Source organism: Hippocampus guttulatus, chromosome 3 (assembly GCF_054856545.1).
Source record: "Hippocampus guttulatus isolate MCC_2025c chromosome 3, RoL_Hgut_1.0, whole genome shotgun sequence".
NCBI lineage: Eukaryota > Metazoa > Chordata > Actinopteri > Syngnathiformes > Syngnathidae > Hippocampus > Hippocampus guttulatus.
The window spans coordinates 9,345,976-9,632,300 of NC_141263.1; the positions used below are offsets into that span (position 1 = coordinate 9,345,976).

General features: G+C 41.1%; 8 protein-coding genes across 35 annotated transcripts; 4 read left to right on the forward strand and 4 right to left on the reverse strand.

The window, feature by feature from the left end:
- Positions 1-13,163: 13,163 nt before the first annotated feature.
- On the reverse strand, positions 13,164-71,334 carry kcna4 (potassium voltage-gated channel, shaker-related subfamily, member 4). The gene is made up of 2 exons (XM_086106613.1): positions 68,001-71,334; positions 13,164-21,573 (listed from the first exon to the last, which is right to left on the reverse strand). Exon 1 carries the CDS (start codon positions 71,083-71,085, stop codon positions 69,019-69,021), a length of 2,067 nt encoding a protein of 688 aa, XP_085962739.1. The 5' UTR covers positions 71,086-71,334; the 3' UTR covers positions 13,164-21,573; positions 68,001-69,018.
- A 6,340-nt stretch (positions 71,335-77,674) lies between these two features.
- Positions 77,675-80,239, forward strand: fshb (follicle stimulating hormone subunit beta). The gene is made up of 3 exons (XM_086106503.1): positions 77,675-77,969; positions 78,577-78,760; positions 80,025-80,239. Exons 1-3 carry the CDS (start codon positions 77,860-77,862, stop codon positions 80,214-80,216), a joined length of 486 nt encoding a protein of 161 aa, XP_085962629.1. The 5' UTR covers positions 77,675-77,859; the 3' UTR covers positions 80,217-80,239.
- A 2,297-nt stretch (positions 80,240-82,536) lies between these two features.
- arl14ep (ADP-ribosylation factor-like 14 effector protein) lies at positions 82,537-88,015 on the reverse strand. 2 transcript variants are annotated; one of them, XM_086108165.1, is made up of 5 exons: positions 87,842-88,015; positions 86,010-86,205; positions 85,779-85,913; positions 85,115-85,152; positions 82,537-83,344 (listed from the first exon to the last, which is right to left on the reverse strand). In XM_086108165.1, the coding sequence occupies exons 1-5, from the start codon at positions 87,910-87,912 to the stop codon at positions 83,116-83,118; spliced, it is 669 nt and encodes a 222-aa protein (XP_085964291.1). In that variant the 5' UTR covers positions 87,913-88,015; the 3' UTR covers positions 82,537-83,115. The 2 variants fall into 2 exon arrangements, with proteins under 2 accessions (XP_085964291.1, XP_085964290.1); XM_086108164.1 differs by having other exon boundaries at positions 85,779-85,874; positions 87,842-88,013.
- A 917-nt stretch (positions 88,016-88,932) lies between these two features.
- nr1h3 (nuclear receptor subfamily 1, group H, member 3) lies at positions 88,933-104,050 on the forward strand. 4 transcript variants are annotated; one of them, XM_086106574.1, is made up of 12 exons: positions 88,933-89,079; positions 92,329-92,488; positions 93,515-93,588; positions 94,067-94,147; positions 94,352-94,588; positions 95,115-95,381; positions 95,510-95,715; positions 98,551-98,730; positions 99,014-99,113; positions 99,422-99,535; positions 99,699-99,793; positions 101,304-104,050. In XM_086106574.1, the coding sequence occupies exons 4-12, from the start codon at positions 94,105-94,107 to the stop codon at positions 101,448-101,450; spliced, it is 1,389 nt and encodes a 462-aa protein (XP_085962700.1). In that variant the 5' UTR covers positions 88,933-89,079; positions 92,329-92,488; positions 93,515-93,588; positions 94,067-94,104; the 3' UTR covers positions 101,451-104,050. The 4 variants fall into 4 exon arrangements, with proteins under 4 accessions (XP_085962700.1, XP_085962699.1, XP_085962701.1 ...); XM_086106573.1 differs by lacking the exon at positions 93,515-93,588; XM_086106575.1 differs by lacking the exons at positions 88,933-89,079; positions 93,515-93,588 and having other exon boundaries at positions 92,312-92,488.
- Positions 104,051-104,549: 499 nt separating this feature from the next.
- On the forward strand, positions 104,550-147,645 carry madd (MAP-kinase activating death domain). 22 transcript variants are annotated; one of them, XM_086106587.1, is made up of 39 exons: positions 104,550-104,866; positions 109,421-109,543; positions 110,340-110,546; positions 111,824-112,465; positions 115,035-115,338; positions 115,644-115,775; positions 115,906-116,019; positions 116,121-116,201; positions 118,409-118,465; positions 119,189-119,361; positions 119,505-119,740; positions 119,840-119,996; positions 120,128-120,231; positions 120,426-120,625; positions 120,819-121,072; positions 121,273-121,403; positions 121,695-121,796; positions 122,436-122,477; positions 123,160-123,177; positions 125,692-125,800; positions 125,921-126,107; positions 126,892-127,042; positions 127,295-127,498; positions 128,824-128,874; positions 130,479-130,582; positions 130,743-130,826; positions 132,476-132,634; positions 133,670-133,790; positions 133,970-134,032; positions 134,852-134,972; positions 135,326-135,431; positions 135,513-135,623; positions 135,693-135,800; positions 135,892-136,056; positions 136,147-136,219; positions 136,853-136,959; positions 140,719-140,788; positions 142,785-142,831; positions 146,243-147,645. In XM_086106587.1, exons 3-39 carry the CDS (start codon positions 110,488-110,490, stop codon positions 146,354-146,356), a joined length of 5,061 nt encoding a protein of 1,686 aa, XP_085962713.1. In that variant the 5' UTR covers positions 104,550-104,866; positions 109,421-109,543; positions 110,340-110,487; the 3' UTR covers positions 146,357-147,645. The 22 variants fall into 22 exon arrangements, with proteins under 22 accessions (XP_085962713.1, XP_085962710.1, XP_085962711.1 ...); XM_086106584.1 differs by lacking the exon at positions 123,160-123,177 and adding an exon at positions 124,205-124,264; XM_086106585.1 differs by lacking the exon at positions 123,160-123,177 and adding an exon at positions 124,205-124,264 and having other exon boundaries at positions 130,743-130,823.
- An 853-nt stretch (positions 147,646-148,498) lies between these two features.
- bbox1 (butyrobetaine (gamma), 2-oxoglutarate dioxygenase (gamma-butyrobetaine hydroxylase) 1) lies at positions 148,499-180,715 on the reverse strand. The gene is made up of 8 exons (XM_086106608.1): positions 180,623-180,715; positions 176,252-176,694; positions 171,834-171,948; positions 157,450-157,648; positions 153,823-153,928; positions 153,503-153,699; positions 152,104-152,270; positions 148,499-148,873 (listed from the first exon to the last, which is right to left on the reverse strand). The coding sequence occupies exons 2-8, from the start codon at positions 176,651-176,653 to the stop codon at positions 148,722-148,724; spliced, it is 1,338 nt and encodes a 445-aa protein (XP_085962734.1). The 5' UTR covers positions 176,654-176,694; positions 180,623-180,715; the 3' UTR covers positions 148,499-148,721.
- A 1,743-nt stretch (positions 180,716-182,458) lies between these two features.
- fibinb (fin bud initiation factor b) lies at positions 182,459-183,934 on the reverse strand. The gene has a single exon (XM_086108167.1). The coding sequence runs from the start codon at positions 183,765-183,767 to the stop codon at positions 183,132-183,134; it is 636 nt and encodes a 211-aa protein (XP_085964293.1). The 5' UTR covers positions 183,768-183,934; the 3' UTR covers positions 182,459-183,131.
- A 25,583-nt stretch (positions 183,935-209,517) lies between these two features.
- LOC147207394 (uncharacterized) lies at positions 209,518-222,044 on the forward strand. 3 transcript variants are annotated; one of them, XM_086107121.1, is made up of 5 exons: positions 209,518-209,589; positions 209,686-209,869; positions 213,631-214,451; positions 218,497-218,667; positions 219,100-222,044. In XM_086107121.1, the coding sequence occupies exons 3-5, from the start codon at positions 213,650-213,652 to the stop codon at positions 219,219-219,221; spliced, it is 1,095 nt and encodes a 364-aa protein (XP_085963247.1). In that variant the 5' UTR covers positions 209,518-209,589; positions 209,686-209,869; positions 213,631-213,649; the 3' UTR covers positions 219,222-222,044. The 3 variants fall into 3 exon arrangements, with proteins under 3 accessions (XP_085963247.1, XP_085963249.1, XP_085963248.1); XM_086107123.1 differs by having other exon boundaries at positions 209,686-209,819; XM_086107122.1 differs by lacking the exon at positions 209,518-209,589 and having other exon boundaries at positions 209,664-209,869.
- The last annotated feature ends 64,281 nt before the right edge of the window (positions 222,045-286,325 follow it).

Sequence of the window (286,325 nt, forward strand, 5' to 3'; positions counted from 1 at the left end):
GTGCATTTCTTCAGTCACTCGTGTACTCTTCTTGTGAATGAAGCCCGGTAGACTCAATGAGGGATTTGTTGGAAGAAATAACAGAAAGCAAAATCTCTGCGTTGCAAGCCCTTACGGGCACACATTTGTCTCGGTGCACTTTGGACAACCTCCACGAACCAAATCCATTCCTGAACACATCACCTACTGCTCCTGTCTATTCCTAATTCCCCATTTTAATCCTCACCCGAAACTTAATCCTAATTCTGTCAATTGGCTGGTTGTTTAACATCAACTCTAAACCTCGAGATTTAATATACTGTATATCACTTGTTAATGGATTCATTTTTGTGTTTCTGTTAAACCCGTTCAGGGTCATCGTTCTATGCTGCATCCAAATTTCTGTTCAAACGATGACCAACATGTCCTTTTGGCATATGAAACCATTACCGGTACATATTCCACCTTACTTTAAAAAAAGTTTCATACTGTATACAACATGATGCATGACACCCTCAACCACCCTAGAATTCGTGACACAAATGAGATCTAATACAATGGTTGTTTTAATCACTGAATTGAAGTTGATACTACTATGGCAAAATATGTGCATTGGCACTGCGTGACATACTTTGGAATAGTGGTGTGCGAGATTCCATATTTTGGTATGGAATATACCAAGTAAATACAGGGCCAGTGTCGCCAATAGCGATATCGATACTTTTTAATAATTAAGGTGAATGCATCATCGCATTGCGAAATTGCAATTAGTTTTCATGACCTTGAAGAATTTTTGTGATGTTTCCTTTTTTCTTATTTAAAAGTTAAAAGCCAGGACATAATTAGGACAAAGTTTATTGGTGAATTGAAAATAACACTTTTATACAATGCGTTATTGATGTCTGGATTTTTTATTCTTAAATTAACAAAGTGCACAAGGTGATCAAAGGAAAAAAACAAAACACAAAATGTATTCCTTTGTTGCATTTCTTTTATCTTTTTTTTAATTAATAAGCAAGTTGCCCAAGATGATCACTTCACAATCAATACAAAACGTCTAAGAAACCATTTTATTTATTTATTTTTAAAGTACATGTGTTTAAGGAACCCATTACAAAATCAAAAATTTCTCTCTTTTATACTTCACATCTTTTCTCTTTCCAGAGAAAACAAACAAAGTGCAAACAATTACAGTAAATGTTTTTTTGCGCTGCAAAGTCACAAGGCAGACGGGAGACTGCACAACACAAGAGTGGATGGGTGCTGGAGGGGAGAAGAGGGGAATCCTGAGGTGGAGGGGTGCAAACTGTACCCGCTCTGTGCTGCGACAGAAGCGGCGCATCCAGCAACCGGGATGTCGCTTGTTTGAGCGGAGCATATAAGTGCAAGAGAGAAACTGAAACTACTAGATAAGTCTCTTGGCGTCAATATCAAACCAATATTGATCCTGAGTTGGATCGATCCGCTCAACCCTACTTTGGAGTCCAATATGAGTTGCCCTTCCCTCAACATATAAGAACTTGTGTGGTTTTGTTGGCAGTTATCTAGCATAACTGCGACATGCGGCTATCGAACTATTTATGCCTACACTCTGAAAATGCATCTTGCCTTTGGAGCAGCTCTCTGGTTGTGCACATCATTGATAGTTGCCAGAGGAGCGTGGAGGAAAGAAAACCAGTCCAACTTCACAGCCAGCGTGTGGTCCATAGCCTCGGGCAGGGTTGGCCGCTTTAGAGTGCCTTGTTGGGAACCCTTAGGGGATGCACATCATGGAAAGAAGGTGGAAGAGCGAGTGGGGTAAAAGTGCCAGAAGTGACAGCAAGTATAGTATATGGACAGGGGCTTCACGCTGGGGTGTCACCTTGTTGTCGCTGTGTGTGGAAAAGCCCAGCAAAGCCCCGATGCAATATAGTCCAACAGCCAAAAGCATTCAAGATGATATATTTTCATTGCTCCAACATGTGTAATGTACAAAAAAGATGCTGGATGAAGTAGCATTCATTTTCTCGGCTCTTAGCAGGGGTATTTGATTAACAGTAGACAGACTGATAGTTGCTTGTTGATGGGGGTGTAATTTCAGCACATTCGGTGGAATTGTTTATGAGAAAAAAGAAGCGTCATTTTTTTTACGCCTTGCAAGTGTTTTCAAGAATTTAAAATTTGGCACGGTTATCTTGTCTGTGGTGTGTCGAATTGAGAAGACTCAATCTTTTCACTTTACAATGACTTTAAGTACGGAAATTTTACCTTTGGTATGCACGCTAAATACTGATTATGTGATAGACCAGGGGTGCCCATTAGGTCGATCCTGATCTACCGGTAGATCTAAGACAGGTCCCAAGTAGATCCGAGGAGTGCCGAGGAGAAAAAAAACAAACAACCCTTTGTGTGTCTTTGTACATGTTAGTAATATATTTTTTTGTGTTAATGTACACTGCACCCGAATCATCTTATCAGTCTCATTTTCACCCAAAAAATATTGAAAAAATAAAATAAAGCAGGTAAATCTTGAATTTACGGTGGCGCGTGATTACATCACCGGAAGTTGTTAGCTCTCAGCAGTCAGCAATTGCAGCTTGTGATCAGAACTGTTGCGCTCTATCTTTTATCGTCAATTCTCATTCAGAGTTTGCTTCGTGTACAATTTACCGAGGGCACGGGCAAAGAATAGGAATCTAGGAGGGCCCAGGGAAGCACTTTAAAACGGTACGTGTGAGCTACGATAGTTAACAGGCTGCAAAAGTGCGTTGCATGCCTCAGTTTCAGGCTGTTTTTCATTATGGCGTGCGTGTGCGTGTGTGTGTGTGCGCGCGCGCCGGTAAGGGTAGATCCCGGGAGGTTAGTTGATCGAAAAGTACCAAACTCAGGTCCTGGAGGGCCGCTGTCCTGCATGTTTTCCAAGTCTCCCTGTTGCAACACACCTGATTCAAATGAACAGGTTCAATGTCAGGCTTGCTGATAATCTGATCATTTCAATCAGGTGTGTTGAAACAGGAAGACTTGGAAAACATGCGGGACAGCGGCCCTCCAGGACCTGAGTTTGACACCCCTGTCATAGTGCAACATGGCTTCAAGCACATCTGACCATGAAGCTGGCAGAGCTGCTGCCTGCTGTTTTGGGTATGTATATGTCAAGTCAAGTCAAGCTTTATTGTCAAATATGCTCTATGTGCAACATACAGCACAGATGAAATGACCTTCCTCTCAACCACAGTGCGTGTGTGTGTGTTGTATTTCATATATATATCCATCCATCCATTTTCCGAACCGCTTGATCCTCACTAGGGTCGCGGGGGGTGCTGGAGCCTATCCCAGCCATCTCCGGGCAGTAGGCGGGGGACACCCTGAATCAGTTGCCAGCCAATCGCAGGGCACACAGAGACGAACAACCATCCACGCCCACACTCACACCTAGGGACAATTTAGAGCGTCCAATCAGCCTGACATGCATGTTTTTGGAATGTGGGAGGAAACCGGAGCACCCGGAGAAAACCCACGCAGGCCCGGGGAGAACATGCAAACTCCACACAGGGAGGCCGGAGCTGGAATCGAACCCGGTACCTCTGCACTGTGAAGCCGACGTGCTAACCACTGGACTACCGGGCCGCCCTTCATATATATATATATATATATATATATAATATGTACTGTATGTCTATTTGTTGGGGGTGGGGCGGTGGCTGAATAGAGGTAGGTTTGTTTCCATGTATTCACTACAAATGAAAACACTTTGTGCTTGTTGTACAGTAGGTGGCGGTATGCACCAAAGAGCTGTAATCCTCAGGAATCAGGAAGGAGGAGAAGAAGAAGAAGGCGAAGGAAAAAGAAGCAGACAATGAGCCTTTATTGACCGTCACAGGACTCATACATGGAGTATTGCTGTATATTTTACTGTAATAATAGAACCCATAAAGATACCAGGCCATGTGCAATATAGATTGAAATGTAACATAATGGTGTCATTTCATGCATTTGACAACATTTTTACCGTTTAATTTGGTCAGCCTTTTTACAACCTTATCTCAAAATCAACCTTATGAATAAACACACAATTTGCACAGATGGCATTCCTGTGTGTTTTCAGGCCATCATACTGATGTACGATAGAGAGGAGAAAACATTGAATGAAGCCCCATCGTACATAAGAAACCCGTTTGGGTTTTTTTACAGCCAATCTTGCTGCTGTTGACTCTTTATTCCTCTCTGAGCTTCACATTGAAATCCTAAAAGACAAAACAAAATCATCTTCCACACAATCACCACAATTTCAGCCGCGCTCCACACACTCCGTCCCTCTTCGGCTCCCTCGGCTGATCTGTGTGTGTTTTATGTAGTTGTGATCGTAACGCATCATTACACATTGGCACCACAACCAGTGTTCCCACGTTCGAAATGGAGGAGGGGAGCAATGGCGTGCCGATCAAGCCTCTTTGCAAGGGATGTGTTTTTGCCACAGCCCACACTGCCTGTTACCATGACAACAAACAGAAATTGCCCTTCTATACGATTTAGCCACGTGCTGTTCAACACCGAATCCATTCTCTCCCCTCCTCACTGTGTCAGGAGACTCCACGTCTTTGTGTTCCCAGCATCCTCGAGAGTTGGGGGAATACGCTCCAATTGATCTGCTGCAGACGAGTCGAGCGAGATGAATCACATGACTAATTTAGATGTCACTCCGATCACTGGCTTCTTTCGACTCGTCTTCGAGTGCTTTTCATTTGTGAAGAATGAACTGAGATGCTTTTCATACACGTGTCACCACCAAGGTTCTCATATCTGCATGGAATACATGACCCTCTGTCGCTCAAACGGACAGTCTGGCCCGCAGTGCGAGGAGGAGGAGTCTGGTGGAAAGGACACAGTCACCTGTTTGTTTGCAGCACATGATCAGAAAAGGCTTTTTTGTTTGGCCCCACCCACCCCCACAAACCAATATAGCCTGTTCTCCACTTGAGCGCGGAGACAGTGGTGTTGATTGACAGCAAGGATACACTTACAACGTGACAAGTGGCCATCAAAGTCCTCCTGAGTATACGCACACCAGGACAGACCGAAACTTGGTTGAGGACACCTCGACCCTTGACCTTTTATACCTATTCTTTGAAATGTCAAACACGTACAATGCGATGCTGATGACCATGTTGATAGAGTAAAATCTTTTTGTCGTGTGTGTAATGGTGTTGAATGGCATCTCCCTCATTGGAAAAAAAAATGAGGCTTGGAGGCAATCTCATTGTAGAGAGATATTGAGATGAGATTCTGCAAATAGATTTCTTCACATATCAACACAGTATGGGACCAAATGCTCTCCTCCCAGATCACAGCGGTGTTTAACATTGGTAGAGAAGATTTCGTAAATTCTGCTTGGACGCAACCCACATACTTGCTCTGCTTTTCATCCCACATATATCCTACACTTTGGTATAATGATGTCCCCATTTGTGAGGAAAGTGCAATTGTGTGAAGAGCAGGACAACTGACTGCAAGTGGTGCAAATAGTAGCCTAATAGTTTTGCATCACTAAAAGAAAAAGAATTTGTTCTGTCCATCCACTGTGAGATATACTGATTCTGAAGTAGAGGATCGGATACCCCCCCCCCCTCCCCCCAAAAAAAATCAGCAAACTGTGATTTCGTCTTGCTTTGTGTGCAGGATGATTTGGAAGCTAACGAGTTGCTTAAACCTCAGAAGTTGCCGCTATGGGGCTTTGAGATAAATCCGCTGGTTGTTTGATGTCATGTTGCTTTGATTGGTGATTCCTCCACTCTTCCTTGTGTCTCCCTTGCAGCTCAGAATTGATTGAACCCCGTCATGTGTGTCAAGAAGCTTTTACTGATTGCCCATTGCTGTAACACTCAGTACATTTTCGGGCTCTAAGAAAGCCAGACTATTGCATTAAATCGATTGAAGCCAGACTAAAATGCATGTTGACACTTTAATGTGACCTTGTTTGACTATTTAAAAGTTGGATTAGCACACCCAGGCAACGATATTTGATTGGAAAACAAATTCCTCTGCAATGTTTGCATATAAATCGACTGAACGTCAAAGCTGCCTTTCTTCACGTGCTCTATCCTGTCAACAACAATTAAGAGAAGAGGAGGAAACCAGGTGAACGGCACGTTTGTACACACAATTCGTGCTCAATCATCTTAAAGAAGTCAATATTTTAAAGCGCAGTATGTCGATGGAAGGAAATGTCTGTTTAAAAAGCGAGAGAACGTCAATAAAATGTTACTTTTGAAACTGACGTTGCCATCTCCATGACAGGCAGCAGCGCGGATCCCTCCGTTTTTTTATACTGCTTGTCCTCATCAGCATTGTGGGCAAGTTGGAGCAAGTCGCAGCACACTTTATTATGGTGACTGGTCAATTGCTGTCACGTAGCGAGGTGGTGGTGGACCCCAAAAAGCAGGCAGGAGGGAGGAGCAGGGTGAACTTGACGAACTATATTTAATAAAACAGAGAAAACTGAATCCAAAACAAAGTGCTAACAACCAAAACGAATCCAAAGTAGCCAAACAAAACCATGACTGTGGTAAAAAACTAACAGGAACAGAACCATGACCTCGCCGGGGAACAGTAACTAAAAGCGACGGCAATCCTTGCCTCGTCGCAAAACGGGAACAAACGCGACGGCGACCTTCGCCTCGCCGAAATACAGGAACTATAAGCGACGGTGACCTTCACCTCGCCAGGGAACAGGAGCAAAAGCGACGGCAATCCTTTTGGCTGGGCGTGGCCTGACGTGGACGGACCTCGACGTAACGGGGGACAAGGAACAGCCAGACGTGAACAGGGGCTCGGCCTGACGTGGGCGTGGACGTGGCACGGCTCGTCGTCGACGTGAATGTGACTCAACTCCAACAGACACGTGACGAGCCTCGGCTCAACGTAGACGCGGACAGGGCTCGGCCCACCGTAGACGCGGCTTGACGGGACGAAACAGGACAGCCGCATCACCAGCGCTGCCTGAAAGGGGAAAGGGTGTCGGCCGCAGACGCGCTCCGCCAGGCACATGGTGGAATAGGGAACAGTCCTTAGTACCTGCGGGGTCCAGGTGGTCGGGTCATTCTGTCACATTGCGAGGTGGTGGTGGACCCCAAAAAGCAGGCAGGAGGGAGGAGCAGGGTGTATTTGAGGAATTGTATTTAAAACGCAGAAAACTAAATCCAAAACAAACAAAGTCCAAAGTATCAAACAAAACCCATGACTAAAGCTAAAACATAATGAACTAAACATAACAGAAGCCAAGAGCAGACAGCAACACACATGACAGTAGCAAGAAGCAACAATGACCCGACACCGAGTGTTCGGGCAGGAGTCCTTTTATACAACTAATTACCAAATGACCAACAGGTGTGCAGCTGCCGGGGGAGCCCTACAGTGCCACCTGTTGGTCCCTAAACCGAATCATGACAATTGCAGGGCACAATCAAACCCTTCGTGCTCACACTCACACCTATGGACAATTTCAAAGTCTCCAGTTAAGCTAACATGCAAGTAGAACATCGAGCCAAGATTTGAACCTGTATCAGAATCACAAATTTGACTGTGAGGGCAATCGTAGCATAACCAGTGCTCCACATATTCAATTTCATTTAATAGAATTAGATGTTGACTTCTTTCCTTTAGGCTTCACCTTATTCAGGGGCCTCCACAGGGAATCATCGTCTTCCATCACTCCGTCCTCTACATCTTCTGTTGTAACTCTAGCTATCGGCAGGTCTTTCCTCACCACATCCACAAATATTTTTGGTCTCCCCCTCTTCTATTTGGCATGTCCATTTCCAGTATCCATCTACACATGTCCAAACAATCTCCATCTAGCCTTTCTAACTTGGTCGCCAAACCTTGCAGTCTTTGCTATTCCTCTGATGAGCTCATTAGGCTTCTCGTCCATCTTGGTCACTTCCAGAGAATCTTGGCCCCTTTAACACTGCACCACAAGTTCTGTCTGTTGTCAACATACAACACTGATGGTCACACAGATCTTTCTCTCCCCTTATAGGGGTGTTCACACGGCAAGATTTGGTCCGGTGCTACGCCGGGGCTGCCCCAGTAGAGCGTTCACACGTGCAAATTAGCTCCGGCGTAGCCCCGGAAAAAGGCTTACACCGGACCAAATTTGATCCACCTCAGGGAGGTGGTTTAAAAATTTGCTCCGGAGCAAATGCTCGTTTGCGAAGCAGCACCGATGTAAATTTGCACGTGTGTACGCAACTGGGTTAAATTTGCTCCAGAGCAAATGCTTGTGAAGCGTACGTACGGCGAAAATGTGTTGCCTTCGTGCTCTGTCGGACTTCCGTCATGTGTTTGTTTAATAATGACACAAGACTTGGCTGGTAACATCTTTCCTTTTGTAGGAGACTGGACTGTCTCGGAGTTGTTGGTGTAGTCTGTTCCTTTGTTGTGTGTTCACAACCCCCCGCCCCCCATATAATTTATTTAGTGATTTCCTCTCTTGATTTTCTGTTTGGCGCATGATGTGTTTGCTTTTCTGAGTGTCATTGAAGTCATCGTTGATTTACGTTTTTGGGGGCGGTCACTCTCGAGCAGAAGGCACGGAGACCGAGAAGGAGAAGGACGTGCCTGTCCAGTAGTCGCTTGAGTTGTGTATACGTTTTAAAAAGAACCAACACGACAGCTCATTTGTTTTCTGTCGTTTTGCTCCGCTGCAGAAACTGCCGTGTGAACGCAAGTGGGGCTGCACCGACGCTGTGCCGTTGCAGACACGCTCAGCGGCTTTGTACGTGTGAACGCTCCACACAATTTGCTGCGGTGCAAAATATATTGCAACAAAATACATCGGTGCAGCGCCGGAGCAAATGTGTGCCGTGTGAACACCCCTTATGTTTCATCCATGCAGCCATTTTCAACACCGCTTTGTCATGATTCTGTTTGTGACCAACAGGTGGCACTATAGGGTTCTCCCTGCAGCTGCACAACTGTTGGTCGTTACGTCGTTAGCCATTTAAAAGGACTCCCGGCACGACCATTCAGTGTCGGGTCATTGTGTTTGTTGCTATGTTTGTTCTGGTCGTGTTTCTGTTGTTGATAGTTTTTTGCTTCAGTCATGGTTTTGTTTGATACTTTGGATTTGTTTTGTTTTCAGGACTTTGTTTGTTTCAGATTTAGTTTTCTCTGTTTAAGTACAATTCATCAAGTACAACCTGTTCCTCTCTCGTGCCTGCTTTTTGGGGTCCACCACCACCGCCACGCAAACGTGACACGTTTGGAGCTTATCCAAGCTGACTTCAGGTGAAAGGCGAACTACACGCTGAACTGGTCGCCACTCAGTCACAGGGCACATGTCGAGACAAACGACCATTCACATCCACATCCGCACCTACTTATACTTCCTGGTTTTTAATGCATCATTACAAAAACTGGAATTTGCCTTCCAGGCCCACTACGCTATTTAAATGACAAACTAGCCGTGGAAAGGCTGTGCCCCCTGGTTAGTGGTCATGCAGTAACAGGAAGTCAGACACAGTTGAGAAACAAGTACTGGAACTGTAAATATTATCGAGATCACTGCTGTGTTAAATATAAAATAAGTAAAGTGATACCTTGACTTCTGAATGTATTTTGTCAAATGACAAAGCTCACAACTCAATTTATTCTGTTAAAATCAATATTCCCCCCCTTTAAAATGAATTGACAGCTTTCAATCATTTCCATCCCCCTCCCAACAACACAATTTTTGTTGTTTTTAATGAACACGTGCTTTTAAAAGGATGTGCTTTCATGAGTGACATCACAAACTTTGGCAATTAGCCTGCGTGTGGGCATTTGGGATTTGAGTTTTGGCCTAATGTAGCTCTTATCGAGTGTTATCATTTTATATTTGTGACCCAGGAGAGCAAATGAGTCACATAAGTGAGTAACCCATAGTTCAGAAATGAAGTTTTGGTATCATCACAAAGACAAGGATCTCAGCTTTCCAATGATATATCAACCATTGTGCTACGCTTCTCATAACATTATTACTCATGACATCATTAGCACAGATATGAAGACATAGACACTGTACGACATGCCACCTTGGAGCTACATGCCTACAACAGGCAAGGCTCCAGGATTCTTTTCTCTCCCAGAGCTACAGGGGGGATTGACTGATATATGGGTGCTGAACATTTTTTTTAGAACATCAAGTAAAATGCTGGAGGGACTTCATTGGATTTCCGATGGTAATTTAGCGATGACGGAAACGTGGTTAAAATAACAACCGCCGATTTGGTCGGCTTGAGATAATGACGGATGGGTGGCCGAGCTGCTGCCGGAATGACGAATGACAGACCGGCACAATTTACTGACGCACCCACATCTGATACTTACAGACTTCTTTGTTGAGTACCTTTTACAAAATGTGATTTTAAAAAACGTCACAATGTTTCTATCATGAAAATGAAACTTAATTGATGAAAGAGGTAAAAGTTTGACCCACTAAATTGGTCACAGTGAGTGTCTATTCCTGCCCCAATGCGCACCTCCACTGATATACACAGGCTGCAATCCGTCATTGTCGTTGTCGTGAACGTATTACATTGGAATTTATTCTGTATGGACCATGAGTCTCAGACAACAATAAATATTAGAGCAACGATAAGAGGTGATGAATTGTCTTGTGAAATCATCTATCCGGTGTCACTGATTATCCCGTCAGTTAATCGAGTGTAAACGGAGTCGTCCAATCCAAGGCCGTCCTGGCTCGTAAATGTCTCCCCTGGGGGAGATCATGGGCTGCATTTATATGACGGAAGGCCAACTGACGTTTCTCTGAATGTAAAAGAAGAGTTTACTGTATGTGGAGCAGCAGACACAGTTGATGAAGACGATGCGTGTATTCAGCATTTGTCTGCCGGGTTGAGCGGGTTTACCTTTTGGGGTTTGGCTGATCAGGTTTCAGTGGCTGGCATTGTGCTGTTACTTCGGTATTGGGTTTCCACAAAGGAAAATGGTGAACACCAAGTTCACTGGCATGGCTTAATCCATGTGACAAGATATTGTTCCATGTCAGGTGTCATTTTACACTTGTGAGTGATGTACTTCTTTTCTCGAAGGCCGAAGCAGATGCTGACTGCGGTAACTGGAGATGACAACTCACCATCTTGTTATCTCCTGTTTTAGTGTTTATTTTCAAGGCTGATATTGCTACCAGTTTTTCATTGTGAATCCAAATATATTTGAAATTAGAATTGCAATTACGACATGAACAGTTCAAATATAGCAGTGCAATGAATTTGATGTGTTCCCTTCTAATTCATGTGTCATTATTTCAGTGAAGGGGGTCACTCTCAATACTTATAAATATTGATAAATGATCAAAGGGTGTCCTTTGTTGGATTATTGCAAAAGCAAATTTAAACGCTCAGCAACTAAATAAAACTAATCATGTAGGAACACATGAAATGTTCATGAATCGGTCAAAGTGGTGCATGATGGGAGGTCTGTCTCACAAGTATAACATCATTTTTATCATAACCAGACCATCACAAGTTCTTTCACTTGAACCGGATGAAAAATAGGTGTCATATTCAACCAAGAATGAAATGATTTTAGAAATATTTTTCTCAAGCAAAAGAGATACTCACTGGTAGTTACTTTTATTATTCTCATGTCAAACATGATTGATGATTTATTTGTACTTCATATACGAACATGTCTTTCCCATGGCCTTTGGGTGAAGGTAAGAAGATGACACCCTCATGGGAACAGCTCCATGATGTCTGTCAACTGGCTTGATGAATGAACTGGTGTTTGTCCAAGAGTCAAGTAATTGTACCATGCAAGACCCATTTAAAATATTTAAATGGGATTCAGCATGTACACTCGGGCCTCGGGTTTCAGAAACAAGTGCCGTCAAAGGCCACGGTAGAGGAACACGTTTGCTAACTGAGGCAGACATACTCATAAACATGAATATGCAATTCAACCAGAGAAGACAAAACTGATTTGCGGGAGAAAGTTGGATTTCTCCTAATGATTTTTTTTTTCTCCCCAACTTGGAATATTTGTCATGGCTCATGATCTTTTCTGACCATATTGCCAACCGTATGGGGACTCTATTTGTGTGTGTTTGACCTGTGTGGGATGGTGCTTTGCCGAGAATGCCCAACTGGTCCTCCCTGATTGGTGGCACTCGTCCATGACTTGAAGCACCAATCTGTGCCAACGAAGGAGGCCCGATCATCAATTGGATCCCAGGAACACCGCCAGCTGCAGTAATTATCATCATTGTCTTTAATAGGGACTTTTTTTTCTTCTTTCTTGAGTTGGCTGGCTGTGATTTTATGGCAGCAGTCACACCTCTTGTATGAATAGTATTTTACCGCTGTCTTTTGGCCTTAAACCACTTGAGTATTTAATTTATTTGCCAACTAGCTTAAAGACAAACTTGAATTGTACTTATTTTGTTGTACAAATTATATGGGAGGATATTTTGGTCAAATATACAATTTTGTTTGTTTTCGGATGTGACTGTATTTTCCACACTAAAAGGCGCACCTAAAATCCTTCCATTTTCTTAAAAGCTCACAGCGCACCATAAAATCTGTGTGTATGGTCATTAGGGTAATATTTCAACCCCAAAATGGCTCCTTGCTTGAGACAAGCTGACAACGCAGAGTTTAAACTTAAGGCGATCGGTTACGCCGTTGAACGCAGAAATAGAGCAGCGACAAGGGAGTTCACCGGTAACGAGTCAATGTTATAACTTGCTGTTGGTTAAGTGAACGGTGTCGCTGCTTTATTATACGTTTTACTGACATCTGATCGTTCTGTGGGTGTTTCCTTGAGCGTACCTCCATCTAGTGGATGCATTGTAGATTGCGTCTTATTACGCGGTGCACCCAATGTATGAAAAAAATTACAAAATAGGCCACATTCATTTGAAGGTGCACCTCATAATCCAGTGCACATTTTAGTGTGGAAAATATGGTCCAATTGTTTTTATCAAAACAACTTTTCCTTCAACGTGCGAACCGCCGACATCTGCTGCAAACCGGACGTGCTAACCAGTCGAACACTAATGGTTATTTTTCATGATTGTTTTAATAAATGAGTGACAGTTATGTTGTTTCTTATTCGCCCCTTATACACCCCTAAATTTCTGCTCCTCGAACCGCCTCTAATTCACCAGTCAACCTTGGGAGAAAAAAAATGTACACACAAAAAAAAATGTTTTAAGAATTTTTATTGAATATATTATATTTTTCTTTATTCAACATTGCACATAGTCCATTTTCGATCACATCTCATATTGCTGCCTATAAAATGTTGTGAATGTAGAAAATTCAGAAGTCAGCGGTCTTAACCATAACAAAAAAAGGATAATTCAAGACACCAACTCCAAAGATACAGAGAGAGTGAGAGAGAGTGTGTGATAGAGAAGAAGAATAAAAAAATAAAAACATACTTGGTTTAAGGATGCATTATTCTTAAAACAAAGCTTCATGCAGTTTAAAAGCAAGGCTGGCCCAAACTCCCATGGATATTTCCTACACCTCAACTGTAGAAATATTTTACATGTTCATTAATAGCCAGTCGTTCCTTCTTGGAGAGTGACAAGACAATGGAATGGATGCGAGAGTATGTGAAGCGGTCACATCAGAGCAGCTACAGCTCCAAACGCCACCTTTTGACCTAAACAAAGCACCGTAATTGGACAACTTAACACTGCCGCTGCAAAGCCGCGGAATCTTTGTAGCAGCATGCACACAAAGAGCATCTTAGCTGACTGCGTCTGCAGATGGTTTGGCAGTGACGGATGGGGATGAAAACCAAGTCGTAACCTTAAAAAACATCAACAGCAGCCTTGGACGTCCAAACTGTACCAACTTGCGTTGACAAGCAAGAACTGTCGTTTAACTGTCTAACCTGTCAGATTTATATGTGAATTTATGTCCAATTTTCATCTTTGTATTCTATTTTGAACACAGTGAACATCTTTCTGATTGCTGACAAAGTACACCCAGGCAGAGGAGAGCAATTTTCACATGGTTAAAATGGTGTTGAGGTGGAAATTCTATTCCCGTCCCGTGTCTTTAATTTCTCCTTCAGCATCGAGTTGAATGTGTCACTGCTTGATGAGTGATGGCTGGTGCCAAGCGTGTTTGCACACAGCTTCAGTGAGCGACGCCCGCGTTGCTTTGCTCAGGGGCACTCTGACAGCCATGCATTCATTTGCTCCTCGCTCTTATCTAACACAGAACGATGCATGAATGAACATAATCACTCTGACAACCTGCCGGGTGATGCGTTTGTGTGTGTTTTCGAACTGCCACACATTATTCATGCTGAGTTATGTTTCCAACATCGCCTTCACCTTTTTGATTACCATAACAATGTCCTGAAACAAAAAGGCCAATGCGGTTACTTCCATCATCCACTCTTCCTCTTTGCAAGTAACTCTTGATGTGGTATGCATTTTGTCATCTACAATTTCCATACTAAATTTTACATGCAGTTCATCACCGGCCAGCAGCAAAAGTACTTTTTTGGGCAGAGACTACCTTTCAGATTGTATCCTACCTTTCACTTATTATTTATGGTTCTGAATGACACTTTTGTATCTATTGTGCTAAACAACCAGGAATGATTTGATCCCTTGTTTGCTCACAAAGAAATAAGCAGTCTCACATTTCTATATTTGTGTATTGATTATGCGAATAGATATGTGGCAATGCTTCATTTGAGACTACCGGGATGTTGGAAATTGTACTTTTAGTATAACCATTACAAATAGGGTTACGGTCAGCGTATTTTATGTCCTGGCATTTCTGCATGGTCGTGGGGTAAGAGTGCCCTACGGTGGAAGAGTGACTTCGTGTCATGGCCAAGTCTTAGGCCACCATTAGATGGGCACAAAATGTAACCGGTTCCTACTTGTCTCATGCTACATCCCTTTAAAAATTGTTGCTGAAATAGTTTTTTAGGGGTGGGAGGGTGTAATCCTGATGGGTATAAGTCCTAATATTTAATGTTTTAAACGTCAGCATGAGTCTTGTGATTAAGCATCATAAAAACAACACTAGTGGAAGACCAAGACTGCACTACATGCAGATGCATCTCAATAAATTAGAATATCAACATGTTGATGTTGTTCAATTCCAAAAGTGAATGCATGAAACAATACTTTTCAAAAGACCACTTCTGAGCTGTTTCCTGATTTTACCCTTTCAGGGACAGCAGTGACTACAGGGGACAGCTTACCATTTTATCAGTCTACAGCAGCGGTCGGGAACCTATGGCTCGCGAGCCAGGTGTGGCTCTTTTGATGATTGCATCTGGCTCGCAGATAAAACAAAATATTCTCTCTTGATTAATCCATCCATCGATTTTTCACTGCTCATGTCCTGTTCAGGGCTGCAGTTGGCGGCAGGAGCAATTTTAATTGGTACTGACTGATACTGGCTTACGTTATCCGTTGCTGGGTAAACAGGTAAACGCCCCCTTTTGAATCAGCCCCCTCGGTCATTAGCTCAAAGCTAATCCTTCGACGAATAAGATGGCGAAAAAACAAAAAAGATGTATGGTACACTTTTTTTTTTTGCTTTTTTTGCTTTCATAGCTCTCTTAGTCAAAAAGTTTCCCGACCCCTGGTCTACAGGGTGCATGAAAGGGTTAAAAAAAAAAACATTTTGAATTTTCTCTATTTAATTAAATTTTTACAGTGCTGAATTTTTTATTTTCATTTGCCACGAGTTACATAACGTATGAGTTTGACTTTTGGAATTGAACAACTGAAATAAATTACGTTTTCCACAGATCGGGTTATTCAAATTTAGTGACGTGCCCCTGTATAGACAGTATATATAATAGACTTGAACTTGATTCGTTCTGGGAAATAGACACCACAGAGAGTCAGAATAACTAAAATATCTGTTGGGGAATAATAATTTTTTTTTAATTGTTCATTGATAAATGTGGCGTCATCCTATGAAACATTGACCAGACCATTCATGGAAATGTGATAGCTTGTGACCTATTCTGCAGCCGGAGAAGTATGCCTGTGAAGCGATGGACTCAGATGGATTCATACACGGCAGCAGCCATAACAGGTCTTGCCACCGGGCTCACCCGTATAGTCATTGTAGAAGTCATGGCTCAGAATAACTGTAAACTGTGTGTGATGAGCATGGCCTGATTGTGCTCTGTGGGCCAATGGCTATGACACCTCTGTTCTATGTGAACATAGCCTCCGTGTGTTTTCTTGCTGGCGGCTGGCCTCATTAGAATTTCGCTTTTCTCCTCTCACCTTGTTGCGAGTGTTGTCTGATGGCCCCGCCAGCATTAGCGTTAACGTGAGAGCCAGCGGATACCATGGTCGCGCGTGAGGTAGTCATGCATCTGCAGGCGTCGCTAAAAATTCCCTGCTATTTCAGTAAGCGGTGCAATGAGGAATTTGCATTCATGAGATGAATCCACAATGAGAGGACAAGCTCCTGAAAACAACGCCTCATGGTGATTCAATGCAGGTACTGTTTTGGAATTTACCACTGTCTTGGCCACATCTCAGTAAAACTGCACTCTTAACGAATACAATCTACTAAAGCAATGGTCCCCAACATTTTTTCTGCTGTAGACCGGTTTATGCAAGTCCATTCCCTGTACCGATACCGCGTCCCAATCGTTGGGGACCATTGGACTAAGCCACTGAGACAATATTTCATCTTTGATCCATTTTCTGCACTGCTTATTGGGGTTGCAGGTGAGCTGGAACCTCTCCAAGGTGACTTTGGGTGAGAGGCGGGGTACACAATCATTCCAATGGACATATACACACTCAATGACAATATAGAGACTTCACTGAACCTGCCGCGCGTGCTTCTGGAAAGTTGGAGGAACCCAGGCTACCTGGAGAAAATCCACACAATCAATGGATTCAAAAGCATGGATTCAAACCCCCTAACCTCAGAACTGTGAGTCCGATATGCTAACCACCTCTTGCCCGTGACGCAGTTTTTTTTTTTTTTGGCTCACAGTGCAGAGGTGCAGGGTTCGATTCCGGTGTGGAGTCTGCATGTTCTCCCTGTGCTTGCGTGGGTTTTCTCTGGGTACTCCGGTTTCCTCCCACATCCCAAAACCATGCATGGCAGGTTAATGGAAGACTCTAAATTGTCCCGAGGTGTGAGTGTGAGCACGGATGGTTGTTCGTTTATGTGTGCCCTATGATTGGCTGACAACCGGTGCAGTAGGTGTAACCCGCCTACTGCCCGAAGACAAAACATGAAAACTCTCGTAATTTTGTGCAGCAATAGTATACCCTCTAGTATATGAACTCAGTGGTGCAGCCAGTTGTTAACCTGTGGGCTGTGTGAATTTATGGGCAAGGTCTTGCCACTTTTTTCCAGCAACCTCTGGACATCAGTGATGAAAGTCCTCCGGATTTTCCCTCAATTCCAGATTTTCGAATTTTCATTAAAATTCCTCTGGAAAATGGAGGAAAAATTGCCTAAAATTAATCCGGATAGTATTTGACAACATTGAACGAATACACATTTGAGTTTGTTGTTTTGCTTTCACGAGCGTAGCCACGTTGAGGCACGAACACTAGGAACAGTCACACCCCTCCCCTCGCATTCTCATGGCCTTGCCATATCTCAAAGATTTCGAAAATTTCGGCGAGACCGGAAGCCAAAAAGGGTGCATGTGTGCACACAAAAGGCAGATTACTCATTGAATGTCGAATATTTGAAGAGCGTTTTGTGTAACCTAATTCATGCGTTTTCGGCCAAGTACGGCCCCAGCGCAATGTTCAAACAGGTAGACAGGCAAGCTGACGTACGTGCAATCGACGGAACACGTTCAAGTGGTCATGGCTTCAGGAAAAGGACTTGAAGGGAGATTTTTTTGTCTGTCTATAATATAGACAGACAATATATATATATATATATATATATATATATATATATATATATATGTTTTTCAGGGCGGCCCGGTAGTCCAGTGGTTAGCACGTCGGCTTCACAGTGCAGAGGTACCGGGTTCGATTCCAGCTCCGGCCTCCCTGTGTGGAGTTTGCATGTTCTCCCCGGGCCTGCGTGGGTTTTCTCCGGGTGCTCCGGTTTCCTCCCACATTCCAAAAACATGCATGGCAGGTTGATTGGACGCTCTAAATTGTCCCTAGGTGTGAGTGTGGGCGTGGATGGTTGTTCGTCTCTGTGTGCCCTGCGATTGGCTGGCAACTGATTCAGGGTGTCCCCCGCCTACTGCCCGAAGACGGCTGGGATAGGCTCCAGCACCCCCCGCAACCCTAGTGAGGATCAAGCGGTTCGGAAAATGGATGGATGGATGGATATGTTTTTCAGGAATTTTCAGGAAAGTTCACTTTCATCTCTGGTACATGAGCGCAAAGCCCTGCAGTCAAATATGTATATATTCAGATATACAGTATATAAGACTGTACTGTACTATATTAGCCCTGAAAAATATGACTTTCAATATTTGGTTGAATATTCTACAGCTCAAAAGAACGATTTGAAGTTAAATTTGCCAGAGTAATTGTTAGAGGATAAATTATTCATTGTAATGTATTTAGTGTGCATGTTTGATGAAGTTGGAATATCCTTATGTGACAAAATCAAGGCAGGTATTGATCCTCGTGTGGAAAATATGACTCGACCTTGTGTTAATATGTCAGCATATCAACCGATCAACATATTGTCGCTGTGATCTTGCAGTGTGACGGGTGAAATTAGTCGTGTGTGGGTGCTTTTACTTGATTCAAGTCCTAACATGACCACATTTGCAATGTTTCCTGAAGCACTGCCTTTGAAACATCCACGGTTAGCACAAACTATGACCATTTTTCTCTGATCACTCTTTCACTCTTTTTCATTTTTTAATCTCAATGACATCTCAGCATGGATAATGTGCTGTAACTCTGGGTTAGGCCCTTTTCTAATTAGTTGCGTGAGTCTTTCAATCGGCTCTAAAATGTTGATTAATGTTGCACTACTCTGATGTGCCGACAAAAGCAGATTTCAGGGACCGTGTCACGGCTAGTTGACATAACTGCAGCCTCAAACCACGTTCATTATTTTAATTAATAGCCCGCTTGAGGAAGTGGGTCAGAGACGGTCCGGTTAAACGGTTTCCTTTCCTTCTCCTCTGATGCCGTTTGATGCGGGGTGACGGGAGGTGTTGACTTCAACGCCATCAAAGCTCCCTCTCATTTGCCAGAAAGACACAATCAAGTGGGTAAGAGTGAGTAAGATACAATGATGTCTCATCAGGAAACACTGTCCAGGTCAGGAAGACGTCACTATTTGATGCAAACGTTGGCCTTATGCTGACATGTTTCTAAATAAATATATAAAACGAAAACATTTTGTGCAAATGCTGTGTTCAAGACCGCTAGGATGTTGGAAATTTCTCCTCTTGGAAATGACAAGGTCCAACCTCAATTGTGGTGAATTCTTTCTGAGAGAATACGAAAGGATGATTGTAATTGGGCGTTCCTGCATTTCTTCCGATATAGGAACGACTTCAAGCAGTGTTCTAATTCACTTTGCATAATCGGAGGTCAGAAATGTCCAACTATGGGAAAGAAGCATATGCATATCAGTGTCCTAATAATTTACACAGTGCGTGATGCTCTTTTTTTTTTATCAGAGAGTAAATATTGTATGTACATATTTGCCAGAAATGTCACACTTTTTTCCTCACAATATGATCAAATAAAATGTCTGCTTAGTTGATTGATATTTTCAAATCATAAAGGGCTTACAGTGCACATGATTCAAGAGTTGATAAAGAAAAGACTGAATCTAATCTCATTGTCGTCGACGCTTCAGAGCTTCATCAACAGGATTTAAGTTCTTCTCACTTGTAGCATGACACCATTTGTTCACTTGATCGCTTAAATACTTTTCCTATGCTATTCTTGTTTTTGTTCCAAACAAGAAACGACTGTCAATTTTAATCCAGAGACTCTGCTGTTAAATCAACTGAAGTAACAAGATAAACAGTCACTCTATTTTCCAATAAAAAACATCCTCCTTGTAGGGTAATTTACAACAACAACCACTGACATCAATTTTAAAACTAGCGTGGCTATCCTGTATGGTTACAAGTTTTTATGACACTTTGGAAACACCAGGAACATTCAGTGAGTAGCCCCCCCAACTGAGATACAAGTACTGAGGTAATTACAGATAGAAATTGTTCAAATAAAGACCAGTAGTGTGTACTTTGGATTTTCCGTAAAGGTGAAAAGATATTGGGCTCCAAATCCAGTTTTTTTTAAGTGCCAGTATAATTAACACGGTATGTAAAAGAAAACCAAATAGAAGCAGTTCAGAATGCAAAACAGGCATGTGAGTGAATAACATCAGAGCGCTAAGAGGCAATTCAATTCCTCAGTGCCCAAACAACGTTAGTAATCTTGTGTTTTCAAATAATGACTTTTTGATGGGCGATGCTTAAAAAAAAAAAAAGACACAAACAAATTTTTAAAAAAGAAATTGGGCGTGTCAGAGCAGCATTCACAACAATATGAGCAACGTGATTGTATCATCGAGGGCAAAACAAACACAGATGATGATTGTGATCGATGGGTCGTATAACAGTCAAATAAAGTTTTGAAAGTCTCAAACGACTGCAACACTTCTCAGGGCGCACAAGTATAAACGTCGGCTATGTACATTGTCTCCTAGTCGGTGTGCATCTAGAACACAACATCTGAGCACAACATACAATAAATTCGGGGTTTCACCTTTGGTTATGTATTCAGCAAGGCTAGGTTTAAAAAAATAGAGAACACACGTTCATGTTACTTTGCATACACTTAAAAGTGGAAATAAGTCAACAAATCAGCTGGTCTGTTTGTTGTTTGCATCTGAGAGCAACCTAAGGTGTCGTGTCTTTTCAGAGAGGGAATCTTGGCTAGAGTACTGTCGAGTTCCATCCATCATCTGGGACGGCAGCTGTGCGACAGATATTTATGGTCGGGTTTATCTGCCTGACATCTTTGTTTTAGTGAAAGTGGATGTTAATGCGCTCGACGACGTGACGCCGATGTATCTTCCGGCCTTAGAAACAATTCATCAATGAGAGTTGGAACGTTAGGACACAACTTGGGCGAGGGGAAAACTTTGTTGCCAGCTTTTGAGCGACTCAAGTCAGCCTTGTTTGGATGACAGTACCAAAGAAGAGCAAGACAGTAAGTCGCACGGCCGGCTGCACGTAGGCAGAGCGAAGAACTGGCCATTTTCACATTGAAACCAAATACTATTCTCTCCCATGTTAAAATGTTCACACCTTTTGCTTACAAGACATTTTTTCCACGTGTTAAGAAAACATCGTAAACTAAGTCTCACATCGTCGCTTCGTACATCTGTAAATGTGTGGTAATTAAGGCAATCATTCTGGGCCACGGTTTATTCATTGACTCGACCCTGCAGGGGTTGTTTACCTATTTCAGAAAGTAGCGGTTCCACCCCCACATGCGCCCCTTGTTGTTGAGTCCCCTCCAGCTGTTGTTCTTCTTCAGTGTCCGCTCTTAGCCACCATCGCGGTCACAATGCTGTGTTGGTTCCCTGCCACTTCCAGAGATGCTGGGTTTACGCCCTGAAACTGGCAGAGCTGCAACACACACACACAAAGAGGAAATGACACAGACAAACAGGAAATGGGGTTTGAAATAGATTCAAAATACGAGCAGTCTTGCGACAATTATGCCGCAGGTTATGCCTTGGCTTTCAGCTTCACGTCACCATCGCTCTCATTCGCTGCCAGCTCTCACGTGAGCATTGAGGGAGCATGAAATTCAAATCATTGTTTGAGGGCTGAGAAAACGCGCCTTTAAAAACAGAGCGTATGACGCTTTCTAAAAGGGTGGGATAGTCTTGGTTTTTAATACACCCTAATACTTTTGAAATACCATTCATCCATCTATTTTCTAATCTGCTCATCCTCACAAGGGTCGCGGGTGTGCTGGAGCCTATCCCAGCTGTCTTTGGGCAGTAGGCGGGGGACACCCTGAAATGGTTGTCAGCCAATCGTGGGGCACACAGAGACTAACAACCATTCACACTCACAATCACATCTAAGGACAATTTAGGCTGCTCAGTTAACCTACAGTGCATGTTTTTGGAATGTGGGAGGAAACCGGATTACCCGGAGAAAACCCACGCAGGCACGGGGAGAACATGAAAACTCCACACAGGGAGGCCAGAGCCGGAATCAAACTCTGCACCTCAGCACTGCAAGTCTCACGTGCTAACGGTTAGCTGGTAGACTGGTTAGCAGCTAACCAGTCTACCAGCGTTCCGACCTTTTGTTTTATGTGGTGGATTAATAGGTGTTACTCCTACTTCCTCCATTCTTTGTCTTTTGTCAGAGTTCACAAATAATTTTTTGGGGCTGCACCAAAAGATGTCTGTCTCGCCTAATAGGATGTCTTAGTTTTGTTAGTTTGTTTGTTTGTTTTGTATTTTGTGTGTGTGTGTGTGTGTGTGTGTTTTAACAAAGGTACAAGTGATGACAGGCAAATAACAAAAAAGTAGTTGCAACCGTCAAAGGTAATTTTGTTCCACGTTAATGTTAATTGTCAGTATGTCCATTACCTATTATTAAACTTCTAAACGGTACACACTTCACACAGATGTGAACAAAAAAAAAAAAAAAAAAACCAAGAATACATCTTGACTTTGTATTTCAAAGTGAAGTGAATCGAATTGTTAGAGAGTTTCATTCAAGGAATGTTAACATTGACAGCTGCAGAAAATTAAACATTTGTTTGAATATACGTTTTATATCGAGTGACATCTCACTTTTGTCTGTGGAGAAGCTGCATGAACTTTATCACATCTTGCGCCAATGTAGAATGTGAAAGGTATAAGGAGTCAGGTAAGAGGCTGAAATAAAGTGCTGCAATTATTGACGCGGTCTACAGACATATAGTGATGTACAGGCAGGTCATTGTTTCACTCATTAACCTGCTGATGCCAAATTAAAGCCAAAAATACAGTAAATACTTGTATAAAAACCGTCCTATGCCATGGCTATAAAATAATCCAAAACAAAACGAGTGAAAAAATACAAGTTCTAGTGCCGTGTGCCGATTTTTTTTTTCTCGTGCCACTGCACAAACTAGTACGTCGCGCATGATGCGTAACACCCAAATCGAATGCCGGTACCATCACCTTGTACAGAAAAGTATCAGCTTGTAGTCCTGACATTTAATAAATGAGGACTTAAGCAGCAAATACAATCATAGCTATAAATAAAGATTTTGCGCTTTCTTGAGTTTTAGTAGAAACATAAAATATTGGACAGAGCTTAAAAAGCACAATGTTTGCTCCCAAAAATACTGAATCAGTTGGAAAAACAACAACAACAACAACAACAACAACAGAGACTTAATTGCCTCTCTGTAGTTGTCTTCATAAGATTGATTTTGCTCCAGTTATTTCCTTATCGAGCGTTTCTGTTCCTTGGACTTGCGTTTAGGATGACCGTATCGCAGAATCACTCCATTAAAGAGGTTTGTGCCTATTAAAATACAGACTATAAAGAGGATTATGCGGCCTCTAAATAGAGCAGCTGTACAATTCTCCACCTCAATAGTTTGAGGATTTCCACATAGTCTCAGAGGAGCTGGAAAACATTTTGGATGCAATCATAGCCGCAGTAGCAACAAGACAATTAGCACTACATAAGGAGCCTTTACCTAATTCCCCGAGTAGGATTTGACTGCAGAAGCAGTGTTTGTTCTGGTTGCTCTCTTTGTCCCTGCCACTTGGAAGATTTAACCGATGTTTTTATATTTGATCAATTCTAATCCAGTGCTATTACATGTCACACTGATTGCAAACAACATTCTTCACATTTTTTGGAAGAGATTCTTTCAGATTCTGATCGCAAACACCCCACAGATGTGAGTTTACAGTCTAATATCATGACGACACATTGTGCGTATTAGTTTTTCTAAAGCGTGCCCTTTAAAAATGAAAATGAGCTGTTTGTTGTTTCCTTTGGCGCACGGAAATGATTTGAAGGGGGCAGCATCTGGCACATTTCAAATGTCTACCAAATGTGACAGATTGCTAGCCAAAATGTTCTCATTAAAGATTTTGCACCTTATTTTAGTGTCATGTTCACAATCTGTTGGCGTTCTTTGTTGTGAAACACATCAGCTCTTCAGAAGCTTCATATTAGTTTGTTTCAGATCTCATTTCAATGTTCTCAATGCGTGGTGTGAATTTCGTCTGTGATTGCTTTCATTTACAGGGTGTGAAACAAATCCGATGTGTATCGTATACACGCCAATACGAGTGTAAACAGGCAGATTGTGTGTTATGTTTTATACATATGTATAAAAAGAAAATGTCTGCCCGAGTAACGAGCATAAACATATTAAAGAAAATACATAATATATAAATACAAACAATATCATGAGAAGACCATTAAATATGATGTAAAAATGGTACATCAGAAGAAAAGAAAATAAACAAAAATGCCAAAGAAATGCTAAAAGTGGCCACCGGATTAATGCCAAGGTAAAATTTCATAATGTCATTACTTGGTGATGCTTGTGGAGTTACTTACCCGCAATTCGGGCATCTGCACATGTAGGCTGCATTATGTAAATTTTACTTACCGGTAATTTAGACAGATATGTGTCACTTGAATTGTACATGGAACCAGATTGGGGGGGGATACGAGCATTCCATTTGAATTGGTTGTTTGGTTCTGCAGCTTAAAAGAAGTTATGTCACATTCCAAAAACCAGGGTGAGTGAAAACTCGAAATTGTCTCTATTTTCACTTCTAATTAAAATAAGAGTGTTAAGTCATAGTTTGACAAAGCCTTTAACATCTCCTCATGATGCTGGCCCCCTTTGTTGCAAATCAGCTACATTCTTAGTTAGATATATCATTCAATTCTACCCCTAATATGAAATTAATAATACAGTTAATAATAGTATTTGGTTCAGTTCTTTGTGGGGGGTTTTGGGGGGGCGTGAGGGGGGTGACTCCATGGAATGATTGTATTTGAAAGTTCAGTAAGTGTGTCTAGCTTTATAGTTGACCTGCAATTGACTAGCAAACCATCCAAGCTCTACCCTGCTTCTGGTCCAACTCAGCTGGGATTGTCTGCAGCTCATGCATTTGCATGTATTGTAGACTATACATACATGTTATTGCCTCCATACCGATAAAACGTTTTGGTGTAACCGATTCTGACACACAGCTTCAAGATTGTACCAGAGTGGGTTGTCTCATTAGTATTCTTTGCTGTTCATTTCTAGCTCCCTCCCGGAGGCTGTCAGGTTACCACGTTTCACTACACTTGCACTTGTTGCCATTCAGTAAGTTGTTGAACAGGGTTAGGGTCGGCCCACAGAATTGTAGCACCCAGTCTGCGAAGGTTAATTTTGGCTTGCCATGTGTGCGCTATGAGAGGCTTCTCCCCACAGACTCAGTCATCAAAAAGTAGTACACACAGAAGTCTAGCCCAATCTATTTTGAGTAAATTCTGCTGGCATATTATTAGTTTATTACTAAACAAGTCACTTATGGGTTGAGGTTCAAACCCACAACCTTCAACGTATGGCATGACAGAATTTTTGTTCGTCTTGCCACATATGTCCTACGTCGTCTTTTGATCTGTTCTTCGGTACTGACCAATAGGAAGACAGTGCCCTCCTACTCATGATGAGAGACAATATACACCACAATGTGGTGTAGAATATATAAAAAGCGACTTGACCAAAAGGGAAAATATTGGAAAGTATACCTTGCATTTCAATTTGCTAACTGCTATGTTTGGTAACTGCAAAGCTAGTAGCCGATTACCAAACGTGGTGTCCTTATACAAATGCGTTTCTTCAAGTTCTTGGAGATTACACAATCAGTCCATACAGCCCTGTGCCCACCATACAGGAACGGGTCCATAGTCGACCCCCCTTTTTTTCTTTATTAAACATCACATTTATTGTTCAAAATCCCTGACGGGACACACCGAAAATCACAAACACGGACCCATTCATCAAGACAGGAACAGCTGTGCTGGTAAGTCAGTTTTAGCAGTATCCCATATTGTTCCACATACCATGCTGATCCAACAGCATTCCATGCCGGTTCACCGACATTTCATGCTGGTCCACCAGCATCAAAACCAGCACAAACCAGCATGAACAGCAAAGCATCCATGCTGGTCAATGCTGGATTTTTTTTAGCAGGTGATCGAGTTGATTTAAAAACAAAAAAGGGATAAAGACCAATATGTTGAATTTCTTTCACGATGCACCCAATAAATGAAGGCCATGTTTCATCTCAGTGGGCAACTGACTGACATCGTGCAGCGAAGCAGTCATAATTCACCAGGTAATTGCCTGCTATTGCAGAACATTGACCTCTCTTTGAATTTCTCTGTGCTTGACTGTGTATTTTCTTTCCAAATGCGACTTTTATGTCATGCCGCAGAAATAGATGGATGAGATGAGTTAAGAGTAAACAAGATCCTTGTTGTTATAGAATTATGGGCTACATGTTCATTGACAGCACAAGTGCGCTCATGCATAAAAACTGGGGCATCTTGAGTTTCATTCCTCATCTAGCGTGTTTGGGAATTTGGTAGACTGGTGGGCATTGCCAGGCGTTCTGGCGTAACGAGGCTGTTTTCTTTTATACGCCCGTGGCGCACCTGACACTTTGGAGACGAGCTCAAAGGAGGTGTAAGTTGTGGAGCAGGTGGTGGAAGGCGATTTTGGTGAATTTGATCAAGGTACTGGATGTCATGATATTTCATTCATAAATATAACAACAGCGTGCAATGAACCTTCTGAATCAGTGTAGAAATCCATTCAGTGAATGCATTATTGTTATTAGAATCTTAATTCGATTTTTAAAATCACCCTCCTCGGGATGGTGGGACAAGGACACGGATTAGAAGAATCAGGTTGAAAGGCAGTCTCCAAGTGACCACTTCACAGGCAATCTGTGATCGCCCTGGCCAACTTTGCATCATCCGCCCGTGGAGGCCTGCTTGTAGGTCCTTATAAACGTACTTTGTATGCTTAGATGTTCTGCATGGACTCCAGCGAGTCAGTTTCTGCCCGTGCAACGTTTAAGATTGTGTGTGCCTCTTTTGCATTGAATTTAAAGTGGGTGGAGCTAATTCCGTTGGTCGGGAAGCAAGCTCACAACTGCGCAAATGGCCACTTCGAACTGTGCTCGTCTGCTCATAAGTTTACGGTATATAAACTTGTGAATACAAATGTACTTGGCAAATCTAGAAGTACAGTAATGAAGGATTTGTACTTTGTTACAACTTACCACCACTGATCATCAGTTATTAAACCCACACATAGGGCATTATTTTCGTGCCGAGCACAAGTCTTGCACCAACGCAGTTGTGGGCATGGGTTATTGGAGTGTTTCTAAATGGGTCTTCCAGTTGTTGGAATGATGTTAACATTTCAGGACTGGTTGTAGTTTCATGAGAAAGCAATCCTTTATTTTTTATTTTTTCCAATATAACCTTGAGTTTTCAATCTAAAACAGTCATTTGAGGCTGAGAGCCAGCAGATGCGAAGGACTTGATTCCGGTGCATGTTGCAAAATACTTTGTTCGTTCAATGATTATGTTCAATGAATTTTTCCAATTCAATGCTAAACATTTTCAGCGGCTGACTAAAATGTTCACTTTCCTGTAAATTTCCCCAGTGTGGGACAAATAAAGGATATCTTATCTTATCTTATCTTAAAAAAGGAGAACATATGTTGTAGCTCTGAGACAAAAAGAGCTGTAGTGTTGTTTTCTTTAAATCTACATTTTATTAGTCCACTCCCTGACCTCTGCAGCACATACAAAATACATGAAATACACAATATACCCATGAGACATTGCTCTTTTATCCGGTACACATTTTCTTTAAATATGATGTGAATACCAGATACTATTTCTTTTACATATAAATGACTACGTTATATACATGACACCTGTAAATGGTGTAAAATAAAATGGCGTTGGACTGGTTCAATCTGCTACAGGTAAACAGCGGTCACGTTAGTCTTTGAAAATATTATCTTAGAGCGGCCTGATTAAGACAGATTGCACTTGAGCTCACCTTCCCTGGAGAATCGCCTTTGAGACGCAAGCGCTCGTGTTAGTACTCCCCTCAACAATCATGTGATCTGGGGGCGCAGGAGCAGCTGAATCAACCTTCATCAAAGCTTTGAGAAGAGCTTCACAGTCATGTCACCTGTCGTAAAGCCTTAGTGCCAGTCTTAGGTGGTATTAGGACTGTGTATTAGAGGACTCAGATAGACCCGTGCTGGAACGGTGTTTGACAACTTAGCTAGTCAATTGTGGGAAGCAAATGTTGCTGTCTCGAAGTGTTTCAGGAAATTCAATAATCCCTTCAACCCACTTTACCACATGCGTTCATCATCAGGACATTCTAACCTTGAACAGGCATGTTATAAATCTTCCGCCGGAAGCAAATAACCGCACTTCACTTTAATCTACAGTACGTTTTAATCTGATCAAATGACTAACATCAACAGATGGACTTGTCAAAAAAATGAAAAAAGAATCTGTGGATTTCTGGGTAATCACCGGGGGGTTTTTTTTCCTAAAAATTTCCTACCAATGAAAGCTTTCCAAGACAGAAAAGCACACGACATAAATCAAATATTACAGCAGGGACCGACTGGAGCGTGCGCATGCACATGGTGCCTGGCTTCCCGCTCGCTGACACTAATCCAAAGGCGGTGGGGATTTTCTGCCTCTTGCTGCTTCTTGCCTCACACTCCTGCAGGGGTCTCAGATCCGCAGTGTGTTTCCCAGTCACTCACACATACGCCAAATTGGATGAACACACACTTCAGACTATAAATACTCTGACCCGCGTCTGCGTGGATGCAACGACACAAAAAAAATGTGCCACCAACTCGGTGTCAGCACTTTTAGCGACAAAACTTGCACATCTGCTGGACTGTTACTGTTGATTTAGGCAGAAGGGTGCATGACTGCGTGCCATACTCACATTAGCCCTGTTGCTGCGCTCATGTAGGCTGTCCTCATTAAGCATCGCATGTTGTGTGCATGAGTGGCTGTGTCAAAAGAAGGGAATGTTGTTTGGACGGCGCTGAATTTGGGAATGGTAAAAATAGTCCCATGAAATGCTGGTTTATAAGCAAAGTACCTGGGATACGGCAAAGGTACTGCTTGGCCTTACGTAAGCAGTGTACATTGCATGTTGCATGAAATCAGACAGCAGAAGCAGCTGAAAAGTAGGTTAGTACCAATTACTTCCATGCCATCAGCCAAATAATCTCAATATTTTTTGTTTTCACTATGACATTGATCAAATTGGTCAGCGGTTCTTCAATAATCTTTTGCGCTCATAACGTGCTGACAGAGCGAAGCGTTTTGAGAGGAAAATGTTAAACTGCTCTCTTGTTGATACATTTTGTCTACAAGGACGAACAAGAATATAAAATTGAATCATGTATACAGTAATCCCTCGTTTATCGCATTTAATGGGGACCAAAACCACCGGCGATAAACGAAAATCAGCAGGGTAGCGACCCCCCCCCCCCCCCCCCCGTATAGGTACATGTACATGTATATGAGTATAAAACATATTTATAAGGCCAAATTTAATGGTATACATGCATGTAGAAGTAAATTTTGTCATAATTAACATTACTTAATGCTATATACTAATAGATTTAAACATGTATAAGTTAGGTTAGGTTAGTGTATGAATAACAAAATACAGTAAACATACCTGTATACATGTAGTACTGTATACAGTATGTTGCTCTACTGTATGTGACTCGCTGTTGTTTTGCTGACTTTCACTGCTTCTCCCGGACCGTTTGCGGACTTTTTGCGGACTTAATTTATTATTATTATTATTTTTAATGAATATGTTTGGAAAAATCCGCAATGCACTGAAGCCGCGATAAACGAACCGCGAAATAGCGAGGGACCACTGTAGTATAATATAGCATAACAAAGGGACTGCAAAAACAAAATATTGTTTTGATGCAGAATCACTTAAAGGATACCGATTGTCGCTTTTGTATGTATTGACTTGCACTGATGGTACGTTCATGACATATTTTCAAAATTGAAAAGAAACAAGGCGGTAGAAAAAAGGTCCATGTCAAAAATCACAGATCTGAGATCAGCATAATAACTGTTTTATATTCATTCATTCAATTCTTTATTTATGTATTTATTTCAGATATTCTTGTTTTGGGGCAGCACGGAGGTCCACTTGTCAGCACGTCGGCCTCACAATGCAGAGCTACCTGGTTCGATTCTGGCTCTGGCCTCCCTGGAGTTTGCATGTTCTCGCCGTGCCTGAGTGTTTTTTCTCTGGGTACTCCGGTTTCTTCCCTCATTTCAAAAACATGCATGGCAGTTTAATGGAAATCTCTAAATTGTCCCCAGGTGTGAGTGTGAGCACGGATAGTTGCTCATCTCTATGTGCCCTGCGATCGGCTGGCAACCGGTTCAGGGTGTGCCCCCGCTTACTGCCCGAAGACAGCTCCAGCAACCCCCGCATCCCTTGTGAGGATAAAGCGGATCAGAAAACAGATGAATGGATGGACGAGACATTATTAAAAGAATGTCTCTGGATCCAGATGATTCCATGGCGTGCAGCCACTTAACCAAATGAGATTGAGTACATTCAACACTGTTTTTTCCTGTGTATATGATGAGGTATAAATTTGGATTAATCAGTATTATCAGCCAAGTGTATCACATTTACCCAAGCAAAGGGAGAAACACTATACACTATTGTCCACCGTAGCTAGTAAAAAAAAATCTATCTGTATTAGCCAAGTCACTGCACTGGCAGAATTGTTTGTAAATGTTATTTTTATGTACACCAAAATGCAGATTTTGCCCTAAAACATCCGACATTGGGAAGGGATGACCAATGTGCATTCACAATGCTCATTTTTAAGGTAAGCACTGCTTGACTTTGCCAAAACATGATTTCATTTGTTACCGAGGTCATATCCGACTGCACTGTTCCCTTTTCAGCAATGTGTTTTGGCATGTGTCAGGAATGTGACTTTACGAGACAGGACGTGCGGTTATTGGCCATTCAACCTCTTTTTTTTCAGAGTCATGCACCGGCGGATGGGGGGGGGGGGGGGGGTTCAACAACAACAAAAAAATAAAATCATGCCAAGGACTCCCATATATGCATATAACCAGGGACTCTTACCATGATCATTGCATACATCTTATTTTCGACAGATGACCTGCCCTCATTGCCCACGCCTAAATGTCAAAAGCATCATTTTAACAACAGCAGTAAGCTATATAAAGTTGGTCTCCCTGGTCAACACTAACTCATCTTCCACTAAATCAGGCCACTAAAGATGCAGTGGAGAAACAATAAAATGGTTGTAAAATGATGTGTTACTGTAATGTAAGGTGGATAAGGTGGCTTGAAACAAAGCCCAAGAAGGGTAAAAGCAAGGAATAAGGCACTGTCTCAAGGGTCTCAATCAGCATTTTTGTTGTTGTTGTTTCCACTATTGGTCCTTCCCAATGTATATTCTTTTTACCTCAGTTGTAAATATTTCCAAGCATAAAAACTCCTTCTTATTGTAAGCATGACACTGAGCAACAGGGTAATTCCGTGTTCACTTGTGGTCTTGTATTTCCCAATTTTGGAATAAAATAGATTTTCCGATCACAACAGCGTGTCATTGGACCACGGACAGGTAAGTGACAAGGAAATACCCTGACTTAGTTTTGCACTTCTATTGCACACTCCGGCATCACCCGATTGCTCAATGTTGAGATGTGTTAAACAGCAGAATTAATTTGTCCCCAAAAATCCCAGCAGCATCTCCTCCCTGTCCAATCACACCTTTATTTACATCCACTTACCAGGAATGGAAGAAAACATAATGAGTAAAAACACCCAAGGCTGTTAGTAAACACGTTTGCCTATTTATTCGCTGCTAATGGAAAATGCAGGCTGAGAATAACCACAAATCTAATTCTCAAAAGCAATCTGACTTGATGAAAGCTTTTTTTGAAAAAGCAACTACGTTCTTGTCCGGATCCCTTCTCTGGATCGAAGCTGTCTGGCCTATTTCAAATGACATCCTTGACCAGTTTTGTTGCAGCGCTTAACGCATAACAGTTAGTATTATGAAGTCAACAATAACAATAAAACATGATCAACACAATGGTCTCTGTCAGCTGTCAGAAAAGAAAGATTTGCAACAAGCACACACTTGTGATATTCAAATGACCGTTACGAGGATATGGAAAATCTTTATGGATCAAATGAATTGGGTTCCATCCATCCATTTTCACGTCCCCTTATCCTCACAAGGGTCACGGGTGTGCTGGAGCCTTTCCCAGCAGTCTTTAGGCAGCAGGCGGGGTACATCCTAAATTGGTTGCCAGCCAACGGAAGTAGCACATGCAAATTAACGGTGTTAATTGGTTCCCTGTGATTGGTTGGCGACCAGTCCAGGGTGTACCTCGCGTGTCTCGCCTGAAGTCAGATGGGATAGGCATCCAGGCGGCATCAATGAGGAAAATGGATGGCTGCATGTTAATGCTCTCATGTTAATTCCTCCTGTGCCTCGAGATCCCCGCTTGAGTTAGCCCAAGGACACAAAACTCATTGAGAGCTATTTTATTTTGTTTGTGTATATCACGCACACCTGTTGCAAATGGGCTGGAGAATGGCTTCCAAACAATTAAAGCCAGCAGGGTGACACAGGCAACTGAGCATAAAATAAATTCACTACGCTGTTTTGTTACGACCAACACGCTGACTCTGAAAATCATCATGCAGGAAACACGCACAGCATCCTCATTAGTGTCTTGTAATTGTATTTATGTATTTTCTCAATATACGACAACCATTATTATCGGTTTTGTAGTCGTAAATGAGCACAATCAGTGGATTAAATAATTACTCATTTAAAATTGGACTTTCCACTGAATTTTTGTAATTTAGTTTTTGTCATGATTCTGTTGGTGACCAACAGGTGGCACTGGAGGGCTCTCCCTGCAGCTGCACACCTGTTGGTTGTTATCTAATTATTGCTTTAAAAGGACTCAGCACAACCACTCAGTGTTGGGTCATTGTTTCTTTGTTGCTGTTGGCTACTGTCATGTTTGTGTTTGTTGCTGTTCCTTTGCTGCTATCATGTTTGTTCTGGTAGTGTTTTGGTTATTGATAGTTTTTGTTTCAATCATGGTTTTTGTTTGTTACTTTGGACGTTGTTTGTTTTGGATTTAGTTTTCTCTGTTTTAAATAAAACTCGTCAAGTTCACCCTGCTCCTCCCTTCTGCCTGCTTTTTGGGGTCCATCACCACCTCGCAACGTGACAGTTTTTGGTTAAAGCACCTATCAGTCATGTCAAACTTCAAACCAAGGCTGGTTGAAAAATGAATAGACCAATCATCCTCTGGGGACATTTTTTTTTCTAAAGCCTCTTTTCCAATGATCCTGCAAAATAGCCAACTTAGAACCATAACAGAAGACCCGGCAGTGATCCATCTTTGCTTTATACCACTGATGAGCATACAGCCGAACAACGTACCTCGGGGGACATAACGAATCTGTACTTTATAACGGTACTTCGTTTCCAATAAAATGGCTGCCAACTACAATGTATAATACAGTATGAACATTTATAGGTGTAAAACATGCCATCCCTTTCGAAAGTGAGAGACAATTTAAGCCTTCACAAACAGGGAGATTTGCTTCAGTTTATCACACAGCTTTTCAGACCACGCGCTCAGGAGCACGCCGTGCCTCCGAAAATAAAACAATGTACGAGTCGATCAGAAGCGCTGGGGAATCCTGCGCTGTACATTTTGTTCATAAGCAAGGTCACGGCGGCAGTTACCGTCCCACGGTTCGTTGTAACGAAGACCTTTTCACTATTTTGTGGGAAAAATCTGGTCCTTATAATGAAGTTTACATTATAAATGTGTTGGTTGTAAGCAAAATCGGCAAATGGAAAATGAATTACCGTATGTGAAATGGGGATTTATCTCGGTGAAAACGTAAAAGGGGTATGTTCAAACAAGGTTCGACTGTACAAAGTCTGGGCAAAGTCACTAACAAATCTACAAATTTTGTACTGTACCAATTTTACCTTTACAAGGCAACGTCATTTATACGTCATAATGAGAGAGAGAGAGAGAGAGAGAGAGAGAGAGGGACAGGAGCCAATTTTGCAGTGTCTGTGTCTGCCTCCTGGCACAACAATGAATCTAGAGTACAGGTGTCAAAGTCAAGGCCCGGGGGCCAGATCTGTCTCCCCCCCCAACATCATTTTATGTGGCCCGCGGGAGCAAATCATGTGTGTCGACTATCATGATTCTTGCTGAAATCTGTACTGAAATGTCAAATTGTCATGGGTAATAAATAACGTTGAGATTTTGCACGGGCCCTCCAAGGGAAGCCGTAACTCCGAAATGGCCTGCGACAAAAAATAAGTTTGACCCCCCTGATCTAAAGGATCACGCTATACAACTATCAAGCAGAGCTTTTATAATGCAAAATATTTTCATTTAACTGTTAGTCCTCAGGCAGCACTGTTATACTGTATATTGGTTAATGTTGCTGTCTCACAGCAAGAGTGTGTTGGGTTTGAATCTGGGCTGAAATTTTTCTGTGTTGGAGTTTTGCATGTTCTACAGTGTGCTTCTGTGGGCTCTCTTTGGGCACTCCAGTTTCCTCCCACACCCTGAATTCATGCACGTTAGGTTCAGTGAAGACCAAAAAATGTGGGAGCAATGGAAAGCTGTTGAAGATGTATTCAATACTCTTGCTGTGCAGCTGCAGGTCCACACTGGTGCAATCTTTGTTTTCACTTGTAAGACAAGTCAACGGACTAGTACAGTGACTCGGGCATACTAATAAAGTAACTATGTCTTACCCATATTGGTAAGACATAGAAGAACAATTTTGGCATTCTAGTACGACAAATACATGTTCACTATTTGACATTTGTTTGCTAATTGTGCTACTGGTGACCAATGTTCCCTCTAATTTTCCATGCATCCGAGCTTTTCTTGAACCACGGCGAGCAACATCATACATGCACATGGCAGCCAAACAGGTAACATATAACACCTGTCCAACGCCTGAGAACATAACAAGTTACATCACGGGTAACCAACATGGTGATTGCGGCACATAGACGAACAACCATTGGCGCTCACAATCACACCGAGGGACAATTTTGAGTGTTCCGTTAACCTGTCATGCATGTTTTATTTTTTGGAATAAGAGAGGAAATCGGAGTATATGGAGAAAACCTACGCGGGCCTGGGGAGAACATGCAAACTCCATATTGGAAGGCTGGACTTGTTTAAGACTTGAATGTTACGACTTGAGACTTGTGACACACATTTATGTGACATACTCCCACTGGTCTCTAACCTTAACTCAGCTGGGGTGACCAACAATATTGTAAGGGGTGAAAAAGATGGATGTTGCTACTCAGGAACTGTTTCTCTTTATTTCATTTTTCATGAAGCATTTCTTAGAAGAGTTTCCTTTCTCCAGCCGTATTGTGTTTGCTGTAAACAAAACACATACTCTATTTAGAGAGCGCACTTGATTTTCTACAACCACTTCTATTTTTTTTCTGCAGAAAAGGATTCTCTCTGAAATCACCCAGACAGATTTTAGTCTGACAAGAATTTAATGGGACTGATCCATTGCAGGAATAAACAGCGATGTTTCCAGTGCCCTGTTGAAATGAATTGGTCGTCTATATCCGAGTAGAGGTCGTTGAAATATGTCATGGAAAAAGCTTTGTATCTTTACACAAATATCCCCAAATTTTCTTTGTCTGAGCAGTTGGCGTGTCGGTGTCTAGTTTGATTGACAGTAGCTGGCAGGCGGCCAGATTGCTGCACAGCACTGAACAGAGATGAGGTGAAACGTGAGGCGACAGTATGTCACCAGAAGGCGTTGTGAAGGGCCGCCCCTTCTAACAGAACCAAAGTTGCTCTGGCAAGCACATTTGCGTGCTTTTATGGTGCGTTGCCTAATTGCCGAAAAAAGCGACCTTGTGTTAGCAGTTCACTTACCTAATGCATCTCTGTATGGTAGTGAATTGTAAATATGTGTATTACAAGGGGTAATGTAATTTTCACAAGACAGTTTTGGAAATAGGGACAGATCGAATTGGTAGATGTTCATCTTTATTACAACATTTAGGGGAGGAAAAAAATGCTAACTTTAATACAGGGGTCTGTAGGTGGTCCGACTTCTTTTCCCAATAGAAAAGAAGGGAGGATGTTTCATTCACTCAGAAGAGGGACTATACTGTACAAGGGATTGTTTGCTTAGGAGTGCATGGCTAAAGGTAATGAGCTTAGAACTGCTTCTGTAGTGAACTGTACTTTTACTGATGATTACTATGACTGGTCAAATACCCAACCCCCTCACGAATGACTGACCGTAAACATTGTGAGAGACTAAACACAGCATGGCTCATGAGACCCCTGTGATGAATAAGACAATTGAATTATGTTTTCCCTTGCACATGTATTGGTCATGGGTGCCCCCCTCTGGAGCCAGGCCTGGAGGTGGGGCTCAAAAGGCAAGCATCCATGGGGCCAAGCCTGAACCCATGGGGCCTGGCCGGGCTTAACCCAAAAGGACAAAATGAGTCCTCCTTCCCATGTGCTCACTACCTCTGAGAAGGTCCATCGAGGTGCAATGTGAGCTGGACAGTGGCCAGAGACAGGAACAACCTCCGACTACAGAAGCTGGCTTTTGGGACCTCAAATGTCACCTCTCTGGCAGCAAAGGAGCCGCCTGAGTTGGTGTGTGAGGTCCAGTAGTTTCGAATAGTCATAGTAAGGCTAGCCTCGACACATAGCTCGCGCCCTGGCACCGGTCCTCTTAAGAGGAGTTGGACTCTCGTCCACACCGGAGTTTCCCACAGAGAGAGGCGCCAGCAGGGACTCGATCATTTTGCTGGGGGGACTTCAATGCTCACGTGGGCAATGACAGTGAGACCTGGAAGTGCGTGGGAGGAACGGTCCACCATATCAGAACCCGCGCAGTGTTCTGTTAGTTCACTTCTGTGCTCATCACGGATTGTCCATATCGAACACCATGTTCAAACACAATGGGTGTCCATTTGTGTACAGTAATCCCTCGTTTATCGCGGTTAATGGGGACCAACACCCCCCGACTAAAAAAACATTTTTTTAAAGTCCGCAAACGGTCCGCGAGAAGCTGCAAAACAACAGCGAGTCACATAGAGTAACATATACAGTACTGTATTCCATGTATATGTAAAAAAAAAAAATTATATGTTTGAAAAAATCCGCGATGCACTGAACCCGCGATAAACGAACCACGAAGTAGCGAGGGATCACTGTACTTGGCACCAGGACACCTGAGCCTGCAGTTTGCCAGGGGTGCATGAGATCCGCCCAGAGTTCCCAAACGCTATAGATATGGTGGGGCTGTCCTGGCCATGCCTCTGCAACATCACGTGGACATCGGGTATGGTGCCTCTGGATTGGCAGACGAAATAAACATGTCAAATTTTTAACGAGAGTCAATGGCTGTTGTTTGCTGTGCCCAAAGCAGAAGTACATCATTGTTTAAGACGCCAGAGCTCAATTATTTTGACTTATCAATAACTATACTATTTGTTCTGCTCATCGAAAAACAACTTTTGAAGTATTTTTCTATTATAATCTTTCATTTTAATTTTTGTCCCTTTCAAAGTGTCCCAGCTGGGCGAAAGGAAGGCGACCTACCACCCTCTATTGACGAGTCGCCACAATTCCATTTGCCGGTGCCAGAAAACAAGTTGGGGTGGTGGTTGGCATGTCGATCGAAATATGGTGCCACCAACATACAGCATTTTGGTGAATGATGCTCATCCCTCCAACAAATGATTTAATCAATACCATTGAACAGTTACGTAGCTAAGGTTATTTACAGCTTTTATTTCTTTGCTTTCACATTCCCAAGGCACTGTTATGTCTGCGATTTTCAGGTAGAAGGCCCCCAAATGGCGGAACACTTTGAATGAACAGGAGGAATTTGCGTGGTGGACTAATGCGCCGTTTCCACTAAGCCGTCTGCAGCCACGTTGGCACGAAATGTAGTGCAGTGAGGCATTTTGGCCTTTTTTTTTCTCCATATTCAATTCTTGCTCGGTATTCTTGCAGTTCATCACAGTGTATATGACAGGGAAAATGCCTGCTGAGTCCTGGAAGCTCTAAGGTGCACAAAGGTTCTTTCTGCACGCAGTCTACCAAGGATGCAGCAGCGGTCCCTCCTGGCCCATCACCTTCCGATGGGTCCTTCACGTTTCTCACATTGAAATCGAGGTCTGACACGCATTTCCACATTTTGTCAAGGCTCTCTGCAGATGAAACATAAACGCAGGGCAGCTTTGGAGCTTTTTTGCGGCCATGACAGACTTGAATGTAGGAGTCTTACCGGGCCTTACTTTACACCCGCTCCCTGATTACACGTGGCATATCATACTGTAGCATAACGTATCGTGCCATGCTGCGTCATGATTGAAGCAGCTCCTATACACTCTAGGTTGCCGTGAGAACATACATCAAACCCTGCAGAATATGACAAAACTTGTGACACCTGAAAAATATACTTGCTTCACATCCCCCAATGGACCACTTCCAAGTTGTGCTTTATTATGTCGTGTCATGTTGTGCTGCATCGACTCCATTTTACTTCAGCCAATTAGGTTTCTCATTCCCACCGTGACTGCCGTGGCCATCTTAGAAAATCTGGCCTCCACGGGAATCTCGGCTGTCATGTTTGAGTGATTAATTGAACATTCAAGATAAAAATACAATTTGAAAGAAAGAAAGAAAATGTTGTCCTTCAGTTTACATGTTTTAAGGCAGTAAAAAGTACAAAACTCGTACTTTGTTCTCCACTCATTTCTTATATCAAATTATTACACTAGTAGGTAATGTACATGCAAAAACGGATTCAAAGTAGAACAAAAAACAAGCAAACACAAAATACGGTTCTTGTAACACAAGAATAAGCATGGCTTGTGAACTCTCAAGTATACATGCTATATACCATATATGAAAACAAACAAAAGCCTTTATATACTGTACATCTATTGATTATCTTATCAATGGACTACAATATAAACAAAATAAATGTGTGTGTATATATATATATATATATATATATATATATATATATATCCAACCATTTTCTACCGCTTATCCGGGGTCAGGTCGGAGGGGCACAAGCATTAGCAGGGAAGCCCAGACTTCCCTCTCCCAGCCGCTTGTTCCAGCTCTTTCCGGGGGATCCCGAGGCATTCCCTGGCCAACTGGAAGACAGTCTCTCCAGCGCAGTGATTCTTGACCTGGGTTCGATCGAACCCCAGGGGTTTGGTGAATCGGTCTCAGGGGTTCCATGGAGCCTCTGCCATGGAGGTTAAGACACACCCGACTCAACATGTCAATTAGTTATGACACGCCCGCTTGGCAATCACTGGCTGCAGATGATCACATTACATTGCTTGTCCAATCAGTGCTGCGGGAAATTTAGTTTAATTTAATGTGTGACTGTCGTGATAGTATGTCATGCACGGTTCATTTTGTGCACAATTTAAAAAAACGTATACTTATATGTCTTGACATTTTATTTACTTTTTTCTGGTTTTAATAAAAGTGGGGTTTTTTGTCTTGAATTTGTAAAAAATCCAATTTTTATTTTTTACTAATGAAGGGTTCGGTGAGGGCGGCCCGGTAGTCCAGTGGTTAGCACGTCGGCTTCACAGTGCAGAGGTACCGGGTTCGATTCCAGCTCCGGCCTCCCTGTGTGGAGTTTGCATGTTCTCCCCGGGCCTGCGTGGGTTTTCTCCGGGTGCTCCGGTTTCCTCCCACATTCCAAAAACATGCATGTCAGGCTGATTGGACGCTCTAAATTGTCCCTAGGTGTGAGTGTGGGCGTGGATGGTTGTTCGTCTCTGTGTGCCCTGCGATTGGCTGGCAACTGATTCAGGGTGTCCCCCGCCTACTGCCCGGAGATGGCTGGGATAGGCTCCAGCACCCCCCGCGACCCTAGTGAGGATCAAGCGGTTCGGAAAATGGATGGATGGATGGATGGAGGGTTCAGTGAATATGCATTTGAACTGTTTGGGTTCAGTACCTCTAACAAGGTTAAGAACCATTGCTCCAGTGTGTCCTGGGTCGTCCCCGGGGCCTCCTGCCTGTGGGACATGCCCGGAACATCTCACCAGGGAGGCGTCCAGGAGGCATCCTAATCAGATGCCCGAGCCACCTCATCTAGCTCCTCTCAACATGGAGGAGAAGCGGCTTGACTCTGAGCTTCTCACCTTATCTCGAAGGGAGATCCCAGACACCCTGCAGAGAAAACTCATTCCGTCCGCTTGTATCCGGAATCTCGTTCTTTCGGTCACGACCCATAGCTCGTGACCATAGGCGAGGGTTAGAACATAGATCGGCTGGTAAACTGAGAGCTTCGCCTTTTGGCTCAGCTCCTTCTTCACCACGACAGACCGATACAAAGTGTGTGTGTATTATACATTTATACACACACACACACACACACACACACACACACACACATTCCATAAATCAACACCTTCAACAGAGACACCCATTTGCTTCATAATAGTTCTTATCTGTAACTTTTTAAGTCACCTGTGCCCCTTAAGTGAAAACAGCAACCGTCTCTTTGCCCATCCCATCCATCTGTGTTCTATCATGCCAATACGTTTTGTCTACGTTGGCCTGAAACATGATTTGCCCCAGGCCACTGGGAATATAATCTAAATGAGGCAGGGAGATGATTCCTTTTTTTGAATACTGCTGAAATTGTATTTTGAACTTGGGGCTTGGACTTTTTACTGTTCGGATGTGACTGGAAACTCTCCTGAAGTAACTGTGACATTGCAACTTCTAAAGCTGGAGGGGACAGGTTTCAAACCCTTCAATGACCAAAGAATTGAACTGTACTTGAAATGAAGTCATCTTCGACATTTGATTAACGCAGTTGAGACTTTGAACACCGTTAACATTAGATAGCAGTCAGGAAAGCAGGTGAAGCAAAGGTCTTTTTCTTTGTCCTTGGCCATTGCTTGATTAGACAGCTGAGGTTAATCACAATGTAAAACGTCAGCAGGAGTACTGATAATGGGCCAGCTTTACAGATTGTCATTTCAGTTAATTCTCGGCTCAAAAGTGATTCTTTCAACTGAGATAAGATTTATTGTTCTCCATATATGTTGGACCAAGTTAAAAGGACAGTTGAAAGTTGGAAGAAAGACCAGGGCCAAGCTGAATACGAAACATTGCGTCACTGTGCCACCATCTTTTGTTACTTGATACTTGCTGTGATTTATCATGATATCCGTATATTGTAAATACACGTACCATATAGTCAATGGTTAAAATACCAAAATCAGGATAATGGTGAATGTGACGAGAGACTTTATAGAACAACATCATCTAATTCAGTGGTCTTGAACCACCGATATTTGCTACTTTTCTTTGCAATGGGGAAAAAGGCACCGTGATGAGCCAATGACCAAGAAGAAAAAGAAAGGTGCATTTGACAGACAGACGCCAGAGACCAACTTGAAATATTGATTTACAGCAACAGGTGATTCCCATGAATGAACGAAGCCCATGCAATATGCAGCGAGCGGCCCTTGATTGAGCGTTATGGTGAAATATTCGTGACATTGGGGCACTTGAAAGTACACGTCCAAAAAAATCGGTCACTGCCATAAAAACAGAGCATTAAGACTTGCTGTGTCAAGGTATCACATTCAGGTGCTTGCTTGTGTTGCAAACTTTCAGATCATGCTTGACGTTTGCTGTGAAGCACTCAGAAATAAACTCGACTGGCTAATAATAACTGACAGTGTATAAGCCGCTCAGAGCTACAGTATTATCAGAATGCAAAGTGTGGACTCAAATGCATGACTCAAATCACAAGAGTTGAGTTCAGGATCGGTTCAGGACAGAGGTAACACTTGCTCAACTATCACAAGTGTTAACAGCAAATACAAACTCCAAAACATCATTGTCTGTTTTTCAAGAATATGTACATCTTTGAAAGGATCTTGAGCAACAGCTAAACTTATTCTGGCAAGGAACCACATTTTGTAACTTAGGAGAGGGTTCAAGACCCCCCACCCTAAGGAGCTGAACAGCTACAGACCGGTGGCGCTGACGTCTCACCTGATGAAGACTCTGGAGAGACTCGTCCTCGCCCACCTTCGACCGCTGGTGAGCTCGGCACTGGACCCGCTGCAGTTTGCCTATCAGCCTGGCATCGGCGTGGAAGACGCCATTATCTACCTCCTCCACTCAGTGCTGTCACACTTGGAGAAGGCTGGGAGCACTGTGAGAATCATGTTCTTTGATTTCTCCAGTGCCTTCAACACCATCCAGCCCAACTTACTGGGAGGCAAACTGCAGAACGCCGGAGTGGACCACCATCTCACAGCATGGATCATTGACTACCTCACAAACCGGCCGCAGTACGTGAGGTTGCAGAGCTGTGAGTCAGACAGGCTTCTCTGCAGCACTGGAGCGCCGCAGGGGACTGTTCTGGCTCCATTCCTGTTCATCCTCTACACCTTGGACTTCAGACACGCCACTCCAAACTGCCACCTTCAGAGGTTCTCCGATGACTCTGCGATTGTTGGCCTCATTACAGAGGGGGACGATCGGGAGTACAAGGGACTGATGAAGGACTTTGTGGACTGGTGCCAGCAGAATCTCCTCCAGATCAACCCTAGGAAAACTAAGGAGTTGGTTGTGGATTTCTGCAGGAAACAGTCCTCACCAGCACGATGAACATCCAGGGTATGGACATAGAGAGGGTGACCTCCTACAAGTACCTAGGTGTTCTTCTGAACAACAAACTGGAATGGTCTACAAACACGGACACCCTGATTAGGAAAGGACAGAGCCGACTCTTCCTACTCAGGAAACTGAGGTCTTTTGGGGTTCAGGGGTCGCTCCTTAAGACTTTCTATAACTCGGTGGTGGCCTCGGCCATCCATTATGGCATTGTCTGCTGGTCAGGCAGCATCTCGGCCCGGGACAGAAAGAGACTGGAGCGACTGGTCAGGAAGGCCAGTTCTGTCCTGGGCTGCTCCCTTGACACTCTGGAGGAGGTGGGCAACAGAAGGATGCTAACTAAGCTAAAAGCCATGATGGACAGTCCCTCCCACATCCTCCAGCCCGCCCTGACAGCACTAGGTAGCTCCTTCAGCCAGAGACTGTTACACCCGCGCTGCAAGAAGGAGAGATACCGACGCTCGTTCCTACCGACTGCTGTCAGGCTGCTGAATAACAATAATAATAATAATAATAATTAAATGATGTGAAAAACAATTGTAAATAGCACTGCGATTTATCCATTTTGTATTTATATTGCACTTAATTGAACGGTGTTTGTTTGTTTTTTCTTCTTTCTTCTTTCTACCCACATTCTTGCTGCTGTAGGCTGTAAATTTCTCCAGTGTGGGACAAATAAAGGATATCTTAATTAACAAGTAACCACAGGTACCACCCTGCCCCCAACCAATCAGCATAACAATAATGATGATTACTAATAAAAATGAGACAATGATGAAAAGTCACAAAAGTTTGAAACATTTCACTGAATAGCACTAAAAATGGACTATGAATGGTTGCAATCCCAAGTATTTTGATGGCCCTGTAAAGTGATATGAGCCATGGTTATGGCTGTGTAACTCATTTAATAAGAAGTTCCAATATAAAACAGAACCAAATATCCGCTATGAATTAAGAGTGATAAACAGGATCTGGATAAAACAAAGTACTCATACTACAGCAACCTACAACACACTAAAGCACGTAAGTCAACCAAAATATGGCCTTTGTTGCATTTAATAACACATTAAAAGGATGACAGGTACTGGAAGGAATCAGCATATTGAACTGTATTTTCTTCTCTCATATGTTTTTGTTTTCCTGTTTTACAGCAGAGGAGCTGCACAGAGCTGCATTTAAATGAAACAGACATGGTGTAAGATTCACAGCATAATGCATAATTCAGACCACCACTGTGCCTTAAATGCTACTCCCCAGCTGTTACATAGTCACACTGTGTAGTACAATAGCCAAGCTCCTGCTCAGCTACTCAAAGCACAATGTTATGGTGCTGCATAGCTGAGTAGATTTAGCCACAGAGGGAAACACTGTTATTATTTATCATCTCTGTCACCCCATTTGCTAAATTAGGGGGAAGACTGTTCCTTCTCAGCTAAGAAAGTCCCAAAGATGTTTTAGTTTACATCTTTTTTAATTTCAAGAATCTATTCACTGAGTCACTACTCATGGCAGAATTTTCCATTGGAAAATAGCTCACATCATAGATTCCAGTTTCTGTTGCCATGGTGACTTTTATGTTTACCTCAAACGGGATGCCAAATGGCATGGCCTCTCTTCACTCTGATTTTGGGAACATGACAAAGGGCAGTAATGAAGTCCCCTTCAGAAATTTGCAGGAAAAAATGTAATAGCCAAGATAAAAATTGAAGGTGAATGTGATTTAAAATGTATCTATGGCAATGTGTATAAGTTTTCAATTTAAAACAATATTACACTGAAAACGTCAACATACTGTGTATACTGTATTTCCTTGGACGGATTTCTTACCCATATTGGTCCGTTGGGATACGAGTTTAATTTGTTCTACACTCCTCATGCAAAACACTTGTATCTTAAGTCGTTTTTCCTAGAGGAAATGAATGAAAAGACCATAGAACAATTCCAGCCCCCTAAAAACACATTTTGAGGAATGAGTGTTACAATTAAAAAAAAATAGATTGTACATAATGAAAACATATGCAGTCATGACATAATTAAATAGCATGTAAAGAATTAGAAAAACACTTTTTGCGGCCACATTTTATGCTTCAATTGAATGGTGATTGTGCTGCTCCTTCTGGTGTGATTGCCTTGGCCACCTGGGGGCAGCGTAATGAAGACTTAGAGAAACACACCAAGAAGAGCTTCATAACTGACTCCCTGAGCTGCAGTAAAATTTGCCATTTTTCGCAAAGGATGACGGACATATGCCTGTCATTTTTGTCTGTCTAGATGTGTTGCTCCACTGTTCAAATGCCCTTTGTTATAATACCATGAGGCAGATTCTATTTGTGAGCACGTGTATAGCTTTTGGCATGAAGCTAAATGGACTTTATTCAGGCAGAGCTATGGGGTTGTTTCAAAGACCCAACATGACTGTAAACTGCAAGTGGCAGTGCAATAAACAGCTGGAAACCACTTTTTGAAAGAAATGTTCACAGTGCGTTGAGCTCACTGCCACCATAGCGTTCGTATCATTAATTTTTCCTCACAAGTCGAAATAAAAATAAAAAAATCAGCCAAAAGACAGCTGCACCTGGAAAACCCCCAAAGTCCAGTCACTCGTACCAGGCACCACTGTACTTACTCTTGGAGGGAAAAGATATCTGCTGCAGTGCTCTTTATGCCGCATGCAAACACTGTCACTGGCTGAAAGCAGCTTTTTTTCAACTACAGCAAGCAGTGCAATCCATGTATATATTAAAAATAATAATAATAAAAAAATCACGGCGGTCACATTGCTACATACAGTAAATCAGAATTTGCTTGACTTCAACTCGCTTGAATATATAAAGCTAGGCTGTCAGTGTTTTGTGGAATAGAATAGACAAGGTCATTACATTCTGATGGCATGTCTCTATAAATTTAAAAAAAATCAGCATCTATGCTGCCGCCGAAGAAAGAAGCACTTATTTCTCTCTATTTCCATCAATAAATATCAGTGCAGGAAAAACAGTATGTCAATGTTATTCAAGCATTACATTTCAGTATGCTGTATGCAGCCAGTAAGTAAGCACTGTTTGAGATTGCCCTCCCCATAAAAGGAAATAAAATATTCATCTTTGCTTGAGGACAGTTTCCAACATAATAGATGGGAACGTAACCCCCAAACAACATTAAATGGAAGCAATTGATCATGTGTGACAGGCAAGATAGAGGCAGGGGTGCACATGGAGCATAGTTTGACAGCCATAAATTACAACCAAAAAAAAAGGGCAATCTTGAGCAAAATTCAATCTTGACGTACCGTGGCTGTCACTGATTTAGCATCTCACCAAACATATACCGGTACTTTGAATGACTTTGCATATATCACTCACACGAATTTGGATTATTTATTTATTTATTTATTTTTTAAATTATCCTAAAGTTATTTAACCTAAGCTTTAAACCTGCAACATATTATAATTAACCAACCAGGAAGGTGCATAAATACTTAATGATCATATTAGTTACACCAGCAAAAGTACTTTTCTTTTCTTCTCGCATCTTCGTACACAATCGAGATAAACTCGGCCGACTCAGCATTTTTGAACGCTTTTGGTCTGCGCAACAGGATTAGACGTTAATTGCTTCATGCAATGCTTCCGAATTCATTGCTACAGCGCGCATTTATTCAAGACTTTTCCTTTGGTTCATCATTTGTTCAAGGACAACGGTAAAGAGGAGAAACCACATACTTTGCCTTTTTCATTTCACCTCATATGAAGCTTACTGAACTGACTGCTAGCGTTCTTAGTCATCGCCACATGATGTCATTTGAAATTGCAATGAATCAAGGGTGAAAGAATTTTTTTAAAAAGCTATAAACACATGTTGACAAACTGTAAGTTTCCAGGAGCTTTAACGCTTGTCGTGCTTTTTGGGGGGATTTTAAAAGTACAAAATTGTTATGATCAAAATGTCAGTTCCATAAAAGATGCAGCTATGAAATGCAGTAACCAGCGAGACAGTGCAGGAAATGCTGTACCTATTTTTAACCACAAACATGCACTTTTTCAGCTGGGACACATGGGAAGGTTCCAATTAGCTCACAGGAAACCCACGCAGGCAAAAAAAAAAAAAAGAGAGAGACAGAGAGGGAGAGAGAGAGATGGCGCATAGTAAGTCTTTCCTAACATGCTGACACACTGCACCAGAAGGAAGAGGGGATAAACAGTTTTAAATTCTCTCGAAAGATTTGGGGTTTTAGAGTAAATTTTTTATCAGATGAGTAGATCTTGATCTTTCGAACGCTACATGCACAAACCTGGATATGTTCATGAGGTACTGACTGCAGAGCGTTTCATCAAGTATTGAAACAACATTTTGACAAACCTGCCCGTTTGGTTTCTTTGTGTTAGTAGAATGGTTCTTCATTTCAAAAAAGTCATTCCTTGGGTAAACCTGAGGCTCATGTCTCAAATCCCTTGTGGTGTCATAAAGAAACAATTATGAAAATTGGGTCACTTATCTAAATGACTGTTCGCCTTTAGCAGTTTTGTGCATACAGCTTTAAAAAAGAAGGGTTAAAAATCAAGTGTACGAAACCTTTCTTAAGTCACTGTGCATGTTGACACATTTGTCAGAATCTTCAATATGTTCTTGAACTTGTTCCTTCTTGAATGCCAATTCATAAATTGTTGCTTTTTATTCTTGGACATAAACCGACTCCTCCATTCACTTTTCCACTCTAACATTTTTTTCAGGCTCGTTGTAAATACACTTTGCGGAATGTGGTTTGATGAACTCATAGCCAACTCCCTACTGTTTTCATAAAACTATAAAAGATTTAACGTGAAGTCAAGCGTGACATTCTTTTTCATAATTGGAAGTCTTCAAACCACCTGAGTGCTACTCTCTGCACCTGCACAATGAAAAACAATCTACAAAAATGATAATACACAAAATCCTCTCGATGAGGCTATTTTGCAGCTTGAATGAAGTTGTTGTCCATTCTCTGAACCGCTTATCCTCACGAGAGTCGCGGGCCTGCTGGAACCTATCCCAGCTGTCTTCGATAGAAGCTGGAGTAAACCCCCCAAACTATTTGCCAGCCAATCGCAGGGCACGCACAGACCAACAATCATTCACACACACACAATTCCATGAATTTACCATGCATGTGTTTGGAATGTGGGAGGAAACCGGAGCACCCGTAGAAAACCCACACAGGCCTGAGGAGAACATTTAGACTCCACCACCCAGGAAGGCCATAATCCAACCCATGACCTCTGTAGTCTGAAGCGGACGTGCAAACCATTCGACCACCATGCATGCTGCCCGTTGTCAGGCAATATTAATCTCAGAAATACATGAATGAAATAACGGGAGTGTGTTTGATTTATTTATTTTTGGATAAAATTTCCATGTATTCCAGATGAGTACTCTTTAACCAAAATTTATCAAAACACTGTCAGTGGCTAACTGGATTTGGCGTCTGCATATATGCAATCCTGAATGAACAATTTCACCAGTTGTATGGTTTCATCAGAAAATGTGATGTCTTCACTCTTTGTTTGATGATGCAATCACAGATGTGTGAATGTGTCACGTTGCCAAACTAGACCAGAATAATAATTTCGCTAACTGGTTAATTACTGATGGTGTCAGGGTCTAGTGTGGGTTCAATTTCCACTCAGTGTGGTGTGAATGTGAGTGTCATTGGTAGTCTGTGTATGCGCCCTGGGATTGGCTGGCATCCAATCCAAAATGTCGTCGTTTTATCTTCCAAAATAGGCTTCAGCTAGCTGTGACCCTGTTGCTACCCGCTAATTACATAATCATTAGTTTGATTTGGTGGTTGCACATATAGAGGTCAGTTTATAATGTGAGTGATCCAAATTTTAATTTGAATGACAGCTAATCTGCTTTCTCCTCCACAGCCAAATCGGCACCATTCCTTTAAACAGTGATGTCATGCTTTCGGGAAGGGGAAATTCCATGATGGAATTGATGATGTCAAAAAAGGTTTTGACATTAGGCCTATCTCCATTATGTCAGAGTAATAATTTAATTAAGCTATCTTTGGTGGGAAATTTAGAAGTGGCGAGTCATACTTCCATCCGTCCATTTTTTTTGAGCATGGGGCCTATCTCAGCTGATACCAAAACTGGCCAGCAGCCACTCGTCGGACTTGTGTACTTAATGGTAAAAGTGAATTGGCTCATTCAAAAATGATGAATCAGAAGGAAGTGTTGACAAGCCTTATGTATCATTAAAATAACAATTTCAGTATTCTGGTCTTCCACTTATTCTCTATCAATCCCGTCCCATGTCTTTTTTTGTGAGTGTGGAAGATTTACAGGTATGTTTCACACAAAGAGATACTGAGGCTGAGGGAAAATTTGACAAATGAGCCATTTGTTAGCCGTGTAAAATTATATGGAACTTTCCATCAGAGCTGAGGCACCGTCTTCAACCTGCCAAGTTTGTCTAACAAAGAGGCAAAAGAAAACATGATTGCATAAAGCCAGGAGTTGGCTGGACGGAGAATGGATTTACTGTTAGTGGCCTGAGAAGTAAAACCAAAATCCTAAAAGAGGATGGTGTGGTTTTTCTTTCCATAATCCAACAGACGTCAGTGAAAGTTTTCCAAAATAGCAGCGTGGGTTGGACCGCAGAAAAGGAAACTACAAAGTCCCTCGGACATAAAGACGTTATTCAGCCTCAGAGGTACAGTGTGAGAAAAGCCAAAACTGGTTACGGGTTTCTCCGATTTATTTCCACCTGGTGTTTAAATAAGCTGTTACTGCACTTGTAAGGTCAACCACGGAACATGAAAATGGACTCTTATGACAAACATGCCAGGTTTCTATTGGCAATGTGGGATATTGACCAAACTAAACAACATCATTTCTCCATTGGTTACTATGTCAGTGGAAGTTGTATCATTAACCATTCGCTGACAATTACACACACACAAAAAAAAAAAGCCTCACGTTTTGATACTTGGAAGCATAAATCCTTTTTAAAAGATGACACGTTTAAATGACAGGCCCACACGTGATAAAACATGCCCCATGTAAGATGGTGTAGTCACATAAGGTTGTTGATTTACATGACCAAAAAGGGCACACGAATAGAAGTTTATAGGATGGAATTGAAGAATTGGCAGAGGGAGACAAGGGGCAGAAGGGCAAGATAACAAACAATCTGAATGAGAGCTACTGGAGCATGAATAATTAAAAGCTTCCCGCTGCAGTCAAAGAAATAAAGTCAATTGTGGGAGCCATTGGGAGGATGTGAGTACAACTGCGGAGCGAGTCAGCAGCACATAGGGACACAGTCAGCCATCCCATTTATTTGCTGAATATGAGGATGTGCAAGCAAAGTTGGCGAGCAGAAGTGAGTGTCTACTGAAGGCCGCCGTCGCTACTCTTCATCCTGATTTTGCTCTACGTTTTCTTTGGCAAAGTGTCAAACTTAACTCGGAATGGCATATTGAGGCTTTTCCCACAAGCAGCAGTTCACGTTTGAATGTACAGTTACTAAAAGAACCTTATTTGGCAACTGCAGCAAAGCTCACGTTGAGGCAAGACACCACTGTGTTAAAAAAAAAAAAGAAGTCATATTTCTACACGGATTGTGTTGAGGTTCTCAAAGACCCTGGAGCCAATCCCAACCTGATCGAGCAAAGCTGTTATCAAATCATGTTTTTGTAGATCAGGTACCAGACTCTACAACCAGAGACTACCAAATAGCATGTAAGGGTACAAACAAGTGGTAGGCCTTTGTGAATGCCTTTCGAAAGAGCCCACTGTTGTATGGAATACACCTTAACCATTTCATGCACCCTGCAACCTGATAACATGATAAGCTGTCCACTGTAGTAACTGCTGTAGTATAAAGGGGTGAACAGTGAGAGTAGTCATCAAGAGCAGGGTTGGAAAAACGTATCGAACTTCGTGCATTTTATCCCAAATGACAATGGTTCTTGTGAAGAGAAAAAAAACATGTAGTTTGTGTACTTTTCTGACACTCTTCAATTCCCAGGATGCATTGCGGCATGCTGTCCTAAGATTATTCATCATTATGGTTTGTGTTTATGTTACTCATAGTTGCTAGATGTGCGTCTTAATTAACTGTCATGTTATATTTAAGTTGCAAATTGTGAACATGAAACCGTCTGTGAAACATTAAAATCCCTGTTCGTTCCATTGATGCACGGAATAAGTGCTCACAATATCGTGTGGTGCCTGCACATCTTGGTACATAGGTAGACCTTCTTTTGTATATTGGCAGGGTCGTCATTAGCTCGATTGCCTCCTCTAATGGAGATGAACGGGTGCAAGTGCTCCTAATTGATACGAATGTTGTCATTACATCTGAGAAATGATCAGGTGTGGTCAGGGACCGCCGACCTCCTCTGTCCGGACCTCCTCTGTCCGGACCCTCGGCAAATTGTATAAAATAATAAATTATAAAGTGATTTTTACGTTATACATTTTATATTTTTGGACTATAATCTGCGCATTACCGCGATCGCTTGTTAAAATTATCAGTTTTATTATTTGCGTGCACGAACAAATGTATTGCAGAGGACGCAGCAGCGCGACTGTGTGTGTATAATGTTTGACGAACTAGAGACCCTGGCTGAGCAGGGCATGTCGGCGATAACGATGCACTGATTGGCTCCTCTGAACTTAAGGTGTGCCCATACATAAGCGTCACGCATTCAAAATGGATGATTGTGTCAGGAAACAGACGCATGCGCGACGCCACAGTGTGCTCACAGCTTCAGCCCAGGAGAGCCGCACACAGACAATTAGACAAGACGAATCGCGGGAGGTTTCGATTGTGTGCAGTTTTGCTCCCGTCTACCCGGGGATCTTTGCAGCTGTTTAACAGCAGAACACCGCAACATGTTAAATGAACATCACAATGGCGTCCTCAAATAATATTTGCATGCCTCAGACATTGCATTCACCTTCAGTGGAAGAACAGCACTGCACATTCCTGTGCTCCCTTGTGTCAGTATTTAAAATGGTTCTTAACTCCTCTTCTGATATATTTTTCAGTGATTTCAGAGGGGATGTGAAAAGGGGAATTGTACAAATGAAAATAATATTTTTGTTTTCATGTTTAGTATTTATTTTGGTAAAATGTGTATTTTGTTTTGCTTTTGTTAAATTAAGGGAAAAAAAGACAACTACTGTTTAACAAAGTTAAAGTAAAAATGTCTTATTTCCCTAAAAGGGCTATTTCTATTATTAAGCAGGCACAACTTAACAAAATAAAAGAGTTCCTCTGCCTCAACACAATACCTCTCATTATTTGCTGTGTACTGGCAAAGTGAATCATTGTTATTTTCATGAACCCCATTATTGGTTGGTTGTGAGGAGTGTTGATTTGTATAAGCTTGGCTTGACCATACTAAATGGGCATATAGCCCTGCTCCCCATGACCGCCGTGCATGGGACCGGACCTTGGTCTTATAAAAAAAAAAAAAAAGTGGACCTACAGCCTTTCTAGTTGAGGACCACTGGTCTAAACAGTACGACTTTGTAAGCAAAGGGGAAAATCTGTGCCCTGAAGGTACAATGAACATGTACCTCAGGGTAGATATTTCCAAATCAATACTGTAGCATTACAAACAGTACAAATCGTAAGTGTCCCAATGTGTATCCTGTTAGGGTACAATAGTTATACCGGGTATTGCCCCAGTGACAAGACATTAGACCCTTAAACGTACAAATTTAGCACTTGTTTTTCCTGACACTTGTAGAGAAAACCCATGTAAGCACAGGGAGGAAACGCAAACTCCACACAGGACGGTCCGACCCAAGATTCGAACCCATCGGCTGTGAGGCAAACATGGTAAATGCTCAAAAACGCCCGTTTCTTGAAAGTGAATTTTAACACGGTCCAAAATCTTAATCAAATGAAAGACAGGAGCTTTTTTGCCTGAATTAGCTGTTCGACTGTTCCAACAAGAACGGGTACATTTGGAATGTTCAAACAATTGGTACTTTCTTGCTACTGAGCCGAGCGTTACAACCAAAGAGTACAGCAACGGGACGGTTTGCTGACTCAATATGCGCTGCATCCTTCTCCACTGTGTAAACAGTGGCAAGCAAGCATACAAAGAAACACATGAGGAATCTCTTTTACTCTCAACATTTCACTTGCCTATTTGTTTTTGGCAAACATAGATTTCATGTTTCTATACGCATGCGAAAGGTTTAGATTTACCGACACACCACTGTTGATGAGAAATGCACTAGAGTTCAGCCAAGTAAACCATAACAATCTGTAAATCTGATCCATGAGTGGAACCAAAATGAGCACATATCAAAACCGCATCTGTCAATGTGTAGCGTTTTATAAACATTCCATTTCCCAACAGACAAAGTTAAGAATTCCTAGCACGTCCACTGTTCTTCCTCCTGCTCATCATCGTAAGTGGGCAAAGGCCCAGTAATATATCTTGACCGTTGGAGTGTAAACCAGTCACAACAAATGTTATTGTTTATGGCAATGCTTCAGCATTAGTCTGACCTTTGACCTCCTGTTCTGGCTATCAGGCTCATACAGCGTCCGGTCCACACATGCACAGGATTTGGCACCACAGTGCAAAGAATCATGGTGACTCCTGTGCACGATTACAAATCAAAGCATTTGAATGGATCGAGATGAAGTGTGTGTGGGGGATCTCGGTCTTGGCCGCCCATGAAAGTGACTCATCATCAAGCTAGTCAAGCCTCGGCAAGCTGATTGGTCGAATACAGTGTCCTCGTGCACAAATAAATGCGCACACATGCACACACAGCGAGATGCACCCGAGGCCCTTTAGAGCAAGCATTAGTCACTCCACATAAAGGCATCTAGTCACTCCAAAGTAGGGGAGCAGAGAACAAGTGGGAGACAAGGTCTGTGGAGGTCTGGCCATGTCGGCCATTTTCCAACATGTAAAGAAAAAAAACAAGGAAGTCTTCACGTTAGAGAGTCAAGCTCAAATTTGCGTAACAGTGATCGATACAGGAGGTGACGCCCCTGATCCAGGCTCATGTTGGATTTGTGTCTCCCATGTCTCCACCGGCCGAGTCTTGAACATGGCCTGAAACCTGAGGCCATACTGTATGACTATAATAGATGTTGACTGCACACGTGACACTTACATAACCACATATTACCGTACCTATCAGCATTTAGCAGCAATGGTTGTCAAACTGTCCAGAGAAATCCGCTATATACTTTAATTTGTGGGCGTTCTCCACCTCTAAGACGCGGTGGAAAATTAGGATTTGTGAAAGTGTTCTTCCGCCATGACATTATGGACACATGTCTTCATCATACGGCTGCAGCTGAGACGGAAAGTTTGGAGGTTAAAGAGAACTTTTTACTGGTAGTCTTCATCACCTACTTTGGGTGATGATCAAGTCTATGTTTTGTGATTTTCATTAAACATTAGACACCTGTAAAAAACACACACATATATATCTATCGATCTATCTACCTATCTATCTATCTATAGAGAGAGAGAGGGGGAGAGAGAGATGGCTCATAGTAAGTCTTTCCTAACATGCTGACATGAGATAGATAGAGATAGATAGACAGACAGACAGACAGACAGACAGACAGACAGACAGACAGGCAGACACACACACACACACACACACACACATTTCTGAATGAAGAAAGAGCAGTGTACCCTCACCTTGGCGGTAAGTGTCAAACAAGACTTCTGTTCTTAGTTGTAATCAAATTTGGTGAGCACATGACAGAAGAGTGCTATAAAATGCTGCACAAAGATTCCGGTGCTGGAGCAAATATATAAATGAACAAAAAAAAATACCAACCCCCCCCCCCCCGAATAACTGCTTATACAGCTAAATTATCGTTATTCAATTTAATTCAATTCAAATGTATTTATAGAGCACTTTCGAACAGCCATCGCTGCATACAAAGTGCTGTACATGGAGCAATTTAACATATATAATAAACAGTAAAACAAATTGGTAACAAAGACGGTAGAAAGCCCCAAACAGTAAAACCAAGAACAAATCTAAGTCATGCTGAGTCGAATGCCAAAGAATACAAGTGAGTTTTGAGGAGGGATTTGAAGATGGGCAGCGAGGAGGCTTGCCGAATGTTCAGTGGGAGGTCATTCCAGAGAGAGGGACCAGCAACAGAAAAGGCTCGATCCCCTCTGAGCCTCCGTTTAGTTCTTGGTACTTCTAATAATGTCTGGTCCGCAGACCTGAGGCGGCGGGCAGGTGTGTAGGGGCGGATGAGCTCAGAGAGGTAAGGTGGCGCGAGGTCATTTAGAGATTTGAAAACAAATAAGAGGATCTTGAAAATAACTCTAAAATGTATGGGGAGCCAGTGAATGGATGCCAGAGTAGGAGTTATGTGCTCCCTCTTATGAGTACCAGTCAAGAGGCGGGCAGCGGCATTCTGGACCAGCTGAAGGCGCTTAATGGAGGACTGGCTGACTCCAAAGTAAAGGGAATTGCAGTAATCGAGCCGGGATGTGACAAAGGCATTAATTACTGTCTCAAAGTGTTCATGAGAGAGGAGAGGTTTTACTTTGGCCAGCTGTCTAAGGTGAAAGAAGCTGGATTTAACAACGGCACCAATTTGCCGGTCAAGTTTGAAATCACTGTCCAGTTTAAGATAAGATAAGATAAGAAACCCTTTATTAGTCTCGCAATGGAGAAATTCCCAATTCACAGCAGCAAAGTTATGAAAGGAAGAAGTAGAACAAAAAAATATAGGAGCTGCTGGAAAGGCAGCCACTCACGCGGCGCCATTTTGAAGTCAAAATAACAAAAATAACACAACACAACACATAGGACACAGACAGTCGTGCAATCTTCACCACTTTTCTGCATACACTTTGTTGTCTGAAGCAGTTATAGAAGAAAGAGGAGAGGATCAAAGTGTCCTTTCACCAGTGGATCAGAGACGTCGTGCTGAAAATCTGCACACGTCTGCTACAAGCTAAGTTTTGAAAGCAAACACGAAGCTGTAGCGTCCATTGACGAAAAGAGATTAGTTCACTTCTCCTGTCCCATGTAATCCGCTTCAAACTCCAAGCCGCGACTCCCAGTTCCAAATCCGCATCGGCGCTGCGCGCTAACGCTCCTTTCTTCTCATCGTCGGCTCCTCAAGCCTTACATCCATCCAGCCGCAGACCGTTCAACAGCACCGATCTCTCCGTTGAACAAAGCGGGGCTGTGAAAAATGCTGCCCATGACAGGCGCAAGACACAAGCGCCCCGAGACTGTCCAGCAACGACATTCCTCCCGGTCAAAAACAGTGCTTGTATACCCATGCTGCCGAGAAGGCGCAACCACCGAGCACAGAGTCTCCTCCTAGATGAATGTCGTGGCCAGAAAATGCTGAAAAAAGTCCACATCAGGTCCACACGACGTAACAACAAACACAAAGTGACAAAACAAACACAAAAACAAACAAAAAAGCAAGGCTCATGAGAGCACTTACCGACGGCTGCCTACTTGGGCGCCATCTTGACTTAAGGCCCAAGTTTGAGACTGTTGATTTCAGATAAGGAGACAGGGGGCCCAAGTCTATAGGATGGAATGTACAAGGGCCACTGGGACCAAACAGTATCACCTCTGTCTTATTTTCATTGAAATTCAAGAAATGTTGTGCCATCCAGGTTTTGATTTCTTCCAGGCAGGATAAAAGTGGCCTCAATGAGAAAGCGTCTTTTTTGCTCAGTGGGACATAGATCTGCAGTTATGAACATTCATTTCCTGTAACTCAACTCAACTCAACTCAACTGTATTTATAGAGCACTTTCAAAACAATGAATGACTTGCTGTCTGTGTATCGTTGGCTTGGAGACAAGCGCCGGGTTACACACATGCTGATGCAAACAAAACACAAATGTCACTCATTCATAAGCCAGTAGTCACAGTTGTCCTGTGTACCTGTTGCAAAAGATGGTCACAGCCAAGTGTGACCCAATGTCATACTTTTCCAACAAAACATAATCGTTTCCATTTCTCTTCAAACTTGGAGCTCTTCAAGTGTTATTGGAGGACAGGCAGTTTTTCTCAGACTGAAATTAATAATTATCTTCTCAACCATTGACCTAAATAGAAAAAGAACAAGAAACAGAGAGACGTTATCCAGAACAATGTATTCGATAAAGTGGCTAATAATAAGTTCGATCAGATACAAACTCCTCCGAAAACTTTGGGTTACATTTTTCAGTCCAAAACTTCAGCACTGTTATACTTGCTTTGGCAACGATTGGGTGCAAAACTGCTTAGTTTGGTAGGACTTTGTGTTTGTTTATATTCATGCAGCCATAACAAAGCTGTAATATTGAATTGGTCCGCAGTGTCTGTGTGCGACAGTGTAACCAATCCAGCTTTTAACTATGCGTACTGACATAAATGTATTATTAATGCATTGCGGCATTTGTCTTGGATATTCTCTTGACATTGATGAAAACATCTCAACAACAATTTATAATTCGAACCATAGGTTTTGGAACCCCGTGCATTGCACCATCGAAGCATTGAAGCAGGTGATCTCTCTGTGGATAAGGATTGGGCAATACGACACCCAGGCATATGTTTTGTTCGCAGCGCAATGTACAGGTCTGGGATGAAGTAAGGTAATAAAGCCGAGGATATTGTCAGATTAAAGCAGCCAATTGGAAAGAGGGGACACGGAAGAGGAGAAGTGACTCAGGTTGCTCGCCTTCAATAGAGTAACATTGCATAACCACTACTCAGTAGCTGCAAGATGGGTTAAATTTACACGGGGCTTGTAATCCCCAGCGTGCTTTAATAACTGCTCTTGTCACAATGAGCTGTGAGCATTGTGTTCACGTTGGTAATGGGAGGTGACAATTAATGATTATTAAAAAGTTACGCCGGCGCAGTCAAGGGGCATTTTATGATATTTTTGCCATTTACACTGGGAATTGATTTTGAGAGTCCAAATAAAACAAAGATATATCACTGCTCTTTTATTTTCCCCTTGCCGTATATAAAATCATTTAAATTCCTTTTGTCATAGAAGCAATTTACTGAGACAGCAAGTGCATTTCAAGACCGCACTAACCAGTTCATTATCGGCACATATGACAAAGGAAGAGTATGAAATTGTCTGCAGTAAACTTTCTGTTAAAATATATTGTCTGTCCTCAGTGGTCCACTGTGTGGCCCCTCCCTCTGCTGTGTTTTTGGTACCATAATGCAGTGTGGGCTGGGCGTCTCCCCAATCATTGCACCTGTCTCACCTAAACACCTGCCAGTCTTCACCTCGTCACCCAGCCTCACTCCTTGCAGCATAAAGGCCAGTCTGAAGAACCACCTGTTGCCAGTTTGTCTGTCAGCTAGCTTACCAGCCGTATTCACTACTGCCTAGCTCTTATGTTCAAGCCTTCCTGTACACCTCAATTTGGTTCCTTTGACTGCTTTTGGTTCCTAACCACTCAAGCTGTCCCTCTTCCTGGCATGAATCCAATTCTGAGTTCATTGTGTCTGTCTGTCGGTCCTGTGCTCATTTTAAGGTGAGCCTAACACTTTCCCTTCATTGTCCGTTCAATGTTGCGTTTCAATCGAAGGTGTTTGCGAGTCACTGTGGTGTCTGCTACTGAACGGCACCGGGTTAAATCCACATATACAAGAAGTGCTATGACAAAAAAAGAAAAAAATTGGACATTGGTCGCTGTCTCTCTTCAGTGATCAATGTACAAGCTGAGGACTAGATTCACTATAAGATGATTAAAGACGTAATATGCTGTTTTGTGTATGCAAAACGACTCACACTCAAACGTATCCACTACAGTCCATCACACTGAGGGCTGTTTTTTAATTAAAATGACACTCAGTACGATGCAGCAATTGTACACCATCGCAAACTACACCCATGGCAATAAGTACACTGCGCAGTATTATTAAATTCATTCTGCAGGGTCATTCACACCTGAGCGATATTCTTTTGGAAAGGCATGTTTGATACACCAAGTTGACATTTTTCCAAACTGTTTCAATTGCAAATCTGTCATTATTGAGATTTTCTTCTAATCTGGTTTTTACTGGTATTTAGACGAGATATTCACTATGCAGCAGAATCTAACATGGGGTTAAATTGAGTTAATCACATCATGAAAAGAGAAAGCTTTGAACAAGACTTATCACAAATACTTCCATGAGGATAACAGCTGGGAATGTCCACTGGCAAAGCTTAATCAGACCTGATTAATGTAGCAAGACACTCCAATGAAACTTTCCAACTTTGTGACATTTCTCTCTGTTTTTAGCTGTTTTCTATTCGGGTTGCTTTGGTTACCTCCGAGCAAAAGATTTGATCAGTGATCCATGTCAGCTCATCCTTGAGTAATTATGAAAACAATTCTACCATCTTCCCAGGCAATTTGAGGTTGCCAGGACTGTGTCCGATTGTTTGATTAGACTTTTCCACAAAATGGGAATCATTCATTCTTTTATGGCTCTGCAGCAGTGAAAATAAGAATACTGATCTTAACTATTATGGTCAGCGGGCCTTTTTCACAACAGATCTGCTCACTTATGCACTCATGCTCCCAATCACGAGCAATCAAAACGCATTTTGAAAGCAATCATTTGCTGGGATGATTATTTGCTCGTGGTCGTATTGCATCAGCCTCAGTGGCTATTTAGGGCAAATGAGACACAGTGCCAAGCACATTCAGCAAATGAGATTGTGGAAAAAAAAATCTTCAATTGAGATGCAAAATTAGTATGCCTAAAAGATAGTCACCGTGTTTTCTTGTTTCGGGGTTCATTTTGGTGTGCGTGTGTCTGCCTGGCTTTGTCGTCCGACGGACAGATCTCCTTCTAAATGTTCTATTTCCAGTTGTGCATTTTACATTTTCATTATTCTAATCAGCATTGAGCATATGGACCTCCGTACAGTATACAGTGTGCATCTTTGATATCACCATGCAGTACAAAGCATTTCACAAGCATTCACAACATGAAAGCCAGTCAGTGTGAAGTGCAAATGCATTCTATTTGCTTGACGATGAACCACTTAATTAGCTGCAGGAAGTTTAGGTAGGTTTTTTTTTCCGTTGTGCCATGAAGACAGCGACAGCTGGATGGGTGTTTGCCAGAAAAGGTACTTGAGCATGGAAACATACTCAGCCACATCAGAATTAAATTCATCTTGATTGGTCAAGCATGTCCAAAATGAGTAAGTCTGAGACCCATTGCTTGAGGTCATGAACCTCTGCATGACATCAGTGCTCCAATACTTCAAAATATACTTCAGTATGGGATTTCTGTTGTTTTTTCTTTTTAGATGTGGGCTTCAGCCAACGATCTGCTCATCATCACAGTTTTACTTCACTCCGAAGAATGTTTGATTAAGTAGAGGTCAAGTTTGTGCTTTGCTTTGTCCACACGGGTATGTTGGAACAGAAACCGTTTGTCCCCAAACGGTTTCAACAAAGTTTTGGTCAGCTGAAGAATTGAGATTCAAGGTAAATACGACCTCTAGTCCAACTCCTGATTAATTAATTGATTAAGAACTGTGTAATTGCTTCATTCACATACTGATCCCCGAGCATCAGGCACAACTGAGGATTCAATATCTCGCTAATGGAGCTTTCACTTTGGGTGAATGTGGAGTCGCAATCGTTATATGACTAAACAACAGCACCCATATGCGAGCAACAACATCACCAATGAAAAACAAACCAGGATTTAAGTTCCAAAAGTGACTTCCATGATAACAAAAGAAAATTGTATTTGAACCACTGTTTCTCCACATACGTCCAGGATGGTTTATTTTCATCCACCTTCCCTCACAGCCAATAGTCTCCTCCTTTCTCTCGATCTGTCCATGTTATCTTATTAAAAATCACATTTGTGTCATTGAAGGATGTCATGACTGTCGCCTGCATGCTAATGTTGTAGACCCTACGTGCCGGCAATTCTGAGTACAGCTCACCCCACCTTCAACCATCAAAAATTTTGTGTTGGAATGCCTCTAAAAAAAATCTCAGTGCAAATCAGAATAGAGTATAGAGGTCAATTTCACTACAAGGCTCGAAATAAGTGAGTCAAAATTCGCATTTTGAATCTCATTTAGACACATTGAAAAGCATAACTGAAAGCGGGCATATCAGGGGCATAATTCACTTAGGTCACATTTGCACGTGGCGCAGGAAGATGCATACCTGTCAACTCGTACGGTTTAGCCATAGTTCATCCGGATTTTGTGGTGAATCTTACGTATATGGCCGTATCGCACAAATCATACGGATTCTGAAAATTTCCATTTTGATTTGGAGTTGGTGAAAAAAGTAACGCAGGAATACAACTCTGAACACAGTAATGCCACTAAGTAGAATGATGATTAGACATTAACCAGACATTGTATTATGGAGATCTACAATAAATATCATTGAAAATTTCGTGGGTTTTTTTCTGCCGTTATTAAATGCTTTGGTATGTTATAAGGATTTTTTGCTCTTTATAAGGATTTTTTTGGTAGTTTATACAGGTTGGCGCTCCAAAAAGGTTGACAGGTATGAAGATGGGGAAAAGTATTTTCAGCCGAGTGTAAACCGCTTAGGACCCAAAACAAGGTAAAATGAATGCAGCACAAATCAGTGGAATTCACGTTAACGTATCTTACCAATGTATCATTAGCCCTGCGGAGGGCTCGGTCTCTGTCGCGCATGCTTCGAATTTACGTTCGGTCCATGATAGGGTGTTGCAGACTAGATTCTCATCAGTCAAACAAGATTACACCATTTTTCCCTTATATTTGTAGTGTCTGAGTGATAGAGAAATTCGACAGTGGCATTTCTTCACACAAAAACAATTGATATGATGAAAGAAGCAATACACATAATCATTTAAAAAAGGGTGTTTATTAGTTTTTCGAGATTCGTCCCTCAAGTGGGGCTGCACAAGCGACTTGGTCGTCAGGCAGGTCAGGCATGCAGGTCGCCTATGATGACGAGTTTGCGTACAGGATGACGTTTTGCGCACTCTAGGCATGGCCAGTGTAGTACTCCGAGTGGCTATATTTTGTAGGGTGTTGGTGAAGTCAAATGATGAAAATAATTGTCTCATCTTGAGGTGTCTTCATTTTGGTTTGAACACTTCCAAAACGTCTTGTGGCATAAAGAACACCGTTTTTGTCTTTGTCAGCTAGTCGAAGCTCACAATCGCATGGTCATGAACCTACTGTAAAAGCCTTGCTTTTTTGTTCTTTTTTTGTTGTTTTTGTCTTTTTGTTTTGTCACATGTTGTTTGTTGTTTCATCATGTGGACCTGATATGGACTGTTTTCAGCGTGTTTTGGCCACGACATTCGTCAAAGGAGAAGTATCTGTGCTTGGTGGTTGCTCCTTCTCGGCAGCACGCCTGTACCAGCACAGATTTTGATTGGGAGGAATGTCGGCGCCATTGACTGTCGGTGCTGGACAGACCTGGGGCGCTTGTGTTTTTTGCGCCTGTCATGGGCAGCATTTTTCACAACCCCGTTTTGTTCAGTGGAGATGTCGGCGCTGTTGGACAGTCGGCGTTGGTGCGGCCGGATGGATGGCTGCTGAAGTTGAGGATAGGGAGAGAGGAGCGTTGGCGCAGAGCGCCGATGTGTATTTGGAACCGAGAGTCGCCGCTTGGAATTGAAATGGATTTCCATGGGACAGGAGAAGTGAACCAATCTCTTTTTTCGTCAATGGATGCTACAGCTTCTTGTTGACTTTGAAACTTAGCTTGTAGCCGACGTGTGCACATTTTGAGCATGACGTCTCTGATCCACTGGTTAAAGGACACTTTGATTCTCTCCTCTTTCATCTCAAACTGCTTCAAACAACAAAGCGTGTGACGGAAAAGTGGTTAGGACTGCACGACTGTCCATGTTTTATGTTATGTGTTGTGTTTATTATTTTACTTTATGTTAACTGTTTTGTTAAGCGCTTTGTTACAGCTGCCGCTGTTGTGAAAGCGCGATATAAATCAGCATGTATTGTATGTATTTTATTGTATATGTCACAGGCTAAAATGTTTGCTACTTAAGTGAAGTTGTAGAAAGGCTGTAAATGTCGTTTTTTCATGAATGATTTATGTTTTTGATGCAATAAATGCTTTATTTTCTCCTTTGTGTTCATATTGGCTCTTTTAACCAAGCAAAAGTGTATTTTATCCCAATATTTGATTATTTGATAGAATATTCAGTAGGATTCTCAAATGCATAAATATTCAATAGCTGCAGCCCTACAACTATATATTCTCATATTTTTATTGTTATGAAAGCTAATTACTATGTTGTGTGTAATAAATGATCTTATTTTTTATGCCTCTGTGTATATATAGATACACAGAAAAACAAAACAAAAAAATCCATATGTTAGAGCACAAGTTACACGAGTGTTTTGTAATTTTCATCATACTATATGTTTGTACAATGTTGTCAAGTCTCACATGTCCAACCTGTCATAGTGAACTTCAAAAGACATTTGTTAAGGAGTACACTGTCAGCTTACAATGAATATGAAGTTTAATAGAAAACCCCAACTTGTAGTCGGGTGAAGTAGGCAAGTCTCAAAGGTGCCTTATGCTGATATTGTAAATGTGCTTGGATGTGCTGTGGTGACAGACTCAAGCCCCCAAGTGTCCCTGAGCAGGTAAATATGCATTGGCTGCAGGTATTTTTGCAGGAGTTTTTTTCTCAACAGCTAAATGGGCCATTTATCAGTGGGGTCAGTGAGGACTTTTAGCCCTGGTTGTCAGCACAATTTGGCATCTCTTTTGCAAAACAAGTCATTACAGCTTCAGAAAGTCAACTGTCTCACAACACCTGAAGTTTTGATCAATAAATATTATTTCTAAACTGTGATGGTGATGATAAAGGGTGGGACATATCATATCATCTCATTCTTTGTCGACACCACTTCTCTTCATTAAGGTCACAGATGAGATGGATCCTATCCCACCTGACTTCGGGTGGTGGGTGTTTCACACCCTTGACTGGGCGCCAGCCACACTGCTAAATGTGGAATGTCACATGAACAAACCCTGTAAACCGTGATCACTGACTTCTTATGTATGCTACAATAACTACTAGGACAATGGGTTCATAACATGACTGTTTGAGGCCAAATTTGCCCAAAAAATGCTTATGGCTGATGTCTTTGGACAAATGTGAAATACATGTATATCGACACCTAAACATGAAGTAATCCTTAATGTTGGCTATTGTCATCTCTGGTTGCTCATTGTGGAGGTTGAAAGTTCCCACGAGTGTTATGTCACGGTCCCCTTCATCACTCACCTGGGTGAGGAGGAAGTGCTTTTGTACTTTTTGCTGAATGCAAACTGGTAAGTAGGTTGCGCATTTACCAGATTGGAGAGCGCATTTCAACAAACAACCATTTGCACTCACATTCACAGCTATAGGCAATGAATCACATCACGCAAGCTGTTTACCCTTTGCCTGTGTTAGACGTGGTCTGTGCAGGCTGAAAGTTTAGATCGACTTTCTGCCATCAAATTGGCACTCCGCCTGACGCATCTCCAAGACACTCCTTCTGCTGCATTGGCCTGCGCATCTAGCCAAATTGGCAAGTGCGCAGCAACCCTTGCACCCATCCGAAAATCAAGATCCATCAACATTGGCACCATCGTGCAGGTCCTTTGTCAGTGGAAATAGAGCCCCAAGTACTCTAGTTTTGTAACTGCCATAAATTGGGCACAGCACATATTGTATTTCTGGGCAGGGGTGAGTTGGACCCATTATTGGCAATTTTACAGGTGAGCGTGGGCCAGCAGACGTGCGAGAGGGCGGGCTGCCCCGTTGTGAGAGTGGTCACAGCCGAATTTAATCATGGACAATGATAGGCAATCATTGCCTTTAAATGTGACGAGTCTTGACATGTGCGGTGAAGTGGGCACTTTGAGAGTGCCCGCCCACCCCAATCGTTGGTGTGCCACCCCCATAGCTCTGCCACCCAGTGTGATGATTTAAGAAATACAACACACTGATTCAGAGGATTTGATGCCTACTGTTCACATATTTACAAGAGCATTGCCTCGCTATACAGGAACACCCTGGTTGGTGGAGGCTGGTCTGCCAAATAGGCAAACATGTCAGGATCACAAACCTTGTGTTCATCCGTGAAAAAGAATACACCATAATTTGCATCATGGTGCAAGTGGAAGTGTTAAATCTAGTGACTGTAGTTTATTATAAGAAATATGGCTATGAGTAAGCACAACATCAAATCCACTGGCTGCGAAAACAGATATAAAGGCAGCGGTGACATAAATTGACATATTTCTGCTCTGGTTCTTATTTCAAATTGAGCCTTTGTTATTCGGTATGTTTAACAACTTTGTTGAACTATTGTATTGTGATAACTCTGTAAAAGATCATTTGACTGAACAGCTTCCAAACAGGCAGTCAAGAAAAAATCTTTCATTGTTTTGCAAGTCTTTGAAAGTCTTTATACTGAATGAATACCATTAATACATACGCCTATTAACCATTTAATATGGAGTTCAACAACTAACAGAGAATGTATTCATTGCTGATCATTTTGACTGGGAAAAACTATCAACTGAGTAATAGCGATGATCAACTCTTTTTTTTCAACATTACCTTGTATGGCATTAAAAGGGACACACAAACTTTCTGGCCGCATTGGATGTCCTTTGACGGCCATGGGAAAACTTCTGAGAAATAAGCATAAATAACTCGGTTTGCAACATGGCCGGGCCATATGGTCCAAATCTGCACTACAAACACTGTCCGTGCATGTGACACTATCAAACCCATTCAGCTTTGTTCTGTGGCTCGAGATGATACAGGCTCTTTTCACACTCGGCTCAGCAGCGCAGCACTAAGAATATGCCTGACCCACACAGTTTGCTTGAAAAATGTTTTGGATTGTGCCTCTTGCCATAAGCCACATTACGTAAGTCCGAGGTGTGAGGCACAAAGTGAAGATGGCCATGTGCCAGGCTGGGGCTGTCCCTGTGTTTGGTTCAGAGTGAAAATATCGTGTATTAATAGTTCCTGCGAGAATATATACACGCGGTGCAAAAAAGTAATTACATTCTGCTGCAGTGATTATGAGTTGATGAGAGCTGGCTGGGTGAGTGACAAGGTGCAGTGTTTGGGTGCTTGTGTTGCACTCGTAATCTTTTATGACTATAAATGCTGATGTGCTGCAGGGATCTGTCAAGATACAGATTGGGTTTGACTTTGGTTTTCAATTTTTTTACGGCAATCGTTTTCGACATTCAATGCAGATGCATGTGACATTAAAAAGTGGCTCATGTCTTCACTTATAAACTGGGCTACACAATTTTGCTTTAAGGTGGTTTAGTAGCATCCTGCATGTTTTGGATATTTCCCTCACACATCTGATTCAAATGATCAGGCTCTTTATGAGACTTTTTCTTAATTCGTATTCCACAGAAGCAATATTAATCAGAAGACTGTTTTTAGACCAGTGGGGGAGCATAGAACACAGTGTTAAAAAAAAATAGAAACAATTATTGGACTTCCCCTTTAAGCTCAGTGGTGCTTTGGGCTGGTCACAGTGAAAAGTCGCTCAAACGTGCAGTTTAAGATACACCCTGTGATGGTCAACCAAAGCTCCACATTTTTAATGATGTGTAAGCACCTACCCTTGCCTAGTATAATTTTACAATGCTCATCTTTGCATTTAAGTGGTCAAGTTACTGCGCCGACAGATTCTCCCTGATCTGTAATTATTATTATTTTTTAATGACCTTTTTAATAAATGAATGGGCGGCCCGGTAGTCCAGTGGTTAGCACGTCGGCTTCACAGTGCAGAGGTACCGGGTTCGATTCCAGCTCCGGCCTCCCTGTGTGGAGTTTGCATGTTCTCCCCGGGCCTGCGTGGGTTTTCTCCGGGTGCTCCGGTTTCCTCCCACATTCCAAAAACATGCATGTCAGGCTGATTGGACGCTCTAAATTGTCCCTAGGTGTGAGTGTGGGCGTGGATGGTTGTTCGTCTCTGTGTGCCCTGCGATTGGCTGGCAACTGATTCAGGGTGTCCCCCGCCTACTGCCCGGAGATGGCTGGGATAGGCTCCAGCACCCCCCGCGACCCTAGTGAGGATCAAGCGGTTCGGAAAATGGATGGATGGATAATAAATGAATTCTATGTTTCTGATTATCTATTTTTCTTGCATTGCTATTTTTTTTTCAAATTGATCATCACCTTTCTTCCTTGCTTGTCTGGGCGAAAACATGACGTGTGTGCCCATTCCAAATTCACTTTTATTCACGGAATGTGTTTCTTTTTTATAATTCTGTATTCTAGCCAATCCAAAACTTGTGCAATTATCATGTTCTTGACTAGGATCTTAACACAGAAATAAAACAGCCAATTAGATGGATTACTATCTTGCTTACATAGTGTGCACCAATACAGCTCGTCAACAATTATGAGAAACATAAGCCATGACTTTCAACATAGTTATGCATTGTTACATTGTTAAAACAAACATGAGCATGAACAAAATGGCTGTTTACTTTTGTATTGAATGTTACCATTTTGAGCATTGGAAGCTACGGTGTGCCTCACTCAAGTTCATCCATTTTGATGTAACAAAATATGTAATGAATATGCCAACAGAATTCAGAGGGCAACTTGTCATTTGTGTGTTAAAAACAAAAGTTTGTGAGAAAATGTATTTGGTATTTGCTTGCTTGTCATATTTTCTGTTCAAGGTTAACACGCTTCTACTGCATCTGATATGAAACATCAGCTGCTGGTCAGTCATGATTTTAGGAAATATTTCTGCAGGTCAGACACCAGAAAGGAGATGAAGCTGTTTCAACTCACTTTTAAAACACCTCATGACACTTGTCAGGTGATACACCAGTTATTTTAGAACTAAAATTTAGTTTAGTTTTTTTTAGTAATGAAATTTGTTTGAAATCGTATTAGATCTAAAAAAAAAAAAAAAACAGGAAAGAGAATCAAGAATGAGAGTGCACATTTAATTTTGCAAATACCTCGTATCTGTTTAGCAAATGTATTATTATATTTCATGTCATTCGAGCATTAAATTTGATGAAAAATATGTGTGTTGCAACTGGTACTCTTATAACTCTGTGTAAATATTTGGCTGTGCATCACCATCATCATCATTAATGTAGTGAACAGGGGAAACACTAGGCTACATACCTTGGAAGACGTCCACATCCAGATGAGATAGTAATAGTCCTCTTGAGAAAAAAAATGTGCACCAAGTCCAGCAAACATGGGGAAGTTGCTCACAACTCCCTCAGAAGGAGTTTCCTCTATGGAGTCTTTTTTTTTTTTTTTTTTTTGCTTCAATGTTCCATTTGTGTCCGCGTAAAGGGATATTATCATTTGGAGGTGACTTCCAGTAAATGTATTTGGGGAGACTGACGTCATGTGCTGAGGCCTGTTCATTAAAAACATGGAGGGACAAGTCCTTCCTCCTGCTGTGTTTAAATGTGGTGATTCCTGTGCTTAGCTCTCAGAGTGGGTGCACGTGTACAGCACAACATGATTTCTAGCCCTGGTTTATGTGAAGATTGCTAAATGTACTGCCATTTCATTGAGCTGCACGTCATACAAGTATTGGAGCTCGAAGAGAGTTAATCAACTTTTACGCTGAATTTTTATGACATTTCAATTAGGGTAGGATTTTCATTGGTGTGGATTAAGAATATTTTCACCTCGTTTTAAGCAGTCTATGTTAATGTTCTTAAATGGTAGAAGGATGTCTGCCAGCCTACACTTTTTTGCCCCTAAAATATGTCAATCCAGCACAAACTCCTCTTGAGTGCAAAACAAAAGACGGCTTTACTGCATAAGAGCAAATTGGCTATCAATACTCTTCCTGTTATTGACAGATGAAACTCATAAAGTGCGAGTGCAGAGCTTCTTTTCTATAATTACTGTATATGTGTAATTTGGAAGCCAGCTCAAGTTCCAAAAATGAATTTGGCATAAATTGGTCCAAATGTTATTTGGAAGATGTACATGGAACTATCGCGTCACCTGGTAACCATGGCGACCTCTCCGTGTCGGTCGAGGAGATGAGGAGGGGGGGGGGGGGGCCTTCATGGCCCGTGCGTAAAACCTGTTTGGGTGGCTAACAATATAGATGTCGGGTATATTTGTATTTTCTCCGGGATCAGGAAAAGAAAATTTTTAAAATATATATTTGTAATCACACGTCAGTTTGAATGGATTTTGAGTTCGTACTGTTCCTTCTGCTGATGTCTGTGCCGTTCCCCTTACTGGGGCTTTTGTCCAGGCCGCACAGAGACTCCGTCACCCCTTCTTCCATCTCCATATACTCCGCTTTGTCCCCCAGCGAGGAGCCGGACGGCGAGCCTTTAAATTTACGCAAAAAGTCCGGGAAGTAGGGGCACCCTGGCGGCATGCTCTCAACCACCGGTTGCGCCTGGTCCTCGTTGTTGTCGGTCTCTCGGTGGTAAAAATAGTTGAAGTTCGACACGATGACCGGCACCGGTAGCGCGATGGTTAACACGCCCGCGATTGCGCACAGGGAGCCTACTATCTTGCCACCCACGGTGATGGGCTTCATGTCCCCGTAGCCCACCGTGGTCATCGTCACCACGGCCCACCAGAAGGCGTCCGGGATGCTGGTGAACTGCGAAGTGGGCTCGTCCGCCTCGGCGAAGTAAACTGCGCTCGAGAAGAGGATGACGCCGATGACTAGGAAGAATATGAGCAGGGCCAGCTCCCTCATGCTGGCACGCAGAGTGTGGCCCAGGATCTGGAGCCCCTTCGAGTGTCTGGACAGCTTGAAGATGCGGAAGACCCTGACGAGGCGGATTATTCTCAGTATGGCGAAGCTCATCGCCTGTTGCCCGTTGCCTTGGTGCTGCGCCAAGTCAGTGCCCAGGGTTATGAAGTAAGGCAAAATGGAAACAATGTCGATTGAGTTCATGATGTTTTTAAAGAACGCCGTTTTGCTGGGACTCGCAAAGAAGCGGACTATAATCTCAAAGGAGAACCAAATAATACACACTGTCTCCACGATGAAAAACGGGTCGTTGAAGGGGGTAAATCCGTGGTCCGGCTGCGTGGAATTGTGTCTGGCCTGCAAATATTCTTTGTCATCCCTGAACTCGGGCAGCGTCTCGAGACAGAAAATGACGATGGAGATGACAATAACCAGCACGGACACCACCGCGATGCCCCTGGCCGGACTGGAGCTCTCCGGATATTCGAATAGCAACCAAATCTGCCGCTTGAACTCGTCCTCCGGGAGAGGCTTCTCCTCTTCCTTGACAAAACCCTCATCCTCTCGAAATTTGAGGATCGCCTCCTCTCCAAGTTCATAAAACTTGACCTCCTCGGAGAAGATGTCAAACGGGACGTTGGCGGGTCTTTTCAAGCGTCCCCCGGACTGGTAATAGTACAGAATAGCGTCAAAACTCGGCCGGTTCCGATCGAAGAAGTATTCGTTCCTCAGCGGGTCAAAGTAGCGGATGCGCTTGTCGGGATCCCCCAGGAGAGTTTCGGGGAACTGAGTGAGAGTCTTGAGCTGAGTTTCAAACTTGAGGCCCGACACGTTGATGACAACTCTCTCGCAGCAGCCCAACTCGTTGTAAACATTCGCATATCCGGACTGAGGGCGTCTGTCAGTGATCGAAACGGTTTCGTCGTCGTCGTCGTCATCATCATCATCATCCATGTTGCACAGAAAACTGGACCTCTTGATTCCGCGCTCCTCCTCCTGCTCGCGCTCGTCCTCCTCCTCTTCCTCGGCACCGTCTTCCTCTTCGATCATGATGTCCTCCTCGGAGCCGAGCAGCGCCAGTTCGGAGTGGCGCAGGTCCCCGCCGAGAGTGGCCCGGCTGCGTCTCCACCGTCCGACGCCGCGTTGCTTTTTGCGCTCTCTGAGGAGTCTTTGCTTCTCGGGATCCTGTGAGGAGGAGGAGGAGGAGGAGGGGCGCGAGGCGGTACCGCCGCTGTTGATGTTGGCGCTGCGAGACGGATGCTGGCGGTTGTTAAGGAGATGAGCGCACGAGGAAGCGGAGGTGGTTGTGGTTGTGGTGGTGGATGAGGAGGTGGACCCCCCAGAGCAGACGCCTCCCCCATCCGCTCCCGATCCGCTCTCGACTGCCACAGCCGCTGCGGCCGCTCTGGACTGGGCCGCCTGGCGCTCCCTTTCTCGCTCCCGCTCCCGGGCTCGGGCTTGGGCATATCCGTACGGCAGGTGGCTGTTGCACCCGCCGTCCGCACCCACCATTGCAAACTCCATTTTAACTCAGAAGGTTCCGTCCTTGAGCGGGGGGGAAATGCTGGAAGGAGGCCAGAGGATAGAAGAAGTTGGAGCTGGAATGAACCACTCAGCCTTGGATCGAAATAGTCCACTCGGTTAAACCCATACTGCGTGCGCGCTCATTAATGATAACTAATAATTTTTTGACACAGGCCCCCGGGATTTTATGGCATAATTTTCCCAGCAAAGGTGAAGGCCGTGGGGGGGCCCGGCCTGTTACGCACGCACATGCAGAATCCTTGATGTGGTCAGCATCGTGAGTCAGACGCAGTATCTTTGGTGGTCACCATCAGGTGGTTAATTCCACAACATGCGTCCTTCGATCCTGCTTGCCGTGGTTACTACCGGTTGCCATTTTATGAGCGACATTAAAAAAAATGGGATCCTTGCTGTTTGTTCTATTATGGTTCCGGTGACTTATATCCTCTGATGTTGTCTGCAGTTGCAAGAAAATAAGACACAACCAATCGTTAGTTGAACAGTTCAGTCCACTATATGCATAATGTGCAGTGGAGAAACTTCATTTTGTTGTACTGTATTATTATTATTATTATTATTATTATTATTATTATCAGGGTGAAGGTATTGCTCAATCAATGCTGCGCGCTTTTTTTTTCTCATTGTTGCTTATTTGTAGCTCGGAGCATGTATACTTACATGTTAAAATGGACCAAACGCCTCCCAGACGTATCAGCCGGCGGCGACGAGTGTGCTATAGGTGAAGATGCACTTCCAAATCTCCGCGTCAGTTTTAGATGCAAAATGACCAAAATGCCTTGTCGGAGCCAAGCCGCGACCACCTCATTCCCTACATCCATGCGATCTCTGACGCACTCTGAGAAGGGCACTTTTTGGCTGCGTGTCGACGTCTCAATTCAACAGGATCTGTTGCGACTTCAGCCCACTGTGTCGGCTCCATCGCCACAACCCCTCCTCAATCAATGCAGGCGGCGGTAAAGGTTTAAAAAGGTGTGCGAGCGGCGAGATGACATCGTTAACAGCCACGCGCGGCTGAGGCGAATGCATGCGAGGATGGGCAAAAGTTTACCTTCACCCCAGTGAATGCAAACGGTCCCCGCATGGCGGATTGTGAGCATCACACATCTGTCTGTCTGCAGCTGTAGCCTTACCTACCCTCCTGTATCCCTGCCGTGCGCGCGCGAATCTGAGAGCGTATGTGTGTGGTGGAGGCGCTCTTGTTGCAAAGCGTGCAGGCGGTGCTCGATCCTCCCCCAGTGGATGCACTCGCTCACTGCCACCGTGCTGCAGTCTCACATCTGTGAACACCCTTTGTGCTCCCTACCCAAAACCATCAATTAGACGTGTGCACCGCTTCATTAGGGATGAAGTGAAGTGGTAGGGAAGAGGAAGATCGTGAGGTCGACCTGGTATGTCACTTTATGACGTTTAATCCCGAGTGTGTATGTACGATAGCTGCACAACTGAGCGCTCAATTTCCCATGGGATCTATCGATCCATCTGTCTATCCATCTATTCATAGAATGTGGGTTTTCCGTTTTTTTTCAGCAACACGTGATTTTTCATGTTACTTGGTTTGCAAAACTATGACTCCCCCAAACAAACACACACACATATATAAGAGATGTAAAAAGATTACAAAGCAGATATTGAGCGTAAACGCTGAAAAATGCTGTCACTGATCTGAAATGTCTCAGAAGTGAGTTCAGTAATATTGTGCTGGTTAATTAATCAGTGATGGGCCACGCACGTTGTCCCCGGGCCTTCAGTGGATATACTTACTCAACTACGTGCTCATACCACCAAGATCCCATCGCAGGAATACTTGTAGAAACCATCAATACTACAACAAAATACAACAAAAGCAGTTCAGAAATATTTATCTAATAACATGACTGAAATAAAAATAAAAACGTGAAGTAAAACACACTCTACTCACCAGAACTGCTGATTATGAAGTGCATTAATATGTGCATCATGCTCCAGACATTCGAAACTGGCTGTAACAAGTTTTGTTCTGACCACCCAATCATTGGAAGGAAAAATGCTGATGTCACTGAGGGCCAGGCCCCAGCTGTCCCCGGGCAGATACATTTGAAATCAGACAAAGAAAGAGTTTGCCAGTTTATTAAGTTACATTGGCCAGCTTTCCTAATGCTGAAGGTCATGGGCAGTTTAGATTGACATTGCAGCACACAGAGGCTGAAATCTAACTGGACAAAAAAAAACACCAACAAAAAAATTCCCTCAATTTTCACATAGGCGCACTGGAAGCAATGCAGCCAAGAGAAATGCAATGAAATGAAAATGATACACTTAATCGTAAAACAAAAAGTAATTTCACAAATGTCAGTTTAATTTAATTGAAGACCTTAATTGTCCAATGTTGTGAATGGTCTATTCAGTATGTGCGCTGTGATTGGCTGGCGACCAGTCCAGGTTGTATCCCATCCGTCTCTCATAGCAGGGATAGGTTCTATCTTCTCTAAAAAGGACAAGTAGTATATTGAAAATGGACTGATGTCATAAAGAAAACGTCCCGTTTCAAGGTAAAAATCGTTATTTGGACACACAGAAACAATAGCAGGCTTGCCTTGATAAAAACAGTGGTTTGGGAAGAGACCATTGTTGTAAATCAAGGAAATTCAGAGAAGTATGAATACATCAACCTATATCTAATGGTGGAATTAGTCCAACAGTGAGAAATAAAGGTGTCAAAAAGAAATTAGGAATGCATTACCTTCTTTGTTGGATAAGTGGAGGCATTATAATGGCAACACTGAAAACATGTTTTTGATTTGACTCAAATGTATCTTGTCTAGTGGTTTCACGAAATCAAAACATCTAGATTCGGTTAATTTTTTTCAGTAGACTATGCTTGAACTTAAAAAAAAACATCTCACTATTTTCAGTTTATTGTAAGGATTCATCCTTAAAGGTTTGTCAGACGAGCATCAAAACCAATACTCAGCAAAGACATCATTGTTTTCAAGACACCATGACAATGAGGGATCGGTCTATGTATTGAAGGTCTAAGGCAGTGGTTCTTAACCTGGGTTCGATCGAACCCTTGGGGTTGGGTGAATCAGTCCCAGGGGTTCGGCAGAGCCTCTGCCATGGAGGATAAGACACACCCGAGACTCAACATGTCAACTAGTTATGACACGCCCACTTGGCTATCACTGGCTGACTCATTTTGTGCACAGTTACAAAACGTATACTTTATACTTCTACTAATTGTTTACTTTTTTTCTGTTTTTAATAAATGTGGGTTTTTATGTCTTGAATTTGTAAAAAATCATATTTGTATTTTCAGTCATGAAGAGTTCGGTGAATGTGCATATGAACTGGTTGGGTTCGCTACCCCTAACAATGTTAAGAACCACTGGTCGAAGGCATAAAGATCCAAAATAAATTTCTCATCAAATACTATCAGGTAGTCAACAACTCGCTAAACAGAAGTTTGCACAGAAATGTCTCCTCAAACGCACTGTGACAGTAAATTCCTTAATTTATTGCACCTTTAGGTCTAATGTGATTGTATACAATCTGCGGGTGCATTGAGCACTGTGGTACTAAATCAGCATGTTGCCCACGATGCCTATTCCCTCTGAATAGTACAATTAATCTGACGGAAGCACTAATTTGAACGAGAACAGCTTGTCAATGCTGACTGCAAAGTCACCAGGAAATTCCCCCATTCCCCAAAAGAGCCATTCTCAGGGGGAACATCGAGTTGTAATCTTCCCAAAAGGGATAATTTTGTCTCCTGTGCACCCTCTTTCAACTAGACTCATGGTATTTCCATTGCATCGGATATATTGATGGTGGCCCAGTGTTCGACTTGTTAGCGTGTCGGGCTCACAGTGCAGAGGTGCAGGGTTCGATTCCGATTATTTATCTCTCACAACTGGCGTGGTTTGTCAGACGCCAGCGATTCCTAACGAGCTGTGGCACACTATTGTGTTGTGAGAGTTCATCAGTAGCGCCACGGGAAATGATCCGACTCCATTTGTATGAATATGATTTATTAATTACAAATATATCTTTGTTCATCAATCTATGTCGGTGGTGTATAATGGAAAGCCGAACAATAAGATGCTCTTCCATTAAATGGTAGAGGGCACAACAAAGCTCCACCTGTTGCCATTCATACGACAGAGTAAGTCGAGGCCTGTTGCCAGTTTATTCGCTGTGTGTTCAATTAAACCGTCCTGGATTTCACACAAAGTGCACGTGTGAGTAAATTGAGACGAAATCATAATTATTTGAGGATTCATACATTTTGTTACATTTTTGTTTGGTGATGTGCTGAAGGTTTTTCTGATTGATAAAGTTTGAAGTGAGTTATTTTCTATTCTGCAGATTACATCAAGCTTCCACCCATCATTTTGATCATGCATCTAACTTAGCACAAGGGGGGGATATAAGGCCGCTACTGCTAGTGATAGAAGGGGACAGAGTCAAAACAGCACAGGTGCGGACGATATTTGAGAGCAGTCGAGCAGAACAGGTGCAACTGCTCACAAAATCTGTCTGTGTGATGCATAGGGCTGACTGTAGCTAAATTCGATTAGTAGGGACTGCTGGCATTGGGAGGTCTCCACCAATAAATATTTCCTAGATTTTAGCGGTTCCGAGTTGTCGAGATGTTAGGTATTTATAGAATGCACCTTTGTTTTGTGGCCTCATCTTTTCTCTGCAAAAAGGCCAGTCAAGGCTTAGCAACAACGGATGTTCATAAATCAGATGAATAGACATAGGAGGTTGGTATACGGAATGCCGTATCAGACCGTATTTCTATTATGCGTCCTATCATATTGTGGATCTTTCGAGCATGAGAGACTATCATGTCTCCAACAATCAGTCTGAATTTCTGTAATTTTGTTCCATTGTATTTTTCAAACCTGTAACCCTCTGCCTTCAAGTTGTAATCGTCTCACCATATTTAATAGTGCAGCCCAAGGCTCATTTGAGATCGTAAAACGCACAAATTATGAAGCATCAAATCATTAGGATGACTGGAACCTTTTTGTCCCTCATCTCTTAATAATTCCCTGTGGATATTATCCATAGTCTTCTATCATTTTGATTTCTGGTGAACTGAACACCTTTTGCAAGTATTAATTCTTATGTTAGTGTTTAATGTCAAAGGAATTATCCAATGCATATTAATTATATCAGACCCAACATCAAGATAACATGTTAATATGTTTGTGTGTGTGTGTGTGTGTTAAAATGTTTCCTCTTCATAAGTTGGACTACACAATGTCAAAAGTTTTGTAATTGTGTGAGATGCATTCCTGCTAATTTACGAAACAGCATGAGACAACAAATGACAGTTTAACAGTTTAGGCGCCAGGTGCAGGTGAAATGTATGTGTGCCACAGTTCCATGGCATAAGGAATCAGTCAGAATGATATACATCCATCCATCATCCGAATGATTTACCCTCACAGGGGTTGCGTGTCTGCTGAAACCCATCCCAGCTGTCTTCGGGCGGTGGGCAGGGTGCACCCTTAACTGGTTGCCAGCCGATTTCAGGGCACACAAAATCAACGAACCGTTTGCGCTCACACTCACACCTAGGGACAATTTAGAGTGTGCCATTAACCTGCCACGCATGTTTTTGGAATGTGGGAGGAAAACGGAGCACCAGGAGAAAACCCACGGTGCTGGCTCAGACCTTTATGTGTGGAGTTTGCATAATGTCTGGAATAGATAGTCTTAATATTCCTGTCATAATTAGTAAATAAAAAAGAAACAAAAAGAGACAAAGAAAGAAAATTGCAGCTGAATAAATTTTTTTGTGATCGCAATTCACATCCCTATAACGCATACTGTATGTACTGATTTCAAGAGCAATTACCACAAATTATGAACAGTGCTTTCAAGCTGTGGTGCCTTCTGTTTGAGTCTTTAAAAGTAATAGTTCCGAGGAGGACATGAAGTGACACTCCATAAAGGTCGTTGTGATTTAGGTGCTATTTTAGCAGAATGCATTGAGTCCTCAGAGGCTGGCAGGATAGACAGAGTCACCCCAAGTCTGCAGCACTTACAGCATTACTTGTATATGTGACTGTCTGTAGACTTACCAGTTTGTGGTGCAGCATTACGTCTCTTGATGAATGCACCAAAAGACAAACTTTGTCCAAAACCAGGTCGGCCTAATACACATTTTCTGCATGAGTCAAAGACAACGACATTGCAGTGGAAGTAAGACGCATGAATAGCCAAAGATTTTACAATTAAAGGATTTTAAAATGTATTTTTTTCTTTTAGAGAGGATCTAAAGTAACTTTTTTTTGGTGTTCATAGTAAACTAGCTTAGTTGCTAAGAATAGCTTGTACCGTAACTCACTATAATTTACACACAGCCGTGCTTTCCAACCTCATTCACAATGCTTCAAGGAAAAGAACATAGATCACAATTTAATTATAAAAGATAAAGCCTTCTGGTAACTTGGAGTGGGAAGGAACGTGCTTGTCAAGGGTTGATTTTAGTTGAAAAAAAAGATGGATAATAGATCAGGGAGTTTCTGATGATGAATCCGTTTGGATTTTCCATTTTCTGTGAGAGCAGATGACAGTTTATTTTTCTGTGGCTGGTCCAAACCCACAAGAGATACGATCCTCTCCTCCTACGTGAAACGTAGGAGGGAAGGCCTTACCTGATGTGGTGAGGGAAAAAAGAGGGGGATTTACTGTGTCAATGCTTGGACTAAACAAGCGGAAAAACAACGCAGAGCTAAAGCTAAAGATTAACAGAATTTAATGTCAGCGCAGCCTTATTTAAGAGTGAGGGGAGAGCCAAAGGACCATAGGCGTTTTAGACATTTAGAGATCTGGAGGACGTTCAAAGCGATAAAAGACACTTCAAAAAGGTATGACTTTGGGGAAATGTGAAAGTCGTGAGGAAATTTGATTAGGTCTCTTAATAGTGCACGGATAATGTGCATTTTTGAGAATTGATAGTAAATGTGTGTGCCAGATCTGTAATTGAATGAAGTAGTGCGTCTGTATTAAATGTTTTTGGACATCTCGATGCATTTGAAATCTTTCATGCATCCATACGATTAAAATTCTAGTGCGTTGAAATTCATGCTGACTGTAAGACAAAGGTTGACTTCATCATCCAACGCTCAAGAGAATGCTTGTCAACAGATGCTGGCGTTATTTTCTTCAGATCCTCTCAGATCTACTTTAAGTTCAGGATTAAACTAAGGCCCGGTGGGGAGCCAATTAAGAGCCAGGAATTGTGGTTGAACCTTCTGCAAGCCAAGGAAGCATAAAAAAAAAAAGGATTTTGAGTTTAGAGCAAATAAAACGTTTGCTGTTTGACGCTTCCAGAGGGAAAACACATTATCTAATTCAACATGAACAGAACGAAAGGATTTCTTTCTATTGTTTCAGATAGCAAAATTGTTTGCCATCACTCAAATCTTCTGACATGGCTTCATTTAATGTTATGCCTGCTCCCTATTGCGGCAGACGCCTGCGCTGCGCTCATCAAAGGATGCAGCTAGTTGTCATGACAACAGTGCTGGCGCTGGCAGGTGCCAGTAAGCTTTGCAGTTCAGGCTGCTCCCTGCAAGTCTACACCATCCCTGTGGAGAGCTGTAACAAAACGGAATACGTCGACACCACCTTGTGTGCAGGACAGTGCTACCATGAGGTACTGGAAAGTTCAAAATGTTCATGACCGTCAAGCCTGAGCTTAACTGTTCCTTTTAGAGAATTGTCACTCAAGTACAGGCAGTTATTGAAAAGAAGTTGAAATAATTTTAACATTCACAGTTTCCTACAGCTGTCCGGCAGTTTGGAGGATCCCTTCCAAAGGCCTCTATAGCAGAAGTTACTGTGTGAGTTTAGTGCTCAATTACTCGCTCATAACCAGAGTCTGCTGCCTGAGCGTAAGTAGCAAAACCACTGCAACCGTTCAGGGTCACAATTTGAAGTGACACAGTGTGATTGTGTGCACTTGTGCTCCGAACGGCATTTTCTTAAATGGATCCAACAATTCCCAGCAATCTACTTTAATCCTCTATTGAATGTGAGCCACTCTATTTAGGGACGGCGTTTTTGCATTGCCGCAGGCCATTTTTGGTGAGCTACGTACATGTGAAACAGGTGAAAATGATGTTTAACGGAGGGTATGGAGGAACACTGGAGTGGGCATGCGTGGGGGTGCGAAATGAAAAGTGGCATAGTGCTGCCTCTGCATGCATGTGCTTGTGACACCGTTACTTTCATGTCCTTTTGAACCCAAACTATACCAGTTTAACTTCTTTCTTTACACTAGAGGTGTCACTTAATCTTGAAATCAGGCAGAAAATGTTTGGACAGCAGAAAATTAAAGACTTAAAGTCTAATTGAGTGACACAACAGTGAAATTTGACATTGGAAATATTTGTTTACATTTACAGTTTGAGCGTTACAGTCTAATTGATCAAATGATAATGTTTGATAAATCAATTAAACTAAGGATGCGGTTAGCATATCTGCCTCACACTTCTGACGATGGTGGTTTTGAAACCGAGCTCTGGCCTCCCGAGGTGGAGCTTGCATGTTCTCCCCATGTTGGCTTGGATTTTTTTTTTTTAATGGGTACCGGTACTCCGGCTTGCTCCCACATACCATAAACATGCATGTTCGCTTTATTTAAGACTAATACGTAAAAATGCGCCCTGAGATTGGCTGGCGAACAGTTTACCGTGTACCCAGCCTCTTGCCCAAAGTCAACTGGTTTAGGCTCCAGCTCTCTCTCACACATGCACACGTGCACGCACACGAGTCCAATTGAGGATGAGCATAACACAAAATGAATGGATGGAGAGTTAAATTAATTGACCTTTATTCTAATTTCAACCTTTTATCATTTTCCAGTAGGGGAGTATTGTCTGACCGCAAACAACTGCAGACTACTGTTCTGTTCGCAGGATCCAGTCTACTTCTCTGCTACACGCCAGACCGAACAGAACGTCTGCAATGGGAACTGGACCTACAAAGTGAAACACATCAGAGGTTGTTCGGTGGGGGTCAGCTACCCTGTGGCCACAAGCTGCAAGTGTACTTCATGTAATGAAGACTACACAGACTGTGCTGCTCGTATCAATCACAGCTGTTTTTGAAGCCCTGCTAATAAAAACCTTGGTACCGGAAAAAAAAAGTATATATTTCTGCATTCAAATATGACAAAAATAAATAAAATAAAACATCAATTTGTGGTTTGGTGCATTGTGTCACAAATTGATCACAAAAACGCGACTAACTTGGAGTTTACCTAAATCTGATTTAGACTTTGCATGGAATTATGATATCAGTTGAAGAACTTCAGAAAACAATTAAGTCATGAATTTTCTGTTGCGGCCTTCTGGGTCTTTGGTTGCAATATCTCCCACCTTTAATGTCTTCACAAGGAAGATTATGGCCTCACAGAAATCACTCCGAAGCAATGAACTCCTTCACTTTGAGGCCTTGTTGTCATGATTGATCTGTTTGGGACCAACAGGTGGCTCTGTAGGGCTCCTCCTACAGCGGCACACCTGTTGGTCATCATGCCATTAGTGGGTTTTCTGTTAAAAGGACTCCCAGCCCGACCACTCGGTGTCGGGTCATTGCCACTGTCACTGCTTTTGTTGGTTAGTGTTTGTGCCTCACTGCTGTGGTTTTCTTTTCTTTGTATGGGTTTTTTTCACCTTGTTTTTGCATCTGCCATGGGCTTTTGTTTGTACTTCTAGTTGTTTTCAGGATTGTGTTTATTCTGGATTTATTTAGCTTTCTCTGTGTTTTGGTTTGTCAAGTTCACCCTGTTCCTCTCTCCTGCCTGCTTTTTGGGGTCTTCCACCTCCACCGTTCGTGACACTTGTAATGCATGATCTGCCAAATTTGATTGAGACTTGACATATCTCCACGGACTTTGATTGATATATACCCTGATTTGCTGAATGTGGTTTTAAACTTCCTGGCATAATTGTTAACATATCCAAAGACATCCTTTGAGAACGTCCAATAGAATTTTCTTGCCATGTATTCCCAACTCCCTTCTGAGTAGCTCAGTTATTCCGAACAGCAACAACTGCTGAGAATTAAGGTTTTGGAAACTAGCGATTTTAGTCAGAGCGACTGTAGCCTAGCCTAATATAGTACTAAAGCACATTGTAATTACCCTGAGGTTCTGATTGTTTTGAAGTCAACACAACTGTTTGACACCGTGGGCTCTATCAAGTTGTGGCTCACCCAAAACCAAGCCCTGAATTTGCACAACCTCCGCATGCTCTTCCACTCCCGAATCGTTTCAACCAGCCCTCGACAGAAACAAATCTGTGTAGACATGGCCTGCCAGAGCTAAAGAATCAAGTTCTTGCTATTCACGCTTCATTTCATCTAAGACTTTCAAAGCTGCTCTAGTTGCAGCAAATTGTGATGCTGCTTATTGTTTCTGTGTAGAAGACAGACTTGAATGTGTATATCCTTCATTCATGACATTTAGAATGATGACGATGAAGAAAAGTGAATGAGCATTCGTCCAATGTGCTCATTCTTTGATAGAATGCTTTTCTTCAGTCAGGCCAAATCGACCTTGGCAAGAACACTGTAGTCCATGATCAGCAATTGAATAGGTCATATCTACTAGAGAGTACAAGGTTCTTAATTTTGGTGTTGGCCAGAAGTTAGGGGAAATTCCTGCCAACTATTGTGAGAAGCTTGTGGAAGGATTTCCAAACTGTTTGAGTCATGTCATACAGTTTAAAGGTAATGGTAAATGAAATCTATGTACTTCAGGAACTACTGACTTTGATTACAATAAACAAAAATCATCTTCAAAAAAAGTCCTTCTCATATTATTTGGGCATTTAGCAAATATAAATTATTTAGCCCCTCTCTGTCCATCTTTAAAGCTTGTGTGAAAACACATTTCTATTTCGGGGCCGAGTCAATGACTTTTGACTCAGCATGTGAGTTGGCACTGTAAAAGTGTTTTATTGTGTTGGCTATTTTTTATTAAATTGTTTTAACTGTCTTGGTTTTAATATGTCTGATTTTTACTTTACGTACAGCACTTTGTAGGCAGTTGTGGTTGTTTTTGAAGTGCTATATTAATAAAGTTGAGATGAAATTTGAACCCATTACTCCATCTTCGGTCCAACAATACATGTATTCATCATACATTTCAATAACCTATTGTTTTCCTCATGAATCTAACTATACACCTATCAAAGGTTGTTGAGAGATTTCACTTTTTTCTTTGCTGAATTATATTTGCCACCTTGAGGAGTGTCCTGTGTCACAAAGCCTCATTACAAATGATTATTATAATGATTACCTTCGATTAGGCACCGTTCGAAGCAGCCAAGGATGCTTAGATATAGTTTGGACTCATCCATTTAAGTTTGAGAAACATCTGTACTGTATATCTCAAGCGACGTGACAGCACCATGACCACCTATGCAAAAAGTGGGCATAAAGTTTATTAACATGAATTGGCACAAGAATAAAAGTTTTCATGAGGGTTTACAAAACAGGCTCAAAAGTACCCAAATAAATCCAAATCCTCACTTTTTACTGCTTACACCGTCATGAGCAGCAATGCATCATGTTGTCAACTTGTATCAAACAGAAAAAAAAGCAGAGTTCCTCATCTTCCCAATAACTGGGTATACCTGTAGCTGAATTGTTGGAAAGAACAAGTTTTAGTTCTGAGTATCCTTTGAAGTAGCTTTTCAGTATGAGTCCATCACTTGCAGGAAGCATTAGGTGGACTTCGCAGTCTCATGATATCCAATGCAAAAGCTCTTCTACTTTGCTCCTTTAATGTAGCCAAATAAGGAAAACATTCTTAGCGCAATGTAATGCAGTTCTACACCACTCCACGCACCAAAAACATTATACTGAGGATATTTGATGTATACTTCTTTTATGGTGCTTTTGAAAACTGTGATTTTTAATACATGTAAAATTGTTCACAATGCTCCAATGAATGTCATGAGATTGTGGCCACTTAGTGTCAGCACAATTTACCACGCTTTATTAAAAAGCAAACTTGTTGCGAATGATCTCTCCTCCCTCCACCTCCATCTGCTCATAAAGCCACTTCCTGTCACAGCGGCACTCGAATCCACACTTGCGTGAGCTGCAGTCGGAACAGGGATAGAAGCAACCCATGCAGTCCACATCCAAACAGTCGCACAAGTCCTTGCCGTTGGACAACAGTCGACCTTTGCTATCGTAGACTCTGCTCTTGCCTCCAAGGAACTGCCTGCATGAGACATAGGAAAGAGACATTACTACCCGGACTGGATGATGATACACTTGCTTCATTGTTCTTTTTAACGAAAGTACTACTACTTTAGTTAGAACTACTCTTTCTACTATGTAATGTTTATTGCCATGCAAGCGCTAAAGGATAAACATAAATAAAAGCATGACTTTACGGCTTGCAGCCTCGTCCCTCCCCAGCCCCATTCGAGTTTTTGACTTTCTCCAGCAATACCAAATTTCTCTATAAATGCATCCATTTTACATCAGCCATAACTTGTTTTGTGTTCCAGTAAGAGGCGAGCTACATCCTATATCACATTGAGACCTAACCTTTGTTTGTCTTTGTGTCAGATACGCACCCAAACGTTTAGATGTGCCCAACTTAAACGAAACGTTAAACATGATACAATTTTGCTCATAGATTCCTCTAACACTTTGACATCACGACAGGAAATCATCCAAAATAGTCGTAGCATCTGTTGCTTTGTGGGTCTTGTCCCGGCAATTAATGTGAAGACGCAAACTTCTACTTGTCTATGCAAATCGGAATTCAAAAGATTTCTGTAAATTTTCCCAACACAACAAACTGAAACCGCACAAAGTGGTAGTATAGCAATAAATTGAGTTTCAAAGAGCCCCTTGACCACTGGAATTGCTCCAAAAAAATGTCAATTTAGGTTTGGTTAATTGATACTTTTGCGACAGCGGGGATGCAATGACATAACAGTTTGGCAGTCTTTCTATTATCGAACAAAAAATGTATTTTTGTTAACATGTTTGTGTGCTTATGCAGTGCCCACCATAATTATTGGCACCCCTAATTCAGATGTGTTAAAAGCCTTAACAGAAATTAACTTTCTATTGCAGATCTACTCTCCTACTGAAAATTGTAGAATTGCATTAATGGCTATAAAACTGTAAGGTCATAAAAATGAAGGCATTACATTGAACAAAGTAATATTCATGCTTCAAAGTATAAATCAATAAAAAAGAATCATTTTTACTTTGAAGTGACATTCTGACAATGTGCTTTGTATACATATAGGCAAGGCAAGAATCGATGTGCTTCAAATACACTGAAACACAGAAAACATTTTCATTGGAAGATATACTTTCAATCACCAAAATAAAAGCAAAAACAATTTAAAATGTCACTCACCATTAGCTACGCTTAACTGAGCAGTGGCATATTCCAACAAGTATAATTATGACACTGACAAAATAGCAACAGTGTGATGGGGTTATTCAATGATGGATAAAGTTCTCGCGAGGACACAATTCTTGTCTGCGCATCAATTTACATAATAAACTGCCAAGGAAGCTTCACTGTGGGCGGCCGCTCATAGGAATCTATTAAAACTGGCAACGATTGGGGCCGAGTCAAGTCATTAGCCTTCAGCTAACTTTGGAGTCATCTGCTAACATCACTGTTTGTTTGTCTCTGCTGATATGACTCTGTGAAAAATAGCAGTGATCGTTGTCGAGTCAAGTTGTTCAGTCATGTGGCTGGTCTACCAAAATCGGGCCCCGAGTGTTCATATTAGTTAACCCCTTAAGACGACTTTATAAATGAAGAAAAAAAAGGTGCATTTTACGTGATGTGAACTGAAAACATCATAAGTGGAGCAAATACACAGGCAAGAAGCAGTTATATATATATATACAGTATGTATATATTTTGGTGAAGAGTGTATTGTATTCAAAAAACAACAACAACAACAACACTGGTTTGGCAAGAGGTCCATCATCTACACCCATGGAGTCTCACCTGTCAGACAGTTTTCCACCGCGGCCACCTCTTCCACCCTGAAACAAAAGTAAGTATCTTTAAGCATGAAATCATGAAATAAATAACAGGCATTTGGGACAAGCAGATGGAGCTGGATATACCACACACTCTTAAAACCTTGTAACATAAGCTAATTAAAATACATAAATAATATCCATCCATTATCTGAACTGCTTATGTGGACTTGGGGTCTCTCTCACGCTGCTGTTCACAAAGCACAACATGCCTTTAGTGTCTAGGGAGGCTTAAGAGAGCCATTTATGTTAAATAACATAAAATGCATCCAAGGGTCTTAAATTTCAAAAGGATGTACCGATATACAGTATATGTATTTATGGAAGAAGCTCTCATGCTTTTATTTGAATACACAAAAATTTAAAGATGAAATCATCATGTCTCCGTCGTCTGGTAGAATCAAATGAATTTGGTACAATTCAAAGACCTTTTGACATTTTCTTTCATTCGCCTGTAACACAAAAATTGGCAAATATATGCATGACTGATGATTTTCCTCATTTTAACTCCATCCATCCATTTTGTTTTGCTTATCCAGAGTCATGTTCCGAAGTATGGGACAAATTCTTGGTGCAGACGCTGGCGACAGAAAACGAGAGGGCACCAGCAAACAAAATAGAAAACTTACTCTTGCGCCACCTCTTTTTTCTCTGCGTAGACTGGTAATCTCTCTCCCTTTGTCCCTCTCGGCCTGTGGTCCCAAGTTGTTTGTGACGCTGGTTTCCTTAGGGAGTAACATTGTTTGTCGTTTTCGTAGTTCAATCTATCCAAAAGTTTAAAGAGGTCATTCATTTCACGAAATCGCGAGGAAGACTTGTTTCAACATTGTGAATGACGAAGCAATGTATTGGACCAAAACCTTTGAAGAGTCTTGCCCGTGCGGGAACAAGGACGGCACCGCATCCTCCCTGAGAAACTGTTTCCCATTGTAGTCCCTGAAGCAGTCAGGTGAAAAATGCTCTGAACACAGGCAGGTGTTGGCAGTTGGGATGAAGTTTCTTAACCCCAGACTCTGAACCCATCTGGCGGAAAGTGAAGGTTTGCTGAGGGGGAACCTGAGATGAAGAAAAGTGAATCGGTGCTTTTAGGAATACTGTATTGTACCACCCCACCAGGGATTGTGATTCAATAAATTGTATTTACATTTGTTATGTGGGGAAATTAGGCAAACCTATGCATGTAAGATGGTGTAAAAGTATTTCTAGCAATAATTTCATGAGACAAATGGTGACATGTTTGCTGCTGATATGACATGATAAATGTCTCAAAAAAGAATCTTACATTTGTGTCTACATGAAAGTTATCGAACGCAGTGTTTCCCAATGAGGGGTACACATACCCCGAGGGTAGTCCTTTTCAAATAGAGAAATAGAGTGGCGGGCCCCACTGTGTGGAACACAGTTGGATGCGAGGAGTGGGGGTGTGGGGGGCTGTGACCTTAGAGAACTTTTTATTTATTTATTTTTGTTGCTGTTTTATAGCATTAAGTCTAATTGAACAGTTGGTGTTCGTGGCACTCCCACAGTAAGAGAGTGCTCAAGGTATATTACCTCCTCTGCGAGGGTGTACTTACAACAATGACAATAGTTGCGGGGAGAGATGGGGGCGGTACAATATATTTTCTTCATAACAAAAATAATTAAGAAGTACTTCGCAATGGATAGGTGAGCACATTGCAGGGGGCATGTGGAAATATTTCATAATTTATTTCCAAGATGATATGTAAATATTCTCATTAATTTCATGAACCCATCAATAAATTATGCGTGTGCTACAACTTGTTTCCTAGAAACTATGGTACAACTGGGGCAAAATCAAAACAGCCGGGTGTCACCTCAAGTGTCTGATTAAAACTCAGATTACTGACGAAAAGAAAGCAAAATTGCTAAAGTGCATCTGAATATTATTCTTGTTGAGTGTGTTGTTCCTAATAATTAATGTTTAAATGTCCCTCTCAACTTTCAGCCCAAACAAGAGAGCACTGACCAGATGCAGCCAAGAAGCCAGGGAAGATGTTTAAAATAGGTGGGAAGATGGATGGAGCCAAATACAGGACAACTTTGGGAGAACAAAAGGTTTCGGGGCTGCTCATGACAAAAAAGGTTGGGAACCACGGATCTAAAACGTTTATTTTGGTAGTCATCAGTCATATCCAATTGCAAAAGATTAAGATAGATAAAGGAAGGGAAGATATACTGCACTGATAAAGCTGTCAATTGTCTTCATGACCGAAATTGAATTTGTTAAAAACAACAAGAATATGCATTTGCGTTTGAGTAACACCTAACATTCCTTTCGGCACAGTGAGCTATGCTCCTGTTTGGTAGCAAGACATTGTACATAATAGTGTCCGTTGGGCTACTTAAACGACGGAACAGAATCTAAAGATATCACCGAGGTGATAAGTTGATTACTCAATTCAAAATGCATTTGAAAAAGTACATATTTATGTACTTGGGTCAAATAATTGTACACACGACCAGCTGATGATGTATAGTGTTGTTATGACAATGATGTTAGCTTTGTACACGTGAAAATAGCTACGTAGCTGTGTCATCTCAGATAGAACAAGTATGGGCACTGTGATTATGTGAACAGAGAATGGGCGGAATTGTCTTTATATCGTAGCAACACTGACGTTGAAACACGGCATGCGTTTATTGTTACCTCATTAAAACCGGACAAACTTACCGATAAAATCGTATGTCCGACCCCTTCACAAACTTGTTGTTGCATCCCAGTGACGCACAAGTGACTGGCATTGTATCGTCGTCCTCAAATGATGCAAAAGAAACGGTTTTTTTGCAGCTCTCCGGATGAACAGTCTGATGTTGGTTTCTTCCGGTTTCCTCCGGCAAATAAACGTGTGTAAACCATGTAACAGTGGCCTCTAGAGGCGTTTCTACTTGCCTGCCATCTGTAATGATTATGACATACGGTACCGGATGTCCTGTGACTTGCAGACTTGTACTGTACTTTTCATTTCTAATTCCAACGCAAAGTAATACATTAGCGTTGCAATTAGTGACCAATGCAACAAAAAAAAAAGAGAATTTGAATATTTATTACTGATCACAAAAATATTCTGGTAAGTATATTGTAGTACTGTATAGCACTGTGTGTGACGCTGATAATAGATGTGCATTGTGCTTGCCGGTTGACAACATTTGTCACGTGCTATCGCTTTGAGGTCATCACTGAATATACAGTTTTCCAGTGACGTTACACCTGGACACGGCTGTGGCCAACTTGCTGGAGGTTTAAGCATTGTTTTTGTTAGATTCATTTGTGTCATACAGAATGATGTACATCAAGTTTAAATAATTGGTGTATTATTTATTCATTTATTCAGTGGGATGACATTTTGCATGTTACTAAATTATATTATCATTGAAACGTATTTTTTATAACAGCAGTTCAATTCACAAAATCAAATTCATGTAAATACAACACAGAAAATTACAGGCCAAATCGTACATAATGTCCACATTAACAATTATTTTTTTGGTTTATATTTTATTCTAATGTCTTATTGCGGTGAATAGTGGGTTTTGGTTATAGCTCTGTTATAATAATCATTGCATTATGAATTTTATATATATATGGCACTCTGTATACACTGAATCATTTGGTATCTCGTTTACAATTGAACTATTTTGATTTACGGTTTCCACGATTTTCAAATATTTTCACGAGAACAGGTGTGAAACAATTTGGAAGTCATGAGTTGCTCTGCTGTTTTTAACCATTGACTATGAATGAGTGTCCTTCACTTCCTGTGTCGACTGCGGGCCTCTGCATCATATGATGCAACTACGTTGTTAGCTAGCATGCTAACTGGCTAGCTTCGGTTGTCATAACCGCTGTCATTAGACACAAACGCATGGTGTAACCTCAGTAAAAGAGGCAAGAGACTCGCAAACTATCAGGCAAGTTTCCAAAATATCCGCTTCAATCGCGTTTGGCCTCCTATGTCGACATAGGGGGCACGAAGTTAGCCAAGTTGAAGGTGTTAGAAGAGAGTTCCTTTCAATGCGAGTTGCTAATGCACAGATGTATTTGTTTAGATTACCCATCAAACTAATCTCGCTCGCGTTGTGTATCGCATTCAGACTAATTATCGAGCATTTTAACACCAGTGTCACGGTTCGTTGTAGAGGGGCTACAACGAACCGTGACAGTCATTATTTTTGTCGGCATGTATTGCCTCTCATTGAAAGCTAACGCCCTGGCAGTGTTTTTGTTTATGGTCTTGATGATGCTCAACTTGTGATTAACTTCACGAGAGTTGTCAAAGTGGTTGTACTAAGATCGACACGTTCTATAAGCATGCTATCGAACCGTAGAGCACCTAAAGCACGTATAAGGTATTCGGAGTTTTGTCAGGTCACTACTGTGTTTACCAAGGCCTGCTTATTATTCTGAACGATTACGTCTGCGCAGTTGCGATAACGGTAATGTTACAAAACAAAACAGTCATAATACATTACTTATGAGGCTGAAGTATATCTGTTAAATCAACTTGAACTCATAACTATCGTATAATTCAGCGACAGTCGTGTCTTAAGTTGTACCAACAATGCTTTGGTCTGTTTAAGTTTGAATGCGTTTGCTCCATTAAAAAATGGCAGTGGTTATTTTGGCCGTGATTACAGACAGTAGTGGTTGTAGTACAGTACAGTTGGCCGTGAATAGGTTCAGGCTGCCGTGTTTACGGTTCAACCGGCCTCCGATTGCAGCTGTGGCTGTTAAGGCAATACCTGTCTAGTAACTTCGTGTTTCCTAATAACATTATTTTAACTTTGTTTAAAAAATATTGGTTAAACCCTTGAACTTTTCTTAATTATAACACAATGTGTGTGTGTATGTGTGTGTGTGTGTCACACACAAAATAGAAAGGTTATGACTACGAAACACAGAAAACAAACAAACTGACATTGCCCTAATAGCGAAAATCGGAAGCAAGTTGAACCGTAGCACGGTAGCTTCAAAAAAATCATGGCCAACCTAATGTAATCACAGTAAAATAGCCGATTCTCAGCTGGCCCATAATCACTTGCTCTGGCGCGTGATCAATCAGAGACGTTCTCTGCAAAATAACGTTAGGAGGATCGTTGCTGGTCACGGCAAAATAATCACTGCCATTATATTTTATGCCTATTTTAGAATTGTTTTTTTTAATTCAAGATGTGTGATGTCATGATTCCCTAAAACTGTTGTATTAATTTAGACAGTGAGTCATCATCCAAAAATATTTGAAGTTATTATTTTGACGATCACTCTCCCACCCTGGTTCCTGTTCAGAGAAGTGAAAATATTTTGGAGTGTGTGAAAGGGTGTGTAACAATGATGTACTTCTTCTTCTAGGCGTATTTGTGGGAACTTTGATTCTTTTGTAGACGACCACTCCTTATGAAAGCCCTGATTCTTTGCTTTCACACCAAGATGTTGCTGAGTATGGTTGTCCACTTTTGTTTCATCGAAGGGTGTGACACCTGAGACCAAAAAGAATACTGAAATTCTGTGTTTTCCAAATGTATTGCAAAATATGAAACCCATTCAGTTCATGCTTTGATGGCGACTGAAATTCGATATTCGTGTGTCTTCATGCGTATGACAGTTTGCTGTCCTTATTACGTTGAGCTTTGCAGTGTTCATTGGGCTGTTACAGGACAATACAGGGCAATTATGCAATATTTGTGCATTATTTGTGAAGAAGAAATTACATTATTATTATTATTTTATTTTTTTTGTAACTAGCATCTTTATTATTTCAACCACACATAGGACCATACAAATCTGAACATATGAATACAGAGGACGTCGTACATTTCCACCCGTGTTTAGTTTCCATGTTCAGACGGCCCTTTTACATTATTATTTTAATGAAAAAAGTATTATGCAAGCAAGCTCAGTCTAGTTGATCAAATTAATTATAATGGCTCAAGTGATATAGTGATAGTTGTGCTTTATGGTTGCATCTGATTGGTCAAAGTCAGATAAAAACATGAAACATGCATGCCTTTAGGATACAGATATTTCATTGGCCATTATTGTGGTGATCATCTTTTTCAATATATTGTGCAGCCCCACTATAACATATCAGACTTCGGTTTGATTCTTCTGAGTTTTGATGCATTTAACTTTTGAGGTTCCACAATATGTTATTTAAAAGCAATAGTAGTTGGCTATGCTGAAAGGATATGCTATTTCTGTAAACATTAGCTCGTTGTTTAACCACCGTCTGCTGTAATTTGCTTATTGATGAGACAACAACCTATCGAAAATGCCTCTGACAGTTTCACACTCGTTATTTTGAGGTACAGAAAATGCAGACATCTCTGACAATTGTGATCTCACTTCAGGTCAACCGTTGGTTAACTATTTTAAATTTTGGCTTGGGTTAAATATTTGAAGGCTATATAATGAAGTGCTCAATTAACATAACAATTACCCCCCCCCCCCCAAAAAAAAAACCATAAATAACAAAAACAACTCCTAATGACACTAGTGGATTGGATATGTTGCTCCAATATTTGAGACTAAAATCTGTTATCTGTGGTTGTAGTGACCACAGTGGATCATGAGTCCTGTACGCCTGCATATAAGAGTTTGACACTTTTGTCACATTTGACATGTAAATAAATCGGCCTTTACTGTCATTATTTTGTTTTAAATGTTTAATTACCAGCACTCTCTGAAAACAAAAGGTGACTGACCTGATAAGATGCAAGGGACATTGGACTTGGAACAGAATATCAGGGTGGGGATGATGACATGAGGTTTTATAAGCTAAAAGACTAAGTTTTTCCAATAAACTTACCAAATTGGTTAACATAGGTATTGTGCATTAACTAAAAACATTTTTAAATGTATGACATTCAAATGCTATCGGTCATTTGGAGAGTTAATACAGTTTTGTCAAACTGTATTATGAGTGAACTGGATTTCAGGCAGGTGAGCTTTGTTTTCGTGTGTTGGTGGAACTCATTTGAGAGAGGTGGTTTGAGGGGGTGCTGATCATTTTTTGTCTGCTGTTTTGTGTGTCTTTGTAAAAAATGGCTGCTCCAACAGGAAAGGACTGGAGCACTGCTGGGGATTGAAGAGCCATGCAAGTGACCAATAGTGACCTCTTGTGTTCCCTCCCCCTTACCCTGTTTTCCTCTTGTCTCCCACAGAGCTTTGTAGGAAGGAACTCATCTTCTCCCCTTCTCTCTTATCAAGTCAGCAAACTTGGGCCCAATAAATCAGAGTGTATTGGCACCCTCAAGGCTATCGATGGACTGAGACTGATGGACTTGCACGCATTAGGCGATAAATAAGATATCAGCATCAGAGGTAAGGTCAGTCTCGGAAGTCATTTTATGCAGGCTCATTTAAGCAAAAGGTGTCCTCCTGATCTGTCAAAGGTTTCCTGCTTTTGAGGGAACAATCTTTTATCTACCCATTGTATGTAACAAACACCTTTTGATGTTTTGCCTGACTCTTGATAATGTGAACATTTTGCCAAAATGATACACTTGAATACTTTATGAACGAAGAGGGTCATGGCACAGTTTGCATACTTGGTTTTAATAATGGCGGAAAAGGTATTCTTGCTTGCTGATGCGACGAGTCAATTGCATTGCCATGTTAAATGCACATTTTAGGAGGAAATGGAAAAAAATCAATAACTTAAGTGTTTATGCTGTGCACAAGATCATGACATGTTTGACTGCTGTTGACCCATTGCTTATAAGGTTTTGTTTAGCTTTGTGGGTACAAATGACAAAACAGACATTTGTTCTGGCGCAGAACACAACGCTGCTTGTGATTTGTCTTAGGCTTTTATGAAGTTTTCAATTGAAATTCAGCAGAAAAAATACGTCATAGATGGCAGACATGAATGAAACATGAAAAAAGCTTATAGCAAAAAACATTTTATTCCTCCAAGTAAGATTATGTGCACATTTTTGTCATATTGCTCTTACTGAAGTTTTACTGTAATATTATTTAGAGAATGTTAAAAACTGCAATCTTAGTATGATTTTTAGAGATGACAGAAATTAAGATAAACTGGGCTTTCAGTGGGATTTTCCCAGTGATTTTCCACCTAATTGACTTAATCTGAGCTAGTTGTGCACGCGCCAGAGAAACAGTTTGTATTATAATTCTTATAGTCACATTTCAACATGTTGAGAATATATACTTACGTTTAAAGTATACCACTTATACTTTAAACCCATTTTCCTTGAAGCTTTGGACAAAATAGCAAAGATCATGTCTGTGTCTGCTGATAAGAGTTTCCTGAATCCATCTATATGTGGCACATGACCAACTTTCATTTCTGCTTTTCTACATGCCTCTTTATAATCGTGGCCAAAGATTATTTCTATTTGGGTTGTGCTTGCAAGCAGTGGTCCCCAACGACCGGTGTCATTTAGTACCAGGCCACACAGGTATTTTATTCATTGATTGATTGTTTGTTTTTTCATTCATTTGTTTGTGTGTTATTGCCAAAAAGGGGCAAAATACCACCATTTACGGGCAGTCTGATGCATCGGTGTATATTGCATTTGTGTGTCACCTGTTGCTGTGAACACAGTTTTATAAGCCAAGACCACCTTCAAAGGACAGTAACTAGTAATGTATCATGTGTTTCATTTTGGAAGTAACTTGCCCAGCAATAGTCAAGACACATTACCATGCTGTTAGAATGTTTTCAAATGGAGAAATTTTGCATTACAGTATTGACAAAATAGTTAATCATTAATGATGCATGAGGCATCGCTTTCGCACTCCGCTTTATTTTCTTTCGGTTTCAAAAAGAAAATTAATATTTTACTTACAGCATGTAAACCTATGGCTGACTCATGAAATACATTGTACAACCCAACCGTCATTACTGAGTCCTGCCCCTCCTTTTTTTTTTCATAGGTACATAGATTTCGTTATGACAACCAGCTGTTCAAAAGATGTCAACACTGCCTGTGACTGATGTCCCAGATGTTGGTCATGGTAAGTTATTTGTCCTTAATTATTTGAAGATAAAATAGCATCATGGTCTTTTGTGGAATATAAATAATACAAATAAATCTAACATGACCGCATTATAATACGCTGATAATTTTCCTTCTTTTAAAAACTAAAAATTGACAGGCTCAAACATAAAAATTGATTCTTTGATCTGAAAATTAGTGACAGTTTTGTCCCACCGGTCAGATGAGAGTAAAGTATTTGATGGGGCTCCGGAGCTACAACTTCATTGCATGGTGGAGGAGAGCAATGACAGCGCCACAATGAAGCATGAAAACCTGTTATCTCTCGGTGACCTGTCCCAGCCAGATGACTTCCCCGCCCCACCTCATAATGGCTCTGCTCCCACTGGGATGAGCAGCCCTTTTCCGGTTGAGCTGAGTGACACCAAGCCTGATGTGGGCGACACATCCACCGGCACAGGTGAACGATAACACATGAAAAATAATAATTCCTCTATATGCATTTTATTCGTAGAGTCGGTCTTCAGTCAAGTTTGATAATTTTGTATTTTACTTTGCTTTAAATTCAGAGACCACAAAATATTTTTGAAAACGGAATAGCCAAACTGCATTAGTACTGTAAAACGGGAGTATCTAGTTAGCTACACGGCCACTCAACTCTGGAAAACAAATACATTTCCAGGTTTTAAGTGAGACACACACACACGCACACACACACACACACATACACACACGCACACAGTCGCTCAAAATCACTAGGTGGATTTAACAAAAGCGCGTGCCTGTCTGTGTGCAAATGTGTGTACACTTGTGTACATTAATCAGAACACCACAAAGTGGTGTTTTGCTTTGATTATTGTCAGTTGATCATTCAAAAAGGGTTTCGTTTCTTTCTTTTCTGCAATTTTCAATTTTACCCAAAATAGATTTGGTAAAAAGACATTTAGCTGCTTTTCACCTGTATTTTATGTATATATTCTATGTAGATGGTCAGCCAGTGAAGAGAAAGAAGGGTCCTGCCCCGAAGATGCTGGGCAATGAGGTGTGCAGTGTCTGCGGTGACAAGGCCTCTGGATTCCACTACAATGTTCTAAGCTGTGAGGGCTGCAAGGGCTTTTTTCGACGTAGTGTCATTAAAAGTGCTCAGTACTCTTGCAAGAACAATCAACGGTGTGAAATGGACATGTACATGCGACGCAAGTGCCAGCAGTGCCGCCTGCGCAAATGTCGCGAGGCAGGCATGCTCGAACAATGTGAGTGTTTAGAAGCCAAATCAATCTGAAATTTCACTGTATTTTGTACATTAGCAATATACAGTAGTATGGTAATTATCAGCTTTTTGACTGTGCATTAGTTGTAAACTGTTACATTTGGAACATAGGTGTGCTCTCTGAAGAACAAATTCGTCTGAAGAAGATGAAGAAGCAGCAGGATGAGGAAACGGCCCACTCGTCCACAGTGGTCACTCCCACTCCTCCACAGGAAGTAGCTTCACTGGATCCACAGCAGCAAGAAATGATTGAGAAGCTGGTGGCCATGCAGAAGCAATGCAACAAGAGATCCTTTCTTGATCGACCAAAAGTGACAGTAAGTTCATATTTCAGTGTTTTATTGCAACAGTGTAATTTGTTCTCAAATTCCTTTGTTTCCTTAAACTTCACTTGCTGTGGAAAATTCAACAAAACAGTGGTTGATGCTTGAGTGACACTCACATGCTCTCATTGATGTAGAAGGTCACACCCCAGCTGAGGAGACTGAATGTATACACTATTATTTTATTATTATTATTATTATTATTTTTAAAATTCAGTGTCTGACATTAAGGATGACCAGTATGGTGCTGTGTCAGGCCACCAAGGCGCTGGCCAGTACACATTCCACAATAAAATTAACCTTCATAGATTCGTGCACTGGTTCACTCAGACCGTTCGGAAACTCCTTGCGTTGTCCCATGTGCCATTCAGTGATTCAGAGTCCACCAAAAACTGAGTGCTGATGCACGCTCGAGGTGCTCCAACTATGGACACAATGCTCAAGTGTATCAGACAGTGCAGATGGAAATAGTTCAAGCACGAGCTGGTGATTGGCTTAGAACAGTGGTTCTTAACCTGGGTTCGATCAAACCCTAGGGCTTCTGTGAATCTGTCTCAGGGGTTCGACGGAGCCTCTGCCATGGAGGTAAAGGCACCCCTGACTCAACATGTCAATAAGTTATGACACGCCTGCTTGGCCATCACTAGCTGGTTCAGTTTGTGCACAATTCACAGCACAAGTCACTAATCATCGTCTTCCTCGCAGTGGATAAGCTACACTTCTGACTCTTTATCATCACAAAGCGGGTACAGGGATAAAAAAGGAGAAGCCATGCTAATTGCTAAGCTATCATACCAGACATCAAGTCACAAAACGTGTCGGGAAAGAAACAAATATGCTGCATAACTATAAAGGAAATTAATGAGGCCGTCACAGCATTTGTCAACTGAGAGGAGGGGCATTCAAGGTTACATTTCTATCAATGTAGTAAACATTTATCATATAAGATAACCTTTATTAGTCCCACAATGGGGACATTTGCATAGTTTCAGCAGCAATCCTGGATACAGGATATACAAAAATAGGATGCTAGAGAAGACATTTGTACACTGCACAAAATAGAAACTTTTGTCCGTGCTTGCTTAAACTGTCCAATCCAGTCTTAACAATTTTCCTTTGTTTTGCTTGCAAAAAAAGAGTGTTGAATTCAAATTAAAAATTTTGAGGTCTGATTAATCCGATTTATTAGACTTCTTCTGTTGAAAACAGAGTTGGTAAAAGCTAATTACAAGTTTCAAATTAAGTGGTTTCGCAAATTTGGATTTTGTGCCTCATTAAAACACACTGAACAGCAAAACTGAGAATCAGAGTCTATAGCAGGGGTGGGCAAACTTTTTGGCTCGGGGGCCGCATTGACTTTTAAAATTTGACAGAAGGGCCAGGTCAGCACGAGCTATGGTACATTAAAAAAAAACTGCATTTGTTGACAGTCCATATCAAACATCAACAGAACAAAAGCATGAAAGTACGGTATTAATATACTTTTTTTAAATGACAAAAGTGTTGTTGATGACCTATTTTAGCCTGTGCATCGCTGCAGATGGGTTGTGATCAGACCAGTAGAAGTAGAGCGATACAGAGGTACTAGGTGGTCGAAAAGATTGCCCCCCCCCCCCCCCCGTGTTCTGCAACTTCAAGTCAATGCGCCACCTGGCGGTGAAATGCCTGTCATTACAAGTCCAATTGAAATGAATGCAATAATTCACATCGAACCTTAATTGTGGACCAACCTTCGGCGGGCCGGATTAAAAAGACCAACGGGCCGGATTCGGCCCACGGGCCGTAGTTTGCCCACCACTAGTCTATAGTGTTTGCTGCTATTCACATTATGTATTTAAAAAAAAGAAAATATTGATGATAGTAAGGGAAAACAATTATAGCTATTTCTATTATCTGTTGTTAAATAAAATCCATGCTTCAGGTCCCTGGGATTAATTTTTACAAAAAGTCCGCAAAATTCGAACGTTTCTCCTTAAATTAAGTCATTGATTAGCAAAACTGCTCCTCAATGAAAATAGACAGATACTTTTGGCATGTTAAAATCTCATATACTTTGATTCAAGCTGCATCTGTTTCCGTCATTACAAAGTTGATGTGATAAATACAATACAATAACAAATACTGAAGACATAATTTATTTTATTTTTATCCTATTCCATACTATACTGCAATAACGATTCCACGGTAAAGCTCTTGGTAAATGTATTTAAAAAAAGGAATTAATGACAATTTGCTATGAAAGTGAATTTATCCAGGTTGGCAGCTGTGCCGGATTCTTATGGATTATTTTTCCATGTGTCAAGGACATCAAGTGTGATAGTTGAACATGACGAGTCCTCTTAACTCCAACTTTCCTCCGGTTTCATTGCCATCGTGCATTGCAGCTGCGGGCTACCAAATGTTGTGACTCGTGCTAGTCCAAAACCCTTCTGACAGATTCCGAGTGAGGCTTGATATGATCTAATGTTTAAAATGTAAAGCCCCCAATCCTGAATGGGTACCACAAACGATGGCGTTTCCCCTCCTCTTCAGTATTATGATCAACAGTACAGTGTATGTCATGTAATAGTGCAGCATTTAATGAAGAAAAATGTAAATGTTATACTCTGATCATCCCAGTGTTGATATCAAACAAAAATTCTAACGATAGTATGATGGGATGTCAAATGTCATGTTGTAGAAACATTTTACAGTTGAGTCCGCTATTCACGGGTGATACCTAGGTCCAGAACCACGAGTATACGGAGTCCACTGTATAAGCATGTGGGTGTGTGTGTATGACTAAGTATGATGACTGCTCTTGTGTGTGTTTAAAAACAACAACCACAGCCATGGCCGCAGAATCAGGATCTACAGAATCGAGAAGTGCGTCAGCAGCGTTTCGCCCACTTCACTGAGCTGGCGATCATGTCGGTCCAGGAGATTGTGGATTTTGCTAAGCAGCTTCCGGGATTTTTAGAGCTCACAAGAGAGGACCAGATCGCTCTATTGAAGACGTCAACCATCGAAGTTTGTCATGTTTCTATTTTAAATGCTATTGCTGTAGCGCCAAGTTAGGAAATGTTTTTTTCCTCTGGATACAAGACATTATTTCTAATCAGCTTTTTGTGTCACATGCAAAATTGGTTAGGGGCTATGAATCAAACACATTACAATTCATAGTATCTGTAGCCTTTGACAGGAGAATTGCCCGGTTCAGTATTGCTGTGTAATCAGTTATTGCCAGTATATTGACTTTGTGTATATGTCTTCATTACAATATGAAATAAGCAATGATGTTTGTCTTCAACAGATTATGCTGCTGGAGACATCTCGTCGCTACAACCCTGCCATTGACAGCATTACGTTTCTAAAGGATTTTAGTTATAATAAGGAGGATTTCGCAAAAGCAGGTACGTTTTAATGGGTGTTTATGGACAATGTATGATAAATTATTATGAATCTTTATAACCCTACATACAGAGTTAATAATGGAAGAAGGATACAAATAGCAATAGGTTCTCGTGCAAATTGAAGCATTACTGTATTCGAGGCAAAGTATTGAAATTAAGAGACTGTTTTGTCACTTAAATAAACTCAGAAAGGTTCTTTCCTCCAGAAATATTTAAGATGCATGTGTAACATTATTTGTCAGTAATTTTTCAGAAGTCTGAAATAAATCTTATTTCTTCTTTTGTTTCTATCCCTCTCTTCTCAACAGGCCTTCAGTTTGAGTTCATTAATCCCATCTTTGAGTTTTCTAAAGGAATGAATGACCTGCACCTGGACGAGGCTGAATACGCTCTGCTTATAGCCATCAACATATTTTCTGCAGGTCAGATTTCATTCTGACCAAAGATTGTAACTATTAAGGAGTGCGGCAAAGCAAAATGTGTTTTTATAGTTATGTTCATGATTGGTCTTTTCTATCTGGCAGACATTGTGAATGTGTTTTCTGTTTGTTAAGAGATGTTTGTTTTACCTCGACACATTTTTAGATCGGCCAAATGTGCAAGATCATGATCTTGTGGAGAGGCTGCAACAACCTTATGTTGACGCTCTGCGCTCTTACATCACGATAAAGAGACCAAATGTAAGTGCCCACCTGTTTATGTAACCTCTTCTCTTGTTTCACACTGTGTGTCAACATGACCTTGTTGTTGTCATCACAACAAGCACATTGGGTCATGACCGAGGTAACTTTTGTATGCATTGGATGACACTCTTAAACCTTCTCTTACACACTAACACAAGATAACAAAAGCCCACACAAGCAAATGTATTTAATTAATAAATCATAATAATAATAATACAACACGTGTCCACTTCAAACGAGTAGATTGTTATTTGTCAATATTGCAGATATTTTGCTGACAACACATTTTTTGCCAAAATGCAGTCTGCTTGTTTTGCTAGACAATAGATTAAAATATAAATTAATTAACACAAAGAGTTTCGTACACTGGTGCCCATGCGGTCAGCGTAAAAACTGGTCCATTTTCTTTGGTCTTTTACCGTGTGTGGGACTGTTGTGCCCCACTGGGTGATCTGGCAGATGGAGCTGCTGCGCCCTCAACACATCTGGAAATGTTGTAACAAAAAGTAGACTATATTTTAGACCCGCTATAAGCTAGGTGGTGGTGGTGTAACATGATTTTGGTGGATTTGATTGAGGTACAGGCAGATAGATTCATGTATGGTGGACGTCATGGTAACGATTACATAAATATAACAGCAGCACGGTACAATCACTCTGAATCATGATCAAAATCAATTAATTGAGCAAATTATTATCATCACCTTAAAAATCACCGCCATGATCACACAACACAGCTACAGGGGTGGCGCGGGGTCACACACGGACAAACAATCGGGGGTGCCGACTACATCATCTGCAAGAGGAGATCTTGCAGTTTATCTGTACAAAATGCACTTATGTATGCAACAGTGTTATACACAGACTCGAGCGAGTCAATTTCTGCTTCAGCAATGTCAAGAACTGTGTGTGCTTCGACCTCCTTAAGATTTTAAAGTTAATGAGGGGACCCCTTTAGATTGGCTGATAGTCAGCTGCATTCCATCCTACAAGTTCAACACCCCAAATTGGCGCAAAAGCTTTCTTCCACCCTTGCAAGTCTAGGTAAATACCAAAAGAAAGAAACCTGCTGTGTGCACAGGTAGACTGTGCTTTGCCCCAGACTCGCTCTAGGGACCCCAAAACTGATTGTTGGTTTGACATTTGAACAATGGCAAATTGTGGTTGTTCATGTTCCACCCCAGTCCTATAAATTGGATTGGTAAACTGTTTTACAATGTGGTTGATACATGAATTCTACAGTGGCAAATCCGAAGATTCTGCAACCACTCTGGCGCTAGACCAAGCTCTCATGGTTTGTTAATTGCCCTTTGACACACCTCATCCACAAATGTTCATAGTTATTGAGATGTTCTATTTATGACCATGTGTAAAAGTGCAGGAAACTGTTTTCTAATGTCTAATATCTGAATTCCTGGCTTTACTATGAACAGCAATCCTTATTGGGATTATTTGGACCTTTTTTTTTTTTAATATACAAAATGTATCTTGTGATTTGTTTTCTCAGGATCACTTGATGTTTCCACGCATGCTGATGAAGCTGGTGAGCCTTCGTACACTGAGCAGCGTGCACTCTGAACAGGTGTTTGCCCTTCGTCTTCAGGACAAGAAGCTTCCCCCGCTGCTCTCTGAAATCTGGGATGTCACTGAATGACTGCAGTCCCAATGTCACACTCCTTGGCATATCGAATCTTGAGACAGACCTGACACCGGGCATGTCTTGAGCCTGTCTCATCTGGTCATGGACTACTTCCAGCATTGTGCTGTTGTCGGGCTTTTTGTGGGAGCGTCTCAATGCCTTTTTGCTCACAGACTCTGACATTTTTTTTCCCCCATAAACCTGTTCTTCCTTTTTGTGGACGTTGGCATGACTTTGCCAACATGAAATGCCAGCTGATGGGTTTGAATTATTCTTCTGATTCAACGTGTTAAAAGTTGAGTGCAGTTCTATTCTTTTCCAGCCTGAATGCTCTTGCCGTACAGCTGCTGTTGCTTCATGTTATGAATGATTCGAGCTCTGCTTTCAAGTTAATTTATTCAGTAGTCTTGCCATGGGTGGATTGGAAACTTCAGCTGCAGTTTTGGTTGACGTTAGGCCACACTTTTGCACCCAAGTATGACAAACATGTGCGTACATTTTAAGGACGTAGAGACAACAACGTTGGTATAGTTGCTCAGGTAAACTAATGTGAAGTAGAGGCATCCTTTTTTTAGATCACTTGAGTGCCCAAAGGGATCCTTTTTATCAATACTGATGCACACAAAATATTTATTTTCTTAAGACATGTGTGGAGTGCACAAGTTTCCACAAGATTGTACAATTTAATACAAACCCTTAATAACAGCAATCTATGTACAGTAAGAGGTGTCGTGTAAGGGAACAAGGGTGTGTAAAAAGTAGATCTCACATGTGTTGGACGGGTGATGCTACAGCCCCAAATTACTTAATGTGAACCTGCTTATAAATGTAAAAAAGATAAATCATATGTAGGATCAAATTAAACTACCACTTTTTGCATCTAATATGGAGATGTTTATTTGCTAACAGAGGAACGTAACTGATTTAAAATGTGAAATTTTATTCCACATACGTGATGATAAAGCGGGTGTGCAAACAGATGAACACCGACTGGGAAGATCTCTTAAATTTGTTAGCCATGCGAAATGATAGCAGAAAACAAACTGGATTTAATTCAAGTAGAATGTTGAAAGAAATCCTGACTTGCATGCATTTGGTTCCTCTTATGCAGTAAAGAATTGAAATGCAGTAAAAATACTGGTCAATAAATTTAAACATTTGTTAATTTTTTTACATTTTCTGTGGGTTTCACATGCTTCAGGAAAGTGAGCGAGAGATCACCTCATTGCACTGTTTTAATTGAGTCTCTTAACTGTCTTTTTCAAATTTTCCACATGACGTTAGCTGCTGTTTAATCACAAATGCCACCAACCATTTCAGATTGTTTTTCATACAAACAGTGGTCATGACATTTTTGGTAACCTTTTAGAATATTCAGCTACAGTTCCTGGTGATTTCTAAGGATAGGACATCTGAGTCGATTGAACTGTTCAGTAATGAAAAAAGAGATTCGTTTTTCACATAAGCACACACTGTAACACCACTTGGAGTAAAAGAGACATTGTATTTCTCAGTTGTAACAGGCTTGCCTGCTTTGGCTGATTAGGCCAATTAATTGTTTTTATTTGGGGGGAGGGGGTCTCCCAGATGGTCAAAATGTGTTAATAGCTTTTTTTCCAGAGCAGACATTTGTGCTTACCATAGTGGGAAAAGCACAGATGTTTCAAATATAATAAACAACTGATGGCAATGTTTTATTCAGGTTCACTTGCAAGCAGGCAAAGTAATTAGCTCCAGTTTAGGTGGCTCGGTAAAATGTACCATTTACAAGAATGCATTTCACATGCCAACCATGATAAAGGTCTTAAATTGTATCTGTGCAGTAATTAGGAGGGGAAATCTTTGTTCTACAAACCTGAACAAATCAGAAGAAAACAGCAGCACTACTTAACCAGTACAAGACTTGAAAGTAAAAATATTCACTGCTCATTTTGATTCCTTGGTTGTTTTTTAACATTTAATTGATAATGTGTCAAACAAATGTTTGTATTAAATAATCAAATTATTTGTAAGGCAGTGGATAATAATTGACATATTCCTGTTTTGGGTAGCTCATTGAAAGTGGTCTGCAGGTTTTAGTCTGTGTGATTACTTAAACAAAATTGTGTTCAGAAAAACTCGTTTGTTTGGCTACAGTACTGACTCTGTCACAAATTGTGCTGTTTAAAATTTGTATCTCTAATCTTGTTATGATTCTTCTGTCTCAAAAAAGGTGTTTATTTTATATTCTCTCTCTCTCTCATAATTGTATATACCGGTAATCTTAATAATAATGTAAGACCTGAGGTTTCGTGTAGTAATCACACATTTCAGATCAATATAGTGTTATGTTATTATGAAACCTTTCCATGAATACCTCTAAATTGTAATCATTGTTCCTAATCTAGATACATTTACTGAATATTGTGTACCAAACCTCTATCGAAACAATGATTTGGGCATACAGTTGGTAAAATGAAGATACTTGTAGTGTTTTTTAGTTTCTTTGTACAGTATATATTAACCTCGTTATGCAAAATGTTGACATTGTTGCGAAACCGAATGTAACTAATCGTGAAAGACTGTTTTACCCTTTACAACAATGTCTTTTATATTAGTAAAGTTTTAAGATTTGACTTAACGGATCCTCACAATTAATAGCACAAGTGCACTTGTTAATGCCCGGCAGGCAAAGTATAGGGCATGGACCACATATCGCTCCATACTGGCCCACCGAGTATTTACAATATCAAGAGTCCAAAAACAACATGTTGCATTAATTAAGCCATATTTTTTCTTCTACAACGGCTATTAAAATGTATGTATAGTATTGTAATTTATTTTGTATTATTTTAGCTCACCAAATAACTGGTAAAGTGGTTTATTGCAAATAATACAAGAACAAACAGTGGTTTGAACAAGCTGCATTATTTTGCCTTTTCCCCCCAATTTTATAAAATTCGTTTATTTACTTGATTTCATTCATTATAATTAGTTAATTGATCTAATGTAAGTAACAAAACGGAGTTAGATTTTTCTCTGTGACATTTAATAATTACATAAGTGTTTTTTTTTGAACATCGAGTTAGAATGGGAATGAGCTCCTAGTTCCGCGAAGCTTGATGCAGCTTCCGTTCAAGAAGTCACCACCGCAATATGCGGATTGCGGAACTTTCCTCAGATGAGGATGAAGAGGAGGATGTAGTAAAGGCAGGTTGAAGTTGACGGAACGGAGAGGTGTGAACGCGAATTTTGCATCCATTTAACTCGGCCGCCTACGATTCGCTCGACGAAGCCGAGCTTTTCAGATGACGCCTGCTGACGCACTGGTCGTGGGAGAGGACGATTCAGGCGCACGACTACTTGCCGGAGAAGGGCATCTACGCAGGCCGTCTGCCACCAGCAGCTGGCGTCGCAGCCGCCGTTAGCAGCTAGCTCGCTAATGTAAACAGGTAAGGATGTAACTTTGTCAAGGATAAACTCCTGCGCATATCGTCAACTTTTGCGATGGCCTAGTATTTTCATCGTATCGCCCTCGTCAATAAGATTTACACATGTCTTGCGGAGACTAAACGATAACGCTACTAGTAGCTGCTAACCAGCTAATCCAATAGTGACGTCGGAAAGCACCAAGCTAGCACTGTGGGCGAGAGAGGCGAATACAAGTCAAGACGAGGCCTGTCAGAGATGTTATCGCTGTTTTAAAATGGGTGATGACAGACTGATGGAATAATCAGTGTAGCTCTTCGGGGTGTCACAGCTGTACCCTAGGTGTTTTTACTGTAGTCATCACAACTATTTATCTTTTTTTTTATTCGACATTATCCTTGTGTATATGTACGTGTGTGTACTTTGTCTTGCGTTCAAATACGGTTAATGGCATTTGCAGTAAGAATAAATGGCCATTAAAAGACAGGGCGTCATTGACCGATTTAATTTGGATGATCACTTTCAAGGACAAATTCTCTTAAGTGCATTTTTTTTCTCCAATTTTACCCATCTGCGGAATTACTGTGATACATAAACTGAACACTTGATGACATGACCGCAATTTTACGGCATTGTCAACGTTATGAATGTTGACTTGGCTGGTAGGTAAAGAGGCTTTGCCAAAGTGAGTCCCAAATAAGTCCACAGAGACGCATATAATTTTCCATAGTGAAGAATTGACATACGGGTGATTTGCCTGCATGTATTATTTGGACATTTTTCCCTTGAGGTAATAATTGATATAGACGCAGTCTGTACCATCAATTGTCATCTTCATAAAAGCTTTATGAAGATAAACTCACCAGCTTTGAAAAATGGATTAGTCTGTCAAAATGATGTGCTGGCTGCATTAGCTATGACATTGTGGGCAAGCATTTTAAATGTTTGTTCTTTACTATAATGTACTACAGTAAATGCAGATCTGTCGTCTTTCTCTTTGAACCTGTACATTTTTGTCAGTCTGTCTGTCAGATACAGTAATTATTTGAAAAACATATTCAACTTATGTTCCCACAAGGTGAAATTCATCACACAGTACCTGATTACTTTTGATTTGCACACCACACGGTAGGGTTGGGTGGTATTTCGGTGATGTTATCCTGCGGTGTCAAAAAATAGCAACTTTGTCACTTTTAAGACCTTCGTAAATATGCAGTGCATGGGGACCTAATATGATATTAAATATATATATTTTTGGATTGAACATACAAACGTGCAATTATGTTTTCAACTCAGTATTATTATAAGTAAACTAATAGTAGGCTATAATGTTTATTGTAACTGCATGGGGATGAACATTATATTCATCACATGACAGCCCAAAGGACTACATGAGACAATGGACAAGCCCCCCAGGTGACAAAGGCCAGGTGACAAAGGGCGCGTATGGAAATTCACTCTGATGCTTATGCACTTCTGATGAGATTGAGTGTGTTCGGACCGGCAGAGTGAATTTCTGCACGTGCATCAAAGATGGCAGTTGCATAGCTCGCAACTCCAGGGCATTGATTCCCCCAAAATGCAACTACAGTGAAACTCCTCTACAACGAAATCATGTTTGCAGCAAGAAATTTTTCACAACAGGGGGTTTTTCACTGTAGCAAATTTGATCTCAGATGTAAGCACACACACACACACACACACACACAAAACGTATGTGTACACACACAAACATATGTGTACTCTATTTTTATTCCAATAGTGCATAAGTATGAGCACACACTTATTTGACACTTCACATTGTTAGTGTAGAAAGAAAAAAAGGGAACGAAATTCACGATCAACATTCACTTTCACTTACATCAATTTCTTTCATAATGTCTTTTACTTTGCTTCCTCCATATTTCATTTTCATCACTTTTACCCTCTCTTCCAGCATGTGAGCTCTTCTTGTCTTAGCTGCTTGACATCCAAAGGTCCGTTTTGTAGCCATTTTAGCAATGCAAAGTCCATGCTCGTCTGAATCCAACAATAACAAATACTTCCTGGACCCAGTGGCTTTTCTTTCCACCACCTCACTGTCTCTAACTCGACCTCCCCTCGATCACCACCCAAGACAGCGTTGCTCAGCTGATGTCATGCAATGAACTTTTAAACCAGCCACGGGACGCTTCGTAGTCCTCGATGGCCATAGTTAGCTCTCGAAGGCTAAAAACCTTACGCTAACTGGAGCGCTTCTCTCTCATTAGCGCTCCAGTTAGCGTAAGGTTTTTAGCATGATAACAAGTAAAGCATTTTCGAGGAAAATGCTTTACTTGTAATACGAGGAAACGTTCGTTTATTTGAATGTCCGTCGAGCCATAAGCAATTTACTCTGACCAGCTAATCGGATGCATTCTCCTCTATCTTCTCCGTATCTAGCTTCAGTATCTACACACATAGACAGTGAGGTCCCCCTTGGCCAATTGGAGGCCAGGATGATGCTCGGTAAGCCAATGGCAGAGCAGCTATGAGTATGTTGCGTTCAGGAAACTCGCAGCTGTGACCGAAATAAACATCGTTCACTATCTAAACCAGTGTGGTGGTTGTCGTTGCCGTTTCCGAACGAAGCAGTAGAGGTCACGGTTGGATTAGACTTCATTGTAGTGAATGTCTTCGCGAGGCTGGAGCAGAGAAAATGATTTCGTAGAATGCAACAGGGGTTTTTTTCGTCGTATGGGGGGCAGTAGAATGGGAATGGTGTTAATGCATGAAGATTTTTTCACATATGGGGGGTATTTTCGCCCATGTAGGTTTCGTTCTAGAGGAGTTTCACTGTACAGAAATTTCACATTTTTTTTCGGTGGTTAGTTCAGATGCCAACAGCTCAAAGAAGTCGGCAAGTTGCGCGAAACATATTGCAGCATGTCCGATGTTTGTAACAAACCAATCTGTGTGAGAATAACAAAAAGAATTATATATGTTAAGAGTGAAGAGAAAGGAGAGGCGAAAGTGTGCATTTGCCATTTAAAGCCCGGCTAGTGGCAAACTTAGAGCAAGTGGAGTTGCCGGCTATTGAGCATTAAATTAAATTCTTAAGCAGTCACCGAAGCCCAGCTAGACAGTTTAACACCTTTGTCTGCTGGTCTCTCACAGCGGCATACAAAGGGAGTTGGGCCATATCTATGCCGGAGATGAGACGAAAATACTCAGGTTATCTTGGTGCTAGATAGCCGCTTTACGACAAGCACATTGATTTAAAATTAGTCCAAAAGGATGAATGCTTCAGAAAAAGAAAGGACGGATGGTTGGAAGAACACCCTATGTTCTGCCATTCGATAGTTTATGGTTAAAGTAAGTTATTTTAAACCAAAGGTTGAAGCTACGTTATCATTAGCGTATTGGTTATCTTTTCAAAAACGTGTTTTAGACAACATATCGTGGAGATCAGGGGTGCTCATTACGTCGATCACGATCGACCAGTAGATCAAGGACTGGTCCCAAGTCGATCCGAGGTGGAGAGGGGGAAAAAAAACCCCATTTGTGTCTCTGTGCATGTTAGTAATATATTTGTTGTGTTAATGCACACTGCACCCTAACCATTCTATCAGTCTCACTTTCACAAAAACGATTTTAAAAATTAAAATAAAATAAAGCAGGTCATCTTTAACCTACGGTGACATGTGACTGCATCACCGGAAGTTGTTAGCGCTCAGCAGTCTGCAGTTGGAGCTTGTGATCCGAGTTGTTGCACTATATCTTTTATCGTTATCATTATTCTCATTCAGAGTTTGTTTTGTACAATTCACTGATGGGACGGGCAAAGAAAGGGAATCTGGAGGGCCGAGAGAATCATTTTAAAACGGTACCCGTGAGCTCCGATCGTTAACAGGCTTCCTAAGTGTGTTGCATCCCTCAGTGTCAGGCTATTGCTCATCATGGCATGCGTGTGTACGCGCGCGCGCGGTAACGGGTCGATCTCGGGAGGTTGGTTGATCGAAAAGTAGATCTTCGGTCAAAAAAGTTTGGGCACCCCCGGTGTAGATGAATCACTGTAAGGAGCGCTTCATTTACTATTATTGTAAAATTGGATGTTTTTTTTTTAATTGTATTTATTTTTTTTGGGGGGGGGCTATGATTTTTTTTTTAAGAGAAAGTGTAATTAATAATCCATTCGAAGTCGGTTAAAAGGTAAACAAAATTGATTGCAGATTTCGGCTACGAGTCCAGACAGACTTGCGGCGGTCGGCGCAAGCTGCAAAATAAGTCTAAAATTGGCAATGGTATTACCGTACACCCCGGTGTAATGAGGAAACAGTGAAGTGGTGTCAAAATCGGAATATCGCCTAACCCTACCGCACACAGAACCAGATCTCTCTCTCTCTCTCTCTCTCTCTCTCTCTCTCTCTCTCTCTCTCTCTCTCTCTCTCTCTCTCTCTCTCTCTCTCTCTCTCTCTCTCTCTCTCACACACTGTCATGGAGGGAGATAGAGTGTTGCACCACTTGAGCTGGTGTGGTGCATGTCGATGCTTCGCTGAAGGGCACCTCAACAGTAGCAGGCAAGCAGACTCACCTGTATTTACTTTTTTTTTTTGCAGCGGGCATAAAAATTCTTGCCCTCCAACATACGCGATTAGCTGACACAGTTGCCTGTTGATCAGCTCCAGGAACCCCAGTCAGAGACTGCCACGCCCACTGTGTATCATAATTCACTGGAATGGGTGAGTGAGCCTGTTGTCTGTTTGCCCATTTTTTTTCTACCCCGCCTATGTATTGTCGTTTCCGTGCCTTACATTGTGTGATGTGATTGGTCATACTAGTGACCGTTATTTTTAAAATCTGTTTTAATTTTAATAGGGACACTGTGTACACTCTTTGCACTTTACATATGTGCTACATATACTCAGGTATACTTTATAATTTAAATTGTCCACATTTCTTTGTAGTTTAGCAATGAGTTCTGTAATCAGTTGCAGAGAGCCGTGGAGATGAGTTTTGTTTGTACAGTTGCCCCGAGTAAAATGTGTTGAACAAACATAATGTCTGTTGTGGAGGAAACACAAAGGTTAATTTGTGTACAACACATTACATACAATTAAAATAATTTTACAATTTAGAGGCTGCTCTCTCTAGGTAATGCATTGACAATTAAGTGTTTCTCATGTAGTGAAGTGCAAACTCCACAAAGGCCTCTCTCTAAGGCGATATTCACACAGCAGCTCAATCCCGATGATTTTATTGTATTTTTTTTGCCCGTATGCAACTCGTATCAGATTTTTTTTTTCATGCAGTATGATCAGCACAATTCAGATTTGTTTTTTTTTTGTTGTTTTTTTCAAATCCAACCCGGGCCTCTTTCGTATGTGGATATAAAACAGATATGTATTCATTGCATCTGCAGTATGAACGCTCATACGCACACGTCCGACCTACGTCATCAAAAGCCTATGTACCATGTGTGTGCGCGTGCACACATGGTACATAGGCCAATGTAATTTTACCCGTCTTATGTTACAGGTTCAACCAAGGAATTCCAGAACCTTCAAAATGATCATAACAGCATATTTTCACACCATACCATTGGAATTTTCCATCTTGGATTGAAATCAACTAACAAGTGACCATTCATCTTGGATGACTTGAAATACAAGACGGTTGATCAAACATGGAGAAAAAGAAACCGTGCCCACGACTTCTCGACTACTTGGTGGTGGTTGGTGCAAGGTAAACATTTTCTTTGCCTGTTGTTCAAGATTTGGTTTTAAGAAATCATTTAGACTATAATAAAATTTAAAAAAAATCAAAACATTCTCCCCTGATATTAAAATAGTATAATTTACATGACATGGTCACATTTTAATGCATTATATATTCTTATTAATAATGTTTAATTTTTGGTATTGTAGTGTAAATTGGGTCAATTAATTAATTTTATATGCGGGCAATGCACGATGCCTGCACTAACTTCAAGTGCGTCTTGGGGCACCATGTCGATTTTTGGATTATTTTTCAAAGGGTAACTGAGGAAAAAACTCTTTAAATCAGTCTTTTCTTTGTAAGGATGCTTCGTTTGGGGAGGTTTTATTTCATTTTACAGTTTAGAAGTTATAACATTGATTCAAACAAACACACAGTCCAAAATGATGCTGATTTAGTATTCTTCCAGGGAATTGGAGGTGCTACGTCACAGAAAAATAACTATGGGGATAGGAGTAGTAATGGGTGAAAATAAAATAAACCAAAATGACCGATCTTCGCACCAGATGGTGTTAACATTCTAGCCAGACAAACATGGGACTCACGAGGTTAACCTAACCACTAAAACCCAATTTAAAGCACCAATTTGTACACAATCTGGTAAATTATGCAAATGTTGCGCTCACAGTTGGTTGGAGTTGGCCCCAAATGAGATGTGGAAGTTTGCCCTGATTTGAGTCTCACCATCAGTGGTCAAGATTTTGGTTGAAGAAAAGGATGGCAGGAAAAAGTTGAAAAAAAATAATAAAAAGACAAAAAACAAGACACCAGAGGAAGTCCAGCAGAGGCATGGAGGCAATCGCTGAGAAGAGCGCAAAGATGAAAACAAAAAAAAACGGGGGGACCAGGTTAGGCAAAAATTCAACGGCAAAAATTCAAAATCAGAGGCCCATCCCAACAACTCTGGTAACATGTGGGGGAGGTCATTCAAACTTTGCATTTCTTTGAACAAAGAACTTAAATGCTTCTTCAAATTTAACCTGGTGTCTCACCTTTGAAAATACTGTATGTTTTATTGTACTGCCTGTATAAAAAAAAATCCTTAATCAAAATTCAATCAATCCAACCACAACTGATTTTAAAAGAAAATAACAGGTGTGTTAATAAACTGTTGAGCCTTGTTTTAGATATGCAGGTACTGTACATGAGCTACTGTAAGTAGAACAAAGGGTGAAGTCCAGCAATCATGTTCCACAAATATCATGATCCATTACAAAACGTCTGTTTCTCCATCTCCCCTGCAGGCAACCAAGTAGTGATAGTGTGGCCCAGACCCCTCAGCTTCTCCGTCGATATCCACTGGAGGACCACCAGGACTTTCCACTCCCACCAGATGTGGTCTTCTTTTGCCAACCAGAAGGCTGCCTTAGTATACGTCAGCGTAGGGTTAGCCTTCGTGACGACTCTTCGTTTGTTTTTACGCTGACTGACAAGGACTCAGGAATTACTCGATACGGAATCTGTGTCAACTTCTACCGATCTTTTCAGCGCGGGCATCACCGTACCCGTACAGACAAGAGTGGCCATACAGAGAACGTGACACAAGGAGGGGACACCACGAGTGAGGGGTCTGACGGAAGCACTGCAGGCCAGTCTTCTGAGTTGTCCCCATCCAACAAAGCTGACTCAGCTTCTCTTTCTGCATCTGGGGAGGACAATGAACCACCAGTTACTGAGCAAAATGCTGGAAAGCCTGCACAGCTCAGGCGAAATGCCGCAAAGATGGCTACCAGGAATCGCAACAGTACGCTGACCTCATTATGTATCCTCAGTCACTACCCCTTCTTCTCCACCTTCAGAGAATGCTTATATATTCTTAAGAGGATGGTAGACTGCTGCAGTCAGAGGCTAACACAGCGTGCTGGAATGCCCCATACATTCCAGAGGTAAGAAATGTTTAATTCCCGTGCCACTTCGATTTGCCCAAAATGTTTTCCATTCATTGTTAGAATGACTTCCATGTCCATTTCGAAACAGAATTTACTCTCATGTTCGTTTGTGTTCTTGCAACACTGTCACGTCGTGTTGCTATCGCTTCATCTAGTGATTATTCGATTGCACCTGCCTGGTGATCCTTGACTTACAAACGCTTTCACATGCCGATAAAAAGTCATGCACAAGCATGGACTCATTTATCAAGCGAAGATGAATTTACTTGCTTGCATAGTGCAAACACACACATACACTACACACTTATCTAACTGGTATTGAAAATTGTGTGTTTTTAGTTATTTTTTTTAAAGACAGACTTACCGTATTTTCACGACCAAAATGGATATGGCACCTAATAATGTGGGTTGCCTTGTGTATACACCGAGTTCCAACATGTGTGAATGCTGTTGTGTGACTTAGATGAGGGGTCCGCTTGACTGACTGATATTGTGACGACACACTGCTTATACAGAGGAAAGGCAGACTTAACTGAGTACAGCATGCGGCTGTTAGAGTGGGAAGGATGGGTGTGAAAGTGGATACTAAAGGCACACCCCCATTAGGTGTATATTGTATATAGTATGTGCATTGTGTAAAACATCCCAAAAATGGCACCTATGAAGAGACACGCTTACGAAGCACAGTTTAAACTGCAAGCTCTCGGTTACACGGAGGACCATGGGAATCGAGCAGCCGTGAGAGAATTCAAGTAGAACTAATCCATGGTGCTTGGTGCTTTCATTTCATGAAACGGCACCATCTATCCATCCGGGCAAGGATGATCGTGGCGCAGTAACATCCGGCGGGTTAAAAGGAAAAGCTGGCCATCTTTTGCTTATACTGCAGTAAAAAGTGTAATGATCTGCGTTACATGAAAAAAGACGCTTTCTTGGATATTTTAATCCTTTATTCTGCTGCTCTGCCGGCCTCAATTAACTTCCATTATTGACTATTCTTTCAAACAATCCCTGCATTCCTACACACCCGCTTGGGTTACAGCAAGTGATTAGGGACAAGCATACTATACATTTTGAAATACAACAAAAAGACTGGCGACAAACACATCCAGCCAACCACATCACCTTCATGGAAATGGACAGTAATGGCCAAAGTGAAGTTGTGAGCGGCGTGGGGCGACGACAAACACAGCTTTACGAAGACTGTAAGGCAGCGGCAGGCGAGATATGCCACAATTTGTGAATGCTTGAGCTGACGTGTCTGCTTGCACTGGCGTTCAAGCTTTCGCAAATGCCGGTATTATTTCTGAAGAGCCGCACGGCAACAAGACTTACTTTGACAATCTGACAATGACGCGAGGGAACCTGGCGTGTTTGTTTGAGAAATTGCCCAGCTGTTCTTTTCGGATACAGAAGATGAGGATTGATTGGGAAAAAAACAACAACAAAAAAACATTGTTAAATACTTAAAGTACAACCGAACTCAGTTTTGCTCCTGCTGCCTTTTTAAAAACATACGCTGAAGTGCATGCATGCTACCGTATTTTTAAGTTAGCATATGTTTTACCATGCCTGCGTCCAATCATGCAACGCGTCTTGTGTGTGTGTTAAATACAGAAATAGCACCTGCAACCGACACTACGACTTTTAGTATGGTTTGCCATCTGGTCGTGAAAATACGCTTGTATGCAAATCTATGGTGTGTTTAGTTTTTGTCTGAATTTTTTTTTACCTAATATCTCATAAATGAGGGACTTTCCACAAATTGTCAATTGAATCAGTTGTTCAAGACAACAAAAAAACGATCGTAGCTAAATCCAAAAGTCAGTATCATTCACCCACTTGAAAAGGACTTAATTACTGGAATTGTCATGCAGCATAAAACAAGCTCCTGTTTGGCTTACTCGTGATAGCAATTTTACTGTGACAAAGTGTTAATTCTTCTGTGTGACTGTGTGTTCTCCAAATACATTTTACTTCACAGTAATCATAGGGGAAAATCACCAAATTTTCCCTTCAAGATCATAAATGTGTGGTAACCGGGCAACACACTTGCCCATTGTGTCCCATATTTACACCAAGGCTTTTTCGGTACATGTATGACGACTTCAGAAAGCTACATAACCCAGAGAATAGATAATTGTTTTGTCTGGCACAGTTGGATGTCACGAGAGAGAAGAAGAGACATATTGTGGCTGGAAGCTTTTTAAATTTTTTTTTGTGATGCCACTAATAGATTGAGGTCTCTGGTTGCCTTTGGTGGAGCTAATGGTTTTTTCCTCTCTGCCACAGAAGCAATCAACGGCGTGCTCGAAAGTGCTTAACGACATTGTCTTTGTATATCTGCTCAGTTTCTCCAGCAGTTATACCAAGCACGGGCTATATTTGTCAAGGTTGCAATACTGTATCAACTCTCACTACAAAAAAGATGTTGTTCTTCAGGCCAGTAATGTTCATCTGGCAATACTTCTGCATTAAATGAGTCTAACCTCTCTGGGCCATGCGCATCAATCTGCTTAACTGAATCTGTCTCTTGACCCGTTGATTCATTTTATGTCCTCCACAGAGACACCATGTGGCGGGTGTTCACTGGGGCACTGTCTGTGGAAGAGAAGGGAAGCCAGCTGTTGGATGACCTTCGGGACATTGAATCCTGGATATACCGGTTGCAACGTTCACCCGTACCTGTGGCAAGCCAGAGGCGTGTGGATGTGGAAGTTCTGCCCAGTGAAATGAAACGGCCCCTCACCTTCGCACTGCCTGACAACTCCCGCTTCTCGATGGTCGATTTTCCGTTGCACTTGCCTTTAGAGTTACTGGGTGTGGATGCCTGTCTTCGGGTTCTATCGTGTGTCTTGCTGGAGCACAAGGTAAGAGCAGATCATCATCAGTTAGTCCAGGATTTTCAAAGCCTCGTGCCATACTTTTGTAATCAGTTGAATGTAAATTGATGTTATTATTGTAGAAAATGTGTACAAAAGATAGATGGACAGCGTGACAGTCAGGGTTGCATCACTTTTACTGAAGTACTCTTGTTAACTGAAATGAATCCGTTTGCAATTTTAGATCCAACAACATTCAGCGTTATCTTGGCAGAGGATCTAGTTTAATTTTGGGCTATTGAGCAGTGCATTGATATGAAATAATTCCGTTTTTTTTGTTTTGTTTTCTTCAGGTTATTCTCCAGTCAAGAGATTATAATGCTTTATCCATGAGTGTAATGGCATTTGTGGCCATGATCTATCCTCTGGAGTACATGTTCCCTGTCATTCCTTTGTTGCCAACGTGCATGGCCTCAGCTGAACAGGTACAATGAAAAGGATAGCGCCATTGTAATTGTAATTTCCCCATTGTGGGACAAATAAAGGATATCTAAATCTTAATTGACGTATGCAATTATGTTAACTGATGCTTTCTTCTATTCGGCTGATGCACAGCTTCTTCTTGCCCCTACTCCCTACATCATCGGTGTACCAGCTAGCTTTTTCCTTTACAAATCCGACTTCAGAATTCCAGATGATGTGTGGCTTGTGGATCTGGACAGCAGCAAGGTAACTACAGTAACATGAGACATTCTTTTTGTTACCTTCTAACATTGTGCCTCAAAACAATCAAAATAAAAGGGATTGCAGCAACTGCAATATTTTTTCAGGTTAAAGCACCTACAAATGCGGAGATTCTACCACCTCTTCCAGAGCCTGAAGCTGGCGAGCTCAAGAAACATCTGAAGCAGGTACTGTATGCAAATTGTTTACTTTTTTTGCCCTTAATCTACCAGTACTGTTCATGCCGTGACTTTCTGCAACCCGGGTGTTTCTTATGACCCAATAATTGTTGTCTTTCATCATGCTGTACTTAATTGTTTTGTTTCTATACAAGCCAGTATTTTAAAAATATATATTTTTCAGCCTTGTGAAGGGTAGGGGCTTCCTACTCCAATGGACTTGTATGTATTTTGTTTAGCGTGTGCAAGCAATGGAAATGGATCTTGTTGTGCACTAACAAACAAACACAATGTTTTCTGCTCTTTTTCTGTTTTCTTTGCATGCTGTAGCTCTTGAAGGTAAAATCAGTTCCTAAGACCCCGTTATCCAAGAAAAAAATCGATACTTTCGCTGTTAAGAGTGGTTGTGACACATTATCCTTGTAACACCTCTAACTGACTACATCATCAGAATTTGGTTCTGATTCATGGAATCAGACACTTTGTATTCCTATTTCTACATTTTGACTACATAATGAACTTAACACACACAAAACGTTCCATTCACATCCTTTTTCCGTAATAACTTTTGGTTAGAACAATCACACCGAAAGTGATGTTAACGGGTTAGAATAGTTGTCTAACTATTTATACTAACATAATGAATTCTTGAAAATGATGTGGAATTAATTATTCAGAACTTTAAACCCGTTGGGAGAATGCTTACTGAGGTCCATCTTGCAGGATATGCAAGGTAGATTTGCACACTCCCATTCAAAATATTCAGCAGGTTCAGGTTCCGTTAAAGTTGTTTTCTGTTTTTGGAAGTAATTTCAGTTTTCAGTAAAGCCTTCTCGAGACTCATCTTGTCACACATACTCATATGTAGTCATGAGTATAGTATATGTTATGCCACTGGAATCCTTGTACCTCCAAAATTGATACTTTTCAGGAGAGAGGGGAAAAAAACACCAGCACATTAACATTACATCATCAAGGAGATCAGGCCATTTTTAACTCTTAACTCATTCACTCCCCAGACTTGGTCCAGAATTGGCTGGTACTGAATGAGTTAAGAGTGGTTATTTGTAAAATTTAAAAAAAAATAAATAAAAAAATAAATAATAATAACAAATAAGACACACAGATATGGACAGATCAATGGTATAGATTTGTGAAAAAAAATCATACGATATTATGACATAGGGGGGTTTCGGCCAGACACCAGCGATGTACCTTGAATCAGAGCCAGTTCGATGGCTTTGCGTTTTTCCTTGTTGTTTCCCTTGTGTGTGAATGTGTGACTTGTGTCAGGAGGTGCGTGAAGCCTCTGCGTTTCGCAGTTCAAAGCATTTGTGTGCAGGAAATAACACTGATTATGATTCGAGATTTTGTCAAACTCAGGGCATCAAAGCAGAAGTAGCTGTTGATGTGAAGTAGACTTAAATACTTACACCGTAGACTTCAATCTTTTTATTTCAGCTGAGAATCTTGAAAGTGTAACAGTTATACCAGGTCTTGCATACACAGTATTTTTACGACATGAAATGAGGTCACCATTGAACAGCTTTACTTGTGCAAGTATCACGAGATTTTCCGAAACGATCTGGTGGTGTATCATCGTTGTCATCATCCTAACATAATCACAAGGCCATTCCATCCCGCCACTAATATAGGTCCTTCCACGTTGCCTTTTTGCCAAATTTGTGCATCCGAGGCGTAACAAGAAGTTATTTATTCGCCTGTGCCCATTCCCACAGCTGTTGCGGCTTTGTGCATTCTGTGAATTTGATGCATGGCCGTCCTTTTTAGCACAGCGACAATGGCTGTCAAAGTGTCTTGGGCAGTGATTGTCGGGTATTAAAACCTTATACCCTATTGCACATTTTTGTGTTGAACACGAGCCGTCTGAAACGGACAGAAGAAATAGCGTAATTCTTGAGTAACGCGGTCACTTAAAGAAGCATTGCAAAAAATTTCATGAGTTTAATGTAATTTTATTAGCGCATATCATGCACCTTATGCTCGTGAAATTACGTTTATGTTTTAGTTACCGAAACATACAACACAAACAAGAAAAACACAAGAACAACAACAACAAAAAATCACAAAGCACAGTGTTTCACTGCTGAACGTTAACATTGAAAAGAAATGGAAAGAGCCATGATTTTGTCATGTGCTGTTCCAGTGACACCACCTCAGGCCTTCTTATGATTCTCCCAACATCTCTCTCCTAGTGTCTGGTTAGGTTGACCATGATCACCCAAAAGCAGATCTTCTCCTGTGAAAATAAGGTTACTCATTTATTCTCCTGTGGAATGCCCCTGCATCCTCTTTCACATTACTTTGCTCATGACCAATTACTTTTCTCTTTTCTCAAGAATTGAGTTCCATGCATAACAGTGTCTCCGAATGTTTTACGGTCCCCTTAACGCGCTGCTTAGCTCTGGCTTGAGCATGACTGAATATGCGTGCCTTGATTCTTGCATCAGTGAGTGTCCCCGGTAATCAAAAGCAGAAAAGGTGAAGCAGACGCCTAACAAAGACATTTCACCAGATCCAGCAACTAAATGTCCCATTTTGCTTAGCTAAATACTGACAACTCTGCAGCAAGACATTCAGTACATTCTGTCCTCCTCCTCCTCCCTGGCAATGACACACCCACCACAGGCATCAACATGCTCCTGTCTAACATAAGATTACAAACATTTCCAAAACCAGTTTGGTACACTGAGGGGATTTAATTATTTTCCATTATTTGGTGTCACAAAGATTTCCTTTTGGAAGTAAAAGCATTTTTACAATTTCCATCCATTCCTTACTACTTTTTTTTTTTTATCTCTATGATCCGTTAGTTTCTCAATTGAATAAATTTCCTTTTGTAATGTGTAGATGGTTGTGGAGTAACTATCGTAATGTTGATGCCTAAGGTGAGAGTGGCTCATCAAACTGTTATTTTATTTTATTTTTTTTTATCATTGCGCTCTCACTCCTTATCCCTCTATTACTTGTTCCAGGCCTTGGCGAGTATGAGTTTGAACACCCAGCCCATTTTGAACCTTGAGAAGTTCCAGGAAGGTCAGGAAATGCCCCTGCTTCCTCCTGGACGTGATAAAGCCTCGCCATCATCCACTGAGTTTAACCCCCTCATTTATGGCAATGATGTCGATTCTGTGGATGTAGCCACCAGGCAAGCCTTTTGTTTCATTGATGTTGGTGTCACATATTTGTGAATTTTCTTCCCATCTTTGCAAAGAGTTCATGCTACAATATGTGCTTCATTTTGAATGAAAGATCTGTACTATAATCTAAATATTTTATATTACTTAACAGGGTGGCCATGGTACGGTTCTTCAACTCTCAAAATGTTCTCCATGGTTTTCAAATGCACACACGGACCTTGCGCCTCTTCCCCCGCCCTGTGGTGGCTTTTCAGTCGTCGTCTTTTCTCGCATCTCGACCAAGGCGATCTTGTTTTGCTGATAAGCTTTCCCACACCCAGGCGGTGGAGTTCTATGGAGAGTGGGCTCTCAATCCCACGAATTTAGCCTTTCAGAGAATACATAATAGTAAGTTGATCTTTACAATTTGATATCTTGTTTCTAATTGTAACTTTCCATTGTGTTAAAAAGACCCTTAACTGTACACCCTGTACACTTTGGTTTCAGATGTTTTCGACCCGTCTTTAATTGGTGATAAACCGAAGTGGTATGCGCATCAGCTGCAGCCAGTAGTTTACAGAGTCTTTGATGGCGGCTCCCAGCTGGTTGAGGCTATGGCGAGTCCGTTTGAGGATGAGAGCAATGACTCTGACCCCACAGACAGGTAAGGATGAAGACACTCATTTTGGGTTTTCCTCACAACAGTGTCGCCGAGTTCTTTATCATAGATAAAATGAATGCAATTTGATTGTTAATAATCTGCTTTAATAGAGAATGATGTGTTTCTTTCCACAGCGGTAGTGACAGTGAGGCATATGATGACTCCAGCTCATCCTATTCCTCACTTGGAGACCTTGTCAGCGAGATGATTCAAGGAGACATTCAGGGAGACACACCAAGTATGTTTTTAAATTCAGAAAAACATTCTAAAGCTTGAACCATTTAACTTTGAAGAATCTTATAACTACGTCCCTTGTATTTCCAGTAATTAATTTGGATGTAACCTTATTTTATTTCCCAATTGTGTGTTTAAAAAATAAAAATAAATAAATATATATATATATATATATATATATATTGTTTGACACTTCAGGCCTCCAACCACATACCCATGCTGCTCTCGGAGATGCAAGTGAAGTGGAATTTCAAGAGTTCCAGGATTTAAAGGAAGGGTCAGAAGGTCCATCCGGCGGGGATGTCCCTGGCGAAACATCCGATGGACAGCCCCTTCGCTCAAGCTCCAGCACAACTGCAAGCTCTAGTCCAAGCACAATAATCCAGGGTGTCAACCATGTATGCCATCGCTACAATTCTAAATAGCTAAATATTATTTGTGCTAACACTTATCCAGTAATTATGTTTGTTAAAGGTCTATCCATAGTTATTATCAAAATAAATGAATACATAAATGTTTATATTTTTTTTCCCCCACAATGTGCATTTTTCCATTCAATCAATTTTTGAAATCATTTTATTTTTAAAATAGGAGCAAGGAGAAGCACCTGATAGTGAGGCACTAGCCGGTTCTGGTCCTCAGAACCCAGTCCTTGGAGTTGGCAGTCAGCCATCTCTCAGATCAACAATGGAATCTGGCCTGGTGGACCCAGCTATAAAAAAACGAGAGTATGACAACCCTTATTTTGAGCCTCAGTACGGCTTCCCCTCTGAAGATGATCCTGATGCAGAAGAGCAAGTGGAGTCATACACCCCTCGGTTCGTCCAGAACATCAATGGCAACAAGTGTGTGAAAATTGTTCATCACGTGAATGAACTAACTCGTCATTCAGATGGGCTCTCTAACCAACCATGCAATGTGGTCTTGAATCGTTGCCGGCGTGCCATTCTGATTTGTATTCTACATTTCAATATGTTCCTCATATTGCATGCAATTGTTAGTGCATCCCTGAGGATATTTAAAAAGCTTTTTATTTTCTTTGTAGGGTACAGCGTCCTTCACGCCCGAGTAGTTTGAGGCTGCCTGGGGAGTCTGATGGAGAAGGTGACAGCTCACCAAACTCAACCATTTCCAACAGCAGTAATGATGGATTTGGGGGACTGATGTCTTTTGCAAGTAAGAATATTTTAACGAGTGTAATTTGTGCTATTTACCTCTGGAGTCGCATGGTGAAAAATCTTTGTTTTAAAACAAATACGTGTTGACCTTTCGATGCCTTCTCAAATTCTGGAAAATTGTACAAGGGCGGATCACCTTTTTCCCCCTATCATGTCCAGTGGAAAGAATGACTTGATCGTGATCTGTGGTAAAAGATGGCCAACTCCCACAGCAATGATCATATAAGTTGGGAACAGTTTAAACTGTTTTCGTGTTGTTGATGGCAATTTTAACATCTATCCATTTTAGGTAATCTTTACAAGAATCATGGAACCAGTTTCAGTCTGTCCCATCTTGCTCTACCAAACAAAGCTGCAAGAGAGAAATCGACACCTTTCCCCAGCCTCAAAGGTATAGAAGCACAGACACTCAGACTCTTTCACTTTTTTTATAAGGCAGCATATTAAATTTGCTGAGCCCACCTCATTGAGTATTTTTTACATGCTTTGTCATTTTTTAAATGATGGACTATGTTTAACAGAATAATGATTTGATCTTAGTCAGTGATGTGCTTACAGTATGCAGTAGGGCTGGGCGATATATCACTATGGTATTGAAATTGAAATATGAACATTCAAGATAATATCGAAATGAAGACGTATCGGTCACGTAACCTCACCACACTTGTGGCTTATAAATTTATTATATAATATTAATATGTCGATGGCTGTCAGTTAGCCCCCCCCCCCCAAAAAAGACATTTTCCACATTTTTGATAGATTGTCTTTTTTCATATATTTATTTACTTTTTAAATGCTTGCTAAACCCACATTAATATTGTGAGCATATCTTTATTGAGATATCTAGTAAAAATATGAAGATATTAAATTTTAGCCATATCACACAGCCCTCGTATAGAGGTGGCTCTAATTCGCTCATGGCTTACTAAGGCATTGCTTTTTAAGTAGTAGTGTAGCTTTTTCATCATTTGAATGACTGTTTTTTTCTGCTCTTCCTTTCTCATCTTAATTCATTTTTCTTTCATAAAAGAATATTTAAATGTTGACATTGAGGAAGAGTTGGACCAAGCAGGTCTGTAGAGAATCTATTTTTATAGCCTGACTTTTTTTTTTTCCTCCCTCTGATTGCAAACACTTATGGCGCTATTTTAAAGGAGTGTATTGAGGATTTTTTAAAATGGTTTTCTGTCAATTCTGTGAATTAAAGAATTCACACAAAACCCCCCCGCCCCCTCAAAGTTGTTGCTTTCAACTTGTGCATTTCGAGAGGTCTAAAATAATTTTTTTGTGTTCCCTTCTAACTATCAAATCATAGCTACTGAATTTGCAACAATTCCTCTCTCTGTCATTGGAAGTAGGGTCTAATCCTGAATCGATGTCAAACGTGTCATCCCTTTTTTGGTCATAATGTACTGTTATGCTTAAATCACATTACAAAGTTAAGCAAATACAAAAAAAACGTATTTAAAAATAGTAATTAGTAATGAGTTGTTTGAATCAGAGATTTAAAAGGGTGTGTGTATTGTAAAAGTGAGTTGTATTTGGGTCTGTGGTTCTTTCATCATATCATAGCCATTCGCTGGTCATATTGATAGGACAAATTCAAGTTGTCAGCCAACTGACAACAATTTATTTTCATTTGAGAGAGAAAAAGAAAAAGCAGGTGCTCAATAGCTCCTATTCATGTGAAATAGCCGCCATAGAACATGTTCCGTTCCTTTTCATTATGGTGTGTTTTGTTCTTTGTTGTCCAGATGCACCTGACAGTCCGGGTATGTTTTGTCTGGTGTGTTAGTTTGCATTTGCCCCTTCCTGTGATTAGGTCCGTACCTATCTTGGTTTTTCAGTGTAGGACTAAGATAGAAGACACTGTGGTGAGCTGTTGATCCACACCTTCCCATTCCTTCCATATTGACTGCTGGTGGTGATCTTATTGATAAAGATAACCCTCAACCTAATGCAACTATGTAGCACTTAGTCAAGACATTTACTCTGTGAAGGGCATTCTATTGCTGCGACAGCTACATTTTTGCAAGCTACAAGGTTCCCCACATAGTTGCGTTTTGCTGCTTGCGGATTTATTTTAACCTATGCTCCGTTACAAAGCTCACATATTGGCCGTTTGCTGTTTTACTCTGCAAGACGAAGCCAAGTATTGCCATGGCACCATCTTGGTGCCAAAGAACTATTCAAGTGAGTTAAGGAGATTTATGTATTGCTTAAAGTGTTTTACCTCCATCGTGTAGTCAGGTAACTGTATTAAAGTGAACTGAGGAGCTTCATGTCATGCTTTGGGGCCATTCTGTGGCATCAAAAGGCAATTCTCAACCATGTGAGGGTTTGGTAGATTTTATTGCTATTTGTGGCAGAGTTCAAGCCTCAAATAGCTGGTGAACACTTTACACCATCGAATTAAGCTTCATTTGCTAATACTTTCGAGTTGGTTGCATAAAGCAGTCAATTGTAATTACAGTCATGTATGCATATTTTAGGCTTGTATATATATATATACACACACACACACAGTATATTTACACCTAACACCACATGGACAACACGTGCAATGTGCACTTTGTACTTGTTATAGTGTCAAATATTTACTGGGATGATAGCATCATCAGGACATCATGTGCCATGATGTCCTTTTTTTTGGTTTTGCTACTTTTCTTCTGTTTGGAGTCATCTTAAGCGTGCATGCATGATGTTTGTATGGGCTGATGTTCAGACTGGTTATGACTGGGCCGGTATTCCTGTCTCTGTCCACTTGTGGCAGCAACTAATTCTGGGTTTTGTGTGCAGTATTTGGGCTAAATTCTCTAATGGAGATAATATCAGAGGCCGGCCCGGGGAGCGGAGAAGGTGGGTTCTGCTCTTTTCCCGAGTGAGCTGCATGCTTCTCCAAGCCAGTCAACTACATCTCCCCTCATCCTTTGCTCATTTTACCCCCCCCCCCCCCCCCCCCCCCCCCCCCCCCCGTGTGTGCCATCAAGGATTCACTTTGTTTTCCCTCAGACTATTTTCATTTGTGTGTTCTATTTATTTAGCCATCCATCAAAAACATTTTAAAAGTGGAGGACACATTTAAGTGAAGTACCACATTATTCAATAGGGTACCAGCACCAAGCACAAAAGAGGATAGATTAAAAAAACAACAACAATTTTCTTGCATGTTTCTATTTTTTTCCCCCTGCTTCTACTGTGTCCATGGGGTTGGGCCTAATCATGCTGTACTGTTTATAGTAACTACATCAATGTTATGTAGCTGTTAAACCTTAAGTATAGTTGTTAAAAAAAGTTTTCTTAGTTCTTGGTTAGTTGTTGTTTGTATCTACTTGAGGAATATCATATTACTGATACATTTGTTGTATATTGTGAGATCTTATGTACCCGTACACGACACAGCAAAGTCAATGCTGTTTGTGTTTTATTTATTTATTGTTCAGTTGATTTTGCGTCGGTTGTCATCTGTCTGGACTCGTAGTGAGGAATCATTTGCTGGTACCTTATGTAAATTCTACTCTCTAAAATCAAATCAGTGAGCTAAAACAAACACACATTCGCAATCCCCGATATCGACATACTTCAAACTCAAGATGCATTTAATCATCGCAGAAGGGCAATTAATTTCAAAATATTTATTTTGGCTGATGAGGTATGTAATTTAAAAAAAGTTGTATACAAATAAATAATGTAAGCGATGACTCACACTTGCTTTCCGTTGTTAGTGTGCAGTGGTATGTACTCAAGGCATGATTGACACAACCCTTTGTAAGACTACATTGCGGCAATTGAATTGAGTCAGCTTGTGCTCTTTTGTTTTCTATTTATTAAATTTAGCAATCCGTCTTCCTCTTCTGTTGGGCATGTAATTGCTGACATAGTTTCTACACAGAATAGTTTTGGTCTAATTATAAAATATGCTCCAATTCAATGCTATGCCACCACCCAGAGCGGAATTTAGCTTTCCTTTTTGTGTATGCGTGTGTGTGCCTCTATTCTAAGCTTGTTTGTTATGCCCTTCAACTCTCCTGTTGTAATATTGGTCTTGCAGCTTCAGAGATCATCTGGTGAAAAGATAACAGCAGATTACTGCTTGCTTCGTTTCTCTTGATACAGTGATGAAGGGGGCGGAAAAAAATCGGCTCTTTAAAAACACTGTTACTCTCTTGGTACACATGTGTCTACCCAGACCTCCTCTGAGTTTTACCTTGTGTTCCAGTTTGTGATCCTATTTTTCAGGTCATCTGTTGTGTTTCAGGATCTCATTGTGTTGCTTTCCTTAACAGGTGCACGTGCACCTCGGGCACTTGTGGACCAGAAGTCTTCTGTTATCAAACACAGCCCGACGGTGAAGAGAGAATCACCCTCTCCTCAGGGACGGATCAATAATACAAGGTATTCGTTCAAATGTGCAAACATTTCAAGAGATGTATGACAGCCCCGTGTGCAATGTTGCTGTCTGTTTACGAATGGCCTTTACTGTTGAATGCATCTGAGCCTGTGGTATCAATCCAGTGAAAACCAGCAGTTCTTGAAGGAGGTTGTACAGAGTGTCTTGGATGGACAAGGCGTCGGCTGGCTCAACATGAAGAAAGTGCGCCGCCTGCTGGAGAATGAGCAGCTCCGTGTCTTTGTGCTGAGTAAACTTAACAGAGTGAGCCAGTCAGAGGAAGACTCCAGACAGGAAATCATTCGTGATGTGGTATGATGATTGTTTCAACCCTATCATGCAATTTTTTGTGGTGCGATGCGGATAGAAAAAAGACAGCTTTTTTTAATTTCATGATTTGTCACAATATGGTTTATTAAGTTAAGTTATTAAAGACAGACGAAATTCAGTGTGCCAAGATATATTCTTTGCCTCAAGAGCCTGTAATTAATATAGATGATGAATGACATTTAAATGTTACGGAACTTTACAATTTAACATATTTTTTTGTTGTTAAATCTGTATTTTTAAAGGTTTTTTTTTGTCAAATCTGCAAAAAAAAAACTGATCGAAAATACCATTACTAATATAGATTAATAAATTAGTAACAGATTAGTAATAAAGGGAGAAAGCAATTACCGTACCTTACTTGTTTCAGTTTTACCACTGAAAACTAACTTTACACACTTAGTGAATCATCTGTAAAATATTGTTATGGTTGTTTATGTCTTGTGACCTGTTGTAACTGGCATATGCTTGTGCAGGAGGTTTTTTTGCCTAACTCAAATTATCCTCAAAATGAGGATAGTTCGAGCGTGGTTTTTTTTTCTCTCCCTCCCTTGTGGTTTCTTTCTGACTTCCGGGTTGAGTGAACGCTGTCGCGTTTGGCTGCCGCTGCTCAACCCGTATTGTGTTTTATTGTTTTTGTTATTGTAAAGTGTCCTTGGGTTTCTTGAAAGGCGCTTATAAATAAAATGCATTATTATTATTATTATTATTATAAAAGGCACTTCTTGCACGTGCTTGCATTTTTACTCTGAATCATCTTTTTTTTCAGGAGGTGAGCAGGAAAGTGTACAAAGGCATGTTGGACATATTGAAATGCACAGTATCCAGTTTAGAGCTTTCCTACACAAACGCAGGCCTCGGTGGAATGGCCAGTGTCTTCAGCTTACTGGAAATAGCACGCACACATTACCAAACCAAAGGTAAGTTGAACACAGAATCTTGTGGGGTTTTTTTTCTTCCAGAAAATGACCAGTAGAGTCAATGTACTCATCCTGAAAGTGTTTTTTTTTTTTTTTTAAACTAAAAAGCATGGGCTTATGCCGCAAACGCCGTCCAAAGCTTTGTCCTGCATTTGTGTCAAGCACTCTTTCATCTAACAAGCTAAACTATAAAGGTTCCACTAATTCTGGTGAACTTCGTCTGTGGCCCCTTTAATTTTGATAACTTGTTAGACCCTGAAAAACGCAAGCGGAGCCCCACAGATAGTGCTGGCAGCCCGGGGAGTAAAGAGAGTCCTTCTGGTCGAATGGAGGCAGCCAGACCCCAAGGTCTTCTGACCGTTCCTCATCTGCAGCTGCCACATCACACACCGGGCAGAGGAGCCCGCCATTTTGACACCCGGAGCCTGAATGAAGAGAACTTTATTGCCTCGATTGGTGTGTACACCACTCCAGCCTGGTTGCATGTGCACAGTGAGATCCCCTGAAAAGCTCATCAGAACAAATTCCTCTCCCTTCTCCAACCATTCCCAAGAAAGTCACAACCATGACTATGCAGGAGGTACAATATTCCAGACATTACTGGTAAATTGACATTCAAAGAATGAGGACGATGCTCAAAGCACCTGCGATTATGCAAAGTATTTGTACTTTGTTTCATTCATACGTCGAAACGTATCAAAATGAACTTCAACATAAAATAAGCATAAAAGTGTGCAATCGATAAACCAAAAACATGTTTGGAATAGTGTGTAGCCCTGTCTCCCTGCTCGGATTGCGTTTGTCGCGCCTTCCTAGAACATTTGTGTCCCAGTTTGCCTCCTGTCAAGAGGTCTGTCGTCAGCCTCTCAGCACCTTGAATGCATGCCTCTTTTTTTTTTTTTTTTTTTAAGTTTTACAATCCCTAAATCTGCAGTACTGGCCAATGTAAATCAGTCATCTGGACATCATTAGAAAAATTGTCTCTTGCTTGTGCCTTTACTGCAGGTTCCTGCAACACGTAGAATATGGCAGTTCTTTTTGCTCTCAGCATGGATTGTGGAAACAAACTCCCAGGAAACAGTCCCAGTTAAGACCAAAATGGAAATATTTGAGATCAGTAATGGCTAAAGTACCAAATACAGCAACTGGTTTAAATTAGATTTTGGGGGGGGGGGGATTTTTTTCTGGGCCTGTGTACTGGGGACACTTCGTCAAGCTACAAGTAGCTTGACACCTCTTTCAACCTTGCAACCCTTTTCTTCCTATTAGAAGTTGCACCCTCAATTCTACAGAATGCTGTGAAATGTGCACCCCAGCTTTTGCAACTGCTCCCATTTCATCTTGTGGCTTGTCAGCCCATTAACCGCATTCCATGCTCCTCTCCAGTTAGACGATGCCACGTTCGAATCTGTTTACTGGCCAGCCAAACCACTTCAATTTATTAAGGATGTTCTCTGTTCTGTGGTCTGAGTCAGAGCACATTCCGACGTTGGTGTGGCTCTCCAGTTGCTCCTGAGTGTGTTGTAATGTTACCATTGTAGCTATCTCACAGTAAGGGGCACAACTTGAAAAGCCATGACTGTTTCAGGTTGTTACGCAGCTACATGCAAACATTACAAAACATTCTACTGACATCATTCGATCGTGTCCTGTTTATTTTTTTTTAAGTTTATGTTTAACTTTATTTAATTTTGCTTTCAATGCTCATCCACCATACATACGTTTTCAACATGCTCTGACAACCTGTCTTTCTCTCCTTGCTTGCAATGCATCTTGGGTAGAATTGTGGAGCAAGCACCAGGATAAGCAAAAATCTATGGAAAAACCACAGAGTAAGAAACTTCACACGTCAAAAAAGATTGGGGTATCAAGTTGTTGACTCTTTTTCCGCCCCTTTCTGTCTTTTATAGTCAACTATGTCTTTATCTCACCATATAAAAGGAACTCAAAACGTAATGCTTAAGCATTAGTTGATGTCATATTGACTCATAAAATTGGGTAGCACAACACTACACAGTATGTTCAAGACATTACAGAGACTCTTTTTTGTCAGGTTCTTATGGTTTACAATCTACAGTCAGGCTTTATAAATAACATTGATGGTTTCAGCAATCGGCACGTTTAAATTCATATTGCAGCCTGTGTTTTTTCCCCCAAAAATGACAAATTCTATGCTATAGTTTCCAGGCTTAAGCAACTTTTAAGCTATTGCTTATGTAAGACAATGTATCAGAATTAGCATAACTGTACACATGCTGCCGTTTTCTTCTTTTGATCTTTCCAATGTCTTGCTTTTTATTTTTTAAGATATAATTGAAGCAATTTGTAAAGGTGACAGACTATTTACACTTATTGTTTGTCAGTTTGTCGGCATGCCTAACTGCCTGTGTCTGTGTTTTGGAGCCACATCGGCAGCGCTGACGAAGAGTTTTAATGTTGCGATCTGTGATGAAGTGTTACACTGCTTCACGCTCTTGCAGTTTTGTTTTCATTTGTGATTGTTTTTCGCAATTTTACTGCACTTTGGGCTTGCTCCCTTCTTGCTTCACTGTCTGGTCCTCCTGGAGTTTCTTAATTTACACTTGAATGAATCTGTCACTTTTTGTACACTCACCATTCACATGAATTTCCAATTGTGCAATTTAGGGATTTCAACGATGTCATGAATTAGTCTGTTTGTTGTTTCTTTTTTTTTCTTTGAAAACACTGTTAATGTATATACTGGTAAATTATTTTGTAATTTCAGCAAAACGACATTTCGTTACGTTCATAAGTGAGCCCAAATCACTTTAAATCCTCCTGCCCATATTTTGTTACATGACCCCCCCCCCCATGAAGTGCTCCATGTACAGCACTTTGTATGCAGCGATGGCTGTTTGAAAGTGCTCTATAAATACACTTGACTTGACTTGACTCCCCCCACTTAGCATATCAAATATTTTTCTTTAATTTCTCTAGAATGCTAATACATTTTTTACCATCTAGCCTGCGTAGTTTAAACAGGACATCATCATCCAACATTGACGTATGTGTAGTTTTACAATTTTTTTTTAAATTCAGGAAAGCAAATCTAAAATCATGCATACATTTCTTTGAGGATTTGTATTGTACAATTAATTTGTGCTAAAAAGATCGTTGAAATCCCAATATTGGCTTGACATTCATGTCCCTGGTGAATGTAATTAAAACTGTTCCTGCAATTGCACAGAATAGTGATGAAAATTTTTCATACCAGGTATAATGGTCACCATCATGTTCTGATCAGGAGCAACTTATGCACCATTGCGTGCCAACGATTTAATGAATGAAGTGAACACTTTATTTATTTTACTTGTGTTGTTGATGTGCAGTGCTGGCTTTGAATCGGCTGACTCGCAGGAAGGTAAGATTGCGAAACATTCATTTATGATAGTCTGACAGTTGTGTTTGTCCTCAGGGGCTGAAGGAGCAAAGCAACAACGCCCCCAGGTGACTGATGCAGAGGAGAAGAAATCTCAGATAAGTGCTGATAGTGGTCTCAGTGTCACCTCTGGATCTCAGGTTAGTGCCTGGTGTATGCAAATTTAAGTAAATATACCCTAGCATGGTCAAAAACGCGCATTGTTAGCTGGTGGAATCTGTGATGTTGCCTGGCCGAAATGCTCTGCTGTCTTGACTTCTGATTTTTGTCTATGATCTTTTTCTCTCATTGTCTTTTTAGAAGAGTGACACAGAGTCTGTAACAAGTTCCGAACCTCCCATCTTAACAAGAAGTACCAGCCAAGACTCAGAGGGGAGCACAGTGGTAGGGCAGGACCAACTCAAATAGTGCCTTTTTCCATTGCCTTGTACACTTGAAAGAAAAAGTCACAGCAATAGACAAACACAGTCTGCTTGAACTAATACCACACAAATATATGTTCTGGTGTTTTTTTTTTTTATTGAACACCATGTAAACATTCACAGTGCTGGGTGGAAGAAGTATGTGAAGCCTCAGGCTAATGAGCTAATTGGAGTCAGAAGTCAGTAACCTGGAGTCCAATTAATGAGACCTGATTGAAGGTGGGGCGGCCCGGTGACGGTTAGTGCGTCAACCTCACAGTGCAGAGGTGCCAGGTTTGATCCCGGCTCCAGCCTCCCTCTGTGGAATTTGAATGTTCTCCCCGTGCCTGTGTGGGTTTTCTCCGGGTACACCGGTTTCCTCCCACATTCCAAAAACATGCATGGCAGGCTGATTGAAAACGTTAAATTGTCCCTAGGTCTGAGTGTTAGCGTGGATGGTTGTTTGTCTCTGTGTGCTCTGAGATTGGCTGGCAACTGATTCAGGGTGTTCCCCGCCTACTGCCCGAAGACGGCTGGAATAGGCTCCAGCACGCCCCGCGACCCTTGTGAGGATAAAGCGATTCAGAAAATGGATGAATGGATGATTGAAGGTGTTCGATAAGGTGCCCTGCCCTATCAAAATACACCAGTTTGGAGTTTGCTATTGCTGAGATGCATAGTCTGATGTGCACACAAGAGCGCTCAGAACCTACGATTAAGGATTGTTGACCTGCATAAAGCTGGGAAAGGTTACAAAAGTATCTCTAATAGCCTTGATGTCCATCAAGTCCATGGTGAGACAAATTGTCTATAAAAGTTAAAGGAAAAGTTCAACACTGTTGCTACTCTAACTGGGAGTGGCCGTCTGGTAGAGATGACTACAAGAGCACAGCGCAGAATGCTCAGAGAAGGTGAAGTTTGCAAAAGATCACCTCGATATAGCACAGCACTACTGTCAAAATATTCTCTGGACAGATGAAACCAAAGTTTAGCTGTTTGTAAAGAACACACAACACTATGTGTGGAGAAAAAAATGGCACAGCACACCAACATCAAAAACTCATTCCAAATGTGAAGTATGGTGGAGGGGGCATTGTAGTTTGGGACTGCTCTGCTACCTCAGGGCCTGGATAGATTGCTATCATCGCAGAAAAAATGAATTCCCAAATTTACCAAGACATTTTGCAGAAGAACGTAAGGCCATCTGTCCACCAATTGAAGCTCAACAGAAGATACTGTAGGTAATGCAACGGGACAGGGACCCAAAGCACAGAAGTAAATCAACAACAGCATGGCTTCAACAGAAGAAAATACTGCGTTTGTCTATTGTTGTGACTTAGATGAAGATCAGAACGCATTTTATGACGCAGAAATCCATGTTATTCCAAAGGCTTCACATACTTTTCCTTTCAACTGTATATCTACATTTGTTTTACATCCTTGTAGATAGTTACGAATCAGTCGATCATTTATCCTATTTTGAGTAGTTAACAAAATCTCTGATTTAAACATTTTGTAAGATTAAAAGAGCAATATGTCAAGGTGGTGGTGCCACACTAACCAAGTGCACAAATAAATTGAAAAGTTGCCACCTACAGAATTGTTATTAATTTATTGTGTTTTTATCTGTAGATAAGCAATAGCTCTGGAGAGACTCTGGGTGCTGACAGTGACCTAAGCAGCACAGTGGGAGATGGCTTGGGTGGGAGGAGTGCTTTACATTTAGCCCAGTCCAGGGGGACCCTCTCTGACAGCGAGATTGAAACAAACCCTGCTACCAGCTCAGTATTTGTAAGTTCAGGATTTATGGCTCCCATCTCATTTCATTCCTGAGTGAAATTCTTGTTTTAATTTATTTGTATTATGTGGCCATTTCCAAGCAGAGAATTGAGTAAAACCAACAATTCAGTTACTGTAAAAGGGTCTTGCCCTCTGCTACGGAGAGTTGATTTCAAAAGACATCGCTAACAGAGGTTTGCTAGAGTGAAATTGGTTTTTAATACAGGTACATGGAATTAAAATAGGACATAACCCACAAGTTTTGCATTTTTGGCAAACATTTGAAATCTGGGTGGGGAATCTCCCGTTTCCCCACCCGCTTCCCCAAAGAAAAGTACTTTGATGATGTGGTACAAAGTAGGGCCCGCACTTTTTTTTAAATGCACATTACCACATTGCAACATATGACATTCCAAAAAAAATTTGGATTTTTGCAATTTTCATTCTGTTGTAAAGTTAAACAAATGCTCAAGGACATTGTATTGTAAAAATGTCAAATGTTCTGCCTGTATTTAAGAATAAGAAAACCTTTATTTGTCTCACAATGGAGAAATTTGCAATCTACAGCAGCAAAATTGGAGGGCAGAAAGTAGAAAAAGAAAACTAAGTATTTGCATGCACAAAATACATGTTTAAAAAAGATGAACTGTACACAGTACAGAATGCAATATAAGATAATAAGCATATATGCAACTGCATATATGCTGCATTTAACATTGTTATTGTTGCATATAGGGACCAAAAAAGAAGTTACTGAATTCATTATATATAATTTTGATGAATCAGTGGAATTTTATTTTGCCAAATATTGGATTTGGCCTAAAAAAAACAACCCTTTTAGTCAGGCCCTAGTATGAGATAGTTCACAAATCTAAATGGACCTCCCTAATCAATTCTACCTCATCATAGAAGCTGTTTCAGTACCACCATATCATGCATGATGTGCATCTGATTAATTTTTTTAAATTCATAAATGGATGCAAGCTACTTAAAAGTGACATTATATTGATGGCATAAAAATGTGGATGGTTTATCTGATTTTACCAGGGAAAGACTCACACACTAAAACCTGGCGCAAAAGAACACGCATCTGCAATGGCAAAAGCAATGCCTACTCAGCCAATGGAGGACATCAGCATGAGGATCTATCTTTGTGAAGGCCTGTTGGGTATGCACAGTTTGTGTTAGAAGCATTTCTGTCGATGTAATTGCCTCTGTCCCTGTTGTTTGTGTTTTCGGTGTTTGGTCTATACTTTTTTTTTTCCTGCCATTAACGCTTTTTAATTATAGCCTAACCCCCGCTTCTCTTTCCTCCCGCTTCTTTTTCCTCATGGGCAAATCTTCCAGGCCGCGATAAGAGCTCCGTTTGGGATCAACTAGAGGATGCTGCCATGGAAACCTTTTCGCTAAGTAGGGCTAATCTCTTGCTGTGACTGTTTTTTCCTTTGTGTGGAGTGCAAATGTTGTTCACCAAGTCTGGTGCTGAATTTAACAGCTGGTGTTTTGTGGTTTTCTCCACTTGATCAATTATCTGTAAATGGAAGCTGCTTTTTTTTTGTGTGTGTTGTTGTTGAGAAGGAATGGAAAGCTGTCAAGTATGACTGTGCTCTGGCTTCATGCTTGTAATTCTTGCACCGTATCTATACATACACTTCTCCCTCCTTCAGCTTCTCTATGACAGATGCAAACTAATAATGTCGTGATATGATTATTAACTCATTCACTCCCAAAGACGTTTTTAAATGTCTTTTCAGACTTGGTCCAGAATTGGCTGGTACTGAAAGACTTAAGGGAGCCAACCCTCATTTTTCATGAAAAGTGCAAATTGGAGTTTAATCAGTGTTTTTGTTTGTTTGTTTGGTTTTAAAGAATGCTTTTCCCAACACATTTCAATGGGCATCAACAACACACGGATTTTCACTTTTTGCGGGCCGGCTCAGTCCTTATCCCCCTTGAATAGCTGGGGTCCACTCTTTTCATCAATCTCTTTCTAAATCTTAATACAAAGCTATACTGGTACGTCAACACTCACCCACACACAGTCTGTTCTGTGACGTTGAGGAAACTTCAATGAGAAAACTTCAGTCTTCCTTTTAACATTATTAATTGCCATCTAGGCAAGGCCGCCACTCCCTTTAAGTCTAGTGATTATCCTTTGAAGACCGTCCGACAGAATGTGTCAGCATGGAGCATTGCACATTTTGAGTGATGTGATTGATGATTTTACAGGTAAGGAACGCTCCACGCTGTGGGACCAGGTGCAGTTCTGGGAGGATGCCTATTTGGATGCCGTCATGTTAGAGCGTGAGGGGATGGGATTGGACCAGGGACCTCAAGAGATGATTGAAAGGTTTGACGAGTTTAATGTAGAATTCTTTCGCTTTTTGGTTTCCTCCCCAAGCTCAAATCAGAATTGATTTTATTTTTTGATTGCTTATTATTTGTAGGTTGGTTAGCTAGTTAGCATGTTTACGAGATTACCGCATAACCGACTTCCACAAGGACCCAGAAATAATGTTAATAGCTAAACCTTTGAGGGGGGGCTGCACATCAGTGAGTGGTATTTCACTTCAGATTTTATTGTATTTATTTATTATTCCTTTTTGTGGGAGGGGGGTTAGAATTGCTTTAAGAACATAAACCAAATTCATGAACCCTTCACAATACACCCAAAGACTGTTACTGGTCTGCATTTTTCAATAGATACTTGTCACTGGGAGAACATGACCGCAAGCGACTGGAGGACGACGAGGACAAACTCCTGGCTACACTACTGCACAACATGATTGCATACATGCTCATGATGAAAGTAAGAAACTATATTTGCATATAGTATACATTATAATAGATACTTTGACACCAACTAATTTTCCTGTGAATGTCTTCCTAGGTGAACAAAAATGACATCCGGAAGAAAGTGAGGCGCTTGATGGGCAAGTCCCACATTGGCCTTACCTACAGCCAAGAGGTTAATGAGTTGCTGGACAAATTGACCCAAATGGTAGGCGTTTGTCTCTTATAAAGTACTGTCGGAACTATAGTGCAACACCTTTTTGTGTTGTACTCTTAGAATGGCCGCGAGCTGTCCATTAGGCCTTGTGGAAGCCGTCATATCAAGAAGCAAACGTTTGTTGTGCACGCTGGTACCGATACAACTGGGGACATTTTCTTCATGGAGGTTTGCATTGTCTTTGATATGGTTTCATATTACAAATTCAACTTTGGCCCTGTTGTTAAAGTGTTTTACATTTCACTCATTAATATCTCAGGTTTGTGATGACTGCATAGTCCTTCGCAGCAACATTGGCACCGTGTATGAGCGCTGGTGGTACGAGAAACTCATCAACATGACTTACTGCCCCAAAACCAAGGTCTTATGTCTTTGGAGACGTAACGGCCAAGAGACTCAACTCAATAAGTTCTATACCAAAAAGGTGTGAAGTCTAGCTCTCTGTTTTTCTTTAGTTACCCAAAGTATTTCCCACCTACCCTTAAAATACAATACTTTCCTCTCTGCTTTCTAGTGTCGTGACCTCTACTACTGTGTTAAAGATAGTATGGAAAGAGCTGCAGCTAGACAACAAAGCTCCAAACCAGGTATGGCGATGTGTATTCATAGTAGCTTGTATTTATTTGTGTGGGATGGCCCAAGTAGTTGTGATCAAAATCTGATTTAACGCCAGTGCAGAAAAGAAGTGTACTTTGGACTAGTTTTTGTAAAAGGCTTCCACTAAGCAGTTCAGTAAGTCAATTCACAAACAATCCACCGATCCAAGAGGCTCCCCGGTTCACGCTCCGTTCCTACAGACTTTTGCTAACCAATGCTAACACAGTCATAATTGCAGTTATTGTTTGTATCAAAAAAGCTCTTCTTGTCCATGATTATAACATTCAAATTACGGTAAATAAAAACATCAAGCACAGTGGCAAATGTGCCATCTTGTGCCGCGTGAAGACACGTTTTCATCGCTGTGCAAACTAGTTCGTCACCTTCTCCTTTGTCGGTACCACTGTAAATTGAGCGCTTCTCGTATGAGCTGCAGATTACATACATGCTTAATGTTTATGCGGTCCTGGTCAAGGAAGAACAAAAACAACCTGGGAATCAGCTCGTATGTCTTTGATTTCTGGTCAATGTTTACAACCGGACAAATGTAACTAAAGCCACTAAATTTGTCTGAAAAATGCGTCAGTCCTAAATGGCACAAAACTATGGACTTATTTCGTTAGGTCCAGAGCTCGGTGGAGAATTTCCTGTCCAAGATATGAAAACCGGTGAGGGAGGATTGCTGCAGGTCACTTTGGAGGGAATTAACCTAAAGTTCATGCATAGTCAGGTAAGTAGGACCACCGCAGAAAGAGGCTTCATATCCTCACTCTAGGGCATGAAAACAAGTCTTTCATGGTAATCAAGTTTTCATCCCATTATATTCGATGCCTTTCTGCTCATCTCACTGCTTTGCATTTCCTTTCACATTGTGACCATCTTCCTCTACTGTTACCCACTTTATTGTGTTTTATTGTTTTTGTTATTGTAAAGTGTCCTTGGGTTTCTTGAAAGGCGCTTATAAATCAAATGAATTATTATTATTATTATTTAGCTAACAATCCAAAGGTAGCAAGGTCTGGTCAAATGTTCGATTGGCCTTTGGTCATACTAGATACTTTCCTTAGAGGAAGAACTTGTGTCTTTTGCGTTTTTGTTTTTGCTGTTTTCTTTACGTGTTAGTGTGTTTGCCTGCATGCTTGCATTTCTCAAACAATATACATGATAAACGCATCCCTTCACATGTTTCTTTTCACATTTGGGAGATAACAACTTCTTGTTAATTTACTTTATGGGAGGAAATTAAGTGTTGATGTGTGTGTTGTGCGTCAGTGGTAAGACTGATGACCTTGATCAAAGACTTTTCATTAATAATTGGCTATTCAGTAGCAACCTGGACATTTTAAGTCATGTTTTGTCCTCTCATCTGCACAGATGGGAGACATCATTGGTCTTGGTGCACATTTTCATAAAATAATGAGCACCATTCTTCCATTACCATTTAGAGCCTGCTTTCATAAAGATTTGCACGTGCAAAATACATCTTAAACTTGATTGCTTGCCCAAATACATGTATCTATATTTTTAGATGTGTTTATTCACTTTTTGTTTGTCTATCTGCTGGGCACAGGATTTGATCTGCCAAAAGCGGAAAATTACCGCGCAGTTCATTTTGTAGGTTTGGGAAAAGGATCAACTTATCAAACGAGACGCTTTGCTGAGAATGGCTGATTTTGCGTCATTAAATAGCGCTTCTGAAAGGCAGGTTCGAACGGCACAGCTGCACCGAACGTGGTGTAAGCAAAATAAGAGCGCAGAAGGAATCTTTTCCTTTTTGCGTAAACATAAGCGATATGCCATAATCCAATATTTATAAATTTCTGAATAATTTCATAGTCGACTTGGAACCATGGACAAGATGCAGTCATGCAGTATCCCCATGACAAAACTTTGTTCAGTTCTCCATTTCCTTACATTTATGACATTTCAGAGCATGAATTGTCAGTTGTCTGGTGCTGGCCTTTTTCCATTACAGTTTTCATGGGGGTGCTGTCCCAAGTTTTAAACACAGTGTTACGCAGAATGGCACATGCATTAAATTGCTACGCATATGAGACGAGATAAATTAAACAAACCATTTGTGCTTTTTGCTGGCTTGACTAAAATTATCTGAGGAATAGTTTTCTTTCCTGTAACATGTTTGTTGTCTTCTACTCCCATAACTTCGAACTTGAAACACGAAAAAAAAAAACGTCATTGATTTGTTCTCAAGACCAAACCATAGCCCTAATGACATCATTTCACAGATGTTCAACACGAATCAATGAGGTGCATTATTTTGCAGTGTAGTAGTCCTCCATTATTTTCTAATTTTAACCAATTCAAATTTAGAAGGAACTACAATTTAAAGTTACTTTAGGCTGTCTGTCTGATACATCAACATGTTAAACTTTTGACTGGACAATTAGCTCTTTTTTTCCCTCACGCACAATAATAATAATACTGTAAAATCCCGTGCATCCCGATTTCTACCTGGTTTCTACACACACACAAACACACACACGTCCCTATTGGCTCAGCGGGTGTAAAGGTCTGTTTTATTTCTTTATTTTTTGACCTACCCTGTATTTATCACCAATATCACCAAGTGGAAGCATGCAAATGCTAAAAAAAAATAGAGGGGCAAGTACCGATCCCTGTGGGACTCCATGCGTAACACTACAAAACTCAGAAGTCACATTGCCATTAATTACCCAGTGCATCCTCTCTGAGAGGTGAAAACTAAGGGAAATGCTGAGCCTGAAATACCAGCGCTTGTTTCAAGTTGTACTAATCGTATGATGATCGCCGTTGTCCTCGGCAGCAAGCGCTAAGATTGAGTAATAATAACATTGATCAGCTGTCGAACTCGATAGCTAGGGGACCATAATTTGTCACTTTAGCAAGGCCTGTCTCAGTAGAAGATACGCTCTAAATCCAGAAGTTTAAATCGATTGTTAGCGGCGTCCCCAATGAGCTGAATATTCAGAGAGCAAAATGGCATGAAATCCTGAGCTGAATGGCGGGAGCTATGGGAGGTTGGCTGCTGTTTTGTTAGCATTGCCACTGTATCAAATCAGTGTTTTGGGTTGGTTTTTATTGAGACTGATTATTCTCTACTCTCTGCATGAAACCATAAGGATCAATCCTGTCTCAAAGCCACAGTAAGTGGTTCGGACAGTGAATCCTAGTAGGAATGTCCGTATGCAATGCAACAGTAGGTAGTGAATTACTAAATAAGTGCAACTCTCCTAATCTCTACAGAAAGCGTTTTGTGTTGTAATAGTATTGCATAACACTAATTGGCTCAAGTCTTACACACAGTAACCCGTCCTCTTCTATTATGGACTGTCATGGAAGGTTCAAACACTAATCTGTGTTTAGAAAGAGTGATGGCACCTTCCCAGTTAGGGTGAAGGCCGTCCAACCTCAGCAGGTCTCGGATTGGACCCAGAAAGAGGGTCAATTGTCTGCAAATTGCACTCCCTGCTTTCTACAAAAGCTAGCCAGCCCCTGGTTAAGCGTAAATAATCTGCTAAATCATCAGCATCTCCGTGTTAGCTTGTTTCTCTAAAACATTCAATTCACAAAATGACAAAGTACAGGCTGTTGCTCTGCAGAAGGGGCAATGTCAGAGGTGGCATCTTTATAAAGTTGGAGGAACCAAACGTCCATCGTTGAGTGCCCTCATGAATTTGTTGCGCTTGTGTGACGGTGTGGTGCCAGCCCTTATTGCTGGAGGAGGAGGCATGGAGGGCTCTGGGGGTGATGGAAAGCAAAGGTGAAGCTAGCTTTTGAACACCCGAGTCAAATGGTTGCTCCGGTTTTTGTCTCTTGATGGTTAGGGTACGGTCTTGATTCCCCACTAAGTCTATACACAGCTTCTGTGGACAGTGCCCACCGAGACTGTCATTGAGTGTTTGTGCTCTTTTGTCCGATAATAATCCAAACCATTTCTCTCCCATGCTTTCTCCCCCTGCAAGGAGCGGAAGGTACACAACCTCTGCTGTGTTTGCTTCTTAGCCGTAACATCTTATGGGATCCTTTGTTCGTATATTTTTTCTCCCCCTTTATGGTTTCCTTTTACTCTTGTAGCTGTGTGTCCTTTTCTCTTTGATATGAAAATTCCATGTATGCATCTATGGGCCACATTGATTGACGAATACAGTTCAAATTTTAAAGTGCAAAAGATTTGATCTCTGATGTGCTCTCCAATGCCATTATCAAGTGGTAGTAAGCTTTGAACAGTCCCACTGCATTTAACTGTTGCCCATGTATCATGGAAACTTCTCATGTTGTGCTTTATTTCTTTTTCTTTCTTCCTTTCCTGTTAAAAGCTCTGCATTCCACATGTAGCTTCTTTTTAATTTACCTTTCATACTCAATAAGGCAGTTTTAAACTGTTTATTTTTTAATATATACATTGAAAGTTTGAATTTTCATCCAGTATTGTTAAGTTAATAATGTTCTGTCTTGTGTTGTTTTTGTTTTTTGTTTTTGTTTTTTTTAGGTTTTCATAGAGCTGAGTCACATAAAAAAGTGCAATACAGTGAAGGGAGTCTTTGTCCTGGAGGAATTTGGTAATTACACCATCTATTGATTGTAGACCTGTACTTGGCGCGGCAGTAACTCAGCTTCGTGGCAAAAAGCTAATAAGGGTTCACTAAATTGGACGTGAGTGGCAGGAAGATGGACACACCACAAAATGAAACGGTTGATGACGCACAACTAGACAGCGTAGCAAAATAGGTTTCATTCAGAAATAACGTGAAATAAATACCGTAATTCCATTGCTTGATAAATCCTAAGTGTTCCATGGTAAAGTTACTTACATCCAAAATATAGTGATTTTGTGGTAGAGTTACCATAAACATCTGTTTGAGGCTGTAGTTACTGAACAAAACAATAGAATTTAGCCTTGATTAAAACTCCAGCAGATGTTTCTAAGTCTGGAATCTGTAGGAGAGTATATAAATTCTGAATTGAATTAGTACCGTATTTTCCGCACTAAATGGCGCACCTAAAAGACTTCCATTTTCTTAAAAGTACAGTGCGCCTTAAAATCTGATGCACCTTGTGTATGGTCATTACGGTAATATTTCAACCCCAAAATGGCTCCTTGCTCGAGGCATGCTGACAACGCAGAGTTCAAACTTAAGGCGATCGGGTTACGCAGTTGAACACGGAAATAGAGTAGCGGCAAGAGAGTTCAACGTTAACGAGTCAATGTTATAACTTGCTGTTGGTTAAGTGAACGGTCGCTGCTTTATTATACGTTTTACTGACATCTGATCGTTCTGTTGGTGTTTCCTTGAGCGTAACTCCATCTAGTGGATGCATTGTAGATTGCATCTTATAATGCGGTGCACCCAATGTATGAAAAAAAAATTAAAAATAGGCCATTCATTGCGCCTCATCATCCAGTGCGCCCTTTAGTGCGGAAAATACGGTAATAAACACAGCTTTTTATTCTTTACATATTTCAGCCCATTTTTTTGGGATACAAGATTGATCTTAAGGGCTTCACCTCATCCCAGGCCTGAATGCAAACTGTCCATTGTAATACATCCTAATTTTACTTTTTCTTTCATCCGAAAGTCAGTGAGTGGAGTCAACCACATATAATGTGTTGCCGTTATTATTGATAGGGCTCCAGGTGCACTGAACAGACTAATGGAAAGACGAGATGAAGTAGTAGGTGAGTGTTGTAGTTTGGTGGTTTGAGCAGCAGGCAGGAGAAGAAGGAAATAGTTTCCGAAGGTTGAAGTGAAGCGCCAGGCTGGGTTACTGTCGTGTCTCTGTGCTGATTTTTGTAATGTTGCCCTCATCTTTGCCACTATGAAAACCTTCATTCTCCAGCAGGTAAAGTCTTGTCACTTTTTTTATTCAGACAAATTCTACACACAATATCTGTTCTTCATTTTCCTGTCCTGTGCTCCCCTCATCAGCTGCGGTTCATTTGGGAGATCACCCCAGACTCCATCTCTCATGAGCCATTTTTGCAACAGAAAGGGGGAGGGGGGTTCTTCCAGAATTTTGTATTTCTTTATTTTTGGGGGTGGGGTTGGGGGGTGCTGGGAGAAGAGGTTTAACATGTCCTTCATTTCAGTTCAGCCTCTTCTCTGCTGTGGTTTCAGTTACTAATGAAAAGTCAGACTGGGGCCAAATATGTTGGGCAACTGCGTATCCGCTTCTTCTTCGTCATCTCTTTTCACATTCATTTCAATGGGGTGGAGAGGAAAGTTGTCTTCTCTTTATGTTCTTTTCACATCGAAGCGGTTCTCTTGAAAAACACATTTGTCCGTTTTTGTTGGCTATTTTTTATCCTTTAATCGTCTAAAGTCAAGATTTCTCACATCTCACATTAAATTCACGCACACACACACACACACACACACACCATGTATTCAAATTGTGTGCATTTTCTTAATGGTGGGGGGGGAGTGCTAGCTCACAACTCATTTTCAAGCCATGTTCAGATTTCACTTCCTTAACACTCCAAAAAACTTTCATACGTAAACTGACTCAAGTTCCTGCTGCCCTTGAATTTCTCTTCTGTCTCTTGCATCGGCATAGTTCCTGAAACTAAAGAGGTGGTGATCCACAAGTACAAGACCCCCATGGTGAGTCCTTTTCAGTCTGCCAGTGCGCCACTGTGCCTCTCTGTCAGAATGTGCCACACTGTACTGAAAGTAGACTTTTAAGATCATTATTTAAATCAGTCTAGCTGATAACATACAAAGTCAAATTTTTATAGTCTGACTTGCACGCCTTAAATTGTTTGGAAATTCATGTAGAGTGGACCCCGGCCGGCTGTTTGAGTGAGATAAGGACTGTGCCGGCCGACAAATAGTGAAAATCTGCATATAATTAACTGATAACCCTCAAACGTGCATTCTCTACAAAAAAAAAAGGGGGTTGCCCCTCCTCCCCCGACAAAAAAAAAAGCAACAACAACAAAAAGGAAAATTATTTTTAAACATATTTTTGAGAATTTGCAAATAAGCGAATCCGCGGGAATCCAGGGTATCACTATATTGTAGCTTGTCATTAGTACCGGATGTGTACACCCAAATTTGCCTGGATTGTTTAAAATTAATAATAATTAAAAGAAAACAATAATTGCAAGATTTAAGTACAGACCTTTAGCTTTGAAAGATTTTATTAAAATTATATTGTGGTGGAATTCGAGCTATTTTTGCAGAACACCTCTATTTGGACATTTTGATGCAATTGTAAATAGCATACAGTGGTGCCTTGAGGTACAAGTGACACGCCTTCACTGGACTTGCAAGCGCAAACTTGAGATACGAGCGCTGTATGTGTTATGTGACTGTTCTCACTTCACAACGAGTGACAGTTTGGCAGATAAAAGAAGGATCTATTTCCCCACCCCCAAAAAAGGCTTCACGTTTTTGACATGCTCATCTTCAGGTTACTGTCAAACTTAGTATCTACTATATGTGGCCGTGTTGTTACCTTTTAAGCAATGGATCTCTGAGTACAACCGGCGCAGCAACACATTTAGACAGACAATGGAGCAGAACTCACGGGCATATGTTCTTTATCCTCTGTGAAGAATGACTGTTACTGCTCTACTGAGAAGCAGAGACAGGAGCTGAGTCTCTCCGGTTACGGTATATGTGTATGTCTGTCTAATCCTATCCTCAGGTGGTCAAAGGCTGCACACAAGAATAAGCAGCACAATGTGCGTTGAAGGGAAAAAGTATGACAAAAAAATCGTTTTATTCATTTTAATTATTTGCAATTATGTTATTACTGCATGTTTTATAAAATATAATATAGCATGATATATTTTTTTTCATAAAAAAAATATTGGAATGAATTAATGGTATTTCCATTCATTTCTGTGGTCAAAGAATATTTGAGATACAAATGTTTTGAGTTATGTGTGTGGTAAGGGAACAACTTGAACTTGCACCTCAAGGCAGGACTGTCATAATTTTTAATGATTACATGATAATGACTTACCTTTAATGACTGCCTAAAATGGGGCTCGCGGTTGTCACCAAAGTCAGAGTTGCCTCCTTGAAACTTGGCCGGCCGGGTCTTCGCAGAAGCTTCCTTCACCTTTTGCCAGTTTTTTTCATCTCAGACAGCATTCTTCATTGGGTAGTGATTAGCCCACAGACCTTGCGGTCAAAAAACAGTCAGCAATATCGATGAGTCTCTCGTCTCTCAACAACATCCAAGACCGAAGAGATGATCACATAATTGGTCCCTTTGGGACTTAATAAAATCACTACAAGTCAGGAATCCTCTGGATGGATGAATGAATCATTCAATCAAATGTAACCCTTTCAGGGACAGTGGTTACTACAGTGGACAACTTATCAGGTTACAGGTTATCATTACAGTATTTGTGCATGCAATGTTTAAATTTGAATTTACGAGAAAACATCGAAGAAAATCATTGGACAACTGAAGCCGAGGTGAAGTTTAATCCAAAATCATGAAGAGGAAATATGGAGATGGAAAGGGAGTGCTCTTTATTTGAATCACACGTCATCCTGTGTCAAACATTGTGGTTTGGAACAGTCTCGCTGGTGTTTATTGATGATGTGACGGCTGACAGATGTAACTCAATGAAGTGTTCAGTCAAATGCTACGACATAAATGGTAGGATGGCGCTTAACGGGTAGATGAATAATAACCGTGAACATGCTGCAAAAGCAACTCCAGGCTTTTGATGGCAGAGAAATAAAATCTCTACGGCCAAGTCAGCGTGCTAATCCCAATCCAATCGAGCATGCTAGTCACTTACTGAAAACCAAAGTGAAGGCAGCAGGACCAACAAACCAGCATGTGAAAGTGGCTGCTGTGAAGGAATGGAGCAATCTCAGCATTTGGTGACGTCAACGGGAGCCCATTGACTTGAAAAGGATTCTAATCAGAGTATTAAAACGGCACATTATGATGATTTATTTTATGCTAGTTGTCTTTCAAAAACATTGGTTTGTGTGCTTCCCGCATGGGCAAATGGTGTGAGTTAATTCAAAAATGGTTTGCAAAAATCGGACTCGATAGGCTGAGAGACCGTGGCTTCTTCACGATGGCAGCACAGAGCGCCTACCTGGGGTGAATATTCTGTTTGCTGTAATGACTTATTTTGGGGAACCGACCAATGACTTCATTGATCGATCAGCAAATTACAACCGATCGTCGCGTGTGCATAAAATGCTAAATATGTTCCGATCCGATTCAGCCAATCAAATCTTTGTAATGTCTGGCGTAACAAGCCTATGTGTTCAGCAAAAAAAGTCCTTTTAACATTACTGTAAGCCACCTGTAGCATTCTGCGCAGTTTTGAACATGAATCCTCCTTAAATACGGGAGCATTAAAAAAACTGCACATCAAAGATAACTAAACACTTGTTGAAGATTAAATGCAAATGTCTTGATCGTAACAGTTAAATTCAACTCAACTGCACTACTATAATGATTCTTTGATGTAGCACTAGTAGGAGCCCGGGCAGCACTCATGCTACACACAACACACTTTGAGAATCACTCTACGAAGGAAATGCAAGTTCTCAAACAATAAAGTACGGTATTCGCTTTGCATTTGTTCCAAGGCACAAAGTCCACTCAAGCATTGCGCTCCTGACAATTACACGGGCTCCTCGGTTTATGGTGTTCCCAATGTGCGACTTTTCAAGGTTAGCGACGGCACAAAATGAAATGCCGTGTAAGAACTCCTCCACATTTATGGCCTTCGTGTGTTTTCCATGCAAATACAGTATGTCCTGTAAATGTGACTTCTGCGTTAGCGCAGGTAATGGTGGATAAAGGAAGGAAGTCTGTTTGGTGAATGACATCGTTGATCACTACATGATGACACTGAGTCAGAATTTGAGTTACATCTCGCGAAAGCTCCGCTATGTTTGATGTCACCTATTTCCTGCTCCAATTACTATCTGCATTCAAACGGTTCTCTGCGCGCTGTTGACATTTTGACGCGATGAGACCAAGACGACAGGTAACATCTTCCACCTCCTCCTCGTCTTGTGCAGGCACATCAAATCTGTTACTCGGTCCTCTGCCTTTTCTCCTACGTGGCAGCCGTGAAGGGGAAGGAGACGGACGGGAAAGCCAAGATTCTATCGCCACGTCCACTCCCGAGCTAGTGCACCCTCTGACCCCCCCCCCCCCCCCCTCCTATCCCATCCCATCCCATCCATCTGTCTCTACTTGAGTTCCAACGCCACAGACAATCTCTCAGTGACATGGAAGCACACAAGTCAGTGTAAATATTGGCCTGTTTTAGACTCTCCGTGATCTGGTGTAAATATTTGTTCCCAGGAGGTTTGCCCTCGTCTGTTTTCAGTCTTCTACCCTGCAACCAGATGGTCTTTGAAAACCTTAGAGGAACCGAGTGCATGCGTCTCCCGTGCTCACAGCCCTCCCCTCATAGATCTTAGTGTGATTGTGCGCTTATTTATTGTGACGTGGCTCTCTGCGAACACGTGCGCCGCTAAGCATTGGTGTTCTCTTGCCGTTAGCTCAGCCTGCCGGGCTGATTTGCTGTTCTAGTTCCACTGTAACTTCGTCTGTGCTCTGCTGTTGATTAATAGCATGTTACTGTGACCGTCCGGGAATAAATATTATATTTATAGTATTTATTTAAGATATACATATTGCTGTATCTTTCTGCAAATAGCCATCAATATTGACTTGCATAAATGTGCAATAAGACCTTATTTGCCATTTCTTATCTGGCTTTCACAGAGTTGACTACGTCAATGAGAACGAAAACATTTTTTTGTCGATTGATGTGATATGACGCCCGTGTGATGTGATTGTTTGTCTCATCAACGTGTGAAGCGTGTAATCATTTGGTAGGTCGGTCACACGATAGAAAACCGCTTCACAAAGTGATGAATGTGACCGTCGAACTCGAGACCCCAGATGCAATGTGCTGTTGATTTACAATTTTGGCCTTAAAATGGTTACCACAAGGCCAGATTGCAGTCGGCAGAGCGATACATACCTGATTCTTCCAAAAAGGAAGTTCACGAAGAACTAACTAATAGAGGTGAATCTTGAAGATGATGTGACAACATTTTCAATCGTAAAGATTCTGATTGCTCATCCTCAATGTGCTGTGTGTGTGTTTGCGTGTTCAGTAGTTTCTCCACATCCAGCAATACATTATTTGTACAAGCTTGTATTTTTGAGCACAAGACTGTATACAAGTGAATAAATAGGAAGTGCTACTCATTCCACCTCTTGTGTCACAATAAGCCTCAATCCAAAATTCAAAGCATTGAGGATCCGTGGATATGTCAAACTGTCATTGTGTTGGCTGGCTACTGTCTTGTGAGTCAAGAAATGCCAAATGTAAGTATATTCTCGTCATTGGAGTATTTATAAAAACGTGTACAGCTTTACCCATCTAATAAAGTCCAAAATAGAGCCCCTTGTTCTTAATTCTTTGGGAAAACCAGACACGAACTGCTGAAATGTTGCTTTAATGTAGATGCAGTAAAACAAGCACATTTGGCTCCACAGCTAGTGTGCATCTGATTTAAGACCGATGCAAGAGGAAGAAAGGCACAGGTTTGGATTTTTTTCTTTTTAAATGAACAACCTAATCATTGATCTTAAATTACTGTATCACATAAAAATAAATAACATGGTGTGCGGGAAGCAAATGATTCCTTTGCATTTGAGCAGATAATTTTACATACATTAAAAGTGAGGCATAGAAAACTTCCCATCAGGATATGGCAAAACATCTTTCTTTGGACGTTTAAAGGGACCGTGTGTAAAAAAATGTGTGTGATTTCAATAATACACAAAAATAATGTGATCACATGAACATTTTTTTTAAATGTATCGATTAAATAATCACTAATTATAATGCATAAGGCGCACCTCCCCTACAGGATGCTGCCATGTTTCGCCGCCATTTTTCTGTTACCGATACCATGCGCTGACTCCGTCACCTCAAGGAATACACGGCTGGGAGGACATTTTGCTTGCACTGCTGCTGAAGAAATTAACAATAGGCTTGTGAAGTGTGAGCTCTCTAAGGCACATTAGTGCACGTGCTTGAAATGCACGCACTAAGAGCTAAGGTCGTTGCATTCTATTAATTCACCGCTAGGTGGCACATAATTCTACACACTGTACTTTGAAGACCTCTGGTAATTCGTTTCCATCTGAAGCTTTAAGTGTGGGACACACTCCGTTTAAAATTGGACATCTTTTCACTCCAAAATCGAAATACAAGCATGGTGATTGCAGGTAAAAATAAAATCTTCAAATACATGAAAGATGATTCCACCTTTAAGTCTTTTTCAAGACGATCTTGTGAAATTGTTTAATGAAACACAGTTCATAAATAGTTGCATTGGCGCGTTGCACTGAAGCTGCGAGGGTAAAGCTCAATCTCCTCCAACTGTGTCCAAAAGGCAATTCAGATGCCATGCAGAGATTAAAGTGCCGCCACTTTACTGTCACGGGGTTCATTTCGTGACGTGGGTCATCCTAATTGACGGCGTTGCGGAGTATCCGGAGGCGAGACATGACTTCGTCCCAGTCCAGGTAGGCGCCCTCCAGGTGTCGCACCTTGTCCGGCTTACTGACGTAGCTCTTTCGGCCGTGGAGTAGGCGCCAGTTGTCAAACGTCACCATGTCACCTGGAATGCAAGCGCAACCAGTGGTGACTAAAAGCAAGTTTGAGGATGATTGGGACCCGCTGGGTATCGTGAACCACCACAATTAACTCTTTCATTCCACAAGACGTACGTTTTTTTTAAATTAGGCACCCCCTACCAAGGATGTACTTGTACGTCTAAGTCTTTTTTTTTTTTGCGTCATAGGGAGGAGGAGGGTCTGATGCAATGAATGAGAATAAGCCGTTTACATTGTAAATCATGTTAAAAAAGCGCCCAGTAGGTGGCAGTGGTGCCTCACGTGCTTGAAATGCATGCTTTGACAAAAAGCTCTTTTTCTCAGTTTTTTGCCCAGGAATCACAGTTTTCATGAAACAGCCATTTTGTAATGCTGATTGCTGAAGAATGAAAAAAGATAGAAACAACATTTTTATTCTGCTGAAAGAAGAGAGTCCAAACTTTATTTTGGTAGGCTCCGTGTTAATATAGCATTAGAACCAAATATTCTGTGGGCCTTGCAAGATCAGTCAAAATCCAGTATAACGCTGGGATTGAGGGGGTTGCTCCAGTGAAAATGGCTGGAATTGAATGAGTTAATTGACACCCGAGGAGTGTTAAAATGATTTCCCATTTAATAGATACGTGACTGATGCTCCCCACGAAGTTATGTTTTATTAATGTATGCATTTAGTTATTGGGGGGTTGTTGGCGAGGTTTGCTGCCATCTTGCGACAAACGTATTGGGGTAGGCGTCAACGTTTGCTAATGGTGGTGCGTCCCGCCTTGTTCCCTACTTCAAATAGCACTCTGGGGTGGTGATTGTTTGTTTTTGTGTGCTATGTATATATTTTTAAAAAAATCTGTTTACCTGTACTGTATAATGATTAGGGGGTAGGGAATGGCTGATGATTTTAAACACAGTCATAGTCTCCAAGTCGACATGGATCTCAAGACTTCCTACTACTTTCCACATTAGCCAGGGTTTTGACTCTCTCCTGTGAAATATTAACGCGTTGCAGGAGGAGAGCAATGAGGTTTTGTTGAGGGCAGTTTGCAGTAAAACGTGTTGGAATACAAAGGTCCGACTTTTACGAGGTAATAAAAGAAAATGTGGGAGAATACGTTGGCAAGCAGCACATTGAGTTATGGCCACACGTACTGGTTTTCAATTGATTGTTTATTTTCATCCATCCATCCATCCATTTTCCGAACCGCTTGATCCTCACTAGGGTCGCGGGGGTGCTGGAGCCTATCCCAGCCATCTCCGGGCAGTAGGCGGGGGACACCCTGAATCAGTTGCCAGCCAATCGCAGGGCACACAGAGACGAACAACCATCCACGCCCACACTCACACCTAGGGACAATTTAGACCGTCCAATCAGCCTGACATGCATGTTTTTGGAATGTGGGAGGAAACCGGAGCACCCGGAGAAAACCCACGCAGGCCCGGGAGAACATGCAAACTCCACACAGGGAGGCCGGAGCTGGAATCGAACCCGGTACCTCTGCACTGTGAAGCCGACGTGCTAACCACTGGACTACCAGGCCGCCCGTGTTGTTTATTTTCATGCACTACAATATTTAATGTAATTGTGACTTTACTCCCGCATTCGGGATAGGAACTGAATTCCAGATAGCCGTCAGAATAGAAGTTGGTCATAAACTGCATAAGCCTCTGCAGTCACAACAAAGCATAAAATATCGCGATGACCCCTCTGTCTGGACTCTACCATTTGCATTCCCTCAATTACTACTATTAATTTACAGCCGGCGCTGAACCTCCAAAGTCAAAACAAAAACAGTTTTAACCCTGACTGATGCTTCAAAGCTTTTACATATTTGTGGTTTTTCTTTTCACCTAACCTACATTATTTGTACAGCTTTTGCACCCCCTTCAACTTGTGCCACAAGATGGAACCAAAGCCCTGTCTAAAGAGGGAAGGGTCTCAAGGAAGTATGAGTGATACTGTATGCTCATACTTAGGCACTATTGGAATAAAAATAAAGAGTACACATACTGTATGTTTGTGTGTGTGTGTGTGTGTGCGTTTACATCTAAGATCAAATTTGCTACAGTGAAAAACCCTCTGTTGTGAACAATTTCTTGCTGCAAACATGATTTCGTTGTAGAGGAGTTTCACTGTATGTACAAATCCAATTCTAGTGAAGTTTGGATGTTGTGTTAAATATAAATAAAAACTGAATACAACGATTTGCAAATATTTAATTGAATACACTACAAAGACAAAATATTTTATGTTCAAATGTATCAACCTTATTGTTTTTAGCAAATAATCATGCAAGTATTTGCAAATCAAATGTAGTCATATTTAACACAATGTCCCAACTTCATTGGAATTCGGTTTGTACACCGAGGCGACACTTCCCTCTTCTTGGAAGTTGGGCTGCACACACATATCAAGACAGTTGAACTGTTTTTCTCCTGATTGTGCTTCTTCAAGGACATCAAACACTTGACTATCGTTTTATAGAATGGAGATTATCCTTTGGTCTGAGGTGTGTTTAGTGTGGATTTGTCCTGATAAGAAGGTGAGAAACACGTTGAGGTCTACAATCTTAAATACTAAACATGAGGGTGGTGGAGAGGATCCGACGAGTCTCAAATCATTTGACACTGTGACGTGATTGGAATGCAGCCAGCCAAAGAAGCGCCTTGGCTGCCCAAAAAGAAGCGGCAGTAAATAAAGCATAATGTCCTACCCAATGTCGGTACAGTCTTTGTATAAAAGTGGGTTGCCCGAATGCCAATTAGTATTTGCCAAAACAAGTCTCTCCTTGACGATGTAAGTGTTTTTCAACGCTCCCACCTTGGGTCCTCTTCGCTTCTTCTTCATTTAAGATCACACGAGAGCTCTGCGCCAGGGAATTTGTTCGAGATGGATGGTGGAACAGACTTTCAGTATGTGTGTGTGGTGCTCTGAGATTATCGGATTACACCACATGCGCGCGCGCGCACACACACACACACACACACACACACACACAGTACGGCCAAAACTCATGAATGACAGATTTTTCTGTCTTTATGTGTCAGTCAGTTATTTTTAGGGGTAATATAAGACGAGTATGAAATGAAAGTAGACTGTTTTGAGAGCACAAATTGTTGTATATTGTCAGTTTAAAGATGCCAAATGTTAGCTTTCTGGCTATTTGAGGCAGGGTAGGTATTTGGGGTGCTTTGTAGAACCCAAATGAAATGAAGCAGTGCTCAGAGAAAGATGGTTGACGCTGACCTGGCTCCATCTTGTAGGTGACCACATTGTCGGGTCGCTTCATGATGTTCACGTAGGCCTTGAGCGCTCTGTAGAAGGGCTGAACTTGATGAAGTGGGAGGTCCAGCACCGAATCTCTGGTGGCGTTGTTGTAGTTTATCCTCACAACTTGACCCTGCTCATTAATGCTGATCACAAAGGCGAAATGCCAGATAAGAGAGGAATTGGACAACTGAAACAACATAATAATACTTCAATAGTGTCTTTGGGTTTCTTGAAAGGCGCTTATAAATAAACTGCATTATTATTATTATTATTATTATTAATATAGCCAGTGGATGGCATGAGATTGTCAAGATGTACCGAATGAAGTCAGAACACTAATGGTGGTAGCCAGCAGATGGCAGTGTTCCTCTTTCTAATCTGTCAGCTCAAATTCATTAATGCGTACTCTGTATTGTTCCATCTCTGTCAGGGATGGGCAACTGGAAGCCAGCACGACCATACTAAATGCCCCCTTGATCAATTAAAAACAAAAAAGCAAAACAAAACGCAGATAAACCAGTGCTTTGAATGGGCCGGTACGCAGCGGTACCAGCACTTCTCAATTTTAGCCTCTACAGCATCGGAACATTTAACACCATACAGGGCCTTCACAGGAGCCCACAGTAGCCTCTCTTGTTCTGGTGGCATGATTGGCATGATGCCTACCTTGACTTGTCTTTTAAGACATTTCAACTTGCCTTTCTATTGCCATTAGTTGCTGATTGAAAACAGTGCAACTCAGAAATGTTGGCGTGGCGCCGAAAGGGCCCAAAGAGAATCTGGACTGGTGATGAAGCGCATGATGATAACACACGTTAATCTTGCAGATGAAGAGCAGCCAACTAACAGTGCGGTTAACACTTCTGATTCACTTGTCACTAACGATGTCAACAATAATTGCACAGGACAAGAATGGCCAGACTGCTGGACCAAATAAGCTATGCGTGTATTTTTGTATGTATGCATCTGTCCAAATGCACAAATCCAAAACACGAGAATATATTGGTGGGGGGGGGGGGGGGGGGGGTCTGAAAATATGCAAATCTGCAGGTGTTAACTGTAAGTAACTTGCAATATCACCAATCACCACTAGATGGCAGACATGTTTTAGATGTGCTTAAATGGTCTTACACTGTCCTACACAACAAAAAGCCTAATGGATTTTTTTGTGGATTTGGAATATGTAGGACAATCATAGTACGTCAATAGGATTACAATTCTGGGTGAGTTGATTGTTGTCATACTTCTGGTTAGGAAGTACCGCACAGTAGCATTGATGAAAAATGTTAACTCCCTCCAGCATTTAACTTGCTCATCCTTCACGTACACGCATGTGTGTACACACGTGTGTGTTTTGACAAGCCGCCTCACTCACTCAATGATGCTCTTCTTGGACTGCAGCATGAAGTCGCAATAGTCCGTCCCGGTGTCGGTGAAGTCCACCAGGAGCGAGGCGAGTGTGTGGAAAGCCTCGGGGTCTTCGCGCCGCAGTTGCTCGGCTGTGTGGAAACCGTCGACCACCTCACTGTCGCCACCCTCTTCGGCCTGGCTGATGCAGTGCAGGAACTGCACCTATGCACCGCGCACCGAGATAACGTCCACTTTATTACGCATTCTGGACACATATACTTGCGGAGCATCCGCTGTCGAGGAGTGCCTCCAAACGAAGCATGCGACTTTGTATGTACTACTCACTCCAGGGGCAAAGTGTAATGCGGGGTAGTCTGTGTGGAGGCTGAGATTTCCTGAGGTGTAGGCCACATTATTGGCCATGTCCTTGTCCACAACCTGCCACGTATGCCTAAGGACAGCGACGGGAACATGACATGATCAGTACAGGTGATGCCACAAGTCTGTGGAGTTAAACAGACCGATGTCAAACAGTTCTCAGAAATGGGGATAATACCGCCAAATACATTCTCGAGCCATCCATCTTGATCATTTTAATGTATAATTGAATCGCAGCCCACCAACAACAGTCATACGGGTGGACTAACCCTCGTCAATACTCCATTCGGAGGTACCTAAAAGCCAAAAGTGAGTGTGAGTGTGCGTTATTTCTTGGAGACTATTGAGTCACTTTGGAAGGGATGAAAGGACGGAATTGTATGTTGTTGATATCGCAAGCCTCGTTCTTTATTTGGAGATTTATTTTTTCAACCTTGACATAGATGTCCTCTCACAAGCCTCTTTCAAAGCATCTGTCTTCTTTGAATATGTTCACTTTTGTCCTCCAATGAGCAAGTTTCTCTTTGAGGTACAGGTAGAGTGCTGAGCCTTGACCTGAAGAGTTAAAGCATTCATGCTGTGACATGCGCCTGCTCAGTGGTTGCTTGGTTTTGCCAATGTATATACATCCATGCGTTACTCACGCTACCTGAGAGCACGCACCATGTTTTTCAGGGTTTGCTGTTTAGCACCACTGACTTCTGATTTTAACCCATGTGTCATCCACACATTGACACCAATAACTTGGAGCTGTTCTCAAAGGACACAAAGGACATCTTTTTTACATGTGTTCCAACCCAGCAAATCTCTGCCAATAAGTATTGGGAAGAGGTGGATTCTAATGGTGTCTGAAAATGACACTTGTGGCACTGTTTCAGTTGAATATTTGAAGCATCCACTCCAACAGGGAATAAAGAGGTTTAAAATTCACAGACTACCGTATTTTCCACACTAAAAGGTGCACTTGATTATGAGGCGCACCTTCAATGAATGGCCTATTTTGCTGTGGATGCAGGGCATTATAAGACGCAATCTACAATGCATCCACTAGATGAAGCTACGCTCAAGGAAATGCCAAAAGTACACTACACTACACCCTGATTTATATAGCGACGATCAGATGTCAGTAAAACTTATTTAATAAAGCAGCGACACAATTCACTTATAACATTGACTCGTTAATGTTGAACTCTATTGCCGCTGCTCTATTTCCGTGTTCAACTACGAAACCGATTGCATTAGATTGCATCTTTGAAGTCAAGATGGCGCCCGAGTAGGCAGCCGTCAGCAAGTGCTCTCATGAGCCTTGCTTTTTTTTGTTGTTTTTGTGTTTGTTTTGTCACTTTGTGTTGTTTACGTCGTGTGTACCTGATGTGGACTTTTTTCAGCATTTTTTGGCCACGACATTCATCAAGGAGGAGACTCTGTGCTCTGTGGTTGCGCCTTCTCGGCAGCATGGGTATACCAGCACTGTTTTTGACTGGGAGGAATGTCGGCGCCATTTGACTGTCGTTGCTGGACAGCCTGGGGCGCTTGTGTCTTGCGCCTGCAATGGGTAGCATTTTTCACAGCCCCGCTTTGTTCAGCGGAGAGATCGGTGCTGTTGAACGGTCTGCGGCTGGATGGATGTAAGTCTTGAGGAGCCGACGATGAGAAGAAAGGAGCGTTAGCGCGGAGCGCCGATGCGGATTTGGAACTGGGAGTCGCGGCTTGGAGTTTGAAGCGGAGTACGTGGGACAGGAGAAGTGAACTCATCTCTTTTCGTCAATGGACGCTACAGCTTCGTGTTTGCTTTCAAAACTTAGCTTGTAGCAGACGTGTGCACATTTTCAGCATGACGTCTCTGATCCACTGGTGAAAGGACACTTTGATCCTCTCCTCTTTCATCTAGAACTGCTTCAGACAACAAAGTGTATGCAGAAAAGTGGTGAAGATTGCACGACTGTCTGTGCCCTATGTGTTGTGTTGTGTTATTTTTGTTATTTTGACTTCAAAATGGCGCCGCGAGAGTGGCTGCCTTTCCAGCAGCTCCTATATTTTGTTGTTCTACTTCTTCCTTTCATAACTTTGCTGCTGTGAATTGGGAATTTCTCCATTGCGAGACTAATAAAGGTTTTCTTATCTTATCTTATTAAGTTTGAACTCTGCGTTGTCAGCATGGAGTCATTTTGGGGTTGACATATTACCGTAATGACCATACACAAGGCGCATCACATTTTAAGGCGCACTGTGAGCTTTTAAGAAAATGAAAGCCTTTTAGTGCGGAAAATACGGTATGTATTTTCAGAGTTAGCAGAAGCATGCGTCTGTCATAAATTAAAGGAATCTGGGGAGTATGACAAGGTCGTAACAGAAACAGCCCCTCACAGCTGACAAACTAAAACAACGCTTACAGTGCTTGTCTATCGCTAAATACAAGATTATTTTGCCATCAAAAGCCATTCCTAAACATTGTTTTAGCTGCTTTATAAAGTGAAACCCCTGATCAGATGTTTAAAGATGTCATGAAAAAAAATTATTAGCATCAGTCACAGTTCTACTTGATGTTTGTCCTTTTCTTTAGATTCTGAAAGAAGTTGTTTATTATTATTATTATTACTATTATTGTTATTATTATTATTTTTTAATTTACCGATGTTGTACTGCCGATTACCAAAGAATGTAAAAAGGTAAAATCATTTGTTTTCTGGTGAAAGAATAAAGCCTATTCTTTCATTTGGTATTTGTCAATGTGTTATTTGGACAACGCAATCTGTGAGTCTTGAAAAATCAGTAATGACTCTAAAATGGCCAGCACTCAACGGGTTCAGATGAGTGAAAATGGTTGGCGTTGAATGAGTCTGAAAGGAGTTCAGAGTCCCCTTTCCATGTCTTCCATGTCAAGGGTGACCACAATGGGGGATACCGGGCAAGCCATAGCACGTCCATGTTTTTGTTCCGTAAACTGTTCCTATGAATCGAAAAGATGTGGACAAAGTCTGAGCAAAATGTACTACCTTGTGCGCCTGGGGCCTGTTCATTAAAGATGTGTTGAGAACAAGAGCCGAGTGCTAACGAGGTAACCTCGGCTCCCATGTTCTGACGATGAGAAACAGACAGCGCTTTTACTTCCAACTCTGTGAGCTCATCATCTGGCAACGGAAAGGCGCCGTGCCTCCAAACCTCTGTTCTGACTGAGTGCACCAGGTAATTCCTCTGGTTAAGAGCAGCTGGAATGATTTTGGCTTGCTTTTCCCCGTCTGTGTCCTCACATAATAAACCAAAGCGATCTACTCCGGCAAGATAAACTCGCCAGAGGACTCGCTCTTAACTTTTTCAGAGGGACCCAAGTAAACAAACGCTATGAACACAAGGCACATTTTCCTCACCATCAAAGTTGTTGAGAATATCGCAATTGTCTTTTTTTTTTTTGTAATTTCTTGGAAAACAGATATAAATAATATATCAAGTTTGATTTAATAACGGTCCCTGGGCTGAGCTCCGACTAAATCATGCTCATGTGGAAAACTCACCATTGAAGCATTTAGCGAGGCCGCAGCTTATTTAACAGTGGCTTGGCCACTGTTGACAGGCACGCAATGGGGTGAGTCTTACCCGTAGAACGTCAGTCGAAGGTAACCGATCCTCTCGGCGAGTCGTGCCACGTGGCCTTGCTCCGCGGGAGCCCCCTTCAGGTAGACGATACCGATGCGCCGCAGCGCCACAAGCCACGCCAGCGCGGCCTTGTCGTCATTGAGGATGTCCTGGTAGTTGGCAGTGGGAATGTGCAGTTTGCTGTCCCAGTAGTAGCGCTCTGAAATGAGAAAATGACAAAGAAATACATTTAGAATCGTGTTGACTGACACGGTAGTGTGCAAAACAAACAGGAATTTCACCTTTTACCGCAAAAACTAAACATTAGGAGTGAATTTACAATCAAATAGGATTCAAAAGCCAGTATCAATATTTATACGATAGTTCTCCAACCATTGATCCATTTTCACACGACACTACAAAACAGGCTGTATACGGCTGCTGGCTTCCCCCTAAATTATTGCAGCGATAAGAATCCTTTTGTGTGACTCCGTAACATGTTGGGTTGCCTCCACCATTAACGCTTCCAATCATATCGCTTCAAACTCTTTCCTGCTTGCGGTGCCCTCCAAAATGTTACCGACAGCCTGTGGAATTTCTTAGAAGAAAAGAACAAGCAATTTGGCACGCACTTGTTGGGCTCTTTCGTGAAGACATCACAATCTTAGGAGTTCCCGTGCAACATGCCCACCAACATTGCACATCATCTGTTTGTATGAACGCAACTTAATGCCTGCTCTTTCGTAAATCAGACCGTAAATGCATTCATCATCTTAGTGTGTGTTTATGCGTGTGACTACGTTCACACTGCAGGGCATGTTATTAAACTGATACTTGAAATAATTTTGCAGAGTCACAGACGATAGTTAGTAATCTGCCTCCCAAACACTCTGCCCCCACCGGTGCGCAGTTTTTGACGACATGTAGGTTGGCTGTGTATGGATGAGCGATCATACCGCAGATGCATCGCATACATACAATAGCCGACTTACATTAAAGAAGAGCATTTCATATATTTGAAGACAAATAACATTAATAAATAGGAAAAAAAACCATAATTGTCTTTATCTTCCAGAATATCACCTGGCCTCATAAAATCCATTTTTTCTTGAAAAATGCACCTTGAAAGTGAATTTTTGATCGTGGTCTGACATCATCCTCCATTGTAAATCAAGCTTGGATGCTCAAACAATCAGAAGCCTGAACCCATTAAAGCACAGGTGTGAAAGTCAGGCCCGGGGGCCAAATATGGCCCGCCACATCATTTTATGTGGCCCGCGAAAGCAAATCAAGCATGTCAAGTACCATGATGCTTGCTAAAGTCTGAACCAAAATTTCAAATTGTCATATTTAACCCACAATAACAATCATTATTCTTGACTTCTGATTTTAAAATTTTTGTTGTGCGCTGTGTGTGTAATATGTGGAGGTGATTAAACATTTATATGGTTTCCCAAAATTCACAACGGCCCTCCAAGGGAAACCGTAACTACAATGTGGCCGCGACAAAAATGTGTGCGTGTGTGTGTGTGTGTGTGTGTGTGTGTGTGTGTGTGTGTGTGTGTGTGTGTGTGTGTGTGCGCGCGCGTGCTTGCGCGTCCGCACAGCAAGTCGCACGCTATGAAATGAAGACAAAAGACTGTCGGAATTAAATGACACGTATTAGCATTTCATCTCAGCGTGCAAAAACACAGACACACCAAGAAATGTCAAGGTGAGTCTCAGTTAGAGTAGAAAAAAAAATATTCAAGATATAAATCCCTGTTTGTATGCAATGCACCAAGAACAATCACGAAGTTCACAGAGGACTCCTTCACGTCATTAAGATAAAACATTTCAAAGGCTGCATTTTTACGCTCTGACGAGAATATGACAGAAACCTATTAATGTGGATAACACGTTCCATTGATAAATGTAATACAATATTGATGCGGCTTGAACAATTTCAAGCTATATTATACAATGACTTTCCCTATTTTACCGTTTTGTGCGGAGGTAATGAGGCCTGGGTCATCAAATCCACCCTGGAGCGGTGCTGATGAAATGGATAAGAAGCATCCTCGTTTGGAGCAGAAACGAGCAGCGGAGCGTGCCGAATCTCTTAAACGCGCATCACTACCTTGAGAGCGCGTTATCATCCTGCACGGTCAACCCACCCTTAGGTGGAGAAGTCTTGCGATCTACATTTGAGCAATTATTTTTTTCAAATAAATCAAATCCAGAAGCGTAACCTTATATCGACGCGGCTTCTGAATGCAACTCATGCCATTTTCATAGCCTGCTCCTGAAAGCAATTGAATATGACGAAGAAAAATCAGGGAGCTTCTTTCAGACAGACAAATGGAAAAAAATCCTCCCGCTGCTCTGCACCATTTGGTTACACTCCTTTTTCCATGGAGCCACTCTCTAGCAACTTCCGTCTAACAGCTGCAAAGTGTATTTCTATTAAGAGGAGGATTGAGGTGAGAACATTTTGTACCTGGTTCATGTTTGAAGCTCCTCCACACCTTTTTCGTACCTGTTTCTTTGCAGCCTTTCAAATCTCTGCATCGCAATCAAACTGCAAAAGCCTGCAGGGGATGGGCACCCTGCAAGGCCAGCCTGCTAGAATCTGCATGTTTTTGCTTTTGTTTTATTTTTTTTGTTTTGAGAGATGTGGCATTGCAGTGCCTCATACTGAAAGGAAGGCTGAAGGGCCACCGAGGTCAAAGTCGAACACTATTATGGTTAGGCAATCTAAATGTAATAATGATGTCGACTTCCGCTTCTCACCATTATAAAAACTTTATCATAAACGAAAAACGATTAATGTGGCACAGTGTGTGTATGCAAATTCCTCCGCTGTCAATGCCTACTGAAAGCACCTTTGTTGTTTTCAGCAAACGTGTCACATATGTTCTTCTGCCTTCCCTGAACATGCTGTAATATGTTCAGTGACACTTGAGTTGGAGTTTCAGAGCTGGCAAACGTTACAGATCGTCTGTCACTTATTTTTTTCTTTCTTTCAGAACTGACTGAACGCTAACTCTTTACGCCCGTAACACTGATTGTTGGTTGACAAGGTAACGTGGCCCAACAAATACACAGTTCAAAGGGTCATGAACTTTCTGCCTGCGATAACAACAGAGAAAGTGGGCCAAAGGCCCGGTCTGATTGGAACAATTATTCCTCTTGTAAAACTGGGTCTGGATGTCCTGTACAGGCTCGGCAGCATTTCAAGATATCCCCAGTGACAAAGAGGCTGCAGCTTTGCTCAATGTGTGCACAGATACCGGTACTTCACTGACGTACCAGCTGCAGTCCTGCAGAATTCTCGTTGGGAAACAGGGATGTCGAAGGAACTGCATTTGCGGCAGATGGCTCAAAGAAAAGATGAATATAACACTTTTGATCAGGGAATAACTTCCTCACACGGATGTCTTGTCAGCAATGGAAAAACATGCTGTCTGTACGAACAAACGATACACGTAAATATATAGAGAGTGTGTCTATTTACTGTGGCTACTTTTGAGTAAACAAGCTGACTTGCATCATTGCAGAGCTGCGAGTCATTTCCCGAGGAGCGGACTGTACTCGGGCACAGAAAAAATGACTAGACATGGATTAAATGAGAAGCACAACTGGTGATTAAAGCTCACGACTGTCTTCGGTAATCTTGAAGCATTAAGCCCCCCCCCCCCCCCAAAAAAACTGGACTGGAAAAAGTTGGGAGATTAAATCAGCACTTTTTTCCACCCATCCGGGAAGTCCTGTGCATCTACAGTCAACTTTGCTGTCTCTTGCATAGTTTCCAGCTGTGGTGGGATGAGCGGCCATGTCAGAATAAGCATGCGTGTTTGCTGACATTTAAGAGAAAAAGCCTTGAGTGTGTATGTTGGTGGATTCGTGCTCATATGCGAAAAGAGCACAAGGGATTTGGCAGGAAGGTCTGTGGAGGTGCGTGTTGGAAATGATTGGAGCAGCCAGACAAGATAGCCCCTTCCCCCGAAAATGTCAAGTGTGCCACAGTGGCTTTTCCAGGGAATGAAACCTAAAGCGATGGATCCCAGGGGCTGTTAGGCAGCTCAATGCAGTGTGTCTCGCGCCTCAATGTGCTCTGTTGAAGCCTGGGAGGCTGCCTCAACTCCTCAGCAGCCTACAAAGTCATTTTGTTTTGACTTGAGTCAAATTTTATCACAAACTGTATATACTGTATATACTATACATGGTCGTTTTTTTTGGCCGAAAAAAGCCTTACTATACATGGTCGTTTTTTTTCGGCTAAAAACGTCTCACGATAAATGGTCGTTTTTTTCGGCAAAAAACGCCTCACTGTACATGGTAATTTTTTTCCGCCCAAAACGCCTTACTATACATTGTCATTTTCTTATCTTCTTCGCGCGCACACTTACACCTTGGGACAATGCAGGGTTCTCACTCTTCCACTTGCTTTTTATTTATGGACCTTTTAAGGACTTTTGAGGGCTAATTTAGCCATTTTTAAGAACTTTTTCTCCATTCAGCAGGGGATTCACAGTGGATTTAATGAACAGAAAGCCACATATCACTGAGCTGGTGTTCAAAATCATTGCTGCCAAGGGAAGGGCACTTCTTTATTTTTAGGGGCAATCAGCTCACCCTTTGTTTGACATAATGTTTGTCAAATTGGCCCGAAATGACTCGAAGTGATCACGTGATCATCATCGGAACTGATCGGAGACGGCGGGAAAAGCAGAGCGGGAACCAGAAAGGCATGTAGCTCGACAGCGAGGTTTGAGGGGAAGGGCGCCAGGCGTATTTTCCTATAAAACTACAAATTGGAAGTGTGGGGAAAATGACATACACAAATTAAATGAACACCACAGGTTAACTTTTAAGGATTTTTATTGATTTTAGACGCTTTCCCTGAAAATTAAGAACTTCATGGATTTTATGAACTTTAATGACCCATGGGAACACTGTAAAAGTGCAGAGTGTTGATGACCTGCCTGGTAGTTGAATGGTTAATGTGTCGATGTTGCGCTGTAGAGGTGCAGGGTTCGAGTCCAGCTCTGGCCTTTTTGTGCGTTCTCGAAAATGTGCATGGCTGTGCATTTTCTGATCCTCTTCTCCGCAAAACTATTCATGCTCACATTCACATCAACAGACAATGTCAAGTGTTTGTTTACTACCTGACTGGTAGTTGAATGGTTAGTCCGTCGGTGTTGCACTGCGGATGTGCAGGGTTTGATTCTAGCTCCAGCCGTCCTGTGCGTTCTCAAAAACATGCATGGCTATCCATTTTCTGATCCTCTAAAGAAGTCGCGACACCTCTTCCCCGCACAACTATTTGCGCTAGCACTCACACCGAGGGACAATGTCGAGCCTTCATACCCTGCCTGGTAGTCTCATGTTTAGTTCGTTGGTCCCACGCTGCAGAGGTGCAGGGTGTGATTCCGGCCTTCCTGTGTGTTCTTAAAAATGTGTGTGGCCATCCATTTTCTGATCCTCTTCTTCACACAACTATTTGCGCCCACACTCACACCAAAGAACAATTCACAAAACTTTACGAATACATAGTCATTTTTTTGGGCCATAAACGCCTTATGATACATGGTCATTTTTTTCAGCTAAAAATGCCTCACGATACATGGTCATTTCTTTGGGCCAAAAACGCCTTACTAGACATGGTGGTTTTTTCCGGCTAAAAACGCCTTACTATACATGGTCATTTTTTTCGGCCCAAAACGCCTTACTATATATACATGGCCGTTTTTTTCAGCCCAAAGCGCCTTACTATATATGGTCGTTTTCTTTGGCCCATAACACCTTACTATATATGGTAGTTTTCTTTGGCCCAAAACACTTGACTATACATGGTCGTTTTTTTCGGCAAAAAAGCGCCTAACTATGCATGGTTGTTTTCTTCGGCCCAAAACGCCTGACTATACATGGTCGTTTTTTTTCGGCCCAAAACGTTTTACTCTACATGGGCACTTTTTTCGCCCAAAAACGCCTTACTATACATGGTCGTTTTTTTGTTTTTTTTTCAGTCCAAAGCGCTTTACGAATACATGGTAATTTTTTCCGGCCCAAAACGCCTTACGATACATGGTCGTTTTTTTTCGGCCCAAAACACCTTACTTTACATGGTTGTTGTTGTTTTTTTTTCAGCCCAAAGCGCTTTACGAATACATGGTCATTTTTTCCGGCCCAAAACGCCTTACGATACATGGTGGGGTTTTTTTCGGCCCAAAACACCTTACTATATATACATGGCCGTTTTTTTCAGCCCAAAGCGCCTTACTATATATGGTCGTTTTCTTTGGCCCATAACACCTTACTATATATGGTAGTTTTCTTTGGCCCAAAACACTTGACTATACATGGTCGTTTTTTTCGGCAAAAAAGCGCCTAACTATGCATGGTTGTTTTCTTCGGCCCAAAACGCCTAACTATACATGGTCGTTTTTTTCGGCCCAAAACACTTGACTATACATGGTCGTTTTTTTTCGGCAAAAAATGCCTAACTATACATGGCCGTTTTTTTCGGCCAAAAACGCCTGACTATACATGGTGGGTTTTTTTTGGCCCAAAACGTTTTACTCTACATGGGCACTTTTTTTGCCCAAAAACGCCTTACTATACATGGTCGTTTTTTTTTTTTTTTCAGCCCAAAGCGCTTTACGAATACATGGTCATTTTTTCCGGCCCAAAACGCCTTACGATACATGGTGGGGTTTTTTTCGGCCCAAAACACCTTACTTTACATGGTCGTTTTTTTCGGCCAAAAATGCCTAACTATTCATGGTTGTTTTCTTCGGCCCAAAACGCCTTACTATACATGGTCGGTTTTTTCGGCCAAAAACGCCCTGCTCGACATAGTTGTTTTTTTCGGCTAAAAACGCCTTAATATACATGGTCGTTTTTTTTTTGGCCCAAAACGTCTTACTATACTAGGTCGTTTTTTTCGGCCCAAAACGCCTTACTTTTCATGATCGGGGTTTTTGTTTTTGGGCTAAAAACGCCTTACTATCCATGGTCGTTTTTTTTGGCCCAAAATGCCTTTCTATTTACTGTACATGGTCATTGTTTTCGGCTGAAAATGCCTTCCTATATGTGGTCGTTTTTTTCGGCCAGAAACGTTTTATCTACATGGGCACTTTTTTCGCCCAAAAACGCCTTACTATACATGGTTGTTGTTTTTTTTTTCAGCCCAAAACGCTTTATGAATACATGGTCATTTTTTCCGGCCCAAAACGCCTTACTATACATGGTCGTTTTTTACGGCCCAAAACACCTTCCTGTATGGTTGTTTTTTGGTGGCTAAAAACACCTTACTATACATGGTCGTTTTTTTGGGCTAAAAACGCCTTACTACATATACATGATCGTTTTTTTTATTTTTTTTGCTAAAAAGGCCTTCCATGGTCGTTTTTTTTTTGGCCCAAAACACCTTACTAAACATGGTCGTTTTTTTCGGCCCAAAACGCCTTACTTTTCATGATCGGGGTTTTTTTTGGGGCTAAAAACGCCTTACTATCCATGGTCGTTTTTTTCAGCTAAAAACGCCTCACGATACATGGTAATTTTTTTGGGCCAAAAACGGCTTACTATACATGGTCGTTTTTTTCAGCTAAAAACGCCTCATGATACATGGTCATTTTTTGGGGCCAAAAACGCCTTACTATACATGGTTGTTTTTTTTAGCTAAAAACGCCTTACTATACAAGGTCGTTTTTTCCAGCTAAAAACGGCTTACTATATATACATGGTCATTTTTTTCAGCCCAAAACGCCTTACTATATATACATGGCCGTTTTTTTCAGCCCAAAGCGCCTTACTATACATGGTCGTTTTTTTCGGCAAAAAAGCGCCTAACTATGCATGGTTGTTTTCTTCAGCCCAAAGCGCCTTACTATACATGGTCGTTTTTTTCGGCAAAAAAGCGCCTAACTATGCATGGTTGTTTTCTTCGGCCCAAAACACCTGACTATACATGGTCGTTTTTTTCAGCCCAAAACGCCTCACTATATATACATGGCCGTTTTTTTCGGCCAAAAACGGCTGACTATACATGGTCGTTTTTTTCGGCCCAAAACACTTGACTATATATACATGGTCATTTTTTCCGGCCCAAAACGCCTTACGATACATGGTCGTTTTTTTTTTCGGCCCAAAACACCTTACTTTACATGGTTGGGTTTTTGGGCAAAAAACACCTTACTATACATGGTCGTTTTTTTTGGCCCAAAACACCTTCCTATACATGGTCGTTTTTTTTCGGCCCAAACCGCCTAACTATACATGCTCGTTTTTTTCGGCAAAAAATGCCTAACTATTCATGGTTGTTTTCATCGGCCCAAAACGCCTTACTATACATGGTCGGTTTTTTTGGCCAAAAACGCCTTACTGTACATGATCGTTTTTTTGTGGTTTTTTTCGCCTAAAAACGCCTTAGTATACATGGTCGTTTTTTTTCGGCTAAAAACGCCTTACGAAACACGGTGGGTTTTTTTTTTTTTTTGCCAAAAACGCCTTACTATAATATACATGGTCGGCTTTTTTTGGCCTAAAACGCCTTGCTATACATGGTTGTTTTTTTCGGCCAAAAACGTCTTACGATACAGGGTCGTTTTTTTCGGCAAAAAACGCCTCACTGTACATGGTAATTTTTTTCCGCCCAAAACGCCTTACTATACATTGTCATTTTCTTATCCTCTTCGCGCGCACATTTACACCTTGGGACAATGCAGAGTTCCCACTCTCCCAGTTGCTTTTTATTATGGACCCTTTCAGGACTTCTGAGGGCTAATTGAGCCATTTTAAGAACTTTTTCTCCATTCAGCAGGGGATTCACGGTGGATTTAATGAACAGAAAGCCACATGTCACTGAGCTGGTGTTCAAATCATTGCTGCCAAAGGAAGGGCGCATCTTTATTTTTAGGGGCAATCAGCTCACCCTTTTTTTGACATACTGTATGTGAAATTGGCCCAAAATGACCTGAAGTGATCACGTGATCATCATCGGAAGGCATGTAGCCCGACAGCGGGGTTTGAGGGGAAGGGCGCCAGGCGCATTTTCCGACAAAACTATGAATTTACTATGAATTTTTATTGATTTTAGAAGCTTTTCCTGAAAAGTAAGGACAATTAAGAACATAATTTTACGACTTCTTTTCTTATGGATTTTTATGAACTTTCAGGACCCGTGGGAACCCTGCAAAGCTGCCATCATCTCACCATCTGTGGAATGTGAACATGGAAGCGCCACCCAGGTGGCACTGACATTTTCGAAAGAAAGACTTAACACATAAAAAGGAATGCGTCTGACTGGCACCTTTGTCTTACCAAGTTTTTTTTACGACTTCAAAATGTCTCAAACAAATATTTCATTCAAGACGGGCAAGACCGTCTGTCTCACCTTTTTGCATAGGTTGGCTCGGAACTGAAATCAGATTTGCAACTGCCAACATACAGTGAGAAGTTATTTGAATCCCGTTCATAATCGCGTTTATTTTTAACAAATCATTTTCTGCAAGTACGCGAAAAGCATTCTTGAGAAGAGGAAATACCCACTTCATGAGTATCCGGAAGTGGAAACTTGATTGATTTGAACAATCTTTTACATTAGCCCCTTCGTTATCATGTGTAAGAAATCATAAGATAAGATAAGAAAACCTTTATTAGTCTCGCAATGGAGAAATTCCCAATTCACAGCAGCAAAGTTATTTTGCATTATGTAGCATTATACATTGATTTAATATTGCAAACCCATTCACGTTTTCAGATCTTTTGTTTCAAAAATGGAACAAAGCTTTTGCATTGGCTGACAATGGTCTCAATGTTTCAAGATCGATAACTGACACCTGCAGTTTGTTGACAAGAGGCCCTGAAGAACATTCAGTTATGGTTAAATTAAAAATAGCAACCAAGGCGAAAGCTGGTTTTGAGATTAAAAAAAGTTTTTCATGGTTGAATCTATGCTTGCAAGATCCTTTGTGTCACTAAGACTGACGGGAAAGGGGAAACCAGATAGTCAGCATGATGAATCATCTTTTACTCAGCTGAGACATGAAATCAGTCAGGAGACTGAAATGAGAAGTTCTGACTCAGTCCATATGCATTTTTTCAAGGTTACTGTGCACAAAATTGGGAAATTAGCCCATCTTAGTCAATACATCTGCATTTTATCTTTTTTTTGTAGGGTTGAATATTAAAGTAAACATTTTTCTTCTGTTTAGGGCATGGAGGCAGGTTGAAAGCATGTCGAGATTATGCACATTATATACATGGCAATTCTTAGAAAAATGTGGCTGCTAGAAAAGCACTATCATGTTTACATGTACACTTATTAGAAGCAAATCAATACCGTATTTTCTGCACTCTAAGCAGCTTCTGAGAATAAGGTGCACCTTTGATAAATGGGCAATTTTAAAACCGTTTTTGTATATAAGGGACACCGCATTATAAGGCACATAGAATAGAAGCTCTGGTTGCGTTAAGCATCCACTAGATGGAGTTACGCTAAAAGGAATACAATACAATACAAAACAGCTTCATTTATGTAGAGCTTTCACAGCCGCTACAGTTGTAACAAAGCTCTTTACAGAACATTTAAAATACTACATCCAAGAAATCTGAAAATTGATACATATATATGGTACATCAGATTATAAGGCGCACTGTCATCTTCTGAGAAAATGGAATGCTTTTAGATCCGCCTTATTGTGCGGAAAATACGGTAATTTCATATTTTGATCATGAGCCAATCCTGATCTAAATAATATTTGACCCAATTCTCTGACCTCAAGTACTGTTATAAACACACTGAATGTTCCAAATCTTAAAGAAAAGCAGCCAATGTGTCAACACAGGAAGACGGTGAATAACGCAGATCTGTTATTAGAGCGGAATAGATTAGATTGCTGTAGCTTTCATTACTTTCCATCAACATTTATTTGCATCGTTTCTGACCTTCAGGCACGTATTAAGTCATTAGTCATGATTTCAACTCCAGCTAAATAAGCATGACAAGCATACATTGCAGGAGTTGCCCATGGTCCAAGACTAAATACATGACTAAAAATGAGTCATTACAGATAAGCACCTACATGACGCAAACCTTTAGTGAAGCAGAATGTACACATCATCGCTCTCCTTATGTCACATAAACAGCCCAAAGAGCACAACCACCACATCAGACTTCCATTACAAACAATGAACGGATATATTTGGATGTATCAGGCAGCTCAAAAATTAATCTGCAGCTGATTAAAATACCATTTAAAAAAATAGAGCTCAACATGTTTTTTTGTCAAGGACATTATGTCATCTTTGGTCTGACAGACAACTAAGTTAGTACAAGAACACAAAAGATGACAGCCTACGACGCGTGTGTGTGTGTGTGTGTGTGTGCGTGTGTGTGTGTGTGTGTGTGTGTGTGTGCGTTATGAGCAAAAGTGAGAGTGTTAAAGTTCATCAGTTAAGGAAACGAGGCATTTAGTCTTGTAATTCCAGATAAGGTATAGTTACAGGCACTGGGATTTATTCATTCCCAGGAAAGGAAATATTGACAGCGGTGGGCTTGCGTTCTGGAAGAACACGCCGATCTTTTGTTGACCCTCACTCTCAATCCGTTTTCCATGTGGCAGAAAGGAGGCGCTCCCAAGACTGACCTCCTCTTACCTAACGCTGAAGAAATTGCAGGCCGGGAGACGACTTTAAACCAACGTCTGCGCATTTAATTTGAAGCTGAATTAAAATATGTGGAACTGTCATCTGCAAAAAGTGAGGGAACGCTACACTCAGGTTTACATTACACTTACTTCTGATGACCACGGCCCAAAGGATATTCTTTGGATGAGTCTCTTAGAAAAAATAATAATAATGTCGCAGAGAATTCCAACAGCACAACTGAGAGAGACACTTGTGGCAAAATTACAACATTATTTTTCTCCATCATACAAAGTTAAAAACCCTAGTGTAATCTTTAGATGCAAAGCTAAATCTGGTCCCACATATAAACAATAGTAAACTGAATTTTCCAAACCTTAAGTGCATCACCAGCATCTGCCCGTTTCTCTACAGAACACACAGACAGTAATGCACACTTATCTCCAGGGTTATTAATTACTGTTATGATCCAGAAAATACAAAAATAAACTGCTGATGAGGACCAGCAAGAGAGAGACCATCATCCAGACTTTAGTCTGGCAACGGTATCCTGTGTGTATCATGAACGATTCTAAATTCAGTTGATTTATTTATGAAACGGTTAATTAGGTTGATAATTTTTTGGGGCTGATCTTCTATCGTTTCAAACTGTGGAGACCCATAAGTTCTCTGGCACTGGCCTTTGAGTAACATTGTATCCTGAGTCAAATCAGATCCCGTTGATGGGACTTCGAGGAGGGAACTCGGAGACCGTTGGTATTTTAAAAGGAAGCTCAAGACAAGGGTTGGGCATCATTTCAGTTTGGACGATTCAGATTCCTCAGTTTGATTTTGGTTCCTTCATTCTTAAAAAAAGAAAAAAAAAGTTTGCAACTGAGAGTGCTAACCAGTTAGGGGGATGAAGTCATTTGAAGTACTCTATTTACTGTTTATGAACTATGGGCTTCTAAAGAGGGGCTATTTTTAAACAGTATATTAATATCAAGTCTCTGAATTTAAAATTTTCACAAAAGAGTGTTATTTTTCAGAGCAACACACATTTATGGCCTAACCTAATGTCGTTTTTCTATGGAAAGAAAAAAAAAACATACGACTTACCCAAAATATGTTTTTGAGGGGGGACACGGAACATTGTATCCAAGCAGTCGACCGTATGTGTATATCTATGCATGCATGGACATGTACAGTATATGTTGTATCTGCTAAGCTAAATATTAGCCAGCCACTTGCATTTGGGTTCAACTGCTGTTTTAGTTCCAGTTCAACTTGCTGTATTTTACTGGTTTACTTACCTGATTCTGACTGGCATGGTACGAGGCTGAGGGGTCGCACTTGAATTGAGGCAACACAGAAAGGGGGAAGATGCTGCACACTCAATCAACTCTATTCCATGCATCCGGAGGTGTTTTATCATGAATTGCAACCTCCTTTGATTGACACTTGCCAGACACTAGTATTCACAAATTAGCCTGCATTTATCTTATATAGTTACAGTACATGAGGGCAAAGTACCACATATCTTAATTATCCTTGAATATTTAATCCTGCATGTACAGATGTCTTCTAAGTCTACGTATCGATCATCACTCTCTTTGTTAGTGAGTTATATCCTATCATAAGGAGTTTTGTCATCTACACATGAGATTTAAATCATATCATAGAGTACCAGTTGGCCCTGTGGAAATAATCTAACTTGACCTTTTATAAATGGCAATAGTTACAAGCCCTACCGATAATAGCGGCACCGTAGCCCAAAAAGAACACAGCAGTCTGCGTAGCCACAGAAACACAGAAACATCCTCCCAGACCAAAAAAAAAAAAAAAAAAAAAGACGTGTAGTACTTGCTGAAAACAGTCCCCAGAGGTCCAGTTATCATATTGACCTTTCCAGTGAGTGTATTCGCTTTAGTATTTGGAACAGGCACATTCTGGCTTGAGTTCATTCTATGAGTAGGGAAATAAGTCACGACTATGAGTAACACATATGTGCAATTATGAAAAAAGCTCTTGGAAGTAGCTGTTTATCATTAATTTGTCCATCTTTGCCGTGTTTTTTTTCCAGTGGAAGGAATTTGAATCTGGCTCTGAGAGAGAAATAATGAAACCTCAAAAGTATGAGTGCGTCATTTTGCACCGCCACATCTGGGACTTTGGGCCAAAAGCATCTTTGACAACTGCTCCTATATCTCTGACAATAGTAGTGCACTCAGATTCATTTGCATGTGAGTGTCAACCCCCCCCCCCCACCCACACACACACACACACACTGTTTAAAAGACAATAGTGTAGCCTATGGTCTCCCAAATAGTTTGTCCAGAATCAGTTTCGCAAACAAACACATTACTACAATGACAACGTAACCTCAATGAGAGGGTTCACACACACGCACAGTCATCAGTCCGGAGCAGGTACAACAGAAACCACTCAGTTCTGTGGATCCTTCAGGACCGAAGGTAAAACACACAGTCCAACTACAGTCCACCCCCGCTCCATTAAAATGCAAGCAGCTGAATTTTTCCTTTTCATGTCTGGCACACTGTAAAGCAGACTCGATCGTTGTTAACAAAGTCCAAAACTATGTTGTTGGGTTTTAAAGTTTAAAAATAAAATGGATACGATTATGTGTTCTATCCTTTAAGGTCACTTAGAACAATGATTATTTTGTCAACTACTAAATCCTACCGTATGCCAGTACACTGTGGAAAATCAGTAAAAGTCATCAAGGTGATAAGAGGTCCATAAAGGGTCCAGGAAGCAAAATCTGAACTCACCATTGAGGAAGAGCTCTTCTTGCATGGCTTGTCTGGCCTCAAGAGAGAAGCTGCGTTTCTTTAGCCACTCTGCATCAAAGACACTCGTGTGCTGGTCAGGCCATACGATGGACAACTGGGGAGGAACCAACCAAAGTTTACAAAACAAATAAAATGACCATCCACTCAAAAATGAGCATCAAAGTTTGCAGGTAAGTGGAGCCCATCCCAACTGACTTCCGGTGAGAGGTGGAGGAAATTCTGTGCTGGTTGACAAAGGTGGACCTGCCTTAAAGCAGAAACAGGCAACTGCCTGGGGCCTCCAAATGTCTCATGAGAAGCGTTTCGTATAAAAACATGAACATCCTCAATGTATCATGATTGTTTCTATGCTTTCCCTTCCTTTTGGAAGATGTTTGCCTTTTGGCAATGGGTGACTCTATATGCAAACTTGGTTCAGAGGACCGCAGGAAAATAAAGTTGTTGGCGAAGTGAAGTCGTGAGTACGGAGCGAAGTTCACCTTGGGAAGCAGAAAGGCGAAGAAAGCGGGAGGAGGGCAAACAATTTTGATCAAAACGACAGAAGGTTTCAACCTTTTTCATGGTGACGAGCGTGAGCAGGACTAAGACTAAAATTTTGTCTTGGGGATATTTGTCGAAGGCTGGCAGAGAGTGCAGACAGCAGCTGATAAGCGCCATTCCTTCGACAGAAAGGTGAGGGGTTCGACCGGCCGTTTGGGGAAACTCACGAAATTTCCCATGACTCAGAATGTGCGTAATTGACAGCAACATAGGTAAGAGCCAGGCACCTTGGTGATACAGTAGAAGCATTGAAATGATTCCTCAAGACGGATCTTCGGGACTTCATCTATTTTTGGAAATGGAAGACTTTCTCAAATTTACACTTTTTAATCATCTGATGAACATTAGAATTCAAATTCCGTGGTGATTCATTGGACAGGGGGAAGGAGAATGTATAAAATCGGTATGTGACTAGTAGGGGTGCAACAATTAATCTATTAAAAAACAATGTATCGATTATCACATTAATCAACAGCTATTTGAATAATCCAGTAATCATTTACAGTGGCGGGCTGTGGTCCGGGCCGGGGCGGGTCAAGTTCTCATGTTGACCCACGGTCAATTGCCGTTAAAAGTATTGTGTGTATGTTGTCAGGTGGTGTTTTGTTCCTCCCATAGTCCGCTGTCGCATACTGTGAAAGAGGTACACGCAGTCTTACTGTAGCTCCTTTTGTAATCACGTGACCCAAAAAAAATGAACCAATCAAATTGTTTGTATACCTGAAGAGATTTGTGGGATTTGCTGGAAAAGCTCGACAGCACTTTTGACTCGGAAAACTGAGGATTTAAGAACGAATGGACGGACAAGGAATTCCCAAAGCGGTCTTTGTGTCTCATACATCGCGAGAGAATCACTTTCATAGGAAGCGCGAACTTCCAGGACAACACTTGCAAGATAACCAAACTGAGAGCCAAGTGCAGCAGCGTCTGACAAGCCAACAAAGCGCAAATGAGGGTTGCCCAAAACAGCGTGGCACAACGTAAATGAATGCTACGTTTCAGATTTCAAGGAATGAGTCAATCATGCAGTTGCTGAGATGTTGTTTCTCGAAAGTAAAAGAAAAATATAATAATACCAAAAGCCCCCCCCCCCCACCCCCATCAAGCTGTTTGGATTAACTTGAACTTTAGAGATTCTTTACTTCAAGTTGTTTTTATTTTTTGAGTTGCAGGCATCAAAATACATTTTGTGCTGAAATGACAGCTGAAACTACTCCAACTTGGTTTTGATTGATTTTCCAATACCGTTCATAACCTTGATTTTAACATGTGTTTTGATAAAAGAAAATCAGCCTCATAGACTGATGTTGCCATCGCAGAGATTCATTTCAGGTCTCAGTGCACATTTGGTGAAGTCCTTGTTTGGTTTTGTGCAACACAGCGAGTATGCTGAATGTGCATAGTACATTCCATCCCTCCATGATGTGAAGCGCTTTATCTTCATTCACACTGTAATGTTTTTCCTCGCATTTTTTGTTGCTGACTATGCATTTACTTCATTTGGATTATCTGTCCACTCAACTCCAACGTTCAGGTGACATTGAACAGAATAAACACGAGTGAGGGGAGATGAAGGGTTGGGTGCATTTCTTGATAATGTCACAACTGTACCTGACTGTCACCTTGCAAAAAACAGCACTCTGTTGAATACAAATTTCCACCAAGCGCTGTGTCCTCTCCGTGCGGATGTCCTCTGTGGTTTGACATTTTCAGTAGGATCAAGGACACAATCGTTTTTATCCGGATCAGTACCAAAATGTTTTGTACCTTGGCCCATTAAACATTTTAATGGTTTCATGGAAATCAGCAGTTGGGCAGTAGTGGCACCTCCAACCACTCAACGACTCTGCTTGGTGCCGCTGTGATGGTTGAACTGGCTTCCAGATTAATTTGCTCCCAGGTCCATCTTGTGGCCGTTGAGATGATGTTGGTCCACTAACCTTCTCATTGCTCTCCGCACGCTTTTGTTTTGTTTTCAAAAGACATCCGAAAGGCAATCTGATCCGATCTGCTGCATGAAATTTAACTTTGTAAAAGAATTGAAAGTAAAATGTGGACGTTGACAGTGTTCCTCAGAGTTTCCCATGATGCAAACAAATAAAGATACAATTACTGTTAGCCGTTTTGTCCACTTGGATTTGGTCTTTAATGCTCGCTATATTATATTAACAGTAATTGCCAGAAGACTGCGTATGCTGAGTTCAACTATTTAAGGAATGCCAGGAAAACAGGCTGAATGGGTGCACTCAAGGACCGGACTTGGGCAACCCTGGTCAATCAATCCAAAATGGTTCCTACTCTTTATACTCCTTGAGCCGCATCCACGCAGGCCCACGTGACAATGTGTGACTCGATGGTTTTAACTGGTTTCAATGATATGTGCCAGAGTCCAGATAGATAAGAAGATGCCTCGCCAAGAGGAAAGGCCAGAGTGACACAACGGCCTAGCTCAAGTCACCTTTAAATGTGTGCACCCGTATCAGCTGGGTCCTGGGAAGCCAGTTAACATGGTCGCGATTGTGTTGCTTCATCAATTAAAGTTCACACGCGACATTCCTCGGGGACTTGCAGTACGCCATACGAGTACATGTACAAATATGCATAGATGGAGACAGAATCGTAAGAATCAGGATTAACATGTTTGAAGCGATATTGTAAAAAGGCTTCCTCCTCTACCTCTGAGATGGAAGATGTGTTTGAAATTCTTGTAGCTGATCGGGAGTAAGAAACGAGTCGCACCGTTTCACACGTTTATTACAAACTAGGACACTTATACAGTTGAACGTGAATAGGAAGAAAAAGATTAGTGGACCAACATTGCCCCAATGGTCCTAAACTGGAATCCAGAGCCAATCAATCTGGGAGCCAATCAAATGAGCAGTTTGGCTAATGGCTGGGTGTGAATGGGATGGGGGGTGGGGGGGATTCACTGTTCCAATTCTAATGAAGGGGAATGTAGCCTCCATTTAGGAGAGTCAAGCTTCCGTTTACACTGTGTTTCATGTCCATCCATTGATCCATCCATTCATTCATTTTCAAAGCCGTTTTTCCTGTTCAGGGTCATGGAAAGCTGGATCCTAATTCAGATGACCTCAGCCAATAGGGAAACTACATCCTGGAATGGTCATCAGTCAAACACTGGACACAAACTGTATGGAGACAGATAACCCTTCACACTCACATTCACAGTGCTACTGAGTGGGAGTGTAAACTACGCTGTTATTTGGGTCGCCTCATTAAAGTTAGGCACTTTACTTTATCTGTGGGCCTCTTTATGGAACTTTACTGAGAAAACAAACTCTCTTGCTGACTAATGAATAGAGAAGCCAATCAGTTCCAGCTCACTTTAGAAGTCCGTCCACATAAAAAAAAGGTCATGCCAGAATTTTGTCTTGACCCGGGTTCTGGAATTTATCCACATATTCTCTGTCTGAGAATGTAATGTTAAAACAAATGCAGCTGAAAGCTCAAGGAAAGCCATCTGGTGGGTTGCGGGGAAGAAAAAAAAACAGCTTATAAGAAGCAATAAATCACTAACTCGCTGGCCTCATTATTTTTGCGACACTAAACAATGAGATTAAAAACAAGAGCTGTCATGTAAAAATGTTGCCAATATAAAAGGAAAGAAGCATCAGTTTTGATTGGTAGTGCCAAAGCGATATGACAACACAAATTAGCTGGAGTTGGAATTGGCATTGGAGCTCTGAACAATGGTCATGCATCATTCAAGTGTAATATTGCGCGACTTTGTAATCAATGATTTTTTTTAAGTCTCACTGAATGTCACTCACAATATTGGTACGGCATCCATAAATATAATTATAATATAGGCCGATAACAATAGTTGGTTGGCCTACCTTGCTGTCATTGGTAACCTCCACCACGTCAATGTCTGTGTGGACGTCCAGATCAGACATCAGCAGTTTGCGGGCTTGAGCTGATTGCAGTGTACAGAGAGAGCACTGGCAGTTGTCCCTCAGCCACGTGAAGGGATAAAGGCTCTGCCCTCCATCTTCCCACTCAACCTCCACCAGCCGCTCTTCATCCAGTGCCCGGGCATGCCTCACAGAATGGCTGGCCACAGAGAGAGAGGCTGAACCCAAAGTCTGCTGTCCACGAAGCTGCACGAACGTCAGACGAGCAGGTGGTAGATGTGAAACCTTCTCCGGTCTACGGCAAAACCTGACGGTCTGGCAAGCCATGGAAGAGATGCATCTCTGCAGAGCAGGCCGGGCGATCCGAGCCAAGGTACTCAACATTTTTGAGTCTTTTCTTCCAAATGACACAGGAGGACCACCAACTGTGAAATCATACAAAATGCTCAGCAAGAAAGAGACGCAGTTCAAACAGCAATTGTTTTTAACATTGTTTGATTTTGTGTGTTTGTTTTGATGTCAATGAGGCAACGTGACACACATTTATTCAACTCTGGCCTTCTTTGTCTATCTTTTATAACCTTCACTGCCAGAAGACATTGGTAAGAATTTTACAAATGTTTCTTTTGACTCATCCCTGTGAGCACCGGCCCAAATTGTACACAAAGGCAAGTTTTGCACATCACTGATAACCTGGCAAGAGCTTAAAGGAGTCCTCCACAGCATCAATTTGGGACTGCTCCAATGTGATCCGCTTGGGAAAGGCGCGGCAATTCAATACAATACCTGGAGCTGATTGGGTGATGCTGCAACTGGTGCACGCCTAACAAATTTTTGTTTTGACCAATCACGGCAACGGCAATCCAAATACAGTAGATAAAAAACACAAAAACATCTTTCCCAGCTAAAAGTGCACACAGCTCCTCTTGCTGTTCTTTCAAAAAGGAAATGGGGGGGCAATTCTGCAAGAAGAGAATTAATTGCAGCATGCATGCGTTCATCCATAGGTGTCGCCATGTTTGGTTGGTTTCTTTCCCTGGCCTCAGCGCTTCTTGTTTTTGTCCCAGTCACATATCCCGCCGTCAAACACGCTGTTGCTTTGTGATTGGACCAGCAGTGGCGCTGCCTCGGAGAAAATCAGCCGGCTCGGGACAAAATGGCTTCTCTGGGTTTTGTGAGCTCACAAATATTCCGTGAATTCATCTTGAAGGCAAGGTTACATCACGGATACTTCAAGGAAATTTTGTGGATTCAGAGATGACTGATTTTATTTGCTAATTTGATTTGTAACATGCAAAAAGTACATAGGGTTGGATTTTAGATTCTTTGGACTAAATATTAAATGTGTTGCAATGCTTTTGGTGCGTGTATCAATTCTTCATTTTGTTTATGTAAGACTGATATTGATACAAAATATAATCCTGCACTGTATAATTCCGATATTAAAATAGCCATCTCGACCAAAGACGAAATTAGCTGTTTGTCATATGATCTGCAGTATAACCAGTGGCATGCAGTCAGACCCTTTTAGGCCTTTTCTGCTGACCCAAACACTGTCAGAAAGCACAGACCTACATTTACAACTCACAACTGAAATGCAATCATTTCTGTTCAACAATCTTTTTTCTTAATTTTAGAGTGTGTGTCTTGGCTGCGCAGCTTCCAGTCGATTGTGTGTTTTTGTTTTGAGTTTTGTTTATTTTTTGGTCCAATCACATTTCAGCTTCAATGTGCTCCCATACAAATATTATTTGCCCAACGCCTTCAGAAGAGTGTTGGTTGCAGGTGAAATGGCTGTTTTTTTGTTGTTGTTTTTTTTGGAGGGGGTACCATTCATATTTTACATTCATCACTCTGTGCCCTCAATAATCAAAGAGATGTCAGTATTTTTCCATCCTCTGATGGGTTCAGCTATGTTCATCCCTCTGATTGGTTGATCTTAATTAAAATGCAGCCCAAATATTGATTTACAGATGAATAAGTGGATTTTATGAGGATTGGTCAACCAACAATGTTGCTGGCTGCCTTTGGCTTGTTTCCAACCGTGAATTGACAGGGGCATTTTCAGAAAAGAACAGTATGTATGAGTGGAACTGTTTGCGCACATAGACAGGCAGGAGCAAAAGGAGGTCTGCTGTGTCTGCATCAGTATCTCTGGTGAGCGATGTATATTTTATTTAATGTTTTTTACATTGCTAAATATTGATTGTGAACTGTTATATTGTAGAGGTTTGAAGTTAGAAGTTAGAAGATAAATGTAACTGTGTCTCTTGCTTTAGTAATAATGGTATACATCCTCACTTACGCAAAATGGGTCGTTCCATGAATCACTCATTGAGTTGAAACAAGCTGATTTGTATTCAATAAAACTTGCTGTACTTGCGGATAGTGATGGAACAACACTAAATGTAAAATTTTAGAACAATCGGAGCAGGAGCTATGGACCACCAAATTTGGACATTTTCGGCAAAAAGCCCTATTTTAGACTCTAAAACAAGTTCACACTCATATCCACAGTTATTGTGGAAAAACAATCAAGTATTCAGTGCTAATGCTTTGTTTATTTATTTAAAATGCGAAGCAGTGTGTCACAAAATCCAGAATAAAAATTGTTCAATATGAATATATTTTAAATAGTTATTACTAGTAACCATTATTGGACCTTATGGCCAGGTCCAACGGTTCAACTTCTTCAGTTGATGAAATCTCAGTTTAAACCACTGAATGCCAAAACAAAAGAAGAAAAATGAAATACTGTTGTTTCAAATGGGGAAGCAGCACATTGACAATAAACGTTTGCATGTTCTCCGGGCCTGCGTGGGTTTTCTCCGGGTGATTCGTTTTTTCTCCCACATTCCAAAAAAATGCATGGCAGGCTTATTGAACACTCTGAATTGTCCACAGGTGTGAGTGTGAGCGCGGATGTCTGTTCGTCTCTGTGTGTGCCCTGCGATTGGCTGGCAACCGGTTTAGGGTGTCCCCCACCTACTGCCCGAAGACAGCTGGGATAGGGTTCAGCGCGCCCCGCGACCCTCCTGAGGATAAGCGGATCGGAAAATTAATGAATTAATGTTATACCAAATAAATTCTGTCCTCCCCAACCTCTCCCCCACCATCTGATATGTGCAGTCCGAGTAGATTATATTTTATCGTTTCAAAACAATTTGTACATCGGCCAAGTATGAGGCGAGATTTAAAATAAATTAAAAAAAACACTCCTGGAGACGTGGCTGATCTACAAATTAATTACAGACATTGGTGATGACGCACACCAGACACATGAATGGCAGAAAAGGTGACATCATTTGATGGAGGCTAAACGACGCTGCATATAAAATCTGAAATGTTCATCGTGGAATAGGAAAATATGTATGGATCTCCAATGCTCTTTTGACTCAACAAAACTGAATTACAGACATTTGCAACGCATACAGTTTAGCCGTTAAATGTTATGGAAACCTTGCCAATATGTCTTAATATACAGTATCTGCTTTTTGTTCTTTTTTTTTTTTTTTTACAAAATATATACAGCATCAGGCGATCCAATGAACATCTTTTACATACATCAAGTATCAAATACAACGTTGTTGTCAAATGTGCTGTATATACTGTACATGAATAAATTATATATTAAAAAATAATTACTTATAATAGTAATAAGAAAACATCTTTTGAAACAGGGATATCTGTGAGTTACTCTTTAAATATTTCCGAATTTATACCAATTATTGATCTACATTTTTAAATGTGTTATTAGATCATCAGACTTAAAATAATTGTCCACCTCAAACAAAAATAATTTAAATGACGGCGAGAATTCACAAATATACATTTATGGATGTGAGATTTTCCAAACAAAACATAAATTAACAATAGCACACACTTTTTTGTCCTAATATATCAGCTCCTGTGTCCTTAAATAAAATGTGACATCACTTTAAGCGGGTGGATTTGATTTTCAAACACACTAAACACAGTGACGCAAACAACCGTGTGTGAACAATGTCTTTTTTCCCCAGAATGTTTATTGAGTCTTTGATTCGTAAACATTTACAAACACACAATTGATGTGTGAACAATGTGTACATTGTCGTTCCCCCGAAGTGACGTCCACGTGACGCCTCCGACGTTGTCCACAACAAAAGCCATACATCGAAACATTCAACTTGAGTTTTCTCGAAGACATGCATGTCTCCGGTTGCGTGCTAGCTAGCAAAATGACGTCATAGGTTGCCCCACGGTTCTGTACCACCACGTTCACTAGTGCTCGACTTATAAGTTGTCATTTTTGTTTCTAACATTTATACACAGACGTCATGAAAAGACACGAAAAGAACAATGTGGTTTGGCTACCTGTATTTAGATTTCCTCGGTCCCCGTGGCTCGGCCTCCGTCAACACAAACGTCGGCTGTCAGTGTGGAAGAGGAAAGTAGGCGAAAGGTCGCAGGAGGAGGCAGTGCACTATGACATAACAGCGCTCCTGTGTCCTCAACCCTTGTATCCATCCACTTAGCCTACCTTGATGTATTGTCTCTTATGATATGGTACTTTGGTCATATTAAAACATTTAAATCCACGAAGAGTGTTGTCTCAGAACAATAAACCGAATGAAAGTTACACTTATCTGTAGATTGTCAGGATTATAGCCTACATGTTTCAAAGGCTATTTTTTTGTTTGCAACTCAGTCACAAAGGTGACCTGTGTCTTTGTGACAACAAAAGCAACATGCTATTTTAATAGAGTTACAAGAGGCATAAAAAGCAAATACAGTGAAATAGGCTAAATATGTCCTAATTAATGAACAGATATATATCCAATAAAATAGCATAATATCAAGAATAATAATAACAATAAATTGACGTAACATCAACCAATGTTTGTTACTGCGTTTTAAATGAAACTGTTTTGTTCAGTGAACAAGCGTCCTCAGTGCAACTGACTATGCACTCAAAAATGCTGTTTTCAGTACACTGGAGAAGAGTAATGGAGGGGGGGGGGGGTGGGGGGGGGGCGTTTTGTGCGGCCCACGATTCCCAACCTTCCATCACTGCCCATCTGATACACTCCAATGAGCAGGTTCTTCCTCCATAACACTCATAATTAGAGGGCCTCTGTTTGTGTTTAATTTAAAACAGACCTCTAAACCTTGTTAAGCAAACATTGAGGGGAACTTTGTCAATGATGTGGCAGGACTATATGCCCAGTGATTATAGTGCTCTGTCACACTGTAGGGTTCTGTCAAAGAGCAAAGTGTGCTTGTTCCCAACAGAAGATGATGCTACATTTACTAGAAGAATGACAAAACACACACACACACACACACAGCAAATAAAATCATTTCCTGCAGGGTATAAAATCCCCTAAATTACATACTGCCCGCTCCCCCCACATAAAAAAAGCATATTTCAAACACAAACTCTTTATTTTTAAAAACAAAATCTGATGTTGTCAAACAAATTCGTGTTTGAGGTTGAAAACCAAGAGTACTGCCTGCAGTCTTTATGTATATGATATAATTAGTATACATCTTACGCAGACAGTATATTACAACACATATATTCTGCTCATATTTTAAACTTAGCAAGAATAAAGAATACACATTAAAAAAATAAGATAAATACTGACACTGAACGTATTTAGTACATAGCTTCAAAACATGCATGAAACATTATATATTGCCTCCTGTAGGCCTTGCATTTTGAGCTAAATATTTAGCTCCAGGTCAATAAGGGACTGTGCAATGTCTGCTGGCCTGTTACAAAATTCATAGGTAGACTATTAACAACCCTTCGTGCATTAAATAAATTTGGAATGTCAGTAAATAACTTGTGGTTTGGTTTCATCTTTCCATTTGTTGAACTCATCTTCCTGAAAAGCAGTTATTCAGTAAGTCTGTCAGAACTGAGCACATGCTTTGCAAAAGGGGTTCTTGGCATACTCTGTGATCATGCTCAGTTTTGGCACAATCAGGGGTGCTGCCAGGAATTTGGGACCCTGGGGGGGGGGGGGGTCTGCTTTCAAAATTTAATTTTCCTGGGCCCTTGTCTGTCATGGGCCCATAGAATCGTCATCACTTTCCCCAAATCCACCCCCCCCCCCCACCTCTCATATCGCTACTGGGTACAGTACAGTACACAGTTGTGGTCCAATGGACCACACTTTCCATGACAAGATGAGAAGCTTTGACTTCCTCACAATTTTGGTAACTTTATTCGTCATCAACCACTGAATATATTATTTTTAGATAAGTACACCATGCTATGGAGATAAACCTGACAAATAACAGATGACAAATTCACGGTATAAAACTGCTATTTAGATGAGGAACAGAACATGGCATGGGAAAAAGAAATGGGAGAAAACAGGACAAAACTTCGTAAAATACTTTCCACCACTGTCTGTTCCCAAGATAACAGATGTTTTAAATTCAGGGCAGCCAGCACACACTGACTGGTATGTACAAAGATGATAATGCTCATTTTTGATTGACATGGTCAGAGAGCAAAATAAAATGTATTATTATTATTATTATTATACACAATGTCTATGACTGTGGTTTGCCGTAGTCTACAACTGCACCGCACACTGCAAAGCTAAGACTACATATAACTACATGAGAAGGGCAAAATATTAGCCACAATTCCGAATATGATGCAATTCAGTTCAAGCCACTGCAAAAAAGAGACCATAATAATAAACAATATCGTAAAATCAGTAAAAACTGAACAATACTATCTTTTTTATTACGGTATGGATGTATGCATCTAATTGATTGTGCTTGAATGTGATTGCGATCCATCGAAGTCACACGCATAATTAAAGTACAGTAGAGCGGGGAGAGTATGGTTGTAACTATTCTCTTAGTACTTCATGTATTCATTCTTCAGTCTACTGAGCCGTGTGCCATGGCTGCGGACGATGAGCGAGAGCAGCTCATGTTTGTCCCTCAGGCCCAGAGAAATGTCCAGCGTCTCCTTCAGGGTGTCCCGGGTGCTCACGATCATGTTGAGGAAGTCGTCGCTGAGCCGGTGCTCTTCCTTCGACTCGCTCTCCTTGCTCTGCTTGAACTTCACCTCGAGCTCCAGCAGGGACTTCTCGGAGTTCGTGAACGCGTCACTTATTTGCGTGGTCTCTCTCCGCAGATATTTCCCGTAGCTGTCCTCCCCGTCCAGGTCGTACGAGATGCTCGTCCCGAGCCCCTCCAGCACCCGGGCAGAGTCCTCGATGTGCCGCTTGATGATGGTGAAATCGTCCCGGATAACCGAGTCCTGGTCCTCGTCGGGACCGCACTTTCGTTCATCGGTCATTCGGAAGAGCAGTTGGCATTTCTCCGGGTCGTCGTTCTCCTCGTAGTCCCCGTCCGGCACGAAGTAGTGGTGAAAAGTGCCGTTCGACATCTCTGGCTGGAGAAGTCCGCTGTAGTAGGCTCCACACAGACGCAGCGTCAACATCCCCGCACATAGAAGCAAGTGCGTAAAATCCATTCTGATATTCATAAATAAAGTCACTTGCACACGATCAACTCACTGTGTTGCTGAACGATCCGGTGGAGACTTACTCCAGTCCACACGGAAGCATTTCGAGCGGCTTTTAAACTTTCAAAGCCGCTCACTTTACGTACGCATCGCTCTCGTCGAAGTGCTCTTGCTGCCGCAGTGGTGTAAAAAGTGATCGAGAGTTCTCTCAGTGGTGCGTGGCAGCTCCCACCGCGCCGCTGGAAGAAAAGCGAGCTTCTGAGTGGAAACCATTCAACTTCCGACTTTGGTTGGTGCCACAAACGCAACATCTGGACGGTTGAAGGAGTTGTGCGAATTTTACCTCAACTCGTCTCGGATTTCATGTCGTCACTTCAAGGCAGCACTCGGGTTTAAGGGGTCAGTCTGCTACTACTTGAAAAACAGGAGTAGTTGCTGGCTTTCGCAATTGGGGTGAATTGCACACCAGTGGCTGCAATATCATTTACATTGGCACCCCCCCCCCCCCCCACGTCTTCCACCAAAAACAAAAAACTGTCCCAAAAAAGTAGAAGCATGGAAAGGTGTCCTGACACTAACTTTTCGAACCATGTCTATTCCTTTGAAAATATCAATTGAATTGAATACCTACATTATAATGTGTGTATATATATATAATTCAAATTTTATGCAATGTACCAGCTGTGTAGATTCGAACTATGCAGAAACATTCATCACTGACTGATGCGTGGTCTAAATTCGTCTCTGGTTTCAGCATAATACGCCTACTCAGTCATTTTTATAGGCTCGTATAAAATGTAGTCAATACTATCCAACATTGTCACATGTTCAAATCTCTCTTTGTGAATTTTCCATCTTTCCCTTCGGCTTGATTAAGGCTGGTAACATTTAGAGTACTGTACAGTAAATGTTTTGTCTGCTATTTGTCAAGTTTTAGTTCTTGTACATATATTTAAAGGTATTTATAGAGCCTAAACTTGCATCCAAAATCCACGTTTGCTATTCGTTTTCCGTTGAAGCAGCGAATTCCGAATTAACTCTAATGGTTTACTGAAGTTGCTTTTCCATTACAGATTCCAGTCCCACACCACACGGCATGTCACAGCACGGCACAATAGCAGCATGTGTGGTTCTGCCGGAACATTCCTCGACCACTGGTTTTGCGACAATTCAAAATATGAATTTCCATTGCATTATGGGGCAACGTCACAAAGTACAGCCCATCAGATACACAGAAGTGTTCACATATCGAAGAGAAATCAATTTTACCTGTCAAAACATCATGACCTTGAGCACCAAAGCACGATGTTTTTGGCCGATGGCAGTTCGGCACATGACTGACAACTTCATAGGATGCCTGAATGGTCTTGGCCACTGTTCATTCAATTCTCAAGTTTTTGAGCACAAAAGAACTAATGGGGGCGGGGGGTCCTAGTGTGCAGTGAAAGCTGCAGCATAAGAATGTATCTTATAAAATGTCGGGGACTTGCCTGTTATTGATGCCAGCCCAACAGATCTCAACATCTTGAGCCATTCCATTGCTGTTGCCGATAGCCTGGAAATAATTTCAAAAATAAGAATTGGTGATAGTCATGGATCAAGCCACATATGCCAAAGTCCAAGAGATACGCTGGCAGATCAGTTCTTACATGGACAGCCTTATCAAAAAGATGGGAGAATTAAACACATCAACGGTATACCTTTCCTGCATTATTTCAATTAACTGGAAACGCATAAGAATAAAAAATAAACCTACCTGCAGTGTATGGTTTGAGCACCATTTCTCACAGTCATGGGAGTATTACCTAGTTGCAATATTGTTAGTCGGTTAGCGGTTAATGAATTAAAATGTCACATATGTCACTAAGATGGTTAAAATGCATCTTGTAATGTCCAGTGTGTAATAAAATTAGCTAATTATGTTTGACAAAATTGCAAGGTAGTTTTCTGCACTTGTGAAATTCGCTAAATGGGCTATGCCACAGAGGACCATATTTTTAGATGATTTACATGCCCTCTGTTACCTCTTCCACTATGGCTATTCACATGGTGGTCACCTCAATAAAATACAGTTTATAAACTATCCCGTAATTTCAATGGAAGTCACACACAGTGAGTGTGTGGCTTCGCTCTTCATGACAGAAGCTCGCCAGCAAATAAAAGGCTAACGGCCAACCTTTTGAGGATGACTTCACTTGTACTAAACCTGGCCAAACTTTACACAGCAAATAAATAGCATAGCTAGCATTGTCCTACAACATTTATACTATTCTGCAAAGGTGGAAGCTGCTCCTTTTGCTTTTGATATCTCGTGTTTCGCCATGTAAAGTGAACACCAACAGATGAACGTTTTTGTTGCTGTTTTTCAACTGTTCCATATGTACGCCTGAGATTGTTTGAACAACATCACATGATTTGTAGCTTTGCATGTTATTGGTTCAACTGATTTATTCAAACATTTCTGAGAAGAGTGCACAGCACAATATGCCAAGATTCATTCTCAGTCAAATCCGAAAATTCAGATTCTGCATTCGTTTTGAACAGCCACTTCGCATCTCATTTCAAGTCAGCACCGATGCGTGCACAGCCTCAGTTGTTTACATCTATATTGAAGGCACAGTCAGTATATCTCGCAGTGCAGTCCAGTTGCACACCATCACAAATTAAAGCCACAATAATTAACAGGATAATAACATTTCATTTGTATTTTATTACATGGTATTGGAATGTACAGGTTTGCCTCATGCTGTAACGAGTGTGTGTCAAATGCCAGGAGTTTTTTTTCACTCGGTGTCTTGTAGAAATGAAAGTAAGAAGGCAGTTGTTACCTTTTTGTATAAGAATAAACAACAACAAATAAACAGCCTTTTGTGTCCCAATACTGCTCAACAATTTTAGCCGAAAAAGGTGATCACGATTCCCCTCCCATGTGCATATTTTTCCAGTGGAAAATGCAAATGACGCAGCCCACCAGCTTTCCCACTGCATGACTGTTTATTTGGAAGTCTTAGGGTTATGGCTGTCATCCAAAAGGCTTATAAATTGAAGTGACAGTTTGTTAAGCTCTGGTTTATTTTCTTAGATTTAGTGATGGAACTGAAAAATAAATTTAACATTGAAAATCCTCCTGTAATCCAGTCTGGGCAAATCAGCATGAGTCAATATTGCGTGCTAGGAAATCTGTCTTCATGTCACTGTGGCCCTGATTTTAATCACTGTATTTACATTTGCCAAGTCTCTGCTCAACAGTACAAGTACTAAAGGGCCCCATCCTGGACTTACTTCAACTTTAACAGAAACTGCTCTGAAAAATGAATATGTAGACTGGGATATTTTTTTTTTTGCTGTCGAGATGGTCTCATTCCAGAGTTACAGGGAAGAAAGAAAGTGCAGTCATTTTAGGTCAAGGTATGTTATTCCGTTTTAAATGTAATGAACTAAATTATAATGATATGTTCTCAAATGAACTCCAGACACTCATATGGGACTGTGCCATGAAATAAACCGAGGCTGTGAAAGTTATTAACTGTAACTACACATGGCATTGCCCTCTAACTCAAGTCAGCTCAATTTGTGTCTCCACTTGGAGCTGAAGGAACTTCGTCAAAAACAGAACCATCATTATTGTTTGGCAAATAAGAACTAAACTCTGTAAAAGCAAACAGGAAAGAAGAACCGCAAAAAGAAAACTGCTAGAAAGAGATTGGGTATCTTTGTGCTGAAGCATTCAATTGCAAAGTCCAAGCAGCTACAGTTTGACGGCAGCCTCACATCATGTGCAGAGTGTTTAGTTAAGAGGGAGTGAGACGAAGAACCAGGTGTGACAGCAGCTGATGATTAAGTGCATGCTCAATTGCGAGAAGTGACCGGGGACAGCTGTTTAACAGGTATAATAACATGGTGAACTGGCCTGGCAGGTTAGAACTGGCAGACGTGCTTATTGGCAAAAAGGCTGTTGATTGATGGGGCCAGACTTAACTCAGTCTGCAAGGATGGTTCCATCACAGAACACAAACATTAGTTATGCTCCAATGCGGGCATTGCTGTTGGAGTATACTTGAAGTCATCTTATATTATTTCACGTGTATTTTTGAGGGCATATTGGCAGAAACACTCACTCGGGGATGGCGCTGGGATTTTTTTTCTCTCCCAGGGTGAAACGGGAGCTTGACCGAGACATAGGGGGACTGAGAAAGTACTTTATTAATATATATTTTAGAATATCAGGTGACTGCCAGAGGGGGTCTAAACAGAGTTCTGATGGGCCCCTTTCCCCCGCTAGCCACAGTGTAGCGCCATCCCTGCTCTCACTCCCGCTACTGGTACCGCAAAACAATTCATCCACTTTCCCATAGTGCTTGTCTTTATTAGGGTTGCGGATGAGGTGGTTTTGCCCAGCTGACTTTGGGCAAGAAGAGGGACAAATATGGATTGGTTGCCAGTCATTCATAGGCCACATGTGGATAAGCAGCCATATTCACACCTATTCAAAGTCAGTAAACCAAACGTATTTTTGTAAAATGGGAGCGAGCTGAATTCCAGGATAAAACCCACACAGCTCAATATTCCACCTCCAGACGGGATGCCCGATAAGCGTGTAAGGGAAAGAGGCACGATGAGTGGCCTCCCCGCCGAGGCACCGGAACCCCCGGCAACAGACTATGCAGCAACTGCTTGTCTGTGATTGAGATTTCTCAGAGGACTTCCTCGTAAATCTTATAAAGACATATTTTTTTGTATGAAAATAAACATACTCGTTACGCACATTGCCATGTGCATGGATGAATCGTACATCAATACTGTATAAAGATTGCTCCTTGACTCTGGATTGGGGACGTAAGGCTCCACAATATGTTCTTCCATCTTTATTAATTACTACTATTTACTGTTTCATGGGCGGTGCGCGGTGCAGCCAGCTTCAGCATGATGTCATTTCAAGAGGTGCAGCAGTCACACGGGGACAAGCATGGTTTAAGTGAGCTAGGCTTCTTACTTCCAGGTTATAAAAATAGCCACCAAAATAACTCATACTTCATACGAAATTTGATCACTATTGTGCCAAAGCATATATTCGCCTACATTTTACATGAAACCGTCAATAATTTTGATTCATTTCTATAGTTGCCTTCGGTTTTCCTCAGTAAAAACCAGGGCACAGTTTACCTCATCAGTCAGTGCGAGACACACTCAAATCTATGAATTTGGGTTTTCCGTATTTACGCCATGGCATGAGGCTGTTGGCCGCTTTAAGGAGGCTATCGGGGTTTTTTTTTCGAAAGAAAGAAATCAGACCTCTGCAGCAAAATGAAAACTGTAGATTTACAGTCACCTAGACTCAGGAAGACTACAGGAAACTATTGTCAGTTAACATAGTTCATCATTACATCTATAAATAGAAGTTAAAACTCCACCATTTGAAAGCCACATTTCAACAGCAAACACTGTCAACTTCTCTCAGCTCGAGTTCATCTGAAAATCAATCGATGCAAAAAGTGGAAGAGTGAGCCATGGTCTGACGAGTCACATTCCAAATTGTTTTTGGAGCTCATCAGACCTCGTGTTTGTGGGTGCATGCTTGACTGGCCTGCCAGCAGTCCAGACCTGTGTCCTAACATTTTATGAAGCGCAATATACCCCAATGGAGACCCCGGACTCTTGAGCAGCTGAAGCTGTCCCACACTCAGGAACGGGAAAGAATTCCACCAACAAAGTTTCACAATTAGTTTCCTCAGTTCCCAAAATCTTATTGTGCATTGCGAAATGGAAAGATGATTTAAGACAGTGGTAAACTTGTCACAGCTTTTTTTGAGCTTGTTGCAGGCATCAAATTCAAAATAAGTGAACACGCAAAAAAAAAAAAACCCAAACAAACAAACAATAGTTGATCAGTTTTAACATTAACTATCTTGTCTTTGTAGTGTATTCAGTTGAATATAGTTTGTAAACTGTTTGCAAATCGCTGTTTTACACAATGTCCCGACTTCATCTGGAATTGGGGTTTGTACACTAGATGGACATTTGGGTAGAGAATTTGATACCTGTTATTTTCAAAACGTTAACGTGCGAACAGTGGTTGGGATGGACTTTTCATTGAGCCTGCCAAAGTCTCTTAGAAACCAACTCGCACAAACCTCTGCTGAATATGAAAACAAATCTGTCTTAAACTACAAAGAAAAACAATTTCACTTTCCTCATCTCTGAACAACCTCAATGAAAATATTTTGGTTGCACATCTGGAAACATTAACTTTGGGCCCTTATTTCACAGTTGAATTCAAATTAGGTCCAGACACCACACTTTAAACCATCCACTCCCAACAGTCTGCTACATTACCTCAAGCCAATAAGTGACCCAGCAAAATGAGTGATGACAGGATGGTGTCAGTAGCACAGTGCATCATGTGGACTCTTTCAAGTACGCTATGTGGAATAACTTATGAATCATGTCGACCAGCGCTCACCAACGTTTTTGAGACTGAGAGCTACTGTACTTCTTGGGTACTAATTTTACACGAAAGATGACCAGTATCATACACATGTATGAAAATAACACACATTTGCTCAAATTACCTTTAAATCTTATATTAATTTTGAATATTACTCATCAATGTAAAGATACTGATCAACTGATTTCTCACAACAATTTTGAAGAATTATTTAGGGGATGAAACACAAACAATATCGCCGCTGTCCTGTGAAAAACACTTCTGTCCATTTTTGTTATTAAAAAACAAAAAAATACGTTAATGGGATATCGGAAACACGGACATCCCATTAACGAAAAAAAAAAGGACTTTAATTGTTTTCTGTTTGCCCCGGTTGCTCGAAATGATTTACCACAGAAACTTCGGAAGTCAAGCACCTTCTTTCAGACTATCCGCTTACTTATAAACACGAATGGGTGCAAAACACATGAGTCATGATGTGATGAATGTGTTTGCTGATTTACGCTAACGAGAGGTTGACGCCACTCTTAGATTAATAAATCACGACCACCATGAATCAGACTGATTTATTTTGCAAATTTTAGCAATGACATTTTTTTTGGCGTCAACACTTTTCTTTTACACTTTTCTCATCCATCAACAAAATAATTTCTAAAGCCAACATGTCAAACATGCATAACATCATAAGTATATTCAGCCCACTATCATTATTAACAATTGTTACAAAATAATTCATTTTATTTTCATTTTTACAACATCTCTATTCACTGTCATTCATAACAGGAGCAATGTTACGTTATCGCTTTGGAATACTCGGCTGAATTTCTCATTGTGAATGGAAAGGAGTCGCGATATTAGTATCAAAATTACATTGAAAGCAAGTCTTTTTTTTTTTTTTTTTAGATCTGCACAACATTCAACACACAAAATACAGTAGACAATGAAAACAACTACAGAAGAATTGTCCAATTCTACAGGGAACAGACCAGAAACCCCATTATTAAGTAGTGAGAAAACATTTTCGCTTGTTTCTTTACATCCTTTGAGTGATGACCAAAATTATGTATACACTGTACGCTTTCCAACAACAGTCTTAGCACACTTGCTATTGCGATTCGACAGTTACTGAGTGCTTGAAAGAGGATACTTAAAAAATTCAAAAGTTTATTTTTTTTTTCACTTTAGTCGGCTAAGTTCCTACATGTGCGTCCTTGTGTAAACCCTTCTAGGAATATATTGAAGCAAGCACTGTACTGAGAATCACACACTTCTAATCACTATATAGTACACAGCAGCACTGTTATCTACAGTTACTATTTTTACTGTGAAGTGCTTGTTACTTCCTGAACGGAAACGGTATCACACATGATCAAATGTTCCCAGGCATTTTTTAGGCTATAAAACATCATTGTCAGGAAACCAAATTGGCAAAACGGTTTATATCCGTTATATCCAATGCAGTGAGTGCACTGCTGACATCCAAAAAGAAAAAAAAAAAAGGCTGTAGAAATCTTATTGTAAACTTGGCAGTTTACCAAGGACTGCATACATTTTGCAAGACAGAGCAAGGTGATTAGGAGGAAGGCTGCCACCAGTATGTCAAACTAAAGAGAATCTCGCCAAACTGAGAACTGTATGTACGAGCCGAAGCCTATACCTGATGACTTTGGGCAAGAGGTCGGGTAAGCACTGGACAGCTTGCCAGTGCTTAACCGGGCAGATAGTTAAATAACTATTCATACCTGCATTCACACCGAGTGACACTTAAGTCTTTGATCCACTTGAAAATTGGAATTCTGAATCTTATAATCACAAAACGCAAAAAATGCAAACCACTGGCCGATAATTAAAAGACGAACTAAGGCTACTACACAGTCGTAGGATGTGATGGTCAGTGAACATGTACACCAAGCACTGGAATCACATTAGAATAGTCTGATTCAAACACAATTTCGTACAGTGGTTACATTTCTGTGCAGGTTCTAATCAAATCCTTGTGAGAACAAGGTTGTCCAGTACGTGTCTGATTGAAAAGATCAGAACTTTAGGGACTTGTACAATTGGAATGCGGTTGGGAAGAATGACGTACACGCACATGGAAATAGCGAGAAAAATCAATATACAAAGTGGCAAGGACGGTCTGAGCAGCTGAATTGAAGCCACGGCTTTTGATGAAATGATTACCAGAGATTTTGAAGCATGAAAGAACGTTGACGGTGGTTTCCTGCACACTGACAGTGCTGACAAGAGTCCTACTCAATCCAATAAAGGCAATTATTTCGAAGACAGCTTGGAGACCCTGAGGCACATGCTGCAAAGTTTTCTCCATACTCGGTGATGATGCCCTGCTTTGAAAGGCCAGAAAAAAAGGTGGCCGGGAAACAACTAACATTTTGGAGCTCAAGCGCTGATCTGAATGCCATCAACTGGCGTGATTTGGAAAAAGGAATGACCGTACCCTATATTTTCAGTCTCTTCATCGAGCACAATTCAATTCAGTTAACCGTATGCGTTTGAGATTAAATTCTGTGTTCAAATATATGCCTTGCGGTTTTATCGGGTACATGTAATATAATTTGATGGAATAAATTACACTTGATCTGAATGACGAGCTTCCTCTTTTTCAACGACGTGCAAGTTGCCAACTGGTTTAACAGGAGCGTTATTTAGTTGCTTGATGATCCCGCTTGAGCTCATCAAATTAATTACTTGATGGCAACGCGAGACGGACATATGCAGTAGTAATGCGTTGCAAGTACCACCGTTGTTCTCTGAATCAAAACTAACTCTTATGAGACAGAGTGTGGTGTCATGAGCCATGTTTTTTTTTTTTTTTTGTGAGATTAATCTTGACTTGCATCCCTGCTTCGTTGCTTCTTTGTGATGGGATCCTCCACATTTACCACCCTCACCACAAAGTGGAGCTTGTCACATCCACACATAAGTCCTGCCAATATTCGAAACAGCACAAAACACTCGAGCAGATGTCTTACAGAAAGATCGTCTTGGTGCACCAACATGTTTTTCTTACACGGGAATTACATAGTGAATAGGTTCGAGTGAATTGTGAAATGTATTACAACATGATGTGTAGTGCAGCCAACCGGTGAAGGTCAGTTTGAAGGAGTGCTTAGTCTCAAATTTCATCTGGTTGATGAGGGCTGATTTATGAAAATGTTGTAGTGACATCACCTTTCATACAAACCGGAAGGTGCCATGATTCAGTCTTTTGGGCCCCATTTATACCCGTGTTAACTGAAAAACACAACTGATGTTGACAAGACAATGTTGTTACAGAGCCTAGAAAGGAAAACAACAACATTGAAAACAGATATCTAAGTGGAAGGTTTTTTTTCTTTTTTCAACACATTTATTGTTTCAATGGTAAATCTCAAATTGCCAGTCAGAGAAAAGAGATGACGAGTGTTGAGTTCGGGCATGGGTGACAAATGGCGGGAGACAGCACAGCTCTGACTTCGTTTTCTTTTTCTTACTCCCCAAAAAATATTAGTTCTTTTGAAAAGAGATTTCTTTAACAAAATCATAAATAAAAAAATGTTTCCCTGTTTTTTCTACCCTCAACTGATTGAAGAGCTCTGATGACTTTGGACCACATGGCCATTTTAATCAGACAACATGACTGATTTTTAGTTTGACAGTTTTTGTATTTTTGTCTGTGTTTGTTATTAATTCATTGTTGCATTGTTTGTTCATGTATTAATTATTTTTTCTCCATGCACAGCATTTTGTGGGTGGTGGTTGTTTTAAGGTGCAAATTTTCATACTGCTGGCACAAAGGCAGAAAGTAATGTCATGGTTTGTGCGATTATTTTGAGTCATTTTATGTCCTAACCGGTGACACTGTTGACTCCAAATGCCAAGTTGTGCATCCTGACTATAAAAAAAACATTTTCATCGGTTTATTTTGACCACAGTGAATCACTCGGTCATTGTCTTAGGAGAGCTAATAACACACCTACAGCTACCGAGCCAGAAAAAATAAATGACTGAGATCCCTTCCACTGAGACAGAATAAAAGCACGCCCAGTGCCCCATTTTGTGCAGGTTTAACACGTTTAAGTTTACGATTACACTCAAGGGAAATTAAAATTTGAATGGGCAGAGCAAACTAAAACTCTTTTCACGAGTCCAAGGAAAAACACAATTTTACTATGGCCGCATTTCAAACACTTTTGCACTTCATTTCCCCTTGTCAGTAGGAGAAAGTGTCTCTTTGTAACAAATGATCAAAACAGAGGACACCGACACAATTCACTTTTGGTATCCAAGTCCATAAACAGTGCACTGGATCAATATAAACAGGCCCTGAGCGGACTGCATCGAATTTACCATCATTGCAAAGCTTCCGTGAGTCTAAATATTATATATACAGTATATATATATATATATATATATACACAGTATATACACCTGTATGTATATATATATAAATACGTGTATATGTATGTGTGTGTGTGTGTGTGCGTGTGTTCACCTTTAGAAATAACACAGAAGCTAAAATCAAACCTTTGCATTTCTCATCTTCCATGTGAGTGTTTGCATCAATTTTAGAGATTCTCATTGAGTTATCCTAATCACAACATCTTATGTAACATCTTGTTTTGGTTTTGAAGTGCTTGTACGGGACTACAAGGAAGGAAACTCCAGCAGGGGACCGAGATCGGTTCAAAACAACATGGTTTCCTTGTCTTTGCTCTCTTTTTGTCTTTCTATGCCTCTATCAAGATCACAAATGTAAACTTGATTCCAGACAGTAGGAGTGAAATCAAATACAACCATAAAATGGTGTTAGATCTTAATTAATGACTGTAATTTTCTAATATGGTCCCAATTGCTTTGGCGACTTGCAACTTGTCTGCAAAGAACCACCTTGATCGTTGCTGTTATGGATACATTAGAAAGGACTATCAAAAGCACTAAAAGAACTCTAGTAATAATAATAATAATGCATTTTATTTATAAGCGCCTTTCAAGAAACCCAAGGACACTTTACAATAACAAACACAATAGTGTTCTCAACATGTTACATGCACATCCATCCATCCATATTCCGATCCGCTTTATCCTCACAAGGGTCGCGGGGGGTGCTGGAGCCTGTCCCAGCTGTCTTTGGGCAGTGGGCGGGGGACACCCTGAACCGGTTGCCAGCCAATCGCAGGGCACACAGAGACGAACAACCGGCCACGCTCACACTCACACCAAGGAACAATTTAGAGTGTCCAATCAGCCTGCCATGCATGTTTTTGGAATGTGGGAGAAAACCCACGCAGACCTGGGGAGAACATGCAAACGTTTATTGTCAATGTGCTGCTTCCCCATTTGAAACAACAGTATTTCATTTTTCTTCTTTTGTTTTGGCATTCAGTGGTTTAAATCGAGATTTCATCAACTGAAGAAGGCGGCCGGAGCTCGAATTCAACCTGGTACTTCTGTACTGTGAGGTCAACGTGCTAACCACTGGACCACCAGGCCGCCCTGTTACATGCACATACACATGTAAATAAATACATACATACTACAACATGATGGTGGAAGTTTAAGTTTAAGGAGCGCAAGTAAGCGGTCTTGCACAGATGACTTTTGATTAGGATTTTGAAGAGGAGATGACAAGATGTTACAGATAGCAGTCAGCAGCTCGTTTTACATTGGAGGAGCAGAGCTGTTCCCCATCGTGCTGAGGCAAACAGAGGGCACAGAAAGCTCTACAGAAAAGGAGGAGCGGAGCGAACAAACATCAGTGTAGAACGTTTGACAGATTTAGAAGAGGACGATTGTGAGTTGCCATTCATTTATGCAGTTGGAATTGAATTCTGTGTGCAACTGTGAGCCATTGGAGTTGTTGAAAGAAGTGGGTGATCTCGTGGGTGGAGGCTTTTGGGTAATCAGAGGGGCTGCAACATTTTAAACCTGTTTGAGATTATTTGGAGATTAATGAGGAAAACAGGCAAAAATAGAGTTATTGTAATCAATGGGAGAAATTATGAGGCGATGGACAAGAAGTGGCAGTGTGTGGGTTGGGGTGGGGGGATGCAGCAGGTTGATACCAGAGAGCAAAGTATGAAGTATGATATTGTGAGAGTGAAACCTGTCAAGGATGACAAACAGACTATTACCCTTGGGGAAGAGGAAACTGAGAATCTGTCACTTGTGAGGGAAAGCTGTCAACTGTGGAAATTGTTGTTTTAGTGTTGATGAGGAGAATTTTCAAGTTTTGTCACTCTGAAGTTTCAAAAAGTTTGAAAGAACTTTACCAGAAATATAGAGCTGGGTGTCATCCGCGAAGCAGTGGAGTAGATAGAATTTGGGGGGTGGTGGGGATTGCAAATGGGAAAGCGGTATGTGATGAACAAAGGAGGCCCACAGGTACAGTCTTGGAGAACACCTGTGGCAACCAGGGAAGGAATGTATTAAAAACATTTCATTTGAATAAACTGAGAGCCTTGTTGGAGAGGTAAGAGTGAACCCAGACATGAGTGTAATGCCAATGGAAGAGAGTCTACCAAAGCGGATGGGGTGTGGGATGGTATCAAAGGTTATGCTCAGGTCAAGTAGCATGGTGGAACAGTGCATTATTAGAGTAGGGTATCACGCCACACGGTGACACCTCTTTATGTACTTATGTCAGTTGATCACTTTAAACTTTTCGACTACACTCTTTTGTCATGGACTCAGATGGATGTACTCGACCGCTGTGCTCTTAAGTAGCGTGTGTTATATCTGAGGAACCAACAGCACATGTCCAGGGTTGGTTTCCTCCTCAGCTCACACCACCACATGTTACAGTGAATTCCTATGAGGAAAAGACCTTCGCAATGATATAAGCTAGGTGAGCGGTATGACGTTCTTAAACCAAGATAATTTGTACCGCTAGACATGTAACGTAGACTATATAACGTTTTGAGATTATTTATGTCTTGACTGATTTCACCAAAACAAATTGATTAAATTCAAAATATAAGGTCATATAATTTTTCTGATCAAAAGCCATATAGTTTTTGAATAAAAATTGAGCCATCCCAGGCTGATGATCCCAGCAGTGTTTGCTAGTCTTTACTCGATACCACATAGTTAAAAATCCATTTAATTGACTGAAAAAATATTGAGTGTCGAGAAAATTTAAGTAAAATGAACTAATACACAGCACTGTTTTTGATTGGGAGGAATGTCGGTGCCATTTGACTGTCATTGCTGGACAGCTCTGGGACGCTTGTGTTTTTTGCGCCTGTATTGGGCAACATTTTACACAGCCTCGCTTTGTTCAGCGGAGAGATCGGTGCTGTTGGACAGTCTGCGGCTGGATGGATGCAAGGCTTGAGGAGCCGCCGATGAGAAGAAAGGAGCGTCAGCGCAGAGCGCCGATGCGGATGTGGAACTGGGAGTCGCGGCTTGGAGTTGAAGTGGATTACGTGGGACAGGAGATGTGAGCCAATCTCTTTTCGTCAATGGACGCTACAGCTTCGTGTTTGCTTTCAAAAATTAGCTTGTAGCAGACGTGTGCACATTTTCTTCGTGACGTCTCTGATCCACTGGTGAAAGGACTCTTTGATCCTCTCCTCTTTCATCTATAACTGCTTGAAACAACAAAGTGTATGCAGGAAAAGTGATTAAGATTGCACGACTGTCTGTGTCTTATGTGTTGTGTTATTTTGTTATTTTGACAAGATGGTGCCGCGAGAGTGGCTGCCTTTCCAGCAGCTCCTATATTTTGTTCTTCTACTTCTTCCTTTCATAACTTTGCTGCTGTGAATTGGGAATTTCTCCATTGTGAGATGAATAAAGGTTGTCTTGTCTTATCTTACCTTATCTTAGCAGCACGAAAACAAATCAAAGAGAAGAACTAATGCTTTACTTGTGGACGGCCAAGCCTTCTTCCTAAGCTTTCTGCCATTTTCTTTGTTAGTATCAAAACTGCCTCAGTCAAAATGATGACTTAGGCAGAGAGTGTTTTTAAATTCTAATAAGTGTTGGGATTGGCAAAGGACATCTGAAGACAGGCAAGATGATGCTGTAGTGGAAGGAGTGGAAAGGTATGCAGATATCACAAAAAAAATGGCCAAAAAATAACTTGGGCAATTATGTGATAATAAGTTGGAATTGACGGGCGATGAAGTAATTTTTAAAAATTTTAATATAAGCACCGTTATTATAAGCACCGTCCGTCTCTGTGCTGTGGCGAGGACAGAAGCTGCGTTGGTAAGGTGTCATAGAGACTGTTTAAAGTTAGGTCAGACTAAGAGGCGCCTATATTTTCCAGAATTTTGGAGAGGAAAGGTAAGTTTGACATTGAGCGAAAGTTACTGCAGGTTATTTTACATTTCTTGCGACCACACTGTAATTGAGGATTTTGGCCCTGTAGAAAGCACTGCCTGATATAAAAGAGGGAACATTCATCTCATTCCATATCTTGATTCATAAAAGCTTCAAATTAGAAATATTGATTATGTAGTGTGGTTCGTTGAGCAAAATAATTATTACCAACTCAGTGAGGATGGGATCAGAATTAAAAATTAAGTGGCCAAACGTGATCATCAGTTCATTCGATTTCTTTGAATTTCTTCAAGGAATGATTGAGCCCAGCAATGTTCTGCTTGAGTGTTTGCCCTCCTGACTATGTATGGCCATGCTCTTGATGAGACAGAGGATAGACGTGATGGGGCTCTCCCTCCAGACCTTGATCAGGGCATCAGTTAGCTTTCTTGACAGTCTGCGGTGCGACGAAGTGCAAAGATAGAAGTTGAGTAGGGTTCAGGGAACGAGTGGGTAGTCGTCAAAGCATCAGATAAAAATGTCTCCTAGAAATTACTTACCGGTAAGTATTCTTGAGAGAGGACTTCATGTTGGAAATTGTGGATTACTAGAATATCAGATTTCCCTGCTGGACGATAATAACTGAGGAATATGTCGGTGCAACAACTGATAAGAATTAGGTGATGACAACATCTATTTGTGTATTTGTATTTGGCTACGTTGCGTTGGACAATAAACCATATTTACTGCATCCCGTCTCATTGGAAGAGTGTCAGGCATGAGTTGAGGTGTGGCACAGTGTCTGCAGTGTGTAATTCCACCAAAACATATCTCATCCTCTGCAAAAGGTCACACAGGTGTCAGTGTGTGGAGCTTGAACTGTGGCTGTTTTGATTCTGTGTGAAGAAGTGCATTTACGGCTAATCACTCTTTCTCACAACCCTAAATCAAGTCAGAGAGTGATTTTGAATCACTTCTGTACCTTTTGGGATGAGCAAAATATGTATTATTTGCCAATATTGTTTTTTCATATTTAATGTTCCGTAATCCGCTTTGTTACAGCTGCAGCTATATAAATCAAATTAAAAGCCCCACTTTTAATTTTAATATCCTTTGAATGTTGTTAAACCCATCCATCCATCCATCCATCCATTTTCCGATCCGCATATCCTCACAAGGGTCGCAGGGGGTGTTGGAGCCTATCCCAGCCGTCTTAGGGCAGTAGGCGAGGGACACCCTGAACCAGTTGCCAGCCAATCGCAGGGCACGCAGAGACAAACAATCATCACACTCAGACCTAGGGACAATTTTGAGTGTTCAATCAGCCTGCCATGCATGTGGGAGGAAACCGGAGTACCCGGAGAAAACCCACACAGGCCCGGGGAGAACATGCAAACTTCACACAGAGAGGCCGCGGTTGGAATTGAACCCGGTACCTCTTCACTGTGAGGTCGACGCGCTAACCATGCCGCCCATGTTGTTCAATAAGATTCTTTGTTATTTCTTTCTTTTTTACATGCAGGGAGTGGGCCGGCACATATGCAATACAGTAATCACTCACTGAGCAGCTGGAACAGAGCGATGACAGTAGTATACACTATGAATACGGAATATGTGTCACACCAATCATCAAAAATCCATTCAAAGACAGTACAATGGAGTTGTTCAGTAGCTCAGCTAAAAGTCTGCCTCATGGTCACTTATTTGAGCCCAATTGGTGTGCATGCTTTCCACATGCTGTAAGATATTGCGGTAGTTGGCAACACAGCTGAAGTAGTGCGGTAATCTTTGGATCAAGCCCCTACATGAATGATGGCTGAGACTCTGGGAGAAGGCTGACTGTCTGGCAGCGGCAGCGAGCTGATCCTTGTGAATGACACCATTAATGTGCTTGACAGGGACATACCTCTGGCGCATGCACTCGTCACGCAAATATCAAGCCACTTTTTATCCAGTCTTCTGCAAGCCCCGTCTCTTTTTTCTACCAGTGTTTTTTGCTGACAATTTCATTTTGATTTATAGTGGAACTGCTGATCAAAATCTCCTCAGGTTGTACCCCGCCCCACCAAAAAAAAAAAACCACCCCCCACCCAAAAACCTCCTCTGAAATTCCATATAAATACAGTATAATGAATACAGTAAGTTGACAATCCCCACTCTGTTCAACTTTGAAGGATCTTGGCTTGCTTTCTCTGACTGATTTTGGCCCCATACCGCCATGTCCACCGAGGTTTCTTGTCAGCACTCTCCCGGTTACAATTATCCACCTAATTCCCAACTTGCTAATCATAACTGACACGCGATGGCTGAGGTAAAGGTAACTGTAGAGGCCGTACATCAAATTAGTACAGTGCATGTTGCGTTTCCAGTACGCATTCATTTTCAATTAATCATATCTTTGGACTGGGTCATATCACATTTATTGTATATATAAATTAAATTTGAAGTTTGGCCTAATATCATTCATTCATGACGCAGTGATGGCTTAAATGTAAAAAGAGTTGAGAGAATAATAGAATTCCGTTTCGTGTATAGAAACTTTAATGAGACATATCTCATTCCAAGTATGACACAATAGCCATTTTCAAGGAAGCATTGTAAGTTGTGGTGGGTTTTTGTGTCATGGAAAAACGTGGCTATCTAAATCTATCTGCCACATGATTCAGATTAGCTGCTGAAGACTTACTTTCCTTTTTGTCACACAAACGCAAATGAAATGTGCGGTGAGATTAGTCGGTGGGCTATTAGCTTTAACCCAAGGCGTTGTTTTAAGTCTTCTTATTGTTTAAATATCGATTAAATATTGACACGGGCGCTTTGATAAATCATGAACATTTTTCTTTAATGAGGGGAAAGTTGCAGAAGAACATTTTTTGTTTCAGCCATGGCATTGGAGTTTGTTTCATTTTTAAGAAGAATTGCCCTCCAAGCTGTAACAGATATCATTGGTATATTTCTGTCCTCCATAGGTACGCAGGGCTACATTATTTTCAGCCTGACAAAAAAAACAAAACAGAAAAGTTTATCTGTTGAAACTCTTCTTTTATTTTCCTCCACATTTCTTTTTTTGTGTGTGTAACAATTGGACCCACCCAGTAGGACACAACAGTAAATATAGCATAGGACCATCATTGGCCTAATTTACAGTATGTTAGGCTAGGAGCAGGTTTGAACAGCTGCCACACTTTTAAATCAAAAAGTCTGTTATCATTTAATCATAGACCTTTCACAGACTTTTCTTTGGAAGGATGTAGTGAAGAAGTTTATGTTGAATCAAGAGCCACGGGCAATGACGTTAACCTTTTCATCCTACCCAGGATCTATAAAACAGAACACAAACAAAAAACAGATTGATACATTCAAGAGCCAAGAAAATTCAAACAAATCTCATTGGAATTCCCGTGTCCTCCACAAATATTTATCACAGCCCCTTTTCTCTGTTTTTGGCAAGTCAGAATTCTGCCCTTCAAAAAGAAGGGCAGTGGTGCAGAATGTCAATTCTTTTTGTCAACAGTGTCCTTGTTCTACTCAAGAGTGAGTTGGCATCTCACATGTCACTGGATTCTACACAATACTCAAACAGTAAATCAAGGGGAGTAGTCGCAGAAAGGGCAACATACATTTAAGACCAAATGATTTCTACTCTGGCCATAGGAACACAGCAAAAGAAAAAAAATGGTGTTAAATATATTAATAAAAACAATTCGGTGTATTCATTATTTCATTCATTCATATCCCTATGCTAGTGAACAATATTTTTTGCAATATTTTTCACCATTCAGACCATGAATAATTTTGGGCCTCAATGTATTTTTTAGTGCTTTTTAGCTGATATTGATGTTATTTGCTTGTTATATCATCTTTGGAGTCATTTAAGATTAATTTATCATTCATGTGGACAGTTAATGCCGCGGAAATGTCAAAAAAGTGCCATTTTGAAATAGAAGAGGAGATGTTGATTGCTCCTGACATCTAGTGGTGAAAAAAGAATGAGCACGTCTGCGGATCTATCCATCTATCTATCTATCTATCTATCTATCTATCTATCTATCTATCTATCTATCTATCTATCTATCTATCTGATTGTGTGCCTTTCTATCCTTTCTTGTGTCACAAGACACACATCAAAACTATTTTCACTTCTCTTTGTTTGAAAAGCTTTGGCAATAAAGACAACATTGCACATGCTTTGTAAGTGTCTCGTGTGTCCTCTGTCTACATTATCGTTATAAAAGTGTTTGCTTTCATCACTTCTGCTGTTTGGCTAAAAATCTCCAGTAAATATCTTATTGGGAGCCCTTTTGTACTGTGATGCTCAGCACAGTAAATCCAAGCCATTAAGTTTGTTATTCCCTGCCCATCGAAAGAAAAATGGATGAAACATCAGAGCACATAATGGAGTGGGTGTTTTTAACCACTCTTCGTCAACATCTGAAATGTTGCATGAGGCAAATACCTGCTCACCCAAGGTGTGTCTCCATCTGTGGTTGGTTGGAAAAACAATGCTTCAGGACAAAGAGCACATAGTAAAAGTTCCCAGGCCAAATATTTGAACTAGGAATGGGGGACATTCTTTTGATTATTAGCAATATACCATTGTTGATGCTAAATAATTACTTTCCAACCCTGACCATGTGTTTAGTTTGTGCAAGTAATATTCTGTTAAATACTATATTCACAAAATGAATATAGATTGAAAAACAAAAAGACTGACGGAGGGAGATGCTCAATTGGGACTCATGATGATGCCACTACCAGAGCTGTAATACTCCCGAGTCTGGACTCAACACTTTGGTTTTTTTTTCCACTCGGACTTGACTCGGACATTGGACTCGTGAAATATGTTTATGGACTCGAACGAGTCCAACTCTATTTTCATTCATGAACATGTCCTTCAAAAATTATCGAAATAGTCATCTGATTAGTTAACCCGACAGTGAGTGCCAAAGCATATGATCTTTTCATTTCATGTCAGCCAACATCAGGGTTAAAAAAATAAAATAAAATGCCATAAGCCATAAACCATAAAAAACAAAAACAAAAACAAAAAAACAACCAAACCAAAAAAAAAACCCTAATATTATGCACCCTGCAGATTTCATAAGAAAAGACAATTTCGGACACATATGGCACCACGTCAAACTTTGTCACATGTAGAGGCACAGCAAAAAGAGATAAGCTGCTCCCCGCCAGTATTGTTTCTTTAAGAGGAAAGCTCCATGTCTTCACATTTTGAAATAATATTTGAGAAAGAAAATAACATGGTTCAGACCTATATTCTTCTCATCGTTTTGGCCTGGCTGCTCAGTAACATAAGTGTTACTATCACAAAATCATTTTTTGTCTGAATGTGATGAGCTTCGCAGCAGCAATTCCTGCCGCAGCGACACATTTATGTTCATTCGTTAGTTTTGAGTTGGGCATTGTTTTTCTAGCCGCCTCCCACATGCTCGGTGATGTTTGCTTGGTTGGTTAATAAAACAAAGTGTTCGGTGCCATCTGTTTTATGGTCATGTAAAAAGTATTTTTACATCATATGTTTTATACTTTATTGCATCTGGACTTGACTTGACTTTTGTGTATCCAACTTGACTTGGACTTGATACAGGTGGACTTGACTACAGCCCTGGCCAATGCAAGTAAAGGATTTGGTCTGAATTACTTTCCTGTTTAAATACATTCATTCTTACAACTCTAACTACCTTTTTATCTCCCCCTTGTATTACATGCATCAAAGTTACCAATGTGTCACTTTGCAGAAATTAGAGGAACGTTTCGGAAATTGTCACTCATTTCTCCTCCTTTAGCTTCCTCTAGTAAATTGCTTTGGGTTTTATGACACGTTTATATGGTTCTTTTTTTAGTGCAGCCATGAATCAACTTTCACATAAAGCTGGGCGGAAAAATGCCAATGTGATCTTGAATGCCCATGTGGCTGATATATTTAGAAAAGAATCAGTTAAAAAAAAAAGGCATCCATTCCGAGGCTTCACAAAGTAATGATGGGAGAAAGGACATCACAAACTGACATTATCAAAATTTGAAATGTAAATAAGGGTTTTAATGGCTGCGACACGGTGATCTGCTGGGGTTTATGTCCGCCTCAAAGTGCCGTGGCCCAGGGTTCAAATCAGGACTCTGCTTGTGTGGAGTTTGCATGTTGTCCCTGTGCCTGCGTGGGTTTTCTCCGAGCACTCCCGTTTCCTCCCACATTCCAAAAACATGCATCGTAGATTATTGAACACTTAAATTTGTCCCTAGGTGCGAGTGTGAGTGTGAATGTGAATGGTGTTTTGTCTTTGTGTTTCCTGCGATTGGCGAGCAACCCGTTCAGGGTGTACCCTATGTAAGTAGAAATAGTTTCTAAAGAACTTCAAGAGATAAAAACAAGTTCCTCTCCCCATTCTCCGAGTAGAACTTTACAATTGTAAATATATAGCACCCATTCTGTTACGTTGAACAATCAATGGATCAAGCAAAGTTCTTCATTTGCTTATAAAGAAGAGACATTATTATTGTCTGTATTGTTCGCTACTGTGATGAAGCTGTTCCCATGCACTCTCGAGTCCCTGAGAGTCTCACCGCAATCCAGCAACACCTGCCCGGACACATTTTAACAGCATCAAGTAGAACAAATGCACAGGATCCAAACATATCAAGGATGAGGGTCACAGCTAATATTTGGACATATTCTCCCATTTGCTTTCTCTTTGACTATATATCACAACTATGCACTTTCATCTATATATCTACATAGCGGGTAAGCCCAGACCTTTCTCCCCAGCCACTTCATCCAGGTTTCCCAAGGGGATCCGGAGTCGTTCTCAGGCTAGCCGGAGACATAGGGATTTTCACTCCAGGCGCAAGTCAAATGCGAAGCGCAGTCTTTTTTCTTGGTATTTTTCTAGACTTTGCATTGGTAGAATTGAAGCCCTGTTTGTTCTAAACCCTCGTTCCTGTTCTGGAGAGGGGGCGAGGTGATGTTGACCCGATTCGATGTCGCTGAACGGATTCTACTCCGACCGATCTGGACAAGATCGACGCCAACTGAGCTGGACTGCTCGAGAGGTGACATTCCACCTACCGAGAGCCAGATTCTGGAGCTGAAGATCACACCGCTCACTTTGCACCAGATCCCTATGGCCTAACTCACGGGTGGTGCACCCATGACATATTAATCGATGATTAATGTCATTTGTTGCAGCCTTAATGTCATTACATCATGCAAACACCAATTTCCATTTATTATACGCCGTATGGAACAAAAAGCCCACAGACTGTTCAGAACTGTCACACAAATCCAGTCACTTTATTATTGTCTATGCCTTCACAAGAGAATAGCAGGCAGAAGAAAATTCAGTTTCAAGGGATGATGGGTTTGTAGGAAAAAAGTATGCCAATGCAATAGATACCAAATCACAGCAAAAAACCCCCAAAAAACTACAAAACATTAAATACAATGAATTAATGTGAAATAAAGAAATTTTGAATTTTTCACCCACCCATCACCATTTCCTTCACTGTCAGTGTTTATGATGAATAATCTAGCGACAGTAAACTCCTGCTGCAAACTAATGAATTGCATCTAGTTAAATGTCGCCGAAAACAGGCCTTATAATAGATTCAAGGGCGTCTCTGAGGGACATAGACAATTTCGCAAATTGAAAACCTGAAAAATACAACAAACAGGCACAATGCAAAGCGTCTTTTCATCTTTTGAAAAATCCATTGAGACATTGTGGTATTTATGGAATATTTGCCGTGATTATTTGCAAACAGTGGCTGATGATCAGTCAAAGTACAAATGTGCTTTGTGTCGTCAACAGAAGATGCACCTTAAGTCCCTGCGAGAAATCAGGCTCAAAAACTCAACTGAACAAACATGGTCAAGAGCACGAGTATCCATACTTTTTCATCAAGGGATGCGTACAGAAAAATCCGAGGATGTGGATAAAACTTAGATGCTGATGTTATGTGTATACGATATGTTTCCTACGTTGAAGTTGATAACGTCGAGCAAACAATCCTCATTTATACAATTTACACTGTTCAACTTTTTGTTTTTTTTAATTATGTGAATACATCTACAGTATCTTGCTATATTTTTCTGTTTGTTTAGAGTAAATAATTTGAGTCACAAAACTCCCAAACCCCTGCTGGGTTTTGGACCGCTGGGAGGTAGTGTAGAACTTCACACATGGGTTGAGGCAACATCCAAACAATGCCAAGTAGCTACTGAGCCCATGTGGAATGGCTGCAGCCACCAGCTGGAGTTATTGACAGTGATGTTGTGCTCGAGATGTGCTGTTTGTGCACGATGCTGTGAAAGCATGAAGGCAATAGACTTCTGCTGGTGCATCAGGGGAAAGATTTTAATGGGAAGCAGCAAAATGAGAATCAGCGAGAGATGGTGCTTTCACGAAACTGTCAAATCATCACAGCAGCTTCTTTCAACACTAAAGCTCAGTTGCTGCAGGTAAAAGGTTTTTTTTTTCGAACGAGGACAGAAATACTTTGAGAACATGTTGAGTGTGAAGCACGGGTTTTTTTTTCTTTTTACAAGAGTCAGTTACGGCAATGTTTGCCTCTAATGGGACCAATATGATCCTGAGGTGACTTTGAAACGAAAATACAGGTCAATACAAATACAAAGACTGTATTGAAGTAGTTACTATATGAGCTAATATACAGTAAATTAACCTTAAGCAGCAGAGTGGTTAAAAGTTGGGTTCATTGCATATGATTTGTAGTTGTCCTTGTAAGGTGAATGTGACAGTAAATCTTCATAAAGTATAACCTCATGAAATTCTTATAAAATTGCTCCATGCACTTAATTATTATCAATTTTAATCAATTTAGTTGTCAAAAAAAAAACAAGACACCAAGTAATGATAAGATTTGCGGCCAAAACGAAAAGAACAAATGCATTTATCAAAAGAAATGCGGTATCTGTTATTAGTTCCTGAATGGCTTGAATGAACCATCTTTAAAAAAAAAAGTGGTTTAAAATCAGTGGCTACTGCCAACCTCAAGTCAAGCCCAATATTGAGCTGAGATTGAAAAGGTGTGGCAAAGTGTTGACTATGTCAATAGTAACCGAGGGAATGTTTTCACAAGCAATCAGGAATAACAATAATGACATATTTGAGGGCTTGAATTTTGAAATGCTAAAAAATACAGTGATATTTCTTGATTGACATCATGGGTGGTTTGCTTTGACTTTTTAGTCATGATACAAATTTTAGTCCTACATTGTTTGTTTCACACCGCACAAAGAACAAGACCGCACACACCATCAAGCAGAAATGTCAGAGTGGTTGGGTGGGCAAAAGCTGAAATGTGATAGTGCCCCTGGACAGCATGTGGGGGTATGTTGCCCCAAGGCACTGTACTGGTAGTCAATGTGGAGACGAACAGCTTTCCAGCAACTTGTTGCAATTTATTTTGTCTGCAAAACAATTTGATTTGCCTCTTTGTACTTATATTCATCCTTCCATCCATTTTCCAATCCGCTTTATCCTCCCCAGGGTCGAGGGGCGTGCTGGAGCCTATCCCAGCTGTCCAATCGCAGGGCACAAATGGAAAAACAGCCATTCGCGCTCAGAATCACACCTAGCGACAATTTGGAGTGTTCCATTAACTTGCCATGCATGTTTGGGGAATGTGGGAGGAAACCGGAGTATCTGGATAAAACCCACACAGGCACGGGGGGAACATGCAAACTCCACACAGGAAGGCCGGAGCCGGAAGTGAACCCTCCACCTCTACCCTGTGAGGTCGGCGTGCTAACCAATCGCAAATCAAAGTAAAATTCCCCCACTAGTGTGCTTTAACATGTTTGATTGAAGGACTTTTCAAACCTCACTACTTTTTTGTCAGGCAACCAGATAAATATCATTATTCTGTGTCCAGATTCGGGCGAGATAGCACACTCCAAATCCGTCACCAACTAGACCCTATCCACTCATTGCATGCCTCCGTCAAGATTCAGCCCATTAGTGCAGGTTCGTTGGGGAGGCGGAAAGAGCAGGTGGCATTTTGTGCTTGTGTGGTTTTTTTTTGGTTTTTTTCAGAAAAGGCAAAAAAAAAAAAGTGAAAAACAGAGGACAGACCTGTTCCTGGGTTGTGGGGAGAGGACGGTTTGGACATGCTTGACTTTGTCGTTGAGTATGTCACACCAGATAGGCTACGGCGTGTCAAGACACCTCAAATTCGGCTAGGAGACACTACTGTTTGTCTGTTACACGTCTGACGGCTCAAAATTGGGGTACACTCCTATAGTCGGCATGAAACAGAATTGACGCTACGTTTATCATTTTGTACAGCATTCATTCTTTTTTGGTGGCAGATTTGGCTGACTGGCCTTAAGCTTGACCCGTGGACTACCTCAGTAAATTCCATCTCAGAATTTCCTGTGATGTATTTGTTCTATGCACACAAACCCGAAGTTATAAATGACCTAAGTAAGGTTCCAACCATGTCTGCTCCCTCAGTGACTTTCATTCCCGGATCAGGGTAGCAGAGGTTGCATGTTTGTCCTGTTGTGATTGTGCTTGACCTCATCATATCATATTTCACATTTCAAGCAAGCGGCTCCACCCAGGGAGTGGTGTCTTTGTTTGTGAATGTACTGTGGGTATTTGTGCAGCAAGGAAAACAGTAATAATATACATCTTTGATACATGCACTACTCTGCTCTGCTTTTTGAGCCGTTCATTTCTTAAAATACAAGGTATCCAACTGCCTTCCTTTTCACAAAAGAACAGCATCCTTGAGTGCCAACTCATGCACTTGTCTCAAGCACTGGAATCTCATTTCAAGCACATCATGACGCAGATATCGCAACTCAAACAACAACAATCACGGTTCATTTGACACTCATAGTTCACAAAGTTACGCGTCACTGAGTAGACCGATATACACCACGCACAAAGGCGTAAGGATGAAACCTGAGCCTGTCCGGCACCTTTGTGTTACTATGACGACAGTAGCTGCTTCCACTGCCTCAATTGGGGAAGAAAAGACTCGAGGGCAGGGAGAGGGGTGGGGGGACCTGTAGCCAGAGGCGCCACCCACTTCGGGGAGATTCACAACGTTATCGCTGGGAAACCGGGAAATGGATCCAACCAAGTAATGTAAACTTGACATTTAACAGTTCTGTCACACCTATGAAGCTATCTGTGTCCACTTATGTACTGTATGTATGCCGATGCTATTGGTGCTTAGGACTGGATTCAGGTGCGGGTGTGTCACTCTTGTTGAGAGGTGCGGAAGCAGGTTCAGCAGGTTGTTCCCCGTGTGAGTGGTCCCTCCTCTCACAGCGTGACTGCTGAATCATTCGGGCTGATCACTCAGTGCAGGTAATTGTTGCTCGAGCACCTGTTCTCCTCTGAAAGAGCCTGAGAATAAGGTAAGGATTTACTGGGGAAGGTTTGATTTGTCTCATTGTCCGGGCAGAACAAGCTAAATGTCAAAGTGTAAGATCAATGGACACGCTTCTGTTAAATATCTCATGGAGTAAGATCTGAGTCGTTATTTCAAAGAGGAACCCAAAACAATCCGCATCAACTGAATTTCAGCCATCATCATACAGAGACATTTTAGAATTGAGTACTGTACAGTACACAAACGTAGAACAGACGGGTTATGCACAGTGTGGTAATTACCTAGCAGTTTATAAATTCTTTTGTATTTGCAACCTTAGACATAACTTTTTGAGGAGCACTGAGCAGCATGGCGAGGTATTTAAGAAAGCTGCAATCAAATCACTGCAAACATATTTTGAAAAGGGAAATGAGCTGAAGGCATTATTTATAAGAGCCAAAACAAATACATTTCAATCAAACTGTTCCAAATTGTGCCATTTCATTTTTTTCTGACAGCAAAACCTCCTGACTTAGTGTACTTACATCTTATATTTTGTCCGGCATTTTGTGAACATGGACTGATGTGAGAGAAAAAAAAAACGGTCAAAGGACAGCACGATGGACAGTACTTAGCATATCTGGCTCACATCCGACATTCGGTGCTCGAATGCCACCAAGTTTATTATAGTTCTGGATTTTTCAGTCAAGTTAGTTTCATTTTGGGAGCCAATATTTACAGGCTTGAAATATTGACCGAAGGATAATCCTACCTTTGATCAAAGCAGGTGGATTTATATGCTTCGTTCATATTCCACAAATGCCATATTAATCAGAATGCTGTGTTTAGACTTGTGGGGCCGCATACAAACTGTTTTTCAAAGGAATATTTTTGGGTTGACTTCCCTGTTAAGGAAGCAAATAATATAGTCTTACAACGGGTGAGGCTTTGGTGCGACGAGACATAATGATGATCACAAAAGTGTCTCAAAGCGATCCACAGGCCCACAGTACACATTATACTCTTCATTATTATTACCATATATGACCTACTGTGTGGAAATATGGGGAAATGCCTGTAAAACAAACACACTCCCTATTCTAAAACTACAAAAAAAAAGCAATTCGAATTATTAATAGATCGAAATATAAGGAACCCACAAATCCACTATTTATCAAATTAAATACGATGACATTTTATGACCTGGTAGACTTTAAAATCGCGCAATTAATGTACAAAGCACACAATAACCTGCTCTGCCAAAACATTCTGAAGTTTTTCGAAATTCGAGAAAGCAGTTATGATTTAAGAGGTACCAACTTATTCAAAAAACTCAAAACAAGAACAAACATCAAGCAAAGAAGTGTATCTATCAAAGGTGTTAATCTGTGGAATAATTTCGAAACGGACCTGAAAATGAGTAAATCGCTTGCTGAGTTCAAAAACAAATTCAAAAAAATAGTACAAACAACCTACATCAATCAGAGTTAAAATGATAAATTATAAACATTAAATATAATGATAAATTAGAACTAAGTTGATCAATAGAGAAAAGTATTGAAATATCCATTATGAATACAAGAGAAAATTGACACAAGAGTGCCAGGGTGTGGATGTATATAATCCCGATACAAACCAAAAGTTGTAAAAATATCACGGTTAAGGGTAAAGTATGAGCCTTAATGGAGACTTCTTTCTTCTTACATTCTTTCTTTTCTGATTGATATAAAAATGATTTATTAGATATAAACACATAACGGGGTAGGACTAGATAAGCTTTTTACTTCTTCCTACTCCCTTGAACATAATAACTGTGTTGAATGAAGACTGATTTCTTACTTTTTTACTATTTTATTTACCTTATTTTCTGTCAAATTATTACTGTATATGTTTTATGTTCAATAAACAAACAAATCAAACCAAGTTCACAAAAATAAATGACATCCCCTGGTCTCGACCCCCATCCAGGCATGGAAAAACTCTGACAAAATTGTCCTATGAATGGGCGGGACTATAATGGGCCCAATTCAGGGTGTGCCATTCGTCTTTGCTAAATGCAGCTAGGATAGTCTCCAACACAAATTCCAACCCGAATGAAGAAAATGAGTATAGAAAATGGATGGATGGAAGGGCGGCCTGCCATAAAATGTGACAACCAGTTTAAATGAAGCTAGTTAGCATTCACTGAATATTTTCGAGTATTGGCTTTTTTTCTGTTGTATTGTCAGCAATTTTGAGCAGCTTTAGTGAGGTTTTAGAAACCGTGAGCAACCCACCACTTGCCTTTAAGATAAGTGAAGAAACAAACTAAGTGGTAAAAAGAAAGACTGCCTTGTCTTTGCCAACAAACGGCATCTTTAGTTTGGTTCTTCTCTAAATGTGTTATTGCACTGAAGCTTGATGGGAAATATGAGGTGAGTCGGAAAAGTTCCAGCACTGGTGTCAGTAAAGACCTATTTGAAACAGACAGTAAACTAAGAGTTTTTCCTTTCGATGTGTGCCTAAGAATCAACCAGCATGTCTACAAAGAGATCCTGTGGGGTTTGCAGTGTACGAAAAGAGATGAGAGTTGTGTCAGGATAACTTCTGGCTGCTTCAGCATGACAACAATAACTTCATCCATCCATCCATTTTCCGAACCGCTTGATCCTCACTAGGGTCGCGGGGGGTGCTGGAGCCTATCCCAGCCGTCTTCGGGCAGTAGGCGGGGGACACCCTGAATCAGTTGCCAGCCAATCGCAGGGCACACAGAGACGAACAACCATCCACGCCCACACTCACACCTAGGGACAATTTAGAGCGTCCAATCAGCCTGCCATGCATGTTTTTGGAATGTGGGAGGAAACCGGAGCACCCGGAGAAAACCCACGCAGGCCCGGGGAGAACATGCAAACTCCACACAGGGAGGCCGGAGCTGGAATCGAACCTGGTACCTCTGCACTGTGAAGCCGACGTGCTAACCACTGGAATTAGACTCCAGGGGGAGTATTTTAAAGGGGAAAACCTGTATTTTGTAGTTCAGACTGGAAACATGGGCGGCATGGTGGTCGACTGGTCAGAGTGCACAGGCCATGGGTTTGATTCAGGGCCCGGTCCCACTTGTGTGGAGATTGCATGTTCTGTTCTCGGGGTACTCTCGGGTTTATCTTCCATATTCCAAAAACATGCACGGGAGGTTGATTGATCACTCCAAATTGTCCTTCGGTGTGGTTGTGAATGGTAATGCTTGTTGTTTGTCTGTGTTTGCCCTGCGATTGGCTGGCAACCATTTCAGGGTGTCCCCCACCTACTGCCCGAAGACAACTGGGATAGGCTCCGGTACTCGCCGTGGACCCTCTTGAGGATAAAGCGGTTCAGATAATGCAGGGGTGGATTACCAGTACTTCAATACAGCAACCACAAAACCCCGAAACTCAATATTGCCGGATTTGGTTGCCATAACCTCAAACCTATGTTCCTGCATGCACATTATTGCATGCCACTGTTTATAGACTAATATGATTAACAGTAGCAATAAATACTAGAATTAAGTAATTAAGCAAGTAAGTACGTACAAGCAAGCAAGCCAGTAATTTTAAATTTGAAAGGCAAGCCTGAATTCCGCGAAAACCAAATGGTAGTGTCTTAACTTGAGATACTGTATTTGTGAAAACAAGTGGGTTATGTTTCACCCTATTCTCACGGCAAGTGTTGGTTCTGGATAATGGTACGAGGCAATGGAACTCTTGTTCTGAAGTTTAAAGCAGCTGTGAATTTGTCTAATTGCTTTGTTTTGTAATTATAGAAATGATCTATTGTGTGTTTTAGGTGATACCATAAGGAAGAAATGGAACGGCATTTCTTTATCGCAATACACCTGCTGCTGTTTCTTCAGGCTTTTTACCTGGTAACGCTTCAAAATGTATCGGATTCTCCAGCGTACACATTTGATAAAGACTGGTTGCGTCAGGAAAACCTTGTTTCTGAAGAGGAAGGAGAAAATGGGCAGGAAGGTAACGTGTCTGGTATGGAAGCAAGCAACAATTTCAGCAGTGTAGCATCACCTGAAGAGAATAATGGGGACCGGCTGGAGCAGAGTGAAAATGAAGCATCAGATGATGTGGATGTTGCCATACCTACCAAGCCTCCCACATCCCCCAATGCCTCAACAGCGCAACCTGAAATGTCGGATGGGAAAACAAACGCCACAAACACAGAGTTGAATCAAAGCAACATCACCAGAACTGTGGAGTTTGTTAATTCAACCACACCCCCTGCGAACATTGATGATGATCCGCTCGTTCAAAACTCAACAATATCTCCTGGTTTTGTTAATCACAGCGATATAGGCAACACCACCACTTTGGCACCAGAGAGTCGTGATTTAAATGAAAACACAACAACAGACAAAGCAACAGCAGCAAAGACAACAACATCAGGAGAGAAAGCAGGGTCAACCAACGTGACAGACTCGAACAACAAAAATGTGACAACCACAGCAGCAACAGAGATGAACACAACATCTGCATCATCTTCATCACCAAACACGTTGTCTCCAGAAGCCACCAGTGAGACAACCGTTGCTACGAAAACACCAAGAGGCAACTTGGCAGATAAACAGGCATCTTCAGGGAGCAGCTCAGACGCAGGTAGAGTTGCATTTTTAGCTGTCCTTCTGTTGCACTTTTTTTTTTTTTTGTCCACAAACAGAGGTCTGAGGTCACTAAAAACAATAGAAAATATATTAAAATATGATACTAGATTGGAATAAAATGTGTGTGAATGGACATAGTCCATAGCTTGTGTTTGTAGCACCAGTATAATATTGGAGTAGGGCCATAAAGATTATTCAATAATGTAGGTTTGGGATAGGCAAAAAAAACCCCAGACACCCCCCCCCCCCAAAAAAAACAACAACCCTGCAAAGAAAAAGAAAATCTCAAAAAATGCTGATAAACCTTCATTACAAGGGGGAAATAGAGAATGAAATACCGTTTAAAAAAACAATTAATAAAAAAATGAAGAGGCCGAAATATTTCAAAATAGCGAGGGAAAAATAATCTGTAAATTTGTGGGTGATGAACTGTAAATATGAATCAATTGTAGTTTTACATTGTCGTATCACTATTCACCACTAGATAACAGACATGGCTTAGTTGTGTCTTATGCTGGTCTACACTACAAAATGAGTATATATACTGTATATATACAGTATATACAGTATATATATATATATATATTGTGGAAACAATGCAAAATTAAGTTCTTTCACTTAATGTTGGTTTATCTTGTTTAGCAGTTTGTGCCATGCTTGAATGTTAATATTCATGCAAGAGATCACTTTGCACTGGGTTAATAGATTTTTGAAAAACACGCATTGAGGAATGTATGATGAAAAATGAAATTTATTAAAAGCACAATGCATTTATTTTGTCCATATTTAAAATGGCATTATAGGCATACAACTTGTTAGGAGGTACGTGGCCCTATGTGGCCTATGTGTGAAAAATTGTGCCTCCCTCCAACATTTAAATTGCCCATCCCTGATTTAGGTATTACAGACTAACGCAGAAGCAGGGGAATTTAACAGGGATATAATCCTCGGAAGATCAGTTTTAGGCAATGTGTTTGGCAGTAGCTCTAAACTCATTGTTGAAAAGCATAGAGGAGATATCACTGTTGGCCATTTTCACCGACCTCCATTAATTGAGATTTTCACAGGCTGAGGACAAACATCCCTTCTTTCCAAAGAAAAAGCTTGGGCTTGGGTTTCAGCTGCCTATTTTGCCTGAAGGGTCCTTTTATAACTTCTTACTCAGCAGGAACAATGATCCACTGTTATAGTGGGGGGGGGGGGCGAACGAATGAGCTGGAGTTCAAACATACCTGCTCTGCATGTACACAGGTGCGTAAGATGAGTTAAAATTATATTTGTATTGATAACTGACCGTGGCATCAAATTGTAAAAAGTACTATCTAATCATATTTAAACAATATTGTTGAATTTTGACAACATTTCAAATGCACACATGAAAATGAAAACTGAAAAAAATTGCTTCTGAAGAGGGCGTCATGAAAGGCATGAAAGTGGAAAAGGTTAAATACATGCATAAAAACATGACATTAACCATTCTGAGTTCAAGCAGTTGCAGTGCCTTGACTTTCTTCCTCGAGGTTCGGTCTCCACTCACTGTTGAACCTGCCTTTCACACACAAAGCCATCAAATTTTTATTGTTGCAAATTTCCCCAGTCTGGGACAAATAAAGGTTTTCTTATCTTATCTTATCTTATCTTAAATGGTCGGTGTATTTCCAGTACATTATATATGGTATGTAATGACCCCAAAGGCTCTGAGAAAAACGATGTAAAAGTTGTACCCATAGAATTACAAGCGTCAAAAAATAGGGCTGGATAAAAAGGCATCTTGGTCGACCCATTAAGGAGCTGTGCTTTGGAAGCTCTGCATGACATCTCAGCTGGTAAAAAACATCAGGTCATAGATCTTTCTATTTTTTTTTCATGCAGCAGAAAGTATTAACGTTTGAGACATCTGAGCTCAGGTCACAAAAGAGTCTCAGAGGCCTTTACAAGCCCACATTTTTACAAAGATCAATTACATCCCCTTGTCTAAACCTTCAGGGACAAACTGTGAAAAAACTCAGTACGGGGGGGGGGGGGGGGAGAAAGAAACCTTGAGAAAGGATGAGAGGTGGATGGATCCCCTTTCTGAAATGGCCAGGCTGAAATGGATGCACGGTGGGCAACGTTAATCACATCATATGACACGATACAATTTGAGGTTAAACAGCATGCTAGTCTATTTGATTAACTGAAGCACAACAGGTCGATGTTCCCAGGGAAGTGGTCTGCGCTGATCTTGTCGCAGTTGGTCACTGCATATAATTATTGTCCAGGAAGGTTGGGACTAAACAGTTACTAAATCACTTTTGCCCCTGGGTTAAATATGGCAGTGTGAACGTTGTGTGTATCAGGACCAACTCAGCAATGCAAAGTTCACACCAGTGTTCAACGCACGAGTCTAATTTTGTAGATGTTAAGATTGCCCAGCCTGGACCTATCTATGTGTTTGACTGGCAGACAGTTTCACATGTACTGAATGCCTCCAGTCCAGAGTGCGGACTAGTCGCTGATCACTCAAGCCTGGACCTAACTTCCAAATGCTCCCAAATGGAACAGAAAGGGCATCTTGCATAAACACCTTTGCCAAACAATTCTGAGCATCCATCCGAAGAATATCATGCAAGAGCATCCCTATCCATCGGCACCCTGGACCAACAGGGTACTGGTAGAAACCGGAAACTGGGACCAGCTGGAGGAACATTTAGAAGGGGAGGGAGTCATGCACTGGAAAGTAGAGAAATAAATACTACCCAAAGTAATAGAAAATACAGTCATACCTCAGTTTTCGACCATAATCTGTTCTAGAAGGCTGTTCGAAAACCGAAACCACGCACTTTATTGAACACGTCTGTTCACAATGGACCGCTCCACTCGGAAGCATCACTTTCTCGTGTAAGGAAGGTGAGAGGCACGAGGAAGCGTCACTTCCTCGTGTAAGGAAGGTGAGAGGTGTCAAGTGACGCATTCAAGTGCGCTCAGTTTGTTGGAGAACCGAAATTCGGTCATCATCCGAGGCATAAAAAACTAAAAATTTTTGGTCGAAAACCGATTTGGTCGAGGTTTGACTGTATACCGTATTTTCCACACTAAAAGGCGCACTGGATAATGAGGCGCACCGTCAATAATGACCTATTTTGTAATTTTTTTCATATATTAGACGCACCGCATTATAACATGCAATCTACAATGCATCCACTAGAAGGAGCCACGCTCAAGGAAATGCCAACAGAACACTACACTGCACTACACCCTGATTTATATAGCGACGATCAGATGTCGGTAAAACATATTTAATAAAGCAGCGACACACTTCACTTAACCAACAGCAAGTTATAACATTGACTCGTTAACTTTGAAGTCTCTTGCCGCTGCTCTATTTCCGTGTTCAACTGCGAAACCGATCGCCTTAAGTTTGAACTCTGCGTTGTCAGCATGTCTTTAGCAAGGAGCCATTTTGGGGTTGACATATTACCGTAATGACCATACACAAGGTGCATTGGAAATGGTGGAGGATTGTGTCAGGTGTGTTATGTGATACAAGGGTGTCTGTTACGATGAAGGCACAGGTTTACGACACACTGTTGAGGTAAGCTGTGATGTACATCTTAGGGACACTGAAGAGGTGACAGGAGGCAGCGCTGGAGGCGATGGAAATCAAGCTGTTGGTTTTCTCTTTAGTAGTCACCTGGTTGGATTGGATTACAAATGAGCTTATCAAAGGGACAAGGGATGGCCTGTCAAAGTTCTCTGCCGTGTATGCTGTGTTGTGAAAGAAATGGTCATCATTAATATTCAATACGAGTAACAAAGTTGCCACTGTTCGGAGAGCAAGGTTGATATTCTGCTTGCAGCTCAACAGTATCAACATAGGCTTAAATATGATCAAACAGAATGAATCGCGTCGTGGCGTTTAATTAACCCAGTGTAATGCAGTCGTGTGGAAATGGCGCTAAAGTGGAACATATTAGGCAGGTCACTTTTTTTTTCAATTCGTTATAAAATCTGCTTTGCTTCCCTCCTTCTAACCCGTCATTCCTTATCTCATTCTGAAGGTTTGTCATCCGAGAGCAGCAGGAACAAACGGAATGAAGCGTGGGGGGCTGTATTAGGAACAGCTGTGGTGGTGTCCATCGTGGGACTGGTGGCATACGTCGTCTTGAAGAGACGACACCTCAAAGGTTTCTCACACAGGAAACTGGTTGAGGACTTCCCCTCTGACCCCGGTAAGATAAGATACCATAAGATCCGATAAAATATTTAATATTCCCCAAAGGTTAAATTCGGGTGTCACACGAACACATACCTCTATATGACATGGAATAATGTTTATTAAAAAATACCGGTACACAGGAGCAACAGTTCTGTATAGTACAACAACTTTTTGTAATAAGTGTTATTGGTATTGGTATTTTTTTTGTAATTTTGAGCCGCAGATTCAAATAAATAAAGAGATAAAACAGAGCCGCTGATAAAACCAGGCATTATGTCTCCCGAGTTGTAGCCAACACTGCTGGTGCTGGGCAGAAAGTATGTTGGTTGCTCATAACGGAGTCACTTTAGTCATAGATTGGACTGTGTTACAATCTGGCAAATGTTGATTTAGGGAGGAGAATTTTGAATTATGGCAACTTCATTTGTAAATATTTATTTTCCAGTTCTGAGATTGGACAACAGTGAACCTTTGGATCTGAATTTCGTCCGTTCGGGTTATTACAACCCTGGACTACACGGAGACAACATTCAAATGGCCAACATTCCTGGGCGCCAGACAAAGTAGAAAGACACAGGGACCACTCAACTCTCCTGGGAAAAACATTTGACAGGACGTTTGGTGAATGACACTACCATATTAACTTTCTGTTGGAGACATTTTCGATCAACTGTGTGCCACCATGAACTCTACTTGGGTTGGAATCGCCATGTTTTTAAAACTCATTCACCGCCTGACATTTGCAGACCCTCCTTTACCCTATCACGTCAAAAGATTTAAAAAAAAATATATATAAAAACGTAGCTGGAATGTCTGGATTTTGAAAAGACAAAAATATATGTCAGTGACAATTAATGAGTTCTAATAGCCAATCACTACTTTTCATTTATACCGGTTGCCAAAAGTAATATACTTTTGTAAATTACATCATAATACTGTGTTTCCCGATTGCCCCGGCTTCCTCCCACATTCCAAATCCATGCATGATAGGTTAATTGAGGAATCGACATTGTCCATAGCTTTGAATGTGAGTTAAATGGTTGTTTCTCTAATTGTGCCGTGCGACTGAGCTGAGTTTCCAGTGTGTACCTTGCCTCTCACCCAAAGTCATTTGGGAGAAGGTCCAGCTCACCCACGTAGAAAATAGATAAATAGATGAACAAATGTTCGGCCTATATTACCATTTGAATCTTGTAAGTTGTGAAAAAAACAAAGTAAAAACAGAAAACTATCATCTGCAATCATTATCAGTTTGAATACACTGAAAAGACAAGGAATTAAATGTTGAAACTGATTAACTTTATTTTGCAACACATTCCCCCCAAAAAAGCTGGGACAGTGCGTTACCTCACCTTTCGAACATGAACACTCAATAAGCATTTGGGAGCTGAGAAGACTCGTTGATGAAGCTTCGTAACTGCTCTTTCCCATTCTTGCTTGATGTCCAACTTCAGTTGCTCAACAGTTGGGGGTTTCCACTGTCATATTTTGCACTTCCTAACACGCCACACATTTTCAGTGGGAGGCAGATATTCACTCCAGTCAAGTACTCACACTCTTTGTATGACGGAGTCTTGCTGTTGTAACATGCAGAGAGGAGCTTGGCATTGTCTTGCTGCAATCAGCAGGGGCGTTCTTTAAAAAGACGTTGCTTGGGTGAAACAGGAATCCACACCATCACAGATGCTCGCTTTTTGAGCTTTGTGCTGATAACATTCCAGATGGTCCTTTTCTTCTTTGGCTTGGAGGACACAAAGTCCATAATTTCCAAAAACAATTTGACATTTGGACTCGTCAGACCACAGAACACATTTTCACTTTCTATCTCAGATGAGCTTGGGCTCAGAGAGATGCATTTTTGTGTGTTTTTGATGTGTGGCTTCGCTTTTATTTGTATTATTATATATATTTTTTATGTATTCTAAACGATGCCAGTTTTTCATGCCGTGCTACCTGGAGGATCCAAGGTCACGGGCATTAAGTTGGTTTTTGGCCTTGTGCATTTGTGCACAGATTTCTCCAGACTTTCTTCTCTTTTGATGACGGTATTGACCAAAGCATATGAAATCCCGAAATTCCTTGCAATTGAATAGTGAGAAACATTCTTAAACTGCTGGACTATTTGCTCGGAGCCTTTCGAGGATGCTCATTTTATACTCAATAATGACACTCGCCTGTTCCCCATTAATTAACCTGTTCACCTGTGGAATGTTCCAAACATGTTTTTTTTTTGTTCTTTTTTTTACATTCATCAACTTTTCCAGTCTTTTTGTTTCCCCTGCCCCAGCTTTTTTGGAACTTGTTGCAGACATCCAAATTAAAATGAGAAAATATGTGCACTGTGTTTATAACTATGCTGGAACAATATACCATTGCTGCCTTAACAAAAAAAATAAGAAGCCAGTACAAACAGTCATGTCAGTCATATTTTGGCATGCTGAGGACAGTAGGTAGTAAAATTAAGTAGGGATGTAGGGATGGCAATCAAGGAAACTAATATTTCAAGTGCCTGTTGTATTCACAGACAGGTTTTGGTATTCCATGAAGTTAAATAGTTGGTTGTATGATAGCTGCAGCAAAATTATCTTCTTAAATTCTGTGACCTCTATGTGTCCAAACAGAGAGATGACTTGTTTTTTTTATACAGTGATGTGGTGCACCTCAGAGACTTACGCCGCATTCCCCTGCAGCATACCAAGCAGAGATCGTGAAATGCACAGTAGTTTCAAACTTTTTTTCAAAGTCATTGTTATTCTTCTCATGAGCTTTCTTTGACTTTGAGTGACAACCTTCAGTAAGCATCGCTAATCTGAATATATTTTGTTATACTTGGGGTGAATAATGGTTGTTGTGTAGCTTTTTGATAGCCGGTCAAACAATATTTTATAATTCCAAATAAAAAATAAAATAATTTTGTCACATCTTTTTTTGTATACTAGACGAGCAATCAATGTGGTTTGATTTTGATTGACATGCACAACGGTTTTTGTTCGAACATCCACCGATAACTCAAGGGGTATGGAACTTTTTTTTTTGTAATTAAATCCATTTGTGACAGGTCAGCATTGTTCTAATTTGTCCAAAATTCTGACACCAATCAATCAAAGAAGCACTTTACGCCACAGTAATGGGGTGGGGCACTGTGAAAAAAAAATATTGATGTGTATTCTGCACAGCATATCAATGATTGATTGAAGTTTTGGATGATTGTTACTTGTCTTCATGTTCCCACGCCTAATGCATGTCAATGTTCAGTTTGAATGCTTTGTAAAGAGTCAACGCCAGCTGTGACGATATAGTACGTATTGTTTGTATGATCATTTGCATTTATTTATTCTCCTTATTCAAAATCCAGAACTACAGGTTAAAATAAATTTAGGTTGTTTCTTTGTGGACCTAGATTTCAATACACATAGAGGGGCCTTCAGGCCAACACCTACAGGTCCTAACCAAGTCTTTTTGCATGAACTGATGAAGCCTATTCGGATGAGAGGTGAATCGTCTTCGTAGACAGACAAAGCAGTCCTGTTGTGATTGATTCAATGCCTTGAAAATGAAATGATTTCGACGAATGAGAATATCCACAGGCAGGGACCGTGTGGTTTTCTTTTTTTTTTTGATAGTATAAATAAAGAATGAAGAAATATTACATATTGGTCAAAAAATATAAAATCAAGTCAACAGTCAGTCAGGTAGTCAATCAACATCCCAGAGTGGATCGTGTTTGACCTTGGAAGTTCCGAACTGCACAAAACCAAAGCATGGAGTCAGACATAGTGCACATATAGAGATAGACAACGATTCACATTTGCACTTTCGCGGAATAGGAACCGAACCTACGCTGGACGAATGGAACTCAGGTAAAATGACATCATCGGTGACTTACAAAGTAATGTTAACCCAACAGAATCACACTCTGACTGGATTTGCAGACACTTGTTAACTTTACAACAATTAAAAAAAACAAAACAAAACAATGGATTCAGATTGTGCTGTACATAGACTGGGCCAAGGACCTGAACTGACTTTATGCTTCTTCAACGCTCGCTTGGTTATATTTTCACATGTTCGATTCATTCAGGAAATGGCACATCCAAACTACCGGTAGTTCATTTTCCGTTCCCAAGTTTATTTTGATCAACGTAGCAGCTCAGCAGTTGAGGATGAACAAATTTGGTAGATTGCTGAAATCAATTAAGTGACAACACATCCCTGCTCGTAAATGTTAATATTACATTCAAGGGTTTGGACAGGTTAATTTTCTCCTCCAGCGGAGTTAAATAAATTTGAATGGAATTAAATGATTACTATCTAAATTGAGGTCATGTCAAACATTTTAACAGCTAAATTCAATTTTCAGCCTTTGATAACAAAATGAGTTCAACATCAAGAACTAAAATAATATTTGTTTTAATAAGATACAATATGTTGTTGAGTACAATATTTGTACTCAACAAGTCAAATAGAATGTGCTTTGATTGTTTTTCTTGTGTGCCCTGCGATTGGCTGGCAATCATTTCAGGGTGTCCACTGACTACTCCCCAAAGACAGCTGGGATAGGCCCCAGCATGTAAGGATGGAAAGATGAAGAGATGCCATCCGTTTGCCAGGAACACAAAGACAAACATTCATACTCACACCTACAGACAATTTAGAGTGTTCAATTAATCAACTGTACATGTTTTTGAAATGTGGGCGGAAACCGGAGTACCCAGAGAAAACCCACACAGGCATGGGGAGAATATGTAATCTCGACAGAGGAAGGCCAGGGTCCAGAATTGAACCCACGACCTCTGCACTCAATCGATTTATTGGCCGCTTAATAATACATAATACATACATTATTCACACTTCATTCTTCTTTACGTCCTTTTTCTGCCTCACACTTGACTCGCAAGACCGCCTCTCGAGGGACAGGCCTGTGGCGCATACCGGTGCACACATGGTAATGTAGTAAAGCCATAAGAGTATGAATATCAAAAGGCGCAAGAAATAAATAAAGCAAGAGAGGGTACTGTTAGCTCATGTGAAGTCCCAGGATGCTGTAAAAAGTCTCAGGACAATACAGGCTTAAACTGAGAAGAGGAACCAGCATAAAATTTATTGGCCATGTAAGTAAAAAAAAAACACACACATACACAAGGAATTTTCTTTCTCAGTTACAACCCGTCCAGAGGAACATAAACAAAACAATAACCAACAGAGGGGAGACAGAACGGGAAGCCTGGTGATTCGCTGTTCAGCGCTACAATATCTTGTGTTAATAGAAACTGTGAAAAGAAAACAATAGAGAAGGGTGGGGGGGGGGGGACAACTGACTTCAAGCATTCTCCTCAAGTGGGAGCATGGTTTGGGAATGTCTTCACTACACTGCCAAGTAAGTGATGACTAAAATCATAACGCGCTGTAAATCCTTCCCTGTGTGCCAGTGATGTCACACCACATCATCAGCAAGAACCTCCGGGGGAGGAAAAAAAACCTCAGCACATGTAGCGTACGTTAAAAGACAAGAACAACAAATCTCAAAACCTGACATGTAATGAATGGGGAGGATTGTGGGCAAGGGGGTGGGGGGGGGGGGGGGCGTGTCACAATCAGACCGGCTCTGTGTGTGAGAGATAGAGTCAATCAGGATGCTGCACGCGGGGCTGGAGAAAAGAGCAATCAGCCAAACAAGTTAATATTGCAGGGCAAGTGTTATTGTCGTTTGTTTATGTCTGCTTGTCGAGCACCTGTGGTTGAAGTACAGGCTTTATCAGTCTTGGGCTTGGGAAGGAGGGGTAAAAGGGCAAATAGAAATGTTAGCGTCCGATCGATTTTTTACATCCAGGCGAGAGTCCAGATAGGAGTTGTGTTTGTGTGTATCTATCTATCTATAGATAGATAGATATAAAAACAATTGTTCATTTTGTCACATTGTCATATTCCTAATGTTTCAGAAAAACCTTGCTTCAAGACCCTGAGATTAATGTGCGAAAAACAAAAAAATCAAGCAAAAAAAACCCCAAAACCTGCAGCTCAAAATTAAAACATCGCTGCTCAAATGAAATCATACCAATCATAAAATATACACCAGTGGTGTCAAACTGATTTTAGTCGCGGGCCACTTGGGAGTTACGGCTTCCCATCCAGAGCCAGTGCAAAATCTCAACGTTATTTATTACCCATTACAATTTGACATTTTGGTACAGATTTCAGCAAGAATCATGATAACTGACACATATGATCTGCTCCCGCGGGCCTCATAAAATGATGTGGGGGGCGGGGGCGGATTTGGCCCCCAGGCCTTGACTTTGACACCTGTGATATCCACCATATGTGCATGTGAAAATAAGTTTATGCTCTTGTGATGCATATTAAAAAATACACAAGCTTCAGACAGGTTTTGCAATGAAAGCACAGGTGGGTTGCATTTAAAAGCAAAAGATCACCGTAGGCTGTTATATGAGGCCAATCGTCAGGTTAACTTGCTCTTTGTGGATGCACCACTAAATGTTGCTCTCTGCAGGTTAAACAATTTAGCATTTAGCCCTTCAAGGGGCTATGGCAGTACACTAGGTCAGTGATCTTTCCAAGTCAGGTCAGTGGGGTGGATGTGAAAGGTCAGCATCCTCCTGGCAGTCGAGCTAGATAAACAAACACGGTACAAAAGGTTTCAAACTATACATGACCAGCAGGGAATTTTGCATGGACAGACAATAAATACTCACAACGTCTCGAGTAAATTGGGTTTCAGAACATTGGCAGAGAGGTAGACTGTATTCCAAGTTTTGTTGGTAGGTTTGCTGCGAAGAAAGTGGAATAGGAAGAGTCCTTCCAAACAGCAGGAAATTCGACCACATCACAACTGTCCCCAAATCACCACATTGGCTTCCTGAGAGTCAAACAATAGATTTTGCAATCTTGCTTTTTATCCATAAATCTCTCAATGGATTTGGACCAAAATACACGCAAGATGTACGAGTGTCTGGGTGTCTGGGACAGGTCTATTGTGTGTTCCCAGAACCAAACAAAAGTGAACCACCCCCTAACATGTGGAACGAACTCCTGGAATACTCCAACTGTCAGTTCATTTAAATCAGGGCTGAAAGATGATTGTTTACTGCAGCGTTCACACAAATCGATCTTCTCTTCTCTTGTTTTAATCCCCATTTGCACACTTTTTTTTACTTTAACGAGACCAATGCTTGGTTTCAATCATTTTAATCAAATTATTTAAATTATTTTATTATGATGTTTGCAATAACAAATATATTTTTTTCTTTCTGTAATACTTTTAATGTTTCATGTAAAGCAGTTTGAATTGTCTTGTTCTCGTCTGCGCTGAAATGTGCTATACAAATAAACTTGCCTTGGGGGCCCCTCCAGGTTGTCCATCCCCAGTTGACATGCAACATGCACACACGGAACTACAGTACGACATTGATGGAGAGGTGGTGGCCAATTCTCCTGCTTTGGCTGCAACTGGGAATGAGTCTCAGTCTTTAAGAATGGACAATAACAACAGAAACATAATTTTGGGCGGTGAAAAAAATAAAGCATCACTAGACTACTATTGTTTCATTTCCGAATGCATTTGTTCATCAAACTCCTCTGTGAAAAGCAGCATCTGCTGTGTCAGGGGGTGTCAACACAACGGAAAGCTCAAATGTGCTATATTAATCAATTCATATCTCAAAATGCAAGCAGAAAATCGCCCATCGAGTTTCTCTGAGCAGCTTGTGCGGCCTACATTCAAATCCAGACAGAGGTTTTCAACGATGGTTCTAAATGTGAAGCAGTTACATCATTATTGCATGGATTACCCACATCTCAGATCTGCGCCAAGCCAACTGCCATCAACATTCTAGAATATATTTTTTAAGACTGTTTACAGAGGATTATGCTAGCGATTCGGCGAAAACAGGTGGTTTGAAGAGATTGAGCACAGTGGGACTGGAGATCAACCTTTTTTTTCCTCTCAAATGTTTTTGCGACATGAGCAAATGCAGAATGTTGTGTTTTAGTGTACATGGAATATGCATAAATGTATTTACATGTCATTATTTTGTAACCGGATAAACTAACAGCTTTTTCATTTCGAAAAATGCAAAACATCAAACGGTCTTCAAATGCCTGGCTTTAGCTGACAGCTATGGCTATACATGTTTGAAGATGTATTAACATGTTTACATGTTCATACGACACTTGTCAAGATTATGTTGTCGTATATGATTTACTTTTTTAAATCCTGAATTGATGTTGAAATTCGACAGTGATGAGTGCCAATGAAGTCCAAACTCAACCCGCAAGTGGAGTTCATTGGACTTATCTTCATTTGACTGTGTATAAGAATTTAAATTCCAGTATGGCTGAAGGGCATTGTGGAGCAGAGTAGTCATTGCTGGTCTATGGAAACACAGCAGCTTTGGAAATGAAACAGGGGTTGGTAAACGTGCTATGTTTATTGGTTTGGGTGATTTTAACAAAGAAAGTTCCAAGTAAATCAAAATATGTCACAACAAACTACATGCAACCACTCTCTTCTCTGACTCGTCAAATTTCAGGCACAAGATTTAGACAGCTGGGACAGGTTGCAGCACGCCTGCAGCCCTACTAAGGATAAGCGGTACAGAGACTAGTTCGATGGATGCATCATCGGACTGACAAATCTCCATTCATTTTCAGTGTTTATGTAACGTTACCTTCTTTTTTTTTTGATTTTCATGATAAAACAGTTAAAACCAAAGACTTAATTGGGACCGTTTATTGGTAAATACAAAATACTTTTCCCCACCAAAAACAATAGGACAGTAACATTTTCCCTATGCATTTTCACGTCTGGATTTTTTTTTCTTAAAGCTGGCAGCACAGTAATAATAATAATAATAATAGATTTTATTTATAAGCGCCTTTCAAGACACCCAAGGACACTTTACAATAACAAAAAACACAAAACAATACGGGTTGAGCAGCGGCAGCCAAAACGCGCCAGCGTTCACTCAACCCGAAAGTCAGAAAGAAACAAGGGAGGGAGAGCATGTTGGGCTACGGGTTAGCATGTTTACTGCACACTTCTGAGTCTTGGCACCGGTCTGCCTGCATGTTTTTTTTTCTCTCCCTGGGTCAGATTTTTAAGATTTCAGAAATCGCTCTCAAAAGTTCATCCAAATGAACAATATCATTCAGGTCCAGTGGATGAATGATTAGCACATCCACCTCACCGTGCAGAGATTGACGGTTCAAATTTTGACTCTGGTTTTCCAGTGTGAAGGTTCCATATTCTTTTCATGCCCATGTGGTTTTTCATTTTCCACGCACATTTGAGAAACCTGAATGGTAAGTTGATTGAAGTCTCAAAATCGTACGGAATTTTGAATGTTGTTTGTCTGTTTATGTGCCGCAATTGTCCGGTGACCAGTTCAGGGAGAAATTCCTGACAACATTATTTTTCGATTCAAATGCAAAGCATGGAACATGCATATGTCAGCATCTTGTGAAACAGCTTCATGATAAATGAGTCATAAATGTTGTCCAGACTGAATCCACGAGGGAGACTGTTCGGCAAAAGTAATCAATTATTATGGCTCCCAACTCATTCCAATTGTAGGGGTCACTTGATTATTAAAGGGAATTACCTATCGATTAGCAAAGAGTCACCAACCGACTTGCCAGTCACATCCAGTGCATTTAGGGAAAGGTTGGTTCAACATCTGCTATGTTCTGTTTAGCACCTAACTTAGGATAACTGGAAAGGATTTCAGAAATGAAAAGGTCTTATTATGTACTTAGTATGAAAGGCAGGCTCAAATCAAAATAAAAAATATTGACAGGCTATCGCCAAGCCATATGTCACACGGCATCATATAACTGACATGCAAAACATGTTCACACAGTTTAGTCATGTAATAATAATAAAAATAATAATCGTAATAATCCATCTATCCATTTTCCAATCTGCTTCATTCTCACAAGGGTCGTGGGGGGCGCTGGAGCCTATCCTAGCTGTCCCCGGGCAGTAGGCGGGGGACATTCTGAACTGGTTGCCAGCCAATCACAGGGCACACAAAGACGAACAACCATCGGCGCTCACACTCACACCTACGGACAATTTAGACTGTTCAATCAGCCGGCCATGGATGTTTTTGGAATGTGGGAGGAAACTGGAGTACCCGGGGAAAACTCACACAGGCACTGGGAGAACATGCGAACTCCACACAGGAAGGGTGGAGCTGGAATCGAACCTGGTACCTCTACACTGTGAGGTCGACGTGCTAACCAGTTGAACACCGGGCCGCCAATAATAATCATAAAAATTTAAAAAATAATAATAGGAAGCAGAAGAAATCTGGATTTCTTAGAAAAACAGTAGTTTACAAAAGAAAGTAACAAGAAGACATTGTGATAAGATTACCTACAAATCATCCAAACTCAGCCAAGAATAGCAATGAACGTTAGGCCTTTGTTTTGGGACAAACTGCATAAAATTTCCTCATCATCCCACATCTGCAAAAAATACTGGGGTTACCTGCGGTCTTGTCGCAGCAAAACTCCAGTTTTAACCTTACTGTCAAGTAGCACCTCCACAATGCCAAAAGCAATAATTTTTAAGACCAGAGGGCAATTTGTCTCTTCAACTGATATAAATAGCCGATTTGGCTTCCCTAATTAAAATAATTTGCAGCTGGCACTTAAATCTTTCTGCCTTCCTAAATGTGGCTGCACAAATATACTTTGAGCAAGAGAAAACAGAACCAAAAGTGAATTTTTCTTCGTGTCCTATACTTGATAAAACTAGCGAAAACTTTGGTAAACAAATCACAGAATGGACAGTCATTAAAAAGAGCATAACTAAAGTAACAGATAAAAATGCATTTGCTTTAATGGCATGTAAGTACCTGTCTTTTATGTATTTTTTTTAAGCCAGAGGTCTTGTGAGATACTGTACCTCTAAATCATAGGTGTCAAACTCAGGCCCTGCAGGGCCACTGTCCTGCATGTTTTCCATGTCTCCCTGTTGCAACACACCTGATTCAAATGAACAGGTTCAGTGTCAGGCTTCCGCAGAGCTTGCTGATGAGTTGATCATTTGAATCAGGTGTGTTGCAACAGGGAGACTTGGAAAACATGCAGGACAGTGGCCCCCCAGGACCTGAGTTTGACACCTATGCTCTAAATCAACTGGATACTAAAAGTTGTTGCTGTGCTGGCCAGGTAGACAAAACACTCAACTGAACCAATACCCCACTGCAACTCAAAGTTTCTGGCTTTACTTTAAGCACAAACGCTTGGGAGACATCACAAGGGCATACTGTGCACTCCCTCACATCCTCTCAGAAATATAATTATAAAGGCCATAATGATTACAACATTATATTAAAGTGCTCCATTTTAGTTCTGCATATACCTGTATGCCGAGTAAAAATGATCACTCTTCTTAGGCCTGCAAAGCAAATACCTTAAAATGTCATGTGTGTAACGTGTGTTTCATGGTGCGGAATAAATGATGACTCCCTGTCGTTCAGGATTGTAATGGTGCAAAAATTCCAACTGCAATGGCCTTATATCACTAACCTTGATTGTTCAGTAAGTGTGTATCCACACCTGGGATGTGTGCCGGCCACATATGTAAGATGACCAAACTCCCTCCCAATCAGTCCTCACCGTCATTGCCCACGTGAGCATTGAAGTCCCCTAGCAGAACTATGAAGGTCTGCGCCTCGCACCATGAGGACTGGTGCCAGAGCCCAGAGCCCAAGCTGTGAGAGAAATCTAGCCTATGTCCAGTCGGAACATCTCTGCCTTGTACACCAGCCAAGGCTCCTTCCCTGCCAGAGAGGTGGCATTCCATGTCCGGAGAGCTACTTTCTGCAACCAGGTTTCGGACCACCAAGATCCCTGCCTTTTGCCGCTGCCCAGCTCACAGGGCATCCGACCCCTTTGGCCCCATCCACAGGTGGTGAGCCCATGAGCAGAGGGACTCACATCTTTTAACAGTCTTTTCAGGCTATGCCCAGCCTGTCCCCATGGGTAAAGGCCCGGCCACCAGGCGCTCGCCAGAGAGCCCCACCTCAAAGGGCTCCAGAAGGGGGCCCTGGTGAACCATATCCAGACAAGAGACAACAAGGTCCAAATGTTATCATTAGGGGTCGATGAGCCGTGCTCTGTCTAGTTCCTCACCGAGGACCTGTTTGCCGTGGGTGACCGTGCCAGTGGCATAAGGCCCTAGACAACTTAACTCCTATGATCACTGGGTCTGCGACATGCAAACCCCTCCACCACGGTAACTTGATGACTCATGGAGGGGATCTATTGACGTTGACCATCAAAGCACTTTTGGAAGTCATGATGACACCGGCCTTACTAAACTTGATAAACATAGTGCCAGTTCACTGCCACTGAATCAAAACAAGACCAAAACATAAACACCTTCTGCACACGTGTCTGACACTGACTTGCTAACAAACCTCTGTCCTGATGCAAATACAATCATCAAGGTTGGGGCTTGGGAGGACGTTTTCAATTTTCATTTTCCAACATCGTTTGGATGCCCAGTATGCCTGCAGATGTGAATGCAAATGTGCATTTCAGTTATCCATGTTATATTTCAGATCAGCAAGAGCATCTCAGCATTCACTTAAAATTTCCATGATGCAGAAATTTGTCAGCTGCAAATATTTGTTGACTTTATTATTGGGCACCTCATTAGCCATAATCGTGACCACCTAATATTAATTTAATACTTGCTTAGCACAAGTGTCTTGAGGTTTCCTGATAATGAACTAGCATGCCACTTAACAAAATTACATCATGTGCATTCTTGGTACTTACTGTTTTCCTTAACGAGCTCCAGACCATCTTATCTGCTCACCACCTTCCAGTAAGTGTGTCTCACTGTTTGTTATAGAAACAGACACTCACAATTTTCCAACATATTATGTGTACTTTATGCATTTCCTTTGCTGTTGTTTTGGGGGTCCCGTAGGAGGAGGTCATCACTAAGGATTTATAGGCATAATAAAATTGCAGCGAGTCTCGTCTGCATCCTGACTTCTGTCAAGATGCCCTTGAGTCTGCCCTCGAGACTCAACGAAGGGATGAAGCATCATTTGTCCCCCACACCGCTCACTTCATCTCTTCATCTCCTCTGACATTCTTGTATGAGTATGCTCTGCTTCTCTGTGTGCTGTGCCTCAGAAATGTACAGCATCATGCAAATAAATAAATAAAATACCACCAGGCATCCTCCAGTTGTTTAGGATATGTGGAAAATACTGTATATTTCTCATAGAAACCAAAACATTTGATTATTTGCTTTCTTACATATAACGCTACAAATTTTTGTGAGCCCAAGCAAAAATCTGCCTTATAAAAGCTCAGCATACTTAGTGTTTTGCTCTTTCCAAAATACTTCATGGAAAGTGCAAATGCCAGTGATGGGTGAGTTTTGGACCAGGCCCTACAGTGAGTATTTAGTGACATAACCCACCTCGTAATATCGGCATCACATCACCAAATAATGTACAAAAAAACGCTACATAACATGGCAATGTTCACCCTGCAGACAGCTACTAAAAACAACGTTGCAAATTCATGAATGATGTCTGCATAGTGTCCCTTCCAAGCACGTTCACTCGCACGCATCACAAACATATCCGATTAATATCCACATGCCAAAGAGGTAAATGTGTGGCATTAAAGAAGAGCATTTCACATATTTGAAGCTATTTCAAAATCACAGTTCCCTTTATCTTCCAGTACATCACCTGACCAACTCCCAAACTTTACATTACAATACAATAGAGTATTTTTATCAATATAAAATTTTTCGATAAATAAATGTCATCGTACTCACCACAGATGCTATTACAGAGCCTCCCACCTATTTGTAATTGCTAACTTGTCCCTGAATACAAAACTACAGTACTCTGAAAGTGGCCCCTCCAAATTCCGGATTGTAAGAAGTGACTCAGCAAAGCAGTGTTGGCCAAACTAGCATCGTATGAAGTCCAACTTTTCTTCAGAATTGCGCCTTGAAAGTGAATTTTTGATCATGGTCTGATATTGTCCTCCATCGTAAATCAAGCTTCGGTGGACATCGACCTGAACCAATCAGAAGCGATAATAACTGAGCCGATGAGTTGACCTAGAATCTCACTCTTCACCGGCAGCAGAGAAGATGTATTACATTTGTGTGTTATTGTTGAAGCAGCAAGAGTTGCAGTAGACAACATGTTCAGCTTGCTTAATTTTTCTCCTCTGTTTCAAGCAGTTGGTGAACAGCACGCATATGCAGCTGCAGGTTGTTTGTGGATCTTGCAAGACCAGAAACTTTGCCAAGTCTCTACTCTGCCCTAAAATGTTCACTTTAAATTATACTCCTTTTTTTAAGTTAACTTTTTTCACCTGAGCTGCATTTGTCTCTCATTATATAGCAAAACACTTTTGCGCTTTTGTCTCTTGCTTGCTCCAGTTTGCGTGCTCATTCTGCTGCGTATCTGTACTTTCCCAACTTCCCGCGTCTGCTTAGTGTGGGGGATACAGCCGGTTTGAGGCTAATGGTTCACTCGAACATACTTTAAAAACAAAACAAAAAAGTACTGTCTTCAAATTTATTTTGGGAATGGTAATCTTCATAAATTTGAATTCTGAACTATAAACTGAACCCGGTTCATTCTATAATTTGTGAGCTAAACTTTTAAATAGTTCTTGTAGAAAATGTGCCGAGACAAAAAAAACTTTCCCAACACCAGCTACGACTAAGAAAAAGATTGTTGCCTGAAGTGTCTTGCTTGCTTGCCGGCCGTGTGGATTAACATCACTGTGTTTAACCGCAACCAATGTTTGACTGGTTATTTAATTCTTTGAGCAACTGAATGCAAGAGGATGATCATTTGCTCACGAAAGACATCCAATTCGAAATGTGCCAACCCCGCTTCTGAAATGATGGCAATGACCCCCTTACCGGTACATAATAAGCTGGCCTCGCCCTGATTGGTAAGACATTACTTTCAGTATTGCACTGTCATTCTTACAGTCCACTGAGGTACACTTTCTGCACTATTCTCCCAAATCACATCAAAGTTGATGAGTATGGGCAGTAGACGAGTGTACTCTCTCGCTCTTGAATGACTCCCCGGTGATCAGAGACAGCAATGAACTACACTAGGACTATACTGTCTTGCCTGTCTCCTTTGGATGAGTTCACTGCCTCAGAAGAGTCAGCCATCTCCAGCTGAGCTTTATCCGAAAGTCTCCCAGATCTCTCTTTGTAAATTGCTCTGGGTTTAATCTGAACGTGGAGGAACGATACACGATTTGCAACATTCATTTCATATTCAACCTAGCTTCAAAAGATGACCCAAACCTAGTCATGTATTACCCTCCATTATTTAGCATGAACATTCTATATTCTAAGAACGGTATTACAGAACAACTCCCATGTGTATAAACCATTTTTATTTATGTATATTTATATTTTACGTTTTGGACATGATGGTTTTTAGTCATGCAACTTTTTCAAATTGCCCCTTATTTTGCAAATCCCAGTCAATGGTGTTACTAGTTATGTTACATGGCCTATTTAGGATATGTATTTAAGAAAAGAAAAATAAGAGACACCACCATATTGCGGACTGGTCAATCACAGCTCACAAGGCAGGATTGAAGGGGCTGTGACAGTGGTCTTGAACTACTTTGCTGGACCTTCAACCGCAAGGGACGACCAGATTCCCTCCAACATGAAGCCGGCCGGTGTCACCTCAGTGAAGAATGAAATCTGGAAGGAATTTAGAGAGAGACAAGAGCTGGCGGGAAAGTGAAGTCACCTTAGAGAGAGGACTTTGTTGCTTTGTACTTGTGACATAAACAATAGCAATCAAGATGAATCAAATATTGACTCTAATCTAATCTAAATAGGGCGGGCGATGTGAGCAGTTCTTTCCGTTGATCGTTATGAGGAATTGAGATGACTCATTAACGGCTGAATGAAAACAGTCATTTGGACGTCATGCGTGTTGTGAATGTGAGATTACAATTTCAGAACGGCAGTGCCACTGCAGTGGTTCGTGGAGATTTCACCCATCGACCATTCAATTTTCAAAACTTCATACAAGATCGAGCAACTCCAGCATGTTTACTTTGTAATGATGTATGTATGTATGTATTGTTATTATTAATTATTATTATTATTATTATTATTATTACCATTATTATTATTATTATTAGGGCCCAAGTAGTGAATGCTGCACATCAGGCCTGGCAAATCCATTTATATTTAAGAGGGTTATTATCTTACGTGCCGCTACCCCAACGAGGGCCCTTTATAGCTACTCGCAGCTGTAATTATTATTATTATTGTGTTTTGTTGATCTTGATTTATGTACAGTGGTGTTTTTTCAAAGTGCTCCCTAGAAAAAGTTGAAAAGCTGGTTTAAGAGGAGGTCGGACCTGTTTCTGACAGGATCTCGTTCAATTCAGTGGTTATAACTTTTTACATTTTTTTTACTCATTTGAAAGTAAATCACGGTTAAACAATATTCTAAGGGCATCTGCATGTTACATGTGTAATCAAGAGGGATGAAGGGGAATTTTTAGTTTTGTTCTATTTACGGAATGTCAATCCTAACTCAGATATATGGAGGCACTTCTGTTGGCTGCCGTGTTTCAACCCAGAAACAGATTTTTCTGAGCACTTTTAGGCTTAGTATGTATAGGCGGCGCAATTATCTTACAAAGATCATGAATCAGCAAAGAATATATCTTGACTGTGTTTGCATCAAGTTCTCTGTAGAGTCTGTCTTATTTTTTTGTTTGATGATTTTATATTGATAAAGATTGCGATGATATAAATGTTTATTTTTTTTAGTACAGTCTGTCAACCCCTTTCATGCCACACAGTTAGTTTTTTTTATTTTGTTATTTTACATGAACACGTGTTAAGAGGAATCTTAGGTCATTTAAAAAGCCACAGAAGCCCCAGGTCGAGAAATCACCACCCGTCACTGCATATATTTAAAGAAAATATGTGAACTGTATTTCTTTATTTCTCTATCCCAAGTTTCAGGGGTGGAACATAATGTCACAATTTTTTTGCATCTCACAACCACCCACTCTCAATTTCCATACTTTTGGTTCATAGTGGAACTGTTTCCATGAGCTACTTCATCTGCCTTTAAAGATATATGCATCCACTATACATAAAATCCATTTCTTGAGGTGCTTTTCGGGGTGTCAGATGCATTGGTGCCACATAATGACTAATTAGATTGCAACAGCATGCCTCTATTGATAATTGCTGTCATGTATAATTAGTCCCTTTCAGTGGCAATAAGAGCCTGTACTTGACAGTTGTTTTTTTTTCTTTCTTTGAGTCCCACAGCTCCCGGAGAGCGTGTCATGCTGTGGATGAAGCCAAGGGCACATTAAACCGTCCACACTCCACTGCTCCCTGAGCATTCGGTTACTTGTGTGTTACATTAAGACGGGAGTGTTGAACCCATTTTCATTGCGGGCCACATTTTAGTTACTATTTCCCTTGGAGGGCCATTTTGACTGAAATCATAAAAAGAAGTCAAGAACAACAGTTTATTCAACTATTGTTTAAGTCACTCTAATGAGGTGTTTGGCAACAAGAAAACGATTACAATCTCTCTCTTATTTATTACATACGAGAATTGGAAATGTTGGTACATATTTTTGCAAGCATTATGGAAGTTGCCATGTTTGATTTGCTTTCGCGAGCCACATAAAATATGTGGCGGGCCAGATCTGGCCCCCGGGCCTTGACTTTGACACAATGCATGAAGAGGATACTCCTCTTTCATGTTCTGAGCAAGTTATCGTATGAAGCTAATCTCACCTTATTTTCTTTCTATTGTAATAATGTCTCTGGAACACAGTTCTGTAAACCTCCCCTCCATGGTGGGCTTATGGTCGAGAACCCTCGCGATAAGTGAAAGTCCACAACATAGAAATCCCCTATTTTAATCATTAAAAAAAAAAATCACTCATTTTAAAATTGATACTCGCAATGCGCTCCAAATAGGCTAAGACGAGCATGTTGATCACATGGTTACATGGCCTTTCCTTTAAACACCACTTTAAAAAAAGCACCGGGGAACTGCAGACACTAATTGTTGAAGCTTTGTAGGTGGAACGCTTTCCTCCCACCTTGAAGGTCTATGATTGCCAACGGGAGCAGTGAAGTCCCCCAGCAGAATGAGGGACTCCCCAACGGGAGTACTTCTCTAAGGACTACCACTGAGCTGCTGTTTTGTGCGAACAGCAGTGAGGAAGCAACCCCTCTGCTTGTGGGTGGAGGCTATCCTCTCGTTAACCGGGTGAACTCAAGCACTGAACTATGGGACCATGTGTATGCCCATATCTCAGCACCTCTCACTGGGGGAAAGTCCAGAGTGGAAGAGAGTCTAACCTCTCTCAAGAAGAGTGATACCAGAGCCAGATGAGTGTCGAGGCGAGCCCGACTACATCTAGTCGTAACTTCTCGACTCAGACTCCTTCCTATTCCTTTCATTTACGTTAAAACTCCTGACGTTATCTATCACTGCAGAGGACTGATTTGAGGTTATTATTTTAGAAGTCCCTTTTAGATCATCACTGGGTGTTTGCAAAATGCACCGAGTCCATTTGAAGGCAGTGCAGTATATTCTCTGGCAGGCGGTGGCAGATGAAGCTCTTGCGTTTGCACAAAAAATGTAAAGTTGGGTTTCCACAATGTGGAACCGTGTTCTTGTTCTTGCAATATGAATAGTGACTTTCCCAAGACCTTTATTGTTTTTGTTGGCACATTAAGAAAATAAGAATAGTTCCTCTGCTGATAACCCACCTTCTTTTTTCCAATTAAATAAAAGCTTTTCAGTGTCCCGCGGGGATGTTTTGGAGGCAGTTTTTCATCATCTGTTGAGCCAAGATCACACGTAAATTGTGCACATTCAAATGTACTTGCTTGGAGACCAGAGGGATGGAATTAATTAATCTTCATTTTATGTCATTTTTCAGTGCTTGGTGAATTTATTATTCATGACTGTATCACCGTCATCCCGATTTGATCATCTGCCATGCTGCTGCTTTCCCCACCAGGTTTCCTGAAATTAAATCAATCACCACTGTCATATTATACTGATTTTAGAACTGTATTTTGGTATTTAATGTTAAGGTTTGCATTTTATTACAATGGTCTATTGATGATTTATCAGTTAAAGTTCTTTGACTGCACTGGAAAATCTCCCAGGGAATAAAACAAATCATTGTCATGGGGTATCGTTTAGAATTTTAATCAATGTCTTGAAAGGTCAGACTGCATGGCACCGACAAGAGGATAGGCAAGACTTCGATGTTTCCTCCTGTTTTAATTACATTCACCACAAGTTAGCTCTGTTGCATTACTGCATCCAGCTTTCTTAAACACGTTGCGTCGAATTATGTTCAGGCCAGCTTCCTGCAAAGACTAGAATGTTCTTAGCGGTACATCATGAATTTGAGGGTTTCTGACACAAATTTTCTCTACTATAATAATGGTTAAAATACAAATGTGATGACATTCTATTGCTGATTCTTTGTTATGGTTTCATCAAATCATCGTGTGTGTCTGCTGCAGCAATAGTTCCAAATCAATCCAGATATACATTGGTATGCAGTTAGGAACGGAATGAGAATATTTGGTGTGAGTGCACCCTTAGTACAATAATACGATCAAGAACAAAAACCTAAGTAAATAATCTTCATAATAAATAATCTTAGAAATATAATACCCATAATGACTTTTTGCATGGGCGACGAGTTAGCACGTTTGCCTCATAGTGCAAGGTCCAGCATACGATTCCAGCTCCGGCCATCCTGTTTGGAGCTTGCATGTTATACGTTTTCTCTGGGTACTCCGTTTTCCTCCCACATTCCAAAACCATGCATGATCGGTTAATGGAACACGCTAAATGTCCCAGGATGTGACTGCGGCTTTGACAAAATTCATAGGCTGAGTCCTCTGTCGGCCACATCTGAAAAAGTGGCCTTCAGAGGACGCACCCTGTGGTGTGAATGGTTGCTTGTCTTTGTGTGCTCTGCCATTGGCCAACAGCCCAAAGACGGCTGGGAAGGGCTCCCGTACACCCGCGATCCTCCTGAGGATAAGGATCATTATGCTTGCTGAGAGGAAAGTGGCAGATATAAATCGCAAGTGACCACCTTTTCAACGTTTTCTGCGCCACATGTTGCCACATTCCTTTGGCCAGAAGTGACAAAAACAGGCTTGGTTTGAAAGTTGAAAGCCCAATTGGGAATCCCACTCAGTAACATTGAAAAGCCCAAAGTTGTTAACTTTAATTTAGAAAATTGCCAAATCCAATACGCCACTTTGGGTTCTCCGCTCGAAAGCTTCTATGCCTTCTTTTCTTACCTTGAAATCATCCGCAGTGCCTTACTGAACTCAAACGGTGCAATTGCTTCGTTTTATCATTTGTCCATCATGTCCTCTCCATCAGCAAAAAAACAGCCAGTGTTGTTTGGAACACAATCATTCTTGACAAGATTCAAATAGATACTGAACAACACATAAACGAACAAATAAGTGTTTTGTTTTGTTTTCTCATAATTCCAACCAGTAAAGGCAACAGCGAGAGGTCCATTGTTGGTGTAGATCTCAACTGAGAGCTTGTTAACATCGTGACCATATGTAAATTTGCTCAGTGACATTTAACAACCCACCAAAGACAGACACACTTACCCAGAATAGGTTTAGGCTGGTGCAGCAAAAACACAGCAGAAGACCAATGTTTGAAGACTAATTCTGGACAATGCAGCAGCAGTAACATGGGCCCCAGAAACTTCCAGTACTTGTACCAAGCAAGTAATAACCAGCCAATTTGACACCGATAAAACCCTGCTCATGACAACGGCTCTTATACAGCACAATTGACCACCACATAGTCACTGTTTGCTTTGTTTTGTTTTTCCCATGTCATGTCTGGATACCATTGTTTACATGTTTATTCCCGGTTTTAGTTTGTTACTTAATCTCTAAAGATGGCCAGGTGAGTGTCAGGAGCGCCTTTCCAGCCGATCGCGGTCCGTGTTGGTGTATACTGCACCCTCAGCATCCTATCAGAATCAGAATCATATTTATTGGCCAAGTATGTAGAGCACACAAGGAATTTGTCTCTGGTATAACATGCTGCATTAGTATCATCATAAACAAGGACATGACAAATAGGTATGGAAGGAAATTTTGTAATGTAAGTGAACCGTAATGCGGTGGTACCACCCAGTGACAACTGTGAGACAATGTGCAAAGTATCAAGCAGAGCTAAAGTGATCAGTGGTAGAATACAATACTATGACAGTTGTACAATTGGTGCAGAAAATCATTGAACCATTCTAGAGTGACCAGCAGTAGCAGTATTTGTTGTACAAGAAGAGTGACTACGTCAGTGGCTGTTTAGGGAGTTAATGGCTAGAGGGAAGAAGCTGTTTAAGTGTCTGCTGGATTTGGTGCGCATGGATCTGTAGCGCCTGCCTGAGGGGAGTAGCTGGAAAAGGTGGTGGGCAGGGTGCGGGGGATCCAGGAGGATTTTCCGTGCCCATGTTTTGATTCTTGCAGTGTGCAAGTCCTCAAGAGTGGGTAGGGCGGTGCCAATGATTTTTTCCACCGTCCTAACTGTCCGTTGAAGTCGGATTTTGTCCTTTTATGTGGCGGCCCCAAACCAAACCGTGATGGAAGAACACAGGATTGATTCGATGACTGCCGTGTAGAACTGGCGTAGCACCTCCTGTGGCAGGCCATGCTTCCTCAGCAGCCTCAGGAAGTACATCCTCTGATGGGCCCTTTTCAGGATGGAGATGGTGTTGACTTCCCACTTCATGTCCTGGGAGACTGTGATTCCCAGGAACTTAAGGTCTCGACGGTTGACACAGGGCAGTTGAATAGTGTGAGGGGCAACTATGGTGAAGGATGTTTCCTGAAGTCCACGATATTCTCTACAGTCTTGAGCGTGTTCAGCCCGAGGTTGTGTCGGTTGCACGTCGGATTCACGTCCACAAAAAAAGTATTTAAAAAAATGTTAATGTTGAACCTACGGTGACCTGCAACACAGGACGTTGTTAGCAGTCAGCAGTCTGCAGTTGAAGCTAATGATCGGAGCTGTTTAAATTGATCTATTTTTTGTTTATTATCATTCAACATTTGATTGATCTGCATTGCAGTGACAGTGATGTTTCCGCAGTTAACACGCAACAAAAAGTGCATGGTTGTATCAGGTCTCCCACTAAGGTAGGCAGTGATTTCCTTTCAAATAAACTCGGCCTTCTCTTATTTCCAGTTTAGTTTTGCTCTTTTGTTAATGTTAAGGTCCATTATGGTTGTTGCTAATCATGGCATGCATGAATGCATGCGTATGTATTTGCCCACGTGGGAATGGGTTGATCGTGGAGGTTGCCTGCTTGAAAAATATACCTTGAGCACCCCTGCTTTAAATTGTACTGAAAAAAATTCAAAGCTTTCAGTGACAGCGATAAATGAGGACATTTAGTGAAAGAAGACACGAAAGAGTGAAACATTCACTCAGTCGTATCTTCCCGCAGTAAAAGTCAATATAAATATGATCAGTGTGCTATTGACAGAAGACTTTGGGTTAATTTAAATGGGCAAAGTTGCCCTGAAAAACGAGTTTCATCAATAAAGTAAATATGTTGGACGTGTGCATTTCCATTAAAATGCAATTATTTGCGAACACAAACAACAAAACGACACAGAGCAGGGATTTACCTACAAGTTTTTATTCAAAATGATTCCTTCATAATAACAGTTTTTAGACAGCTCCTCTTCACGATCACGATTTTCCAGTTTTTGAAAATATGGATTCCCATGCTGGAAGACAGATGTCTGCGTAAGCCACTTCCTACAAAGCTTATTTTGTGGTTTAAATTTTTTAACATTTTTTTTTACAATGGCCACCATTAATGCACCCTCCCCACACTGTTCAATAGTTTGATGGTATTACAGACATTAGCACCAAAACATTATGTCAAGCCAATAACAGCCAACAAAGAATTTCGAACCGCTGTGATGTACAACGCTTCGAACGTCATCGGACACGTGATGTTTGCAGAATGATTTCAACTCTGAAGCACCATTTCGAAGCATTGAGATGAAGCAAGCTTCAAGGTGTCGGTTTCATTTGACCCTAACTATTTGTCCTATGTTGCTGAGTATTTATTTTTGTTTTGATTCTTCTCAAGTATCTTCTTTGCTTTTCCTTCTCTTAAAATTAAATTAACCGCCCTGTTCCGGCAGCGCATGCTACCCACAGTCCCCTGCCCCAACAGCTCAAGCCCTGCAAGCACCAGCAGCCCCTGCTGGAGTTGCACAAGCCCTGCGGCTGCGCTGCGACCCTGCTTCGGCGGCGCAAACCCTGCGGTTGCCCTTGCCTCCCGCATGACCTATGTGTGTCCTGCGATTGGCTGCCTACATCCCGAAGACAGCTGGGATAGGCTCAGCATGCGCCCTCGACCCTTGTGAGGAGAAGAGAATTAGAAAATGGATGGATGGATAATTAAGTATTTTTATTGAGAGCACAACTACCTCACCTGCCTTCTATCCTGTATTATAGTCCACATCCCGACCACCCTGTGACATTTTTAAATTGAACAATTTAGGTGATTATAGCTTACAGATAAACACAATACACTAAACACCAAGCAATACATTTGAATATTAAAAAAAAACTGTAGATTTTTAACATAACCTTTCTAATTTCGAACACAGTTTTTGTTACTTTTTTTTAACTGAACAGCTTAAACGTTTCAAAAAAATTTCAGATGCACCCGTTGTGCAAGGGGGTAGACAAGAAGGAGAAACTATTTCAATTCACATTCTCATCCACATCCAACTAAACTTAATTTTCCAAATTAATTAAATTGACAGAATAGAAATCAGCGTCGAAGATGAGGTCACTGACTCTTTGACACCAATCAGTGATACGGACATTTGATATTTTTCATGAGTTATTCTGACAAATACTAGTATTAATATTCAGAAGTGCAGAACATTTAAAGCAATCACATGGTGTAAATATATTGGTCATTAAGATGCATCACATTAAAGATGGATTCTACAGTCTCTCTGAAAACTGGTTGTCATGCGGAATTCTCATCTTTGGATATTAATGACAGGAGCACTGCTTGTGCGTTTGAAGGTAAACTAATGCTGCTGGCTATGAGTGTGTGTTTACGCCACATGCTTCCTTAATACTGGCCTGTAGGTACATCTCTCATGATTGGACTAATACACTTCCAGGGCTAAAGTTAAGAATGAGAGGGAGAGGGAAGGTAGACAGGCAGATACTAAAGCAGTGATAAGACCACAGGCACGGCAGATGCGTGGATGGAGGTAGGTCAGGGAAAAATAAATAAATAGCTTGTGGCATTTCAGAGAGCGTGTGGCGTTTATGACACAACAGCCGCAGACATGACCTTGAAACACGGATAGTTTCGGTTTAATTCCGTTTCGGCCATACAGCTGGTATGCCATTTTAACCGCACCCGAACAAAGGATGCCCACTTCCTCTGACATGTTTTCAGCTTCCAGCGACTACCTTTATTTTGCATTTAGCCAAAGGAAACTCCTGTAGGAGCAAATCATTTCAACAACACATTTGGTCCCGATTCACTGAAATATATTACATTCCGCCTCAACGTGGGAGAATTCAGCCCTTAGAGAGTTTCCGAGGCGAGTGAAAGTTTCTGTCTTATTTCTAGCTATGTAGGGTTCAATTCTTCAATCATTTCACATTATGCTACTCTGCTGTGCTGAGGCAGGACTGCATCCAAAGCAGGAAGCGCCTGAACCTGCTGTGGGATTAGAAGGGAGCTTTGCATATCTAAACAGTGTCGCTCCCAGACATTTGCGACTACCGTGCCTATAAATCAATACTTACATCAAATGTGACAGCTATGGATTGTCTGGACTTGAATCTCCTGCTTCACACTGATATGACATTATTTCCTGTGTTGACCAAAAGCAAGTTGAAATTCAGTTTCTTCTCCATTCTTTGTCACGTGTTGTTTTATATCGGAAATTCTTTAATCTGCACATTTTTTCTTTTTAGCCATTGATGCTGGAGGTTCGTATTACCCACCAGTTATCTGATGGAGATCTTGTTCACACGCTCCTTTGCTCGCTGAGCCTTTCCTCAAATAGTCATCCAGTAATAAATGTGCGTGTGTGCAAAATAACCCAATCTTTCAGGAGAGTGGAAATAGATTACTGAAGCTTCTACTTTAAAGATCCATTAAATGAAATTGTCTGGAATTAATAAGCACCAGCGGAGATTGAAGCTTAATTATGTTTTAATGACAAATTCGCCAGAATTACAGTATGTCATTTTCAGATGAAAGTATTTCTTTTGTTCCATAGAGTACGGATCTGAATAAAGTAAATCAAGCACGTTCCCTGTGCCCGTGTCAGCATATATGGGACAATGAAAGAAGAATTTTACGGTTTCTGATATAAAATTGTAATTTCTTATGTCATTGGCAAATTATATACTGTATATTTCTAAGTGTGGAACATTCAATCATACACTCATAAGCAGTAACTGGCTGCACAGTCACATATTTTTCACACAACTACGGGCCTTTCCACCCTTATACTTTGATATAAATGTCTGAAGCAGCTCTGCTAAAAAGACAATAACATCACACTGCATATATTTTACAAACAAAGTGATGACAATTTTTTAAAGATAATAAACATACTGTAAGTGCGTTAAAATGAATAGAGAGGTTTACATACTACTGTATATCAAGGTTTTTTTATGTTGCTTGGATATTTATATACACTAAATAATTCAATAACATCTTGCAAATAATCATAATCCAAATCTTTTACTTTTACTGTATATTGATTTCACAAAGTACAGCCCACCTGAACACCTGCAGAGGTAACAGCATTCTCAATTGTGACAACACTGTTGCATTACGTCTTGAGGATTTACTTCACTATCAAAGTTACTAATGCGCATAGATTATCACATACGTTGGGATGGCAACTGACACGAGACACATTCTGACTGTGTTCAAGGTAGTGGCTCGTAAATAAATGAGGATCATCTGCTCCACATAATGCACACTGTATGTTTGATGCATTGCCATTTGTGTCTGTCTATATGCTGACAGCTGCCAATGGACATTTTGCTTTTAAGTTTGTACACACGATCCATCCATTTTTATTTTTTTTTTGTAAACTGCTTATCCTCACGAGTGTTGCGGGTAAACTTGGGCTTATCCTTGCTTGGCACTGATTAACAGCCAATCGAAGGTGACACACTAAAGTTGCCCTTCCATCCATCCATCTATTATCCAACCCGCTTCATCCTCACAAGGCTCACAGGCATGTTGGAGCCTATCCCAGGTGTCTTCGGGCAGTAGGCGGGGGTACACCCTTAACTCGTTGCCAGCAAATCGCAGGGCACATATAGACGAATAACCAAGGGACAATTTAGAGTGTTTCATTAATGTGTCATGGGATAGGCTCCAGAACACCCTGCAACCCTTGTTAGAATAAGCAGCTCAGAAAATGGATGGATGGAGGTGCTGTTCTACTGCCAGTCAGTCTTGCTGATGTCACCCTACCTTAATCTCGTGACCTCAACATCCTCACAAACCTTTCTCCAACATTCGATTTCTATCAAATAATGCTGGAATGTGTGATCACAATTTAAAGACAATCTTGTTTAATGTGATGTTCATTTTTTTTTCATCACCGCAACCTACTTCGTGTTCACCTGTTCCAGCTATTACCATATATGCCATGTGTCTATATTTTATGCTAAAAACTCATTCATGTGAATTCAGTCTTACTATGCAAATGAGGAGTTTCAGAAGAATAAAACTAGAAAATTAAAGCTGTCTGAAATGGGCCAATAGAGTCATTCAAAATGTGGATTACTGTATCAAAAATAATGTGCACTATCACAGACCAGAATTTCAGAATATTACAATAAACAAATGGCAGTTATTTGGTGTAATGGCTCACATTTTTGATTGGGAAAAAAAACGACAGTATACATTTCTGGTCAATAACTCAGCTAGTTCACGTGTTGAGGGAGCATAGTTTTGGTCGGTCTCTTTCCGTAGTAGCATCTGCCGTCATGAATGTCTCAGAGTTATTTACTCATTTGACGGCATGCTTCACTGGACACCAAAATTGAGAGATAATGGGCTCACCTACAGATGTATGCAAATGCTCACATTTGCATATTTGCTGTTACTGTTTGGGCACAGTTTGTGTGTGAAGCCCTTCAAACAAATATTCTTGTTTTCACCTGAATATAAATCGTGCCTGGAATAGACCCTCAAACCAATAATCTCACGGAATCCAATTGACCAAGGCTGGTGTCCTTTTGGATTTGCTCTTTGTCTCCAAACCCATACTTTGTTATCTTTTGAATGGTGTACAGGACACCAACATATAAAGATCCACCACTCTAACACTAATTATCAGTTAATCAGCCTCTACACCCTTAGACAATTTTAAGTACATCTAAAGTCTTCGGTTGCATGTATCGCGTCCATGCATTCATTTTCTGATCCGTTTATCCTGACAAGGGACGCGGGGCATTCTGGGGCCTATCCCAGCCGTCTTCAGGCAGTAGGCGGGTGACACCCTGAATGATTGTCTATGTGTGCCCAGCATTTCACTCGCAAACAACCATCCAACAACACTCACACTGAGGGACAATTTATACCCCTTTCCCACTGCCGCAAAATCACGGGTAAACACGCTTTTTTGGGCAGTGGGAAAGGAGTGTCACGCCATCGGAGGCGGGTTGTGATCACCTCCGCTTGCAGTGTGAAAGCCGAACACGGGACTTCCCGGTAATTACGTGATGACATAGGGCGGTACGTGATGAGTCATAACATTGCGCGTCATCGGCCTCGTATATAGCACGCTCCCACAACGAAGCTAGGAGATCGCCCCTGAAGCTGTTGTCTCAGTCGTAGCAAAGAGTTGATCCTCCACTGCTTTTCGACCATTTTGAGGACAGTAAAAAGCTTGATAAAAGAAAGAACATTTGCTTCCATGTTGCTTTGTTTACCACCAAGAAATCTGTCGCACTATCATCTACGCAATCACAGCGTGGTGACGTAACCAGACGCAAAGTGGTGGTGGGGGGGGGGGGCGCAGAATCGCCTTCTGTTGGTCAATGGGAAAGGGACAATATGCCAATTGTTTGCGTGTCACCACGGATCACTACTCCCCGCTAATTTCAGTGGGAAGGCGGTCTTAGATTGTTGCATTAACCTGCCACTCATGTTTTTGGAATGTGGGAGGAAACCTAAGTACCTGGAGAAAACACATGCAGGACAACATCCAAACTCACACAAGAAGGTTGGAGCTGGGATCGGACCCCGCATGTCTGCACTGTGAAGCCGATGTGCTAACCAGTCGACCACCGGGCCGCCGTGTATAGTGTAACCTCATAAAATGTTTTTTGTTTTTTTTTAACTGAAGCTAAGCTCTGAGTTGAAGTGCGGCTAGTCAGTCTCAAGAGATCAGGAAGTCTTGCATGACTGTGATTACCTGCAGGTCCCCTCAAATCACAGGTGGAGCCTCAGGGTGCATTGTTCCTTCTTCTGTCCCTGTCGGAGCAGAGAGAGGCCCTCAAGATCCAACTGTGACTCTGTGACCCCTCCTTCAATCAATTTTATTTTAAAATATGTCAAGTTCAATCAAACTAAGACACAGTATGTCTGCTTACCGATAGCCCTATGCGTGCTTTGTTTTACATCATGTCAAGGGTCGTTGTCTGCCAAATGAGAATGCTACTTTCCAAACGTGATACACCACATGCAAAGGAGCAAAACCATGTATTATTTTGATTTTGAATTTGTTTAAAATTTACTTCTCTGTCTGACTGAAAGTGATTCACAAATACTGCGCATTAAAACGATGCCAAGCTTAGCATGAAAATGTTACACTGCAGGGTGTGGTGGCAACTTGCTGTCGTATCTAATGTGGGGGGTGGGGGGGCGGCGCACATGCCCCCCAATGACGCCGACACCGACGCTCTAGTCGTTTTCTCTCTCCTTTACTCCGCCTCTTTTGAATGGTCTGTGTGCAGTCAGTGATTACTGCCTGAAATAAACACTTGATTGGCTGAGTAAGGTCATGCGGGACGGCTTAACTAAAAGCGTATAACATCTGTGCTGCTCATAAAAGGTTTTTCAGCCAGAACCCATGAGATTACTGATGGGTCTAGACCAGGGGTGGGCAAACATTTTGGCTCGGGGGCCGCATTGACTTTTAACATTTGATAGAAGGGCCAGGTCAGCACGAGCTATGGTACATTAAAAAAAAAACTGCATTTGTTGACAGTCCATATCAAACATCAACAGAACAAAAGCATGAAAGTACGGTATTAATATACTTTTTTTAAATGACAAAAGTGTTGTTGATGACCTATTTTAGCCTGTGCATCGCTGCAGATGGGTTGTGATCAGTAGAAGTAGAGCGATACAGAGGTACTAGGTGGTTGAAAAGATTGCCCCGCCCCCCGTGTTCTACAACTTCAAGTCAATGCGCCACCTGGCGGTGAAATGCCTGTCATTACAAGTCCAATTGAAATGAATGCAATCATTCACATCGAACCTTAATTGTGGACCAACCTTCGGCGGGCCGGATTAAAAAGACCAGCGGGCCGGATTCGGCCCGCGGGCCGTAGTTTGCCCATTCCTGGTCTAGACCCAAACCACATTTTGCTCGTTAATGTCTTCTGCCTTAAAGAAAACTTTATTTTTCCCCCCAAGATGGCGCCGTAGTTGGACTATTGAAGGACAACCTCTCTCTCTCTCTCTCTCTCTCTCTCTCTCTCTCTCTCCAAATTCATTTTCTTTCAAGTCAAGTAAAATTTCATTGTCAAATGCGCTGTATGTGCAACTTTGACCTGTTTGTCTCTCTCGCAGACACCTGGAAATTTTTAAAAACCTTTTTTCCATTTTTCTTGGCTTTCTCCTTGCACCATCAACCAACCGCGGTGCGTGTGGCGTTTTTGCATTCACACAAAAGCAGACAACAAAATAAATAATGTTCTTTTTTCTATATGTATACATTTGTGAACATGTCAGAACTGTTGCATGTCTTTGCCGTTATTATGTTTGTACAAACACAAAAGTGTAATGGGTTTAATAAGTAGTTTGGATCATGAATGCACTTGTAGCCACAGAGTTTAAAGGTCAATTGTGCAACTCACAGGATAGAAAGTGCTTGTCTGTACCATTATGCAAGAAGTGTATTTCAGTGGGCTATCACCACTTTTTTTTTTTTTTTTTTTTACAAATCCTGTTACCATTTTTGATTATATGGACATATCTTCACATTTTCTTTCCCAATAGTTCTCATCAGCGTTGTTGGGTGAAGTGCAGCTTATCTCAGCGGACTTTTGGAAATACATTTAAAGTATGCTGTACGGTACATTGTGAAAATACCCCTAGGATCAAGAATTTTTACAGATGTAGGTTTGCCATGTAATCTACAGGCTCAGTTAGCCAGGAATAGAAATCAGGCAGGTGTCTTGCCTGACATCAGGTTCATGCGCAACTCATCTTGAAGAGCCATTCTGCCCCTTTGTGTTTGACATCTAATAGACCTTAAATTAGTAGCCCATCAATACCACATAATGGAGCTTTGCTGCACTCTTTGCACCAAGCCCCATCACACATCCTCCATACGGATTTACACTATCCTGCACGGCTAAGGCTTTACCTATAGACCACACTCCATTAAAAAAGTTTCAGTACTAACTGGAAGAGCCACAAGGGAAGGGAGGCTAACAGCCCTTTGGCAGCACAATTACTTGCTATCTAGCAGTATAATTAAAGACAGTCGTGTAGTCATTATGACGTTGACCTCCTTCACATCTGGCGACGCTTTCCTCTCTGTCTTTTTGGTCAAGGAGAAAAATGTGTTCATGCAAGTTCCATTATTCATTATGCTTATCTATAGCACAACTGGGAAGATGATCAAACCTTTGCAAAGACTTTAGGGCTCACTACCGTGACCCCTGTGCACATTCCGCCAATGAAATAGCATCGTCAAGACTGACATTCTCTTTTTTCATTTCTGACAGGTTTTCAATCGCCTGGTGTCTTTATCAAATGGGACAATGCAAACCATTTTTGTCACATCAAGTGTACAACAAGCAATTGATGCGGCCGCACTTAATTCTCTGCTGGATATTTTTTTTGGAAGATGTCAGCAATGAGCATTAACCAGAGCAAATGAAAACAAACATAGCGCAAAGTCCTGTCAAGCTGATTTAAGATGTGAGACTTTCCTTGTACTGTAGACTGGTTTGTTACGACTCGCAAAGGAAGTCATGCATCTGTGTTTACAGGAATATGTTGGTGGCAAGTGTTATTGCTGTTGTGCATGCATGGGCAGGAAATGCGATGACAGTTTCTCTTTGCCTCAGGTTGTTGAACCAACACTTGTGAGGATTTTTATCGTTCAGCATGCAACCCTTTTATTTTCCTAAATCCCAGGCTACTTTATGGAGACAAAGAGGCTCCATAATTGCATTGAAAATGCCTGTGCAACACGAACAGAAAATGCATGGAATACAAGGAGCGAAATGTTACAATTGATCTCATGGTCCGGGTCTTTTGTAACATACACTGGGGTGAAATGTAATCATTTGAAATGAAAGCCATGACAATTGTAAGAGTTTTGTTCAAAACATTTAGACAGAATTGCTTCTGTCTAAATAAGTCTGTTTTGGTTCTGCAGACTACAAGACTTAAACCACACTAACATATGAATCTTTATGTCAATAAAATGGTACAAAAGGTGCACGAGAGCAAACTTTTTGGGGGTAAGGTTAATTTCGGTTTCACCTTCTCAGAACTCATGTTCTGCTCTACTCTCAGTGTCTTCTTGAGAGGTGCGTCAGTTATTGCGATTAGTTTTCTCTTCTTTTATGTTAAAGGGAGTTTCTGTTGTCTGGCTTTCGGCAGAGTTGAGCTTAAGTTCAGCCAAGTCAGTGTTTTTCCCGAAGTGACTGGCTTTCTAAGTGGCTTGGTTCACAGCTGGAGCAGCAGCTCGTTCGGTAGTCAGAACAGAAGCTTGGTCGTTAGCTGGGGAAGATTCTTGGATCACAAGCTTGCTTTGTTGATTGAGATGGACCTGCATGATCAGTTACTTGCAAAAGTGCACACTCGCATTTCTCCAATGCGGCTGCATTGTTTGTCCAATAAAAATTTCATTTGTACTGATGCATTCAAGTCAAATTGAGCATGTGGTAAATTGTCTAATTTCAGAAATGTTACAACTTACCCCAGGCAAGTTTGTTCCAACTGTCCCTGAGTGCATTATCAATGAGCTAGATTGGCTTAGAGCTAACACATAAAACATGATCACAAACAATCTCAAGGAAATAAATATACAAAATGATTTCAAACACAAAGCACCACTATGTAATCACAAATAAAAACAAAAATAACAACAAAAAAGCTTGACGGCACTGCTTTTTTTTCCCACAAATTGAATAAGCATGTGTCTTGTGACTCAGGAAATTTCAAACTTTTTCCTGATTGGAGCAATTACAGGTGTTACAACTGATCCGTGTTACAACCTTGCATCTTTGTCTTTCTTGTCTTTCATACTGGCATAGGCAACAGGTTGGATGGTGTCGCTCACGTGGTCATCAAGGTTTACACGTAGCTTCTCTCTGAAGATGCAAATACGTTCTAATTATGCTAAGGAAATCAAAGTGGGCACTTTTTGGAAAATGGACTCTTTAATTGCTTAAATGCAAATACGTAGTACGCTCACAGGAAATAAATAAATGAAATAAAAGAAGCAATTTGTTTTTCTGTTAATGCGCATGTAAATGAGCTGCTCTGTTCTGTACTTTGGACCCACTGTTTCGTGAAATTAGCCAGCAGTGGCCATTCATTTGCTGCATGGGCACAGATGGGTGAAACCCTCTATCCATCCATCCATCCATCCATCCATCCATTTTCTGATCCGCTTTATCCTCACAAGGATCGCGGGATGTGTTGGAGCCCAGCCCAGCTGTCCTCAGGCAGTAGGCGGGGACACCCTAAACCGGTTGCCAGCCAATCGCAGGGCACACACATATGAACAATCATCCGCACTCACACTCACACCTAGGGACAATTTAGAGTGTATGGGTGAAACCCTTTAAGAAAATCAAAAAGTAAATTGTCGACACATTGGAAGTGGGGCTAATTGATGTTTGATATGTCCACGGCCACATACACAAATCTGCACATTCATTGGCAGGTGTTAATCTAGCAGTTTAGTGCTCTCTCCATGAGGGAAAATAGTGCGGTTCATTGCCGTCATGGTACATAAAGCAAACTCAGCATTGGCCCAGCAAAATGTGGGGCGGGATGATGGGTCACTTGCATCAGGCAAGACCATCCTCTCGAACGACAGTTTTTAAGCAATGCAATAGAGTATGTAAAGTAAATCTTTATCCTCTGGGTAATTTAGATGACAGCATCTCACAAACAGAGCCCTCCATGAGGACAAAATGTTGGATGATCAACCAACCACACCAGATCTCCTCTGTCCACTCATTAATGATTTCATATGAAACACACGTGATTTTCTGGGATGTATTAATTTTAAAGACTCAACGCAATAGACGCATCTCCCTTGACACCACCGTGCAAAGTGAGCTTGACTGTGTGGAAACAACTCTGTTTAATTACCCTCCTCTGAGGCGTTAACACATCGCAAGTGCCACCTCCACAACTCATGAATTAATGATGCAGATTTTCTTGCTGTTATTAGCTGCTTTGGGAAACAAAATGGTTGAAGTCAATTTAAGAATCAGCTCCAAAAAACTGAGGTGAGGTTAAAACAGACGATTAAATCATTAGATATTCTCTCTTAAACTAGATCATGCATAATTATTTCCATAATGTTTATTGGATTAACATTAACATTAGGTTTTGTTCATAATGATAATAATAATAATGCTGGCTAATGAAAAGGAGAGCTGTTATTTAAATTTCAAACTCAATAAAGTGGCCAAAATACAAGAAACATACCATCACTAACACTGCAATTTTATTCCAATGCAAACTACATATACACACACACACACATACAGTATATACTATATATATATATATATATATATATATATATATAAAACTTGCCCAGGGACCCCATCTTAATGTTTGAAATGGAGTCGTAGTATTAAAAAAAAGTCTGCCCTTAAAGGCAGAACTCACCCGTCGGGCCCATTCATCCTCAAAGTGGATGAACAATCAAGTAGGAACTAAACACATTAACCTCACTTGAAGTACGAACAAACTGACAGCACAGCATGTTACAGGCAGGTAAAAAAAAAAAAACGACTACTACGGGAGGATGATAAATGACTACAATACTGTTCATGCTAAACATGTACTTGTTGACAAGCATTTGCCAAATTGCGCAAGGCACGCTGTGGTGGCCAGTGTCAACTCCTTGTGATGCGATGCTATTTTGTAAGTGTGCTGCTTACTGAGAGATTGTTTAGATTCATCCATCACGTCACAGTTGAATAAAAGCAATTGGACTGAATTCTTGGTTGTTGAAAACTATTTTACATGGCGTTGAAAAGGCTTTTTCAGTTCCAAATTATAGGTGCACAGTTCCCATTGGACAAGGTCGATAATGCTCTTTGAAAATGTATTTTGTTTATTTGTCAACCTCTTTGACAGTACACTGTTGTGAGTGCGTGAAAGAGACAATAGAAGTGTTCAGCTTTTGCTGTCCCTACTTCCACTGCAGTCGAATGCATTACTGAAACAGAGCATTTAGGGACTTTGGCAGTGAGATTTTATAGGATATGTACAAAACTGCTTCATGAAAGTTTAATATTAAGACTTGTACCTCGAAAAAGAGTTTTAAAAAGGAACATATACTGGTTAACAGAACAAAATCATATATTTTTCATGTATAAACAAAGCTAATGAAGTGAGACGGCATGGCTCAGGTGGAAGATTGCTTCCCAACCCGGAGGTTAAGTTCGATCCTCAGCCCTTGCGACTATTTTGAAGTGCCCTTGAGCAAGATACCCAAACCCCGAGTTGCTTCTAATAAATGGAACTCAGCGAGTACCTCTAAGTGTTTCTGGCTGCACTTTACAATGTTGTTCTGTTGCAGGTTTACGCTTCAGTAAAAGTGATGCCATGATGATATGGCCTATACAGGAGCAAATGGCAATTTTGTTTTTCTGCAGGTGGATAACTTAAGTTTGCATTTGATTCTGATAATTACAAAAAGGAATGCTTTCAAATGTTAATGTCGTCGTTTAAAGACAGCATTAACCCAATTTCTTTTTTCACGGATTTGCAAGAAGTTTTGCTGCGCACGGAAGATAAACGTATTTTTTAAAAGTACAAGAAAAATGATCTTTGTTTTAGATGTCCACAGCATTTTGTGGCTCCCGTGTCTTTTTGTCTGGATGAAACGGGTTCGCTTGACAATCCCTGCCCTCCTGCCGAATTTGCTGTGCTGTAACCGTGAACTTATCTGGCTGCACTTATTTACAAATACATACATCTATTTTTTGACATAGAAGCCATTACGCAATGACCCACAAAACAACATGTCGATTCACTTTGAAGAATGTGCGGACTCTTGCATGCTAACATTATTGTGTGTGTTACATCACATTTTATATAATTTTCAAGAAGAGTGTAATAGACTGTTGGAGATTAGACTGCCCAACAATCAACATAATCACACCTTTTTTTTTATTAGACACCAATGCCTCAAGTGGGCGGGGGGGGGGCATAAACATCTTGGTGGGCAGGCACGACCCACTCTGGCCCACCCATGGAGACACATGTGATTCACGTTTCGGGAAATTCCATTTAAAAAGTAAGTTACCTCTGAAATGTCCCATTCTAGTCTCTTGACTAATTATTGTAAATACGAATTACATGTCAAATCCTCCAAAGAAGAGGCTTGTACCAATTGCCTTCATATATCAGTGGGTCCCACTGTGGCTCCGTCTTAATCCAAACACTGTGGTAGGTAGTCATCAGTGATCATGCAAATAATTCAGTAGCTAGTGTACTGCATCCGAACACACAAGGCAGGTAATTCACCTCCCCACCGTGACGATTTCTGCAAGGGGAACAGGAAGCTTTTGATCGAGAATCTTGTCGAGATTCTCCTAAGCATTTTCACAGCACATTGCACCACATCAGTGCTGCCTTGGGGCATCATAGTGAAAGAGGTAGGCTGATGTAACTCTTTAAAGAGTACAGAGACGAAGCAGATACAGGTCAGGTGAAAATATGACTTGACATGCTACAGAAACTGGGTCACTTTGCTGCTTGGTAACATTAACATCCAAGTGGGTCAGGCCTATTATCGTTCTTATTCCTATTCTTATTCTCATTGTGATCATACAGTTGTGATACACTTTACGCTCTAGTACAGAGGTGCCCAAACCTTTTGGACCGAAGATCTACTTTTCGATCAACTAACCTCACGGGATCTACCTTTACCGACACGCACACGCACACGTACACGTACACGCACATGCCCACATACACGCACACGTACACGTACCCACACACATACACGCACACGTACACGTACACGCACACGCCATGATGAGAAACAGCCTGAAACTGAGGCATGCGATGCACTTTTGCAGCCTGTTAACTCACACGTACCGTTTTAAAGTGCTTCCCTGGGCCCTCTTAGATTCCTATTCTTTGCCCGTGCCCTCGGTGAATTGTGCACGAAGCAAATTCTGAATGAGAATAATGTCGATAAAAGACTGAGAGCGCAACAGCTCTGATCACAAGCTGCAATTGCAGACTGCTGAGCGCAAACAACTTCCTGTGACGTCATCACGCACCACCATAAATTCAAGATTTACCTGCTTTATTTTATTTTTTTAATATTTATTTTGTGAAAAGGAGACTGATAGGATGATTATGGTGCAGCGTACATTAACACAAAAAATATATTACTAACATGTACAAGGACACACAAATGGTTGTTTGTTTTTTTTCTCCTCGACACTCTTCGGATCTACTTGGGACCTGTTTTAGATCTACTGGTAGATCAGGATCGACGTAATGGGCACCCCTGCTCTAGTACATATGCTGGAAATATACCCTTCGTTATCGTAGGTGGTTTTCTTCTGTCACTGTAATCATCACGAACAGAGTCAAATACTGACGGACTTCTCAGTCCATCATTGACGGAGGCCCATTTCAGTGACGACTGACGGAAACACGCACTGCCTGTTACACGTGTTTGGTCAAGGGGGTTAAAATAGGCACTAGCAGGCTTGCTATAGCATATTCCATTGACTGTGTGCAGTAGGTAGACTGCATTGACTTTATAAGTAGAGTAGGTGGCGGTCTGCGTCAAAGAGATAGTAAGACAACTAATTCATGAGCGAAAAGATCAGAAATGAGCTTTGAATACTGGAGACATTTTTACAGAAAATTCTCATGCGTTAAGATTTAAGAGTTAAGATTAAGTTAACCACCCTGCCTCTGTCCCAGATAAATGGACGACTGGGGGTCTGAAGGGAAGAGTTCAGGGGTGGACAGCAAGGGATCATAAACAGAAAACCACGACAAAAACTGAAAATGATTGAATAACACACTGGTTCAGGGTCCGGGAAAACCAACGTCGCAATCAGGAAGAAGGTTTACCAAATTGGTGCCATCTTCACAAATAAAATTAAAAATTAATACAATACAATACATGCTGATTTATATAGCGCTTTCACAACAGCGGCAGCTGTAACAAAGCGCTTAACAAAACCGTTAACATAAAGTAAAATAATAAACACAACACATAACATAAAACACGGACAGTCGTGCAGTCCTAACCACTTTTCCGTCACACGCTTTGTTGTTTGAAGCAGTTTGAGATGAAAGAGGAGAGAATCAAAGTGTCCTTTAACCAGTGGATCAAATGTGCACACGTCGGCTACAAGCTAAGTTTCAAAGTCAACAAGAAGCTGTAGCATCCATTGACGAAAAAAGAGATTGGTTCACTTCTCCTGTCCCATGGAAATCCATTTCAATTCCAAGCGGCGACTCTCGGTTCCAAACACGCATCGGCGCTCTGCGCCAACGCTCCTCTCTCCTCATCCTCAACTTCAGCAGCCATCAATCCAGCCGCACCAACGCCGACTGTCCAACAGGGCTGACATAGCCACTGAACAAAACGGGGTTGTGAAAAATGCTGCCCATTACAGGCGCAAAAAACACAAGCACCCCAGGTCTGTCCAGCACCGACAGTCAATGGCGCCGACATTCCTCCCAATCAAAATCTGTGCTGGTACAGGCCTGCTGCCGAGAAGGCGCAACCACAAATACTTCTCCTTTGACGAATGTCGTGGCCAAAAAGCGCTGAAAACAGTCCATATCAGGTCCACACGATGAAACAACAAACAACATGTGACAAAACAAAAGACAAAAACGCCAAAAAAGAACAAAAAAGCAAGGCTCTTGAAGAGCACTTGCCGAAGGCTGCCTACTCGGGCGCCATCTTGGGGAAAAAAAATAATAAAAATAGTTTTTTATAATAATAATAATATATAATAATAAAAAATAAAAATAATAAAAATAAAAAATAATATAATAATAAAAAGTATATATAACAGAGCGGTAAAATTGAAAGGGAACATGAAACAACAAGGAAAAGCACGGCTGAAATAGACGTGGAGGAAAAGAAAGCTCACACAAAGGGTGTGTAGTGGACTCGCCATAAAGGATGTACAGTGGTTTTCTCATTTTTTTATGGACTTCAATGTGTCTGACAGTCGGCTGCCTCACTTTTTTTCTGTTGCCCCGAGTGTTTGAGTTGTCTGAATAGGTCATCTGAAAATTAAATTGAGAAACACAGGAGTAAACTGATACGCAATGGTTTCACAATAATAACCATCATGATTCAAGGCCACTTGTTACGAAAAGAACAGCGGAAATGATAAAAAGCTAGCGAGGGCAGGAATATAATACAAGTCTAGAAAGGCGATCTGATTGCTCATTGTTTGAAAGATGGAGTCCAAAGGCACAGCTGGATAAAATCATTAACAGATCCATTTTGCGAGAATGATGAGCCATCTGCTCTCAAACTGACAATTCTGTGGAATGTTCATTAAATATGTGAGCGCACACTGTGCACTGATAATGCTTAATGACTGCTATAAAAGGTATGAAACAGCAAATCATAATTGCCGAAGGCAGAAATGTTAAGCTCCCTTTGGACAAAGTACATGAAACTATAACTTCTTTTCCATCAATACAACTATCCATTTTCGATATACCTTATACTATACAATTGGTCCAAAGGTATACAGTGTAAGGGGGTGTTCACACTGGTCCGTGACAAAGCTAAAACGTGCGCATCTCTCCAATGAAAGACGATTTGACATGCAATGCGTTTCAGTGACGGTACATTATAAAATAGAACAATTTCAATTCATTCGATGCAGTGGGATAACGATTTGACTCCTATCGAGAGAGTATGATGCAATGACTTTCGTTTTGAAAGTAGACGAACATTTTACGGTATGAATTCATTTGTCCATACTGCTAATGGGTTATTTCCTTCAAATATATTTATAAAAGGCAACGAAGTGTATTTGTACATTTTGGTGCATTTGTTAACATGTAATAGCTCTCTAACACATACTATTGAAGTTCATTAAATAAAAATAAAAAAAACATTGGGAACATCAAATCCATTGGTTTGATTCAACAAGCTATATTGAGACCAATGTATTAGTCCATATACTGATGCATTCCCATCTGGTAGATCAAAACCAATTACCTGATTCAAATACTTTTTTGTTACACCCTTAATTATTGCCATAATTCATTTTAACCAGATAGGTGGTTGACTGATTAGAACATCTGCCTCACAGTCCAGAGGTGAAGAGTTCGAATGCGGCCCCGCCCTTCCTGTGTGAAGTTTCTATGTTCTCCCCATGCATTTGTGGGTTTTCTCCGGGTTTCCTCCCACATTCCAAAAACATGCACAACAGGTTAATGGAACACTTTGAACTGCCCCTAGGTGTGAGTGTGAGCGCGGTTGGTTGTTCGTCTGCGTGTGCCCTGCGATTAGCTGGCACCCAGTTCAGGGTGTCCCCCACCTGCTGGGATAGGCTCCCGCACGCCCATGACCCTTGTGAGGATAAAGCAGTTACGTTAACAGATTTATGGATGGATTATAACCAAACCAAATAAAACCAGTTTCAATCCATCCTTAAAAACATACCGTAGATTAAGATAAGATAAAATAAGAAACCTTTATTAGTCTCGCAATGGAGAAATTCCCAATTCACAGCAGCAAAGTTATCAAAGGAAGAAGTAGAACAACAAAATATAGGAGCTGCTGGAAAGGCAGCCTCTCTCGCGGCGCCATTTTGAAGTCAAAATAACAAAAATAACACAACACAACACATAGGACACAGACAGTCGTGCAATCTTCACCACTTTTCTGCATACATTTTGTTGTCTGAAGCAGTTATAGATGAAAGAGGAGAGGATCAAAGTGTCCTTTCACCAGTGGATCAGAGACGTCATGCTGAAAATGTGCACACGTCTGCTACAAGCTAAGTTTTGAAAGCAAACACGAAGCTGTAGCGTCCATTGACGAAAAGAGATGAGTTCACTTCTCCTGTCCCACGTAATCCGCTTCAAACTCCAAGCCGCGACTCCCAGTTCCAAATCCGCATCGGCGCTCCGCGCTAACGCTCCTTTCTTCTCATCGTCGGCTCCTCAAGCCTTACATCCATCCAGCCGCAGACCGTTCAACAGCACCGATCTCTCCGCTGAACAAAGCGGGGCTCTGAAAAATGCTGCCCATTACAGGCGCAAGACACAAGCGCCCCGGGACTGTCCAGCCACAACAGTCAAATGGCGCAGACATTCCTCCCAGTCAAAAACAGTGCTGGTATACCCATGCTGCCGAGAAGGCGCAACCACCAAGCACAGAGTCTCCTCCTTGATGAATGTCATGGCCAAAAAATGCTGAAAAAAGTCCACATCAGGTTCACACGACGTAACAACAAACACAAAGTGACGAAACAAACACAAAAACAACAAAAAAAAGCAAGGCTCATGAGAGCACTTGCTGACGGCTGCCTACTCGGGCGCCATCTTGACAAATTAAGCACAAATTTGTGGTTTATGCCATGCATAGAAGCTGGAGTACCTCATGTCCACTCCAGTAAAATAACATTCCAATGAACATTTTGCTTAAACTTGTTCCATTACATTAATTTACACAATTGTTTGCCATGTATTCAGAATTAAAAGATGTGAATGACTGTGAGTGTATGAACATGTGATATACTTCTGTTGTGCATTTGTCCTGCACTCACTTGTTCTGTTATGACGCACCATTTTGTCTCAAGACTGCTTTTATGCTGTGCCTCAAGCAAAATTTTAGTTCAAGGAGAAAAGGAAATCATGTGTAGTATTTTAGTTCGCTCTATTTCCCACTATTACGTTTGTGATTCAGTGCATTCAACTCTTCCTTTCGTGTTTATTAACATTAAAGTTAAACCGACTGCTTGTTGTAGGTACATTACTGTGAGGTTTGAGATCGCACACAACACATTTACAGTTCTTCTTTGAATCATCTCCATTAGAAGATTACATTTTCAGATTCTCAATTGCACGTTTTTGTTTGTCAGCCATGGAAATTGCCCTTGTGAAGAAATAATGGCAGAAAATATGATTGTATTGTGCTCTTGTCCCACAGCAGAAACATTCACATTGCCAATACAGCAGCAGAGGTTCAGTTTCTTCTTCGAGGATGACAATGTTCTAATTTCTTGACAGCCACTCTATTCCCTACGGTCAGGCTGCCCTCCGGATACTCGACTACTACTGTAAACATCGGCATCCACTCAAATGTATGACTTTTGTTGTTTTGTTTCAATAAACCGAGACATCTTCCACCAACACTCCACTGTGTGTGTGTTTGTTTGTTTGTTTTGTTTTCCAGTTTCTTGTTCCTGTCAGGGGTAATCGTTTTGATTTGATATTTTTTTGAGTTTTTGCAGCCAATTACAGACAATTATTGAAAGTAGTGATGTGCTGTGCGATACTGTGTCACGAACGTGGTGAAGAAGGACCCCAAAACGCAGACAGGAGGGAGGAGCAGGGTGAACTTGACAAATTGTATAAACAAAACATTGAGAAAACTAAATCCAGAACAAACAAAGTTCTGAAAACAAGAATCCAAAGTACCGTAACAAACAAAGACCCACGGCAGCCACAAAAACACGGTGAAAGCAATACACCAAAAATAAAACAAATCCTTGGCCGTAAGGCACAATCGACAGAATCAGCAACAGAAACAATGACCTGACACTGAGTGGTCAGGCCGGGAGTCCTTTTAACAGGAAAACCTACTAATGACAGGATGACCGACAGGTGTGCCGCTGTAGGAGGAGCCCTACAGAGCCACCTGTTCGTCCCAAACAGATCAACCGTGACACACTGAAAGATTTGGAATTGAGACAATACCAAATACAAAGTTAGGGGTCAGTATCCTACAAATTGATGCTTTCAGTCTTTCTTCCAATCTGAATACATTTCCAGTTTGTATTCCGAATCAGTTAAAAAACAGGACAGATTTGGTCAAAGTTTGTCGTAAATAGAAAATATGTTATCTAGACTTTTTTTTTTAACAGGTACTCCGAGATATTTATCCATCCAAATACTCACACGTCCACCCTAGTGCCCCTCAATTGAGTGATCCCGTCAAGGTTGCATTTGTAGGATGTCCCAATTCTCTTCATTGCGCAGTCGCCCCAAACTTTTTGCGCCTGTGTTCCACACTTCGGCACAGGCCGCATGCATGAACCCACAGCTGAAGCATATTACCCACAATTCATTGCAGTTTTGACCAAATTAGCAGGAAAATGGTTTGATGAAATTTCTGTGCCTGTGCTGAAAAATTGTATTTTCAACTCTCAGTGTCGAACAGCATACAGGGGCCTCAAATAATGGCCCTGTCTCAAGACCCAAGCCAAAACCTACGGTCCTCAATGAAGTGTACACCAAGTTTCAAGTACACGTACATGGGAAAACTGCAGAATTGGGAAAGTGTGAGTCACGTTATCATTCTGCGTCATGCACATTGACACATACACGTTTGTTGTTGTACTTATGTTTTTTGGTGCGGGGGTTTGACACATGCAGTCTTGGTTTTGTCTCTGTCTCAAGCTCCAAAATGCTCTGTCTTGTCTCGGTCTCAACCTCGAACAGTCTTGGTCTCGAGACTCTCTAGTCTCGATAAAGTCCTGGTCTTGGTTGGTGTGGTTTTGACAACAAAACGATTCTGTGTTCTTTACAGAGGTTTTGTAGCTTCAATAACACTATGCCAAATAAATGAATAAATGCATTCAAATCTAAGGTTAAAATATCCATCCATTCCCTCCATTTTCCGATCCGCTTTATCCTCACAAGGGTGCTGGAGCCTATCCCAGCCGTCTTCGGGCAGTAGGCGAGGGACACCCTGAACCGGTTGCCAGCCAATCACAGGGCACACATAGACAAACAACCATCCGCACTCACACTCCACCTAGGGACAATTTAGAGTGTTCACTCAGCCTGCCATGCGTGTTTTTGGAATGTGGGAGGAAACCGGAGTACCCAGAGAAAACCCACGCAGGCACAGGGAGAACATGCAAACTCCACACAGGAAGGCCTAAGGCGGGATCGAACCCCGTACCTCTGCACTGTGAGGTCGATGTGCTCACCACTTGCCCCACCGGGCCACCGGTTAAAATATCACTGTTGAAAATCCACTTCCAATTAAGTGGCAAAACTGGGCGTCATTCTTATGCCCAGCAAGGTTGTCCGCATCTAGTGAATATCACTATTCAAATACATTTTAATGTAACTGCATAACTCTTAAAATCAGGTAAAGTAACTCAATACGTTTTTCGAGGTAAACTGTGTAAACGGCAACATGAAGCACATTGACAAACGTAGACTTCCAAGGATCTGACTGTATCACAATGTTTATTTCACTAAGTTAATAAATTGGGCCTTTTTTCAAAGTTTCACCGCACACAGTCATTCACCGACAGCTGGCACACAGCAGGAAGCGGAGGAGACGGAAGAGAAGAAGCTTGCACGGATTTGATTTGAGGAGGCACGGCGGCCTCCCACAAGGTATAGCCGGCCCTGAATTAAACATGCTGCCTTCACGTGACCACGCACAAATTCTTTATTTCACCAAGAAATGCACAGACCACATGCGTGCCAAGCTGTGCATGGAGAGTAATCCGTTTCAAACACAAATCAAAGACGCACCTGCCAAGGTGGCCAGTGGGAGATGCGATGTCCCAAGACGATTCTGATATTCACCCGCATTTGGCAGCTTGGCGGGTATTAATGTCAATCCCTGGATGTGCCCCCCCCCCCCCCCCACAAAAAACACTAACTGATAGGAGATTCACCAAATCCTGGCGGCTCTGTTCTGACCCTGAAAGTGGTGATTTGGAAATGGTTGCAGAGAGTGCATGATGTTTTAATTTCAATCCGACGAAACGTCCAAAGAATAAGAAAGCTTAAAGAAAACATCCACCCATCCATCCATTTTCTAATCCACTTATCCTCACAAGGGTCGCGGGCGTGCTGTGCCAGCTGTCTTTAGGCAGTAGGTAGGGTACACCATGAAATGGTTGCCAGCCAATCGCATGGCACACGGAGACAAACAACCATCACATTCACACCTAGGGACAAAAAAAGAGTACTCGGAGAAAACCCACGCAGGCACGGGGAGAACATACAAACTCCTCACAGGGAGGCCAGAGCCAGAATTGAACCCTGTACCTCTGCACTTTGATGCTGACGTGCTGACCAGTAGACCGCTGCCTTAGACAAAACAATTGGCTAAATAAACAAGCAAACATGAGAGGTAAAGCAAAACATAATGGAAAGAATGATCGGGGAGAAGCATCGACATAATCTGACAACCACTGAAAGACAGCAAGACTCAGGCCAAGCAGTAAACCTGAGGTGAAAGGTCATCTGGCAAGCAGAGAACGGATATCTGGCAGATGGCGCGAGTCTTCAGGACAGCAGGGCAGCCCACTTTGGAGATCGACCGCAGGTGTGCAGCCTGAGGTCTGTGAGCTCAGAGCAAAGGCTCTGCAAAGCAGACTTGCATGGTCACTGGAGCGCATGCCTTAGAGGTCAAGGCTGCGGACCGATGGCAAAAGAACAGAGGGGCTGGAGTCAAAATTATGTTGCAAAGCGTTTCATCTTACAAGGCAATGTCAAATGCAACCCAACAATATGAAAACATCTGTATATCTCATTCACATTAGCCATTGTGATGTTACATTGGAATTGATGCCATTTTTAGCCTTTTATAAGATATCATATTTTAATCAACTCCTGCCTAGAAAATGTATCTAATTGTATTAAAACTTTGTGTGTTTCATCGAAAGATGTTCACGATGAAAAAGGCGAAGGACAGTTGCAAATTTAAAAAAAAGTATTTTTGGATGGTCTAAACCTGGGCAAAAACTCATCATACTTTGCACACACATCAAACCTGGCAAATATTTTTATGTTTTAGAGGGTTACTGTCCTATGCCGGTATGCCAACGTGGCCATATTTGCGAGGGCCCTTCATAGATGCTTGTCGCTTTAGTATTTTAAATCTCGCCTGTTGAACATTCTGTGAATATTTTGGATTGACATTTTCTCTTTGATACTGTTGTCCCATCTTGGGCTGTAAAATCCAAATATTCTCGCCTACCCGGTAAAATGTGACATTTTTTTAATTTAAATCTCGTATTAAAAAGTCACAGCGAGATCAATCTAATGACTGCTGTAATTTTTGCTGCTGACCGCTGGTGAAAGACTGAGCAAAAGCAATCACAATAGCTGATTTTTGAAAAATAAAAAATAAAAAATAGATCTGGCTGGGAGTATAATGGGTTAGCAACTCACAAGAGACATCACTATGCAGTAAATGCACTTGCAAAGCAATATGGCTATGAGGGATGGCTTAAGGGAGTGCAGGTAGGATAAATACGGCTGCAAATATTTGGCTAATATACCAGTTGGGCTAAAAGCTCAGTCTTTCACAGGGTCTTTTGAAATCGCTTTAAGGTTATCTTTAAAAAAAAAAAAAGCCATCAGAACTTCAGAAGACCAAATACAATGCAGTCAAGTATAACACAGCAAATCACAATTGTGTGAAAAGGCTGGATTAGGAGAGTTTATGAAAGTACTGTGGTCATAGTTTGAGTAATCTTGAGAAAATTGGTGCCTGGAGCTACTGACAAAAGGGACCAGGCAGGGCAGCTTGTCTCAGGGGACTGAAAGGTGTGTCAGGTGAAGTGCTGCTTACCCAGTATGGCGGAGTCTTATATCAAGTATTATATTAAAAGATATTAGAAAGCATTCAATGCAGGGCAGCAGCTAAAGCAGTCATCAAACCATTGCAGTATGACAGAGAGCCTGCTAAAAAAAGATACAGGACCGTAATATGAATCAGAGTGAAATTCTCTCTCTCTCTCTCTCTCTCTCTCTCTCTCTCTCTATATATATATATATATATATATATATATATATATATATATATATATATATATATTTTTAGAAGCCTTAAAGCAAGTCTGGTACAACAAAGAGAACATAACAGTCCTCTTGACAAAAGCAAAACATGAACATATCCTCCTTAGATCAATGTGAAGCCAAAGTCTCGCATCTTGTATGAATGCAACTTCTGATCTTGATTGACATGTATTTCATTGAGATGACGACGCATCTAAAGTTGTGAAAAACGACAGAACAGGCAGCTGTCTGCATAAGAATAACATCTGTCATAGGATGGACTTGTGTTTGTTTTCTTGTTCAGGCATTTACGTTTTCACTTTTGATATTACATGCTAAGATTGTGATAAAACTGGATGTCTTGGCCAGATTTTATTTTGGCCAGAATCGATAACATATGGCCACATTAGGTGACAGTCCTCAAAATGACATATGGGCCAATCGACAACGTTCACATTACCACTTCCATTTCACACAGATGTCATTTTTCATCATTGTCACCAAGACAGGCACTAAATGTATATTGAAGTTGGCAAATCTTCAAAATAAATGTACCGTAATTGCCTTAGCCTCTGGATTGGAAGAAATGCTAAGCAGTGTGATGGTAAGACTCTTTCGTGTGACTCACAGTGCATTTAGTAATGACAGTTGGATTAGTAACTGCATGGTCCCGCCAACACAGAGTGCAGCTCACAGAGGTCCCAGATGATTTTCAGCTTTAGACAACCAGACATCGCAAATCAAACCTGACCGACTACATGTTTGAAACAACGCCAGAAGTTCTTAAAAACAAGAACCTCCGAAACATGCACTACAATGGAGGCTAAAAAAAAAGCGTTTCACATCACAGTTTTGGAGTCAAAATTCACATTTTGTGCCTCATTAATCAAAAGAAATTAAAGGGTAAAAATGAGAATCACAGATTTTTAAGTTTTTTTCTGAAGGCTGTCCCAAAATTTGACAAATGTACTAAAATAGACTTGCCACAGAACAAAAATGAAATTACGGTCGTTTTTACGCTGAGTGCAGTCAACTTTCTGTGACCAAATTGTAAGCTGCACCGGCGGTAAGGTCGCACTGTGCTCGGGAACGGCCAGTGAGGGACATTAGAGTCCCAAATGTGCTCAATGTAATTGCCCTAGCCTCTGAAACATACCAGCAAGTCCACCTCTGAATGGCGAGAAAAAAAAAGAAAATAAAATACAATAATAATACAGTTTTGGAGTGGCCAAGTCAAATTCCGTATTCAAATCCAATTGAGATGCTGTGGTGTGACCTTCAACGGGAAGTTTCATGCTACAGTTCAACACGAGCATGACATTGTGTGTGTGTGTGTGTGTGTGTGTGTGTGTGTGTGTGTGTGTGTGTGCGTGTGTGTGTGCGTGTGTGTGTGTGTGTTTTAAACTTTGGCATGTATAACTTGCAAAGGTCAAATTAATTATCCCTTAATGTGCCACCTGACCTTAAGGATAGTACTTGACTGGGACATAAGATGAGCAAATCATGTGATTGTGGCGGAACATTTACGAGAGTGTGGAAATCAGGATGACAGCGTAATGCCCCAGATGTTAAATTCTGGACAATGCAGATAATCTCTCTGCAGCTGGCTTTGGTTCGTACTCTGCATTCAAATGGCCTCTTTCCTGTCAGAGCCACAACCACACAATGTCTGTCCGGAGAGCTATAAATAGTGACGGCAACAAGGAACCTTTACAATTGCACTCTCCTGCGGCAGTGGATTTGAACAAGTTATTCTGTCAGACGCTGCTCTGAAACTCCACTATGGAAAGAAAGGTCTCTTTTCTCTTTAAGATATTGGAATGTGAAATACTACCTGTCCAAGATTCAAAGCAACAGTCCCCAAGCTTGAGTGGCTTTTAACTGATAACCGAGTCTGATGTTTGGTCCCCAACACATTTCTGATCATTAAAGTATTATGCAGCATCTAAATTTTTCATAGCTACCAATTATTATTATGATTATTTTATTTGATTTTTTTTTATCAGAGGTTTAAACCTTGCTGCTCACAGGGTTTGATTAGTTATTTTCCATATCCCTCAAAAATAAATACTCAAGTCATTTGTTTGATGACTCCATAACTACAACCTTAAAAATGGTTGAGCATGCACACTTGAGGCAGGTTCAAGACTTGTTGCCACATATGTTTTTAGAGCTTTGGCACAGCATATTAAGTCAATTAGAGATACATATTTGGGGCCCGATCTTTGTCGACTGGCGCCAATGCACTCAACGTAAAAACTAGCACAACTTCACTTTAGTGCCAGCGTAAGTGTAGTCCGGTGTGTTTGGAGCCATGCTGCGGCCCTCTGGGCATTCCGGCGCATCCCTCCAAATTATCAGACAATTTGGTAGTCTGTGCTGAGTGTTAATGTGAGCGCATTTTCCTGACAGGGCAAAGGTCTAGTTCAGCGTGTTTGTGAATTTGGTAGCCGCACTGCGCCTCACTGGGTGTTACTTTTTCGTCCCCCGGCGCGTCTTGCAATTTGGTGACAAAAAGTAGACTATATTTTAAGGTAGCTAAAAGGAGGTCTAATGTGCAATGCTGGCGGTGTAAAGTGAGTTGAGGCACGGTTTTTGACAGATATCTCATCCCCATCACTTTGCTAGGATATTCTCAAACCTGAGTTTTTTGACTCGGTGTGTAACCAATGTTAAAATCTGCTTTGCCTTTGAAATCGTAAACGCTCCTCTGAAATACAGCTATCTAGAAGCAACCACAGGTGTCCCTGTATCTCAGTGGCTTCTGCCACTGACTTTGGACATGGGGGTTTTGTGATCAAGTCCTATACTGGGACATTATGAGTTTTTTAAAATAATTTAATAATTTAAATCCTCCTTTGAAATCTTGACTGCTGTAAAATTTGAGGTCACTTCTTCGGAATTTTTGAACATCTGTCCAAAATCTTGACTGCTTGCCTTTGAAATCTTGAATGCTCCTTTGAAACCCTGACTGATTAGGAAACACAGTCTATGTCTATGTGGCTCAATTTTCAGTTTTTATGTGTGGGATTTGGGATCAAGTCCTGCGGTGCAAGATTCTAACTTTTTTTATTCAGTTTTATCATCACTCTTAATTGTCAGTCTGATGGAATCCAAACTCTCCTTTGAATTCTTGACTGCTTTAAAACTCAATGTCACACTTACTGACAGCTGTATTTGCAACTAGATTTTGTGACAGCTGTCAAAAATCGCCATTTGAGATCTCAAACACTCCTTTGAAGCACCTCCTGATTAGTAAATCCAGCTGTCTGCATGACTCACTGGGTCATATATCTGACATTGAATCAATTCCTCTCCTGGGACATTCTGAAGGTTGTGATGCAATATATTGCCATTTAAAAAAAAAAGTGGCACACTGCTTGGAAATTAAAATCACCTTTTAAACCCTACTTTAAAATTCATAATGCTTCAAAACCCGAGGTCACATATACTAACTGCTGAATTTTTAAACTGAATATTGGGACAGTGGTCAAAATTTGTAATTTTTAGCCTTTGAAACCATCAATGCTCCTTTGAAAGACCTCCTGATTAGACTTTCAGCTGTCTGTGTGTCTCGTGGGTTGCCCCCCTAACTTTGGATAGAAGAACTTTAAAACAGACCTGATTTTTATTTTTATTTTTTTTGGGGACAGCTGTCAAAAATCAACCTAATCTTTGAAAACCTTAAATGCTCCCGTGAAAGCCGTCTGATGAGTCACTGTAACTGTATTTGTAGCTCAGTGGGTTTCATCATTAACTTTGCATTCAGGGACTTGGGAATCAAGTTTTCTCCTGGGAAAATCTCAGCAATTAATTTTTTACCTCAATTTTGTAGCCATTGTTACAAATGGGCATGCAAACGTATCTTTTAAACCTACTTTGAATGTCCGACTCTGTTAAAACATGAGGTACTGACGTTTGAAGTTTTGCTCATTTTTATCACCATTGTTGAAAATCAGGAGGCTACATGGAATCCAACCCCTCCTTTGCATGCTCGAAATCCCAATGTCACACCGACAGCTGAATATTTCAACTGATTCTTGGTACGGCTGTCATGACCGCTTTGAGCCTTTGAAACTTAAATGCTCCTTTGACAGCGTTGGTTAACACCTGAAGCTGTCCGTCTGGCTCAGTGGGTCGCACCACTGCCATTGGACATACAGTGCGTGTTTTAGGATCAAGTCGTATGCTGGGACAATATCATGAAAGATGTTTTTAATGCAATTCTATAGCCACCGTTGGAATTGGGAACATTGCATGGAAACCAAACTCACCTTTTAAACCCGGCTTTGAAACCGTGACAGTTTTTAAACTCGTGGTCACATATTTCGATTTGAAATTTTTACTCCATTTCAAAACCACTGTTGAAAATCAGGACCGTGCATAGAAGCCAAAGCCTCCTTTGTATCCCTGACTGCTTGACAAAATCTAATGCCTTGAGTCCTGTCAGCTGAATGTTTCAACTGGATTTTGGGAAGGCTGTCAAAAATCATGACCGCTTGCCTTTGAAACCTTGAGCACTCTTTTGAAAGCCTGACTGATTAGTAATTACATGGCTCAGTGGGTCGCACCCCTGACCTTCGATATCGAGATCAAGTCCTGTGCTGGGACAATCACAGGAAGTTAGTTTTTGCTTTGCTTTTATAGCCACTGTAAAAAAAATGGTAACACTGCTTGGAAGATAAACTCACCTTTTAAACCCGAATTTGAAACTCTGACTGCTTGAAAGGTCAGGTATGCATTTTGAATTTTTAGTCAATTCTTATCACCACTGTTAAGAGTGTGTGGAAGCCAAATCCTCCTTTGACATCCTGATTGCTTCGAAACTTGAGTTCACACATTTGGACAGCTGATTTCCAATTCAATTTTGGAACAGCTGTCAAAAATCGTCAACGCTCGCCTTTGAAACTTGAAATGCTGCAATGAAATTCTGACTGATTTGGAGCCAATCAGCGGATTCTACCCTCACTTTAGGTGTCGGGATTTCGGGGTCAAGTCCCGTGATGGGTCGTTCTATGAAATAAAGTCTGGACTCAATTTTATAGCCACTGTTAAAAATGAGAACACTGCTTATAAGCCAAACTCACCTTTTAAACCCTGCTTTAAAACGCTGACTGCGTTAAAACCTCATTCTGCTTAACTACGCTGCTCTTCTCTTGCTTGCTACCCTCTCTACTTTGTCCTTCTTTCCTATCGCCGGGGTGATGAGGACTGCAGAGAGTATTAAAGAACTGCTTTGAACAAAAATCTTTTATATGAAAAGGAATGGAATATTAGGCGCCATGAGGGGCTCATGGCACAGCACCACTCCCTCCCTTGAAGATTAGATATAATTAGATAGAAAGGTAGACGCTCTGCTCCGAGTCCATCCCCACTGAGAATTTCCTGTGACCCGTCGGTCAGCCCATAAATAGAATGGCAGAAGAAATGCAGGATGTTTCTTCCTTCATGTCAAGGTGACATTGTCTGATCACGAGAATCATTAAAAAAAAAAGGTTAAGGAATAGCGAATGATTATGATCTGAGGGGGGAAAACCAGGTATATTTGTTATGCCAAACTTGTTCCTGCCGTCACGTCTGAAAAAGAAAATAAAGCACGCAAAGCACAGAGCTCTGGTCAAAACAGATTGGCTCAAGTGGGGGAAACAAATACAACGGTTTAGTCGAAAACAATAGCAAGAGTAAATTGTAAAAATAAAAAAAATCTTCTGGCTTGCAACCACACTCTCAAAGGTAAAGGGGTCTTCATTTGCCTGGGCATCAACGTCCAAAAATATAGTACAATGTTCTAGCAAAGGCCATATTGTGGGGATATAGTTTCCATTTCAAAATGTGAGGAGAGCACTTAATTCACTACTCTCTGAATACTTGGCCAAACAATCCCCGTTTCCTCTTCATTGTGGACCATGTTCTCCAATTTGTGCATCCGTCCTTTTTTTACGCAACTTGTGCACTTTACATATAATTCTCCCATTTAGACTCGTGACACACCCTTTGCGAATGAACGTGGAACCCGCCAAGTAAATCGCTGACAGCTAAAGCTGACTTTAAACATGGAAACATGGGTTTTGTTTGGAAGACGCACTCCTCATGCCTTTCACCAACGGATGCAGTGTGTAGCCGACCAGTTGGGACGGCCCGGTGCCGTTCGGGATCTGGTCCAGCTACACTTACACTTGGAAGGAAAATATGCTTTGTTTTTGGGTCTATGAAATAGATTAAAAGTTGAAGGTAATTTAATTATACTATGCATACAAACATAAACACAAATCAATGTTACTTCCGCTTGTTATTTTCTACTTTCAATAAAATGCATTATGTTCATGTCACTCACCACAGAGATAAAGCAGTCGGTTTCCTCCTCGCTCCAAGAGTCTTGCTCTGCCACATCTCGAAATTTCACCACGATTGTTTACCCCCCCCCCCCCCCCCCCGCTTGTGTATTTCCGGCGAGCTGCGCGCCAGACGTACAGACTTATACACACATATTTGTGTGTCTAGATACTACACACTGTGGTTTTCGCCATCGGGACAGAAAAAAACAGGAAAATGCTGTGTAAATTTCTGCCACATAAAACACATGGACACAGCACAATCCGGATTCCAAAATGCACAGGAGCAGTTTATTTCTCAATTCCTCTGAGATTGGCAGCTAATGCAAAGTTGTCGACACCGTGCCTTGTCGCCGGCAGTCATTTTTCCTGAGTTGAGTGGATGTGTAGCAACCACGAAGTGGTCGTGTACTTGAATACTGAGTCACAACAGTGCCAAAATTTAAATCAGAGCATTTTGCAATCCTTTTGCCTTTTATCAACTATTGCATCCAATCCATGAACTGCGGAGATGACACAGGTCACAGAATTATTTTGTTCTGCAAAAAAAAATAATAATAAAACAGTGGGGAAAAATTGATTTTAAGGATGAACAACAAATAGTTTCATGGAAGAGATCATGTCCAATGTATGTTTAAAAAGCACATCATACTATTTTCTTTACTTGTGTTCTCTTAATCACTTTGCTACATGGCCAACATGGTTCATGCATATTTTCCATAGATTCAGAATAATATAATTTACCCTTTTGTGGCCCAGCTTTTTACAAGTCATTTGTAATATACTGATATACAAGTGTGAGTTTTGCTAATCTCAATTTGTGAAATCATTTTAAGTACAAACATTTTTACTGAAACAAATTGAAAGACAGAGACCAACAGTAAATCATCACTACTACTCTGCACACATACGACCAATGACGAACAATAGTTTGAGGTAATATTGCGTTTGAGGAAAAGCTATCTATGGTTCGTGTCAAAGTGAGTATGGCACTCCGCCAAATATTTGCAGTGTTGACAGGTGCATTGACTATACCGGTGTCAGCGACCTCTATTAGTGTGCAAATTATCCTGTGGGTTATAGACCGCTCACAGCAGTGACAGGGTGAACTAATAGCATTACCATGCATTAGTAAACATCGCAAGTCAACACCGATGCAGCAGAACAGGACACTAATGCGATTGTCCGCACAAAATCAACTAGCAAATGCCGAAAGGTTGGAAATTGTGAGAACTTCAAAATTTGTGTGTGTCCCTGCAACTTTGACATTGTCTTCTTTTAATGGAGACAAAAGAAAATTGTTCAGCTTTTTTCCAGTGGCAAAGGTTGAGCACTTTGACAATCCGGTCACTAAATTCATTGATCTCCGCGCTTTGTTCTTCACTGTCTGCCTACGGTGCCTTGGAACAGAAGATAAAAGTGTACGACACCAAGAATTAGGGACATGCAAGGGCACAGCTCTGCAAGAAACTTCTTTTCGTGGAACAGAGAAAGTAAACTGACAGTGAGTTAGAAAGAAATAAAAGAACAAGCTAAACTTGAAAACTCGTACTGTCGAAGCAGTCTCGGGCTGACAGCTCTAAAACATTTTGAAGAAAGAATTGTTAAAGAAAGAAAAAATGTTACTTAACTGTCACCATGAAAATGTTCCTAATTTTGTTGGAAAAGTAATTAACTAACCATTTAGCTTCATTATTTATATGAGAATAACCTTCATTGGCCAAGTACCAATACTCCCTTGTGTTATGAGGTCCAGCCTGATTTACCTTGCAGCCTTCTTCACCTTCACTTATATCTTGTATCATCTCAGAAATTCATAAAATCCCCTTTTGGGAAATGTACATAAAAGCAAATATACACGAGCAGCCAAGAATCAGCAGCGAATTCCGCGTACTGGAAAATCCTCTGTGAATATTTGATGTGGATGCCTCTGCCCAACCTCCCACACACATCGCAATCAGTAAATCAGAGATGGCTGGACAAGGGGTTACAGTATATCAAAGCTCTGTTGTAGTCATGGAAGAAAGTGAGCAAAGCAGCTGGTGGCTTAGTTGGATGATGCAAGAAAATCTGAATAAAGTTTACTTTGTTAGGTGTTTGGGTGCTGACTTGAAGAACCACGGGTCATCGTGAGCCACTTTGCATTTCGGTATTATTGTATGCCGCACAACAGTCTGGTTCAATAAATCTCGGAGGAGCTGTTTCAAAGCAAAGGTTGTTCTATTAGTTTCCCGTAAAGCCAGTTGTTACCAAGATCGATGATACATGTGGGAATAATTCTCCTTCAATGCTGTAGGGGCAAGGTGTGAACTGAAGCTTTGTTGCAGTGCCAATGTTTTGGGTTAGTGTATACTGAATGTTTTCCACTTGTGATCTGTCTTCTTATACAGTCTTCATATATAGGCAGATATGCACCACTTAGATCATGCCAATCTACATTTTGCCAGACACCCATCACTCCTTCAATTTATTTGAGAGTTTGGGTCGATGAACTCTAGCAAGCTTCTGTATGGAATGATCAATATGACTGGATTCATCTGACTGGATGACATGACTTTCATGTCTTGGAATGGTCACTGATGGTCGTTGGTATGATTTAGGCAATGATAGAAAGTTGTCTTAAATACACTCTCCGCCTTTAAAAATATACCTAAAATCAAAAAAAATTGCACTTATCTAAGTTTATTGTTTAAAAAAAACAGGGACTTGATATTGGGATTGAAAGTCTGAAAAATCAGAAAAATAAAAGTCCCGCTTTTAACGCACACAGTTCATGAAATTTAAATCAGGCTTTTTTTTTTTTTTTTTTTAGACTTCAAAAGCTTTAGCATCACACACATAGTTTAGTGCTGGAGGATTTTATTCAGTGAATGTGAACTGCTCCATGAGGGACACGGGCATGTTTGGTATTCAAATTATTAGTGATGTTCAGATGGTTCTATTTATTACTTTATGTGCCTGAAAGATCGCCATGTGAAGTGTATGCTCATATATGAATTTAATATGACAGTGCTGCAATCTAGGAAAAGTGTGGCAGGAACTGGTTCAAACTGCTGTAAGGCTGCAGCACTTTGAAAGGAGCCAGGAGAAGTAGATTCCTTGTTTCCATGGAAACCAAGGGAACGTCCAAGTGAGGAGGGGGTGCCAGAATGAAGAAGCTAAAGGTGAGATCACCATGCAATTTTTTTTTTTTTTTACCACAAAAATCTATTATTGTCTATTATTTCCCCCCAAATAACATCCCAGGCGATTTTATGCTGGCCTCCATCTCAGTATGTGTTCCATATTTTCCAAACACAACAGATTGTACTTGAAATAGAAGCTATATCTGATGTTAAAAGACTGGCATGCCTGTTCTGTTTTGGGGAATTTTCCTCTCTTTCCCTCCTCATTATTTTAGATTTGAAGAGAAGGCACTTTGATCTGTTAAGACAAACCTCAGAAGAGTTAATAAGTGTGCATACGATGCATAATGTCGGAACTTACATCACTTTCCAAATCCCGACAGACTGAATGAACGAGAAATATTTTATGAATTGGGAAATAACTAACTACATCAACAAAAATAATAACAATAATGAATAATATAATATTTGATATCATAAAATTAATAATCAATTAATGAGGTTAGTCATTGAAGTTCCTATGGTACGGAGTGGTGACTGGAGATTTCAACTTTCTTAAGAATGTAGCCTAATGCTACATTCAGACGGAAGACAAAATGTCACTTCATCCTGCGTGCCTCGCGGGAGTTGGATCACTGTATACGAATATAGCTGCTTTGTTCACACTACTCTAAGAAAAGGAGTGGCTCCTCCTTCTCCTGTGATAGAAAAAAAAAACAATGTATGAACATCTCTTGGGAATCTGATGGCCGGTGGGTGTGCTAAAACTTGGGCTAAAGTAAATACTATTGCTATCTAACAGGAATCTTCGCACAACGGTACCCGTACATTATGGAATGTCCTTCCATACTTATTTGCCATGTCCTTGTTTATGATGATACTAATGGAGCATGTACTCCCGGAGACAAATTCCTTGTGTGTTCAACATACATAGCCAATAAAGATGATTCTGATTCTGATTAAGATAAGATAAGATAAGAAAACCTTTATTAGTCTCGCAATGGAGAAATTCCCAATTACCACAGGATCTGAGTCAACGTTACCTTTAATCACGGGATATAGAGTGGTTTTCTAATTTCTAATCCACTTATTCTCACATGAGTCGCGGGCGTGCTGGAGCCTATCCCAGGTGGCTTTGGGCAGTTGGCAGGGTTCACCCTGAACTGGTTGCCAGCCAATGGAACTGTGGATGTGTATACTAGACACTTTTCTAGTGTTGAAATTAACACCACAGGTGTTGAAATAACACCAGCATATGTGTGGGCATGTATAGATTCTCTTCGCTTCCACACTCTATGCTTCAAAGGTAATGTCATAGATTCTCTCAGGTGGGTAAAAAACTTTATTTTAGTAAGAAAACAAACAAACTTACAAAGCATATGCTTTGTAATCAAGAGAAAATGCATTATAGCGTTTTGGAAAATTCACAGTTTTTTATACTAGCCCCTACTCAGACCATCCGAGAATGACCAATATCAAAGCGAGGTTGTCGCAAGGGACATCATTTTGTGCACAGGATATAGTCAAAGATAGTGTTTCGCCCATTAGGCCTGTGCTTCAGTCTCTCTTGGGAGAAAGTTGTGAATGTGTTATTTTGCCATGAAGAATAATTTCTGTCTGATCAGAGTTGTTTGGTTCCAGCCTCTTTTTCCATTGTGACTTTGAGATCTTTCAAGTGCCAAAGAAACTTAGATAATTTTTTCTTAAACTTTACCTCTGTTGGTCAGAACAACTGCATCCATTTGGGTCACACTGGTTGTATTAAAGCAATCTTATAATTGCTCGTGGTACCTATTTGCCGAGACGCCATTACAGCGAATGCACACAACCATACTCCCTTGCAAGAGGCAAAGTTCTGACATATCGGCGTTGAAAGCCAACTTAGTATGGTTGTCTCCCCAATTCAATGTCACATTTTCTCAGACATTTACCGAATCTGAGTCATTTTTGCAATTTTCCAGAGTCAATATCTGAGTTGGCCGTGAACATTCCATATAACCGACCGGGTGGATTGTGGGACTCCTCACTCTTGGAATGCGGAAGCGGGTGGCGCTGACGTGCAGTCTTGCAGTGGCCTTTTTTTGTTTTGTTTTGTTTGGAAAGAACTTTGCTACGATGGCTTATTCGGGTCGCCTCGTGAAAAAGACAGATATACATAATAGGGAAGCGATCTGCTGTATCACTAGCAACCGGTGGGCAGAAGGGGCGGCCCAGTCTACGACTTGACGTCACATGTTGCCGTGTAGTAAAATTGACCAGGGGTGTTTTTTGGCAAATTCAAGACTAGACACAAAATTGGGTACACCAGATAGTACACCAAACTTTACAATATCAATACCTTGAAATGGGCCACCGGAGCTACAATTTAAGCTGCCGAGTCTTGATTAAGGTGTTGTGTTCGACGCAAAGGACAGGACAGGACCCTGACTTCATCTGACCCTGCGCCTTGGGGTTTTCCTAACATCATAGGAAAATAAAACAACATGAAAATTAAGGTTTAATTCCAAGTCACAGTGCCCTTTTTGTTCCCTCATGAGAAAAACAAACATTGGTGCTTTTTCACAGCCACTCTCACTGAAAGAAATGTTTTATGGAGTATGATGTTCATACCTGTCAACTCATACGGTTTAGCCATATTTCATACGGATTTTGTGGTGAATCTTACGTATATGGCCGTATCACACAAATCATACGGATTCTGAAAATTTCCGGGGGTTTTTTTCCCCCCCTAACAGGTAGTTCCGTTTGCTTTTGCCCAGAATGGTGCTACTTGAATGCTTTCATTTCCGGTAACTTTCCAGTAAATCACGTGGTTCCTAGTTGAAAACAGCGGAGTATTCATTGCATACTTCGGTAGTGTACAAGCAAGTTCTACAAGGAAACAAATATATCATTCATATTGCGCAATGGAACCAACAAGAAAGAGAAGTAAAACAAAGCACAGTGGAAGGTTTCTTCAAGAATGGATATCGCAGTTTAATGGCGCAATAATGCCTGGTAAGACTGAAGAATATGCTCATTGCACAATTTGCAAACGCGAAGTAAAAGTTCTTGCATCTGGAGTTCATGATGTAAAAGAACATTTGAAGTCTAACTTGCACCAAAGGAATGCCCGAGAATCACAAAAGCAGCCAAGTATGATGCATTTCACGAAGGCTAACACAACCAGTGCTCCAAAGGATATCCTTTGTGCGGAATTGCATCTGACAAACTTTATCGTACAGCATAATCTACCATTGTCCGTTTCGGATCATCTTTGTGAACTCCTTCCCAAGGTCTGTCCGGATAGCAAGATTGCAACAAAGATAAAATGTAGAAGAACGAAGAGTACACAAATTGTGAAGAAATGCCTTGTACCCGAGGCAACACGTCATGTTATTGAACATTGCTGAAAAAAGCCATTTTCATTGTTAATTGATGAGTCAAACGACCAGAAAACTGAATAAATATCATTGAAAATTGTGTGGGGTTTTTTTCTGCCGTTATTTTGACATTTAAAATGCTTTGGTATGTTGTAAGGATTTTTTGCTCTTTATAAGGATTTTTTTGGTAGTTTATACAGGTTGGCGCTCCAAAAAGTTGACAGTTATGGATGTTTGCCATAGAGTTCTGAAAATGCATCCACTTGTCACGCTACCGTGAAAATTAAATCATTTTGGATAGTTATCTGGAACTATATGATGCAGAAACTTAGAAAAGTACTATACATGTTAATAAGAGCATTTGAATAAATGTTTTATTTTAAGACAAATAGATCTCTCGAGATGTCTCCTAAATTAACTTTAATGATAGTATTCTGTCAGGTGACAAAGTAAAGGCTTTACATTTTTACACATGCTTTAGTCTTGATGTTGAGCGAGCAATTACGTTGACTACGTTTTTTTCTCCTTCCAGTGTCCGTAGCAGAGAGATGGTGGCAAAACACGGCAGCCGACTGTAGGGGAAGCGCACCCTATGAATTGTAATACGCGATTACTTCACCTACAATTAAATTTTTTAAAATGATGTTGATGTGATTATTCAGAGTAATACTGTTTTTTAAAATACATTTTTACACTGTCCGTTTAACGACAACGGGAAAAAAATTGACTCGGTAGCTCCGAATTGCCAACAGTTTAATATTCCAAAGACATCACACTTCTGATCCAAAAACACCATAAAATAATAATGAGGGTATGGTCTTTTGTATGTCTTTTTTCCATTTCAAATTAAGACACAGATCAAGCCTGTGATGCCTTACACAACCACATTGCTTTTTCTTTTCTCCTAAACTCCAGACTGCAGATATCTTGTATTCCATTTGTATTAACCACTTTTACATTTCCAATGAAAAATAGAAACAAGAAAACCTCAATGCAAAACATCCGAACATCGAAACAACAACTTGAACCTATGAAAGGAATGAGAAATTTACCAATATAGAACTTACTTGAGTTCACCAAAAAATGAATCACAGATTTGAGTGACCAAAAACAAACAAAAGCCCCCCCCCCCCCAAAACGTTTTCCAGCACTGAAGAAAATTGCGACAGTTATATTTTTAAAAAAAGTATTTGAGGCTATCTGATTGTAGGCTAAATTTTAGAGAAGCATACAGATCCACAAAGCAGAACATCTAGAATCCAAATCAAGCTCTTTGTTCTTCAGTATACATGTTATACAGGAGAGCAAAATGCAATTTCATCAAGACCAAGCTGCGATATACATATAAAATAAATTTTAAAAGCAGACAAAACTAGGTCTATTATGTTACAACATGTTACTTGTTGATGCGCAAAACAGTACTTGACACGATGAGTTAATGCTCTTTGTTGGAACAGTAAGCAAGGGTCTTCATAATTACGACCACCAAACACGAACCGACGTTTAGTTAACACAATACACATGATTTACACAAAGTCGATAACTAGGATGTAAGAGGGTGTCAGGAAAGTGACACAAGTGTAGTTCTTGTACTGGAGTGTGTGAAAAGGTCCATTGTACATTTGCTTTGGTGACAGAACAGATTTCCTTTCCCCAAGAGAGAGACATTTACTGTGTAATGTTGATGTCAGGCCATTGTGTGCAGGGCTCTGACAGCTCAATGAAGAAGCCGTTGCAGAAGTTTGCAGTGCAGGTCTTGATGCTGCAAAGCCTACGTCCTGATTGTATTGGGAGCAAAGAGACGGTGTGCAAATTTTGGAGGAGTCCCTTAACAATAGTGGAGGGCATGTTTTGACATCCTCAGTTGGGCGAAGGAGACAACCGGTAAATGTTTTTTTCAACTGTTCACATTATGCAATGTAGGGACTTGACTAAATCCACTTGACTCACTTTCCTCGCCCTAGCAGGGAAATAAGAATGTTGCTCGCATTAGGATCATCGTTGTCATCCTTGCCTCTTTTTTGTAAAAACCATCGCAATTGGGGCCGCTAGAAGTCACTAAATTTGTTGCTAAGCAGCACTTCAGAATAGTCACAGCTCTTGCTTGCACGAGCGTCTACATGTGTGCACATAAAAAGCACAACGATCAAAATGGAAGCATCGCGTATTTGAATTCATGGTCACTAGTAAGGTCGGACAGAGACTGTGGGTGTGCAGGTTGTAGCCCCTGGGCCGTACGTTGCCCAGGTCTGGCCTAAGTTTTTAATCAATAGGTGGAAAGGCTCTTCTATTGCATGATGAGAAAAACCTTGGATTCAGCTAATTCCATAGTGAGGCCAGGAACGAGTGGTTATTTCAACGGTGCTGAAAGGAAGTTATACACTCTGTAGTTAACTCAGTACACTATTCAGGTCTATATTTCTTAAAATAATCGAAACATTTCTTCAAATGCTTTGATAAAAACATATACTTTTTCTGGATCATATAGTCCTTTGTTTTGACTACAATGCTAGAAGAAAGAGAAAAAACATACTGAGCTTGGCAAGTTTATGGGACTCCTGAAGCAGCTGATGGGCCGCCAGTTAAAGTGGGGTACAGCCTAGCGGAAATTGAAGCAAAAGCTGTGGGGTCGGGAGGAGTTGAGACGAGCATGATGAAAATCCATGGTTTTATCTCTCTCTCTCTTTATATATATATATATATATATATATATATATATATATATATATATATTCTTAGAATTGTGTTGGACTGAATTAAAAGCAATTTTCAGTAAATGCTTTTATTCAGTTACATCAGTGATCACTGTGAGTTTGTTTTTTTTTTAACCAAAAGTTGACCACCAAATGTGTCCATAAATGTATAAACTGGGAAAATGACCACCCAACACGAGTGGCCATATGACAAGAAAACATCAGTTTCTTTTTTTAAGTTGTTTTGATGCCACTCTAAATCCACCTTTCCCAAACCGCACTATAGATTAATTGTTATATAATCCATTTCTTTTTTAATTGACTGTAGCCATGGTCACTTTCATGAGGTCCAATCCTATAGAAGAGAAGGCTTCAGGGTTCACATCCAAAACCCTAGCTGGACACATGAACAAACAAACAAGCAAACAACAATTTGAGGAGGTCTACAAAATCATTTTGGCTTCCACGACTCATAAATTGGATGAATTACAGTGTTGAAAAAATATAAGTGAAACAAATCAAAATGGGTGGATTTTGCTGTGTAATTCATACTCCTCAAACTCAATATTAATGCTTAGATTAGTGGGGCCGCATGGAACATATTAGTGAAAAGAAAATGTTTGACTTCCCCTTTAAACAAAGTAATTACAATAATGCGGTTTAACTATCAAACTGCAATTACTTGAGCCCTCACCCCATTTTCTTCTTTTTGAAGCAAAGCGAGTAATGTGACCAAAGCTGAATTGGTTCAAAATGGAAAGAGGATGAGCTGATAAGGGGCACGTGGAATCTCATTATTACAGGAACAAAGAAAGCACTTGTCAGAGGGTGCACATTTAGCAGTCAAGGAGGGATTAAAGATGATAAAGCACCACTCAATAACCTTCTCATTTACACCCTGCAATAGTCAGACTTGCCACTTTTCACACTTTCTTCCTCCATTGCAATGTGGCAAACGTTGAAGCTCTCTCAAATAATGCTGATGTCCATTGTTGCATTTCCAGGAGCGCATTTCTTCGAAAGCAAAATGAAACCAAGCAGAACATTCCTCATCGAGTCCTTGTGTTAGGTCATGCATGGGGTTGAAAGGCCCCATCCCATCCCAGCTGATTTTGGACAAGAGGTGGGGTTCACCCTGGACTGCGTGCCGGTCACTTAAAGTAGTCCCATTGAAAAAATGATTACCTCCTTGAAGGGGGTGGGGTGGGGGGGTTATTTGTTATTTGTGGTGACAGTTGATCATCATACCAACTCCAGGTTTCACCAACCACAAATCATTTTATCCCAAAGGAAATGATGTGAATCAAACCAATTTCACTGAATCATCATCGCCGTTGCCTAAAAACATGTCAGAGCGTCAGCATTTAAATGTTTTCAACATTTCCTACATCTACAACTGTCACGTTCTGCGTGGTGGTAGTTGAAGGACCCCAAAAAGCAGGGAGGCAGGGAGGAGCAGGGTGGATTGACCAAAATGTATTTAACAAAAAATACACACAGGAGTACAATGGAAAAAACACTAAGTCAAAGCACTCAAAAAAAATGCCTGGAAATCACAAGTATCAAACAAAACAAAAACAGGAAACAAAACATGACAGGAGCACACATATGCTCACATACTCACAGCTCACAACGACCCAACAAAAGCTGACACAAACTCAGGGAACGAAATACAAGCTAAGCGACGAGACAACGAGAAAACCTGGACAAGACACAAAGGGTCGAGGGAGCTAATTGGTGACACACAAGGAACCCTGATAACAAGAACAGGTGGCGAAAAAAGGGCACATGAGGAATCAAAACCAAACGTAACCAGACCGAAACATAACAACAACAAGCCAATAAGACAAAATGCAAAACCGTCATTGCATTTCCATCTCTACGAAATCAAATATTGCCAAATTAAAGTGCTGGCATGCAGTTTAAACATTGACTTGCATGCGCCGAGTGCATTCAAATTTATTGGGCGTCTCTATAATCCTTACGTGATCGTAGACTTTGAGACATGCATTCAAAAGTTTCAGTATTGCTTGCAATTCAATCAAAGGTCCACTGAATTGTCCACTCCGCACAAAAAAAAATCAACATGAATGGACATAATATGGGGCATTGCAATGTTATAATGTAAAAAATCAAACAATGCTGACCTAATTTCCTTTTGTTGAATGGTTAAATGTTCATGTCCCAACCATACTTTGTCTCTACCACTTGTCCTGGTTGTACTCATCAAACATTCATTGAACAGGTGTGTTCATGTTCAATGCTCATGAACTTTATTTGATTGTGAATACAAGTGGCTGCACTGGGTGTCCCAATGTCTTCGTTTTCATCACATGATCAATAAAAAGGACAACTAAAATGTGAGGATGTTTGGTCACCATATATTCTTGGTGTAAAACAAAGATCCTGCAGTGTCTTACTACCAAAGAGCACACTACAATGTCATCCACTGAAAGCTCAGCCATCACCCTGGGGAAATCCAGGAGAAGATATCACACGTTTGGATCCTCTCGGTTGTCTGCTTCAATATCTGAGATGTCAGATTTTTTTGGGGAGCTGAGGGGTCCTCAGCCATCAGTGACAGCTCAGTAGAAAAATCACTCAGAGGCATGGTGTCCATCCATATACGTAGCATGATCTTAACAAGTCAAGTCAAGTCAAGTCAAGTCAAGTCAACAGTATTTATAGAGCACTTTCAAACAGCCATCGCTGCATACAAAGTGCTGTACATGGAGCAATTTAACATGCACAATAAACAGTAAGACAAATCGGTAATAAAGGCGGTAGAAAGCACCAAACAGTAAAACCAAGAACAAATCTAAGTCATGCTGAGTCGAATGCCAAAGAATACAAGTGAGTTTTGAGGAGGGTTTTGAAGATGGGCAGCGAGGAGGCTTGCCGAATGTTTAGTGGGAGGTCATTCCAGAGAGAGGGACCAGCAACAGAAAAGGCTCGATCCCCTCTGAGCCTCAGTTTAGTTCTTGGTACTTCTAATAAAGTCTGGTCCACAGACCTGAGGCGCCGGGCAGGTGTGTAGGGGCGGATGAGCTCAGAGAGGTAAGGTGGCGCGAGATTATTCAGAGATTTGAAAACAAATAAGAGGATCTTGAAAATAACTCTAAAATGAATGGGGAGCCAGTGAAGGGATGCCAGAGTAGGAGTTATGTGCTCCCTCTTACGAGTACCAGTCAAGAGGCGAGCGGCGGCATTCTGGACCAGCTGAAGGCGCTTAATGGAGGACTGGCTGACTCCAAAGTAAAGGGCATTGCAGTAATCGAGCCGGGATGTGACAAAGGCATGAATTACCATCTCAAAGTGTTCATGTGAGAGGAGAGGTTTTATTTTGGCCAGCTGTCTAAGGTGAAAGAAGCTGGATTTAACAACGGCACCAATTTGCCGATCGAGTTTGAAATCACTGTCCAGTTTAAGGCCCAAGTTTGAGACTGTTGACTTAAGATAAGGAGACAGGGGGCCCAAGTCTACAGGATGGAATGTACAAGGGCCACTGGGACCAAACAATATCACCTCTGTCTTCTTTTCATTGAATCTCAAGAAATTTTGTGCCATCCAGGTTTTGATTTCTTCCAGACAGGATAGGAGTGGCCTTAATGAGAAGGCGTCTTTCTTGCTCAGTGACAGTATATTGTGGTAAGAATAAACTGCATCCATCCATTCTCGATACCGCTTCTCCTGATTGGGGTTGTGCGTGAGCTGGAACCTATCCTGGCTGATTTGGGTGAGAGGTGAAGAAATGGTCCCCAGCCAAATGCAAGTCACTTTGAGAGAGAGACTTAAAAGTCTTCATTTCACCTCACAAGCTAAGATTCAAACCTCAAACTTCAGACGTGATCACTACAATGCCACAACTGTGCGTCAAACCTCGCTAAGCTTGGAGCTAAAACATTCCATGTAGTAATTGCATATATTTTCCATATTTTTGTAGCCACGATTACCAATGTTTACCCTCTCCTCTCAGTTCGGGTCAGACACTATGAGGTGCCTGAACAAATTGGAAGTGATGCTGGAATCCAAAAGCAGCTAATTCCGGTGATTCCTACTGATAATGAAATGTCAATGCGGCGGCCGTAGCACAAACAGAAGATTAATATCAATCCATCCTTCCATCTGCACTGCTCATCTTGTTCAGGCTCTTGGGGAAACTGAGGCCATTCCCATCTGATTTAATGTGTGAGCTTATAAACAGTCAATCAGAGGAGTGACCCCATCAGACAAAAAGACACCCAATATATATACCGGTACTATTCGCATATAGATTTTATTATATAATTAGTTGAGAGTTAAATTTGAATATTTTTGGCTCTGTAGCGAAGTGAAGTGAAATGTGAGACATACTGTAGCTGTGGTCATTCGCATCAGTGTGTTTCCCCAACATTTACTGAGCCAAGACACCCATTTGACATAATAATAAAGAAAAAAAAATCTCAACCACACAATAGATGTCACAAAAAAAGGTCTCAATGGTGAAGTCGTTATCTCATCTTAATTTACTCACCATGTCATACCTGTCAACTCATACGGTTTAGCCATAGTTCATACGGATTTTGTGGTGAATCTTACGTATATGGCCGTATCGCACAAATCATACGGATTCTGAACATTTCCGGGGTTTTTTTTCACCAACTCCAAATGATTTGGAGTTGGTGAAAAAAGTTATGCAGGAATACAACTCTGAACACAGTAATGCCACTAAGTAGAATGATGATTAGACATTAACCAGACATTGTATTATGAGATCTAAAATAAATATCATTGAAAATTTCGTGTTTTTTTTCTGCCGTTATTTTGACATATAAAATGCTTTGGTATGTTATAAGGATATTTTGCTCCTTATAAGGATTTTTTTGGTAGTTTATACAGGTTGGCGCTCCAAAACGTTGACAGGTATGCCATGTTAATGTACTCATTGTAAAATCTGGACATGTGAAATTGAACCCAAAGCTGATATATACTGGAATCCATGACTTATTCTTATAAGAATGTGGATGGAAGAATGGAAACAAGTGGAGACACAAGTTTATACTACCATTTGGCAGCTAATCGAAGAGTGTTTCATTGTTCTGCTTGATGTTGCTATCGGCAAACAATATATGTGTACATAATAAATAACATCCAGACCAATGATAGGTAAGTGAACTTGGCCGACTTCCTGCGGCACTCCTGATGATGTCTCACGACAGGATGGTGTGCCACGACCCCCTGATTGGAAATTACTGATTCACCATGTGGCTGGTCAGCGTATATTTAAGAAAGCTAATACAGTCGGTGCTTTACAATGATGGTAAAATAACGACTTTTACATTGACAGTCTCAGACTTAGCATATGCATGTCCATGAAATAAAGGCGCCCTTTACTTACCTCACTGATATTGATTAATGCCTTATGCACTCTCATTTTCTTTCAGAGGCAGTAAAACCTCCAAACAGCTTATTTGATAATAGACTGTGCCACAAAGCTGTCAATGTTGCAGTGGCTCGGTCTCGAAACAGGTTCACTAATATGACAGTCTCATGTAATGCCCCTGTACTTCATGAGCGGCACAATTGC

Excerpts from the sequence above, each read along its gene's own strand:
- kcna4 (XM_086106613.1), bottom strand. The coding sequence starts at position 71,085 with ATGGAGTTTGCAATGGTGGGTGCGGACGGCGGGTGCAACAGCCACCTG.
- fshb (XM_086106503.1), top strand. The coding sequence starts at position 77,860 with ATGTCAGCGCAGCCTTATTTAAGAGTGAGGGGAGAGCCAAAGGACCAT. Across the intron at positions 77,970-78,576 it reads ATAAAAGACACTTCAAAAAG|ACGCCTGCGCTGCGCTCATC; the intron begins GTATGACTTTGG and ends CTATTGCGGCAG. Across the intron at positions 78,761-80,024 it reads CAGGACAGTGCTACCATGAG|GATCCAGTCTACTTCTCTGC; the intron begins GTACTGGAAAGT and ends TTCTGTTCGCAG.
- arl14ep (XM_086108165.1), bottom strand. The coding sequence starts at position 87,912 with ATGCCAGTCACTTGTGCGTCACTGGGATGCAACAACAAGTTTGTGAAG. Across the intron at positions 85,914-86,009 it reads ACGGGCAAGACTCTTCAAAG|ATTGAACTACGAAAACGACA; the intron begins GTTTTGGTCCAA and ends ACTTTTGGATAG. Across the intron at positions 85,153-85,778 it reads AAAAAAGAGGTGGCGCAAGA|GGTGGAAGAGGTGGCCGCGG; the intron begins GTAAGTTTTCTA and ends CTTTTGTTTCAG.
- nr1h3 (XM_086106574.1), top strand. The coding sequence starts at position 94,105 with ATGTCAACACTGCCTGTGACTGATGTCCCAGATGTTGGTCATG. Across the intron at positions 94,148-94,351 it reads TGTCCCAGATGTTGGTCATG|ATGAGAGTAAAGTATTTGAT; the intron begins GTAAGTTATTTG and ends CCCACCGGTCAG. Across the intron at positions 95,382-95,509 it reads GGCAGGCATGCTCGAACAAT|GTGTGCTCTCTGAAGAACAA; the intron begins GTGAGTGTTTAG and ends TTTGGAACATAG.
- madd (XM_086106584.1), top strand. The coding sequence starts at position 110,488 with ATGGAGAAAAAGAAACCGTGCCCACGACTTCTCGACTACTTGGTGGTG. Across the intron at positions 118,466-119,188 it reads TCTTCTCCTGTGAAAATAAG|GCCTTGGCGAGTATGAGTTT; the intron begins GTTACTCATTTA and ends TACTTGTTCCAG. Across the intron at positions 119,741-119,839 it reads CTTTCAGAGAATACATAATA|ATGTTTTCGACCCGTCTTTA; the intron begins GTAAGTTGATCT and ends CTTTGGTTTCAG.
- bbox1 (XM_086106608.1), bottom strand. The coding sequence starts at position 176,653 with ATGTTGAGTACCTTGGCTCGGATCGCCCGGCCTGCTCTGCAGAGATGC. Across the intron at positions 171,949-176,251 it reads AGGTTACCAATGACAGCAAG|TTGTCCATCGTATGGCCTGA; the intron begins GTAGGCCAACCA and ends GTTCCTCCCCAG. Across the intron at positions 153,929-157,449 it reads CTTCGACTGACGTTCTACGG|GCATACGTGGCAGGTTGTGG; the intron begins GTAAGACTCACC and ends CGCTGTCCTTAG.
- fibinb (XM_086108167.1), bottom strand. The coding sequence starts at position 183,767 with ATGAATATCAGAATGGATTTTACGCACTTGCTTCTATGTGCGGGGATG.
- LOC147207394 (XM_086107121.1), top strand. The coding sequence starts at position 213,650 with ATGGAACGGCATTTCTTTATCGCAATACACCTGCTGCTGTTTCTTCAG. Across the intron at positions 214,452-218,496 it reads AGGGAGCAGCTCAGACGCAG|GTTTGTCATCCGAGAGCAGC; the intron begins GTAGAGTTGCAT and ends CTCATTCTGAAG. Across the intron at positions 218,668-219,099 it reads GGACTTCCCCTCTGACCCCG|TTCTGAGATTGGACAACAGT; the intron begins GTAAGATAAGAT and ends TTTATTTTCCAG.